This window comes from Amblyomma mixtum, chromosome 8, assembly GCF_055824585.1.
Source record: "Amblyomma mixtum isolate Tamu chromosome 8, ASM5582458v1, whole genome shotgun sequence".
Classification (NCBI taxonomy): domain Eukaryota; kingdom Metazoa; phylum Arthropoda; class Arachnida; order Ixodida; family Ixodidae; genus Amblyomma; species Amblyomma mixtum.
Genome location: NC_143019.1, coordinates 112,653,586 through 112,861,858, shown reverse-complemented (window position 1 = coordinate 112,861,858; position 208,273 = coordinate 112,653,586). Strand labels below are relative to the sequence as shown.

At 46.8% G+C, this 208,273-nt stretch overlaps 7 protein-coding genes, 1 non-coding gene and 3 pseudogenes across 15 annotated transcripts; 7 read left to right on the top strand and 4 right to left on the bottom strand.

Annotated features, from left to right (window-relative positions):
- Positions 1-25,849: 25,849 nt before the first annotated feature.
- LOC149333972 (uncharacterized) lies at positions 25,850-28,398 on the bottom strand. Its single transcript, XM_089558847.1, has 5 exons — positions 27,939-28,398; positions 27,120-27,176; positions 26,857-27,007; positions 26,575-26,740; positions 25,850-26,204 (listed from the first exon to the last, which is right to left on the bottom strand). The coding sequence occupies exons 2-4, from the start codon at positions 27,163-27,165 to the stop codon at positions 26,593-26,595; spliced, it is 345 nt and encodes a 114-aa protein (XP_089414973.1). The 5' UTR covers positions 27,166-27,176; positions 27,939-28,398; the 3' UTR covers positions 25,850-26,204; positions 26,575-26,592.
- A 5,733-nt stretch (positions 28,399-34,131) lies between these two features.
- TRNAT-CGU (transfer RNA threonine (anticodon CGU)) lies at positions 34,132-34,203 on the top strand. Its single transcript has one exon. It is a non-coding gene; the product is annotated as a tRNA-Thr (tRNA).
- An 11,594-nt stretch (positions 34,204-45,797) lies between these two features.
- On the bottom strand, positions 45,798-205,594 carry LOC149333962 (uncharacterized). 7 transcript variants are annotated; one of them, XR_016285346.1, is made up of 7 exons: positions 205,356-205,594; positions 201,876-201,986; positions 193,934-194,050; positions 70,613-70,787; positions 54,598-54,715; positions 47,315-47,451; positions 45,798-46,294 (listed from the first exon to the last, which is right to left on the bottom strand). XR_016285346.1 is itself a non-coding variant. In XM_089558845.1 (6 exons), exons 4-6 carry the CDS (start codon positions 70,669-70,671, stop codon positions 47,398-47,400), a joined length of 231 nt encoding a protein of 76 aa, XP_089414971.1. In that variant the 5' UTR covers positions 70,672-70,787; positions 193,934-194,050; positions 201,876-201,986; positions 205,356-205,594; the 3' UTR covers positions 45,798-47,397. The 7 variants fall into 7 exon arrangements, 3 of the variants coding, with proteins under 3 accessions (XP_089414971.1, XP_089414972.1, XP_089414970.1); XR_016285347.1 differs by having other exon boundaries at positions 45,798-46,278; XM_089558845.1 differs by having other exon boundaries at positions 45,798-47,451.
- On the bottom strand, positions 47,475-53,879 carry LOC149333970 (uncharacterized). The gene has a single exon (XM_089558843.1). The coding sequence runs from the start codon at positions 53,504-53,506 to the stop codon at positions 52,307-52,309; it is 1,200 nt and encodes a 399-aa protein (XP_089414969.1). The 5' UTR covers positions 53,507-53,879; the 3' UTR covers positions 47,475-52,306.
- On the bottom strand, positions 58,565-62,991 carry LOC149333969 (uncharacterized; the record flags this gene model as incomplete). The annotated part of the gene is made up of 1 exon (XM_089555825.1): positions 58,565-62,991. A coding segment is annotated over one exon (891 nt), but the record flags the coding sequence as incomplete, so codon positions are not given.
- LOC149333968 (uncharacterized) lies at positions 77,018-80,071 on the top strand (annotated as a pseudogene). Its single transcript, XR_016285344.1, has 2 exons — positions 77,018-77,323; positions 77,696-80,071. The product of XR_016285344.1 is annotated as an uncharacterized LOC149333968 (transcript).
- On the top strand, positions 139,914-140,942 carry LOC149333967 (uncharacterized). Its single transcript, XM_089557829.1, has 3 exons — positions 139,914-140,016; positions 140,093-140,351; positions 140,720-140,942. Exons 1-3 carry the CDS (start codon positions 139,914-139,916, stop codon positions 140,940-140,942), a joined length of 585 nt encoding a protein of 194 aa, XP_089413955.1.
- On the top strand, positions 164,090-165,939 carry LOC149333966 (uncharacterized; annotated as a pseudogene).
- Positions 165,939-167,804, top strand: LOC149333965 (uncharacterized; annotated as a pseudogene).
- On the top strand, positions 180,767-182,150 carry LOC149333964 (uncharacterized). The gene has a single exon (XM_089558842.1). The coding sequence runs from the start codon at positions 180,851-180,853 to the stop codon at positions 181,673-181,675; it is 825 nt and encodes a 274-aa protein (XP_089414968.1). The 5' UTR covers positions 180,767-180,850; the 3' UTR covers positions 181,676-182,150.
- LOC149333963 (uncharacterized) lies at positions 183,342-185,330 on the top strand. Its single transcript, XM_089558841.1, has one exon. It carries the CDS (start codon positions 183,532-183,534, stop codon positions 185,209-185,211), a length of 1,680 nt encoding a protein of 559 aa, XP_089414967.1. The 5' UTR covers positions 183,342-183,531; the 3' UTR covers positions 185,212-185,330.
- Positions 205,595-208,273: the final 2,679 nt, after the last annotated feature.

Sequence of the window (208,273 nt, the reverse complement as noted above, 5' to 3'; positions counted from 1 at the left end):
TCTAAGACCAAAGAGTGCCAACCAAGGCTTTTCTCAGGCTAATATATGTACACATGGTAAAATCAACACCGGGTGTGTAGGGTTTAAGAGTAGTGAGTACGTGGATGATAATAGGGTGTCAAAAGGGTGTATAAGTAAAGTGGAATGGCCTAAAGTGCTCTACAGCGCCTAAAAAATGTGATAAGAGTTCTTATATGTAAAGGACGAAGCAAGGTAGCCTCGAAAATTCCTTGCTTAGCAAGAAAGGCGAGGCATCTTGCGGCTACGGCTAAGCTCAGCCTTCTCCTCAGTAATGAGGGGGGAGGGGGGGGGGGAGGCTGAGGTTACTTGAAATAAGAGATCTCGTGTAAAAATCCTACATGAGAGAAAAACTTAAAAAACCTATTCAATAAAGACATGCGGTCATAACCTAAAAATAAAGAAGGGTGCATTGGTATTTTAAATGTGGGTAGTTCTGCGAAGTGCTATCCTCTTTCTGTCTCCGATCTCGGGCACATGATTAAAGTGCGGACAACTGAGATGTGGGCTCCCCATCTCGTTCATTGTCGTGACGGTGTATCATTTAAAATATGTGAGTATGTGATGTATGCCCTATCCTCAGTCTGCAGAGAGCAACTTCTTTGAATCTATATTGTATTTATGTGGCATACCATGCACTCCTGGGTTTTATTGCGTGCAGTTTGTTCTCTGCCGCAATTTTGCTGCCACTCTGCGGAGTACGCCGCGGTGGCTCAGTGGGTAAGGCGCTCGTCTAACTAGCCGGAGTACCCGGGTTCGAACCCGACCATGGCGGCCGCGTTTCGATGGAGGCGAGACGGGAAAGGGGCCCGTGTGCTGTGCGATCTCATTGCACGTTAAGATTCTCAGGTGGTCGAAACTATTCCGGAGACCTCCACTACGGCACCTCTTTCTTCTTTCACTACCTCCTTTATCCTTTCCCGTAACGCGCGGTTCGGCTGTTCACCGTGATATGTACGACAGTTACTGCACCATTTCCTTTCCCCAAAACCAATTTTCAGTTTCAGTTCCTAATATGTGGCCTGAGATCCTGGTACGGAAGTTGGTTTATGTCGATCCGATTAAGTTCGGTACCTGGCTCACCTTCCTCCTTTCCATTTATACAACAGTGACCTGGTACCCAGCATATTGTAATTTTAAGGTTCAATGTGCGTGCATACATAAGATATTTCAGGAGGGAATTCATTACAGGGTTCATTACAGCCGACTCGTACACTACTGAGCCCTTCTATACGTGATAGTACTATGCTATTTAGAAGACTCAGCAGGCAGTCTCTATCTCTACCCCAAGACTGGTCTTACAAGATATTTAGAAGATTCTGTGCCTTTATGAATTTAAGTTTTAACTGCTTAATGTGTGCGATGAATGTAAGCTGTTCGTCGACTATGACGCCAAGAAATTTGTGGTCTTTTTGGAGAGCAATACCCTGCCCGCGAAGTCTGATGTTAAGTTTGGGTCTAATACCATGTTGTTTTCTGAAGAGTACGAGGTCTGTTAGAAAAGTATCCGACTTTATTTTTTTTCCGAACACCTGATGGATATGAAACAAGCGCGCTTGTATCAGCCGACATTGAACCTTCATGCGCATGCAGGAATTTTTTCCCGCCAGCCGACAGCGTCAGTTGCTGGGACGCAGCGTTTGAGTGAGGCAGTGCGCAGTGTTCTCGTCGGTTTTTTGTTGCAAGGAAAATGGCGGAGCGACAGGAGCAGCGCTAATGCATCAAATTTTGCCATAAACTGGGTGACAGCCAAGTGGAAACCAAAACACTAGGAATATTCAGACGGCTTTCGGTGACGATGTTATGAGCAGCACACAGATTAGGCAGTGGTACAATTGGTTTAAAGACGGCCGCACATCGGTGGAGAGAGAGCCATGCTCCGGTCGGCCATCAACATGCCGAAATGACCAGGTCACTGCCGAAGTGAACGCTGTAGTGAGGCGGGACCGTCGTGTGACTATCCGAGAAATTTCGGAAGAGGTGGACATCAGCAATTTTTCTGCACATTCCTTTATCACCGAAGATTTGGCCATGTAGAGAGTTGCGGCGAAGTTCGTGCCGAAGCTGCTCACGGTGGAGCAAAAACACCTTCGGGTTGAAGTCTCGCAAGACATGCTGGATTCCACAAACAGTGACCCCGACTTCATCAACACCATAATCACTGGTGACGAGTCTTGGGTGTACGGGTACGACCCGGAAACCAAATCCCAGCCGTCACAGTGGAAGCATTCCACGTCACCAAGACCAAAGAAGGCCCGCCAAGTGCGCAGCAATGTCAAAGTGATGCTGACAGCTTTCTTTGACTTCCTCTGTGTGGCACACCATGAGTACGCACCCCACAGGGTCAAACAATGACCAAAGATAGTTAGTTAGTTATATGGGGTTTTATGGCGCATAAGCAACTAGGGCTATCATGCGCCAAACACAAGGTTAGATGATGTTATGTCAAGTGTACAGAGGTTACATTATAATAGATTTAAAACATTGGCTTTCTTTAGAAACTTACAAACAAGTGAAAACTCGACTAATGTTTGCTCGCCTAAAGCAATGCGGGATGAAATGGAATGTGTTCATTGTAAAATACCGTAAAAAATGTTTTTCTAAGTTCTTCGAGATGCGAACAAGAAATTAAAATGTGTTTTACTGTGAGCTCCTCACCACACATTTCACACACAGGTTTGTCTTTTTTTGTTAATAAGAAGTTATGGGTGATGTGTGTGTGACCTATGCGTAAACGACATAAAATTACTTCGATAAAACGTTCTTTATGGCGGCATGATTTCCATTCTTTTAAAATGGGCTTTATGGTATGCAGCTTGTTGTGTCCTTCATTTTCCCAAGAAGCTTGCCACTTGGCTCTTAGTCTGCTATGCAATAACTTCATGTAATCCCTAGGAGGCAAATTCACATGTTTTATTTCCATGGTTCTGGTTTGTGCAGCACACGTGGGCTCTCTCATTGTCCCTAATGCCAATGTGACTGGGAACCCAGCAGAATTTTATAACATGTTTTCGTGTTGTGACCTTTACTATATTGTGCATGATGCTTCCAATCAGTGGCTCTGTGGCATTTTTGGAGTTTAATGCTGTAAGGACGCTCAGTGAATAATGCTGTTTTTGATGTTTTCATTTGTTATTTTCTGTACCGCAACAGTGCCGCCGCGGTGGCTCAGTGGCTATGGTGCTCGGCTGCTGGCCCGAAAGACGCGGGTTCGATCCCGGCCGCGGCGGCTGGAATTTCTTTGGAGGAGAAATTCTAGAGGCCCGTGTACTGTGCGATGTCAGTGCACGTTAAAGAACCCCAGGTGGTCGAAGTTTCCGGAGCCCTCCACTACGGCGTCCCTCATAGCCTCAGTCGCTTTGGGACGTTAAACCCCATAAACCAAACCTGTACCGCAACACTAATAGCATAACACTCCGCGGTGAAAACTGTAGCACATGGGGGCAGTCGTACTGCATTTTCATTTTTTCCTTGTATTACTGCGCTTCCTACATGAGCATGAGTTTTTGACCCGTCAGTATAAAATGCAGTGTAATTTCTGTATTTTTCTTGTAGTGCTAGATATTCTTGTATTATATTGTCGTGTGGCGTACAGGTTTTACAGAAGCGTGTTAGTGTGACGTCACACACTGTGGGGAGAGTGTACCATGGTGGTAGCGCTTCGTGTCTTGGGGCAATATTTTTAATTTCGTTTATTATGTTCAGAGCTTGGCATTTTTCTTCGAAGCGCAGGAGCAACGGCTTAATCGCGTGAGGCTTATTATTGAAGAGTATTCGGGATGGGCATTTCGTCACAATTGGGTAACAGAGATGTTTGGGCAGAGAAAGGATTTTGAGGATGTATGTACAAGTTAGTGCAGTTCTTCGATCTTCTAAGGAAGGTTCATTCGTTTCCACGTACAGACTTGCTATTGGTGAAGTTCTGTAAGCACCGGAAGACAACCTTAAACCAAGATTATGGATAGGATCCAGTCGTTTTATGTAGGATGGTCTTGCTGAGCCATATACGATGGACCCATAGTCTAACTTAGAGCGAACCAGAGAACGATATATATGTAACAGGCATGCCCTATCAGACCCCCAGTGTTTTCTTGACAGTAATTTCAGTATATTGAGGGCCTGGGAACCTTTTTTCTTTAAGCTATTTATGTGTGGCAAGAAAGTGAGCTTTTTATCGAAAGTTACTCCTAGAAATTTATGCTCTTGTTTGACAGGTAATGGGGTCTGGTTTAGATATAGTGTGGGGTCGGCCTGTAGGCCTCGTCTCAAAGAGAACAGAACCGCTACTGTTTTCTGAGGGGAAATCTAAATCCATTTCTATCTGCCCAGGTAGCCAGTTTATTTATTGTTATTTGTATCTGTCGCTCACAGGCAGGTATGCTGGAAGACGTGCATGCTATTTGGAGGTCGTCTACGTAAACTGAGTACATTATGGATTTTGGGATTACTTTTCCTATGGAGTTCATTTTGATGATGAATAAGGTCGTGCTGAGGATGCACCCCTGGGGTACGCCAGTTTCTTGAATACAAGTGTTGGAGAAGGTTGCACCTAGGCGGACTCTGAATGTACGGTTGCTTATGAAGTCGCTCAAACAGCCCAGCATCCTGCCGAGGATACCTAGGTCCGCTAGGTCACGGAGGATACCGAACCTCCACGTGGTATCGTAAGCCTTCTCCAGGTCGAAGAAGACCCCGATACAGTGTTGGTTGTGGATGAACGCTTCCCGAATTGTGTTCTCAAAGCGAACGAGGTGACCGGTTGTGGAACATGTCTTTTTAAAACCGCACTGATGTATATCTAAAAGTTGCTGGTACTGAAGTATGAAGGTTAGTCTGATGTTTAGTATGCTTTCGAATGATTTTGCTATACAGCTAGTGAGTGCTATTGGCCTGTAACTGGTGGGACTAGTTGGTGGTTTGCCATGTTTTAGGAAGGGTACTATGATTGCTTCTTTCCATGCTTGAGGGATTTCTCCACTCATCCGTATTTTATTGAAAAATTTTAGGAGAGCCTCTATGGCAGTCTCAGAGAGGTGAGCAAGCATGGCATAATGTATATTGTCTGGGCCTGGTGCTGTCATTTTACCGGATGTTAGTACTGTGTTTAGTTCTTGCATTGTAATAAGCTGATTGTAGTCTTCGTGTATGCATGTTCCAAAGGGAAGTTTTGTTTTTCTACTATTGTTTTGTGCTTTTGGAATGTTAGTGTGTAGTTGGATGAGCTTGAAACTGTGGAAAAATGCTCACCCAATATGTTGGCCTGCTCTTCTAATGTTGTTTGAGTACCGGGTGTTGTTAACATTGGAAATGTGAATGGAGTAAAATTTCCTGTGAATTTCCGCACCTGCTCCCACATTTTCTTTGATGATATTGAGCTGTTTATGGAGGATATGTACTGTTGCCATGATGCCCTTTCTGCGTTGCGTCTGATGTATCGTGCTTTGGCTCTAGCCCTTTTGAAGATGAGCAGGTTTCCTGCAGTGGGATATCTGCGAAGGTTGCCCCAAGCCTTGTTTTGCTGCTTTTTAGCCAATGAGCATTCATTTGACCACCAAACTTTATGTGTTTTTCGTGCAATTTCAGACGTTTGTAGGATGGCTTCTATTGCTGCAGATATTAAGCATGTGACAAATTTTTCATTTATTTCTTCTATAGTAAGGGTTTCGGCATATTATTTTTCTAATGTGGCCTTCGTTCTGAAAAGTGCCCAATCGGCGAGGTGAATTTTCCATCGCCGAGGCTTCGTAGGGAAAATGACTGTAGCTGATGTTAGCTTTAAAACCGTAGGTAAGTGATCACTTCCCCCGGGGTCATATAAAACATCCCAAATAAAATCATTAAAAACAGATGGTGATGCAAATGCTAAATCGAGGCAGGTTATTTTTCCAGAGCTGGGGCAGCAGTACGTAGCTTTTCCCATATTCATTAAACATATGTTATTCGAAAGAATAAAATCTTCGATGAGCTGACCCCTGGAATCAGTATGCTCACTTCCCCAGAATGAGGAGTGTGCGTTAAAATCCCCTATTATTACATATGGCTCTGGCAACTGTTCCAGAAGTTCTTCAATGTCATGCATGGCTATTGTGTTGTGTGGTGGTATGTACACAGAGCATATTGTTATTGTTTTATGGCTAATGATGTTTACTGCGACCGCTTCTAAGTTTGTCTTTAGTGCTATCTCTCTTGTAGGGACATCGCTTTGCGTAATGATAGCGACGCCTCCCGAGAGTCGGCTAGCTTGCACTCGGTCTTTCCGGAAAATATTATATATTTTTAAGATGTTTGTGTGCTGTGGCCCAAGGTTCGTTTCTTGCAGGCACACAGCTGTAGGTGCCATTGTTTTGAGCACATCGGTTATGTCTGTGTAGTTTCTCTGTAGACCTCTACAGTTCTATTGTATTAGATACGCCAATGTGATAAGTTGGGGATTGGGGAAAGTTACTTATTCTCAGGAGCAGTGATTCGTGGTTTCCCTTTCTTCGCTAGGGAGTCTCGCCGCCGCTGAAGCGGTGGCGAACCAGGAGTTGTATCCATCGCCACTTTCGTGGCGCCGGATTTCCGCGGAGACGCCGCGGATATGTGTGTTTTAGATGTCGGCGGACTTTCGCCGACATCCACATCCTCCACGGTGGACGTGGGGGATGCTTCTTGGTTGCGATGGCCCGTGGCCTTCGCATTCGTCTTTTTTGTTGGTACCGCTGAACCAGGCCCTGCTCCAGCGGCAGTCTTTTGGGCCAGCAGGTGCCTTCTTAGAGGGGTGGGGCGACAGGTCCAGTTCAGCTGAGCTGTTCTGGGTGTCTGTCGCCGAGGATGCCGCTGCTGAAAGTGGGCCCTGAGGGCCTCCAGCGAGGATCGCGTGGTCTTCTCGCGAAAGTTTCAGCCCTGTGAACTGTACCACCGACTTCTGTGGTGGGGACTTGGGTGTCGACACCAGGTCCACCGGATAGACCTGTGTGCCGACAGAAACTGAAGGCGGCGGCCGTCCCCGCGTCACCGCTTCAGAGTATGTCCCTTTCTGTTGGAAAGAGACGCGTTTTTTTGCCTCAAGGTACGACAGGTTTTCTGTGGCCTCCAAAGTTATAATTTGTTTTTCTGTTTTCCAGACTGGGCACGACCTGGAGTACGCGCCATGTGCGCCATTGCAGTTGACGCATTTTGGTGTGCGTTCGCATCTTTCTTCTGTATGTGCGTCTTCTGCGCATGTGACACCAGTGGGTTTACCGCGGCAAGCCAACATGCTGTGTCCAAAGCGCTGGCACTTAAAACATCGTCTCGGATTTGGTATGTATGGGCGGACTTTGCAATGGAGGTATGCAGCGTGGATGGAGGCAGGCAGAGTTGTGCCATTGAAAGTTAGGACAATGTGTTTTGTCTTGATTTCTGCATTGTTTCTCCGGATGGTTATTCTTCGGGCTGCTATTACTCCTTGTTGAGCTAGTTCTTCTTTCATTTCCGCATCGGTACTCTGTAGGAGTTCTTATTCAGATATGACTCCCTTCGAATGGTTCAGGGTGCGGTGCGGGGTTACCTGTACGCTCATTTCTCCAAGAATCTGTAATGACATCAGTTTGATACTTTGTTCTTTTGTGTTTACTTCTGCAAGGAGATCTCCGGTTCGCTATTTTTTTGCTTTGTAGTCTTTGCCTACACAGCTTTTAGGGTGTTGGCGATGACAAATGCAGAGAGGTTGGCTACCGGTTCATCAGTGTTTGAGTGAACCATAAAAAACTTCGCAAACATTTCTGGCTTCTGTGGATTCAATTTCTTGACATCGGTGCGACCCCTTTTTGGGGGCCGATCAGATTTTTTTGCAGATTTTTCCATACGGCATGTATAAACTAAGGGTTCCTGATACTTTGTCGCCTCTGCTTCACCCTTATACACAGAGGAAGGTCCCGGGACTCCCCGCCTGGTAGACAGACGAGGAGCCCATCGGCCGAGGATTGACCACTTCCTCGACCGCCACCGTTCAAGGTTTCTTCCCTCCACCTTTCAACCTATCGCCACGGTACGGATGACAGCTTCGGTATGGGGGATAAGGGTCCGTGGTGGCGCCAAGCATCAACACCTCGTTACACAAGGTGCCCTTGCGGGCAATGACCAAAGAGTACTACAGGGATGTCCTCCGTCGCCTACGTGGTGCTGTGCGGCGCAGGAGGCCGGAGTTGAGGTCAACAGTAAATTGGCGCATCCATCACGACAATGCTGCTGCACATTCTTCGCACTTGATTCAGACTTTTTTGTCGAAAAACCAGACTCCTGTAGTTCAACAGACTCCTTACTCTCCTGATATGGCCTCCTGCGACTTCTGGCTGCTTCCCAAAATCAAGAGGCCATTGAAAGGAGCGCGATTTCAGACAAGAGAGGACATTATGGCTGCAACGACAGCTGAGCTAAACTCCATTCCGAAAGGGGCCTTTTCTGAATACTTCCAACAATGGCAGCACCTCTGGGACAAGTGTGCGGAGTCCCAAGGAGACTACTTTGAAGGTGATTAGGATTTCAACGCTCCAGTTAAGCCAGTTTTTTTTCTTCGGCCAAAGGTCGGATACTTTTCTAACAGGCCTCGTACACTGACTGTTCTTCAACTGCTCAGATTAAATCCTTTTTCGTCGGCCCCCTTTGATACCTTGTTCGCTCCAGCTGCCGCTCACATATGGACAAATTACATGACTTGTAGCTTATTTGTACATCGTCAACATAAACAGAGTAGGATATCGATCTAGGTAGGATGCTCTTTAATAAATTCATTTTCACAATGAGAAGGGCGCAGCTAAGAACGCCGCCTTGAGGGACAGCATTCTATTGTGAAAACTGCTTAGATAAGCAATTCCTTACACGGACCTTGAATGTTCGTGCGAACACATAACATTGAATGGTGGTCAGCATAATCCCCCGATCCCAAAGACGGATCACGGATGATACAATAGCGCCATGTGCTATCATATGTTTTCTCTAGATTAAAGAAAACAGATAAAGAGTGCTGTTTATGCACAAACGCGTCCTTTACGTAAGATTCGAAGGCAACGAGCTGGTCAGTGGTTGACCGAGTAGCCCTAAATCTGGCTTTACGCTGGTCAAGGATACTATTGAGTGTATTGTGTAGGGTTTTATGCCACATAGGCAACTGAGGCCATCATGCGCCAAGCATAAGATATTGGAAAAGCTTTGTGTTGAATATTATAGAATTGTAAAATATCATCACTAGTGTACAGGCCCTCAAACGTTAATACTACCTAGTGAACACAAAGAAATATTTTAGAAATGGCTACTAGTAAAAGCTTTAAAGAGGGCTGGGTAACCTCAGTAGGTATCCTCGGCTGGACAAGGATATCGAGACTCCCAACCAATCAAAATAAAAACCTCAGCTTTCTTCTCAGGCATGAGAAATCTCTTTTCCTCAAGAAAGCCAAAAACACATGATATATCAACAATTCGATCATCTCCTAAAATCAATGTAGGATGAAGTAAAATTGAGTAAAGTACTTTTTCCTCAGTTTTCCCAGTTTCGCACAAGACAATAAAATGTGGTTAAGTGTAACTTCAACTCCGCATTTTTCGCAAATAGGTTGATCTTGTTTTGTCAGTAGGAAATTGTTTGTGAGTTGCGTGTGTAATATGCGAAGACGGCAGACAATCACTTCCTTGAAACGTTCTTGGTGGGCGCTGGATTTCCATTCTCCTAAAACTGGTTTTACAAAGTGTAGTTTGTTGTTTGCTTCACTATGCCAGGCGGACTGCAATTTTTTCCTTATTTCACAATGTACCGAGTTTATGCAATCATTATAGGGAATACCTACTTTATTTCCTTGCCACGAGCCTGCGCAGCTCAGAGGTCTCCTCTATTGTTGTCTTTAATTCTGACATGACTCGGCACCCAACAAAATTGCATGCTTTTTCCTTGAGCTATGGCTTTTATGTTGTGCATGATATCACCGAGCATCGGGGTAATTGCATTTCTAGAGTGGAGAGCTGTAAGTAAACTAAGGGAGTCTGTGTAAATAATACTGTTTCTGTGGTTATCGTGTAATATATTTTTTTACGGCTAAGCATACAGCGTAACATTCGGCTGTGAAAACTGATGCACACTGTGCAAGTCAGATTATTTCATTCTCATGCCCTCGTACTACTGCACTTCCTACGTAGACATCTGTTTTTGAACCGTCAGTATAAAAGTCCGTAAAACCATTGTATTTTTCCTCGAGTGCAAGAAATTCTTGCACTATATGCTGTTGTGGAGTTTGCTTTTTGTGAAACTGTGTAAGAGTGAAATCGCATGTCGCAAAAGTTGTACCTTGGAGGTAGTGGCTCTCGTCTGAGCGCAATGTTAGGCAATGTGTTCAGTACGCCGAGATTCTAGCACATTTCTTCAAAACGCAGGAGGAGTGGCCTCGTAGTTTGCGGTTTGTTATTAAAGAGTGTTCTGAATGGACACTTTACCACTATTTCGTAACAGATATGTTTCGATAGGGAACGGATTTTTTAAATGTATGAACACGTGAGCATCGTTCTTCAGTCTGTAAGTGCTGGTTCGTTAGTTTCAACATAGAGACTGTTTATAGGCGACGTCCTATAAGCACCAGTTGAAAGACGTAAACCTACATTGTGCACTGGGTCGAGTAGTTTCAACTACAATGGCCTTGCTGAATTATATACTGTACTACCATAGTCCAATGAGGATCGTACCACAGATCGATAAATTTTTAGAAGGCCTGCCCTGTCAGAACCCCAGTGTTTATGTGAAAGGACTTTGAGCATGTTCAGTGATCGGGAAGTTTTCTTTTTGAACGCGTTAATATGAGGCATGAAAGTGAGTTTTTTTCTCAGATGTTGCACCTAAAAATTTGTGTTCATTTTTTACGGACAACCCGGTTTTGTTCACATGCAGGGTCGGATCTGCCTGTAATCCTCGTTTGAGATAGAAAATAATGGCTATTGCGTTCTCTGCAGAAAACCGTAAACCATTCTTGTCTGCCCATGTTGCCATTTAGTTTATTGTTAACTGTGTTTGTCTTTCGCATGTTGATATGTTGGAGGATGTGCAAGCTATCTGGAGGGCGTCTACATAAAGTGAATGCATAACGGAGCTTGGTATTATTTTGTTACGAGAATTCATTTTTACAATAAAGAGAGTAGTGCTTAAAATACACTCTTGAGGCGCTCCATTTTCCCAAATAAAATCCCTCGAAAGGGTTGAGCCTAGGCTGACATTAAATGAACGGTTAGACAAAAAGTCTTTAATGGAGTTCAGCATTCTGCCACGGATGCCCAGCTCTGCAATGTCCTGAAAAATCCCGAACCTCTAGGTTGTTTCATAAGCTTTTTCTGAATCGAAAAAGACTGCAAGACAGTGTTGTTTTCGTATAAAAGCTTATCTGACAGTATTCTCGAGACGGATTAGGTGATCTGTAGTGGAGCATCCCTTTTTAAAACTACACAGATGGTTGTCAAGAAGTTCCCAGGATTAAAAAACAAAAGTTATTCATATTCAGGACACTTTCAAAGCATTTGGCCAGGCAACTGGTAAGGGCTATGGGTCTATAACTGATAGGAGAGGTTGCGTTTTACTAGGTTTAAGAAACGGTACAATAATAGCTTTTTTGCAGGCTTCACATATTTTCCCTGATATCAAAACTGTGTTAAATAATCTTAAAAGTGCCTCTAAGGCAGGCTCGGAAAGATGGGCAAGCATTTCATAGTGTATTTAGCCGGGTCCTAGAGCAGTTTATTTTTTTTTCCGGCAGAAAATACTTTATTTATTTCTTGGAGAGTAATTATTGTTCTCTTTCACCTCCCCTTATTGGAAGTTTCGGTTATGCGCTTATATTTTTGTGTTTTATAAATGACTGCGTATAGTGTGATGAACTGGAAATTGCAGCGAAATGTTGCCCCAATATGTCTTCCAGTTCTCCTATGCCTGTTTGTGTGCCAGGTGTTGTCAAAAGAGGAATTGTGAACGGTGAGAAGTTGGCATTTAATTTTCGAACCTGCTCCCACATTTTTTTTAGATGTGATTTCACTATTTATAGATGAAACAACTCCGCCACGATGATTTCTCGGCACTGCGACGGACGTACCGAGCTTTATCTCCTGCCTTTTTATAATTTAAGAGATTCTCATGCGTCGGATGCCTGCGAAATTTACTCCAAAGCTCTATTTTGTTGGGTTTTCTTGCTTCCTTGCAGTCTTTTGTCCAGCACACTTCGTGGTTTTGTGACACCACTCCAGAAGACTGAGGACTAGCTAACTGCGCGGCAGTTACGATACGATTCGCGAACTTTTCGTTTATCTGATCAATGCTCAGACTTTCTGAAACTATATTTCCTAAAGTGGCTTTTGCTCTAAAAAGTTGCCAGTCTGCTAAATGCAGCTTCCAGCGTCGCGGTTTTGTGGGGATTATTACCGGTGTGGATGTTAAAGTGACTAGTACTGGGAGGTGATCGCTGCCATATGAGTTGTCAATGACATCCCATTTAATATCGTCAAAAAGAGAAGGTGAACTAAACGACAAATCTAAACAGGTCATTTTTCACGAGGTAGGGGAGCAGTATGTGGCTTATTCTCTATGTAAAAGACATACATTATTTGTGAGGATAAAATCTTCGATTATTTGACCCCTAGAGTCATAGCGCTCGCTTCCCCAAAAAGGGGAGTGAGCGTTAAAATCTCCAAGTACTAGATACGATTCTGGAAGTTCATTGATGAGTTCTTGTAGATCGTGGACTGTTATTGTAAAATGTGGAGGAATATATACAGAACAGATAGAAATTGTTTTATAGCTGACGACGCTGACCGCAACGGCTTCAAATTTGGTTCTGAGTTTGATTTATCGAGCAGGGACGCCGCTTTGTACGACAATCGCGACGCCTCCAGAGAGTCTTTTTGCCTGCTCGCGATCGCGTCTAAAAGTTTTATAAAGTTTCAGGATATTCATATGTTGTGCACCTGATTGGTTTCCTGAAGACATAAGGCTACGGGTAACATTGACCCCAAGATATATGTTATGCCATTGTAATTCCTTAACAGTCCTGTACAGTTCCACTGAACTAGAAAAGCCATGTTTATGTTTTCGGGTAGGAACTCTACAGGGTTTATTTTTGTTGTGGGGCCGTTATGACAGCCCTGTCCTTTTTTCGCTCAAGAGAGCTGTTTCGCCGCTGTAAAGCAGGCGGGCTGGGAGTTACATCCATCACCTCGTCATAGGTGCTTTTGTTCTTCATTAACTCTTATCCCCACAGAACACCGCCTGTAAACTGGCAGTGAATAGTTTTGGCGAGGTCATGTCTCCCTGCCTGACACCCTTCTTTATTGGAAGAATTTCGCCTCCATCGAAATTCGACCACCGCGGCCAGGTTCGAATCCGCGTCTTTCGAATCAGGTGCCGCGCCCCGCAACCACTGAACCACCGCGACGCCCATCAAACACGTCGGGCGTCGTGTAAATACTCCCGCTGTTTGCCATGACAATCGAAGTGCTCTGGTTAATATTTCTTTTTGGGTCAAAAGAGTACATCTTTCTCTGAATATATGGTCACAGTATATTTCCCTTTGATGCTCCGCTATATATTATGTGAAAACAAATCACAACAAAATGAGTCGCTTTCTCATGGCTTTCACCCCAACAAGCACTACAGGCATAGACCCGTAAGCCTGCTGAAGAAACATTCCTGGATGAGCCATTGTACAAGTCGACAATGTAAGCGTTCAGAAAAAAAAAAGATATCCTTAAAAAGTTTACAGAAACGCTCACTGAAAGTGAGAAGTGTTTTACCTTATGCGTTTCACAACCTTTCACGCGTTTAAATTATAGTTATTGCACGCAATAATGCGGCATGGCGATACATGTGGCAACACTGTAAATAGCATATTTTGAGCAGTACGTTTATTTTTATTACATTGGGTTCAAACATCGATGTACCACGCTATGATTTATGATGACAAACCGCAGAAAAAGAACAGCGCGGAGGGTTTTCGTAATGCAACATGACATCATAACATTGCGGTACAGATCATGGCCTGTTTGAGAGGGTCATGTAGACGAGCCTTCCGGTCACATCTTTGGCAACATCATCGGTCCGACCTCCTAGAAGCACGCTTCCGCTTATCCAAAGTGTGTGCAGCGATTGTCGAAAGAAAAAATTGCGAGACACGATAGAGGCGACAGCGACTGAGACAAAGAATGTTGTTGCGTTATTTTGATGGCTGTTTCTCTTTTGCGAATAAGTCGGTGCTGGGTAGGTATTCAGCTGATCTTAACTTCCTCTAGCCAGCCACCCAGTTCGACTTCGAATATGAGCATGACAACTTAGCATCCCTCAACCTTAAGGTGGGATGATGAGCGCGCCTCTCTCCGCATATCCGAACTTAAAAGACCTCAACATTCATTACATTCAGTGTTTATGTTCCCTTCCTGTTCCGTAAGAGAAGAACAAAAGAAAAGAAAAAAACTAATTACACACCTCACCCGGAGCCCCTGCTGTAATAACAGACCTCACGCGGAGCGCCCGCGACACGTTTTATTGTCGAGTCGCGCGTGGGCAGGGTCATTGCCTTTACGTCTACGCCCTTTTCCCTTCCTGACACACGGAAAGCAATCCGCCTGACTCATGTGCCCTTGTCCAGACCCAAGAGATTAGCGAGCAGCACTTCCGGGTGGATGGAAATTGCAGCACTGAAGTAGTCCAGAAGTGCTTTCGCCCTGGTGTCCAAACATAGGGGTCGACTTGTGTTCAAAATATTTAGTCTCGTGTTGAAGCAAGCAGATCCAAATTTTGCACGTCGCTTCTAAGGCTTCCCGCACAGTAAAATTTGTTAGAAGAACTTAAAGCTTACGTACGCTATCAAAGAAAGTTCTATTTTTTTATTTTGTTAAGGCAAAAAATGTGACAAGCGTATTCAAGCCATAGTAATGGAACTTAGTTCACTCGCTGACCACGGTTACAGATTTTCTCCGAACAAAAAGAAGCTTAACAGTCTTCGTACTTCTAAAGTACACATCTCTGCTTACCGGTTGTCGTGTTTTTGTGGTTCGTGCCAAGACAGATTTGTTACGAAGAATGTTTTCTAAAATCACATCTCTTGCTCAGTGCATGGAAAACGCATGCAGCACAATAAGAGAAAAAAAATCTTTTTGGAATGTCTAGTGGTTCCGAAGGAAATATTCCTTCAAAGCACTAAATTTGGCTTTTGCAAAATTTTAGTTTCTAGATTTGCCCCAAAGCCACAATCCTAAAGTAATATTGCTTAGTGGTCTCAACCGTGTTTTCCGTCTAAGTGCATTACGAAGCATATTTTCCCAGATCCTTCATCATCCTCTCCTTACTCTTCTCGGAAGATCCCTCAAACTTTGTTCATTTTACCTGACTTCTCTAGATTTTCTTCAGCGCCACATGAAAAGCACATACGGTGAGCATTACTTATATCCGTTATACTCAAATTTACTTCGTACATAGGCAGAAACACGAGCCATAGCTGTCCTCAAGGTGTACGTGTCGCTTAAAATCAAGAAGTAGCTGGAAGCTTTGGTAAACCGCAATAACATGCGCACGAGAAGGAAAAAAATTATTGTGGTTGTCAAACACGGAGTGTGTCAGGAGACCGCAATTAAACTATTCAGAAACAGACTTTTTCTGCTATTGTTCTACCATATTCATCAAAAAGAAACCTTATCTTCATCAATTATTCTTGGTTCGGAGCAAAAGCAGCCATGTAAACGATTTTTGCCTAATGTGATGCCGAACTCAAACAGCGCATTGGCGGCATTTGCATTGCTCAGACTACTAGGCTACTACTCCGCTTGGATAACACGTTCCTCTGGAAGTAACCTCGTTTATGAGTAGGATAAAAAAATATGGTAGGGTTTCAATGTAGTTAAAGGGAGCAGACGTGCCAAAGCATGTGTTTCGCCTGGTTGGCTCATTGATTTGCTTTGCTAGGTCGTCGGCACGACTGGCGACGGTATTAGTTCGATAGTAGTCAAGGGTGGTTTATTGGGACGTGGGAAGCGCCGGCGACGAAGACTCTTTTGCACAAATAATCGATGAAGCAGCGGCGCGAGAGGCAGGGTCTCAAGGATCAGTTCTCCAGTACGAGGGTCAGCCGGCCGCCTCAAGAGCTTCGTCGTAGCTGGTGTCGGCGCATGATCATCTTCTTCATTCTAATAGCAATAGCTGATGAAGAGAACGATGTGCAATGCACAGCGCCGTAATATATTTCCCCTCTAGTATTTGTTGATGAAGGTGACGGTGTCCAATGCACAGCGCGAGAGTGTGTTGCAGATTAACAAGAGGCGTGATCGGCTGTGGCTATGATATCGTTCTTCTGATTGGACTTGTAGCCTTTGGAAAACGCGCATGCAAGACCGCAACGTAGAACCTGTCGTTTCGCCCAGAATTCATTTTAGCCGAATGTTGCTGCAGGTAACGGACATTTACAAAGCACTGGGCTTTTTACCGGATTGGTTTCCTCTCCTCATGCGCTGTATATCCTTGCCGGCATTTTAGTTCTGTTATGTTTTCTATTATGTTTTTGGCACGTAGCGCCTACCTAGGTGCTCTGTAAATAGTTTTTCTGTGTATACGCACGCACGTATATATATATATATATATATATATATATATATATATATATATATATATATATATATATATATATATATGCAGATTCATTACTAAAATGTTTTCTCAAATCACATCTCTTCTTCAGTGCATGAAAAACGCATGTAGCAAAATAAGGGGGAAAAAAGCTTTAGCAATTGCTAGTGGTTGCGGAGGAAATGTTCTTTCAAACCACTAAATTTGACTTTTGCAAAATTTCAGTTTCTACGTAATCTAGAAACTATCCTAAAGTCGGAAGATGCCTAAAATTTTGTCCATTTTACCTGACTCTTATAGATATTCTTCAGCGCCACATTAAAACCACACCCGGTGAGCATTACTTATTTCCGCGGTACTCAAATTTACTTCGTACATAGGCAGAAACACGAGCCATAGCTGTCGTAAAGGTGTAGTACGTGGCGCTTAAAATCAAGAAGCAGCTGGGAGCAGCTGTATATATATATATATATATATATATATATATATATATATATATATATATATATATATATATATATATGTATATATATATATGTATATATTCTGAACATAAGCATGTAGAATAAATACCATGAAAGAAAAAGAAACAGCGGCGGCGATAGCATGGTGCTCTCGTGCAGTGGCCAGCGAAGCTGATCTGTTCGCGCCGCCAGGGGTTCGAATCCGAGTAGCGGCAGTATTTATTTTATTTATTTAACTTGTGGTTTGGTCATGGTCACCCTCAATATCAAGATTTACACAAACTCGGTGAGCCGGTTTGACCTCGTGAAGCAGTGTTTTCACACTAAAATGTTATTTCTTGCGCATTCTGTGCCTAGCGTCCTCCTTAACGTTCGAGAACACACTGCCGCGTCTGAAGGACTAGCATCGAAAGTTAAATAATCAAGGCTTCGTTTCTAAAGTAGCATCCTCCGAGTCTCTTCCTTTTTGCATCGGCGGTACAAGGAATTTCCTGGAAAGAATTCTCGAACAAAACTGACCAAAGAACTCAAAGCAGTGCTCTCGCAGAAAACTAGAACAAAAATAAAGGTAGAGGTTGACCACACCATGGTGAAAATGAGACTGAGGTCATTGAACTTTACCTGCATCCAGCAGGCAGCTCATAAAGCTACATTAGTTTCTACGCTTATGTAGCGCGCAAGAACCACCTGCGCAAATCAAAAGCACAGAATAAAACGAAAAAAAAAAACATATTGTATGACTGCTGATTTCACGCCGCCTCATCACCAGTTTTATTTGTCCACTCGCGCATGAGCAGGGTCGTTACCTTACGAACGTGTCCCTTCCCTTCACTGACACACGCAAAACAATCCGCCAGACACATGCTGCTCCTCGCCAGGACAAATGCTGGAAAGGCTGGCACTAGCACTCCCTGATTCACGGAAAGCGCAGCAGCGAAGTATTCTATAAGTCATTTTAAATGTGGATGATAATTCAGCACCCCTTGAAGTAAAGTGATCCAAATATTTCAGGCAGCTAGTATGCCTTACGGCGCACGAAAATACATACCACGACCTTAGGCTTGCTCAAGCTATCAAAAAATTGTTTTTCTTATTGTGTTAAAGGACGCTTTTGCGAACCGTTTTAAAGCTACAGCAATGGGATTTTTCCTACTTGTTCTCCAAGGCAAAGGGATTCCTCTTAACCAAAATAATAGTAAAACCTTTTGACTCTTTAAACGAAGTTTTTGTACCGGTTGTTGAATTTTCGTGGTTGCCTCCAAGATCGATTTGTTAACGCTTTCTTCCCTTTTGGCGTCAAATTACACAATAAAACCAACGATATGCGCTCACGCCTCAGTAACGGAAGGAGAAAAACTGGTCGGGTTTTAACGTAGCTAAACCGAGTAGACGTGGGAAAGCATGTGTTCAGCCTAGTTGGTTCACGGTTTTCTTTTGTTGGGTTGTCAGCACGTCTTGTGAGGATATCAGACTCAGGTTGAGCTCTGATCCAGGTAGAGCTGATCTGATCTGCTCGCGCCGCAGATGAAAGTTGATGAAGACGACTGTGTGCAATGCACAGCGCGAGAGTGTGCTGCATTTTGACACAAGGCGTGATCGGCTGCGACGATGGCGGGTGCTCTCGTGCAGTGGCCAGCGAAGCTGACCTGTTCGCGACGTCGCAACCTCGAAAGACAGTCGCGGCAATATTTATTTTATGCATGCGGAATCATTATATGGGTCTTGACGCGGAAAATCCGCCGTTGTTGTTGTCTACGCCAGACGGTCCGAAAACCGACGTGACCTCAAAGGAAAGGATGATGAAAAATAGTTGTTTTTTTAAACAGTTTATCACGCAGCGGGTTTCGAACCCAGGCCGACGCGGACAGATCAATTCCACTGCCAACTTCATTTGAGCGCTGCGCCATCACCGCAGCAAAATGACCCTCGAGCTAAATTTCCAGTCTGTCGCGCTGGGTTTGAGTATCGTCGTCTTCATCAACTTCCGCTCGGGCTGCGCAAACAGATAAGCTTCGCTGGCCACGGCATTAGAGTCGTACGTCACCGCAGCAGCCGAACACCCCGTGTGCATGCTTTCGAATTCACATCACGCAAGTAGCCTTCAGTGCACTCCACAATTTTTTTCTGGATGGGCTGTTGCTATGGTACGTTTTGACAAGGTCACCTTCAAGGTCAAGCTACACGCAAACTCGGTTAGCCGGTTCGACTTCGTGTGGCCATGCTTTCGCATTGAACAATACTAATTTTTCTCAGGATTCAGGTAGTTCTCGCATTTCCACTGAGCTGTGCGTCCGAAGGAAGAAGCAGCGGCACGGTAGGCATGGTTGAAAAAGCCGGGGTATAGAAAACTTGTAGATTTATTTTTCACTCACGATTCCTTGTTCTCCCCTCATATATGTAAATTTTTCGTGAAATGCCTTTCGAGGATCGTACTGCCGCGAATATTTCTGATGTTTGTTTTTACAGTATGTTCATTCTTCAAAGCTGCGGTCACGCCGCTTTATCGCTTTGTTTGTGATGCAAGACGCGACCAGATTTATCTCGATTGATCGCATCCAGGCGGAGCCTATTCTATGCTGTTCCAGAATGTTGCAGTAACGTTGCACGCGTTGTCTCGAAGGTTCGCTATCAGCTTTAAAAATAGCACGGCCGATAGCGGCGGGCATTCGGTTCGACGAGCACCGAGTACGCTTGTTGCTACGCCGCCGCCGACTCATTCACTTTTTTTCGGCCGCAAGTCAGCCCGAATAAAGAGTTTCGTTTAGAAGCCATTCTCGCTGTTTTCATGCTCGCTGGACTACAGTCACCACTACGTGACAATACCGTCTTCATAAACGTTGTTCAGTGGGTACAGGCTTCGATGGAGCACGTTTTCGATACGTTTTCGGTACGTTTAGAAAGGTACGTTTACTCCGTACCTGGCTCCTACTCTCTTGTGGGAGCCAGGTGCGGTACAGTACGGTATGATTTCGTTCTCTGTCCTCATTCTGTAGAGCTCTGAAAAATTTTGAAGGAATACCAACACGCCCAATCAACCGTTCTTCTTCAGACGCGTTGTGCCTCGTGCCTGCTGAACACTTCGATGTGCTGTGCTCCGCGCGAACCTTTACTAAAGCGCTCTATAATGCTCCATGGAAAAGAGTGTTACAGATATGGGGACTGCTTTCATCTTGTACACAGCCACCTTCCAGGAACAGTACGCAAGTTTTGGACGAGTGTGTTGTTGAAGTGACGTAAGTGTACGTGACGTGACATGAGCCGGGACACTCAGTTGTCACCGACAAGAATGAGGAGAAATCATACCAAAGCAAGCTGAAAAGGAGAGCGCAAGATCTTTCTTGTGTTATGTGCAAAATCAATCTGTCCCTTACGAAATAGAACAGCCTGTTTTAGAGTTCTACAGACGGCAGAAGAAGATACTCTGGCGTTCACTTCTTTGTTGTGAATTGCCGTAAGCAAAGCGGTTTCTTTCCCACTTTACACCCACTAAGCACTGATGTCCTACGCCGTACCTCTAAAACCATCAATACTTGCACCACGAGCTTCAAAATTCTGCTGTGTGATTATGGGGCCTCAGACGTTGTAAATACACAGAGCAAAAAAAATTTGCGACCAAAATAAAAAAAATCCCTGGCCGAAAGGGTTAATAAAAAAAAGTTGTTTTGTAAAGGCAGTCTTTTTCAGTCTATTGGATGCAAAAGTTTAGGACCAGTTTATGAGAAAAAAACCTCAATGAAATGTTTAGTGGCTGCGGAGAAAATGTTCCTTAGAGACTCAAAATTCATGTTTTCAGAATTTTAGTTTGAACTTTGGTCCCACAGTCGTAATCTTAAAATGAGGCTACTGCACTGTCTCCAGCCTATTTTCCATCACACTGCGTTATGAACTCTTCGTTCTTGTCCATGACAGAGGCATGATAGTTTGTCCATGTCACCTAACAGCGCCACAACACAAACGACACACCTGGTGTACCGTACTGATTTCCGCACTACTCGCATGTATTTTGCATATTGGTGCAAACATGAGAGAAACATCAGTGGCCCGTCTTTTGTGGTCGTCGCTATCTTGAGTTCTACCGCGAAAGAGCCGTTGATGAAAGCGTCCCAAGCAACCACAGATATCCGTCGGACGTACGAGCTAGATCCGAACGTCCTTTGCCGAGATCGGACGTCCATCGGACGTACGAACACAATCCGATTTCGGATATCCGTATTCGTACATCCGCCGGACGTACGGACAGTGTCCACTTTTGTATATCCGCATGAGAGACGAGGTGGACGTCCGAAGGATGTAAGGTCGAGTATTTTCCCAGGCCATGAGTATGGACGTTTTTTATTTCACAGAAAATTCGAGTCTTTCGTGTATGTATACTGATTTATTTTTATTTGCATCAGTTGGAGGGTTTGACGCGAAGACGTTTGTAAATTGGTACGATTCCACTCCTACATGCAGTGCAAGAGCCGCCAACGAGCTAAATTTATCTAAGAGGAGAAGCAGGTGTTGCAGAATTTTGCAAGAACTCAATGACTAGTTTTATATTTATAAAACTTCTCCAAATTAGAGGAGTTGCGCGACATGTCCACTGTTTTGCTAGCTAAACTTGCCATTGAAACCATTCGTAAGCATCAAAACTCCCGTGCATTCTGCTATCACCATCATCATAGATGCCAGTTCGCGGTCAGACCAATCCAATCCATCAGTACGGCTCCGTAGCCATGTCCCTAGCGCTGTTGTTGATATGTCGCGTAGTGTTGTCGCGCAGATCTTTATAGCTCTGTTATTATAAAATGTGGCTTTGTTCGGTCTGTGGACGAAAGTTGTATGTAACTTAAGCAATTTGAAAGATACGGGAAGCGCCTGAAGCTCTTCTGGAACACCGGAATCCCGTACTGCGTCGACCTTGGTGTAAAGAAGGCTTAGTACACATGTGATTGCCTACGAAGGTATGTATCCAGTACACTTCTTGGAACTTTGCTTCTAGGACAATGCAGCATGCTCATATAACATTCGTTCACAGGACAATGGGAGCAGTAAGCGCGAGGAGATGGCTTCCCCAAGTGTGTGCTGTTCTCACACTTTCGGGAGCCTACATCACACAGCTGCGGGAGCCCTCAACTCGCGCGACTAATTCCCACTCCTCTTAAAAGTTGCGGGACGGAGTGTTTTCGCATCTTGTTAATTTTTAAGACATCGCTATGTTCACTGTGCCTATATAAAGAGTGACAACGCGCGAAAGGCAGACCATAGGAAGCACGTGAGGTCGCAGTGGTTCGCAACGGAAGCTTTGCGGCTTTCTGTGCACAGTCGCGTACAGTGCTGCGCAGGTTAGTGCCCTAAGGCCCGTGAAAATAAATAAAGAACAGATACATTGTCAAATATGGTGTGGAAAAGTGAGAGCTGTTATTGCCTTATACTTATTGAGGTGTTTGTTAAAGTGCATTGTCTGTTATACTTGCAGCAGTAAACACTTCTATTAATTGGTTCCAATGTTTTTACTTGGGCTACTGCATTGTGCCATTTGTTTCACATGACTGATGTTTGCCGCGTTCTTTTTTATTTCAGAAATACTGTGGGTGGGAAGATTACGGATGTGTGTCCCAAGCTTGCCACATTTGAAGAGTCACATTTAAGTAATTTTCCGAATGTAACCCATTGCTCTGCTCATGTATCATCAACCACAATAAAATATGCGTGCTATGCATCAAATTGTTTTTGGTTTTATTGCATTGCGCGGAGTGAAAAAAGCACGCATGCACCATATATGCGAATATTCGAGAAAGATCCGCCAATGGACGTACTCAACTGGACGTCCGTCGGCGGGCGAACCGTATACCTTTGGACACCTTTCGGACGGCCGACGGACGTCTACCGGCTGTTTGCGGATGTTCAGCGGACGTACAAAACATCCGAAATAGACCTCTGTCGGCCGTCCGAAGGATATCGGTGGTTGCTTGGGGTAGTATCGTCCCGTTTCCACTAAGGCAGTAAGCTTGTTGTCGTCAGTGACGACTTCCCAGTCATCAGTTCTTGTTTTAGCGCTGCACTGTGGTATCGGAGTCCCGTAGCGTATTCGTCAAAAGACTTGTGCCTGGGCTCTCTCTGTTCCTGTCATCCTGGTAGATCAGGGCGCGAATTCATAATTCGGTCACGCTATGATCAAGTGTGACCTCGTACGCAATGTCGTCGACATAGGCTATGGGTCTCTATCGAATCTTCATGTTGATGAGTATTGGTCGTTTTCGCCGGGAAGCATACTAATCTACGACCACTAAACAATCAATAATTGAATTTCATCTTGATGCTGTTTGTATCCTGAACCGAACGATGGCTGTGACGTGGAAGAAGTGTTAAGGTCGCGTGAAGAGTGAAGAAGACTGCAATGCAGCCGCAAATACTTAGTTTTAATCGATTACAACTTTAAAGACAGGCTCCTTTAAAATCTGGAATGACAACAAACTACGTATCAGGGGTTTTATGTACATTATTTTTTAAAGCACGTGACCTAAACACTTCTTAAGCGTCGTAACTAACGTTACGTTGATCAACCCGAAACAGCACGAAATATATTGTTTTAAATAATTTATTGGTCGCAGGCGAAAGGCACGATGCGATCAAAGTAATATGATATTTTATGCACCATTACACAAAAAAAGAGCAAAAAACAAGGCGCTATAATGCTTTAAGCCGCCCCGTAGCTATATCCACAGTTGGAGAATGCGAACACGACCGACGTTTTTAGAGAAAAAGCCTCAACCCAGAACCTGTTAGGTTATAGCTAGGAAATTAGCGTGCCTCTTGCAGGACATTTTTCAGCAGCAAAGTGCCCGCCGTGCAGTTTGGCTGATTATTGAGCAGTAGCTATAGAAAAATACAATGGATCACCAGGAAACGCGACATTTAGTTTTTCTGGTGAGCAAAAATTTGATTTTTTTTTTCAAAATCAACATTAAACAATTCTAGGGAGGCAAGTGATGCAGTTTTAAAATTACACACGTAGCATTTGGCAATAAACACTTAGGAGATTGCGATGTGTTTGTGTTGTGTTGTGTTTAATGGCGCATAAGCGGCTAAGGCTATCATGCGCCAAGAACAAGGTTTAGTAAAATTGGCTCGAGCAAAGTTTGAAGACAAAGTGTATAAAAACGGTGGTGTAAAGGGCCTAAAAGTTATTTTTATTACCTGGCTGATTAAATACAAACACTTTAGAACATAGCCCTGACTTTGGCCCAGACAGGCAGCACAAGAATCTATTGCAGCGTAAACCTACCTTCTAGGCACCATAATAAACGTCTTCCATGCGATAAAAAAACTTTTCCAGTATTTTCTTCAAACGATGCTATAAGCCATGCACTTTGGCATAGAACCAATCTCTTTATTTCTGCTTTATTAGTACCCACATGACGGTAGGAACAGGAAGTCTTCAGTTACAGCAGGGAAGTGAGCTACCTGGTGATCAGAGTTAAGCATGCAGTATGGAGTCAGCACCACATTTCGGAAAATGTCGGCGTGCTCAAAAAGTCCCGCAGTCACAACTGGCAGTTTTCAGTAGGGTTTTGTTTGTTCTGCATAAGTTCGTCACCTGTTTTACAGTTACTCCAGTCATAGCCTAATTATCTGTGTCTGCAGACAACAGGACCGGAAGTAACCAATGACAAGACACATGAAGTTTATTCCTATCTCGAAAGCACTTTAGCTGGGGCATATACCGGGGGTTTGTTTTAGAAGGTCCAAAATTTTTAAGAAAGGTAAATTCCTTTAGATTTATTTTAACCCTCGGGCTATACTGAGGGCTACGGCGGACGCCAGGTAAGAGGCAAAGTCCTTTCATTAGTTCGCTGATTAACTGAATACGTTGATTAACTTTTATAATTTTCATTTTAGGGGATATGTTGTATTAGCAGAATTGGAGATCGTCTTCCAAACAGTCCAGCCAAGAAAAAAAACTTTCATGAAAAATTTTTTGCACGCGTTACGAAGCGAGAAAAAGTCACCCTCATAGGCAGCTTCACACTGTAACACAGCGTCTGTGACGTAGTTCGCTCGGCCCTGCGCTTTGTGTCACACGGTTGACGTCGCCTGAAGCACAGATGAGCGGCTGGCGGTATCGCTGCCCGTTTCGCTTCGCTCAGCGGCCTCACGGAATGCGGCGTGGGAACGCAAAACGCACTGTCATGCCGCTTCCGATCCGACCTCAGAGGGACAGCGGGCCGTTCCGTTTGCGGAAGCGGCAAAAATAAAAGCTCGAGTCACTTGCGCGTGTGGCGTGTGACAGCATCGGCCTCGAAATGCCGTCGCGGAGTGAGGGAAGGTTATCCACGGAAGAAAAAACTTCGCCTCTCGCAATTTAAGTGGCGTTATAAACCTACAGGCTTCCCAGCGCAGATGACCAAAATACCTTGTCCCCACCCACGAAACACGAAAAGCGCTAATAGACGTCTAAAAAAAGTCTCGGAAGAAAAAGCTTGACATCTAAAAGAAGTTTCATCTAAGCAGTTTTTTAGACTTCGACGTCTACTAGCCCTCTATTAGCTCTGCTAACGCTACGCTTGTATACGGCTAGAAAACTTCTGAGGTAGAACTTTTTTAGAATTTTTTTAGACGTTCCTTTTTTTTTACGAAATGGGTGCCTGTAATATCTTACGCATTTCAAGACTGATTTTTAGTGCTGCCTTTAAACCCTCTAAAGCTTTAAAAATGTTATAGTTCATTTTTCTGGTATACACTCAAAAATGAACTCAAAGCTGATTTGCAAAGACCCGAAAAATGAGCACACTTTTCAGTCACTGCATTTCTCTTTATTGAATCCAGTGCATACACCCACACAAAAAAAAGAAAGGGACCAGGAAATTAATGTTAGAAGCCATGGAGGAAGTAGCTTCACTGGTTTGGCTGACATTACAACGGTAAGCACTTGGATGGCGGGAAAGTGTCGAGCAGCAACCAATTGTTAAATCAAAAATTCATTCGGCCCCAGGCCTTGTTCACAACGGATGCGTTGACGATCAAGTTGCTGTGATGTGGACGGCAATGAAGAGATCGCTAGGTGTTCCAAACATCGCTTTTCTTGCAAGGAGGATGCCAACTAGACGGTATACAAGGGGAAGTCAAATCCAGCTCTGTTCAGCAGCCTGCAGAAGTGAAAAATATTAGAGTAACCAAAAGCACAGTCAGTCAGGTGCATGTAGAATGGCCAATGAGGAGTCGGAAGCAAATAAGACCAGGAAATGGCAAGGAGTGACAGCACAGGCAATAAAATAAGCTAACCAAAAACATATATGCATATGATGTCATTGCAAGCGGCATTTCAGCAGAGTGCTACGGCTCACCATAAACTCAAGAAGTCAACCACTGTGGAGGCCTTTAAGAGAAGCAAAATTCAAACAGCGTGCATGGACACTGAAAGCCAAGCAGTCAATAGCAAGTGCACTGCCTTACTGTGATGCACACTGTACTCACAGAACCTCCTAAGCTGCATCTCGCAAACAGGCTTTCTCTTACCTGAAAGAAGTGGCTGAATCAAAAGTGGTTGATGGTTGACATCTTGCACCGTCGCACGAAACCATAGAAGAGATGCTGCTGTCCTGGTAATACCTGCATCACTTCAGTATACACAAGAGATGCGTTAAATATTGGACCTAACCATGACAGCCACACAGGGGCACATCTGAAAGATAAGACAAATAAAAGTGCGTGTGTATAAGGCTCTTAACACTGCATTGCCAAACAAGCCCTTTCTAATCTGTACGATGAAGCTCAAACAGCGGGCAAGAGATTACTTACACCACTGCACAAGAAGCATTTGTCCAGATTCCCACCTTAGAACTGAAACAATCTCCAGGCCAAGTCTTCTGAACAACCAAGTACAAGGTGCTGCGATTCATTTGCGTGAAACTAGACCAGGTCCTTGCTCCTCCGGCCAACAGTTGGGGTCCTAAAGGACAAACACATAATGGGGCTTGTGGAATGAACATTAGCAAACAGTCTAGACCTATACAAGAAATCATGAAGTGAAAGAAAAGGTGTCAGCTGCAAAGCGTGCTTACCAAAACTTGAGAAGTTCAGCAGGCAAGGAGGTCCTCTGAAAACCATTGTTGAACAGCCTGTACCCAAAACGAAATGCACACAGTGAAGCAGGGACAACGCCAGCTGTGCACGGCGCAATGGTTTTCCAAAAAAATAAAAGCTGCCACGCCTGCAAAGCGCCGTAGTACTTCACTGCACTGTCAAACAGCCGGCACACATACAGAGCAGCACCACTGAGTAAACTACCTTTGTGCCGGGGCTCTCAATCGTAATGAAATAAAAGTTTGACGCAGTTAAGATAACCAAAAACTGAAGGCACAGCGCACGAAGGACAGGACAGGTCCTTCGTGCCTTATGCCTTCAGTTTTAACAATGTACCGACTAGCCCAAACAAATACCTTAGTGAAGATAACCAAACCCTTTTTAACGGGAGTTTCACTGACGGCAATCACAGCAAGGAGAATTGGAGCACACAGGTGGCCAGATGAGAGTCCTTGGCAAGAATAAAACCCTGCCAGAATGCAATAGAGCATAGACTTTGTCTAGGAAAAAATTCACGTCTTATCAACGTACGCTTAAACAAAGCTGGTTGGTTTGAAGCTTTGTCACGTTCATATTGTCACCGCCTTGGTAAAGAAAGTAACTCGCATAGCCTAGCTGTATCCACTTAACAAAAGCTCAAATAGCACTTTGGTATGTAAAGCACTGGCTGATACTGTTTTGTGATTTGTAAACCAAAGGAGTGACACACTAGCCGACCGTTCAATCAGGCGCGTTAGAGGCTTAGCTAAAGCAAGGCCGACACTTTCACCACAGAAAAGACATGGAAGGTTACTTACTTTTGCGGAAAACGAGGCTCACATCTCAGGGCAAAACTGGTAGTAAACGATACCGCAGAAAAAGGGGAAACTGCAGCGGCGTCAAGTGCCAACCAGCGCGGAAAAAAGTGCGCAGCGAAACGTACGCAGCATCCACTTTGCGCGCGTAGCTATCGCTAGCCTCTGCAACGCCAAATGAAGTACTAAATTTCTAAACGTAAAAATAAACAAATCATCAAAGAACCAAAAAAAAAACTGAATCTAATACTTTCATGTAAAACTAAGCACTTGCAGCTTGCACTAAGATTTATTTCTGCTTGAAACGGTTAAAACCACTGTGGCAAACAAGCCTGCATCGCCACCGTGCGGAGCGACACCAAGCAGCAAGCTGCGGCGTGACTGAAGAAAGATTATTGCCTCCAAGATCTGCCGACACGATAGCGCGCGGGTGACAAGCGCGCGAGCGAGCTCGGCGATGGCGGCGGGAAGGCATATGGGAAGGCGGCGTAGGCAGCGTAGGCTGCGCCTGTCCATCCGCGTGCTGCCGCCAGCTAGCCGAGGGGTAACAGAGGCGTTCGCAACATGAAGCAAATTTTTTCGCTCGCGTAACTACCGTCGGCTTTCAGGGTCATTATATGTTACCTAAATCCAGCCTTACGAGTGGCGGCTTAGCTGCACTCGATGTGGAACGTGATTCGGGCTCCGTAGGAGAAAACGCGCTTTCAGTGTTCGAATACAAAGAGCGGTTTGTGGACCGGCGCGCCTGCTCTTCGAAACGTCAAGCAGGAGAGCCATCTAATTTATGTGCCGTGATTTACAGCATATTTAATCCACGGCGGCAACTCCCTGCTGATTGCTAGGCGCGTCTCATTGACATGGTCTCAAGTTCCACGTGTTAGGAACAAGTCTAGAAAACATCTGACTTCAGATGTTTCACAGAAGTTTCACAGCAAACATCTGACTGCAGATGTTTAAGAGACGTCGCAGAGGAAACTTCTTCTTGTCGACATCTATGAGACGTTTGAACGCAGCGCAAGACGTTTGTAGTCATTTTTAGCTGTTCCGAGACGTTTGTAAGACGTTTTGTGTTTCGTGGGCAGGAAGTATAATTCTGAGAAATCACATTCAATGGGACACAAAACACTCAAGGTTGATCATGCGGATAATTATGCTTGTAATGTTCCTAAATAACTCGGTAAATGTCAAACTTACTGAGATATCTGTTGTGTCGCCCGCCAGGAGGGTGAGGCATCGACCATTGTTGAATTGGTTTACAATGGCAGTCTGAAAATTACCGAAGACACTTTGGAAATTCTAAAGTGTGCCTGGCGAAAGCCTTGTGGTCAAGCCACCGCCGCTTTCCCGAACCGCTTGGCGCGTGGCGGGCTTCTCGGCTGCTCAACTCTCCAGGACCAACGAGCCCTGGTGACAAGAGCCCGGGCCGCCGCGGAGGCCACAGGGGTCCCGGACTAGGGATCCCTCCTAGTGATTGTGAGGGCCGGGCCCTTCAGGCACGGTCCAACCAATACCTCTCTTGTACATAATATAAATAAATGTATTACACCGCCACCACCACCACCATCCCGCATGTGCGGTTTTTATTGTCTTTGGTGACTGCGGTCTCTATTTTCAGTGCAGTATTTTAGAGCGAGCTCTTTGGCGCCCGTTTCGCGGCGTCGCCATCGCCGTTGTCCGTTCGGCGTTCATTGTGTTCATTGGCGTTAGCGTTGACGTTTACACTGCGATCATTTTAAGGAAAGGAAGCGCTCATAACCGGCTCCTTGGGTCAGTGGACGCCTGAATCGCACTTTTTTGTTGCTGCTACAAGAGCCGTTGCCTAGCAACCGTCGCGATGGACACCCGAACCGCACTGTACAGGGAGGGAGGCAGTAGGAGTGAAAGAAGAGAAAGATGGGCCGTAGTGAATAAAATGAAAATTCTATTTGAGGAAAGGAAATTACGCAGTAACTGTATCGCATATCTCGGTGGACACCTGTCATCCGTTTGCAGAGGAAGGGAGGCAGAGGGAGTGAAAGAAGGAACAGAAAGAGGGCTGTAGTGAAGGAAATTAATTTGAGGGAAGGAAATTACGGAGGAGGTTGCGCCGCTGCGCGGAGGAGAGGCCACACTTGGCACGATTCCAGCGCAAGGAAGGACACCGCGAGCGGTGACGAACGCCACGAGCACGGACGGACACCGCGAGCACAGACGGACACCGCGATCATGAGCCATTAAAGGTTTTTGCCTTAAAAGTAGACATTGTTGTCGCATATGTAACAATGGCCAAGAACAAGCGTCTGGCGGCGAAGTTCTATGCTTCCAAGCAGCCGGGGCGCCGCCTTCCAGCGGAGACATCATTTAAGGGGATTTTGAACAAATTTGCTTGTACATGTTCTGTGTCATCAGCAAGGAGGTCTAAAACGTATGTTCTGAATGAAGAGTTTGAAATCGATGAGCTTGCGTTAGTAAGAGCGAAACCAGAAGCCTGCATTCGACAGATAGTCTAGCGCGCAGGTTCAAGCATGACGCCAGTATGTACAGTCCTTGTCAAGCACTGTATGCATCTTTTTCATGTGAGTCTTCACCAGCAGCTGAGTACGACAGACTTTGAACGAAGGCAGGATTACTGCAACTGGGCCCTGATTCAGTTAGACAAAGATCCTAGCTTTTTACACAAGGTGATCTGGACGGATGAAGCACAGTTCTGTCGCAATTCGTCTTTAAACCTGCACAATGGCCGTTAGTGGGCTGATGTGATCCCTCACTGGCTTTGAGCCCACAGACTCCAACAGAGGTGGGCAGTGAACGTGTGATGCGGCATTTTCAATGGACAAATCATCGGCCCATGTTATGAAGAGTCACTGACTGGGAAAAAGTACTGCGAGAAATTGTCGAAGGAGAACTGGAAGATTTCACTGAAGACCTGCCTCTCAAACTTCTCAAGGAAGCTTGGTATCAGCACGATGAGCTCCGGCGCATTCTTCGAGACGTGCTGTGAGGCTTCTCGCTGCAAGGTTTGCACTGCAATGGATAAGATGTAACGGCCCCATTTCATGGCCCCCATGGTCTCCAGACTTGACCCCCTCAGACTTCTTTCTCTGGGGTACATAAAAAACCAAGTTTTCATAGATGAGCCTGCCAGTGTAGAAGAGCTTAAGACGAGGATCATCACATCATGCGCTGCAATTGAGCCTGCAATGCTGATGCGGGTACTAGATTCTGTACGCGAGCGATACATGATTTGTGTTGCTGCCGAGGGACAGCATTTCGGGCATTTCTTGTAAAGGTTCTGTGTGTTTCTAGCACCACTTCCCAGTTTACACGCGAGTCCACAAACTGTAATTTTGCCACTAATGCAATACTTCAACACTGTTTCCGTTAAATCTGGACACGTTGCTTAACTGCTGGAAGGTAACCAATCACTTTCTTGTTTTGTCTGTTCAACTTCAGAGTTCTCTGTTTTCAATGGCAGAAGATTGCTGCCAATCAACCATGATATGGACGTTCGCTTGCGTTAAGTAGGTTTTACAAATAGGCAAGTTCACTGTGGAGACCTATTAGCAAGACTTATTTAAGTAGTGAAATTTATCAGGCACTGCACGTTGCATGTGCTGTCAGCAGGTTAATTGTGAGGCACCAAAGCGTCACTTTGAGCACCATCTAGAACGTTATAAGATTTGGTGACAGCTCAATTATCGAGAGACCTCGTATTCTGCCTCGATCGGAAGAAGTGCCTTGAAGAGAAAACGAAATTAAATCCCCCGGAGATGTGGCCAACCACAATTTGCAATAGTTCTTCGCAAAGGGGCTTCACGCGGAAGGTGTTCCCAATCAGGGCGTCAGGGCAGATAATACATCTAAGGCGCTTGGGCAGAGTTAGCGAAAGGGAGGGAGGAAGGGAAAACTATTTCTGCTAATGCTTATTCCTGCGGTTTGGGGGCATCTTCAGAGACGTCTTGGTTCGATCCCCAGGAGCCTTCTGTGTCGAAGTCGTCCGCCTCTAAGGGCAACCGACCATTTATTACAGGCGGACGACTTCGACAGAGAGTTAGCGAAAAAAAGCTTTGCCGCAGCTGTTCACTTCGCGCACTCAGCAGTTTTCAAGTGTCTCCAGCCTTTATTTTTGCCGGTTCCACCAGCGACAACGTTCCCGCAGTCACCCTGAGGTTCGATCGCAAGCGCAATGACAGCGCGTTTTTGTTCCAACGCGGCATTCCGTGAGGCCGCGGATCGAAGCGAAACAAGCAGCGATAGCGCAGGCCGCCCGTCCGGGCTTCAGGTGACGTCAGCCGTGTGACGCAAAGCGCAAGGCGGACCGAACTACGCCAGAGGCGATCACCGCCGCTGAGTTACGGTGTGAAGATGCCTACCAGGATTATTTTTTCACACCTCGTAACGTGCGTGAAAAATTTTTAATGAAAATTGTTTTTTCTCGGTTGGACTGCTTGGAGGACGATCTCCAATTCTGCGAATACAACATACCCCCTAAAACAAAAATTTGAAAAGTTTATTAACGTATTTAGTTAATCAGCGAACTAATTAAAGCAGTTTTCCTCTTGCCTGGCGCCCGCCGTAGTCTCCAGTATAGCCCCAGTGCTAAAACACATCTAAGGCAATTTACCTTTTTTTTTAATTTTGGACCTTCTAAAAAAACACCCGGTATTCCTAAGCCACAGTAAGTAGCATCAGTCAGATAAAAGTTATTTCAAGAATAGTGCCCAATTTTAAATTATTGCAGATGCAAACTACACCCTAAATTTTTCTCCGACTGCCGTATTTAAAGCGCAGCAAAATTCATTTAACGTTATAGTCCACACTTATTGTAATTTATTGACACAATAAACGCCGTGGATTAACTGCGGCCTATTCGTTAAGGTGCGTCGATTAGACGAGAGTGGCTCCAGATATCAACGCAAAGGCAAGTAAATCGCGAGACCTCGGAATGTCGTGAAGCAACGTAGTTTGAGAGAAATCCCAATTTGATCTAGCTGTGTCCTTTAGTTTTCGAAATGCATGGGTAGAGAACGAGTGCTTGGTGTTGCAGCACCGTGCTCTCCAGTGACGAACGCCTTAAAGCGACATATTATCGCGTCTCAGCTCTTCGTGGAAGTCGACTTTCCTATCAGAAGAGACAAAGAAAGAGGAGGGTGAAAGGAAAGTTAAACTAGAGTGAAACCCGACGCGCAGTCTGCGCCTAGGAAAGCAAATATGACTGCTGCGCCTAAGCGGCGCATGTGCACATGTCGTTCGAGCGAGCGATCTTTCACGTCGACAGGGTCAGAAGGATTGCCAGGGGTACTTTCTCCAGAAAGTCAGGAAGGAGAGTGGCGACTACATCTACGAAAGCTGACACGTATAGGGGCCGATTTCAATATCTGCTTTACACACGATGTGCAGGAACCCAGATCCGGCCACCACTCCTGAGCATTCTGGCCGCTCCGTTATGAATGCAGAAAGAAGCCTTTTCAATAAAAATGATGAAGCATAAAAAATTCAGACGGCTGGTAGAATGGGCGCGACACTTTTGTATATGTATGTACCAAAATTTACTGCCTCCCCATAGCAGGCTGAACTTGGAGCACTCCTTGCCACAAGATGGTTAGTTAGTTATATGGGGTTTTATGGCGCATAAGCAACTATGGTTATCATGCGCCAAACACAAGGTTAGATGATGAGAGAAGCCAACAGCCACAGAAAACAAGGGACACGAGGGATTTTTAATTCATTTATTTATTTTGTGCTGTTGTTCGCTTAAGAATATTACTGAATATGTTACCGCTTAAAGCTAATTGATTAGCAAAGCAGAAGAAAAAACAACCACATTCCGCCGGTAGGATCCGAACCCACGACCTCCGAATTACGCGTCCGGTGCTCTACCGCTGAGCTACGGCGACGGCTGTCAATTCTTCTGCTATCGGGGGTATTTATGTTTACAAATAACCTAACCTTTAGAGTGTTCACCAGCGCCACCCACGCTCTTAAGCTGCGGACGTAGCACGTCCTGAGAACGTCATCGAACGGCGAGAGTGGAAGCTGTGTGAGAACCCTCTTATGCTTCCTATGGCGTCAAGGCTGCCAGAACCGAGGCCCTCGCTAAGCAATTAAGCAAACAAGAGAAGGGGGATGAGGGGCTCGTTATAAATATGAGAGAAGCCAACAGCCACAGAAACCAAGGGACACGAGGGATTTTTAATTAATTTATTTATTTTGAGCCGCCGCTGTAGCTCAGCGGTAGAGCACCGGACGCGTAATTCGGAGGTCGTGGGTTCGGATCCCACCGGCGGCATGTGGTTGTTTTTCCTTCTGCTTTTCTAATCAATTAGCTTTAAGCGGTAACATATTCAGTAATATTCTTAATCGAACAACAGCACAAAATAAATAAATTAATTAAAAATCCCTCGTGTCCCTTGGTTTCTGTGGCTGTTGGCTTCTCTCATATTTATAACGAGCCCCTCATCCCCCCTCTCTTGTTTGCTTAATTGCTTAGCGAGGGCCTCGGTTCTGGCAGCCTTGACGCCATAGGAAGCATAAGAGGGTTCTCACACAGCTTCCACTCTCGCCTTTCGATGACGTTCTACGTCATATCAGCGGTAACTCAGGACGTGCTACGTCCGCCGCTTAAGAGCGTGGATGGCGCTGGTGAACACTCTAAAGGTTAGGTTATTTGTAAACATAAATACCCCCGATAGCAGAAGAATTGACAGCCGTCGCCGTAGCTCAGCGGTAGAGCACCGGACGCGTAATTCGAAGGTCGTGGGTTCGGAACCCACCGGCGGCATGTGGTTGTTTTTTGTTATGCTTTTCTAATCAGTTAGCTGTAAGCGGTAACATATTCAGTAATATTCTTAATCGAACAACAGCACAAAATAAATAAATTAATTAAAAATCCCTCGTGTCTCTTGGTTTCTGTGGCTGTTGGCTTCTCTCATATTTATAAGGAGCCCCTCATCCCCCTCTCTTGTTTGCTTAAGGTTAGATAATGTTTTGTTAAGTGTATAGAGGTTACATTATAATAGATTTAAAACATTGGCTTTCTTTAAAAACTTACAAACAAGTGAAAACTCGACAAGTGTTTGCTCGCCTAAAAGCAATGCGGGATGAAATGGAATGTGTTCATTGTAAAATACAGTAAAAATTTTTTTCTAAGTTCTTCGAGATGCGAACAAGAAATTAAAATGTGATTTACTGTGAGCTCCTCACCACACATTTCACACAGAGGTTTGTCTTTTTTTGTTAATAGGAAGTTATGGGTGATGTGTGTGTGACCTATGCGTAAACGACATAAAATTACTTCGTTAAAACGCTCTTTATGGCGGCATGATTTCCATTCTTTTAAAATGGGCTTTATGGTATGCAGCTTGTTATTTCCCTCATTTTCCCAAGAAGCTTGCCATTTGGCTCTTAGTTTGCTATGCACTAACTTCATGTAATCCCTAGGAGGCAAATTCACATGTTTTATTTCCATGGTTCTGGCTTGTGCAGCACACATGTCGGCTCTCTCATTATCCCTAATGCCAACGTGACTGGGAACCCAGCATAATTTTATAACATGTTTTTGTGTTGTGATCTTTACTATGTTGTGTATGATGCTTCCAATCATTGGCTCCGTGGCATTTTTGGAGTTTAATGCTGTAAGGACGCTCAGTGAATCTGTATAAATGATGCTGTTTTTGATGTTTTCATTAGTTATTTTCTGTACCGCAACACATACGGCATAACACTCAGCGGTGAAAACTGTAGCACATGAGGCAGTCTTACTGCATTTTTATTTTTTCTTGTATTACTGCGCTTCCGACATGAGCATGAATTTTTGACCCATCAGTATAAAATGCAGTATAATTTCTGTATTTTTCTTGTAGTGCTAGATATATATGGTCGTGTGCTGTACAGGTTTTCCTGAAGCGTGTTAGTGTGACGTCACACACTGTGGGGAGAGTGTACCACGGTGGTAACGCTTCGTGTCTTGGGGCAATATTTTTAATTTCATTTAGTATGTTCAGAGCTTGGGATTTTTCTTCGAAGCGCAAGAGCAACGGCTTAACTGCGTGAGGCTTGTTGTTGAAGAGTATTCGGAATGGGCATTTCGTGACAATTGGGTAACAGAGATGTTTGGGCTCAGAAAGGATTTTGAGCATGTATATACAAGTTAGTGCAGTTCTTCGTTCTTCTAAGGAAGGTTCATTCGTTTCCACATACAGATTTGCTATTGGTGAAGTTCTGTAAGCACCGGAAGACAACCTTAAACCAAGATTGTGAATAGGATCCAGTCGTTTTATGTAGGACGGTCTTGCTGAGCCATATACTATGCACCCATAGTCTAACTTAGAGCGAACCAGAGAACGATATACATGTAATAGGCATGTCCTATCAGACCCCCAGCGTTTTCTTGACAGTAGTTTTAGCTCACTGAGGGCCAGGGAAGCTTTTTTCTTTAAATGTGGCAAGAAAGTGAGCTTTTTATCGAAAGTTATCCCTGGAAATTTATGCTCTTGTTTGAGAGGTAATGGGGTTTGGTTTAGATATAGTGTGGGGTCCGCCTGTAGGCCTCGTCTCAAAGAGAACAGAACCGCTACTGTTTTCTGAGGGGAAAATCTAAACCCGTTTCTATCTGCCCAGGTAGCCAGTTTATTTATTGTTATTTGTAACTGTCGTTCACAGGTAGGTATGCTGGAAGACGTGCATGCTATCTGGAGGTCGTCTAATAAACTGAGTACATTACGGATTTTGGGATTACTTTTCCTATGGAGTTCATTTTGATGATGAATAAGGTCGTGCTGAGGATGCACCCCTGGGGTACGCCAGTTTCTAGAATAAAAGTGTTGGAGAAGGTTGCACCTAGGCGGACTTTGAATGTACGGTTACTTAGGAAGTCGCTCAAACAGCCCAGCATCCTGCCGCGGATACCTAGGTCCGCTAGGTCACGGAGGATACCGAACCTCCACGTGGTATCGTAAGCCTTTTCCAGGTCGAAGAAGACCCCGATACAGTGTTGGTTGTGGATGAACGCTTCCCGAACTGTGTTCTCAAAGCGAACGAGGTGATCGGTTGTGGAACATGTCTTTTTAAAACCGCACTGGTGTATATCTAAAAGTTGCTGGGACTGAAGTGTGAAGGTTAGTCTGATGTTTAGTATGCTTTCGAATGATTTTGCTATACAGCTAGTGAGCGCTATTGGCCTGTAACTGGTGGGACTAGTTGGTGGTTTGCCAGGTTTTAGGAAGGGTACTATGATTGCTTCTTTCCATGCTTGGGGGATTTCTCCACTCATCCATATTTTATTGAAAAATTTTAGGAGAGCCTCTATGGCAGTCTCAGAGAGATGAGCAAGCATGGCATAATCAGTGATGTGATTGGCTGAAGCCATTTTGGAGCAGCTTTTTGGAGCAGCCAAAAGGGAATTTTGGAGCAGGGAAACAAGCTTTTGGAGCAGCTCAAAGCTCATTGCCAAGTGAAAAAATTGACTTTGCGAGAAGTAAAATAGTAAAATAAGGAGTAAACCTTTTGGAACAAGAAGGTGCTGTTCAATAGGATGTTAGGGGCATTTCAATGCGAGCAAAATGCAAAAACACCCGTGTACTCAGATTTAGGTGCATATTAAAGAACCCCAGGTGGTCAAATTCTGGAGTCCCAAACTACGGCGTGCCTCATAATCAGATCGTGGTTTTGGCAATAATTTAATTAAATTAGAGGCAATAGTCAAACATCATATGTTGGCCCAAATAACTAATTTTAAAACTTCAGTGTCATGTAATCTTTTATGCGACCAAGTATAGATCAGCCCTGTGTTATATGCGACCAAGTATAGATCAGCCCTGTGTTATAGCCGCCAAGCCCCTATAGGACAGCAGTTATAAATGGACAACAAGGAATTCACTGGAACTTTTATTTAAAAATGACTAGAATGCAGATCACAAGCTTACAGAAAAACAATGGAAAAAACACTATCAACGTTTCGAACTGAATAATAATTATGTACACGACAGCACAACTTTTCGGCTTCTTGGCCTATCAAAAAGAAGTGCACCTATTCTGTGCCTTTTTTCTGTGAGCAACATCATTCAGTCTTTAACTGCAAAATACTGCCTAGTTGGCTGTCTTAGGCGACATTTTGTCAACAGCAGCTGAAAGCCTTGTTTTCCCTTCAGCAACCAAGGCCTGCCCACTTTCAGTATCACCAAAATTCTTCGTCTTTATGCCATTGTTGATGAGCAGCTCTGCATTCACCAGCATTTTCTTTGCTGTTTCTACTTCCAGCTTGAGGGTTTTGTCAGCATCACTTGGTGTCATCTTGGGCACATTGGCACGCTGCCGTTTGGTAGCCTGCTCTTCTTCAGCTGCCAAACGTTCTCTGTACCTTTTGCTTGCCCCTCGCACTGCTTTCGGAATGTGAAAATACGCGTTTGGAGCAGCTTTGGCGCAGAATAACAAAAATGTAGCAGGATGTAGCAGGTTTTGCCTTTTGGCGCACATCGGCGCAATTGGCGCAGCTATCACATCACTGCATAATGCATATTGCCTGGGCCTGGTGCTTTCATTTTACCGGATGTTAGTACTGTGTTTAGTTCCTGCATTGTAATAAGCTGATTGTAGTCTTCGTGTATGCATGTTCCAAAGGGAATTTTTTGTTTTTCTACTATTGTTTTGTGCTTTTGAAATGTTTGTGTGTAGTTGGATGAGCTTGAAACTGTGTAAAAATGCTCACCCAATATGTTGGCCTGCTCTTCTAATGTTGTTTGAGTACCGGGTGTTGTTAGCATTGGAAATGTGAATGGAGTAAAATTTCCTGTGAATTTCCGCACCTGCTCCCACATTTTCTTTGATGATATTGAGCTGTTTATGGAGGATATGTACTGTTGCCATGATGCCCTTTCTGCGTTGCGTCCAATGTATCGTGCTTTGGCTCTAGCCCTTTTGAAGATGAGCAAGTTTCCTGCAGTGGGATATCTGCGAAGGTTGCCCCAAGCCTTGTTTTGCTGCTTTTTAGCCAATGAGCATTCATTTGACCACCAAAAGTTATGTGTTTTTCGCGCAATTTCAGATGTTTGTGGGATGGCTTCTATTGCTGCAGATATTAAGCATGTGACAAATTTTTCATTTATTTCTTTTATCGTAAGGGTTTCGGCATATTCTTTTTCTAGTGTAGCCTTCGTTCTGAAAAGTGCCCAATCGGCGAGGTGAATTTTCCATCGCCGTGGCTTCGTAGAGAGGATGACTGTAGCTGATGTTAGCTCTAAAACCGTAGGTAAGTGATCACTTCCCCGAGGGTCGTCTAAAACATCCCAAATAAAATCATTAAAAACCGATGGAGATGCAAATGCTAAATCGAGGCAGGTCATTTTCCAGAGCTGGGGCAGCAGTACGTGACTTTCCCCGTATTCATTAAACATATGTTATTCGAAAGAATAAAATCCTCGATGAGCTGACCCCTGGGATCAGTATGCTCACTTCCCCAGAATGAGGAGTGTGCGTTAAAATCCCCAATTATTCCATATGGCTAAGGCAACTGTTCCAGAAGTTCTTCTAGGTCATGCATTGTAATTGTGTTGTGTGGTGGTATGTACACAGAGCATATTGTTATCGTTTTATGGCAAATGATGTTTACTGCGACCGCTTCTAAGTTTGTCTGTAATGATCTCTCTTGCAGGGACATCGCTTTGCGTAATGATAGCGACGCCTCCCGAGAGTGCACTCGGTCTTTCCGGAAAATATTATATTTTTTAAAGATGTTTGTGTGCTGTGGCCCAAGGTTTGTTTCGTGCAGGCACACAGCTGTAGGTGCCATTGTTTTCAGCATTTCGGTTATGTCTGTGTAGTTTCTGTGTAGACCTCTGCAGTTCCATTGTATTATATACGCCATTGTGATAAGCTGGGGATTGGGGAAAGTTATTTATTCTCAGGAGCAGTGATTCGTGGTTTCCCTTTCTTCTCTAGGGAGTCTCGCCGCCGCTGCAGCGGTGGCGAACCAGGAGTTGAATCCAGCGCCACTCTCGTGGCGCCGGATTTCCGCGGAGACGCCGCGGATGCGTGTGTTTTACATGTCGGCGGACTTTCGCTGACATCCATATCCTCCACGGTGGACGTGGAGGATGCTTCTTGGTTGCGATGGCCCGTGGCCTTTGCATTCGTTTTTTTGTTGGCACCGCTGAACCAGGCCCTGCTCCAGCGGCAGAGTCTCATGGGCCAGCAATTTGCCTTCTTAGAGGGGTGGGGCGACAAGTCCAGTTCAGCAGAGCTGCTCTGGGTGTCTGTCGCCGAGGATGCCGCTGCTAAAGTGGGGCCTGAGGGCCTCCGGCGAGGATCGCGTGGTCTTCTCGCGAAATTTTCAGCCCTGTGGACTGTACCACCGACTTCTGTGGTGGGGACTTGGGTGTCGACACCAGGTCCACCGGATAGACATGTGTACCGACAAAAACTGAAGGCGGCGGCGGTCCCCGCGTCACCGCTTCAGAGTATGTCCCTTTCTGTTGGAAAGAGATGCGTTTTTTTGCCTCAAGGTAGGACAGGTTTTCTGTGGTCTTCAAAGTTATAATTTGTTTTTCTGTTTTCCAGACTGGGCACGACCTGGAGTACGCGCCATGTGCGCCATTGCAGTTGATGCATTTTGGTGTGCGTTCGCATCTTACTTCTGTATGTGCGTCTTCTGCGCATGTGACACAAGTGGGTTTACCCCGGCAAGCCAACATGCTGTGTCCAAAGCGCTGGCACTTGGAACATCGTCTCGGGTTCGGTATGTATGGGCGGACTTTACAATGGAGGTATGCGGCGTGGATGGAGTCAGGCCGAGTTGTGCCATTGAAAGTTAGTACAATGTGTTTTGTCTTGATTTCAGCATTGTTTCTCCGGATGGTTATTCGTCGGGCTGCTATTACTCCTTGTTGAGCTAGTTCTTCCATTTCCTCATCGGTACTCTGTAGGAGTTCATACAGTAGAACAACGCTGTTACGTTCCTCACTGCTGCGTTTTCCCGGCTGTTACGTCGTTTTCGTCCGGTCCCGGCATAGCTCCCATAGGATCCAATGTGTTGGGTACCCCGCTGTTACGTTGTAGCTGTGAAAACATTCCCGCATGATACGTCGCAACCTGGCACGCCGAACCCGGCCGGGCAACGCGCGCCAACCGCCATTTTGACGAGTCTTGGCAAGGCTTGGCTACGGAATTGGCTACAAGACCATGGCCTCCGAGACCAACCCCTTGCACGCGCGTGGGTGATCTCGGAGGCCATAAAAAGCCGCACTCGAGTTGGAGAAATCGCCACTAGATGGCCACTGCCTCGTCAACCGAAGCGAGTAAAACCCGCGGGCCCACGGCAATCCAGTCTTTCTTGTTTGTGCAGTTCAACCTATCCGAGTCGTCCGTGTCCTTCCGTCAACAGCTACGCTGCCTACGCCTCGTCAGGCCTCGCTAATCCAGTCTTCCTTGTTTGTGCGGTGCAACCTATCCGAGTCGTCCGTGTCCTCCCGTCAACACCTACGCTGCCTACGCCTCGTCGGGCCTCGCTAACACCGCGAGCGATTTGTCATCCTTTGATGGCGTCGCGCAAGCGCAAGGCGCTTTCCCTCGAGGAAAAGCTGGATGTTCTCAACGCAGTCGACAGGCAGCCAGCGCGGAAAAGAGTCGACATCGCCAAGGATCTTGGTCTGCCACCCTCGACGCTTAACAGCATCGTCTCGAAGCGTGCCGAGATGCAAGGGAATGCCGCGCTCTTCGGCCCGAAAGCTAAGCAGGCTCGTGGCGCCAAGTATGGAAACCTCGACGAGTCACTTCTTACTTGGTTTAAACAAGCTCGTGCTGCCGGTGTTAACTTCGACGGCAGCATTTTGCGCGAGAAGGCGATTGAAATAGCCGACCGACTGGGCATCAGTGACTTCGCGGCGTCAAATGCCTGGATCGACCGTTTCCGGAAGAGGCACGGCATCGCTTATAAGACTGTATCCGGGGAAGCAGCAAGTGTAAACTTGGAAACAGTCGCCGATTAGAAGGCGACACTATCTACCATAATTGAGGGTTATGAGCCTAGAGACATTTACAATGCCGACGAAACGGGTCTTTTCTTTCGGGTGCAGCCATCCAAGTCATTAAGCCTGAAGGGCGAAGCGTGACACGGAGGCAAATGCAGCAAAGAACGATTGACGGTGCTCCTTTGCTGCAACATGGATGGCTCGGACAAGCTAAAGCCATGGGTAATCGGAAAATACCGAAACCCACGGTGCTTAAAGAACATTGGCCTGCTGCCATGTCACTATAGAAGCAACAGTCGTGCATGGATGACGGGTTCTTTGTTCGAAGAATTTCTTCGTTACTTCGACAACAAGATGGGCTCCCAGTGCAGGAGTGTTGTCCTTTTTCTGGACAATTGTGCTGCCCACCCGAGAGACCCGTCGTTTCTTCGTAATGTTAAGCTTGTTTTTTTTTTCCTGCAAACACTACAAGCCACTTGCAGCCGTTGGATGCCGGCGTTATAAAGAACTTGAAGCACTCGTACGGGAACTCCATCGTGAAGCGCTGTCTGGCGCGTATTGATCGCGGACAGCAGCCTACGATCATTTCTATATTGGACGCTATGCACTACGTCGCTTCAGCGTGGACTGCAGTGAGCGCGTCAACTGCACAGCACTGCTTCGCGCGGTGCGGCTTTCGCATGGACGGCGAAGAAGAAACTGCCACGGAAGCTGAAGAGACAGAAGCAGCCTCTTATGATCAAGAGCTGAGTGAAGCTTTGAATGCGCTGGGTGCCACAGGAGTCACGTATGACGACTACGTCGCCGTGGATGCTGCTGTCGTGACGTCCGAGTGTCAGAGTATCGCTGAGATCGTTGCTAACTCGGTCGCGAGTGAAGCCTCGGACTGTGATGACGACGAGGAGCACGAGCCGCAGGATTCCGGGGAGTTGGCGGACCCGAGCTTTGGAGAAGCTGTCGCGGCTCTGGACCTCCTCCGTAGGTACGTCGCACCTCAAAGCGACGCTGAGAGCAATGCGGCTTTCCAGGCCATCGAGAAACGCGTGGTGTTTTCAAGCGAGCGGAAAAAACGGCAATCGACCATTCTCGATTTTTTTAAGACCTAAGCTCACTTGATGTGGAAATAAATTGTTTCAAGGCAAAGCTGCACTGTTTTCATCAATTTTCGGACCTTCCCGGCTGTTACGTTTTTTTTTCGCGATCCGGTGAAAAACGTATGAACGGGGTTCCACTGTATTCAGATATGACGCCCTTTGAGTGGTTCAGGGTGCGGTGCGGGGTTACCTGCACACTCATTTCTCCAAGATTCTGTAATGACATCAGTTTGATGCTTTGTTCTTTTGTGTTTACTTCTACAAGGAGATCTCCGGTTCGCTGCTTTTTTGCTTTGTAGTCTTTGCCTACACAGCTTTTTAGGGTGTTGGCGATGACAAATGCAGACAGGTTGGCTACCCGTTCATCAGTGTTTGAGTGAACAATAAAAAAATTTGCAAACATTTCTGGCTTCTGTGGATTCAATTTCTTGACATCGGTGCGACCCCTTTTCGGGGGCCGATCAGATTTTTTTGCAGATTTATCCGTACGACATGTATAAACGAAGGGTTCCTGATACTTTGTCGCCTCTGATTCACCCTTATACACAGAGGAAGGTCCCGGGACTCCCCGCCTGGTAGACAGACGAGAAGCCCATCGGCCGAGGATTGACCACTTCCTCGACCGCCACCGTTCAAGGTTTCTTCCCTCCACGGGTGTTCAGCGCCAATCAGAAGACCAATTCTGGGTACCGCTGGCATTCCTGGCAACAAAATCTTGTCCGCTATGGGCTGTCCTGTCTCTTCTATTGCTCTGACAAAGTCGTTCTCGACAGGCACCTGGACTATGTCGTTGCAGATGAAAGGAACCTCAGTTGCCTCTATAATGTATTCCTTGACATGGTACAGGCTGCGAAGACACACTTCGACAAGACGCTGTTTTTCTGTTGCTGATGTGGCTGTCCCGAATGTACTCAGCTGGAGAGAGGTCTTCCTACTTTCTTTGAGGCCTACAAATTTGGAGATGTCCTCACGGATAAAAGTGCCATTACTGCCCCCATCCACGACGCCTCGAATGTAACCGCGCCGACTTTCCCCAATAGCCCAAATCTGGAAGGTTTGCAGAAGAATTTCATTGTTGAGGGAATTACGGCTGCTTGCATGCAAGCTGCTAATATCCAATCTTGGGGTCTCTTCTAGTTTTTTCGGTTTCCAGTTTGGGTCGCATACTGATAGCACATGTCTACCGCTACACTTTCCGCATTTCAGTCGGCGGCGGCAATCTTTCGAACGATGTCCTCTCAACCCATTGGACCACGAAAAGCCATCGAACATCCAACGGATGACTTGGCAACGGATGTTGGAACGTCCGCTGGACAACTGTAGAGGCCCGCAAGTGTCCGACGGATGTACTACATCGGTTGCCCGATGGACGTCCGGCGCAAAGAAAATGGCAATCTAGTAAGAGTCCCATGGATGCCAAAATCGGATATTCGGACGTCCGTCAAACGTCCAGAAACTGACGTGCCTTTTTTAAACGGCCACAGGACGTCCAGTGGAAAATTCTCGCTTGTGCAAGGGACGTTCAGAGGACGTCAGAACACGGCCGGCGCATGCGGGACGTCCAAACACTACCCCACGGACCAAAACTTTCCAACTGGCGGACGTGCACAGGACATTTCTTTTTGATCAAAAGAGGCGTATTGATGCAGTCTGTAGTGTTTCACCAATGCTTACTATTGGCCCTTGGTCAAGAAAGCTAATTACTGAGTGTGCAAACTTAATGACTTGCACCCCACTGGCTGTCAGTTGGTGCATTGTTGAATGCCACTGGCTCTTTCCAGCAGACAGCAGATAAGGAAACATGCCTTGCACACACAGCATGTTTCTGCATCTGCTAGAAGAGTTCCAGTGGCATTCAACAATGCAAAAACTGACAGCCGGTGGGGTGCAAGTCATTAAGTTTACACACTCAGAAATAGAGCTCTCTTGACCAAGGGGCCAATAGTAAGTATTGCTGAAAACACTACAGACTGCATCAATACGCCTCTTTTGATCAAAAATAAATGCCCTGTAGGTGTCACTGACACACAATGAACCACAGAGCTCTGGAAAATTGTCTGGATCTGAACATAAAAAACTGGCTTCCATGTACAGCAGGAGTTAAACATCTGCTGCTAGAGTGCGGATATGGTTTGGCAGTAAGCTCACGAGACGGCATCAGGATAGCAAAGCTGCTCCCACAAGATAAAGGTGGCCTCAGAGGCTTTGAGCCAAAGGCCTGGTTTCTACAGTAGATGTTTCAAAGCCAATACGCTTTGAGTACTTAGTTACTAGTAGCTTTATTTCTAAGAACGGCCTTTTGTAGCCTGCATACTTCATGGTTCGTTTTTTACAGCCACATAATGTATCTAAGAAAATACATCATTTTTTCTTACTGTTCTGTTTGTTGGGAGCCGTACTGCATTTGAAAAACGTTATGTGGTGCACCGTTCCAAGCAATGCTTTACGCTGGGCTCGTGCCCAGTATTTCAATCAGTTACTATTCGCCTTCTTCATATTTCGTCAGTATATGTATGGAAAGGCACTCATATCTTATTTTTGAAACTGTGCATATAAGAGCCATGTGTTATACCTATCCTATTGCTTTTGTTACACTGTCATAGTTCACTATAATGGCAAATTTCATTTCAGGAGTTAAATAAATAACTAAATAAAACACCCTAATGGCAGTGTCACTGATTAGGATGAGCCAAGCAGCACAACTGCCAGACATACACAGCCCTGAAGGACTACCATCCTCTGCATAAAAAAGCAAGAAAGTGCTCTGTAAACACAAGCACCAACAGCATTTATTTCACAGGACATAATTCTACTGCAAGCACTGGCCAACATGGTTCAAGCTATGCTCACGAAGGCAGAGCAAAACAAAGAGGACACCACCGTGCAGACCTTTGGCTTGTCCTTTGTCCCCGAGTTCAGTTTACACCTGAGTGAACTACCACATTGCCCAACAATACTCCCCAATCAGTTCCTCTAACTAGTGAACAATAACAAAACATGGACACCTCCAATGTGACTCACAGTCAACAATAAAAGTTTCTGATATCCAAGTTTTCACGACGCTGTAGCCTGTGACGACAACAAAGAGAATGCACTGCAGTAGGTTGCTTCATGAAGGATGCCATCTAAATATAGCATACATGAGAAAAAAGGTGCACACGGCTATTTCTTTTTGATGTACTTGAGGTACCGATGTCTGTCAAAGTTGTCTTCCAGCTCTTCCTGGATGACAACCACCTCCGGAGGCTTCGTCTTGACTAGAACAACCTGCTGCTGCTCTGGTGTCAGCTCCTCAAACTTCAGCAGCATCTAATAGGAAGAGAAGCTGACAAGATGGCAAATTCCATGAAGATCATGCATCTTTAGATTACAAGAGGTTGTCGTGTCTGCCAGAATGCGCATAAGCAAAAGTGCTTCAAGATATTATTCTCTCTAAGGTTGGATACAACTTTGAGTTCACAATGCAGCTCTGCCCATATTGGCGACTACCAACACTATTCCTCTGAGAAAAGGAATTAATCCATTATTCATTTTTTTGTTACCTAAGCAAAAAATAACCTTCATAAATTATAAGTGCGTTAATTCTGACGCCTCTGACTTTCATTAAAATTTCAATAAACGAGACAAGATGAGCCCGCAGCCTCTAGGCACTTCAAACGGGCTTAAACCTCCACGGCATTACTTTAAAGACATAGTGATTACAATAATAAGCTTGGTGACTACAATAATAAGCTTCCAAGATTGTCCGATTCCCACTTCACAGCCCGCCATTACGCACAGAAGCAGACCGTAACCATAATGTTTTTCTTCACGACTCATTGTAATGAATGAGTCACTTCATACACTTTTTGTCAGGAATCGAAGTGTCCATATAACCATTAACAAGGCACAACTGTACATACGAGCTTGTAAGGATGGTATGCTATGAGACTATGCACGGGAGGGTGATTATAATTTTTGAAGACTAACACAACTTTTTCCTGGAAGAGAAAAAAAAGAATTAAGTATAAAGAATTTGCCAAGGCACCAACCATGCCCATGCGTACTCACAGATCCAGGTATTCTTGAAGAATGCTCAAGCTATATATATATACACACACTTTGACTGACTTGAACTGTAAACACACTTTTTTTTAACAACTTCATAAGGTTCAAAGATTTTAACATAAACTGCCACTGTAGAACTGTAGTGGAGCAATGCACAAGGATAGCTTCCTTCTTTTTTGATCACAAAAGTAGATGTTGACATCTTAAAGTATAAGCAGGCTACAGTAGCAAGTGGGGCTGGGTTTGATCAGTCAACCAAATTATGGCTGCTAGTGATTATGGTTTGCACAAAACACACCTTCAGATGGGTCGGCAGAAGATGCTGATTTCTTCCGTCTTTGACTTGTGAAAAGCCTTTCAGCGCATGTCTCAGTCATGATTTTATTGACTCCTCGACGCTGGCCATAGTTCCTTATGGAAGCTCCCCTGCAACAGCTAAAAATAAAAACCACAAGTTGTTAAAATTTTGTCTTTATACTGCGTGATAGTATTTCGCCACACACTAAAGCACTGCTAGTGACAAAGTACGACATTAGCAAAAAAAAAGTTTTTTAAGAAAGCATACACATACTACAATAATGTTTAGAATATACAGTTGGCGGCTCATAAGACAGTAATGCTATAAGAATATGTTATCAAAGTAACTCAAACCACTAAGCCGACTTATAACACCACAAGATGGTTCCAACTGTAAGAAATGTTAGGGACAAACTAACAGGTAGCGTGTTTGGTATGACATGAAGGAGCACCTACTTTGTGAAGATGATCAATGCGACCTGAAACATATGTAGGGGTAGTTAGTAGACGGTTCTTAAGGACAGGGTTGTAGTAATAGATCTTATGAAATAGGCATAAGCGAGAAATTTTTCTGCGGAGTGAAAGCGGTGGCAATGATAAAGTAGTTTTCACAGCGGTAACACTGGAGTTACGGTGATAATTGGAAAGTATGAAACGTGACGCGCGGTTTTGAACAGATTCGATATCAGATGCTAATGATGCAAGGCCAGGGTCCCGGACAGATGCTGAATATTCCAATTTAGGCCGACCAAGTGTTATAAAGAAGCAATTTTATTGAACTCGAAGAAAGGTAGTAGTTACGACGCAGGTACCCCAACATATGGTTAGCATTGCTAGTAATAAATTCCACATGCAGATTCCAAGAAAGATTGGAAGTTATGTGCACACCAAGGTATTTATAGGAGGACACAGTTTCAAGAGGAGTATTATTAAGGTTGTAAGTGGCTACTTCAGTGTTACGTCGAGAAACACGCATATGTTTGCACTTATTAGTGTTTAGTTCCATGTGCCATAATTTACACCATTCTGAAACTTGGTTAATGTCAGATTTAAGAAAATAAATGTCAGAATCAAGTTTAATTTCAGGGTAAATAAAAGAATCGTCAGCAAAAAGACGTAAGGAAGAAACAACGTTAGTTAGTTAGTTAGTTAGTTATATGGGGTTTTATGGCGCATAAGCAACTATGGCTATCATGCGCCAAACACAAGGTTAGATGATGTTATGTCAAGTCTATAGAAGTTACATTATATTAAATTTAAAACATTGGCTTTCTTAAAAAAATTACAAACAAGTGAAAACTCGACGAGTGTTTGGTCGCCTAAAAGTAATGCGGGATGAAATGGTATGTGTTCATTGTAAAATACCGTAAAAATTTTCTTTCGAAGTTCTTCGAGATGCGAACAAGAGATTAAAATGTGATTCACTGTGAGCTCCTCACCACACATTTCACACTCAGGTTTGTCTTTTTTTGTTAATAAGAAGTTATGGGTGATGTGTGTGTGGCCTATGCGTAAACGACATAAAATTACTTCGATAAAACGTTCTTTATGACGGCATGATTTCCATTCTTTCAAAATAGGCTTTACAGTATGCAGCTTGTTGTTTCTTTCATTTTCCCAAGAAGCTTGCCATTTGGCTCTTAGTTTGCTATGCACTAACTTGATGTAATCCCTCGGAGGCAAACCCACATGTCTCACCTCCATGGTTCTGGCTTGTGCAGCACACGTGTCGGCTCTCTCATTATCCCTAATGCCAACGTGACTGGGAACCCAGCAGAATTTTATAACATGTTTTCGTGTTGTGACCTTTACTATATTGTGTATGATGCTTCCAATCAGTGGCTCTGTGGCATTTTTGGAGTTTAATGCTGTAAGGACGCTCAGTGAATCTGTATAAATGATGCTCTTTTTGATGTTTTCATTTGTTATTTTCTGTACCGCAACACTAATAGCATAACACTCCGCGGTGAAAACTGTAGCACACGAGGGCAGTCGTACTGCATTTTTATTTTTTCCTTGTATTACTGCGCTTCCTACATGAGCAGGAGTTTTTGACCCGTCAGTATAAAATGCTGTGTAATTTCTGTATTTTTCTTGTAGTGCTAGATATTCTTGTATTATATGGTCGTGTGGCGTACAGGTTTTACTGAAGCGTGTTAGTGTGAAGTCACACACTGTGGGGAGAGTGTACCACGGTGGTAGCGCTTCGTGTCTTGGGGCAATATTTTTGATTTCATTTAGTATGTTCAGGGTTTGACATTTTTCTTCGAAGCGCAAGAGCAACGGCTTAATTGCATGGGGCTTGTTGTTAAAGAGCATTCGGGATGGGCATTTCGTGACGATTGGGTAACAGAGATGTTTGGGCTGTGAAAGGATTTTGAGGATGTATGTACAAGTTAGTGCAGTTCTTCGATCTTCTAAGGAAGGTTCATTCGTTTCCACATACAGACTTGCTATTGGTGAAGTTCTGTAAGCACCTGAAGACAACCTTAAACCAAGATTGTGGATAGGATCCAGTCGTTTTATGTAGGATGGTCTTGCTGAGCCATATACGATGGACCCATAGTCTAACTTAGAGCGAACCAGAGAACGGTATATATGTAACAGGCATGCCCTATCAGACCCCCAGCGTTTTCTTGACAGTAGTTTCAGTACATTGAGGGCCTGGGAAGCTTTTTTCTTTAGGCTGTTTATATGTGGCAAGAAACTGAGCTTTTTATCGAAAGTTACCCCTAGAAATTTATGCTCTTGTTTGACAGGTAATGGGGTCTGGTTTAGATATAGTGTGGGGTCGGCCTGTAGGCCTCGTCTCAAAGAGAATAGAACCGCTACTGTTTTCCGAGGAGAAAATCTAAATCCGTTTCTATCTGCCCAGGTGGCCAGTTTATTTAGTGTTATTTGTATCTGTCGCTCACAGGTAGGTATGCTGGAAGACGTGCATGCTATTTGGAGGTCATCTACGTAAACTGAGTACATTATGGATTTTGGGATTACTTTTCCTATGGAGTTCATTTTGATGATGAATAAGGTCGTGCTGAGGATGCACCCCTGGGGTACGCCAGTTTCTTGTATAAAAGTGTTGGAGAAGGTTGCGCCTAGGCGGACTCGGAACGTGCGGTTGGTTAGGAAGTCGTTCAAACAGCTCAGCATCCTGCCGCGGATACCTAGGTCCGCTAGGTCACGGAGGATACCGAACCTCCACGTGGTATCGTAAGCCTTCTCCAGGTCGAAGAAGACCCCGATACAGTGTTGCTTGTGGATGAACGCTTCCCGAACTGTGTTCTCAAAGCGAACGAGGTGATCGGTTGTGGAACATGTCTTTTTAAACCCGCATTGGTGTATATCTAAAAGTTGCCGGGACTGAAGTGTGAAGGTTAGTCTGATGTTTAGAATGCTTTCGAATGATTTTGCTATACAGCTAGTGAGTGCTATTGGCCTGTAACTGGTGGGACTAGTTGGTGGTTTGCCAGGTTTTAGAAAAGGTACTATGATTGCTTCTCTCCATGCTTGGGGGATTTCTCCACTCATCCATATTTTATTGAAAAATTTTAGGAGAGCCTCTATGGCAGTCTCAGAGAGGTGAGCAAGCATGGCATAATGTATATTGTCTGGGCCTGGTGCTGTCTTTTTACCGGATGTTAGTACTGTGTTTAGTTCCTGCATTGTAATAAGCTGATTGTAGTCTTCATGTATGCATGTTCTGAAGGGAAGTTTTTGTTTTTCTTCTATTGTTTTGTGCTTTTGAAAGCAGTGTGTGTAGTTGGCTGAGCTTGATACTGTAGCAAAATGCTCACCCAATATATTGGCCTGCTCTTCTAATGTTGTTTGAGTACCGGGTGTTGTTAGCATTGGAAATGTGAAAGGAGTAAAATTTCCAGTGAATTTCCGCACCTGCTCCCACATTTTTTTTTATGTTATTGAGCTGTTTATCGAGGATATGTACTGTTGCCATGATGCCCTTTCTGCGTTTCGTCTGATGTATCGTGCTTTTGCTCTTGCTTTTTTAAAGTTTATGAGATTGTCATGTGTTGGATATCTCCGAAAAATGCCCCAGGCTTTGTTTTGTTTCTTTTTTGCATCTTTACATTCTTTTGTGTGCCAGTATTTGTGATTTTGTTTTACTATTCCAGAGGATTGAGGAAACGCTAAATGTGCGGCAGCTAAGATACAATTCGTGAATTTTTCATTTATCTCATTGATGTCAACATTTTCTAAAACTATTTTCTCTAATGTAGCTTGTGCTGTAAAAAGTTGCCAGTCAGCTAAATGTAGCTTCCAACACCGTGGTTTTGTGGGAATAACTGTTAGCGAGGATGAAAGACTTATTACGACAGGGAGATGATCACTTCCATATGGATTGTCTAAAACACTCCAGTTAAAATCGTTAAAAACAGACGGTGAACTAAAAGACAAATCTAAAACACTCATTTTCCCCGAGGTTGGGGAGCAGTATGTAGGCTTATTAGAGTTGAGTAAACAGACGTCATTGCATAAAATAAAATCCTCTATGAGATGGCCTCTAGCGTCAGTTTTTTCACTTCCCCAAAAATGTGAATGTGCATTAAAATCTCCAACTACCAGGTATGGCTCTGGTAGCTGCTCTAAAAGATCCTTCAAGTCATGTAGTGTTAAATTAAAGTGCGGATCGATATATAGTGAGCACACTGTGATGGTTTTATGGGCAACCAGTGTGGCTGCGACAGCTTCAAGTCTTGTTTTTAGTTTAAGCTCTCGAGCCGGGACGCCGCTTTTCACTATGATGGCTACGCCTCCCGATAGTCGGCTCGCCTGTTCCCGATCGCGGCGGAAAACAGTGTAATTCTTAAGTTATTTTTTTGGGGACCTAAATTTGTTTCTTGTAGACATAAGGCGACAGGAGTGTGTGCTCCTAGTATGTCTTTTATGTCACTGTAATTGTGTAAAAGTCCTCTACAATTCCATTGTATTATGAAAGCCATCTTATTTTTGTGTTTGTATAGGGTGAAAAACTAGATCAAGTTTTTGATGGCCCCGTGACTCGGGGCCTGTCTTTTTTTGATCGATCCAGAGAGCTCCGCCGACCGTCCGACGTGGACGGCCCGGGGCTGCCCGGGGTCGTGTCCATCGCCTCTGCGGAGGCGCTGGACGACCGTGCAGAAGGCACGTTCGCATTCGAGTTTGACCTCGACCTGTGGGAAGAGGTCTTGAGGCCCGCCGACCCGGGGGTCTGCGTTGCCTCCTTTGGGGTTTGCGGAGTAGCGCCAGCTACTCCACACGGGGGCGCGGGTGGCCCCGCCACAGGCTCACTGCGTGTGGCCTGGACAGGTGCCGTAGCCTGGTGTGGTGTGCCGCGCCCACGCACCACATCGGCGAAGTTTGTTTTTGCAGTGAAGGAGAATTTGTTTGTCTGAGCGTATTGCCTTCGTGCTTCTTTGAAAGAAATGTTTTGTGTAGTCTTGAGAGTAATAATTTCTTTTTCTTTTTTCCATGAAGGACAAGCTCTGGAGTAGGCAGCATGGTCTCCTTCACAGTTTGCACACCGTGGGTTAGCAACACATTCTTCGGATTGGTGTTCCTTCGAAGAGCATTTTGCGCAAGTTTTGCGGCCGCGACAACTCTGTGAGCCGTGGCCAAATCTCTGGCAGTTGAAACATCTGCGTGGGTTGGGAATATACGGTCTTACATTTATTTTCAGATATCCGACTTCTATGCTTTCAGGCAGTATGCTGGTGTTGAAAGTGAGGATGAGGTGTTTCGTGTCAATTTCTTTGTTGTCCTTCCTGATCTTTATTCGCTGAACATTTATGACATCTTGATCAGTAAGGCCCTCAAGCATTTCTTTTTCAGAGAGCTGGACAAAGTCGATTTCAGATATGACGCCTCGGACAGTGTTTAGAGATCGATGTGAAGTAACGGAGATCGGAATCTCCCCTATGGACACGAGGTTTGAGAGTTTAGAGTACTGGACGGTGTCATGCAATTCGAGTAGTAAGTCACCACTGGCCATTTTTGATACCTTGTACCCAAGGCCCAAGGTATCTGTCAAGCACTTTGCTACCAGGAACGGGGATATCAGTCTTGCTTGTTTTTCTTCTGCATTGCTATGTACAACATGGAATTTCGGGAAAGTTATCTTTCTTTTTTGGAAAAAGTCGCTTGCATCGGTCCGCCCTCTTTTCAGAGAGCGATCAAGTTTTGAAAGGGGGGGAGCCATAAAAAATTGAGGTTTTTCGGTCGTGGTGCCAGCCACCCACCATGGAGCCCAACAAGGGGACGCGACCGGAACTTGAAGGCAAGTCCTGCCCACGCCAGCTGTACACCTTAACTATAACCTAATATGACGCAACTCAGGGTAGTTGGTCACACACGGTTAACCCTCGCCGCCAGGAAAAAGAGGAAAAAAACGAAGAAGAGAGGAGGATACAGGAAAGTTGTAAGAAAGGGAATAGGAAAGTGAAAGATAGAGGGGAGGACAGGAAAAGGCGACTGCCGATTTCCTCCGGTTGGGTCAGGCCGGAGGTGCCGTCTGCAGGAAGCTGGGGCCAAAGTGGTGTGTTGCCTCCGCCGAGGGGCCTTAAGGGTCCAAACGCTCGGCATCGGCTCAACCACCAGGATCCCCTTTTCCCCGGACACGGCGATGCCACGCACGGCTAAGCGCGGATGCTCGGGTCCGTGGTGACGCATTGTTCACCATCATCCCCCTGCGGGGATGTCCCTGCGGATGCTCGGGTTAACCCCGTGGTGTCGCCACTCACCAACGTCTGCAAGCTGCAGACGCCTCCCTGCGGGGAGGAAGAAACAACGTTGTTAGGCAAGTCATTTATATGAATTAGAAAAAGAAGGGGCCCTAGTACAGAGCCCTCGGGAACGCCTGAGCCCACTGGAGAGGAACGAGAGTTCGATTTATTTGCTGTCACGTATTGGGAACGATTAGTGAGGAAAGCCTGAAGCCACGAAATGATGTTAGGGTCGAGTTTGAGATTATTTAATTTGAAAAGTAGTAATGGGTGAGAAACTTTGTCAAAGGCTTTGGAGAAATCGAGAAATATAGTCAGCCATGGAACCCCGATCAAGAATGAAATGAAGATCCTGTGAAAAGCATAGAAGCTGAGTCTCACATGAGAATGATTTACGAAACCCGTGTTCACAATGACTGAAAAAAGAATTTGACTCAAGAAAACTGGCGAGGTGCGAGAAGATGACATGTTCCATGATCTTGCAAGGGATGCTAACAAGTGAAATGGGCCGATAGTTATTAAGAGAATGTTTGTCCCCAGCCTTGTGCAGGGGAGCCACCTTGCCCACCTTCCAGTCGCTAGGGACACAGCCAGTGAAAGCTGACGAAAGGTGTAGGCGTGTCACCGCAATCCTGCGCATCCGAAGAAGTACAGCACAGGACACCAAGCTGTAGACATGAAGTGACCTGGGCAAAGAAACGGAAGAAATTGAAGAGCCGTTTCGCACTCTGTACTTCGAAACTGAGAGCGAAAAACCGCGAAACACGTGAAGAGCGCGTCTGTACGTGTGATGGCGATGGCGATCGGAGGCCAAAAGGCAAGAGCTAGAACCTCAGCCTTGCCTCAGCTGACGGCTACTCACGGGAAACTGTGGAAAAGAATGTTGACGCTTCCGCACGGTCCCTTGCTAAGGTACCTTGTAAATAACCGGCAGGAAGCGAAAGTGACTCAATATATTATAAAAACACCGTTAAAAATGCAAAGAAAAAAACTCGAGCTTGGTGGCAACTTTCATCATCTCGTTTCAAAGGAGACGCTCCTATCATCCATCCATCCATCCGTCCGTCCGTCGTAAGCCGACCGCGTGATAATGGTCAATCTGCGTTTTGTGTTTTAATTATTTTTGAACGTTTTTTCTCTGTGCCCATCGTCGAAGTGCCTAGCACAAACTGCTGCGTCGTTAACCATGAAATTCTTTTCTAGCATTGACCGACGGGAATTATGTTTGTTATTTTCGTATCACTACCATATGTTTCCATCGCCAGCCACGCCACGCCCGTAGTTAAGAGATTATTCGTTGGCATGTGCGGCTCCTCCGTGCATGCTGTGCGCATGCATAAACATCGATTGCCGAATTTTCCTTCCTTTATACTGACGGAACTGAAAAGCAGCCGACGAGGCGTCCGAAGATCTCCAGCACGATCACTTCAACATGGCACTGTCTTTGACAGACCCGCCGCTTTTGTTGTGCAGCAAAATAGAGCATAACAATTACTCATATATCAGGGAATGTCTGAAGAAGCAGTAACTATGCTTGACCCACCTTGTGCCGTGATATATGCTTAAAGTCAGCTGGATTTAGGTATGGAGTGAAGGTGAGGCACAGTCCCTGATGACGCTCGTAATTTTCACACTACTTTGCAAGGCAAACGCATTAGTGATGGCGATAGGTCTGTCACTGATTTAAAAAGTATACATGTTGCATTAGGTTTGGTTTGGTTTATGGGGTTTAACGTCCAAAAGCGACTAAGGCTATGAGAGAAGCGGTAGAGGAGGGCTCCAGAAATTTCGACCACCTGGGGTTCTTTAACGTGCACTGACATCGCACAGTACATGGGCCTCTAGAATTTCTCCTCCAAAGAAATTCAACCACCGCGGCCGGGATTGAACCCGCGTCTTTCGGGTAAGCAGCCGAGCACCGTAACCACTGAGCCACCGCGGCGGCTACATGTTGCATTATTAAATCCCGACTTCAAGCATTTGGGCGAGTTGGTAAGTATTCATGACTTTGTTCACAGCGCAGCAAGAATGGGAAAGACGAAAGAGTGACTCTGGCTAGAAGGCAAAAGGGGTGCTTGCCAAGTGCGTCATTTGTCACCGTCAGTACCCTGCGAGGGGGGCGGGGGGGTTATCAGGTCCTCTTTTCTTGCGGTGCCATATACAGCCGGCCAAATCTTTAGCTGGCGTGCGCGACGGCTGCTTTTTCTGCGTTTCTGCACTTTGTGACGAAGCAAACTTCAGGAAAGCTCAATATTAAGCAGGGTTTTCGTGAGCCTCTGCTTAAATTTGATATCTTAGCAACTTTGCGCCGTCACAAGCTGCAAGAGCACGGAAAAAGCGGCCGTCGTGCACGCCAGCTAAAGATTTGGCCGGCTGTACATTGGCCAAACTGGCAGGTGTGTCTGTTGGAGCATGAGAATACGAGAAAAAATGATCCCCTTTCCCACACAGGCGCCCACTGCAGGAACTGCCAGTGTAAGCATGCGAAAGATCACGCAGAAAGGAGAGAAAAAGGTGACCTCCTTGCCCAGTCTACGTTTATATGCAAGGAGTGCAAAAGCGTACCCGATTATAAGAACACGCGCATCCTCTTCCGACACAGCGATAAAGTCACACGCCAGATAATGGAGACCTTTCATATTCACCAGAAAGGCACTTTGTGTGTATCAGCAGCCCTTCCATTGCTTTATCTAAGAGGGAATTGAGGTATCTGAACTCCCACCTGCCTTCCAGATAACTTCTGTGTTCTTGATAAGTGTTTTAATGTTTGTATATATTCGCCTTTCGTTCTCCAATAAAAACTATTTGATAGTTAGCGCTTGTTTGTGTCACTCTTTCGTCTTTCCCGTTCTTGTTGCGCTGTGAACAAAATCATGAATTATCCAGATATATTTACAAAGATTAAGTAGCCTAATATTTTGATAGTTGCCCTGATGTTGTGATAGTTACCCTTCTCTTAGTATCCACTTCTATTGATCTCAATTTGTGCTCGAAACACTGAGCAGATATAGGGATATCGGTCATCCCCTAGTGCATGTTGTTATTTTATTATTCATTTCTAATAGTGACTAAACTCACCCACTGCCACCCTTGATCAACCTCATTACACTATCACCGCTCACCTCCCTCTAGAGGCGTCATCCGCCAAACCATACCACACAAGCGCAATAAACGCTTGTAAAGGCCGAACTCATTATATTAAAAGAATAAAAATAATTATTGAAGGTAAATCCAACCACTTTCGGCCGCCGCGGTGGCTCAGTGGTTATGGCGCTTGGCTGCTGGCCCGAAAGACGCGGGTTCGATAGCGGCCGCAGCGGTTGAATTTCGATGGAGGCGAAAGTCTAGAGGCCCGTCTACTGTGCGATGTCATTACACGTAAAAGAACCCCAGGTGGTCAAAATTTCCGGAGACCTTCACTACGGCGTCCCTGATAGCGTTAGTTGCTTTAGGACGTTAAACCCCCGTAAACCAAACCAACCGTTTTCGCAAATCTGTCGCCTCATATGCCTGGTCCTTCCGTAATCCACCGTTTTCACAAGATGTGGCAGTCTCTGCGAAGTGGCGAAAAATTCTTCTGGTAGAGTTCGAGAACAAACACACTTTATTTCCACGAGGAGCGGCGGAGTGGCAAGTGTATGTATGATAGCTGGCGCCATCTGTCGTATGCGCATGTCGCTGACAAGAACTGTGTATGCGCAGCTAGAATCCGTGTGTGTGTGTGTGTGTGTGGGGGGGGGGTGACAGTCGAGCGTGCTTTAAAGGATGGCATCCATAGGCAGCCTGCTAGGTGGTGGTTAAATTAATGATTGGTAGCGCGCGGTTGCTCAGGAAGAGCAACCTGGATTGCCAAATTGTACGGTTGGCAGCGCCTGCCATCCCAGGGCAGTGGCACACCTCTTAAAACCTGCATCACTGTGACAGGAGTGCTATGAGGACTCCCAGGGATCTATAACTGTTAAGCAGAGAAAGGATAATTCTGCATATAATTCTGCACCCATTCGCTATCGCGTCATACCCTTAAGAGGGAGCGCGGGTCGTGGTAGGGCGGCGAGTGTCTTCACGAAGTTAGCGCGCACATCAGGAGGAGTGCGGCGGCGTAACGGCAGCGAATACGTAGAGCCATGCAGAGTTAGAATCGCCAGCTGCGAACGTTCGAATTGTAAAAAGAAAAGAGGAATAGCGTGGTATGTCCGTCGCAATGCTGAAAAACCGAAAGAATCGCATGTCAATTCTTATAAGTTGAGTCACATGTAAAAAAAAAACTTTGGAGCAGGCTGTGAACTTCATGGGAGCTACTCCCCGCAGGGGCGTCTGATTCATGCAGACGGTGAGTTGCGACACCACGGGTACCTGAGCATTCGCAGGGACATCCCCGCAAGGGGATGATGGTGAGCAGTGCGTCACCACGGACCCGAGCACCCGCGCTTAGCCGTGCGTGGCATCGCCGTGTCTGGGGAAAAGGGGACCCTGGTGGTTGAGCCAACGCCGAGCGTTTGGGCTGCGAAACACTGCTTGGGGGAATCCGGCTATACTTGAGGTGGATTGTTTATGTCACACAGATGCTGACTTAAAAAGAATTACAGGAATCGATGCACAGGAACGGGAGTTATTCAATGAAGAAATTTCAAAATACGAGCAAAGAAAACGCTGCCCTCAACTCGATTTTGGCGGGGCTTCCCACTCCTATTTCGCTCTCCCAATGACGGCACCTGGCGCAACCAATCAAAACAGCCTGCCAGAGCACGTCGCGGAAGTTTGCACTCCATGGTTGCCTGCTCTCTGTAACTCGTTCTTGCTGAGACTGGCAGCGTCGTTTCCATGCGAGAGCCCCTGGTGGTGTTTTTATTTTACTCGCTTTGCAGGGCTTTTATCTAAGACAAACAAGTTGTTTTTGTTGATCTAAAATAAAACGCAGACAGGTGACAAAAATGGGTCTATTTATTCACACAATTTGCAGTATATTCACTGTTTGTCCAATCATCAAGCTCGTGCCAGGTGAGATCATATCCGCTGCTAAAACCCGCCACTGTGTGGGGACACCATCAGAGCCATGAATTTGTCTTTGGGAGGACATTAAAATATTAAAAAACGGAATATACGCTGTATTACCGACGCTAATAGCACCATTGTAACTCACTGTATGCGATCAACAGGCAGAACAGTCAACTAAGATTGTGTTTCTGGGCCCCTTTAATGGGGTAGAGACACATTTTTGCGTTGTACCTCTGTAAATAATGCGTAGCGATTCAGTGAGCATGGAACACCATCTTAGAAGCATGAACTCGCATTATATAATTAATAATCGTATAGGTGGTGTCCAACTTATGGCGGACATTGCGTCACGGCGAAGTTTCGTCACGTGAATTCTAACTTCGAGGTCTTTTCTGTCGCGGTTTTTGCATTGATTTTGCCTGTGAACGTGAGCTTTCGAGAATATTTTTTTTATTTTAGACGTCCACAGCACCGAGAAAATGGTGTGTTGCGCTGCCCTAAACTGCAGCAACTCTGGCAAAGCAGGCTATAAGATGTTCAGAGTGCCATGGGACAGAGAGCGACAAAACCAGTGGGCCGTTGCTATCCGCCGGCAGACGGCAAACTGTGGATGCCCACCGACAACTCTCGGCTTTGCTCCGAGCATTTCGTCAGTGGTACGTGTTTGAGACCCTTGCGTAAAAAATGCAGTCTGCTTGAGTGGGTTTTGCTCTTCTTTTTCCTTCAGGAGCACCAAGTGCTGACCCAGGCGACATTGATTATGTGCCGCAGCTGTTTTCATATATGACAACAGCAGCGCTCGGTCATTTCGCATCCTGAAAAGGTTCGTACGAATGCCTTCTTGTTCCTTCAGTGTTTAGAGATGTTGTACGCGTTGAAATAATTTTCTTTTTACCTCAGTCATCAGCGGTACGCTCACATAGCTGAGGTCTGATATCAGCGTGTGCCACCACTGCTGGCAGCTGTAGGAACGGCAACAGCAAGCGCTGCGGAGTCAGCTGCAGGCGGTGGCTCTGTGACACTGCCAGACGAGGCAGAAGCATCAGGCACCACGTTCACGGACTTCGAGGCTGCCTGTGATGCTGGAGGAAGGCTGGCCGATGCAGGCAAGCAGCCATGCACTTATTTGCAGCAACAAGTTAGTGTAATGGGTGCTAGTTGAAATTTTAAGTGAATCTCATTTTCTTGTCGAGATCTTAATTGAAGATGGTTGTTTCCTTTTTGTCATGTTGAAATCATCCGAGTTAGAGCACCCACATATGAACTATTCTTTTGACAGCTTTGAAAGCTTCTATGTCTCTCACACCTGTTGGATATTTTCTAGTTAGTGCTTTGATTTACATAATGACATTCTCTTCTATTTTAGGAACTCAGACAGAGGCTACTGTCTGCATCAGCTGCAGCCAACTGGGCGCTGAATGCGAGAAGCTGAGACGAAGTGTGTGACCTGAGCAAAGCAAAGAGGCGGCTAAGGCAGCAAAAGGCCAGGGATGCAGATTTGGCTGCAATGACTGAAGCCAAAGTTGCATTTTACACTGGTATGTGTGGCTCCTTCCTCTAATATAACTCCTCTTTCTGCATTCCATTGTGACAACTTGGATTGGTGTAAAATGAGCCCATATTCATTCAGCCATACGATATAGTGGTGCTCTTAGGCCAGAATATTATGTGGAAACACAACTCTGATTGCGGCTTCCAACTGTTACCAGGATGTAGTACAGTTCACTGAAAGTCGTTTTCTTCTATCTTTTCAGGTCTGTCCAAAGCAATTTTTTTTACTCTTGTCGCTTGTCGCAGGAGACCTGCCTTCTAACTATACTGCATTGCCACAAGGAACACAGTTGTTTTTGTTCCTGATGCATCTGAGGCGTTTTTCTGTAAAGGACCTGGCCTACCTTTTTTTGTGTCCCGTACCACAGTGACTGCCGTTTTGAAGGTTTGGATGGAGCTCATGAAGGCTTTGTGCAAGAAATTAATAAAATTCCCTGACCCGGCTGTTGCCCAGTCATGGTTGACTGCGAAGGACAGGCACTTTTTCCCGAAGCTGCGGTGCATCAACTGCACAGAAGTTGCAGTGTCAAGGTATGTCTGCATTATAAGCAGTGGTATATTTCTTCAGCACTGTATAGAAACGGATTTTCACGCCCAATACTGAAACACTTTTTTTTTTGCTTACAGACCATTCAACCTCAAGACAAAGCAGGAAGTGTGGAGTAATTACAAGCAGGACTGCACACTAAAGTTCCTTGTATGTGTGAGCCCACATGGTGCAGTTATGTTTGTGTCCCCTGTGTATGGAGGGAGAGTGACAGACAAGCAGATCACATTAGAAAGTGGTAAGTTTATTTATTGCTTCTTTTCACTCTTCATGTTTTAATTTTAGCGTTATGAAAAGCCCCACTTTGAACAGTCGCAGTCGTTCACCTTTATTCATACAGCACATAAACTTCAGATGAGGCGGATGAGATGGGCGGAACTTCAGATGAGGCAGATGAGGCGGAACAAAATCAATCCTCCAAAGTAGAGCCTTTGCATTCAAGATTGCTTACGAGCTGAGTATCGTAGTACAAATAAATTACAATTTACAATTATTTACAATTAATGCATTACAATTCTATTACAAATAAATACTTTCATCTAAAGCTGAAGTGTGATGAAGTGCATGCTTTTGAATTAGTGTAGTACTTAAATGAAGTTAGTTTCACATTTTCACTTTAAAGGTCTACTGGACATTTTGGAGATGGTGACCAGGTGCTGGCTGACGGGTTTCCTCCTTCACGAAGAGTTTTTTGTTAGAGGAGTGCACCTCATCACACCCGCCTTCACGAAAGGAAAACAGCAGCTCCTGGAAATGGAGGTCGTAAAGTCCAGGCGTGTGTCCTCGTCAAGGATCATCGTTGAGAGCGCCATTGGCCACCTCAAGAAATGGAAGATGCTGCAGGGAACTGTGGCCTACAATCTCGTCCCAAAGTTCGAGGATTACCTCACTATTATTTGTGGGCTGACAAACATGGCCCCGTCCCTGGCAGCAAAATGTAAGCGTTCATTTGCTTAGATTTGTACAATCATCTGGCTGCTAGAAACTGCATAGCCTGGGTAGAATAATTTTGCCAAAAAAGCTTTCGAGAGCCTTGATGTGCGTATCCATGAAGCTTGCTTCTTTTTCCACCTTAATCAAAATGCCTCCCTTATCTATGTGCAGATAAAGGTAGCACAGACTACACTTAAAAAGATTCAAATGCAACTGTGCCTGAATCTGGTAATAGTATTTGTGAGTCACTTTCACAGTGCCTGCAGCATCCAAACAGAAGTCTACTTTAGCTTGCCCTTCTGTGATAAGGTCATCTGGGTCCACATCTCTAAGACTGTACAAACATTTAACTTCAAGAAGTGATGGTGCGTGCCACTTACAGTGAAAGACCCCATCCGGGCTACATCCAAGATATGGGTACTCCGGTGGTATCATGAGTCCACACTCTTCTAGAGTAGCATCTATATGCTGCATTTTATACGCATTGAGGGCTCGTTCCTTTGCCAGCAGCTCAAATTCAATGCCGTACTGGATAGCTGGGCTGAAAATCTCTGCTGGATGCAGTAATCTATTGATAAGTGAAGTACACTTCACCTGTTTAGAGCGGCATACCTCTTTAAAAATTGAAGCAGTAATTCTTCCTTTGCGATGGAGGCACCACAAAGCGCTCTTTCTCTGTTCTTTCGTAGCCGCTTCAATCTGTAAAGCTGTGGGCATGGTGATTTTAAGATTTCTGATAGCTGCTTGGTAATTTTTGTCTACCTCTGGGTTCAAAGGTTTGAACTCGCAGAGTGGTCTGTTAACTGTAATCTCAAACTCTGCATCTTGCTCTTCTACTTCACTCTGGTTGGCCTCGTTGCACCCATTTTCTTTCTCATCAACAAGAGTGAAGTACCTTGCTGTTGGAGCAACCTGCGAAGTGAAATGTTTGTAGAATGATTAACACAAATCCCGAACGTGGGTGAGCCACAAAAACTGAATGGTTCGGCGATGAGAGATGAGTGGCTCAGCAGTCTGTAGGGGTAGAAAGCTGGTTAGTAGTGGTAATGCAACAATACAGATTGTTTTAAAGTGGCTATATAAAACCTGACGCTTATATAAACATTGAAGGAATAGTTTAGCTTGTCAAGATTTTCAGGGAACACATGATATGGAACAGAAGGATAGTAAACTGAAATCCGTAGGAAATGCTGAAACAAGCTTAGACCAAGCTCTTGCATTAGGCAGAAAAAGTGCATCAAGATGTCTATGCCCTGTACTCTATAATAGGAATTCCCATTTCAACGTCTTGAACATTAGGCTGTCTTACCATATTCTCTCCAAAAATGCTGCAGAAGTACACAGACAGCTTATGTGAAACACTACTTTCACGAGGGTTTCCCACAAGCAGATAAACTCGAGTAACTTGCCTTCCGCAGTTCTGCAATAAAATTGCCTACGTCAACAGCAGAGTCTGCTTTTGCTTGCTCTTCTTCATGCTTTGGGTTGGTACCTGGCTTTTCGTGCCTCTTGTGGTGCCTGTACCGAAGATGAGCAGCAAGCTTCGGCTCCACCTGTGTCATTTAACAGGCTTAGCATTAAGATAATAATGCCAAGTGCAGTGCTTTCGTCTAGACACAAGCGATGCAAATGCTGCACATTTCTGAATATACATGCATGTATATTTACCTTTTTCAGCCGAGGCACCAACCACTGGCATCGGACATCCGTAGGTGCACGGGTGGGCTGCTTGTTCTCCTTTGACCACGCCTCCACGGGTGGGCTGCTTGTTCTCCTTTGACCACGCCTCCAATACAAAGCACACAGCAGCACAGTGGCTGCAGGCCCGCCCCTGTCTTGAGTGGAAGCAAGATTCGCACCACACATTCTAGTTTAGTTTATGGTTTAACATCCCAAAGAGACTGAGGGTATGAGGGACGCCGTAGTAGACATCTCCGGAAATTTCGGCTAGCTGCGATGCTTTAATGTGCACCAACATCGACGGTACACGTGCACCTTGCGTTTTGCCTCCATCAAAAAGCAGCTGGGGTTGAACCCGCAACCTTGGGTTCAGTAGTTGAGCGCCGTAACCACTGAGCCACCTTGGCAAGGTGCACCACACACTTTAAATGAATAGCTACGAGCACCATGAAGTACCATTGTTGCAGATGGCGAACCTGAAATAAACATGCACTGTTCAGAAATCAAGTATGGCAGTTAACCTTCACATCTGTGGCAGTTGCACACCAGAGGCATGTTACAGTGCATGATTATGCTTGGTAAGTTTCATGCATGTAGCAGTACACAAAAGCTCGCAGGCGTCTTCCCCGACGACATCTGATCCCTACAGCCCCGTCGACTAACGCATTCCACCATTCCCCCCGAACTAACACAACCATTAACACTGGCGACGAGAAATAGGATTTAGAACGCACGCAGTTCGAAGTGTCACCGATGGCTACTAGAGGACTACACGGTGGCATCGAGCCTTTTAACGGCAAGAATTGGTCATCGTAGATTCAGCGCCTCACATTCTATTTCATGGCAAATGATGTCTCCGATGAAGCAAAGAAGCGCGTGCTCCTCCTGACGCTATGCGGAGCCGACAACTTCGAGACTGCCTGCGCGCTGGTCGCACCGAACACTCCTGGAGAAGTCAGCTATGAAGATCTGGTCACACTTCTCCAGAAGCACTTCGATGCCAGACCATCTGAGCTCTACAGCCGGTACGTTTTCCAGCGACGTGACGAACTGCCGGATGAATCGATCAGCAGCTACGTCGCAGCCCTCAGAGGTTTGACAGCTGATTGCAACTTTGGGGTGCTAACGACAACGTCTGCAACATCGACGCCTCCGACAGAAAGCCATACAGTCGTCGTAACGAACCCCACCATGCTGCCCCAGGACGTCATGCTTCGCGACAGGTTCGTGTGCGGTATACGCGATGAGCACCTCCAACAGAGACTGTTCGCGGAGAAAGACTTGACGTTTCAACGTGCTTTGGACCTGGCACTGTCTACAGAAAGTGCATCAAGGCAGCAGCGAGGACTCACGGGAGCGACGAGCTCCGCAGAAGTGCACAAGACTTCTCAACCCACAAAGGAATGCAAAAACGCACCGCAGCAACGGCGTTGCTATCGATGTGACGGCTTGCACGACGCTGCTACCTGCAAGTTCAGGACGGCGCAATGCCGCTTTTGTTCCAGAACGGGTCACATAGAGAACGCTTGCATCACTCGGAAGAAGAAAAGCAAGGGAGACAAGTCCAACACCAGGCAAGGAACGCACAGTGTGAACGCTCAGTCCACGAGCAACGACAATATGCACAGCGATCCATGCTACGAGCTTCACGTAGTAAGTGGGCGAAAACTCTGCCCCAAATACCTTGTTGACGTTGCAGTCGAGGGAAGGCACCTAACGTTCGAAGTCGATACGGGTGCATCATGTTCTCTGATCAGCGAGGCTGTTTACCACCAAACATGGCCAACGAAAGCCCCGAAGCTTTTGAGAGAACCCCTTGACTTACGCACTTGGTCGGGAGAGGAACTTCGCACCCTCGGATCGGCTCAAGTTCGTGTGCGATTTAAATCAAAGGAATGTGTGCTACCCCTGCTGGTGATGAAAGGAACTGGCTGCAACTTACTAGGACATGACTGGTTTTCGGCGCTGCACATCTGCGTGCAGGGAATTAACCAGGTAGCTGAGCCAAGTGAAAAGCTCTGGGAGGTTCTCGCACGCCATCCTGATGTATTCAAGCAAGACATCGACAACACAGCGGATTGCGACAGTGAAATACATCGGGAAGAAAGATTGCGAAGACTGAAAAATGACAACCGCTGCTTCCGATGTACCTTCCCAATGGACCACAAAAATCCGTCGGACATCCGTTTCAGATCCGAACGTCCGCTACTGTCCGCAACGGAATTTGAATGTCCATCGGTTGTGCACCGAACGTCCATAACCGGAAATTAGCAAAGTCCACTGGTAGTATATCATCGGAGGTCCTGCAGATTTTCGCTTTTGGACGTCCATCACTCGCGAACCGGCGAAAGTCCTGCGAATTCACTCTTTTGGACGTATAAGTCGGTCCGGCGCAGTATGATCCTCTGGTCATCCGCTGTACATATCTGTACCTGTGACATTTTTCAAGTGCATATGTACGAGTTTTCGTTGTCAAACGAACAGTTACATGCGTCAAATATAAACCTAGCTCTGCAACCATACAGTTCCTACACATTCAAATAATTCAAAACGTGCTGTTATAAATGGGCCGGCGGCTGGCGGACACCTGCCAACGGATCGGCGGCGGAGCCCGCTAGAACAAAACGAGACGGGTGGCTGGAGCAAAAAGAACGAGGTTTATTTCGTGGCTTTGGTTTTTATAGCCAAAGAAAACGAGAAAGAAAGGAAAGCTGTGCTTGGCCGTGCCGCTGTGTGATAAGATGAGCAGGGCGGAAGAGGGCACACGTGGCGCTGACAAAGCAGTTAGCTCTTTGCAACAGCCACTGCCAAAGGCGGTCCAGTGGCGGCGCGCGGCGGGAAGAGTGCGGAGTGGAAGCGGTAAGACCAATTAGTTTATTCTTTAGCACAGCCTTCTCGCATAATTTTGGGACTTCCTTTGCTGTGCAGATTTTGGATGCATAGCTGCAGTCAAACTAGCTAGGCGCCGGTGGGAAAGGGCAAGAAACGTGAGTTGGTTTCGTTAGAGAGCCAGTTGCAGAAAATTGCATTTTGGTGGCCGGTAGCAGCAGCAAATATTGTAGTACCTCTCTCCTCATTGTAAGAATGAAACTTATTTACAATTTCTTTCTGCTGTACACATGAGCATGGAATGGATTTTTGCAAACCAGTTCAGCGCTTGCCTCTTGCAGTGATAGCTACATGAGGAACTTGGTAGAGAACAACTGGTGTTGCGTTAACCTCTGTTCAACTTCTGGCCAAATAGAAAGTTATGCAGGTAGACCTGAGTGATAAGGGCCATGGAGGCTCTCAGAAAAACATTTCATATGTAGTCATGTGATTCATTTGAGTTGTCATTGATACTTTGTCCTGAATAATCCTGAATAGTTTTCATTCCTCTTTGTAAGGTTTGTGAATGTCATGCATTTTTATTGCTTTCGACCACAGCCACATCACAAAGAGTTTGAGGTTGCAGTTCCAGGCAAAAGAAATGGGCGGGGGGGGGGGGGAGGCAACAGATTTAAGCGAGGCCGCTGAAGAAGCTCTGCAAAATACAGTGAAGCTCAGAAGTGGTACTGGTGAGGTTCTCCGGAAGTCGCCACCTGTATCTGTCCAACATCAAGAAGGTGAGCGCAAAGACTGCTGCACAAATATTTTCTGCGCCGGTTGGAGCCCTGGAATACATGAAAAGCAAGGCCAGACACATATGCGATGTGGAGCTCGCGTCAGTATGCCCAATGGTCGAATTCATGCTGATGATGCGCCAAACGTTTGTCCTCATGGATGTTAGCAACACAACGCAACACATTCACAAGAACGACCCAAACAGCCGACAGTGCACCGATGCCAGTGATCCGAGACTAGAATGGCTCGAGCACGAGTTCATTCCTTACCTTTCGAGGCTTAAGGAAGAAAGCAGTCAGGTGAACTACCTCAGCAAATGAGACAGACCATGTGCTCTTGCTCACCACCACATCGAATATGGAGTGGATTCGTTTTATTGGAGAAGGGTTTTAAATTTGTGCTCAGTGGAAGTTTTCCAGCGACCCAATTGAGGCATTATTAGGATTTTTGTGAAGGTCAGCCAGTTGCAACAACACTGTAGATGTTGCCACTGTGATATCAGACATGAAAAAGATGCTAAAAAATGGCATTGTGCGTTCCTTGATGTTGAGCAATGTAAACTGCTCCACATCATTCTGCAGCGTCACTGCCATTTCTGCTAAAGTGAGCCCCAGCAGTTGCTCAAGAAAGTTTTTCCCATTGTCGCCGAGGAAAAACTATTGCAACTGTGCATATCTCCGAGTAATCTTCTTCCGGATTCAGAGCTAGCCAGCATCATGATAACTGGCACATACATCGTTTGAGTTTTTACAAAAAACTGGAACAGAGAAAGCTGCATTCACCTCTCCTGTCAGAAATCTCCCAATAGTGGTTATGGTGCTAACCACCATCTTGGTGAATTAATGGCTGGTTATGGTTACTTGGTGGTCAAATGTTGATAGTGTGGCATGGTGCCACAGCAAGCTGGGTAGATCGTGGCCATATGGTGGAAGAGTGGCATGGTGGACAGAAATAGTGGAAGAGGGGTATTGTGGGCAGATTATCATCGCCATAATTTAGTTTTCCTTTAACGTAAAAGGGGGAGCAGAAGTTGTCAGGCCCCGTACGAAAAGAGGAATAAATACAATACACATACATACATAAATACAATACTAGATACAAAGAGAAATAAATAATAGCACAAAAAGATTAACAGAAGGGTTAGTTAAGAAATCTGAATTATTTTTCCCTGTGTAGAGCGATATTTGCAGTCACTGCAGCTTTATTGGAATTCTCAGCTGCCGTGTGCCTCTTGCGCTTTCCTTGCCAGCCAGCCTCAATGACGAAACACCACAGATTCTGGCGAAATGCGGCAAGCCTCACCTCTTCTGGCACATCTGCTTTAGGGTGGTCAGCAATGTACAGTCTTTGTCAAAAGTAACCAGGCTGCAAGGTTTGCTTCTAGCTTGTATAGTAGAGCCCTTGTGGCTTTCCTAAAGATCGACAGGTGTTAGAAGGTAAGATGACCCCCAGTCCTTACCTTTAACGACCATTTCAGCTTCAGGGAAGCTGTAAGGGCTCCACTGTACGAGCTAGAAGCATACCATGCAGCCTGGTTACTTTTGACAAAGACTGTACCTCTGCAAACAGTTCGAAGAAAGACAGCACATATATATCCTCAAATTTGCTTTGTCACTTAATGCTATGCATGAATAGAACTTGTGCATCCACACATCAAAAGTCACACAAATAGTAGCAGATAATAGCACAGGCATTGGTAAGGTATTCTGCACTGGGAACAACATGCAGGATAAAAACAATGCAGAATGTTGAAGAGAAAAGGCAGATAACCACGGTTATACCGAAGGGTCTAGCAATAGCATTTTGTATTCTTCGCCAACTACAAACCACAATGTGGAAATGAACTGGGACTTTTTGGACGAGATGAAGATTCATGTTTACAGGCATAAAATTTGGCACTTTGACTGTTCTTGTAAGGCTCCATTCTATAATCTGTGACACACCTGCTAAAGCTATCTTGATGTGAGAACTCCCACAGGCTACAACAGTTTCCCACTGTGTACTTTAAAAATAGCACATTGTGAAGGTAGAAGTGTTTTCCAGGTCCTCCTAAACAACCAAGAACAAAAGATAGCTTTCATGTGAGAACACTGGAGAAACTGTTCTTGTGGAAGTGCCTGTAGAGGTTGTAAAAACTGCGTCATTTGATTATATGCACTTTCTTTGTCTAGGTGTAACATGCAAGCTGCTGTTATAGTGGTCCAAAAGAAGTTGGAGTAGACAGCGAAGTCTGTCATGAGATTTCAGAGGGGAATAAAAAAATGGCTGAGTTTGTGCCTAGTGACTTTAAAAGGAAGCGAAGGGAGCCTGTCACAGAAAGGTGGATTGCAAGATAACTTCGCTTCTTTTTGCTGTCTTGCAATCAGCAACTACTTCAGAGATTAGAAAAATTATCTTCCTTTGCATGTAGCCATGTCAAGCACTGCTGCAACAGCAAATGAAGTACGCAGAAGACCTGCTTAGCTTTTTTATTAAGGAATATTCAGTCAACAGCATGACTCGTATAATGGGCATGGGCTGTACCACCTAGCCGCTGATACGTTATACTTAGTGCCCCTGGATGCAGACAGCATTTCCATTAGAAATTCGAAAATTATGCCTTCTTTAAAGTGCATGCTCTGGAAACCAGAATGTTCTCTTGAACACCTGTGCGACAGGTCGACAGAGCAGAGCACAATTTTCATTGGCAACGTGAAGGCACAGTTACCCTCTTTTCACCTCAGAACATCAGTCAGGACCGCTTATTGATCCCTGTCAAGAGCCGCCGTTTTTTAAAAAAGCATTGCGAGGCAATCCCGTGCTTACGTCTGACAAGAACTGCTGCATACTTGTAGATGGATCTGTTATTGCAATCAGAAGCTGCTCATTTTCCATCTGGTGGCCCATGCATTATCTGAAAGTTTTGCCAGTGCAGAGACCTTTACACTTCGGCTTGCTCATATTCAATGCTCAGCATATGCGTCGCTTCGCAGCCTTTTAGCATGTCATTCTGGACTCTGCACAGTATTGGCAACAAATGCCTAAGAGTGCTTCTTAAAGGGGCCCTACAACGTTAATTAATTAGCAGCTCATTTTTGCTTTCTACTAGGTTCTTTGTACCGTCCTTATATCAGTTCAAAAAGAATCACAGAAATCGGTGCACAGAAACGAGAGTTATTGAATTTACAAAATTCAAAATACAAGCAAACGAAAAAACCCCCCTTTGGGAGGGGTTCCCTTGCCCATTTCACTCGCCCAGTGGACGAATTGGGCGCTTTTCCAATGGGAACACTACCTGCCACTGCCGTAGTGGAACCTCCAGCACAATGGTGGCCTGTCCAGGACAACCGGCATCCGCGCTTTTTGACGGCGTCGTTTCCATAGCAAGAACAGACACGTTGGTTTCCCGCAGATGGCCTAGTTCACTACACCATCGCACTGTTGTACGCCTGTCGCCCGCACGTTGAGACCTGAAACGGAAATGAGCATTTCCGGCTTGTCCCACATCGAATGGGAGCTTCTGCGATGCAAGGTGCTAAGCATCGTACCATACGCTGATACACTGACCGAAGAGCCAACACTGCCGACATCGTCTAGTATGGCACACTGCGAGGCTGGCGGAGTGGATGTTGAAGCAGGCCCAGCACCACTGCATCTAGACCCTTTGTTCGGCAATGGCACGGATTGGTAAGTATCAAATAGTAGTAGTAGCTTATAAATTTCCTTCTTAGGGCAGGTCGACATCCATACGATTTCTCCGTGACTGCAGGTGTCGATGCGGGCGGTGCCACGGCGGCGGAGCGACTGACCTGCCGGGACATACCGCAGTGCACAGCACACAACGCGACGTGCGTATGCGAAGACAAATATTTTTTTACACTTTGTTTAGATACAGAAGTGTTGCGTGTGGCGTACTGCGAGTTGATCGAGAGGGGCGAAGAGCCAGAAATCGACATTCACAAGTGTAGAGGTCGCCGCTATTCACTTGTAAAGCTGCTAGTTGCTGGCTCCCTCTCGGTGGTGTTTCCTGTATATTCGAAGGGTTGGTTGGCTGGCGCGCCGGCGTATCCCTGCGCTCCCTGTGCTGCTCGCGGAAGCCCCGCCCTCCCGGAAAATTTCTCCTCGCGGCTGCTCGACAGTCGCCCCCCTGCCTCCAGAGAAGCAGGTCGCGCCGGCGGCCAGGCTCAGGCCCGCTGCCCGCAGCGTGCTCGCGCCGCCATGGACGCCATGCGCGGCACCCCCCGTCGCAGCTCCAGTGTGGGTTGCGACCCCGAGACCTTCCTGCGGCACCTGGAGAACAGCGCCCACTTCCTCCTTGCTTCGCATCGCCAGAAGCAGCGGCTATTGGAAGCGGCCTCCTCCCTCAATGTGCCCAAGGTGCCCAGGCCCCGCAGCCCTTCCCCACCAACCAAGGAGGCTGCCTTTTCACCAGCGGTCACCCGCCAGCGCTCGAGGTCAGCCGACTTCCTGAGGGATGCCAGGCCTGCTGCCCAGCCACCCCGCAAGAAAGGCAAGGGAGGAAAGGGTGCCACCCCCCTCCATTAAAGGGGACAGTGGCACCCAGCCACACACCATCCCCGGAGCCCGCACAGCAAGCTATGAAGGCTCAGGAGGAGCCCACCACTGCCCTGGCCCCCCCTCTTCGTCGGGGCCCTTGGTGGAAGCCTCCTGCAACAGCCTCCTCCTCCCAGGCCTCCAACCCGCCAGCAGTCATGAAGGAGGTTCCTGCCAACCTGGGGCAAGACACCACCTGCCCGCCAGTGGGGGATTCCCCACCAACACCTTCCCTGGCCACCACCCTCACGGGGCAACAAGACCCCCACCCTGCCACTCACCAGGGAGACCAAGAGGGGCCGTGGAGTCTACAGCAGACAAAGAAAAAACGCCGTGGACCACGCCGCCTGCAGCTACAGCCCGAGCATCATGCTAACATCACAGGCACGGTGCTCTTCCGGCCCCGGGCATCCAAGAGTGCCTTTGCGGGCCAATGCCGCTTCGCCATAGCACAGGAGGCATCTGCGCACTCTGGGGTCGTCTCAGTGCGTGTAAACGAGCGACGCAACATTGTCGCCGTGGACGCGGGCTCCCCAGAGTGCCTGGCCGAGCTCCTCCAAAAGACCTCCCTGGCAGGCATCGAGGTCCGGGCCCGCAGGGCGGCGGACAAAAATACGTCCTTCGGCTTCATCCATGGGATGCCTGCGGACATACCGGACGGGGAGCTGCCGGCTGCCCTGGAGGCCCCTACACACCCATCCTGGCAGTCCACCGGGGACAGGGCACGACCCTCCACATCCGGTTTGACGCACCGGTCCCGCCTCCCCACGTGGCCCTCTACAAGTTGCGGCTACCTGTCCGCCCCGCACGACCACGGCCCATCCAGTGTGGCCGATGCGGCCGCCTGACCACGTGACGGCCAGCTGCCGGGAGACGCCACGATGCAGGCGGTGTGGCAAACCACACTCCACGGATCGGTGCAGCGCTACGGAGCCCCGCTGCACCAACTGTGGTGGCCAACACCCTGCCAACTACCCCTCATGTCCCCGCTGGCAGGAGGAAAGGCAGGTCGCCGTGGCCGTGGTGGCCTCTCGAGAGCCTGTCTCACGGAGGGCTATTCGAGCACAGATCCAGGCCGATCCAGGACAACGGACCTATGCCCAGGCCCTCACCTCCAGGCCACCAGGGGCGGCCCCTGGTGGCCAGAGCCCGCTGCCTGCCCATTCCCTCCTCCCCAGAGCAGTCCATCCGCACTGAGCAGCCAACTGGAGGAGCTCACTAAGACCCTGGCAGCCACTCTCCAGGCACTCACGAGGCTGCTCCCGGCAGTCCCCCTGCAACCACCCAGCTTGGCTCAGGGGCCGCAGGAAAAGCAGAACCACCATGGGTAGTTCCCCAAGGATGACCCCCAGGCCACGGGTCCTCCAATGGAACTGCCGAGCGCTCCGCCCCCGCCTCGCTGAGCTCAATGACCGTCTCCTGCTGGAGGAGTATGATGTCCTAGCACTCCAGGAGGTCTACCTGCCAAGGGACCAGGCTTCATGGGCTATGGCAGCAAAACATCCTGCCTCCTGCCTACCTGCACGGCTGACCCATGCCTGGTGGAGGACCACCCCCCGGGACCATCCCGGGCAGCCATCTTCGTCCGCCGGACCCCGGCCCAGGCAGAGATTCTGGTGAGTGATGCAGTAGTGGCCCCCATGGAGCTCGTCTGTGTGAGGGTGAGGCTGGGTCGAGTTGACACAGCTGTGGCAAGTGTATATGTGCGTCCCAAAACCCCTTGGGATGCCGAATCCTTGCCGCAGCTGGTCGGTCTCATTGGCGGCGACTGCCTGCTCTGCGGGGACTTCAACGCGGCACACCCGCGGTGGGGATCCCGCAGGGCGGACCGCCGCCAGGCCCAAGCGCCAGACACCTGCGGTTGGCCTCCGTCAGGAGGCGGCGGAAATCATGGAGGAGGACCTGGCTGGCTGCACGCAGTTGTTCACGGACGGCTCCATCCTGAAGGGGGCCTGCCCATCTGCAGCGGCTGCCTGCATCTCCCCTGCCCTGGGCGAGACTCCCCTTCGTGGCCAGCTCCACCACAGCCGAGCTGGCAGCCCTGCACCTGGCGGCGGACATCCTGGATGCACGGCCTGCTGTACAGTCGGTGGCCATCTTGTGGCCAGCGATAACTCGCCAGTCACAGGCCCGTGCTAGTTTCCTTTCCTCTTCCTTCATGCACTTACTACTACTGTCCAAGAGCAAGCTATAGTCCTGAGCTCTGCTCAAAGACCCAGATGCTACATGGTTGAGACAGAGCGAGGCGGTATCCTGCAACGTAATCGGCGTCACCTCGTACCCTTTGTCCTGGGAAAGGAAGAGCAGCAGAGGATTCCTCCGCAGTGTCCAGTTGCTGTCCAGGAACCACCGCCTACCTGTGCAACAGTCTCGAATCACTCAAGGACCATCTCCAGCGGACAGTGACCAAGTTGTACGAACACATAGTGGTAGGCGTCTTGTTCCTCCGAATCATCTAAATTTGTGAATTGTTTTCTGGCTTCTCTCCTTACTTGGTCTTTAAGGGGGAAGATATAGAGGTGGCCGCTATTCATTTGTAAAGCTAACAATTGGTCGCCCTCTCTAGGTGGTGTTTCCTGTATATATACGCCTACGGAGTAAAGAGGAGCATCTAGTTTTGTTTGAGTGTCAGCTGCGTGCCTGTCGTGTCTTCAACGGCTTCCGAGCGTCTCCTCGGGTCGCGGGCCGTTACTCGGCCACACAACAACAAGTAGGTTATCTTTTCTGTTGTCATGTTTATTGCGGCTGCTTCAGTTTCACGCTGTTAACTTGAGAGCATGCGGTCAGTGGGCGCACAGGTTTTCTTAACTGACCGCCCCATGGGAGTAGCGCTTTTTTTTTCATAGCTTGAGCGCACATCGAGGGTGTGCATCTAAAGCTAATGTTGTAGAAAGCTTGTTGACAAGCTCTGGCATGATGAAAACAAACATAAGAGGTGTACAAACTGGCAATGATATGAGTAACTAAATTGGCAGGCAATTTCATCGGTGATAAAAATATGGCGGTAGCGCAGCAGTTATGAGTACTGATTAATCAGAAGCACTACTGGCTGCACAAAAAAAGCTCCTGGGCCAATGGCGCATGTGAGTGCATTATAGCGTATGTGTTGCCGAAACGGCTGCTCATTTGTTTGCTCGAGCAGTAACGAATGCCACCTCAAAATTTTTTACAATCCCAGTGTATAGGTCTCTGCATAGGCACGCGTTTAATTCACGGGTGCCTCGCGCCGAAAAGTTCAGCAATAGCTGACACTGAGTCAGAACGCCTTTACTTAAATAGACCTGTCGACTCTAATTCTAGGTAGGTAGGCAGTTTCTGACATGCGTTTCTTTCGCTGAATATTTTCTCTGCCCTCCATAGGTAGCTGCAGTGATAAAGCATAGCCTTTCTCTTTTCCTGGCCTCAAACAAACTGTACTTGAGGCCCTCGCAACTGAAAAGGCAATTCGAAGAAAACATTGCACATGGTTGGAGAAAGTAGTTAATTTTTTATTCATACATTTTAAGACACATAAAGCAAAAGTGTACTTTCAAAGCAAGGTTATTTCATGTTCTTAAGAACAGCGTTTTCAATGCCTTGAAAAGCCACATATGCCAAATGTATTCTTGAGCTGTAGCCTAGTAAACAGGGAAATTGCATGACATATATTTAGACTTAGAAATGAAAATACAGCACAATAATAGTTGCCACTGTCCTTATGCATGATCTGACCTCCATGTTGCAGAGTGAAAGAAAGCACTCATATTATTTTATTCATTACAGGAAATGTCGATACACAGCATACCGGCAATTCACGAGATGGATGTGGGGCTGGCTTGGCCGAGGAAATCGAAAAGTGGCACCATCATGCGCTGTGTGGATGATGAGAAAGATGTTTCCATCGCCACAATACCACATATTCAAATATCCTGAATTGTGAGCGGGGTGCAGAAAAAAAATAGTCCTCTTAATTCATGTACAGTGTAGAACTAGCTTGATGTAGACATAAAATCCTTTCCAACAGCATTAACGCTAAAAAAAGTACTGTCGTAAATGACAACAGCAGCAGTCAAAACCATAACGTGCAAAGAAAGGGTTATTTGTATTGCTGGGCATAATTACATACTACGACCGAAAGCGAAGTGCTCTATGAACACAAGACATCGAATATGGTCAGTGCACTGAACTGTTCACACCGAGTACAGATAGCGACACATATGGTTGCCACTGATCAGTACAGTATAGTATCAGTATAACATATTACATGCCATTTTTAGAGTCCGAGGAGGACCTCAAGAATAAGTTGACGGGTCAGGGTACGACGGATCCTAAGCACTACTGACAGCGAAGAAAGTGGCAGCGATATTCCATTGCAGGTAAGCATGTCTACAAGTTGAAGGCTTTTTGCAGTGTTACAGTTTTCACTGCGGAGGAAGATTGCCATAATACTGATGAGATGAGATGTTTGCTCTCGCTTTCAGGCACCCAAAAAAGGTGTGAAGGTCCTCGCAATAATTTGTTAGAAATGCTTGCCACAAAAAAGAAAATGCTTTGCTCAGAAAATGACAAAGGCGACATTGAGATTCACTCAAAAAGGCAGCTGGCAACAGAGCAGCAAAAGGTGGCCCGCCTTGAGAAGAAAGTTGGTGAGCAGTACGAAGAGATTAAAGAGCTGCAACAAAAGCTAGCTAGTGGAGACATTGGATGCTGTGAGAGGTAAACGTGATCTTTTGTCTGAAGATTATAGTACAACGAGTATTGATTGTGTTCTAAGCTATTTTTGGTTAATTCGGTGCACAACTGGCAATTTTCTTAAGTTTTTCATATCTTTTTGGTGCAGCAAATGTACAGATACTATTAACTCAGGTGCCAACAGCAGCGACACCATCTGAGCTGCCCATTTCGAGTATGTCGACTCCGGAACCAGTGCTACAAGCACCGAAGTTGCCTTACACAGAATATAACTTATTCAAGTTGAAATGACATATGTAAATTTACTGACAGTGACTACATGACCCTTAAATAGATCTTTGGAGTGACACTGTAACGGATCGCATTTAGGACGATTAAGCCATGAAGCATGCGCTGTCACAGTCAATCACAGTCAATCTAAAGTGCTACATTTAGCACTTTAGATTGACTGTGATTTGTTTTTTATTTCAGGGCACGCACTTTGTAGTGCTGATGGCCATCATGGACAGTCAGTGCAAATACGTCCTCATAGATGTGGGTACCGAAGGCCGGCTGAGCGACGGGGGAACATTCAGAAAGTGTGACTTCGGCCGTGACCTAAGTGAGGGAAACCTTGGCATTCCAAGGCTTGGAACACTACCTGGGATGGCCACACCTGCACCCTACGCATCTGTGGGTGATGAGGCATTCCAGCTCAGAACACACTTTATGCGCACCCTTACCCATCGAGGCAGCTGGATGACCAGAAGAGAGTGTTCAATTACAGATTGAGCAGAGCACGGTATGATCTCACATTATTTAATTAGGCTTGATAAGCTAGCAGTGAAAGAGGTGGTAAAATAGAGGCGTTTCAAAATAGATGTATTGAAAATACCCATACACTTTCTTGATTTATCAATGGGTGGGATTATCGAAAGCATTTTCAGTAAACTTCTTACTGACTGGAGGGAAGTGTTGGTTACGGATGCATAGCAATTTCAGAGCCAACTAGTTTCGACAGGTGCATTGCACTTAATATTTTCAGCCTCTTGTTACAGCATTGGTGTCCCCCTGATTGTGTTTGTTAAAAAAAAATAAATGCACTGAATGTGGCATATTTATTTGCCTCTTGTTATTACTTTGAATGCTGAGCATTCTTATTATTTATTTCCAGGCCATGTGCTAAAAATGCCTTTGGTATCACCGCAGCAAGGTGGCGCATCCTACTGCGCACAATTCCCCTCCGCCCTGAGAATATTGACTTCGTTGTCAAGGCTGCCTGTGTCCTCCACAACTTTCTCCTCCACCTCCTGTGTCCTCCACAGCTTTTAGCGGTGCGGGCGGGGCACTATTATTTTTCATTCCTTTTAATTGCCCACTCTAACTTTTGTCCGAAAGCCCTCCACCAGCAGTGAGGGCATCCAGAAACTAAAAAACGCCATTGAAATAAATCCGAACGCCCACGAGCTGACCACCCACACACCCACACTGCGCAAACCAACATTCAAAGTTCTAGGACTCCCTTCCGAACTTGACAGTGAGGCAATCCCCACAGGAATACTCAGACACAACCCCACACTGAACATCCAACCTGAGGAACTGGCCATCACAGCCGACTACACAAATTTCAAAGGCACCAGAGTAATCATCCTGACAACCTCCATCTCCGCCTACAGACAACTCAAAACTAAACCCTCCATAACAATTGGCTGGCACAACTACCCATTATACCTACACATCAACACCCCCAATTGCCACCAGTGCGCTTCATACGGCCATGTGGCCAAACACTGTCGCAGCCAGAACCGCCGGTGCACCGGATGCACTGGGACCCACCACCACAAAGAATGCCGCAACGACACCCCAACATGTAACCCCTGCAAACTAGCAAACCTAGGAGACACAAATTATCACATGGGGAGCCCAACGTGCACAATACTCCACGAACGGAGAGCACGAGAGGAGGCTAATTGGAATTAAGCAACAAACACAGCCTCACGGAAACCTGCCACCGCAAATAAACTCCTAGGTCCCGCACTACCTCCCAACATGACAACACCACATAACACAACCCACAAAAACAAAGCACCAACGAACCCACTAAAACTCATACAAGCAAACCTAGCCCACTCGACAAGAGCAAACGAACTCCTTAATGTCTTTCAGAAACAACACTTCCATGACATATCAATCATTCAAGAACCATATCACGACAACAACAAAACCACTGCATTCTCACTCAAAGACCAAAATATTAGCAGCAGACCACGCGCCAAAAACAGCCATCATTATACACAACAGAAACATACAAATATTCCCCATCAAAATCACACCCACTCTAATAGTGGCACGAATAACCTGGCAGGACAAACAAATACTATTGGTAAACTGCTACGCCCCACCTAAAGAGAACATAAACACAGCTCTCACACCATTAGAACAACTCATTAGGAACTCCAACGAAAAAATATTAATTTCAGGAGACTTTAACGCCAAGAACCCCCTATGGGGTGGCACAATAGCAGACGAACGAGGCAATTTACTTATCGAATTTCTAAATGCAACCGACCTCCCCCTTTCTAGATTATTACTTATAGCAACAGTCCCCACCAGACAATAATGCCCACCCCCATCTAAAAACAATAACAAAATTCTTAAATAAACCAGAACTGATCTAGGTTAATAGGCGCTAAAACAACGCGCAACCGCCCTCCCCACCTCGATCCCTCCCACGGAACGAAAAACCACAGGAGAGGAGGTCCCAGAACTTCCCTGGTTCCTCTTAACAATTAGAGGCAAACCCTCCGCCACCCACCAAGCCCCCAGAACCGAAGAAATCACCATTCTGACCACCAGAGCAGGTAACCCGCAACGGGCCCTGCGAGTGGCGTTGGGCAGATAGCCAAGGCGATTTGCACACCCAGCGCTGCGCCCTCGCAATTGCAGCAGGCCCTACATAGGCCACGCAAGCGGCACGAGGCACACACCTCACTACGCTGCTGCAAGGAATGCTGCTGAGGGATGGACGGGACTAGATCCCACACCTACCTCCCCAAAGGGGCAATGGCCACGCATTCCAAGTATGGCTATCCCAGTAAAAATCAGCAGATTCTGCGAGCTCGCACAACCTACAACCGATAAGCCGAGGGTGGTCTTAGTCGGAATACAAAGCGACCCCCGGGCGTACGGCCTGCAAACCACGCCCGGGCTGCAAGAACGTCGAACAAAACCATCTGCAACAGACGGCCGCAATGCCAAGCCTCCACACCACAACCAGGGATGGCGCAGTTCCGCAGGTGGGAGGCCTTGGGAGGAGGAGCAGCGAGCAACAGATAACCAAAACAAAGAATTAACTTTCAAAATCAGTAAGGTGGCAAAGGGGCCACTACCTCAACTCTCTATCTCCTCCCCATATCACTCTCTTTCTTGGGGAGACCAAATCCCTATCCACATTATAAACTAACACTCCCAACCCAACAGGATTCCACCTACAAATCAGAACGCCCAACCATCCTAGTGAGAGGAAAACAACCTCAAACACCCTACCAAAAGGGACCCGGGGGTGAGGTGGGGAGAGGAGGACGGAGGAATGGGAGAAACGAGACAAGGACGGCACCGCGACCAACACTCCCACTACCCAAACCACAGGGGGGGGGGGGGGGAATCTTACCATCTTTTAGACATTCCAGGAGAAAGAAAACACAACTCGAGGAAGAGGCTCCGCCACAGACCCCACCACCATTCCCACCAAGAGCATACCCCATGATCCCAGCTCTACCAAAGGAATACCAACCCATCGGCCAGGACTCCCCCTCGCTCAACTGTCCCCTATCAAGATAAAGAAAAACCAGGAATCCCACAGAAGACATCCCAAATCACCCATCAAGACAACCACAACTATTAGACCGACTAATTACCTACTCCATTGTTAAGTTAGGCTTCAAAATGTCAATAGCCATAGAACTGCAGAACAAAGAAACCAGAAAAGGAAATTAATCAATAAATCCGCGATTGCTGGTCCGTTCCCGTGGCGGCGGTTGGGCTGGATAGTAAACCTCTTCTTTTTTCCTCTCCCTTTTTCTTTTCTTTTTTCTTTCTTTTTTTTTATTTCTGATATACAAAATTCCCGTTTGGGTCATTCCCTGTTCATTTATCTTACATTGGATCAAGCCCAGGCCGGGGCATATTATTTTTAAGTCCTTTTCACAAGCCCCAACATATTTTTTGTCCGAAAGCCCGCCCATTGTGCTTTTAGCGGTGCGGGCGGGGCACTATTATTTTTCATTCCTTTTAATTGCCCACTCTAACTTTTGTCCGAAAGCCCGCCCGTTGTGTCGTATGACGGTGCGGGCAGGGCACTTTTTTCTTATTTCTTTTTTAAGCCCCAACTAATATCTGTCCGAAAACCCTTTATTATTTTTATGTGTTTGCACAGTATTGACCGGCCATACACAAAGGCCTAGTGGCATCTTCCCGGGCTCCCGATGTTTAAGTACCTGAAGAGGTATCAATGATCTACCACGGCCAGGAGTATGATGCTGTGCCTGTATGACAAAGTAAAACACTATGCAGCCGTAATTTTTGCAATGCTTATACCGTAGTTACACGGGCAGCCTAACCGCGGTTAAGTTTGCCTCAGTTAATACCAACCACAGTTGCGTGCACTTATACGGAGACCTTAACGGCAGTTACGCCGGTAACCATGGTTAATGCAAACTGAGGTTTGCCACCTCAGTCAGGGAAGCTGACAAAAATGGCTGCCACTATGTCGACGGAGCCTGCGGCGACATAGAGCGAAAAATCCTCCCGGAAGCATATCAACTGGTCTACTGCCACAACAGAAGCATTAATATGCATCTGCGAGAACAATCTAACCGTTCTGAGGTCCAATACGTGCAATGCGCGTATATACAGCGCAATGGCAGAGTCTCACAACGCGCCTGCCGGCAGGCGGCGCGCCCTACTCACCAAAGCAGGTCCGGCAAAAGATAGAAAATCTTAATTAGCATTACCGGTAAGTATGAAAACATTTTCCCTTTTCATGTACTGATGTAGTTTACAAGCTATTCTGATGTTTGTGAATGCTATTATATGGTGTGATGTACACGGATACATACAAACATGCGCAATGCTGCATGACGACCACTGCTGCAGTGGTGCCTCGTCCGGCGTGGATCATTAGAATGCACAACTAATTAGCTGACTGTCCTGTGTTGCATGCGGAGCGTTATGCCCTGAACTCGACTCGATTGGACTGGCGACTGCGTACAGGAATTGGAAAGTGTCTCCAAAAGTGTCTCATTTGCCCCACTCCTATCGGTCGGTCGTGACCAGCGGCCATATTGGTTTTTTGCGTCACCGGCCGACGTCATAAGTGTGCCAGAAGTGTTGACGTTGCTTACCTAATTATGCGAGCCGATTGAGAAGATTTTTCGGGACTGGCACGAGCGATCTCAAACCGTTTCAGACACAAAATGGCGGCTGTTTACCATGCAATGAGCGGCGGGCGGCCTCGCGAGCAACGGCGTAGGAGGGTGTACGAAGATGCTTTTGACTTGCCGGACGAGCTGTTACGTCGCCAATTTCGACTCAAGAAGGAGACGGCACTGTGGCTGTGAGACCAATTGGAGGACGAACTGGGAGGGGTGGTGGTGAGCGTGCTGTCTGTGCAGCGGCAAGTGTTATGCGCGCTGCGCTTCTTCGCGACCGGAGGGTTCCAGGGCGCCGTGGGCAGCGAGGCGAGCATTGGCATCGCGCAGCCAACTGTTAGCAAGTGTGTGAGGCGGGTGGCAGCGGCTATTGTAAAAGTGGGGTCGCGGGAGGGCTGGGTGCATTTCCCGGCCAGCCCGGAAGAGAAGGCGGCAAGGGCTACTACGCCTTAAACACCACGATAGTGAGTACGCTTCGTTCTCCTTTTTTTACTGCATGTGTTCGGCTGCAAGCTCGGGCCTCGACGGCGGACGTTCGCAACTAAGCTTGTGCTGCTGTTTTCTCTCAGGTCTGCAACTCCACAATGTGCATTACAGCCGTCGACCCTTGTTGCCCTGGGTTGGACCATGATGCGTTTTGATGGCGCCACTTGTGGCTGTGCCGTGAGGTGGTGGAGCAGGGCCTGCTGGCAGACGGGGAGTTTCTTCTCGGTAAGCAGTAAGAAAGCCCTCTGACCTCGGTTACATACATGGAGCTAACGTACACGTGCAGAAGCTGCAAAAATCAGGCATGGCAGTTACGTACGCTTACGAAAGCCTTTTACAATACGATACACACACTGACGTGTATTGTCGTCGTCGTGTTAATTGTTGCCAGTGCAACATAACACATTTCGATTTTGTTTAGATGCATACTTCCTGCCCAAGAAGCAGACAGGTGACGGTATGACACTTCTGTCATCATTTTTATCAGTAAGAAGTTAGGCTGTTCTGACGAAGGTGCTCCCTTAAACATCTAAATTATGCATTACCTGCACTCCCATGACTGTGACGTTTAGCAAAGCTTGACTGTGGGCTCCTTGCTATGAATGTTCTATTGATTAAGGGTGTTGATATCGACGACAAAGGCCACCCTTAACTGAGCATCATTTCTGGTTTAGAGGGGACAGTAGCTACCCTTTGGAACCCTGGCTGTTAAAACCTGTGCCAGGCCATCCCAGTCCGACCTATCCAGACGGGCACACGGCTCCATGATGTCCATCGTCGAGCGCGCCATTGGCGTGTTGAAGAGCTGTTTCAACACCCCGATATGAGCCAGAGCGAGCAGCCTTCAGCATCGGAGCCTGTGCTGCGCTGCACAACTTTGGTTTAGTTGACCCCTTGCTGGATGAGGACGAGAATGCCACTGCCCCCGACGACAACGGCCAACCTCTGGCTGCAGGCCACATACCAGGTCCATCAAGTCGCATCACCTAGCCGCGAGCAACGGCATTGTCGACCTTTTCCGGAGAACCCGTCTCCAGAGGCTGACATACCTGCGCACGGTTCGTCATCAGTTTACTTATTTATTTGCGCTGGCAGCTCTAGCAGTGAGCTGAACACCACCTCGCAGGGTAGCTGGCCAAGGTGTTTGTGCAACACACCAGCCATTGTTACTGTTGGTCAGTGTACAGGGTACCACGGTGAAAAAAGTATTTCAGGTGAAACAACGCGCCGCGTCTGCAACACAGTGAGATGAGAGGAAAACTGGTCCCCGCTTCTCTCACCTGCCACCGGGCGGCAGTACCGCCAAGGAGACCCAGCGCTTGACTTGGTTAGCTTAACTTGTGAACAAAACGTGGTTGTTTTCGCTTGCTTTTAGTGTGTGACTTTTCTCATCACGCTTTTACTTCTCTGGTGGTGGTTTGACTTGGAAGGATAGTCTACTCATGTGTGTTGTCACGTCGTTGACCTGAAAGCCCCCAAAATAGGAAAAAAATGCTTTCTGCCCCGGTGCAACTCTGGGTATCGGACATGTGTTGAAAAGGTATTGCTGTTTGCGGCTCCGAAGGAAGAACATCGCTTGAAGGTGTGGCGTCACACAATTCCACGCAAGGACCATGCTCCAGAAGCAATGGACTACGTCTGTGAGAAACACTTTGAGCCTAAGTACATCACTAAAACTTGGGATGCGGTTTATAAAGGGCAAGTACTGGCTAGCGCACCACGAAGAGCTGCCTTGGCAAAAGATGCAGTACCAACAATATCCCCCGGCTGTGCCAGCTACATGTCGAAGATGGGAAGAAAAAGAAAGGAACCAGCCAGTCGCCAACCACCAGCAGCTGCTAAAAAGCACTGCGTGACGCCAAACTCCGCTGGTTCTCAAAATGACACCAAAGTTTGTGACACAGCGTCCAAGCTGGAGTGCCTACAATCACAACAACAATTCAGTGAGGATGTTACTGACCGAGAGGTGCTTTCTTCGGGCGTGTTCTCTGCAATATTCGACAGGACAGATAGCCTAGCGCTCCCCAGTAGTGCGTGGGCATGCCATAAAAATTGACCTTGATGGCGTGAAAACAGCTGTGTACACAGAGATGCATCTCCTGAAGCCAACAACTCTGCCTCAGAACAGTGCTGCAGGTGACGAGGGCTGCAAATACTTTACAACTCCTCCAAGGTGAGCTGCGTAGAAGATATTGAGTCTTTCATAGCTCGTGTCAGCGAAACACGCTTGTGTCTTGGCGGGCACAACGTTAAAGACTTCTTTGATATCCGGCCCGAAAGTGCGTTTGTTGATACCACTGGTCAATGGCGACACAAAACGTGCGATTTAATTCTCAAGCACAGTGGACACATTTGCTTATATTGTGAATGCGTTCAAACGACGCTTCGCATTCACTGAAAACGAATGGAAGACAAGAGAGAGAAAAGATGACCTAAGTATTTTCGAATGGCTTCCCCAAATGCGAGTAACATAATGGCTTCCAGAAGAGCCTAATACGCGCTGAAAAGGCTGCGGACAACCAGGATTCAGCTGAAGCAGTCACAAGAGAAACTTTCGTCAGTTACTGAACAAGCCCTAAGTGAGAAACTTAGTGGCTTGAATATTCCTGAAGGACAAGCAACTGTCATAAAAGAATGCAGCGTGGCTGCGAAACGCAAAAACAAGAGCAAAAGGTACACAGAGCATTGGCTGCTACTCTGCATACTTCTTCATATTCACAGCCCGTCAGCATACTGATTCTTGAGGGATAAACACATTTTGCCGCTCCCCTGTGAACTGCGGCTTCGATGCACGCATTTTAGCTGCCTTCAAGTAAAAGCTGGAAACAAAAGCCAATTTCCAGCGACATGGTATTCTCATATTCGATGAGATCCACGTAAGGAAAGAGATGCGGGTAAACTCAATCAACTTATAGTGAAATATTTAATGCCATGAGCCTTTCTTCCGTGCTTAATTAAAGGGGCTGCGAAACACTGCCTGGGGGAATACCGGCTATACTTCAAGTGGGTTCTTTATGTCACACAGATGCTGAGTTAAAAAGAATTACAGGAATCGATGCACAGGAACGGGAGTTATTCAATTAAGAAATTTCAAAATACAAGCAAACAAAATGCTGCCCTCAACTCGATTTTGGCGGCGCTTCCCACTCGTATTTCGCTCTCCCAATGACGGCACCTGGCACAACCAATCAAAACAGCCAGCCAGAGCACGTCGCGGAAGTTTGCACTCCATGGTTGCCTGCTCTCTGTAACTCGTTCCTGCTGAGACTGGCAGCGTCGTTTCCATGCCAGAGCCCCTGGTGGTGTATTTTTATTTTACTTGCTTTGCAGGGCTTTTATCTAAGACGAACAAGTTGTTTTTGTTGATCTAATATAAAACACCGACGGGTGACAAAATGTGTCTTTATTTATTCACACAATTTGCAGTATATTTACTATTTGTTCAATCATCAAGCTCGCGCCAGGTGATATCATATCCGCTGCTAAAACCCGCCACTGTGTGGGGACACCATCAGAGCCATCAATTTGTTTTTGGCAAAATGTGTTTATCCCTCAAGAATCAGTATGCTGACGGGCTGTGAATATGAAGAAGTATGCAGAGTAGCAGCCAATGCTCTGTGTACCTTTTGCTACACCCGCTTTCATCAATAGTATGGAGAAAGCACTGCACTTTTACTGTTAAATCAGTGCATGCCCGCAAACGTCTTTGTTTTGTTCACGTGTTGTAATGCATCATGAATTACAATGCTGCAAGAAGAGAATGGTTTGCTGTTTTGGCAAGAACTGTTTGACGCCTATCACAGCTGTTTTAAAACCACTACACAACACGAAAGCATGCAACTAAAAAAATTGAAAAGAGGTGCCTTGCTCATTTCTTTTTATGGCAGGGAACAGAATGCCACTTTTCTAATATGCACAGCAGGTATTAAAAAATATGAACTTGTTTAAAATCCAACAAAGCACAGAAAACTAATGGAAAACTACAAGGCAAAAAAAGTTTATGCAGAGCTCTGTGAAGTGTTTCCAACAAGGTGCACATTACTTGGTGTTGTGTTTGAATGTCATCACACCTAACACAATAGCGACACATTACGCAGTTTGCCACGAAATGCGACAACCGAGATCTTCAAGTCTGGCTCTACTGATGCGTTAAGGTGAATAACTTGGAGAGTATCAGAAATGCACCACAGTAATAGGACTCTACAGCGCTATTATGCACCCAATGTACAAAGTACTTGGCGTAAAGAACTGGGGCCATCAATGTTCATATTTTGCATACCGTACGACAAGCGTGTTATCTTAAGTGCAAAACTGGAAAGATGTTCCAGGACAGGCATTTGCACGAATGTTTCACACTTCTCATGATAAACGGCTTGTTTTTACTAATCAGCTGGAAGTAGTCTTCCGTTTTCTACTTTTCTCATCCTTGTCATTTCCCTCTGCTATATTTCTTGGTGACGTTGCAAAGAAGTGCGTAATAGAGGCTTTGCCATGCCAGCTAGCTTTCATATCATGCAGCTGTGTGGCCAGTTTTCTTATTTTCTTTTGCTTGGCACTGACAGGTGCCAGAGGCTCCTGAAGGAGAAGACGCTGGAATAGTTCTGGCAACAATTCAGATTGAAGAGGCTGTTGGCCAGGATACAGTCGACGACACTGTGGCCAGTCTACAATTTGTAGAGAGCAGCAATGTGAACACCGCTAGGCGACCCCAAAAAACCTGCAACCTCACTTTTGCATGAACTGATGGCTATGCATAAGCAGGCTGACGATCGTGTAGCCAAGGCTGCCAAAGAAAGCAGTGAGCTCAGAACGCAGCTCTTCAACAGGAAACACCAGATCCTCACATTCAACACCAGCACATTGCCTAACACTATCTAAGTGCAACACCTGAAAGTAAATGTGTGACCACAATCACCTAACCCACACAGATGTTTCGATTGCCAGAGGTTTGGACATAGCTCAGAGTTGCCACAGGCACAAAAATTACGCGAAATGCACCTCGAAGGGTGAACCTTTGGAGAAATGTGATGCTGCTCCACACGGCGCAAACTGTGCAGGAGAGCCCGCAACATATTCCAGGGCATGTCCGTCCAGGAAGAAAAAGAAATAATCACTCTGAAAACCAGAGAAAACATTTCGTTCAAAAAAGCAAGAAGGCAATTTGCACTGACAAACATGCTCTCCTTTACCGCAAGAACAAACTTCCATTATGCGATGCCTGGGTGGGGCACACCAAATGGCCTCTGGCACCTGTCTGGGTCACACACAGTGAGCCTGCAGCAGGGCCATCCACACCCCTGGTTGGAGGTGCACCGCACCAACCCCAAAACAGGCTATGCAAACCCCGGGATTGGTGGGACTCAAGGCCTCATCCCAGAGGTCGAGGTCTAATTCAAGCGTCCACGCGCCTTCTGCAAAGCGAGACTGGGCTTCAGGTTTCCGAGTAATACTTGTTGGGGGGCTAGTTGGTGCATGTTTCCAGAAAATAGATGCCCCTGTCCCGTCTAGCTTTCTGTGTGTTGTCTGTTTCGGCGCTACAACCATTTTCTGGAAGCTTCAAGTCTCTGACTTGAAGCGCTTGTCTCGTTTACGTCTCCACTTTGTTTTTTTTGCGCTCTAACTTCCTCATCATGAACTACCAACAGACCCAAATTACTACTCTGCTGTATGAAATATAGGCCTGGCAGCCGGTGTAAAAAGCTGCAGCTGACAAGTGAAAATCATTTTAAATCCCCGGTAGGAAAAGCAAGGACGTCGGCAACGCCATATTGGACTGCAAGAAGTTTGTCGCTTTCGTGTGCCTGAGATTGTTTACATGTGGTTTGTTGCTTCTTACCTTGTTTTGGGAGAAAAAAAGGTCCGTGTCTATGCTTATACGAGCACTTTTTGTGCCCCAAGACTTTGAAGAAGACCTGCGCTTGTGAATATATGAATAACGGGCCGCTTTGTTCACCGTGAGCAATTGCTCGATGGCATCTGCATATTCAGCTGTTGACACTTCCTTGTCGTGCGCGATGGGGACCCAGCCAACCCGGCTTATTAATATCAGAGATATGACTGACTGCTTATACAATTTAGTTGCGATAAATATTCACTCCATACCATTTTCGCCGCCGCGGTGGCTCAGCGGTTATGGTGCTCGGCTGCTGACCCGAAAGACGCGGGTTCGATCCCGGCCGCGGTGGCTGGAATTTCTTTGGAGGAGAAATTCTAGAGGCCCGTGTACTGTGCGATGTCAGTGTACGTTAAAGAACCCCAGGTGGTCGAAATTTCCGGAGCCCTTCACTACGGCGTCTCTCATAGCCACAGTCGCTTTGGGACGTTAAACCCCATAAACCAAACCAAACCATACCATTTTCGGCATCTTATTTGACTGATAGAGCTGCTGACCCCAAAGACGCGGGTTTGATCCCAGCTGCAGCGGTTACATTTCAATGGCGTCTCCAGTACGGCGTTTCATACCTTGTGTCGCTTTTAGACCTTAAACCCTAAAGCATCATTTTGGGCAGACACGATACTGCGCATCGTTTTTTACTTCTATGGGAGCCGAGAAAGAGAATTTGTGATCTTAAACTTGCTATGCACATGCTGCTGAGTACTTCAGATGATTATTGCATGCGCGTTATCTTTCAGAAAAATGTAAGCAAGTGCACCGATTGGGCGCGCTCCCTGCAGCGTATAATATTCGGCATGCATGTCACTGTCAATAAGAAAATAACACTCTTACCATTCTGAAGCCTAGCAGAGAGCATCAGCTAGCGGTAATCAACTTCGGTCGTCGCTTTCAGCCGTAATTAGAAGGGTGCACCGAATCACTATGTTGGAGTTTAATAAAACTATGGCATGGATAACGTGGGCTGTATCGCAGACCGTCTAGCGAACAAAGCCTCGCTTTTGAGCAATTTGGATAGGTTTATGGGGTTTAACGTCCCAAAGCGACTCAGGCTGTGAGAGACACTGTAGCTGAGGGCTATGGAAATTTCAACAACCTGGGGTTTTTTAACGTGCACCGACATCGCACAGCACATGGGCGCCTTGCTTTCCGCCTCCACTGAAAAGCGGCTTCCGCGGCGGAGATTCAATCCCGCATCCTTGAGCACAGTATTCGATTCATTTTAAAACCAGTCAAAAGATGGAACACAAAGATGAGCAGAGCATCGTCTTGCGCTCTTCTCTATGTTGTGTCCTTTGACTGGTTTTAAAATGATTGAATCAGCACCAACTTGCCCAGTCACCTACCTTGTTGAAACACAGTAGTCGACCATCCTAACCACTGTGGCCTCACAAATTCAGAATAGGAAAGAACTCCGCTTTCGGTTTTTATCTGCAACGGAAGCAACCCTTAAATTGACAGTCAAGAAGGCAGGGGGGGGGGGGGGGTCGGTATAATGATCAGCCTCAGTGGTCGTGTGAATGGTTTCTTGATTGCAAGAACAGCGACGCAAGTTATCAATTCTTCCGATTATTAATTTCACCTTTCTAAACTTTTTGTAGTCACTGTATACAAAAAAGTGTACTTTGTAATTATGAATATCCCAAAGTCCTTTTCTGCTTTTCTATTACAGACAACAAAAAGTACGAGCATCCTAATGGGATTACAGTCTGGTCCGATGGCCGCCCATCAGTAGCCCAGACATTTTTTATTATCTTGTAAGCTCCAAAGCCTGTGACCTACAGGCAATGAAAAAGTATAGGTCCTTGGAGTCTTACAACTACGTTCAGAGTGGTTGGGTGGGAAAAATATATGCACACAGAATTTCTGATGATATGTGCTACTTAAAAGGAGATGTGTGCCCTTCGCAGTCGATAAATGCCGCTTCAAGAAATGCATGGGCATGCGTGGCTGGCCAAGGCAGAGCCTGCAGCCACGTAGGGGCTGTAACTTGGAAAGTTGAGATTGCTGCATCCAAAGGGCTCACTGGCACATCGTGCACGGACACAGCAGCCCAGTGGAATTGTGAGACGAAATGAAATGTGGAGCCTGCTATGCGAGAGGAAATCAACTTCAAAGCACAGAAAGTGACTGTTGGTGGCTCCCCCAAAAAACGTCGTCAGCCAAGGTTCACACCTATGACTAAAAGAAGAGACCAGGAAGATGCATGAAGAACCACCATATGCCGAGCTCTTCAACCTCTCAGGTACCTCAGAAAATGTGTAACATTATATTTCTGTCAAAAAACAACAGCAGCGAACTTTTTAAATTTATAACAGCTGTTTGCATGCGTTAATATTGTTGCGGGAAAGAATATATTTACAGATATTTACAAATAGACAAGAACAGCTGCGAGCGGCACCGAGAACACAGTCCGAACTTTGTTGTCGTCTTCTACTCTTCTCACTCGTGCCATCACTCTTTGTCGTCGTCGTCTACCCGCATCAATATAATATCATAGGAGGGCAGTAGTACTTGGAGGTTAGTAGAAGCATAATACACAGTATTAAGCCTTGTGTATTACTGTATCTTTTCACTGTAGTGTAGCACTTTTCAGACTAAAATTATGTGCGGCTAGCAAGTAATATTGGAAGTGACTTGTTCTTGAAACACTGTTAATAATATCCACATTGCTGCCAATGTTGCAAGTGTCGTTTTTATGCAGGCACCCTTCTGTAGAGCCTTCATGCACCGGAGCGGCGCCTGAAGTCTACACAAAATCCTGTGGGGCGGCCACCACATGGTGACCACATGAATGATACCTGCACGCTATGCAGGCAGTTTCATGAGAAGTATGTCGTTCTATCACCTCAAGGCGCCAGTGCCCTGGAGTTCGAGACTGCAAGACAGGACACTCCACTTTGGCACATCTCCCGGAGCGGAAACTATGTCCGACTGCATCAAATGTGTGTAAAGAGCCAAAGAAGGATGTCGCAGGTGGTGAGAGGGCAGCCAAAAGAATGCTCAAGCCCACATTCATGGGAAATGCTGCAACAAAGCGTGGCAAACAGATGGAGCCAGTTGCTTTCAGTCAATTTGTCAGCAAAACTAATTTCAATGTCAAGAAAACAGGCACAGTTGTGAACCCTGGTTTTTCATGGCTTTCTGCATCACCCGGTGGGGTTATAGAGAGTGAAAATACAATTCTAGAAATTAAGTGCCCCCAGGTACTTGACTGCATGCCTTTGATTAATGCAGGAAAGTATGATCTGCGGAGAGATAGCCCATTTCTGGCAGAAAGTGGCGCAAATGGCTGCTACAGTCAAGTGCAGCTTCAAATGCTATGAACCAAAACCGACACATGCTTCTTTTATGTATGAAGTGTACAGAAGGACTTAATTGTTCAGGCCCCATTTGATGAAGAGTTCATTAAGAGAAATTTTCCAAGGTTAAAGAAGTCTTACTTTCCTACGGTTGATAGCCCGCTCCACGTGGATGTGCACAGACGCAATGCGGCGTGACTTTGACACCTAGGAACGGCAAAAGATGGTGTGCGGTGGCGCACGATACTATGTCGTATGTGAGTCGCACCGAGTAAAATATCGAAACAAAACATGCGACTTATACAGCGAAAAATGCGATATGTACAGAGGAATTCAGGTGGGCCCTCATCCTGCTCACTACGGGTCCATCATATCTGTCACCACACGATCGCAATCTCAGCGCGCACATCGGTCTGGGGGGGTTGGAATCAGGGGCTGGAAGTCCACAGAGTGTATCTAACTCGGAAGAGCAGCGCACTCCGAAGGAGGTGCAGAGAAAAGCAGCCGCCGGCAGCGATGACACTGCCATGCGAGTCAGGGAACAAGATCTTGAGATACAGAGGCTGGGACTGGCTATCGAGTTGAAGCGACTCGAAATGGAAGCTGGAACCATAGAGGGTGCAGGATGAAATTGGGGTAGTACGGCAGTACACGGATGAGCTGAGGGCAGTCCTCGCACTGATGCCCGATGCATGGCTTAAGTCATCGGACAGTATGCTCGAGCTGTTCGGTCCCTGACAGCATTTCTGGCCAGGTCATACTGCCTTTTCTAAACGAGAAGAGCCGCAAGCTGGTTGCCAACAGGCCGAACAGGCTGAGTGCTCCTGTATAAAGAAATCCGAGAGCTGGTGCTCACCGAGCTGAAACTCACCCCCGAGGAGTACAAGCGCAGATTCTGTGGACGCTGTAAGGGCAAAGAAAGCTGGGGTCAATTCGTGACCAAATTGGAAATTTTGTTGGATTACTACCGGCGTAGTCGAAGCATCACTACGCTAGAGGATTTGAGCCAGTTGTCTGTCGCGGACCACGCCAAATAGATGATGTCAGACAAGATGCGCGCATATGTTCTGCAACACGAAACAGGAGAGTGGTTTAAGCCCACAAAGAGTGCCCAACTTGCGGAAAAGTTCGAGGAGAGTAGAGCCGTGCACCGCCCCAGTACGTTGGATGCGCCGAAGGAAATAATATATGGCAAGCCACGAGAGGCAGGCAGTCAAGGATGGGGCGGCGAGCAAAGAAATGAACGCCGATCTGCAGCGAAATTCTTTGGCTGCGGGGACTTTGGTGACGTGCAGCGGAACTGTCTGCAGACCAGATCAAAAGAAGTGGCAGGTCAGGAGTCAGGCAAGAAGCCCCAGCTGCCGTCCAGATTGACAGCGAGGGCAGTGTGTGAGCTGGAGGAGGGGACAGCGATCGGGGCAAGTGAGCCAGCGCATGAATCCAGACTGACTTGGGTGGGGCAGATCACTGGTGTGCGCCCGTTCAAGGCTTGCCTTGACTCAGGTGCAGACATAATGGTACTGAGGAAGGAGGTTGCCTCTGATAACCTCAAAGCGCAGGGCTTGGGGAAGGTGCGATTGCGCAGTGCGTTCGGCCACATGGTCCTGGCTGATCTCATATATGTTCCCCTCAGTTTGGTCACAAGAGACGGCAGCTCCAACCCGCAAACGTCCATACTTTGTGCTGTCACTGACGAGCTGGCTGAGGGAGTAGATGCCTTACTGACTCCCGATGCTTTTGAAGGGCTGAGCAGAGTACGGGAGGACGCGGTTGAGTTGGCTGCTAGACTAACAAGGGCAGAGAGTGAAACCGCGCTTCACGAGGACAACGAGAATGCCACGTCCGTACTAGAGTTTAAGGCTGGATAGCGACATTGAAGCCTCAAAGAAAGAGGAAGGAGTGATAGACATGGCAGACTGAGTGCTAGCAGGGCAGGGTTCTGCCTTGTGTGTGTGTGTGTGTGTGTGCGTGATTGTCTGTAATTCATTATTCCCTATTTTGTGTTTGCATTTCAGTGGAATTCGCTGTATTTGTATGCGTCAAGTTAAACAGTATCAACTAGGGACCGTAATTCAATGCCCTGCCGTATTTCATCGCACTGTATGGATGCCTCAAAACTGTTGTGCGTGCATTTTGTGGGCATGAGTTTGCACAAAAGTTAGCGGGACTGTCTTTCAGATGCGAGTTGCTTTTTGTTAGATGTGGTAGTTGTGTGTATTATCGGTGTGCTTTCCCGTATATTGTGTTTCGTATGTCCCTCCACACTTTTACTTGGTTGTAACGCACTTGGTGTTGTGCGTACATCGAAGGGTGGAGCACGACCAGGCCAGTGTGCGTGGTTCGGATTGAGTGTTCACCTTCCCTTTGGTTCTGCTGGCGTTTTTGTGTGTTTGCGTGTCGGTGCTGTAACCAAGCGGAAATGCGCAACTTCTTCATGGAATTCGCGTGGTGCTCGCGAAAACAACAACCCTGTGAGCACTGGCATGCTATTGGCTCCTCCTGTTTACGTGGTGCTCGCGAAAACAACAACCCTGTGAGCACTGGCATGCTATTGGCTCCTCCTGTTTAAACAAAATTCTCCTGATTGGCTCTGATAAGCGCATATCCTGTATGTTACAAAAAGGGTCCCTAGAATGCTGGGCAAGGGGATTTAAGGGCGAGTTTTTGGTGCGAAAAGAGAGATCAGAGGACAGGTTACTGGAGAGCGCACACGCAATGAAGTAAATAGTATCCCGAAGAAGCTGTCCAGTTCCGCAACGTGTCGCCGGACCACCGAACCACCAGAAGACATCGAGATCAACACCATGGATCACCATCATGGATCGAGTCTATGATCCAACGTCATCAAAATTAACTGTTCCCTTTCATCGCGTCCCCCACATATGAATCCAGTGATAGTCCCAAAGTGTCTTTTTTAGCAGTGATTAATAAAAGAGCCGTATTTTCAAGGCGTTCTTGGCATTTTCAAAGTGATAGCATCAATATAACTTCTGTGTGCATCCATCTGTCGGATGTCTAATTTCTGTGCGGTAGTCATTCTTAGCAGAATTTATTGTTTTGAATAGCCATTATATGTTGTCAACTAGCGAGCCTGCTTGCTATATAGAACTGGAGCAAAATTTCATTTCGCCATGCTTACAAAGTGCACATTGTGCTGAAGACCACCGATTCAATTTGTGACCAACAGTGGCTTATGTTTATCTGCTTCTTTGCGAAGGACAATTTTTTTTCAGCTGCATTGCGAGATTTCTTGCATTTAATCACAGTGACTTGAATCGGTTTTCTGATTTGTATTTTTGTTTCTTTGCAGAGGCACATGGTGCATACGTGCAGGGCCACCCGAGTGAGAAGCGCAGTAAGGACGAGCGGATCAAGTTGCTGAACAAGCATCTGGCTTCCATGCTATGCGATATGCAATAATAAAGGAGGATATCCACGAAAGCATTCAAGTTGCTGGATCAAGTTGGATCAAGTTGCTGAACAAGCATCTGGCTTCCATGCTATGCGATATGCAATAATAAAGGAGGATATCCACGAAAGCATTCAAGTTGCTGGATCAAGTTGGATCAAGTTGCTGAACAAACATCTGGCTTCCATGCTACGCGATATGCAATAATAAAGGAGGATATCCACGAAAGCATTCAAGTTGCTGGATCAAGTTGGATCAAGTTGCTGAACAAGCATCTGGCTTCCATGCTATGCGATATGCAATAATAAAGGAGGATATCCACGAAAGCATTCAAGTTGCTGGATCAAGTTGGATCAAGTTGCTGAACAAACATCTGGCTTCCATGCTACGCGATATGCAATAATAAAGGAGGATATCCACGAAAGCATTCAAGTTGCTGGATCAAGTTGGATCAAGTTGCTGAACAAGCATCTGGCTTCCATGCTATGCGATATGCAATAATAAAGGAGGATATCCACGAAAGCATTGCAGTCCTCAAGCAAAGCTTTACAGCACCATCCTTTTTACGCATGCGTGGTGCAGCAACATTATGATGCATATTTTGAAGACATTCGGATGCAAATACCACAAGGTTAATGTGGGATTCACAAGTCAGACCACTGTCCATGGAGCAGGCACTGTGACATTTCACTTTTTCATGGGGTTCGTGCATGACCAACGTTGTTGGCAAGCATAGCAGAGTGAAAGATTATGTCCATCTTTTACCCTGCTATGCTCACCAATATCATTCCTTACAGAACAATGTCTTCCTGTGAAGGAACGAATTATGTAGAAAGGAGGACTTGCGTCTTTTTTTTAAGTACACACTGGACATGGACCTAGTCCCCACATATCGTTCCCTACAGAACAATGCCTTCCTGCGAAGGAACGAATTATGCAGAAAGGAGGACTTGAGTCTTTTTTTTTTAAGTACATACTGGACATGGACCTAGTCCCCACATATCGTTCCCTACAGAACAATGCCTTCCTGCGAAGGAACGAATTATGCAGAAAGGAGGACTTGAGTCTTTTTTTTTAAGTACATACTGGACATGGACCTAGTCCCCACATATCGTTCCCTACAGAACAATGCCTTCCTGCGAAGGAACGAATTATGCAGAAAGGAGGACTTGAGTCTTTTTTTTAAGTACATACTGGACATGGACCTAGTCCCCACATATCGTTCCCTACAGAACAATGCCTTCCTGCGAAGGAACGAATTATGCAGAAAGGAGGACTTGAGTCTTTTTTTTTAAGTACATACTGGACATGGACCTAGTCCCCACATATCGTTCCCTACAGAACAATGCCTTCCTGCGAAGGAACGAATTATGCAGAAAGGAGGACTTGAGTCTTTTTTTTAAGTACACACTGGACATGGACCTAGTCCCCACATATTGTTCCCTACAGAACAATGCCTTCCTGCGAAGGAACGAATTATGCAGAAAGGAGGACTTGAGTCTTTTTTTTTAAGTACATACTGGACATGGACCTAGTCCCCACATATCGTTCCCTACAGAACAATGCCTTCCTGCGAAGGAACGAATTATGCAGAAAGGAGGACTTGAGTCTTTTTTTTTAAGTACATACTGGACATGGACCTAGTCCCCACATATCGTTCCCTACAGAACAATGCCTTCCTGCGAAGGAACGAATTATGCAGAAAGGAGGACTTGAGTCTTTTTTTTTAAGTACATACTGGACATGGACCTAGTCCCCACATATCGTTCCCTACAGAACAATGCCTTCCTGCGAAGGAACGAATTATGCAGAAAGGAGGACTTGAGTCTTTTTTTAAGTACATACTGGACATGGACCTAGTCCCCACATATCGTTCCCTACAGAACAATGCCTTCCTGCGAAGGAACGAATTATGCAGAAAGGAGGACTTGAGTCTTTTTTTTTAAGTACATACTGGACATGGACCTAGTCCCCACATATCGTTCCCTACAGAACAATGCCTTCCTGCGAAGGAACGAATTATGCAGAAAGGAGGACTTGAGTCTTTTTTTTTAAGTACATACTGGACATGGACCTAGTCCCCACATATCGTTCCCTACAGAACAATGCCTTCCTGCGAAGGAACGAATTAAGCAGAAAGGAGGACTTGAGTCTTTTTTTTTTAAGTACATACTGGACATGGACCTAGTCCCCACATATCGTTCCCTACAGAACAATGCCTTCCTGCGAAGGAACGAATTATGCAGAAAGGAGGACTTGAGTCTTTTTTTTTTAAGTACATACTGGACATGGACCTAGTCCCCACATATCGTTCCCTACAGAACAATGCCTTCCTGCGAAGGAACGAATTATGCAGAAAGGAGGACTTGAGTCTTTTTTTTTAAGTACATACTGGACATGGACCTAGTCCCCACATATCGTTCCCTACAGAACAATGCCTTCCTGCGAAGGAACGAATTATGCAGAAAGGAGGACTTGAGTCTTTTTTTTCAAGTACATACTGGACATGGACCTAGTCCCCACATATCGTTCCCTACAGAACAATGCCTTCCTGCGAAGGAACGAATTATGCAGAAAGGAGGACTTGAGTCTTTTTTTTTAAGTACATACTGGACATGGACCTAGTCCCCACATATCGTTCCCTACAGAACAATGCCTTCCTGCGAAGGAACGAATTATGCAGAAAGGAGGACTTGAGTCTTTTTTTTTTAAGTACATACTGGACATGGACCTAGTCCCCACATATCGTTCCCTACAGAACAATGCCTTCCTGCGAAGGAACGAATTATGCAGAAAGGAGGACTTGAGTCTTTTTTTTTAAGTACATACTGGACATGGACCTAGTCCCCACATATCGTTCCCTACAGAACAATGCCTTCCTGCGAAGGAACGAATTATGCAGAAAGGAGGACTTGAGTCTTTTTTTTTTAAGTACATACTGGACATGGACCTAGTCCCCACATATCGTTCCCTACAGAACAATGCCTTCCTGCGAAGGAACGAATTATGCAGAAAGGAGGACTTGAGTCTTTTTTTTTAAGTACATACTGGACATGGACCTAGTCCCCACATATCGTTCCCTACAGAACAATGCCTTCCTGCGAAGGAACGAATTATGCAGAAAGGAGGACTTGAGTCTTTTTTTTAAGTACATACTGGACATGGACCTAGTCCCCACATATCGTTCCCTACAGAACAATGCCTTCCTGCGAAGGAACGAATTATGCAGAAAGGAGGACTTGAGTCTTTTTTTTTAAGTACATACTGGACATGGACCTAGTCCCCACATATCGTTCCCTACAGAACAATGCCTTCCTGCGAAGGAACGAATTATGCAGAAAGGAGGACTTGAGTCTTTTTTTTAAGTACACACTGGACATGGACCTAGTCCCCACATATTGTTCCCTACAGAACAATGCCTTCCTGCGAAGGAACGAATTATGCAGAAAGGAGGACTTGAGTCTTTTTTTTTAAGTACATACTGGACATGGACCTAGTCCCCACATATCGTTCCCTACAGAACAATGCCTTCCTGCGAAGGAACGAATTATGCAGAAAGGAGGACTTGAGTCTTTTTTTTTAAGTACATACTGGACATGGACCTAGTCCCCACATATCGTTCCCTACAGAACAATGCCTTCCTGCGAAGGAACGAATTATGCAGAAAGGAGGACTTGAGTCTTTTTTTTTAAGTACATACTGGACATGGACCTAGTCCCCACATATCGTTCCCTACAGAACAATGCCTTCCTGCGAAGGAACGAATTATGCAGAAAGGAGGACTTGAGTCTTTTTTTAAGTACATACTGGACATGGACCTAGTCCCCACATATCGTTCCCTACAGAACAATGCCTTCCTGCGAAGGAACGAATTATGCAGAAAGGAGGACTTGAGTCTTTTTTTTTAAGTACATACTGGACATGGACCTAGTCCCCACATATCGTTCCCTACAGAACAATGCCTTCCTGCGAAGGAACGAATTATGCAGAAAGGAGGACTTGAGTCTTTTTTTTTAAGTACATACTGGACATGGACCTAGTCCCCACATATCGTTCCCTACAGAACAATGCCTTCCTGCGAAGGAACGAATTAAGCAGAAAGGAGGACTTGAGTCTTTTTTTTTTAAGTACATACTGGACATGGACCTAGTCCCCACATATCGTTCCCTACAGAACAATGCCTTCCTGCGAAGGAACGAATTATGCAGAAAGGAGGACTTGAGTCTTTTTTTTTTAAGTACATACTGGACATGGACCTAGTCCCCACATATCGTTCCCTACAGAACAATGCCTTCCTGCGAAGGAACGAATTATGCAGAAAGGAGGACTTGAGTCTTTTTTTTTAAGTACATACTGGACATGGACCTAGTCCCCACATATCGTTCCCTACAGAACAATGCCTTCCTGCGAAGGAACGAATTATGCAGAAAGGAGGACTTGAGTCTTTTTTTTCAAGTACATACTGGACATGGACCTAGTCCCCACATATCGTTCCCTACAGAACAATGCCTTCCTGCGAAGGAACGAATTATGCAGAAAGGAGGACTTGAGTCTTTTTTTTTAAGTACATACTGGACATGGACCTAGTCCCCACATATCGTTCCCTACAGAACAATGCCTTCCTGCGAAGGAACGAATTATGCAGAAAGGAGGACTTGAGTCTTTTTTTTTTAAGTACATACTGGACATGGACCTAGTCCCCACATATCGTTCCCTACAGAACAATGCCTTCCTGCGAAGGAACGAATTATGCAGAAAGGAGGACTTGAGTCTTTTTTTTTAAGTACATACTGGACATGGACCTAGTCCCCACATATCGTTCCCTACAGAACAATGCCTTCCTGCGAAGGAACGAATTATGCAGAAAGGAGGACTTGAGTCTTTTTTTTTAAGTACATACTGGACATGGACCTAGTCCCCACATATCGTTCCCTACAGAACAATGCCTTCCTGCGAAGGAACGAATTATGCAGAAAGGAGGACTTGAGTCTTTTTTTTAAGTACATACTGGACATGGACCTAGTCCCCACATATCGTTCCCTACAGAACAATGCCTTCCTGCGAAGGAACGAATTATGCAGAAAGGAGGACTTGAGTCTTTTTTTTTTAAGTACATACTGGACATGGACCTAGTCCCCACATATCGTTCCCTACAGAACAATGCCTTCCTGCGAAGGAACGAATTATGCAGAAAGGAGGACTTGAGTCTTTTTTTTTTAAGTACATACTGGACATGGACCTAGTCCCCACATATCGTTCCCTACAGAACAATGCCTTCCTGCGAAGGAACGAATTATGCAGAAAGGAGGACTTGAGTCTTTTTTTTTAAGTACATACTGGACATGGACCTAGTCCCCACATATCGTTCCCTACAGAACAATGCCTTCCTGCGAAGGAACGAATTATGCAGAAAGGAGGACTTGAGTCTTTTTTTTTAAGTACATACTGGACATGGACCTAGTCCCCACATATCGTTCCCTACAGAACAATGCCTTCCTGCGAAGGAACGAATTATGCAGAAAGGAGGACTTGAGTCTTTTTATTTAAGTACATACTGGACATGGACCTAGTCCCCACATATCGTTCCCTACAGAACAATGCCTTCCTGCGAAGGAACGAATTATGCAGAAAGGAAGACTTGAGTCTTTTTTTTTAAGTACATACTGGACATGGACCTAGTCCCCACATATCGTTCCCTACAGAACAATGCCTTCCTGCGAAGGAACGAATTATGCAGAAAGGAGGACTTGAGTCTTTTTTTTAAGTACATACTGGAGATGGACCTAGTGCCCACATATCGTTCCCTACAGAACAATGTCTTCTTGCGAAGGAACGAATTATGTAGAAAGGAGGACTTGAGTCTGGACATGGACGTAGTCCCCACATATCGTTCGCTACAGAACAATGTCTTCCTGCGAAGGAACGAATTATGTAGAAAGGAGGACTTGCGTCTTTTTTTTAAGTACACACTGGACATGGACCTAGTCCCCACATATCGTTCCCTACAGAACAATGCCTTCCTGCGAAGGAACGAATTATGCAGAAAGGAGGACTTGAGTCTTTTTTTTAAGTACATACTGGACATGGACCTAGTCCCCACATATCGTTCCCTACAGAACAATGCCTTCCTGCGAAGGAACGAATTATGTAGAAAGGAGGACTTGAGTCTGGACATGGACGTAGTCCCCACATATCGTTCGCTACAGAACAATGTCTTCCTGCGAAGGAACGAATTATGTAGAAAGGAGGACTTGAGTCTTTTTTTTTAAGTACATACTGGACATGGACCTAGTCCCCACATATCGTTCCCTACGGAACAATGCCTTCCTGCGAAGGAACGAATTATGCAGAAAGGAGGACTTGAGTCTTTTTTTTAAGTACATACTGGAGATGGACCTAGTGCCCACATATCGTTCCCTACAGAACAATGTCTTCTTGCGAAGGAACGAATTATGTAGAAAGGAGGACTTGAGTCTGGACATGGACGTAGTCCCCACATATCGTTCGCTACAGAACAATGTCTTCCTGCGAAGGAACGAATTATGTAGAAAGGAGGACTTGCGTCTTTTTTTTAAGTACACACTGGACATGGACCTAGTCCCCACATATCGTTCCCTACAGAACAATGCCTTCCTGCGAAGGAACGAATTATGCAGAAAGGAGGACTTGAGTCTTTTTTTTTTAAGTACATACTGGAGATGGACCTAGTCCCCACATATCGTTCCCTACAGAACAATGCCTTCCTGCGAAGGAACGAATTATGCAGAAAGAAGGACTTGAGTCTTTTTTTTTAAGTACATACTGGACATGGACCTAGTCCCCACATATCGTTCCCTACAGAACAATGCCTTCCTGCGAAGGAACGAATTATGCAGAAAGGAGGACTTGAGTCTTTTTTTTAAGTACATACTGGAGATGGACCTAGTGCCCACATATCGTTCCCTACAGAACAATGTCTTCTTGCGAAGGAACGAATTATGTAGAAAGGAGGACTTGAGTCTGGACATGGACGTAGTCCCCACATATCGTTCGCTACAGAACAATGTCTTCCTGCGAAGGAACGAATTATGTAGAAAGGAGGACTTGCGTCTTTTTTTTAAGTACATACTGGACATGGACCTAGTCCCCACATATCGTTCCCTACAGAACAATGTCTTCCTGCGAAGGAACAAATTATGTAGAAAGGAGGACTCACGTCTTTTTTTTAAAGTACATACTGGACATGGATCTAGTCCCCACATGGTGACAGCAGGAGTGACTATTTGTGTTGATAGGTCAGTGTCTGATTATATGATTTAGTTATTGTAAGTGTCATTACGGTGGAGCAATTGCCAGCAGAAACCAAAAGACTAATCCCACCTGCAGCTTACATCTCAACTCATTATGTACATGCTTATAATCCACTTGTTGCCGATTGTGATGCCTGGTCGATGGGTAAATTGTGGTACCGTGATCCAAGCACTGATTCTTGCAGTACATCATGAAAATACAAGTCTGAAACAACTAATAACATATCTCTTTCCTTCCCCCCACCCTCTCTATCCATCACCACCTGGCTCGACTAGCTTGGCGCTGAAGGGGAGGAAAAACGGCGACTTCTGGTTGCCCAGGCGGTCAACATGCTCAGCCTGTCAATTATGGTCGAATAAAGGTCTTGTACTACTACTACTACTATCTCTTTCTATTATCGTTTAGTTTTATGACTTGGAATTATGCCATCATGCATACCTCGAGTATGCATCGCACACCTTCTAGCTGTATGACCTCATTGGCTACACGAACTCTTAGCGTGTACGTCCTCGTAGGGGGAATGATCTTGTTGGGTGTACAATCGTGTAGGGTGTACGCAGCGATAATGGCATACAGAATTCTCATACATATTTCATACCTTTTTTTTTCAATAGAGTAAGCCCTTATGAATACTTTTGTTAGTTTTTTGATGAAGATATGGTAGAAACACTGTGCTATCAATCAAATCTGTAGTCTACCCAGCAGAAAGGCATCTGTGTGAATATCAGCGAAGAGGAAATGAGGAAGTATCTTTCCATATTGGTGATTTCAGGGAGAGTCAGAGTATCTCATTTCTGGATGTTTTGGCAGTGCGACATAAGATTTGTGCCTATGGCGGACCTTATGTTGAGGAATCGCTTCGAGGCCATACATCAATGCCTACACATGAATGCAGGCAGTACCACGGGACTCCGAGGGACACGACCGCCATTTCAAGGTGCGCCCACTTGTAGACCGACTGAAGAAGAACATGAAGGCTGTGGCTCCAGAGGAGCGGCAAAGCACTGAAGAACAAATTATTCCATTCAAGGGGAGGTCACCCCTAAAGCAGTACAAGAAATCGAAGCCTCACAAGTGGAGTTATAAAGTTTTTTCACGAGGGCAGATTCTTCTGGCATTATGCACGACTTCATCACTATAGCCGGAACCCACTGTGCTATTCTGGAGAGAGTTGAGAATCGTGCAGCGTGGTTTGTTACCAACAGCTATAGTTTTGATGTTCGTAGTAGCAGCATTAAGCAGGACTTGGAGTGGAACTCCCTTAAAACTAGAATTTCTCTACCGCATTTATTTTAATAAAACTGCCATAAACCCTAAAACATATTTGCTGCCACCCCATTTTACATCGAAACGATGCGATCATGAATGGAAAATACGCGAGGTGTGATGTCGTACTGATGCTTTCAAGCACTCTTTCTTTCCACATACCATGGAATAAGGTGCCTCATGCAGTTGTTGAATGTCGGTCTGAGCACGCTTTTCGTGCACTGTTGTCGGCCTGAGCCATGCGTGAATGCTCACTTATACTTTATTGCCTTCTCTCTGTTTTGCATTGGTACCCCCCGTAAACCTGATAGATATGTACACACAGCTGATGCCACTACTTTCTTTCTATTTTCTCCTTCATTGCCATGTATCATTGACTGGGTAGCCCATGTTGTTTGTTTGGCATGTATGTAGTATGTATCCCCCCCTGCAATTATGCTGTCACGACGTTGAGGGAAATCCAAATAAATAAATTTATGTAGGTAAAGGCACTGCGCACAACCATGGGTTCGGCATCTCAGCGATATAGTCATTGATCTGGTGAAAGATATTCTGGAGCACAAAGGCCATAAGTTATTTTCTGATAACTGGTTTACCAGCCTGCGCCATGTGGAGGAGCTGAGGTGCAAAGGATTCCTGTGTGTCGGCATCGTCAGGGTCGGCAGGACAGAGAAGTGCCTGCTGGCTATTGATGCAGCTCTCAAGGAGCAAGGAAGAGGCTCCGTGGATTTTCGCTTCGATGAGGAGTCCAATATGGGAATCATCAAATGGTTTGATAACAGCTCCATCCACCTTGTGTCCACTTACGCTGCATCCAACCAACCGACATATGTAAGCGTTGGAACAGCAAGGAACAGCACATCGTCGATGTTCCATGCCCTTTTGTCGTAAGAGAGTATAATGCCTTCATGGGAGGTGTAGATCTCGCTGATATGCTCACTGTGCTGTATCACACGGACCGCAAGTCCAAAAGATGGTACAAGCGGATATTTTTTGGATGATTGATGTTTCAGTTGCCAATAGGTGGCTGCTGTACAAATGTCACTGTGCTCAGTTGTCTGTCCAAAGAAAGTTGTCACTCCTGACATCTTGAGCTCAAACTGCCCAGACCCTCGCACTTGTGAAGTCGAAGCCATTGAAAAGAAGATCAGGTGCCGCCACTGAGCTTGGAATTGTGCCTGCAAAACAGATGATCCATTGTCCAGTAACACCAAGGCCCACAGTGGACGTGAGGTATGATGGCACGAATCGCTGGCCTCAGTATGGTGAAAAGAAGAACCGGTGTAAGTACTGCAAATCGGCTACTTTTCTATACTGCACAAAGTGTAACATGCACCTATGTCTCCTTCCAAGCCGCAACTCCTTCAAGGCATTCCACAGGCTTCTACAATCCATCAGGTACTTCGCAGTCCTACATGGTGTTTACCCCTTCCGCCCGAAAGTTGAATCATGCACGAACTGTCGCACAGTTGGACACAGGCGTGACGTGTGCCCAATGCCAGTCCAAGATCATTGTCAGTGGTGCGGTGTTCACCATCCATCAGAGCAAGTCTGCACCCCAGTCTGCATCATACGTGGAAACAACCACAGAACGGGAGACGCAAGATGTGAAGTAGGACCACAGGTGCCCAATGTTGCTCTGGAGCAACACCTTATTATGCAGCCATGAATAAACGAGACTGCCACTGCGATTGCAGTCCTGTGGTTCAACAGGGGCCACTCCAGCTTCGAAAAGGTGCTGGAAAAACTGGGAGTCCTCTCTGCAAAGCAGCTGGTCAGACTCAGCTTGGAAATAAACCAAAGAAGAACCAAGATGTCTGCCAAGCTGACTGCTGAGTCTCAGCACCGCAGCCAGGTGAAGCAAGCCCGCACTGAGAACTCCATCTACAAGAACCGTGGGGGTGAAACATATGCTGGAGGAGAATTCTAGTCTTGTGGGCTAGTGGCCGACATTTGGAGCTCCATTAGTACCATCAACTATTGCAAGGAGTAAAATATTGCTTGTGACAAACTGTAACGACGATGTGGTGTCAGGTTGTAGTCCTCTTACAAGGTGTCAGATTTTCAGTCTGACCTTGGTGGCCATAAGGGGAACACAGTGGAACACTGTTGCCTAGGTTTAGCCTTCTAGGTTCCACTTACGGGACACCAAGACACCTACACGAACTTTGTCACTGCAGTGTTGCATTAATATACTTTGTAATCAGTTCATGTGGCACTGAAATGGTAGTAGCAGTCAAGATACTAATTATGAGTGTTGAGTGTCATCATAAACATCTTCCTATCTCAGATTATGCAATGTTTCCTTTTGCTTTATTTATGAGTTTACTGCCTGCTTATGGATGTTCACCAGTATGGGTTCCAATTTTCTGCGAAAGCGCTGCTGTAATGGTCACACTGGTATGGACGCTCAGCCATGTGGATGCTGATGTCGGATTGCACATGCTCACCAGGTTAACATTTTGTGCAAATGGCATGGGGTACAGCTGGCACTGGTATGGCTTGTCACTCGTGCAGGTACAGATGTGTACCACTACATTGTCCTTTAATGCAAAAGTGCTGCCACAGTAGTCGCAACGGCATGGATGTTCACCAGTATGGGTTCGAATTTTCTGCGAAAGTGCTGCTGCAATGGTCGCACTAGTATGGACGCTCACCCATTTGGATGCTGATGTCGGATTGCACATGCTCACCAGGTTAACATTTTGTGCAAATGGCATGGGGCACAGCTGGCACTGGTATGGCTTGTCACTCGTGCAGGTACAGATGTGTACCACTACATTGTCCTTTAATGCAAAAGTGCTGCCACAGTAGTCGCAACGGCATGGATGTTCACCAGTATGGGTTCGAATTTTCTGCGAAAGTGCTGCTGCAATGGTCGCACTAGTATGGACGCTCACCCATTTGGATGCTGATGTCGGATTGCACATGCTCACCAGGTTAACATTTTGTGCAAATGGCATGGGGCACAGCTGGCACTGGTATGGCTTGTCACTCGTGCAGGTACAGATGTGTACCACTACATTGTCCTTTAATGCAAAAGTGCTGCCACAGTAGTCGCAACGGCATGGACGTTCACCAATATGGGTTCGAATTTTCAGTGAAAGTCCTGCTGCAATGGTCGCACTAGTATGGACGCTCACCCATTTGGATGCTGATGTCGGATTGCACATGCTCACCAGGTTAACATTTTGTGCAAATGGCATGGGGCACAGCTGGCACTGGTATGGCTTGTCACTCGTGCAGGTACAGATGTGTACCACTACATTGTCCTTTAATGCAAAAGTGCTGCCATAGTAGTCGCAACGGCATGGACGTTCACCAGTATGGGTTCGAATCTTCTGCGAAAGTGCTGCTGCAATGGTCGCACTAGTATGGACGCTCACTCATTTGGATGCTGATGTCGGATTGCACATGCTCACCAGGTTAACATTTTGTGCAAATGGCATGGGGCACAGCTGGCACTGGTATGGCTTGTCACTCGTGCAGGTACAGATGTGTACCACTACATTGTCCTTTAATGCAAAAGTGCTGCCACAGTAGTCGCAACGGTATGGATGTTCACCAGTACGGGTTTGAATTTTCAGTGAAAGTCCTGCTGCAATGGTCACACTGGTATGGATGCTTGCCCACGTGCATGCTGATGTCGGCTGTACAATGCGGAACTGCTCACCCATGTCACTGCCGCCGCAGAAGAATCAATAAGAAGAATAATGATATTGCTGTTGCTCTAGACGGAAGCTGGCAAAAGCGTGAGCACACCTCCAATAATGGCACAGTGTCTGCCGCCAGTGTTGACTACGGAAAGGTTCTCGACATGGAAGTGATGACAAAGCATTGTTCTGTGTGCATGTCGAAAGGCACCTCTTCTGATGTGGACCATGAACATGCCAGCGGAACGATGAAGGTGCTAGTGGTGGCGTAGTGACCACAGGAGCATTGTGTATATTTCGACGAAGTCAGGAGCTACATGGTGTTTGGTACATAAGGTACCTAGCTGACGGTGATAACAAAGGCTTCCTCACAGTGCAAGCAGCAAAGCCATATGGGGATTGCATCGCCAAAGAGAAAGGGCACCCGGTTGTGGAAGCTGAAAAAAGAAATGAAGGGGAAGACACTGTCCAATGGCAAATCAATCTCTGGTTGGGGGCACTTGTCTGATGCATTAATAGATAATATTCAGACCTATCATGGCTTGGCCATCAGAAGACATGTTGGATGACATGCGAAAGGCCGTGCGGGCCACACATTTCCACGTGGCGTCCACTGATGTACATCCATTTCATAGTCTCTGTCCAAAGGGACAGGACACATGGCTCCAGTTCAACAAGAGTGAGACGAATGGTGAGCCCTACTTCCACAAGGAACACCTCCCACCAGCAGTCCTTGAGGCTGTGAAGCCAATCTTCCAGCAGCTTTCTAAACCTGAGCTTCTGAAAAAAATGTCTCCACAGAAAGACTCAGAATGCGAATGAGCCTCGGGAAATGTGACCCAGAAAATTTCAAGGTTCTAACGTGCTGCACGAAAGGATGGATTGAGGGAAGCATGCAGACCTGCTGCATGTAATCCTGGGCCAAGTGTGCATGAATATGAGCTAAACCCGATTGGTGCAGGGCAAGATGCAAACGATACTGCCCTATCTGCAACTGCAACTGTTTCCATGGTGGAGAATTGCCACATGGAAATGGAAACAGATCTCAACATGCAGGATACATCTCATCTTACTGAAGAGAATGGTGTACTTAAACAGTGTTTGGCCTCTCTGGAGCAAGAGTGTTGCTAAGAAAAAGGTTGCTGAACTTGAAAACAAACATGCAAACCATGATACAATACTAAAGAAATGGTCATGCAGCCAGCAAAAACAGTGAAGTTTTATATGGGGTTTGTATTTGCAGACTGCTTTGCTGCAGTTAGTGCTCTCAGCATGGAAACCAACATGTGCCACATGGCTCGATGCAGAAACTCAACTTATCATAGTCCTCATGAGATTTTGTTTGGGCCTCCTTAGTCAAGACTTGTCGTGCCAATTTGGCATCTAAAATGGCAGTGAACCACCACTGAGCCACTGCAGCAGCACTCGTGGTGTGGTTGCAGCCTTTTTCATTGGGAAAAACGCTTACCAGAACGTCAGTCAGCTTCCAGTGGCCGTATCAGACAAAGAATTCTGCTCCTCAAATAACCGGCTTTCCTCTGCTCCTGACTAGTAACTTTCTGTATTTACCATATTTTTTTTCATGTGTTTCACCTTGGCTCCCCGCTGTCGTGATGTGCACATTTTCCAGCGGTTGCCTGTATTTATTCCTTCACCTTTTCATTAAACCTTCAGTTGCGAGTCAGCGCTAGTGGTGTCTTCTGTCTGATGTCCGGTCTAGTCTGCATTTTTTTCGTCATGCCTTTAAGTGGTAACCGCATGAAGCGATATTCAATCGCGATGACGACGCCATCGCCCATTGCTGCAGCTGGAGCGAACCGCACGAAGTGACGAGACTTGGCGTTGCAGTGCCACATTTTCAGTGTTGCTCGACTACGTCCGCTTCAGAGTTCAGTTATTGCTCCTAATGCTCCTAAGTCTTACAATGCTTCTAAGTCTTAAGTCTTATAAAAAATGAAACAATAAAACACTAACAAAAATATATTTAGGTATTTTCATTTTTAGTGCAATAAACAAAGTCATGTGACGCAGAAAGGCGAGCGCTTTTTCTGTATGCTGCGTGCCTCCCAAGCGCCGTCGTCGTGCCATGGAACGCCAACGGAAAATTTCGATGTTCAAAACTTTGCTGGTTTTGAAGCAATAACAAACTGGAGCTCGCAGGCACTGGATGCGTCCTGTGTGGCAAAAACGCGTGGAGGAGAGTGAATACTTCACAGTGGTAAGCCAGGATATGCTGCAGCGTGAGCGCACTAGTTTCATTTCCGCTTGAAACGTTGTTTGAGATGCAGCTCATGAAGGATGGCGATGGAAGCCTATTCCATAAATACTATCACTTGGGCAGCTGCAGCGACACAGAAAAGGCGTCTTCTGGACTGCACTCCTGTACTTGCAGGTTTGTCTCTGAACATTTGAACCTACTGTACGTCTGGTACTCTGTGTTGCTGCAGCACTGCCCCTGCAGCGTTCAAAGATGGGTAGTGAGCAAGGCGATGTGTGCTTTGAGTGTGGTGTATCCGTTGAACCTGATGATGATTGCATGGTATGTAATGAATGCTTTTGCTCATACCACTTGGGTTCTTGTTCAGGTATCGCTGAACGAACTTTCAAATCAAAAGGAGAGTCCGCTCGTAAACAATGGCGTTGCCCAGCTTGTCGAGGGGTGAAGATCGCTGTCATAGCAGAACTTCAAGCAAAAGTACAGCCGCTCTCAGACACAGTTATTTCTATGGAAGAAAGTGTTCAGGTGATGTCTGAAAAGTTTGACAAAGCACTTGCCGAGCTTGGCGAACATGACAGTAGCCTTGTAGACATGAAAAAGCGAATTGAAAAGCTTGAGGCGAACCAAAGCAGCGGGCAGATTGAGGACATCAAGAGGGACATCAACGAGCTAGAAAGACCTAACAGGAAGCTGAATCTAGAAATCCACGGGACACAAAAAACAGAACATGAAGATCTTCTTGTCAAAGTGAACGCGTGTGCTGTATCTCTCGGGCTTCCACAGCTTTTGCCTAGTGACGTCACTGCAGTTCACCGGTTGCCATCCAAACCTGATAAGACACCTGGGATCATTGTTCGCTTTGCTCGGCAAGCTGTCCGTGATGACTGGTTCAAAAACAGAAAGAAACTGAAGGACGGACACGAAAATGAAAACGTCTACATCCAAGACAACCTGACCAAACAAACACGAGCACTTCTCTGGGAGGCAAAGCAATGGGCACTCAGCAATAACTATCGCTTTGTTTGGCCAAGTGGAGGCAAAGTTCTCGTCAGACAGAAAGAAGGCGACACAGCCATTGTTGTGAAGTCTAAAAATCATTTGCTGACGCTTGCTTAGGTGTTTCTGCGAATGTCGCAACCTTTTTCATGGCTGTTACACCTGACAAGCTAAAATCCCACCTTGGTAAACGGCATCTGAAAGGTTTAAAACTTTTTCATTTAAATATTCAATCTGCCAGAAACAAGCATGAGTACTTGGATTTATTTTTTAACAGTATTGGGTTTTCTTTTGATGTCATTATGCTCTCAGAAACCTGGTATACAAGTGACGATAAAGTTTTTTCAATTCCCGGATATGATGTTTTCTACCTGAATCGCCCATCACGTCGCGGTGACGGTGTTGCTTTGTTGGTGAGAGAAAATCTCGGCTGAGACCTCTTGCCTGCTTTTACATCTTCGAATAGTGAATGTGAAATGTTGACTGTGACAACATGCAGCCATATCATTTCTGCCATCTACAGACCCCCTAGTGGCGACCACAGTACATTCTTTTCTTCTGTAGAGGCTCTTTCAACACTGCATGAATAATAAGCTTAAACTTATTTGTGGCGGGGATTTTAACATCGACATGATTTCCGATACTCGTGAGTCGAGAGAAATAACATGGTTGTGTGAATGCTATGACGTTACAAATGTTATTTCTTCAGCAACTAGAATCACCACTACCTCTTCAACACTTTTAGATTTGTTTCTTGTTAGCACATCAGTCACAAATATTATGTCCGGAGTCATAGCTTGTGATCTTAGCGACCACCTACCTGTGTACGTAGTCATTCCATACCATCAAAAAGAAACTAGGCCCCCGATTCTTTCCAGGAACCTTTCACCCTGAAACTCAGAAAATTTTCGTCAACAAATCTCAGCTCTATCATGGGAGAACGTGCTAACATCGACTGATGCAAACAAATCCTTTGAAGACTTTTTTAGCATTCTTAGAACCATTTACGAGTCAACCTTTCCGCTTTGACTATTTTCTCAATCCAAGAAGATCCGCAAACCATGGATTACCCGAGATTTACTCAGCAAAATAAAAACAAAGTATACAATGTACAAAGAATTCTTAAAGCAACGAGATCCTGAACTGCTGAAATCTTTCAGGCAATATCGCAATAAACTAAATAAGGAACTTAAGCATGCTAGAGACAGCCATTTTAATAACCTTTATCTAAGGTCGTCCAATAACGCGGCCATGACATGGAAAAACCTCAGCTCGATATTTAAAAACATACAGGCGTCAAAGGGAATTCGCGAAATCGTTGTGAATGGTAAAGCAATTTCTGGTACCGATCTAGCTAATGTTTTCAGTGATGGAAGCAGCATTTTACTTTTTGGAGCAGATTTCGGAGCAGTAAAAATGCCAGTTTGGAGCAGCCATTGGTGTTTTCGGAGCAGTAAAAATGCCAGTTTGGAGCAGTCATTGGTGTTTTCGGAGCAGAAAAAATACCAGTTTGGAGCAACCATTGTTGTTTTTGGAGCAGATGGCGAATAAATTACGCCAGTGTACCTCCCGTGTTGAAAGCATCACTGAAGCGACTGACAATTACAGCTATTTATTATGAAACACACTGTACATTTCACACAACAGTCAACACGAATGACAAGAATTTGGATGGTTTAGTACACACCCGCCTTGTTAAGTTCATCAACAACTGCTCTTTTAAAATATGGCCCAAGGCCATCCGACACTATATACGAGACTTTTTTTCTGCCACACTGAAATTCTTTTGCAACCTTTGAATCTGGAAACATCAGAGGGAAGAGCGAGGTTGCGGTGTCCCCCCATAAATATGGTATCCCAGAAACAGCCACACCAAGAACAAAGCAAGTCTCTGCCAATGTGACACGATCTGCTTCAGATACATCCGGTCTTGCGAGAAGGCATGATGTCAACAGAGCTTGAGCAGCAGCAGGCTTCTTCAAAACTCCCAGCTCATTCCTGTGTTGCTTGCAAGCTTCAACGTGTTTCTTATTAGAAGCATGCCGTTTCACAGCATTTACGCCATGTTGTGAGCAGTTTATAACTTTGTTGCAGATAATGCAAGTGGCCTCCTCCTCTTTTGGTCCTGCTCTGCACCACACAGCAATACAGTCACCATTGGCATCCTCTTCATTTAGCACCTGGGCCTTAAACTTGCTTTTCCGCCCTGAAATAATGAAAAAAAAATTTTTTTTCAGACTACTGACAATTGACAACTGCTGGCTCGGATTGTAAAATACAAATAGATATACACATATAAGCTTACTTCATGTCAATCCAATACGCGCCAAAGACCTTTAAACTGATGTCTGAATCTGAAGTCACACTGTTTCGGCCGCCTGCTACTAGCGAACTACGCGCTCCGTCAGCGCCTATTTGGCCTCGTTTGAAAGCCCGCGCTTTTATTTTTACTTTCTTTTAAGCAACCGCGAGCAACACGCAACATGAGAAATTGTACAAAAATTATACGCAACGTGTGATTCCATTGCGATTTAAACCAAGTGACCAATGCGGTTGTTTTCGATCGGCTAAAATAAAGGCCCGCGCCTGCTACCTGAAGCGTGCTAACCCTAATGTCGTCGAGTAGTTATCCGTGCCCACTGGTGCGAAAAAGTTTAGGTCTCTGCGTTATTTCGGTCAGAAACGGAAAAAGAGTCAGGATGCAAAGCGTGCTCGTTATGCTGTTCATGCTGCCAACACCGCGTTGCCACATACGCGATGGACAACAGCGAAGTACCGAGCCTTCGACGTCGCGCAACAACGTCGTGACTGAGGACGTTTCCGCGTGCACAGTGCCGACTCCAGACGCATAACGATAAACACCGCTACCGTGACTGAAAGTGAACTGGCGAGACGCGCGCCCGGGAAAAGGTGACGCAATTTCAGTCATATCGCCATCTGACTTGCACCAGGAACTCAAGAACGTTTAAACGCGGTGTTGATCTTACAAAAGGGTACATAAATCACCCTGAAAAATATTCGAAACTTACCTCTGATCGTTGAAAGCGCCATGTACCCGGCAGCGAACCTGAAGGCAGCCCACAAAGAACACGACTACAGTGTTCTAACACTGGAAACACGACTAACAGCTTGCCAACGTGCGCCGTGTAAACATGGAGGCGGGCGCGGCTTGACCCGGCTACGGCGAAGGCTACAACAGGCTTCCCTGGATTTTCAATAATGATGATATTAGACATGTTTTCGGTTTCTGTGTGGCTTGACGCTTGACGTTTTTTTGCCTTCGTTTTCGCAGCGCCGTTTCGGCGCAGATGCGGCGCAATTACTAATAAAAATGCCTGTTTGGCGCAACATGTAGCAGCATTTTTCTTTTGGCGCAGTTTGGCGCAATTGGCGCAGCACTTCCATCACTGTGTTTTTAATAACTATCTAGTAAACCTAAAGTTTCCTGAGACATTAGGAGACTGCACTCAATACTTGACTGGTAGTTGTCCTGAGACTATTTATATGCATCCAGTTGCGGAAACTGAAGTCTTTTCTATAATAATGAAATTAAGAAATACTACCTCCACTGACTTATTTGATATTCAAGTCCGCCCGATCAAATTCATTGCGGACATTATTGCTGTCCCCCTTACCCATATTTTTAACCTCTCCCTAGCAAGTGGAATATTTCCAACGAGCCTTCAATGCGCGAAGGTTTGCGTTCTCCACAAGAAAGGTGACAGAAACAATTTAGCAAATTATAGGCCAATTTCTATATTACCGGTTGTCTCTAAAATTTTTGAAAACGCCATTCATTCCCGCTTAGTTTCATTTACAGATAAACACAACATAATAACTAAATGTCAATATGGATTCAGAAAAAACTGTTCCACCCAGACTGCTCTACTTCATCAAAAAGAGTTCATTCTTGAAAAACTCGAACAAAAGCAATATGTACTGGGTATTTTTGTAGATTTTACAAAGGCGTTTGATTCTCTGAACCGTAGTATTTTACTTCAAAAGTTAGAATTTTATGGTATACGTGGCGTTGCCTTGAAACTAATTGAATCGTACCTAGCTAGTCGCACGCAGTCTGTATCAATTAATGATTCCTCTTCACTAAAAGCTACTATGTTTGGAGTTCCCCAGGGTAGTATTTTGGGTCCATATCTTTTCAATATCTATATAAATAATATTGTCAACATTGATAACGACACGAAATTCATAATTTATGCAGATGACACCAGCCTCTTCTTTGAGGGTAATGATTACGAAATGCTTGTTAATCACGCGAACAGTACTTTAAGCAAACATGATGACTGGTGTTCCTGCAATGGTTTGATACCTAATACACAAAAAACTAAAGCAATCGTTTTCCGGGCTAAAGGCAGAGACATTGCATCTAATTATTTCCTGCATATAAATGGTTGCCCTATTGAAATTGTCAAGGAATTTAAAACGTTGGGCGTTATTTTTTCAGAATGTATGCTGTGGGACTCTCACACGAATCATATTACAACAAACCTAGCTCGCACTATAGGAATATTGTATAGAAATCGACACTTATTTCCAGTTAGCACAAGACTGCTAAATTATCATTCATTGTTTTTATCGCGCATAAACTACTGTTTTTTAGTTTGGGGTAACACAACATCAACAAATATTAGGAAACTGGCAGGAATGCAGAATAAAGTAATCAAGATTATTACAAATTCACCCCCAGACTGCTCAGCAGATATCTTACTCAAGAGAATGAATCTAATTAGCATGGAGAACATTTATAACTATCGCCTTTGCAAAAAGTTAAGAGATGAAAAGAAACAAAACAATAACCTGCTAATTACTCTGGCAAACTTGCGAAGTAGTAAGCATTGTTATAAAACTAGACATCCTGAGTACTGGGAAGTGCAACGTAGCCGCACTAATTATGGAGACCAAATGCTGCGACACACATTGCCGATTATCTTAAATTACTTTTTCGAAAAGGGCATTGACGTGACACGCATTTCGAGCACAAAGTTCAGAAATTTATTCCTTTAGTTCGCATCCAAAAGTAATCCACCGAATGTTCATGAAAGCAATTGCTCCAATAACTAATGTAATATATGTTCAAAACCTTTTATGAAAAAAACTTTTTCTAATTAATTTTTTTTTCCTTAAAATCATCCATTCTACGTTTATTTCTTTATCGCCAATGTTCTGTGTGATCAATATTTCATGTCATGTTGAACAGGACTGTCTATGCAACATTGTATGTAACAACGTTTCATGAAAGTTGTAGTACATAATGAATTGTATGTATATGCATTCTGTGCGCTCTGCTGTTCCCATTGTAAGCACGGGGGGCGGGAGCTTGTCAAGCTGCTGTTCAGCAGCTTTTTTCTCTCACCTCCCCATGGTTTGTAAAACAAAAACATGAAACAGACGTGCATTTGTATTTGTATGCTATTTGTATTTGAATGCCTCCAGAGACATTTGACATGCTACACAGCATGGTTGATGATGAAAAGCTAACCAAATAGTGGCTGTGCAGGGACCCGGTATCATCAGGGGAACGGCTTGCCTTGACACTGCGGTGAGTAATTTCGGCATTGTGGCTATATATATACCCGTATCACGTTATGTGTAGACTACATTCATTGCAATTCGGTGATGGCATCCGGGTTGAGCAAGCTTTCTAGCATGTATGTTTCCGTGGAGCGATGTACTGTATGTCCTAAATTATGTCATCTGAACACATGAAGGTATGTCTCGTCAGGCATGACCATACTGGACGTCGCCATGGTGTTCGGGGTCAGAACTGAGACAGCAAAGGAGGCTATACACCTTGCTTGCCAGGTACTGTGGAACGTGTTTTCACCTCTGTACACGAAGGTAGGAAATATATGATGCAAATATTATGTAGCATGGCACAAAAAAACATTAGGCTGTATGCTCCTGTTTTACTGCACACGTAATACATAGATAACTCACTGAAAATATAACCTAATTGACTTTCTTGAATGTCATTACTATGCCAGGAATATTTTTTCTTGTTTGCTTATGCCTTGCAGGTTCCTGTTATGTTATATAAGGTTATCATTACTCGAACATCACTTGGCAGGCACATATATGACATGTTTTTCATGCTGAGCACAGCATGTTCGCAAATGCACGCCCTTGAACCGGCCGACAAACGCAAAGGATTTGTGTCATATCTTGAGCTACGCTGCGAGAACAGTGAGTGCCCCAAAAGTGTTCTTTGAGCGACGTACACATCATGGCGCGTTTCTTGGGATGGGAAGGCTAGCTCGAGCACGGCAGGCGACGGACCAAGGGCAAGCAGAGCCTACGACAGAGGGCGCTCGCGGGACAGCTTCACTGTCAATGTGAAAGCTGTTGCAGCAGCGCGCTCGGCAGGGATGGGCTACGAGCAGTTCATTCGATTCTCTGCAGTTCCTGGCTTGCAAAAGCCAATGCACCACAAGTCATTTGCTGCAATCACCAAGAAAGTTCGTGATCTGGCAATGAGTGCAGTGTCCGAAAATCTTGTGCAATCCAGGCAGATCACACAGAGTGAAGCAGGTGGCGACAAAACTGCTCTTATGTACGGTGGTGCATGGCACAAATGAGGCCATAAGAGCCATATTGGCATCGGTGTAGTTGTGCCCCTTAACATTGGACTTCGTTTGGACTTCTAAGTTTTATTTAACTTCTGCCTAGTGTGCAGCAGACACAAGGCCCTGCCAGATGAAGACGTTTGGCAAGCTTTTCATGGCCCTGTATGAGAACAAAATGTTGACTGTTCATCCCATGCGATGGAAGCTGAAGCGCTTGAAAATCAAGATGCGCTTGAAAAATTTTTCGACATCGTCCACCAAGCAGGAGGCCAAAATAAACACCCATGTCTTCCTACTTTCTTGAAGTTATACAGCATGCTTTCTTTCTACAGCTTGTTGAAACCCCCAAAGTATGGCAACTGCCAGGTGCAGGAGAATGAGGAATCGCATTTGATGGGCTTGTATGACATGGCTGAAGCGTTCAATGATGGGCCTTACGAGCCACGTATCAATGAGCTCAAGGCCAAACTTGATGGTCTTGTTGAGGGCGAGAATGAGTGTGAGGAACTGATGCACAACCCCTCTGAGTCAGCCAATGTTAAAGATTGCATAATCTATTATGTGAGCGGGTTTCTCTGCAAGAAACTACTGAAATTCATTCAGTGTCCGGCGTGCAAAACGGGGCTCCTAGATCCTGAAAAAGTGGCCAGGCCTGAAGCAGCCCTAGTTTTGCAGAAAACACGAGGAGGGCTGCTACATGCAAATGTTGCAATATTTTCCCTATTAAAAGCAATAGAAGAGAAGTTTGATAAACATGCTTCTGATAAGAACGTCTACGACATTACAGTCGACTATATTCTTGACAATCACAAGATGTCATTCCCGTGCAGTGCGCACAAAGTAGTCATAATGGCACAAGTTGTGCATTATTACGTAGCATTGAGAATGCGTGAATATTGCAAGCAGCTGAAGAAGAACGAGGAAAACAAGACTCGAAACCTGCGCAAGCTCTCGAAACTAGTTTAACCATAATTATCTTTTTACAGAATTTTGAAACAGTTTTTCTTTGTTACATTGTCGCTGAGTGAAATGATGCCTGCGAGTCCTGTTTCCTACCCGCACTGTGCAATGAATAGGTGCGTTTTGTTTGGGTGTGTGTTGTCCATGAATAAACAATAGGCTTTGTATGCCTATAAAATTCATTCCTCCTTTCTAGCACAAGCGCACCAAACTGCTACCTCTAGAGAATTCGTGTGACTCGGGGAAAAAGCGGATACGTGCGCTCCTTGCCAGTTACTTTATGGCTGTCGTATTACATCCAACACACTACTACTTTCACAATGAACAACAATCATCATGACTTGTTTGACATGACAAGTCATGTCAAACTGTCATACAGTTTTTTCCCATATCCCACATCCCATGTGAATGCTGATGTCGCATTGCACATCCTCGCCAGGTTAACATTTTGTGCAAATGGCATGGGGCACAGCTGGCACTGGTATGGCTTATCACCCATGCAGGTAGAGATGTGTACAAGAAAGTTGCCCTTTAATGTAAAAGTGCTGCCACAGTAGTCGCAACGGTATAGACGTTCACCAGTATGTGTTCGAATTTTCTGCGAAAGTGCTGCTGCAATGGTCACACTGGTATGGACGCTCACCCATGTGAATGCTGATGTCGCATTGCACATGCTCGCCAGGTTAACATTTTGTGCAAATGGCATGGGGCACAGCTGGCACTGGTATGGCTTGTCACCCGTGCAGGTACAGATGTGTACCAGAAAGTTGCCCTTTAATGTAAAAGTGCTGCCACAGTAGTCGCAACGGTATAGACGTTCACCAAGATGTGTTCGAATTTTCTGCGAAAGTGCTGCTGCAATGGTCACACTGGTATGGACGCTCACCCATGTGAATGCTGATGTCGCATTGCACATGCTCGCCAGGTTAACATTTTGTGCAAATGGCATGGGGCACAGCTGGCACTGGTATGGCTTGTCACCTGTGCAGGTACAGATGTGTACCAGAAAGTTGCCCTTTAATGTAAAAGTGCTGCCACAGTAGTCGCAACGGTATAGACGTTCACCAGGATGTCTTCGAGTTTTCTGCGAAAGTGCAGCTGCAATGGTCACACTGGTATGGACGCTCACCCATGTGAATGCTGATGTCACATTGCACATGCTCGCCAGGTTAACATTTTGTGCAAATGGCATGGGGCACAGCTGGCACTGGTATGGCTTGTCACCCGTGCATGTACAGATGTGTACCAGAAAGTTGCTCTTTAATGTAAAAGTGCTGCCACAGTAGTCGCAACGGTATAGACGTTCAACAGGATGTCTTCGAGTTTTCTGCGAAAGTGCAGCTGCAATGGTCACACTGGTATGGACGCTCACCCATGTGAATGCTGATGTCGCATTGCACATGCTCGCCAGGTTAACATTTTGTGCAAATGGCATGGGGCACAGCTGGCACTGGTATGGCTTGTCACCCGTGCAGGTACAGATGTGTACCAGAAAGTTACCCTTTAATGTAAAAGTGCTGCCACAGTAGTCGCAACGGTAGACATACTGCCCTGTCGCTATGCAGACTCCGAGGATATATTTGGTAATGTCCTGGAAGCTTCACGGTGGAAGATTAATGACCTAACCATCCACCAGCAGGCAAGTAATGCAGATCACGTAAAAGCGACGAGAGCACTACACAACATCTTGAGCACAGTGAGCTCACCAGCATTGGAATACTGCCGTCGGCTATGCAGACTCCGAGGATATATTTGGTAATGTCCTGGAAGCTTCACGGTGGAAGATTAATGACCTAACCATCCACCAGCAGCCAAGTAATGCAGATCACGTTGTAAAAGCGGCGTGTGCACTACACAACTTCTTGAGCACAGTGAGCGCACCAGCATTGGAATACTGCCCTGTCGGCTATGCAGACTCCGAGGATATATTTGGTAATGTCCTGGAAGCTTCACGGTGGAAGATTAATGACCTAACCATCCACCAGCAGCCAAGTAATGCAGATCACGTTGTAAAAGCGGCGTGTGCACTACACAACTTCTTGAGCACAGTGAGCGCAGCAGCATCGGAATACTGCCCTGTCAGCTATGCAGACTCCGAAGATATATTTGGTAATGTTTTGGAGGGAGCATAGAGAAATGAGGCATCAGGCCAAACCTCTATGCTTGAGTTCCAAGGCACAAGGCTACGCAAAAACTCACAAGGTGCAGCCAATGTACGCAGGAATTTCATTAATTTTTTTTGTAACGATGGCCAGGTACCGTGGCAATGGGGCCTGCCTGGAGTGCAGAGGCCAATGTGACACCAGCTGCCCTGAGCGCTGAAGGGAAGGCTTATCAATAATGTCACTACAGCTATGCTCGCTGAACATCCAGCTGATTTCCCTAGTGGTGGCACTGAACGGCCTTAGCCCTGAACAATATGTGCAAAGGACGAACAATTTCCAATTGAGAGCACCTCAAAATGTAGCAGCTAAGAAAAGGAAGCCAACTGTACTCTCCAAACAAAACTTCAAAACTTTCTGCATTTTCGTGCACCTTTAGCTAGGTTTTTGAAGTAGTTCATGAGTACTGCATGCAATCTTACAATTTTAGTTCAATATGTTCACAAATAGCATGTTTCCAAGTACTTCTGCTCAGCGTTTATTGTTCTGTTTTGTTTTCCCAATGCCATACACAGTTCAATCTATTCGCTTATTGCAACAAATACTGCGACTGTATTTGACGTTTTGTGTGTCATGTGTACACCTTGGGAAGTTTTATGCATTCTTCCACTACAATGCCATGACTGCTTTACTACTTGTACCAATTATGTACAGTCCAACTCCGCTACAACGAAGTTCCTGCCACGTCGAAGTAACTCCGATTCCCCACCGGCAAACAATATAAAGCACTGCATTACTTCGCCCACTACAAACAATTTTCGGAGCGCAATTCTGCATCAACAGCTTACCTAAGCAAATAGACGATTTTTGTTGCTTTGCACATTTAACTATGCCCACGAAGTTCCACTACTTAGTGCAAGTTCCCCAAAACCGGCCACCGAAGTTAATCAGAGTTGCCATTGACATTCCCAGTGCAGGCAGAATCAATGTGCCAATATGTGCACAGAACGATGCGGTCTGGCACACAGCAACTGCGTGCGACAGTTTTGCCAATGGCTTGGATTCCCCACTTGTGACCTGCAGCCGTTGGTGCGAGGCGTCTTTTCAGCTGGCCCACTTTTCCTCTTACTTTACTGACAGGGTCATGGAAATTAGCTGTATGTTTGCTTCAACATGAAGTTATTGTGTCAGCTGTAGGAAGTAACCACATAAAACCAGGTAACCAGTGGTTAGTTGCAAAGTGCTTTTACAACGGCTCCACTACGGTGCATGTTAGGCCTGGCGACACAGAGCAAGTGGCGTGCAACCAATCCATTGCCGCCTAACATGCCGGCAGTCGGCACATCATTGCAGGTTACACGCTGCTTGCTCAGTGTGCAAAACATCGATTTAGATGTGCATGTGACAAACACGAGCGCCTCGTTGACACTGAAATTCCTCCATGTAGTGTGCTTGCAGTACAAACTTTTCCATACAAAAAAAAATTTGGTAGCTAGTATAGAAGGTGCACTTATTACGCGAATATGTCCATTGTTTCGGATTAGCAGGGTGCACGAATATTGCACCAGCGCCGATTTCGAAACGGCGAAAGAACAAAGCAGAAATATTTTTGGAAATAAATGCTCATCACCTCCTCTGTCAATGTTCTAGTCCAATTTCACATCAAAGAAGTTTCCACTTAAGCAACATTTTTCGTACACCCAGTGAGTTTAGTTGTAGAGGTATCCGACTATTACACATCAGATGGTTTGCATTTCCGAGTGCTCTGTGTTGCTTCATTTCCCTTGAAGTTGCAGAAGTAGTCATGTGATGAGGAATGAGCACGCACCTCAAGCAAAGGAGAACGCCGCCTGCGAGAATGCGAGTGGACACATGCCATATCGGCTCCATCAAGTGTCGCTAATTTTTGCGACGTATCAATTCGGCCTCTCTTGAAATTTGAGCGAGTGGATCCCTAGCACTTGGGAAATTTGAAATTGAAATTTGGAGCCCTAACCAAATTTCACCAGGTGGGCCCAATTTTCGAACTGCGAGCAGAGATTTCCACTTTGCCACGAGGAGCGGGCACTAGGCCTAACAGCTGCATCGCTTCTGCGGCAGTGACTCACCCTCGCCACCTCTCAAGATAGCTTCTCAAGCCCCTCTAAGGGGCTATGACCCTTCAGAAATGGGCTCGACTGTACGGCTACTCAACCTGAAGCTCCCGCGGAACTTGCACGTTTCGAGCCCGAGGAGCTTTTTCAGCTCGTCAACCGGCGCGGCCGAGAGCATGGCAGCTGCCACATCAGCGGCCTCCCAAACAAAGCAGCAAGCCCTCACATATGGGCCTGCCTCATCACTTCGAAACCAAGCCCAGTCACATCAGTGGAAGTCCCGACCTATGTCACAGATACACCCTCACGACTATGTGTTCGTCATCAAGCCCAGACCGCCGAGCTAAGGAATACCTTCTGACATGGTGAGTTAGGCATAGCACTGAACTCGCACCTCGGCATTTCTACTGCCGAGAACATTCTGAACATCGTCCCTGCCTGAGAGCAGAATCTGCTCGTTGTGGGTGCACAGAATCCGCACCTTGCCGATTGCCTGCTCAGCGAATTCAACTTGACCACAAGCAAAGGCACCCTGCCCGTACATGGGCATTTGAAGCAAACCAGGGACGTGTGCCGCGGCATCATCGGAGTCATAGCCAACGAGGAAACCAGCGCAATGCTCACCGCACAAATTGCCTGGCAGAGGTGAGCAGATTGCTAGCAATCGCCGCCTCGGAAGACCATCTATGCAGTAATCACCTTTGTGGGAAATGTGGTCCCGCGGTATGTCCACTACTACGGGGAACTCACCCCCATCCAAAAATACAAGCGAAACGTGCTGGCCTGTGTAAAGTGTGGTACTGTGGGACACCGCGCAGACATTTGCCCCACGCCAAACTCGCCTAAGTGTGGCAAACTGTGACGCAGACTGCCCTGCGCCACACGAGTGCAACCCAACCTGTGAAATCTGTGGACTAGCCCACCTCACGGGCACAAAAGATTGCACGGCGAAATTCCACCGACTTCATCTTGCAAGAGCCAAGCCCTCCCAACATGGAGTATCCGAGAAGCCAGTGCCTGAAAACAGGCAAGAGCTCTGCCATGGCCCAGCTACCCCTCAAGTCACAGAGCAACAAGCCCTCCCGCCCTACTGACTAGACCCCAGCCCACTGTGACCACTGCCCTGCGGTCCTAGGCCTCCCCTCCCCCCAACTTTGAGGTGCACGAGCTGTGCAAGGCAGCTCTCGCTGCAGAGAGCCCTATTAGCCGCCATCACTGCCAACCATAACAGACCCTGAGCAAGGCCCTGCGTCATGCAATCGAATGTGAATTCCCTGTGCCTTGCTGATCTAAAAGATCTCATACTACATGGTACCATTGACTTAGACGTGCTCGCCCTGCAGGAGACACAGATCCCTGCTAAAGTGCCCCGTCTTCCGGCGTACACTGGACACTCGGGTTGTACAAAAAAAATAAGGATCTCCCTGCTCTTTTCCGATTAATAGGGACCAAAAAATACGACCCTTTCCTACCCCACTCACACACACACGCACACACTTCTACGCCACTGCATGTGGTCACCAGAGGGACGGACACCAAAGAATCCACCTCATGCGGCCTGAAGGGCCCCCCTGGGGGTCCACCAATGCCATGGCAAAACCACAATTCTGAAAGGCGCCTCTCAGGTGTTTTCTGTCTCTGTCCGTGTTTTTTTTTTGCACGGTTTAATCATGAACGAAAGCCTCTCAGGTGCGCCCTTCTGTCTTCTTCCTACCCTTTCTCCCTCTGTTTGTTCACCTTTTTTAAGTTTTCATGCGTTATGGTAATCTCTTGCCCTTCATCACCTTGCTTTCCCTCAATCGCCCCTTCACATTCATTTTCTCACCTGTTCTACTTTGCGTTCGACCTTTTTCTTTTCTCATTAAAATAGCTTGTGCAGGGATCTGCTTGTGCTGCGTGGGCTTGTGCTGCTCATCGCTTCTGCGCTATCCTTCATCCACTGGAATGCAACAATGCTGGCTGTTGCTGTGCACTCAACTGCAAGCCAAACTATGACAGCGGCCCAAGTGTCTGAGTGCACAGGTTTCCTATTGACCAGACGATGCGGACAGCATGGATCAGGGCAGTTCCCCAGAAAGACTTCTTGCCAACGAAGTACACAGTGGTAGGCATTCTTTTTTGTATTGTTATGCGGTGTTTTCAGACGAAAAGCTTTTGTCGTGTGGTTTATTCCCTGACAGTCACTAATGCATGATTTCGGTTACGCACGGCACCATCGTAACACACGTGCTGATGACCTTTATTTCTTCCGCTCAGACACATGGTCAACAGGGGCTTTATTTGTTGGCGGGTTTGTTAATGCCATCTTTTGTCTACTTAAATGCTCATTTGATTTTTTAAATTGTATTTCAGCTCTGTGAAAAGCATTTCCTGCCAACGGATTACGTGAAAACAACTGCCTACACAGATATCTAAACTGGAGAAGTTGTCGAAATTTCCTTGAAAACCATTCGTCTGAAACAAAGTGCAGTCCCAAGTTTGTTTCCAAAGTGCCCCACATATTTATCGCGACCACAAGCGTCTATTCAAGAAGCACCAGAAGAGAAAAGGATGTGCTTGGAAGCTGCTTCTTTACAAGAGGCAATACTGCTTTCGAGGTAGACTCAAGATGAAGAGGAGGCCAAAAACAGGATAAGTGGTTTCTCCGATTTGCTCGATGCCTTGCCAAGCCTTCAAAATTCCAGCTTCTGGACTATTATCAATAAGAATGGGAAGGTTTTCTTCTTCGATTGGACACTTCATTCCGCTCCTGCAGTCCATTCATTGTGTCATCAGACCTTCGCGTAGAAGTGGTTTTGGTGAAACCCGTCTGAGCAAGTGTGGTGAGGTGCTTCTGCGTGAAAAGCTTTGTGACCTAAGGGATTTGAAAACAGTGCTGCAGATGATTGAAGAGATGCAAAGAAATGTCTCCATTGAGCATTCCGAGAAGATTCGTCATCTTCTGCAATTGGTAGCAACTTTACTGAATGAAGTGAGTGATGAACATTTTGCATGCAAGTTGCAAGAATGGCATTTGGAGGTGCTGAAATTCTGCAAAAGCCATGTAGATCCTGTTTTAAACAATGCTGACCGAAATACTTCGGAGTTTTTGGTTTTTGCAAGCCTTTTGTTCATGCCTTTTGTTCAGTCCGATGAAACTTAAAGGGTCCCTGAAAAGGTGGCCATGTAGGGAAAGAGAAGTCGAAATACTGACAGACATTGAACGATCCATCATCCAACTGCAAAAATTTTTGATGAACCTTGTGTGGAACCAGAGATAATGGCTGTTAAAAATGACCACCAGCCTTTTCCCTCTCAACTCGTACACTGGAGCGAACCATAAAAAAATAAAGATTGCAGGCTGGGAACACACATGCTCCACCCACAAATACGTCATTGACGAGATCGGTTTGTTTCCTTCCAGTTGATGCGCTCTTTCGCTCGCTTTCCCACTGTCTACTGTGTTCACCTGTGTATCGCAACCGTCGCTGTGGCTTCCCTTGAACTATGGACCCCGAGCTGAAGCAATGACTTTTGCGGATGAGTGCCGAAATGGGATTTCAGCCTTAAGCAGGAGACACATGTGCGAAAACTTGGCCGACGCGCCACACCGATCATCGCATGCGAACTGACGTGCGAGACACACTCTGCTTTGAGCCACACTACTCATGCCTTGCACAAACTCGCCATGCACTGTTTGGAAGAGCTTCGTTTTAGTTAAGTTCTCTTGGGGAAATTTCAAACTGACAGCCTTGAGGATCGTTTTGGCAAGTACCGGCAACTGCCAGAGGCCAACTACCATGTGTCCATCAGGCTAATATATGAGTCTGAGAACAAGTTGCATTTCCAAAAGTTCTAGATTTGCCCGAGTTGGACATGGTGTCAGCGTCAAGTGCGTCAAAGGGAGATGTACACTCACTGCAGCATCAATTTCGTGCTGCCGCGACTGACTCTGACATTGAGGCAAAAGTTTCGGGGCTGCCAGCGGTAACGTATGTCGCTGGCTACTGCGCCCCTGCAGCTTTCAAGAAACTAACATGCGCATCTTGCAGGGAAAACCTTGTCCTGCAAGAGGTAGATCTAGATAAGGCGAAATCTGCATTAATCGCAAATATGTCTAGAGGAGGACTCAAGTTCCCATGAGCCGTTGTTGTAAACACTGTGCTTTTCACAGAAATTGCACTGGACACCGCTGTGAAAAGCACCGCTGCACCACTGCGCCAGGAGTGGTATGAAGACTCCCAGGGGTAGAGTGACCAGTTTTGCCAATCTGAGAATTAACATATTATGCTATCGCCTCATATTCATTCAACTGGGTACACACGTTTTCTTCTGTAAGAATTCACTTCAAAGCAATGTTAAAGAGTCACCCTTTCGTGACATGGGGGGGGAGGGGGCTGACTTATTTTGTGGTGCCAGCGCCATGGTGCATTCACCACCTTTAAACCTGCCTGCTGGCGACGCGTAATCGTGCATTTGTACGTGTATCTGCAGTGCCGGTTCATCATGATGAGGTCTACAGCTAAAAACTAAAAGTTGTCTTCTCAAAGACAAACTCGCAGTTGTAAATGTGGCCTCTGTGGACGATGTGGGGTTTTTATTGGGGGGACAAATACATGTTCCCCGCTTAACACTTTCCTGTCTGCGCCTATTCCCATCGACAGCCCGCTGTCGATGGTTTCAAATTCGAATTTTCGCGCTTTGGAAGCGCTTCTGGACAACTATCGCCATCCAGTGAGTAAAAAAGAACTTCTCTTTCACTTTTGCTTTGCGTTTTGTTTTTTCCATCGCGGGAGGGAGTTTAAAGTGCCTTGACTGCGCGCTTGACGAGCGCATGTAGTTTCGGATATGGCGTCGACGTCGCGCGTAGCTGCTCCTCAGAAACGGCGAGTTGCGACGGATTCCAATGATTCAGCATCAGAATTTTGTGATGGTGGTAGCAGCAAATCCTCGGGAGATGATTTTGACTCATCCGACTTCAGCACGGACGATGAAAGTGCGTCAAGTAGCCCCGGAACGTCGAGAGGTATCCACCGGTAAGTTTTGTTTTCTACTCCGAACCGTTTTATCACAGACGCGATCAGATCTAATGACATCTGGTGTGTTCTAAAGGTCGCAGTTCTTATCTGCAGGGTGTCAACATCGTTTGGGCAGGACCACTTGTCGGCGGCGGCACAAAGAGTGGAGTTTTGCGCGAGAAGACGACCGGGAGTTGACCTCGGCGTTGTGCTCCGCAGTGCCACCCGGCGCTTCGTAAGAGCCATCAACTTCTTCGCGCTGTTCTTCACGGCAGAAATAATCACCGAGATATGCAGCATGACTAATAAATATGTGTGGATGCATATTTTGGAGAAGCAGTCTTACAGTGAGAGAGACTGATCATGGAAAGCAGTGACTCCTGATGAGATGAAGAAGTTTATCGGACTTCTCATTTACATGCGTATGGTACAAGTGCCGCGCTTACACTGCTACTGGAACACGCGAAAATTATTTTCTGGTCTTCTTCCACCTTCGGTAATGCCAAGAACTTGATTCAAAGCGTTGCTTGCATTCCTCAGTGTTTCCGGCCCCGAGAAGACAACTGCCGCATCCCATGGCAAGCTGCATCGCGTAGCTTCGCTGCTGAAGCACATCAATGCCTCATCCCCTCAATTTTTTCAACCTGATCGGAGCATCTCCGTTGACGAGAGGATGGTAAAGTCCAAGGGCCGATCCGGAATTAGACAGTACATGCGGGACAAATTTATCAAATGGGGATATAAATGGTGGGTTTTGGCGGACTCCAAATCTGGTTACACTGTTCAGTTCAGTGTATACACGGGAAAGCGTGAAGCACCAAGCGCACGTGGGCTGGCATTCGATGTTGTGCCGCGGCTGGCAGAGGACTACCTGGATGAAGGCTACATAATTTATTTAGATAACTTTTACACGTCGACATCTTTGTTTGTACACTTGTTGGAGCGCAAGACGCTTGCTTGTGGCACAACGAAGTGAAAGGGGCAGTTTCGTCCAACCTTGCTGTGCACTGCCGGCAATGTAAAGATTGTTGCCCCCCATTTGGACAGGACAAATATCTTGTTCAGTCATCCAGATCAGACCTGCAGGGAGCTAGTTGAGGTGTTCCTGATAAGGCAGGAGTCAGAAACATGTGTCGCATCACCTTCTATCAATTTTGTGCAAAAAGAGATTTGTGTTCTCGGGGAATGTGTGGTGACAGGGTGATAGCAGATGCTTGTCGTGTGTTAAGATTGCCGGATGGCTTTGTGAGGATGAGGCGATTAGCCTCCCGCTGCATACGCGTAACGTTTTTAAGGGCTATCTCGGTTTTATGTTGTGTTTTTTTTTTGTCGTTGTGATGGTGCTTATATATGTCACCCTTCTAGAAATAAAAATTCAGTTCTTAGATAGCGCTCGTGTCGTCTTTTGATTCTTCCACTATGTCCTGTGTTTCGCGCTGCTTTAAGATGAATCTCTCCTTCCCATTTACCAGCGCCTGTCGGACAGGAAGGTCCGTCAGAGGAGCCAGAGAGGAAAGACGCAGAACAGTAACGAAAGTCTGCATGCAATGATATGGGCACTGGCACCCAAGGAACGCCATGCTTCTTTGTACAGTATTGAGGCAGTTGTGGCTGAAGCTGTACTAAAATTCAATGCAAGGAATGAGAGAGCCTCAGCAAGCATTCTGAGAGCACTCAAAGTAGCTTCTAGCACATGCAATATGCAGCACATGGTGGAAAAAGAATGGCGCCGAAGAAATGCACCTGTGCACAAGCGTGTATGCGCAGAAAATGTGCCGCAAGTATGCAAAAAGTGGCACTTGGGTGCTAACAGCCAGACAGATTATATGCCTGGAGCATACTAGTCAATTTTCAATGCGAATAATGCCACACTGCTGACACTCTGCCGGCGCCACCTGGTAACCCAACCTTGTCTCCCAGCGCGTGGCCAAGTGTCTTCTGTCTTGAATGAGTTTGGCGGTTCGGTAAGCCTCGTCCTAGAAAACGGCTGTGCTTCACGCTTCCTGCTGCGTTTGTCGGTGACATTTGGTGGAGGTGCTGGGTACCATCCCATGTACCCTGACCCCGACGACAGCCGTGACGCTTCTCCCCAACGCGCGGACGCCACACCCATCTACAAAGCGAGCCGTCGCCTGCGAGGCCTGCAACCCGAGTTTGAGCCACTGACAAGGCCTGTGAGAGCTATGACGTCCACCACTGGCAGCCAGACAGGTCGGTGCTCCGCCGTTCGTCCTTCTCGCACCTCGACCGCCACCATCCTTCCACGGCGACCGGTTCGAGGATGTAGAGGATTGGTTGGCCAGTTTTGACCGTGTGGCCGCATTCAACCAGTGGGACAACGAGCGCAAGCTGATGAATGTGTATTTTGCACTGCTCGACTCTGCGAAAACTTGGTTTGAGAACCACGAGGCGTCCTTCTCCAACTGGGCAGCTTTTCGCCGTGAGTTGCTCGCCACCTTCAGCTCGAGCCAACGGAAGGAAAATGCTGAGATTGCCCTTCGCTCTAGGTCTCAGCAGTCCAACGAGAGCGTGGCCATGTTTATAGAGGACATGACACGCCTCTTCAATACCCTGTCATGCCTGAAGCTACAAAGGTGCGGCACCTTATGCGTGGGGTGAAGGAGCAGCTGTTCGTTGGCCTCATGCGCGACCCTCCTCTAACCGTCGCCGCCTTCACCAAGGAAGCTACGAGTATGGAACGTTCGTTGCAGGAACGGAGTGCCCAATACGGCCGTCAGGCGAATGTAGCGGCCACTCACTACTTCGCATCCTTGCCAGGCCCCGGGGGCGAGGTGCTGCGAGAGGTTGTACGGAGCATCGAAGAACTGCGACACCTCCGCTTGGATGCTCCGTCGCCAAGCATACCTTCAACAGGGGACGTCATCCGTGACGAAATCCAGCGAGCCGTGCAGCCACCACCAGCACCACTACCGGAGCCGCAAGCCCTGTCTTACAGCGACGCTCTGCGCCGACCTGCCCCCGTGCCGCAAGCGTTTCACCCCGTTCCCGGACCACGACAACCCCACAGTTACCTGCGCCCCGTCGAGCAGCAGAAGGACCTGCGCCCTCCTATCAACAAAGCGCACGTGTGGCGCACGCCCAACGATCGCCCGCTCTGCTACCACTGCGGGGAGCCTGGCCATATTCTGTGGCATTGCCCGTACAGGCGTCTGGGTTTGAGAGGATTCCCACCGGACGTGCCTCGACCGCGCTATGGTGAAAGACCGCAGGACATAGATAAGTACCTCGCTGCTCACGTGCTGCCCCCGACGAACTCTCAGCAGCGCCAATCGCGATCGCGATCCCCGAGGCGCTTTACTTCGCCCAATCGGCCCTCCACCTCTGGTCAGTTCAGACGCACGTCCCCTCGCCGGGAAAACTGAAGACGGCGTCCTCCGGGGGTAGGGCCGCCGCCACTGCACAGAGTCAACAGCCTCCACCCGACGATTTGACGTGACGACCCGGGCGGCGACCACCCGATCCAACGACCTCACCGACGTGCTGCGAACGATTGGTTTCAGGTGAAATTTTTGCAACCGCCGACAGTTATCAAGTGACCGCACTCGTCGATACGGGCGCTGATTTTTCTGTGACGAGCAGTTAGCTCGCCACGAGTCTCCGTAAGGTTCTGACGCCTTGGTGTGGACCCGTGATCCGCACCGCCGGTTGCCATGTAGTGACGCCAATCGGCGTCTGCACCTGCCGCATCCAGATCCGAGGTCTTACTTTCACTGGCTCCTTTGCCATATTACGTGACTGTTCAAAAGATCTCATTCTGGGCATGGATTTCTTTCGAGAGCATGGTGCGGTCATCGACTTCGGGAGCTCATAGTATCTTTTTCCGTCCAGCGAGCTGTTGACACCAACAGCGAGCCCAGCCAAGTAGTGTTGCGCCTATGTGACAACCACATAACGATCCCTCCGCGAGCCAGCAAATTCAACACAGTCGAGTGTGATGGCAGCACCGGCACCCTTGGCATCGCTGAAGCGAACATGTCGCTGCTACTCGCTCTGCAAGTTTGTGTAGCCCGAGGACTCGTAGAACTCGACAACGGTTGTACCGACATCTTAGTCACCAACTTTACCCATGAACCGCAGCATCTAACGAAGACAGAGGTCGCTACTTACTTTGACGAGCTCAGAGAGTATACCAGTCAGTGCTCTTTGTCCACGACGTCAGACCTCGACGACGCGACGGCTACAGCCATCCCGACCGATGTAAACCCGCACCTCTTGGGCCAATCAGAAACGGTCCGTAGAAAATCTCATCTATTCCTTCCGCGACTGTTCTGGATCAACTTCCAAGGTGCAACAGACACTGCTTACCAAGCACCGAATTATCGTTGCTGACGACCAACGACCACTATGTCAGCACCCTTATTGGGTATATTCAAAAAAACGTGACGCCATCCGCCGCCAAGTTACCCAAATGCTCCAGGACGACGTCATACAACCATCCACGAGCCTCTGGGCATCACCTGTTGTCCTCGTCACGAAGAAAGATGGCACCCTCAGGTTATGCGTGGATTACAGGCGCCTCAATAACGTCATGAAAAAAAGATGTGTACCCTCTGCCACGCATTGATGATTCCCTAGACTGCCTGCGCCATGCTACCTACTTTTCGTCCCTTGACCTTCGCAGTGGGTATAGGCAAATAGAGGTCGACGAACGCGACCGAGAGAAGACCGCCTTTATTACCCGACGGTTTATACGAGTTTAAGGTGCTCCCTTTTGGCTTGTGCTCGGCTCCTGCCACATTCCAACGAATGATGGACACCGTGCTGTCTGGCCTGAAGTGGCAGTCGTGCCTCGTATATCTCAACGATGTCGTGATTTTCTCCGACACGTTCGATGAGCCCCTGAAACGTTTGTGTGCTGTTTTCAAAGCCATACGTTCCGCTGGCCTCTCTCTCAAACCGGAAAAATGTCACTTTGCGTTTCATCAGCTGAAGTTTCTTGGTCACATTGTCAGCGCTCGAGGCGTTAGTCCAGACCCCGAAAAGACGGCCGCCGTAGCTGCCTTCCCCAAGCACACAGACAAACGGAGCCTACGCCGTTTCTTGGGCCTCTGCGCATACTATCGCCGGTTTGAATTTCTCGAAGCTAGCTGAGCCTCTGACCCGCCTGGCGAAAAACGCTGAACCGTTCTTCTGGGGCCAGGACCAAGAAAGAGCCTTCACGGAACTCAAGTCGCGCCTCCAACGTACGCCTGTACTTGGCCACTTCGACGAGGAGGCCGACACGGAACTACACACAGATGCCAGTAACGTTGGTCTCGGTGCGGTTCTTGTTCAGTGGCAAGATGACCTAGAACGCATGAGTGCTTATGCCAGTCGCACTTTATCCCATTCCGAAGTCACATATTTTTCAGTGTTTTTCAATAAATTTCATCTGTTTGTTTTTCCTTGTTTTCCCAAAACAATTTTTTTACTGTTTGCAAATTTACAAGAAGGATATCTTGGCATCCCCAGCAGATACAGCAATAAGTTTCACTGCAGCATGCTGCTAAATTATTAAAGCATACAATGTTGAGAACAGATTTCTCAATTTGTGCTTGCCAATTTTATTGTGCGCACTAATTAAAACTGCTCGGCGACCAGTCTTCCCTACACTGAACTTCAGCAGGCTGTAAAATAACTAATATTCGCTTAATATCCCCACAATGCCCAACGTATCATAAATGATACGACAAATTCAAATCTCCCACTCTTGGAGGAAATCGAAACTGCAACTCCGGCAACCGCTGTGGGTGTCTCTTGACATGTTGAAAATTGTTTTCTCTTCCGGTTGCTTCCAATTCTTACCACCAGGAGGTCGCAAGTTGTTTTGAAAAATGGCGTCCACCAGCAACACTCGCGTCGCTATACCATGTCGCACGTTCTACTTCAAAAAGGTAAGCTGTGTGTTATATATTGCGTTTGCGGGTTGATAATTGTTCCCAGTACGTTTGCGAATGACCAGAAGTAATTTTCATCGATACAAAGAAGTTTAATGCCGCGTGACAACGTTCGGAATTCGCGCGTATCATATTTGATACAGTGGGCTTTAGTGAAGCTCCCTTTCTTCTGGTGTGTTTCTCCCCGTAGTGATCCTTGTATCTTGGGTGAGCATACCTTGTAGTGCTGCCCGTTCTACGCGAAAGAATTCTCGCTGTCTGTTCTAAAAGGCGTGAAGCAGAAACTTAGTCATGCTGTTTTCGTAGTTTTGTTCGGATTGCATTTATGTTTACAAATGCGCGGCCTGCCGTTTAGCGCGTATTGTGCTCAGTGATCTTACTGTTTTTGTTTTAGGTGGCGCTGCGAAAGATATCCTGGAGCGTTTAGTTGTTGGAGACGATGTTAGTGACTTCAGTGACCTTTCGGACAGCGACGAAGAGGAATGGACTGCAGCAAATAGCGACGCCCATTCTGTGACAAGCGATGACAAAGAGGCAGAGGACTTCGGCGGTGGTTCAGCTGTCGCATCATCATCCCATCCTGGAAGAAACTGGGAGAAGGCCTTGCTCGAGATTGCCCATCCAGAATTTTCGGGCACATTTAGTGATCCGGACGATCTTGAATCTCCAGTGAAGCTGTTTAGAAGGCTTCTCACAGACGATATGCTAGCATTGCTAGTTGAACAAACGAACTTGTATAGTACGCAGAAATACGGAAAATCGGCGAACACAAGTATCCATGACGTGGAACAGTACATTGGCATGTACTTGCAAATGGGTCTCATCCAAATGCCGAATGTAAGATGCTACTGGGAACAAGGCACAAGGCACTCACCAGTTGCTGACACAATGTCAAGAAATCGCTTTTTGAAATTGATGGCATGCCTGCACGTTGTTGACAATCTCGCAGTTACCAAAGAAGAAAAAAAAAGACAAGGTTTGGAAGCTGCGGCCTTGGACTGTCGCCCTGCAGCGGAACCTTGAAAGCATTGAACAAGAGGAATACAATGCAGTTGATGAAATGATGGTGCCTTTTACGGGTAGAAGTAGCCTAAAACAATATATGCCCAATAAACCAGTACCATGGGGATTCAAGCTTTGGGGTCGTGCTGGAGCAACTGATATTCCGTACCAGTTTGACGTATACCAAGGCAAGACCAATGCTAACTACACATTTGGACTAGGTGGCGACACCGTCCTGGATATGTGCAGCAAACTACCTTCTGACGAGGGTTTCAAGGTGGCTGCAGATAATTTTTTCAGCTCTTTGGACCTTGTTCAAGAACTTACTGGCCGTGGTATCCAGTATGTCGGCACTTTGGGCCAAAATCGGCTAAAAGACTGTTCGCTCAAGTCTGAGAAAGCCCTAAAGCCACATGGGCAAGGTTCCTACGATCATTGTGTCGACAACGGGACAGGCCTTGCGGATGTACACTGGTTCGACCATCATTTATAGATCCTTTTAAGTTCCGCATCTCCTCGTCGCGCCAACAGGGAGCATGCGGCCTGCCGCCGCGCCCGCCACCGCGGCGCTGCTGTCGAAGTTTGCGCCAAGGAAGTGCGTCGTCTGCTACAGACGCGTACCGTTCCGCTGTCCTCCCGCACGGCGCTTAAAGGGGTGGAGACACCAAATTTTGAAGCTATAAAAAGCCTGCTATGGGATTCCTATGTATGCAAGGGCACTGAGAGTCAGGTGTTGGACGCAACAAACGTTTAAAAGATATTTTAATTCGGTTCCAAAGATTACCTAAATGCGCACTCTCACGATCTAGACCCATCGCTAGCGCCATCAACGCTGACGCCACAAGGGGGTAAACAAACTAAAGTTTTAGTGACGTCATACCAAAATACAGTGACGTATGATGAGCGGGGCACAGCCACGTGAGCGCAGTCAACACACCAGCGAGCCACATTTGCTGCTAACCGCCACTCGCTCGGTTTGCGGCGCGCCGTTGCGAACAGCGTCGCAGCGTCCGATTGCAGCTCGTCGCCTGCGTCCGGCCTGCTAGATGTCAATGGCGAGCCGCTCGCGACAAACGCAACTACGGGAAGCGGCAGCCAATGCGAGCCCGGAGAGCGGCAGCGTCATGATGAAATAGGGCGCACTCCTTGGAGCCGGGCGGCCTGCGCCAGTCTTCGTGCCGACCACCGGCATCCAAAAACGCGACAGTATTGTTTGTTCACGTTCATAGCAAACCCTGGGATATATGAATATCAAAAATGCATCGTTTCTGACGATCGTTGGCAAATACCGAGTTCCTGATAGAAGTGATGACTGCGATGCAAGCAAATTTCATCCCATAGCCGGTTTTGTGCTGCTGCTACCTGGTGTGGTTCGCCTGCCGTCTGCTAGCTCTGTTGCTGAAGACGTCGTGGAAATCGAACATATCTTTTATTGTGGGATGAGTTCACAGTAAAGGGGTGCCGAGCGGAGCACGTTAGCGCTGGCCAGTCCCGAAGCGCCCTCAGCTGCGGAGTCGATGTGAAATCAGCTTAGGCCAAGTGACGACTAGGGCAGTCTGGGACCAGCACGCAGGTCGTCGCCCGGCGTTGCCGCAGGCAGTGTCGTTGCCGAAAGATCCACTTTTAGCACAGTCATGCTGTCGTATCTCTAATCTAGGAAGCATCCTTACTGGTAGCATGGCTGTTTTGTGCGGACGTGAAGTACGCCGTGCCTGCCGGCCGGTCGGCCAGCCTGGATACCGTCTGCAGACGTCATAAAAGCGAGCTAAGGAGTGTTCTTGACATAAAAAATAAACCATGGTACAAGAAATGTGAAAAGAGTGTCATTTTTGAGGATCGCTGACCAATACTGAGCTGCTGGCAGAGGTAACAACGGTGATATGAGCAATCTTCTTGCCAGAACCGCCTCGCAGCTGCCGACATTGGGGTCCGGCTCGCCTGGCACCCGCTAGCTCCGCTGCCGAAGGCGTCGAGGAGATTGACCATACTATTATTTTATTGTGAGATGATGCTGTTGACACTAAAGATTTGTGAAAAGTATTCCTTTTATTATAGCGCAGGCGACTTCCGAAGCGCCGGCCGCTTGCGAAACAGGCTATAGGCCTAGCGCGACCACGGCAGCCAGGCAGCAGCAGAGTTCGTTGCCCGGAGCGCCCGCGAGCGGTGCCGTTGCCGAAAGCTCCCAATGTAAGCAGGTATGCTTTGTCGCTGCTCGAGTATATAGCTGGCAGTTCTGATAAGGCGATTTTGTCTTTTCTTGTGATATTTGTACACCATCCCAAGCAGCGCTCAGGTACTGCTGCACGGCGGCGAAGTGTGACACCGGTTGTGGGCGCAGCGATGCTTACTGGCATATTGCAAAGTGCTTCGCATCCTCACGCGAACCCGCGAAGGCGATATTAGCGTGCGATAAAAAAAAGTCGATGTCCTCACTCATTGGATTCAGATCCGTCAGAATCCGAGCTGCTGGTACTAGCCATGCCATTGTTTTTTTCATGCGCTGGTCAGCACGTGTGTGAGAAAGCAGACGATGCAGCAGTATGTGCGTCACAACTTTTGTGGGCCCACGTGACCAAGCGAAGTAGTTGATCTTCCCCCTCTGTGACGTCACTGTCCAACTCGGCGTTCCGAAACCGAAACCGAAAATCGTTCACCTAAAAATGCGATAATAAATTATTCACTGTGAATATATGAATCTGAGTGTGTATCATGCTTCCTGGAGCCATAAGAAACGTTTGAAACTAAGAACGCGCGAACCAGAAATTTGGTGTCTCCACCCCTTTAACCGAAGACATTGCTCACGCTTCGTGGCGTCATTATCTGCGCTTCGTAAGTTTAAGGAGTTGAACTACGTGTGCGTAGAAGCAACCAGTGCTTTAGAAAAAGATGGGCATCAGTGATTACGTTTCGTCTTGGGCAGAATAGTCACTTTCGTGCGTCTGTAGAATGCGGCGTTTCCATCACATTGCGCTTGAACGGTGACCTTACCCCTCTGTATCAATCCCGTTGGTCGCGAGTAATTTCTACTCTTGCTTTCCAAATGCGAAATTGAGCAAGATATAACAATAATTGAAGTTGCAAAGCCTGAACGTCGGCCTCGATTTTATTAAAGATTAGAAGAACCCTCCAGACTAGACTCGAGAGGTTCCATAGAGCGACTTCTTGGTTTTCAAGGCACATATAGAGAGCTGCCGATAGATATCATGCTGACATTTTTCTGCTGCCTCTGGTAAATACTTATAGAATAAAAAAAAAACACACACGTCTTTAGTACTTATAGAATAAAAAAAAATCACACACACGTCTTTAGTGGAGTTTCATTAGCATATTATAGTTTATTAAAACTCCTCACACACTCTACCAAGACTTGTTGAAAACGCTTTCTTCAGTTTTTCACTGAGTTGGCCAATTTCTTACTTCTTTTGCTCCCGAGCTGCAGCGGCACGATTGAGACCCTTCCTCACAACAGGTGCTGCAAGGCACACCTTTTTCTTGAGTTTCAGTCCAGTTCTTTTGAGGTCCGTCATTTTCGCACACTTTATATAGACTCCTTTTTCTGCCTCAGTAAGAACTCTGCACAGCTTGTGGTATACAGTTCCTCCTCTGCTGGAGGTGCAACCATGACAGGCTTGCATAGTTTGTACAACCTGAACAATTGCCTTTACGTCTTTTAACGAAGCGATTTCCAAATCCATGGGCAGCATCGGCACCAGTTTTCCGCGGGCAGATACAACATAACTCATGTCGTCGCGAACTACGACACTCTTGAGTACTGAATATACATCTGCCTCCAATCCTGGCTTGTAAAAAAACAATCTGTGATCGGTGCCCATTTTCATCTTCAAGAGCTGCCGATCTCCACTGATGAGGTAACCTCAAAGAAGCGCTCTTCTCCACCAGCTCATTAACATGCAAGCAGCTAACTTGCACGGGCTCTGGTTGCTCTTGCTCGATATCGATATCTTCTGCAGCGTCGCTCTGCGTTGCCACTGCGTTTCTTTAGACGGTTGCTCTTTTTCTCGGAGATTTTTGCCGTTTCCGATTTGAGGAGAAGTACAGTGGGAGATTAGGAAATGTGGTAGGAATTGCATCACTCCTTAGAAACCATACACCGCGCTCGATTTCAATCACTTCTCCATTGATTACATGCTTATATGACTTCCCAATATCCCCTCCTTGGAAGTGGGCGTCGCACACTTTGCATGTTTTCCACAACACCTTGTCTGCACGGGGTATCGCTCTCGACCATTTTGCAAGGAGACTTGGATCGGTCGGCGGAGAAAAGAAGTGCCTCTTCTCCGTGTTGCGCCGGTACCCGCTGGTACATCCTGGCACGAAACACGTTGGAATTTGGTCGCCAGTCCTAGCACATTCTAAAGAAGATTAATGACGCACACCACCTACCCTCTGACAGCGAAAAAATCAAAAACCTGGCGTTCGAGAACATTCGCAGCCCACGCTACTTGCAGGTTGGGTCCACGCCATGAGCGTCCGCACCAGACCGCACACCAAAGGCTGCTGAAGCGTGCGTAGTGCACAAACACTCAACTCATAACGACAGGATCACTTGATAACAAGAAAACGCGGCGCAAATGCGCACGACTACCGCAGCGTCAGCAACGTTCCTGCATCGCAGAGTGGCTAGCTAGCGTCGAGCGTGGCGCAAACTTCGACTGCAGCGCCATCTCAGTGGCTCGGCGCAAATCGCGGCCGCTTCGGGAGGAGCAGTTTCGAAACTAAAAAAGCTTTACAAACGGTGGGTTCGACAGAAAAGCCGTAACATTAGTTTCAAACTTTGCGTCCGTGGAGCCTGTTGAGAAGGTAAAGAGATATGACCACAAGGCCAAAGTCCACATAGATGTACCACGCCCAGCTATTGTTGCGGTGTACAACAGTTTCATGGGCGGTATAGACCAACACAATTATCAGGTGGCTCTATACAAATTCAACATAAGATCCAGGCGGTGGTACATGTATATTTTGTACCACAGCTTGTTTATCTGTGTGGTGAACGCTTGGAACATCTATAGGCGCCAATGTGTCCAGCTAAAAACCAAAGCGATGAAGTTACGAGTATTCATTGCAGAGCTATCAGATTCTTTGATGTTCTGTGGAAAGACAAGACAAGGACGACCGTCTAGTCTCCCTTCACCAGTCCCAAAGAAAAGAAAAGTGGCGACAAAGCGACCTCAAAGTGAAGTACGGAAAGATGGTGTTGGCCACTTTCCTCTGGTCACCAACAAGACACTGCGATGCAGGAACTGTTCGCCAAGTATGAACACGTTCAGTTCTGTTATTTGTTCCAAATGTGAGGTGACACTTTGCCTGAACAAAGACAGAAATTGTTTTTATGACTACCACAAGCAGTGAACATCTGGCTTGCAAAACCTTCCTGAACTAACAAAGCCCATTGTATAAAATATGATACGGACTGCAGTTGCGTAATGCTTACATATTTTTGTATGTCATGACCTTGCCCGTTACCTACCAGGCCAACAGGAAGGCGTGGATGACGCAGGCGATCTTCCGAGAATGGATTTGTCGCAAGGACGCACGCTTCTTGCGAGAGAAGAGGAAGTTTTATTCCTTGTGGACAACTACCCTGGTCATGAAACTGTGCCGGGGCTGAAGTCCTACACTAGTGCAGGCAGTGCTACACTCACGCACTCGATTTGTTAATGTAGCCAGCGCCACCTGCACTTCGGCACTCGATTTGGCCAAGCACTACATGAGTTCTTCTACACTTCTGCACTACCATTTCAGCGAATTCACTTCGTGTAAGCGTTTGTGTAAGCACATAACAGTTTCCGCAGCCATCATGCTGGTGTTGATTGACGGCGTCGAAACACCAGCATATGCCGTGCTTGACAAATGCGGCTCGCACATGCAGAGCGATGATGGGTTTCTGTACGAGACTGAAGGTGAGTAATGTTGCTGGTTAAGCGCGTAGGCTATGTTGTCGTTTGTGATGTGCTCCAAGTTATTTTATTTGTCTAGGCGGCCTTCACATCAGTGTACTGCACGTGGCAGAACACAGCACACCTCCACCCACGACATCGGCTGTCGTTGAGGGTGCCAGTCGGGCCACGCCGTCGCCTCTTCGGCATCCCACACCGTCACCTGTGCCTCCATGTCGTGGTTCGCCGCCACCGTCCGGCGACGGAGAACGCGAATCATGGAGCGACAGAAAGTCTCGCTTCCTGATCGCAAAGTACAAAGAAGCCAAAGGTGGCATTGGCAAAAAGGGTGGCTTTAGGTAAGTCACAGCATAATTATTATGCGTGCTTATACACGAGATAGCGCAGATGCCTGATTTCTGCAACGCACCATTGGCACACTTTGTGTTGTTAACCCCTTTGGTAATGTTGCTGAATTTTAGATGCCCGTTTTCTCAGCCTTAAGTTATGGCTCGGCGTACTGGAAACGGATATGTTTACTATCTACTTCTAGAAGCCCATCATTCATTGTTTCTCGGTTTCATCTCTTCTTCAGTGTTATTAAAAGCAACACAAAAGCACACAGGTTCGTGGTGTAAGCTTGGAACGTGCTGTAACTTATGTTATCGTTATGCATGAACTTATATAACGGTGAGGTACCAACGCTTGGCAAAATCTTTTCTCTCAGGACAAAAAAGGCCATGTGGGAGAAACTTGCGGAGCAAATAAACTCTGAATTTGGCTGCCGCATCACACCACTGCAGGTGGAAAATAAATGGAAAACGATGGAAAGAGCCTATAAAAAATTGAAAGCGAGGAATGGTTCATCCGGCCATTCGCGAGCAACCTGCTTGTACGAACGGTATGGACAGCAGACATTTCAGTTGTTTGTTCAAGTAGCTGTCCTCTGAAGATAACCTTTGACCTAGCAATTTCTTGACAGCGAACTCTCCGAGGTGCTTGAGAAAGAGCATCATATTGCCCCTGTGTGGCAATGCTTGCACCAGGAAGAGTAGATGCGTAAGTCTACAACAGCAAGTGTAACTGAAACAAAAAATATGGCGCGTTGCGCAAACCGAGTATTAAGAGTAGTGAAGCGAGAGTTTCGGATGGCTGGGCCTTCTGGCGTGCATACTTAGCATTGGTGAACAAGGAAGATATTTCCGCGTGGTCCCAGACAACAGCTGTCACAAATTGTGTCAAACTGTTCGTTTGCGAACCGAGCCGCTGAATCCGCTCCTGCTGAGCAGCGCGTCGTCGCAAGCTCTTGCTGCACAGGTTTTTTGAAAGCTATAGAGTAGTCAGTAGAAAAATGTCAGCAGGTGTTACATTCGAGTGACAAGAGGACGTCGAGTCATCTACTGCTGATGTAGAGGTGCTGCGCTGCAACCTGCCCGACACGGCGGTAGTAGAGCAGTGGATGCGGAATCACAGTGCTGACACCAACACAGCATGCGTAGTGGACAACGTCCGAACAAAGTGCACGGGGTAAGGCTTGTTCTGTACCGATGTGCACGTGCCCCAGCAGTAAAACGGAGCACGCAGCCCTTTGGAGAAACTGCGCTGCTCCATCCGGACTGCTCATATGGCCAATGTGCCACAAGTTTTTTTTCCACTCCCATCCCTTTCCGGGCAGTCGTACGTTTCTCTTTTGTGTGCAAGCTTAATTTTACGCAGATGAAATGATTTAGGTACCTGGCTTGCAAATAACGAACAGGTCCCAAAATTCCATTTGGTGTTGTATGCCCGGAGTGGAATTTCATGTGCTTTGTAAAAGTAACCGCACTTTGCTTCCTCGCTCCGTAATCCGTGTTAATTACCTCAACCATCTTGTAGCATATGTTTCCACATGGTTCCGGCTGGTACCAATGGGTTCCAGTTGGAGCCAAATCCGAACCAAATTATTTCCAGTTCCAGCCACCTGGAACCAACTGGGAAATGTTCCACAAACAAGATGGACTGTTGCAGATTTTGACCAGACAGCCGAGGCAACCTAATAAATAACACGACCTCTGGATCTGTTAAAACTAGACAGAAACCTTTGCACATGGCATGCATCTAAGAAACGATATACACGGACTGTACCATAGGGAAAAATAAAGCTGCTTCTGGAGTTTTATTTTCTTAACTGACTTCTCCCACGGATACATAAAATTTTAGGACAGATGTATATCATAAGAGGAGTTAAATTCTTGGAGCAAATACTGATGTAACATTCTCGCACAATTATAATTAAAGGTAAAAGGGAAGCATTGCCTCCAAACAAGATTTCACTTGACTCGTACCATATCTTGCAAGTTACAGGCAACAGGGTGTAATCATGAATGCAGGAGTTAGCTGAAACCCTTTGATATGTTAGGACATATCAGGAACAAGGAGAAATACTTGTTACTAGAGCTGAGACAATTCAGTGCAAGTACCCGAAAATTTCATTTTAAAAACCATTCGCCGCCAAAAATGCCACAAGCTCCCAGAACTCGACAAACGAACCCAAACCCACCACTGAAACACGCCAAAATCCTTCCTTACTGTCAGAGGCACCGGCAAGATCACCACACTATTCTGTTTTTTTTTTGTTTTTTTTCAAAGGGCCTATGAGTCGCCCACAAACCAACAAACATTTTGTTGCATTCCCTCACTCTAACTTTAAAGACCGCCCACAAAGAGAGAGAGCTCAAGGCATTGTTTAAAAAACTCCTTGCCCTCACTGCAGAGAAAAAACAAAAATGCCCGAAAATATGTGCAAGACAGTGCAGCACGGCCGCCGAACATTCAGAAGATGCCAACCTTAAAATCAACTTTGCTGACGCTGTCAGCCTGGAAACTGACAGCAACTACCCAAACTAAAATTCAATGCAAAACTGCCCGATGTAAAACACTACACTGAAACACGAAAAGTACTGTTAGGGACTAAAATTTCCAAGACGCGTGCGTCGCAACCGAAGAAGATAATTTGTCAAGGGAGGAGTGGCCTTGCCTCAGAGTTGTATTACAAAAAAAATGTGGGGAAGGGGGGGGGGGGGCATCACATTATTGTCGTCTGCTTTTGAAAACAGCTGGTAGCGGTTGTACTTGTATTGTATAGCTTATCAAAGCTCAGTTTTTAGCATGAGTACCCTTTTTGTCAAGAGAGTGCCGTAACTTGTTTATACAGGCTTTCCATTTGTACTCAATGCCCCTCCAGCAATGCGTCGCAACCGAAGAAGATAATTTGTCAAGGGAGGAGTGGCCTTGCCTCAGAGTTGTATTACAAAAAAAATGTGTGAGGGGGGGGGGCATCACATTATTGTCGTCTGCTTTTGAAAACAGCTGGTAGCGGTTGTACTTGTATTGTATAGCTTATCAAAGCTCAGTTTTTAGCATGAGTACAATTTTTGTCAAAAGAGTGCCCTAACTCGTTAATACAGGCTTTCCATTTGTACTCAATGCCCCTCCAGCAATGCGTCGCAACCGAAGAAGATAATTTGTCAAGGGAGGAGTGGCCTTACCTCAGAGTTGTATTACAAAAAAAATGTGTGAGGGGGGGGGGGGGGGGGGGCATCACATTATTGTCGTCTGCTTTTGAAAACAGCTGGTAGCGGTTGTACTTGTATTGTATAGCTTATCAAAGCTCAGTTTTTAGCATGAGTACCCTTTTTGTCAAGAGAGTGCCCTAACTCGTTCATACAGGCTTTCCATTTGTACTCAATGCCCCTCCAGCAATGCGTCGCAACCGAAGATAATTTGTCAAGGCAGGAGTGGCCTTGCCTCAGAGTTGTATTAAAAAAAATGTGTGAGGGGGGGGGGGGCATCACATTATTGTCGTCTGCTTTTGAAAACAGCTGGTAGCGGTTGTACTTACTTGTATTGTATAGCTTATCAAAGCTCAGTTTTTAGCATGAGTACCCTTTTTGTCAAGAGGGTGCCATAACTTGTTTATACATGCTTTCCATTTGTACTCAATGCCCCTCCAGCAATGCGTCGCAACCGAAGATAATTTGTCAAGGCAGGAGTGGCCTTGCCTCAGAGTTGTATTACAAAAAAAAATGTGTGAGGGGGGGGGGCATCACATTATTGTCGTCTGCTTTTGAAAACAGCTGGTAGCGGTTGTACTTGTATTGTATAGCTTATCAAAGCTCAGTTTTTAGCATGAGTACCCTTTTTGTCAAGAGAGTGCTGTAACTTGTTTATACATGCTTTCCATTTGTACTCAATGCCCCTCCAGCAATGCGTCGCAACCGAAGATAATTTGTCAAGGCAGGAGTGGCCTTGCCTCAGAGTTGTATTACAAAAAAAATGTGTGAGGGGGGGGGGGGGGGGGGCATCACATTATTGTCGTCTGCTTTTGAAAACAGCTGGTAGCGGTTGTACTTGTATTGTATAGCTTATCAAAGCTCAGTTTTTAGCATGAGTACCCTTTTTGTCAAAAGAGTGCCCTAACTCGTTAATACAGGCTTTCCATTTGTACTCAATGCCCCTCCAGCAATGCGTCGCAACCGAAGATAATTTGTCAAGGCAGGAGTGGCCTTGCCTCAGAGTTGTATTACAAAAAAAATGTGTGAGGGGGGGGGGGCATCACATTATTGTCGTCTGCTTTTGAAAACAGCTGGTAGCGGTTGTACTTGTATTGTATAGCTTATCAAAGCTCAGTTTTTAGCATGAGTACCCTTTTTGTCAAAAGAGTGCCCTAACTCGTTAATACAGGCTTTCCATTTGTACTCAATGCCCCTCCAGCAATGCGTCGCAACCGAAGAAGATAATTTGTCAAGGGAGGAGTGGCCTTGCCTCAGAGTTGTATTACAAAAAAAATGTGTGAGGGGGGGGGGGGCATCACATTATTGTCGTCTGCTTTTGAAAACAGCTGGTAGCGGTTGTACTTGTATTGTATAGCTTATCAAAGCTCAGTTTTTAGCATGAGTACCCTTTTTGTCAAGAGAGTGCCCTAACTCGTTCATACAGGCTTTCCATTTGTACTCAATGCCCCTCCAGCAATGCGTCGCAACCGAAGATAATTTGTCAAGGCAGGAGTGGCCTTGCCTCAGAGTTGTATTACAAAAAAAATGTGTGAGGGGGGGGGGGGGCATCACATTATTGTCGTCTGCTTTTGAAAACAGCTGGTAGCGGTTGTACTTGTATTGTATAGCTTATCAAAGCTCAGTTTTTAGCATGAGTACCCTTTTTGTCAAAAGAGTGCCCTAACTCGTTAATACAGGCTTTCCATTTGTACTCAATGCCCCTCCAGCAATGCGTCGCAACCGAAGAAGATAATTTGTCAAGGGAGGAGTGGCCTTGCCTCAGAGTTGTATTACAAAAAAAATGTGTGAGGGGGGGGGGGGCATCACATTATTGTCGTCTGCTTTTGAAAACAGCTGGTAGCGGTTGTACTTGTATTGTATAGCTTATCAAAGCTCAGTTTTTAGCATGAGTACCCTTTTTGTCAAGAGAGTGCCCTAACTCGTTAATACAGGCTTTCCATTTGTACTCAATGCCCCTCCAGCAATGCGTCGCAACCGAAGAAGATAATTTGTCAAGGGAGGAGTGGCCTTGCCTCAGAGTTGTATTACAAAAAAAATGTGTGAGGGGGGGGGGGCATCACATTATTGTCGTCTGCTTTTGAAAACAGCTGGTAGCGGTTGTACTTGTATTGTATAGCTTATCAAAGCTCAGTTTTTAGCATGAGTACCCTTTTTGTCAAGAGAGTGCCCTAACTCGTTCATACAGGCTTTCCATTTGTACTCAATGCCCCTCCAGCAATGCGTCGCAACCGAAGAAGATAATTTGTCAAGGCAGGAGTGGCCTTGCCTCAGAGTTGTATTACAAAAAAAATGTGTGAGGGGGGGGGGGGGGGGGGGGGGCATCACATTATTGTCGTCTGCTTTTGAAAACAGCTGGTAGCGGTTGTACTTGTATTGTATAGCTTATCAAAGCTCAGTTTTTAGCATGAGTACCCTTTTTGTCAAGAGAGTGCCCTAACTCGTTCATACAGGCTTTCCATTTGTACTCAATGCCCCTCCAGCAATGCGTCGCAACCGAAGAAGATAATTTGTCAAGGGAGGAGTGGCCTTGCCTCAGAGTTGTATTACAAAAAAAATGTGTGAGGGGGGGGGGGGGGGGCATCACATTATTGTCGTCTGCTTTTGAAAACAGCTGGTAGCGGTTGTACTTGTATTGTATAGCTTATCAAAGCTCAGTTTTTAGCATGAGTACCCTTTTTGTCAAAAGAGTGCCCTAACTCGTTAATACAGGCTTTCCATTTGTACTCAATGCCCCTCCAGCAATGCGTCGCAACCGAAGAAGATAATTTGTCAAGGGAGGAGTGGCCTTGCCTCAGAGTTGTATTACAAAAAAAATGTGTGAGGGGGGGGGGGCATCACATTATTGTCGTCTGCTTTTGAAAACAGCTGGTAGCGGTTGTACTTGTATTGTATAGCTTATCAAAGCTCAGTTTTTAGCATGAGTACCCTTTTTGTCAAGAGAGTGCCCTAACTCGTTCATACAGGCTTTCCATTTGTACTCAATGCCCCTCCAGCAATGCGTCGCAACCGAAGATAATTTGTCAAGGCAGGAGTGGCCTTGCCTCAGAGTTGTATTACAAAAAAAATGTGTGAGGGGGGGGGGGGGGGGCATCACATTATTGTCGTCTGCTTTTGAAAACAGCTGGTAGCGGTTGTACTTGTATTGTATAGCTTATCAAAGCTCAGTTTTTAGCATGAGTACCCTTTTTGTCAAGAGAGTGCCGTAACTTGTTTATACATGCTTTCCATTTGTACTCAATGCCCCTCCAGCAATGCGTCGCAACCGAAGATAATTTGTCAAGGCAGGAGTGGCCTTGCCTCAGAGTTGTATTACAAAAAAAATGTGTGAGGGGGGGGGGGGGGCATCACATTATTGTCGTCTGCTTTTGAAAACAGCTGGTAGCGGTTGTACTTGTATTGTATAGCTTATCAAAGCTCAGTTTTTAGCATGAGTACCCTTTTTGTCAAGAGAGTGCCGTAACTTGTTTGTACATGCTTTCCATTTGTACTCAATGCCCCTCCAGCAATGCGTCGCAACCGAAGATAATTTGTCAAGGCAGGAGTGGCCTTGCCTCAGAGTTGTATTACAAAAAATATGTGTGAGGGGGGGGGGCATCACATTATTGTCGTCTGCTTTTGAAAACAGCTGGTAGCGGTTGTACTTGTATTGTATAGCTTATCAAAGCTCAGTTTTTAGCATGAGTACCCTTTTTGTCAAGAGAGTGCCCTAACTCGTTCATACAGGCTTTCCATTTGTACTCAATGCCCCTCCAGCAATGCGTCGCAACCGAAGATAATTTGTCAAGGCAGGAGTGGCCTTGCCTCAGAGTTGTATTACAAAAAAAATGTGTGAGGGGGGGGGGGGCATCACATTATTGTCGTCTGCTTTTGAAAACAGCTGGTAGCGGTTGTACTTGTATTGTATAGCTTATCAAAGCTCAGTTTTTAGCATGAGTACCCTTTTTGTCAAAAGAGTGCCCTAACTCGTTCATACAGGCTTTCCATTTGTACTCAATGCCCCTCCAGCAATGCGTCGCAACCGAAGAAGATAATTTGTCGACGGAGGAGTGGCCTTGCCTCAGAGTTGTATTACAAAAAAAATGTGTGAGGGGGGGGGGGGGGCATCACATTATTGTCGTCTGCTTTTGAAAACAGCTGGTAGCGGTTGTACTTGTATTGTATAGCTTATCAAAGCTCAGTTTTTAGCATGAGTACCCTTTTTGTCAAGAGAGTGCCCTAACTCGTTCATACAGGCTTTCCATTTGTACTCAATGCCCCTCCAGCAATGCGTCGCAACCGAAGAAGATGATTTGTCAAGGGAGGAGTGGCCTTGCCTCAGAGTTGTATTACAAAAAAAATGTGGGGGAGGGGGGGGGGGGGGGCATCACATTATTGTCGTCTGCTTTTGAAAACAGCTGGTAGCGGTTGTACTTGTATTGTATAGCTTAGCAAAGCTCAGTTTTTAGCATGAGTACCTTTTTTGTAAAGAGAGTGCACTAACTCCTTTATACAGGCTTTCCATTTGTACTCAGTGCCCCTCCAGCAATGCAGTTTTGCATCTGCAGGACGGTGTTCCGCAAAGTTTGGCGGTGCCGCCACTCCCACTGAAACGAGGCGACATCGCTACACAGCCTACGGTGCCCAGCTAAACTGGACATCTAAATCAAGAAGGTGAATCAGTACACGAAAAGAAACGATCCGTTCCTCCGGAGGGAGATAACCTCTTCCTGCCATCACCAAGCTGTCATACAGCCACCGCACAGAATCGGCAGATTGCGCCAAGATTGCTGCACCGAAGTCCAGAAACAAAGGCGGAGTTCCTGGCCTATTTTGAAGCTGGCATGCCACCATGCGATGCCATCCGCCGCCATGATTGTCTGCTTGCGGATAAGCCAAGCGTGCCAATGCTTCTTGCAAGTGGGATGACAAACCCAAGCAAGAACTCTGTCTACCATTGGCATGATGACCGGAGGGCTGAAAAGTGCGGGCCACATACAAACCCAGTTTTAAAGCTAGAGGAAAAAGACAGCAAGTTATGCAGCCCAAGGTAAGGACCCTGTTCACTGATTACTTACAAGTACGTGTTCTTAACACTGCTGCGTCAGCTTTTCGCCACTGTTCTTGAGAAAATCAGTGTAACAAGTGGCTGCAGCCTAAACTTGTACTGCACTAGTTGCAAGGTAATTTTAGTAGGGGTGGATTAATAGGGCGCTCTTGGATTGGACAGTTGGGGGGGGAGAGGTCCATTTGAATCACGCATTTTAGGTTGAAAAGATGGCGTTCACCGTGCTGTTCCAATGCAAACTTTCTCACTTCGGAAGGGGGCGACACCCCCTTAAATCTCCACCTGCATTTTGCCCTTACAATCACTAACCCCGTGAAGCACAGAGACAAAAACCAAGTTAACAGTGCTAGAAGACAGGACATAGAAAACAGATCTTCTAACACTCGAACATGTCCCTCGAGAAATTGTGTTACCAGAAGTCTTGAGAAGCAGCGAAATGTGCATGTCTACAAAGAGGAACACACACACGGTCGCCTCGTCATTCATAGCTTTTTAGGCGTTTCTTAGACAGAAAAAGTGAGAGCTGTCATTGCAGAAATTCTGCATTCCATTTCACAGTATGTTACCTGAACATTGCAATTATCATAATGCATGCTTTTATTATGCAGGCATTGATGTCTATACAGCTAGGACTGATGACTACTGGGCAGTGGTCATTGTGACACCGATTATGCGCCACATGAAGACCATGGATTCGGCACAAGACAATTTTTGTCGACTCCACAGCATCTTGCGATACTACAAAAACTACGATCACAGTGCTGCTCGCACCAACACAGGCAGGTGCAGTGCCAATTGCAGTACTCCTTCACAGTGCCCAGAATACTGAAGGCTACAGCCTGGCTTTCTCCCTCCTGAAGCAGCACTATCCATCATGCTTCCGAAACCTGAAGACTGCAAATATCATAATGCATGCTTTTATTATGCAGGCACTGATGTCCATACAGCAAGGACAGATGATTACTGGGCAGTGGTCGTTGTGACACCGATTATGCGCCACATGAAGACCATGGATTCGGCACAAGACAATTTTTGTCGACTCCACACCATCTTGCGATACTACGAAAACTACGATCACAGTGCTGCTCGCACCAACACAGGCAGGTGCAGTGCCAATTGCAGTACTCCTTCACAGTGCCCAGAATACTGAAGGCTACAGCCTGGCTTTCTCCCTCCTGAAGCAGCACTATCCATCATGCTTCCGAAACCTGAAGACTGCAAATATCATAATGCATGCTTTTATTATGCAGGCACTGATGTCCATACAGCAAGGACAGATGATTACTGGGCAGTGGTCGTTGTGACACCGATTATGCGCCACATGAAGACCATGGATTCGGCACAAGACAATTTTTGTCGACTCCACACCATCTTGCGATACTACGAAAACTACGATCACAGTGCTGCTCGCACCAACACAGGCAGGTGCAGTGCCAATTGCAGTACTCCTTCACAGTGCCCAGAATACTGAAGGCTACAGCCTGGCTTTCTCCCTCCTGAAACAGCACTATCCATCACGATTCCGAAACAGAAAGGTACGACTATGTACAGAACTAAATAGAATGGTTGTGTTTCTTCGAGTGACATGCTTCTTAAAGGAATGAGCTAGCTTTGCGTTGGTAAACTACTTTCGAGAACAACACATTTGCATGGTTCTTCTCTGGTCATACTAGTCGGACAACAAGCCCAGATTCTAAATAGACTGACAGCTGAATTTCGAAATCCAATTTTCATTCTGCGCAACGAAAACTCAGTGTCCAAAGTGCCTGATTCCACAATGGTTTTGCCACGAACAGCATAGAAGATTTTTACCGAGAATTTTTTTCCAATGGACCAGGGTTGCCAGTTCCGCTTAATATAAGCGAATTTGGGCTTCTTTTTTCACCGAGTCGCTTGTAAATTTTTACAGCCGCTTGTCGCGTTTTTTGGGGCTTACTTGCACTGTTCCTGCAAATATTGTTATTTTAATGCCCATCACACGCGTTTGTCGTTAAATATACGCGATAGTAGCAGTAGTCACAAAGTACGAAACAGTCCCTCTCCATTCATCAATAATTTGACGCCTTTCCAGCACTCGTGGTTGTCTATGTCGTAGTGTGTTGCCGGTGTTTGTGCAAATTGGCTTCGAAGTGCCCGAAATATGGCAAACGAGTTTTGAGGTGTTTGGTGCTGGGACTTTCAACCGACATTAGAAATGTTGCAGCTATTCAACTCTAAAAACATGTATGGTTCCGATGTGGATGCGGAGGATTTTCCTGATGGGTCGAACACTACCGACGATGACTGTGTGCAGTTGAGCCGTGAAATTAAACATACGTTGGAAGGAGTCAACAAGAAACTTCATTCATGTATACTGGCAAGCGCGCAATGAACAGGGTGCAGGCTACCGTGGGGACAATGTTAAAAAGTACATGAGTGTTTTCGATCATTCTCGTGGATATCGTCGCTGTTCAAAATAAAGTAATTTGATCACCTTCCCTTCGTATTTCTGCGATTTTTGGATACTATAATTAAACGATTTTCAAGAATGAGAAAGTTTGTTATCGTCCGCTTCTTTTGGGCTTCTTAGCAAAAGTCGCGCCGCTTTTTTTGGGCTTGTTTTGGGGTGGTTATTTGCTTATTTGCTCGGCGGCATCTGGCAACTCTGCAATGGACGTACCCATTTTAATGTATCCTGACGCTGCAAACCATCGTCAGCAAACTCAATAGCAATTGCACACTGTCAAAAGTGATGCACTGAAACTAATGTTGCTGCAACCACCAGACAGTATTAGACATCTTAGTACAGAGTAGTCTGAGTTAGACACCGAGAGCTAGTACAACACAGTGGCATATGCCTCGTTAACAGTCTGTAGCCCTTATTGCAGCGTCATCTAGTAACAAAATCTCTAAGTCTTTCACTACTAATGTGAAGGAAGAATTGCTTTTTATCAAAAGGTGTATTTAAGAGAGTGTAAATTACAATAAAATACAACAAATGCTGCAGAAAGAAACAAGCACTCTGCACTTTATAATATATGAGTAATATTGTACTGAACTCTACTCACATGGCGGGTATGTACACTGAAAATAGCAAGGTTTCACTGCTGGATGTTGCTCCAGCTTGTTTCATGGAATTTTCAATGCTGAATTAAAATTGTAAATCCTTGGGGCTCCAGGTAGAGGGCGGATGCTGAGTGTCAATGCTGACAATAAAGTGTACGCAATGAAATTCATCTATCACATTGCAATCAAGATCTATGAAGTGCTGGACATTAGGTTCCCGACTGAGAAGAAACACAATGCCATGCTGGACGCGGCCATCTGCAACATGATATACAACCTGCACCAAGCAGAGTGCCAGCGGACGAACAATGGGCCAGGGACGGCCAAGGTCAAGTTTGACAGAAATGCGGGGGCAACCATTAAAGTCCACAGCACAGAAAAGACGTTTCCCGTTGCAACTCTAAAGCAGTATTACGCGAACGCCATGGCAGCCTGCGGGTACAACGCGGCCAACTATCCGACATGGGGGGGAAACGTACAGACCATCCTGACTATCCTGACCTGCTTCGGAGAGAGGCTCAAGGAAATCAGAATCATGCCGGTGGGAGTTGTCATAAGCAGGAAGACGACAGGCAACACCACCGAAACCCAAGTCATGGACTTCAAGAGGATCGGCATGAGACCACAACAGCGTCAGCTGTGCTCGGGAGCTGGCTTCAAGCCCTTTGTGAAGAGTGGTCTGGCTCAGTCTTTTGGGCCCCTTACTCAAGTTGCGATGCTTTCATGGCCAACGATGACCGGTACGCCGACAAGTGGGTCGCAGCGGTGAACCGCACACTTGCATACGTCCCTGACATTGAAGTGATCACCCGACTGTTGAAGTCACACAAGGTGGGCGCCAACCAAGGAATCGTCACCCACTTGGCCAACATACTCATGATCGCCGGCAGCCGAGAGCAGAGAAGGATGACCCCCCCCCCCCCACTGTCCGCATTCATGCACTACTTGACTGTCCCCAAGGAAGACGGGACATATGCTTTCGACGAAGAACAAGCCAAGACATTCGACTTCTCAGGGAAAGGGGCCTTCGTCTTCTACAGGGACAAAGCCAAGAGCAACCTGCGGTTCTGCTTGAACATAAACAATGCAGTCTGCCAATATCAGGCAAGGTATCTTCATTTCCACCATAACCTCACGACACGTTTTCTGCAGATGGCAGCTCCTGTAATAGTAACTGCGACTGTTCTTGGTGATTTATTACACAAGATGTTACTCACATTTTTACAGAGGTTCTGAGTGTCCAAGTGCACCAGCACACTCCCCGAGAAAATTCATCATCTTTGAGGAAAACTTGATGCAGTTGTTTGAAGTGTGCAGACAGTGCCAAGCACCTTCCAAAGTGTCGACAAGAGTTACTGGCTCTGCACTTCATGTGACAACATGAAGCAGCACAGATTTACTTGGATGAGCCAGCCCATGCTCAACAAAAAGGCAGCGAAAAACGCACTGCTGTCTGCCGCCATATGTTTTTCTGGAGACAGCCCAGAAAAGGTGCTGCGGCTACTGCAGCGAGCGGGCACCTGTGTGCCGTCCAGCCACCTAACTATGTGTATCAGGCATTCATCTTGCAGCCAGGTATCACAGACGTATGTAACAAGTGCTACTGCAGCCGAAAGTTGTTCTGTACTGCCTGATACTTGTGTGCATAATTGTACGGTGCGGGCACATTTTTCCTGACCTTATTTTTTCCTTCAGCATTCAGTACAGAACATGTTGCAATAATGTACCACAATCAAATCAAACCCAATCAGAATTAATTTCACTTCATTTGGTAAACAAGTTTTTTCCTGTTCTGGTAAATTGGTTTTCTAGGAAAGGAAATGGCGCAGTATCTGTCTCAAATTTCTCGGCGGACACCTGAACCGCGCTGTAAGGGAAGGGAGGAAGGTAGGAGTGAAAGGAGAAAGAGGTGCCGTGGTGGAGGGCTCCGGAATAATTTCGACCACCTGGGGATCTTTAACGTGCACTGACATCAAAAGATCCCCAGGTGGTTGAAATTATTCCGGAGACCTCCACTACGCCATCTCTTTCTCTCTTCTATCACTCCTACCTTCCTCCCTTCCCTTACGGCGCGGTTCAGGTGTCCGCCGAGATATGTGAGACAGATACTACCCGTTTTCTTTCCTCAAAAACGAATTTACCAATTTACCAGAACAGGAAAAAAAACTTGTTTACCAAATGAAGCGAAATTAATTCCTGTTCTGGAAGCAATACATTGTGACAAAGGTCAAAAGATATGGAGTGACAACAATGCATTCCATACTTCGACATGGTATCCCAGAGGCTGCATGTCAGGCATTTATTTCTGCACTCCTTTCAAGCTCATGCTACACAATTTCATTCGCCAGATGTGGAAAGCTGAACAGCATAATGTGCTGGAGGCGCTAGAAGGACCACTTCACTTGGCTGGTGACGGGCGACGTGACTCGCCAGGTTTCTCGGCCAAATACTTGACCTACAGCTTCATGAACAGAGCTTCCAGCAAAGCCATTCATTTTGTCCAAGTGCAGCGGGGAGAGGTGGGTGTCACCTTTCTGTCTGGCCTCTTTGAATGTGGCAGCGAGCTGCCACTTTTGTACTGGCTGTATAATTCTGGGATGCATCACATCACGTTTTCAGAGCAGGGAAGTATTAACGAGTAATGCGATGGAGAAATACGGGCTTGTCAAAGGCTTGGAAGAGCTGAGGTCCCAAGATGTGGCTGTTGCATCATTGACAGCTGAGTGCCACCCAGGTGTCAAGAAGCACATGCAAGTGCATGAACCCAGTGTCGACCACAAGTTTGATACGTGGCATGTTGCAAAGAGTAAGTGATCAGTGTAATGCATTGACAGCATGTTGTGCCTATGATATTTGCATTTTGAGAATGAGAATGAACCTTCCTGTGAAAAATCGTTAATATGTAAACATGTAAAAATGTACTGATTTTTCTCGCATCACGAGCAGGAACCACAAGCATGCCAGCTGTCTCTTTGTTTATCTGGTATGGCATTTAGGTGTGGCCGCAATTTTACTTGTTACAGCAGCTACTACCCCTATTATGCAGGCACTTTTAAATGCTTTTGATTGGAGAACCTGCAAGATTCTCAACAGCTATTGAACCTCAAGAAGTTGCGACGCTGCTACAATGCAAACTCACAGTCTAGAGATTGCATCATCACACACCACTGTTTTGTGCCACCACCATTGCTGCCAATGCTGCAGGCATATTGGCAATCAACCTACAAGTTTGACCGGAAAAGGTTAAAAACGAAGTGTTTATTTGCTATAGTTACATAATAACTCCCTAATAATCCAATTAACCAAGCCATACTTGTTTGAAAAAAAATAAATTGCGCCCTAACCACCATGACCTTCGTCCCTGGGTCCAACCAGTAGTCAACCACCTATATTGGTGTGTCGCTGTCAGTGGCCATATGGAAAAGTAAACTTGCAAAATCATTCTCTCGTCATAAAGCAATCTTAAGGGCCTGGAAGTTTTCATTTGTGAACCACAGTCAGCGACATTTCTGCACTTGTTAGTTCAAGATTTTAGCAGTACAAAGCCTCGTGAAATTTTCAGAGGCATTCTGGTTTGCCATGCTAATTAGAGGTGCGAACTGAAAAAAAAAATGATCCTGAACTTGAAAAGAGAGTGTGCAGACAGATTCAGATTGTTTCCTCTCATTAAGTTTGACTTTTCTCCCAGCCTATATCTGATGTTCATAATAAGAAATTAGCACAACTGAGGTTTTTTGATACTGGGTAGCATGTATTGCGAGGGATGCCACCCTTCACACCTATGCCACTCCTGACCTCCTTCCAAGACATTTTGTTAAAGCTAGCTGTCTACTTGAATATACTTTCCATGACAACTGCCATCTGACTCAGTGCGTTGGTCTCATACATGTTGCAAGCACAGAATTGCATCACTGTTTGTTTGTGAACGAGTTTTTTCTGGGCATGCTGAACCATGTTGACAATGTGCATTCTGGGTATGGTGACCTTTACCCAAGCTGCCTGCATGACAGCATACCAAACGGAAAATGGCTCTCACCAGGTACAGTCATTTTTTGTGCCTGTAGTTGCATTCACTTAAAACTGAAAATTTTCAGGCGCACCGGCTTATGCTTGACTGGTTGCCCTTGCATCCGAAAGGGTTCTTCTCAGAGACATCGAGAAACTTTCGGCATCTGGACAGACATACAACCTGGAGTCTTTCCACAGCGTGTTAAGTTTACCCCGAAGTCCGTGGCATTTTTGACTGACATCATGCGTGCAAGGTACATCCTTCACATGTTCACACATGGCTGCTTTTCTTACTTATATTGCAGAACAAGTGTAACTATGCTTTCGTACCTGTCCCCTACATATTTTGTTTCATGATTACGACTCAGCTAGCCATCCTTCATCACAACGAAAACAATGGCCGTGCTCAAGCAGTCACCAAGGATGGGGAGCAAAGGTGGAAAAGGGAGCAACTGAGGGCCAGAAAAGGGGAAGGAAGTTGCGTGCCCAGTCAAGACTGCAACAACTTATGGTGTGCACATCCAGTTTAGATAAACATTACACAACACTGTTTTCTTTTGCAGGATATGTTCCAGCCCTGATGGAAGAGGTTGTTGACCGTTGCATCTCCTGCCCTTCTTTCAGCCAGGCACGAAGTGAGAGTAGCAGGAGCAGCAGCCACAACCCTCTAATGAGCGAACTTCGCATGCCACGGCGCACAAAGCAGGAGCTCACTGCCGCACGCCGGTCACGGTTTGCAACGAGTGCCACAATTTCTGGACTGGATCCTGCTCCCTTAATGAGCAGGGTTGGCTCAAATAGCTTTTGAGAAGGAGCCTTTGTGTGTTGTGGCCCCACTGTTGTAAATCCATAAGGAAATCCATAAGGATAACGACATCATCCTTCCTCAATGGTCAGGCTCCACGAAGCCCCTGTGACGAGTTCCATAATGTACCAACTACATTTCATCTCCCCATCTGTACGACAGTTTCAACGTCTGCAAATTTTGCACTAAAAGAGCCTAAGGAGAACCATTGGAGTTCCGCAGGCAGCCACAAACAATCAAGTTCATCATGAGTCACTATCGCAACTTCTTAGCCTTGTGGTGTCACAAAAGTTATTAATGCAACTTGGTCGCCTTGGAGAGACAGTAGCCAGGTGAGCTCTTCTATAGCCTCTCGGAAAGAGGTCGAGTACTGGGCTTGCCTGGCAATTAACGCCCTTAGAGCCCTAGGTCCTAACTTTCAGAGACAAAGCCAGCGGCTAAACCCATCGTGGCTATTTGAGAGTCTCAATTGTACACTAACCGTGTATTCAGCCCAATGTGCCCTAGTCGGTGAGGGCAGGGGGACTTTATTCTTATTTCATTTTCCCTTGCCCAGCCTAAAGTACATGTAAGTTGACCATTCCTTGCGTTCTCGCTAAAGCGGAGTACTCCTTTGGTGGAAACAAATTCGTTCGTGCCCGAGCACTTTGAAGCAGAATAGTGTCACGGAACCAAGGATTGAGACACCGTTCACTGGCAGCGTTTGCCAGAAAAGCCCTCAAGGTGGTGTTCACCTCATTGTCTTCTGATGCTACCTGCGGCCACCTGGTGGCTAGTGAGCGTACTGTGATTCTTGCAAGTGCTCACCTTTTCGTGCCTGTAGTCAGTAGCGCGTGGGTAACTAGCACAACTGAAGAGGGCGTAAACAGGATGCGACGCAGCTGCCAAGGTGGCATTCTCTGGGCGCCGCCATTTTCATTTCGTACTGGGGCATCGCCATAGGCCAACGTGACCATGGTGACCATTTTTTTTTTAATTTTGGCATTTCTGTTCATATGTGCAATTACTAAATGTATTTACCGCTTAGTTATTATACTAGTAATGGGCGCTTGCTTCAAAACAAATTACACAAACCAAATGTCACGTGACAGAATAGTGAAGCCTGCGTTGACGCTATGGTTGTATTGACTAGGATGGGCAAATACGCCGCCCGGACGCTCGGCATCGGAAATTTCACCGCGATGTCACCGCTGTCACTAAAGTTTGCCTCAAGGAACAGATACGGCAAAAAAAGGAAGAAATCGTTGACCTCAAACGTCAAGAAACGTTCCCCGGCGTTGCACGACATTGACGACGAGCGAACCTCAGCGTCAATCAAATGCCGGAGTTGGCGAGCTTGCGGTGCGAGTAGGCCTAGTGAGCCCACCGTGTGGAAGTGCTCCTGATGTTGGCCGTGTTCGTCGGGATACAGCAATGCTGATGCCTTGTGATGTCGAGGAATCGAAGAAGAAAGCAGACTCAATACTGCAAGAGCTGTCATTAACTGCAGCAAGAAAACGTAAGGCTGACTTGACCGCCGGCAACGCCACGGTCAGCCGGCTCAATCGACCAGCTCCGCCAGGATTTGCCTGGACTCGCTCCACAGCCTTCTTGCTAAAACTAAATGCTAGACGTGCGGCGGCGACGTCAGAATCGGCCGTGGTGATCGAGAATACAGTGTTGCTGTGAAACTCGGCCTCTCATGTTGTAACTGCGGTGACATGGGATCGCAGTGGAGTTCACTGTGTGTGAATGGTACGTAAAACGTAAACCCCTTTGCAGTGAACATTCTGGTTGCGCGCGCGGTGGTGAGCGCCGGAAATAAACTGCGCTCAATGACATTTTCGCAGCAATGAACATTTCATATCGTGGAATGCACACAGCAATGTGGCAGAGTTACATCAAAACAAAGCTGACACCTGCTGCACTTCGTGCCGCCAATAAAGTCACTGACCAGGCTCTACAGCAGCAGCTCTACAATGAGCTGCACCTGGGCAACCCCGGAAACAGGTTCGTTCGAACTGCCTGCACTACGTGAACTGGTTCTCGGGGTGCTGCACTTCACCATTTGTTTCAGCGGTGCAAGATGGCGCCGTCTGCACGACGCCATTCGTTTCAACAAAGTGCAGACGCTGTGCAAGTCAAGTTAAAGGGACCCTGAAATGGTTTCTTCAATCATATTTTATTGCAACAACTCTGTAGAGGTGGTCTCTGCGAGTATTCTAGTCTGATTCAGAAAGCTGCGCGTGGAACCAATAATTTACAAACAATTTTTCAAACTTGCCACTCACAGCCAATTAGGGCGACACCTCACCGCGCCTTTTTACCCGCCCCTACCACTTGACGTAAACTGGGCAGCCTTGGCCACGGACTGGGCGACCCTTCTCATTGGCTCTGCCAATTGACGTCACGCGCAATTTTTGCAACATTTCATTTGAAACTGAGCACTGATGCTCCTTGAAATATTATTTTACTGATTGCTTATTATTTTTTAAAAACATACGTATACAGAGGTAAGAATCCAGCGCATTTCTTGAAATTAATGTGGTACTTCCGGTAAAGAAGGAAATCCGTCTGCTCACAAAAGCATGTGTTTTCGTCAAATCTCGGCGCCCGCCTTTGCGAGTTTCCTAGCTGCGCCGATGAGTCGCTGCTATAGTGTACTAGAATTATATATATCGCTGCTGCCGTCGCCCTGTGGGTCTCGGTATGGCGTGTACTGAAAGGCTCGAAGCCCATCTCAGCGGTGGCTGCACGCAGCCGCGCTTCGAGCTCCGGATCCATGCTGTTCGAGCAGCAATCAGGAGACAGATGTGCGAAAACTTGGACAGCGCGGCACCGATCGTCATCAGAAAGACTGCCAGCTATACTCGAGCAGCGACAAAGCATGCCTGCTTATGTTGGGAGCTTTCGGCAACGGCACCGCTCGCGGGCTCTCCGAGCGACGAGCTCTGCTGCTACCTGGCTGTCGTGGTCGTCGCTAGGCCTATAGCTCGTTTCGCGTTGAAGAGGGAGCGGCCGGCGCTTCGGAAGTCGCCTGAGCTATAATAAAAGGCTTACTCTACACATCGCTTTACAGTCAACAGCATCATCTCACAATAAAGTAATAGTATGGTCACTTTCCGCGACGCCTTCAGCCGCGAAGCGAGCGGGCGCCAGGCAAGCCGGACCCCAACGTCAGGCCAGCGGCAGCTGCAAGGCGGTTGTGGCCAGAAATTTGCTCGTATCACAGTTGTTACCTTTACCAGCAGCTCAGTATTGGTCAGCGATCCTCAAAAATGATACATTTTTCACATTTCTTGGCCTAGGGTTTATTATTTACGTCAAGAACACTCTAGCTCATTTTTTATGACGCCGGCAGACCTGATCCAGGCCGGTCGGCCGGCCGGCATGCTCGGCGTACTTGACATTCGCACAAGGAAATACAAAACAGCCATTCTACCAGAGATGATGCTTTCTAGTTTCGAGCAACGACAACATGTCTGTTAAAAAGTGGATCTTTCGGCAACGACACCGACTGCGGCAACGCCGGGCGACGAACTGCGCGCTGGTCCCAGGCTGCCCTAGTCGTCGCTAGGCCTAATGGTTTCGCATCGCTGACGGCACTTCGGAAGTCGCTTGCGCTATATCAAAAGGCCTACTCTTCACATCGCTTTACTGCGAACTCGTCCCATAATAGAATATATATTCGATTTCCACGACGCCTTCAGCAACGGAGCTAGCAGGCGGCAGGCGAAGCGCCGCAGCAGCGCCAAAGCGGCTATGGGATGAAATTTGCTAGTATCGCATTCATGACTTGTACGATCAGCTCGGTATTGGCCAACGACCGTCAGAAGTGATGCATTTTTGACATGCATCTCTCCCAGGGCTTGCTATAAACGTGAACAAACAATACTAGCGCGTTTTTCACTCGCCGGCGGCCGGCGTCAAGGCTGGCAGGCCGGCCCGGTGTGGCTCGGCCCCGAGCGCCCTGAGGAGCGCGCTGTACGTCATCACGACGCTGCCGCTCTCCGTGCTCGCTTTGGCTCCCGCATCCCGTCGTTGCGTCTGCCGCGCGCGGCTCGTCGTTGACATCTAGCAAGTTGCACGCAGGCGACGAGCTGCGATCGGACGTTGCGACGCCGTTCGCAACAGCAGTGAATCGCACTCACTTTCGCACATGTGTCTGCGACCACCGGAAGTAAACAAGCAGAGCGCCATTGCCTGACGTATGCATGGGCGGAGCATCGGCCCGTCTTTTCTTTTTTTTTTTCGGAGCAAGCCCCGCGTGTATGAGTTGAGGGTGGTATGTGGGGGAGAGGAGGAACATCATTTTTAATCGGCGATATCATAGTCCTTCAATGCTTTTATGGTCATGAAACTTCTCCGTAACGCTATGGGACAGCTTCATATGTTGACCGCGCCTTCCACGAGGCGGCGCAAAGAGTCGTGTGGGGGCAACGACGCGAGGAAGCGAGCGTCTACGGCCGCGAGTCTACGGGCGGAATGGGACGCCGGCGGTGCGGCTGCAACTATTTTCCCTTTTCACTTTGCCTTCGTTTGCAAAATAAGTACAGTGCACGTGACGTGCAAGCCTGCGATGTCGAATACTTGCTGCGTGACGGGTTGCCGCTGCGGCTACGGAGGTACGCAGGAAAAGGTTTCGCTGTTCTGTCTGCCGAGCGACGCCGAGCAGCGTGAAATATGGAAGCGGGCGACACCCCGACAGGAAAGCGGGGGCTTTAGCTTAGACTCCAAGTATATCCGTGTCTGCGAGAGCCATTTTGCCCCGCGGATTTAATTCGGCCTCACGAGTTCGTGATCAACGCAGAAGCAGTGTCGCCGCAACGCGAGAAGATGACACTCAGGCCCGGCGCTGTCCCACGGATGTCCGAAGGCCAACCAGCGTACTTGAGCACGAATCTGTGACGATGTTGCATATCAGACAGCTCTACTCTGCAATGTGCTTGCGGCTTTTGGTGCGAAAGCACTATTTCACGGGGTCAAAACCAACCAAGAATCTTGTGGCCTCCCTGAATTTAAGGGTGCAAAAATAAAATAAATATCGCCGCGACTGGAAATTTCGAACCCCCGGCGGCGCGAACGGATCAGGTTTGCTGGCCACTACACGAGAGCACTATGCTATCGCAGCAGCCGATCACGCCTCGTGTTGCTGTTGTTGTTGTTGCCTCAAAAGCGATGGCGCATACCCACGGTGGGTGATTGGCCAGGATTTCGTGCAGACCCAAACAGGAAAAAACTTAACTGCAACACACTCTCGCGCGCTGCGCGCATTGTACACCGTCGTCTTCATCAATGCCCACCTTCGGAACGAACACATCAGACCAGCTTAACCTCGATCAGAGCTTAACTTCAGTCTAATATCGTCGCCAGACGTGCCAACGACCCAGCAAAGCAAAACCATGAGCCAAACAATCTAAACCCATGCGTTCGCACGTCTGCTCGGTTTAACCGCGTGAAACCGCTAGCGCTTTTTATTTTTTGTACATGTTTCTCTGTGTCTCTGTCAATGCTCATTTTTGGTTTATTGCGCGGCCGCTCACAGCTTGTCTCTTATTTTGGTAGCGCGAAGCCACTACATGAGCAATGAACCACAAAAATTCACGATTTCCTTGCACTCGTCAGCGCCTGCGTAGTCGCAACGTGACAAGGTGTAAATAAATGGCTTATGTAGCAAGAGTCTTCAGCAGCTGGCTTTGCCACCTCCGAAAGTGTCTTCAAAAAAACAATTGAGATAACACCATAAACTACCGGTGCATTCGTCATGTGACCGCTTTTGTAGCGCGCACTCAAGTTCTTAAAATGCCGCCATAACGTCTTGTTTTCAGCATTATTGAGATTGCAGTATTTCTCACAAGGTAAACGCCAGCCTTAAGCAGCCTTGTGCACTTAGATGAAACCGAGGACTCGGCCGAGAATGGCGCAACCTAGACACAAATAGATATGTTACTGATCGCTACGCTAGATCTTCCAGAATGACGTTGTAGGCAAGTTGCGGTAAAAATGAATGCGAAGGCTGGACCAATGTACAAAAATCGCTTTTTTGTAAAAAGCAACGAGAGAAAGTAAGCGCGTTAGTAGTTTCCCAGAAAACAGCCGCTAACAAGGTTTACAGCGGCCGTCGTCGATCGCACAGGGTTTTTAGTGTCTCGATGTTGCAGCCAAGCTTTCAGGTGATAACCAGTAAAGTAGTGTCCATCCTAAGCCCAAATACCGATGTCCAGAAAGCACAAATATCCAGCGAATATGAGCCTCTTGGCCGGAAAACAGCCGCTGCGAGCAGGGCTCGCGCGGCGACTCCTGCCCCCTCGCCGACAGCCGCGCCACTAGCGGCGCGCGCTGTCCCTATATGAAACTTTGGCCGGAGTTTCGTGACCAGAAAAAACATTGAAGGACTATGGCGATATCTTCGGTGTTGATGGAGTTCGCTTAACAATTTTTGCGGTGCGGCGACAAGTGATGGAATACCGATCTCTCGTGGGCTTTTGCTAACCTTTGCAAAAAGCTTTTCAGGGTCCCTTTAAGGAAAGTTCAGGAAAACTGTACACCTCCTCAGTGGTCAGTGCCGAATTGGTGCAGCTGCCATGGAAGCAGACGATGGTTTGAGCTATGCGATAAACAAATTATTCCACTCTTCGATGAGAACGGTGCCCCACACAGGCCCGATTGTTATGAAACGTGACTGGCCACCCAAGAAGGCAGCGACGGAAGTGGCTACCGCGGCCCTTGCTGGCACGCACCTTGAATCTCTCCACCTGCGCGCTCTCAACGAACCCGTCACCGGCGTCTTTCCTTTGGACTAATAAAGTTACAACAAATCTTCAAGACGGTTATGTTAACTAAAAAGTACTCACGTGCATGCAGCATTATGCATGTTGTTGCAACAACCGCTCAACATGCAAGCCGGCGCGCGCACACCTCAGTCATGTTCAGTAAAAGAACACACGTGTGTTTCGCTTATCTGGTTTGGTTATTGGTTATTGGGGTTTAATGTCCCAAACCAACTCAGGCTATGAGGGATGCCGTAGTGAAGGGCTCCGGAAATTTCGACCACCTGGGGTTCTTTAATGTGCACTGACATCGCACAGCACATGGGCTTCTAGAATTTCGCCTCCATCGAAATTCGGCCGCCGCGGCCGTTTATCGAACCCGCGTCTTCTGGGCCAGCAGCCGAGCGCCGTAACCACTGAGCCACCGCGGCGGGGCGTTTCGCTTATCTGCCGTGAGGTTTAATCGAGGCTGATGCATGCAAACACCTCGCTGCAATGGGCTGTTTGAAAATTCTTCTCATGGTTCTTGATGTTGGCAGCCGTTGATATATGGGCGCCACGCTGCTGGCTGCGATTTGGTGGCGACGCCAGGCAACCAGGCCTGCACTCGACCATTCGTTTTGGAAGCAACCAAGGCCAAGCTGCACTTCAACTGCAGGAACTAGCGCTGCACACTTGCCGCACTGCCGCGGAGCTTTACAGAACTGGTGCAGGCGAATCGAACAGACCTTACATAGCCGTGTCTTACAATGGGTCGTGTCGCCATAATATGAGCTGAAATCTGCGCCGAAACTTTTCCACAATGCCTAGTGTCCAATTCATGAGCGGTACCGTAGCCACCTTGGTCGCATTTGAAACAGCTGCCTTTTGCCTTCAATTTCCCACCAGAGCTGCTTCCTTTCGCCCGTTGGTTGGCGAGAAAATAGCAAAAAGAAAAGGTGGCATTCAAAATCCTATTGGCTGTCGCGGCACACGTGACAGCAGGTTGTCATCCGATTGGTGGAGCTGGCTGGCAGCGTCTACTCGGCGCGCCTGGGCTGCGGGGAGACGCGACTTTGTGCCGGATCATACAGCACAAGAAACACACAACGATGGCTGGTTCTGCGCGCAAGGTGCATTCACGGCATAAATTTGGTGGCAAGAAAAGGAAGAAGTCGCTCGTCGATAACCTCAAAAGGCACCATGCTCTAACTATGCACGCCAACAGTGATGAAACTCCTGTGCCAAACGATCGAGTCAGCGAGGCTCGTAGGTAGGCCTAACTCGCTCCGCAGCACGGGAAGCCGCTAGCGGCAGCGCCTGCATCCGCCGTGATACAGTTATGCTCGAGCCCTCAGATGAGCTTGAAAAGAATGTGAAAACTAAACAAAAACTCCGGGAACTCGCCTCAACTCCAGCAACGAAGCGGAAGTCTGCTTGTTTCCGCGGCAACAGCTTGGCGGAGTGTCTGCGCGACGAGGCAAGCTTCACGATCATTTGCCTAGAATCGCTCAACAGTGCGATGAAACACGTGAAGTGTAAAACGTGCGGCGGCGACGACGTTAGCTTCGCAAAAGGTGAGTGAGGATACGGCCTCGCCGCTGAACTTTTTCTTCGGTACACAAACTGTGGGGACACATCGTCTGCATGGAGTTCACCGCGGGTATGCGGCAGTCAGAAAGCTAACCCTTTCGTCGTGAATGTGCACGATGCTCGTGCAATGCAGAGCACTGCGAACCAGCAGACAGCTCTGAATGACATTTTCTCGTCACTCAACATATCCCACTGCGGTGCTCACAAAACGTGGCAAGACTATGTGAAGAAAAAACCGACGCCTGCAGCAGCCCGTGCGGCCCAAGAAGTGACAGAAGAGTGTGCGCAGTCAGTTCGAGAACTTTATAATCAACTCGACCTTGGGAACGCTGGCAATATCGCAGTGTCATACGACGGTACTTGGATGACACGCGGCCACACATCCCACATAGGTGTGGGCACCATCATCAAACTTTTTACAGGACTCATGCTTGATTACGTTGTATTGTGCAACTTCTGTGCCGGCTGCAAGCGAGGTCCGAAAGATGATGACCCATCTTACCAGTCCTGGAGGGCTGGGCACCTATGCCAAAAAAACTCCGAAAAAAAATGCTGGAGATGGAGATGGGGGTTGAGGCAGCCGTTATACTTTTTGAAAGGTCTTTGAAGAAGTATGGCCTTCGCTATACGACAATGCTTTCAGAGGGTGATAGTCGGGCTTTTCTAGCAGTGCAAGAGGCTGATGTGTACGGATACATCAAAGTACAGAAGGAAGACTGCATCAACCATGTGCAAAAACGTATGGGAACAGCCTTACGGACTTTGTTGTCCAAGCACAAAGGTACCGAGAACCTTGGAGGCAAGGGAAAATTGGCGGGCAGCCTGATCACAAAACTAAGCTCCTATTATTAAGCCTGGCCTTTGAAATCCCATAATGGAGATGTATAAGCAACCCAGAGGGCTGTGACGGCCACCTACCATCCCATTACCTCTACTGATGAGGTACCAAACCGCAGCCCCTGCCCACTGGGACTGGACTCCTGGTGCCGGCAAAATGAGGCAGCAGCCCGAGAGGAACCCTCTCCAAAGCACCGGTACAATATTCCACCGCATGTTTCCAAAGCATTGCTCCCTGTTTATGGGCGGCTGTCGGAAAGGAAACTCTTGGAGTGGTGCCATAGAGGTAAAACCCAAAACAGTAATGAGAGCCTGCATTCCTTCCAAGCCTAGCAGTGGAACGGGACACCAGACTTGGACTTGCTGTGAAAATGGGGCTCAAATGTTCTTGTGGTGTTATCAGCTCTCAGTGGTCCTTGCAAAGAAAGGAAGGTGTGAGGGCTTTCGATGTAAACCTCAGATCTATGCAAGCATTCAGGGGCATTGGCAAAGGGCCCACTTGTCTGAATGACTTCTGGGCAGTGATGAATGTTTCACACCGAGGACTGCACCAGAAGAGACGTACCAAGAGCATCTGAAGAAAGGGCTCAAGCCAGCTGCTGAAGTGGTTGCACAAACAGTTTTTGCAGGTGCTGTGGAGGCTGTCAAGGATGTACACAAAGAAATGGAAGTCAACTTCACCAAGAACATTACAGTTGTGTATGACGGCACATGGCTGACACGTGGACACAGCTCGCACATTGGTGTAGGCTGTGTAATAGAAGTTTACATGGGTCTTGTGCTTGCCTGTACAGTTCTTGTCGAACTTCTGCCTTGGGTGTGAAATAGGGCCAACTGAAAGCGACCCTGCATACCATGAATGGAAGGCTCACCAGTGCCAAAAAAACACTGATGTCAGCGCAGGACGCATGGAAGTTGAAGCCGCACTGCAGTTTTTTGGGTGCTCCCTTGACAGAAACGACCTCAGATACACAAACGCAATCTGTGATGGAGACAGCCGCACCTACTTGGCCTTGTGCAATGAACAAACATATGGGTTCATACCTCTCACAAAGGAGGACTGCGTGAACCATGTGCAAAAAAGGATGGGCACAGCACTTCGCTCACTTGTGAGCAAAGCCAAGAAGGGAGAGGCACTTGGTGGGAAAGGTGGCATGACACAGGATTTGACAAAAATTAGGCGTGGTTTAGCTCCGGCTAAGCCTGGTCAGTTGCATCAGCTGCGACGCTTTTCGAGTTGGCAGCGCGTACTTGTGCTGTCTCTCGAGCGCGTTGTCTCTTTCTAGCTTGGTCCTGTCGCCGTTGCTTCTCTTTAGCGCTCTCAATAACAAGATTCCACCGAGGCGAAGCGCGCATATACCCCCCCCCCCCCCCCCTCCGAAGCGCCACGTCCTCACCTTTTACCTCGACAGAGAGCGCACATGTGGCGGGAGCGAGCGACTATGCACGTGTAAGTGGCACGGCGCCGACGACGGCGGCGCCACCTGGTGGAGCTTGGCTGAAACGGTTGCTAGGCAACGCCTGTTCAAGGCCATTCGTGCCTACCGGCCACTGGCTACGCGACGAGGCGAAAACCTGGCGTAGTGTTGCTAACGCAACAAAAAGACTGACTAGTTACTATGGCCTAGCTCTGCGAAGTAGCACAAATGTGGAAGAAATGCAGAGGGCAGTGATGGCAACATTATATCCCATCGTATCCACAGATGCTGAGCCCCATCCCCACCTGGTGCCCGCAACTGGTGCAGCACCGTGCAGCTGAGGCAGAATACAAGCCACAACCTCCACACAAGTACCATCCTCCAAGCAGAGTTGTGCAAGCGTTGATACCAGTCTACCAACGCTTGTCCGACCCTCACTTACTGGCTCGGTGTAGTGGCAACAAGACTCAAAACGCTGCCAAAAGCCTTCATTCAGTGATTTGGACATTAATATCAAAGCAGCAGCATGCCTCCCTCGTCACTGTAGAAGCAGCAGTATACGAGGCAGTTGCTAGGTGCAATGCAGGCAACTTGCGAGCTTATACCGAGCTTTGCATTACACTGGGTGTAAAACCTGGTGCCCTTGCCCTTCGCAGGACTGCAGAAAAGGACCATCAGCGAGCCTAGAAATCGTCTCGCATGCATGAAATCAAAAGGCAGAGCCCCAAAACGTCAACTGTAACCAAAGACAGCGAAAACTACAGTCCTGGTGCATTTTGAGAGTTGTGAACTGCTCTGAAAACTTTAAGAGATGTTTTCTCAAAAGTGCGTTTTGGGTATCCTGCTTTGTCTGTGGAGAGGGTAGTGTGGGAATACCAGGACCAATTCTCATCCTGTTTGTTTTTATGTATTGCCTGAAGTGTGCTTGAGGGTATGAAAGCCTTCAATATCTCGTAGAGGGCTTAGTTCTTTTTTTTTCTAGAGCTAATTTGTGAATGACAAGTTCTGGCACAGTTAGTGAACGTGAACATGATGTTCTGTGAACGTGAACATGATGTTCTGTGAACGTGAACATGATGTTCTGTGTAAAAAAATATAAAGGGCTTGAAAAAACTTTGGAACTGTTGTACCCCGTAGGGCTCCTTTGAGCAAAGATTAAGACTGAAGGCAGCTCCCTGGCATGTTTCGTTACAGTGCCAGGTTTTCCACAAGCGGAACACATGTAACATTTTGTAGCTTGAAAAATATTCAACCTATCACAATGAAACTCCATATGTCTTCATTTAAGACACTTTTGAGTGTGGCTACCAAATTTCATTGCTCTAGGTCAAAGAACAAAAAGTTAGCTCTGATCCCCATCTCTGTCACCACATGTCTAGTCTTTAATGTCTAACACGTAGCCATGACGATAAGCAAAACAACTAGACGTATCCAGAGATACACTGTACCTCTCACTACGTACAGCCTGGCACAGCTGAGCTAAGCCATTGCCAATGTTTAAAATTTCTTCAAAATTGTTTTTAAATGGCTTTTTTTGTGACCACTACCCCATTTGTGACCACTACCCCATTATGCAATAAAATAAAAAATAATTGTTCAATCAAAAAACTGCTCGCAACATTGTGTTCCTTATTCTTTCTTATGTCTGCCAAAGCAAGTTGTTTCTGCCGATGTGCGTTACAACAATGTCTGTCATTTTCCCTGTCAGCAGGCGTCTACAGTTAAACCTCGATATAACGAACTTCAATATAACGAAATCCTTAATATAACGAAGTTACGAGACATGGTTAACTTAATCCCCATTGAAAACCATGTATACTTTGCCTCGACATAACGAAGTGATATTGTTGCCATTTCATTACAACGAAGTCTCGTGACCTAAAAAAATGTTCCCGGAAGGAAAATGTCGCCATGACGATGACGGCCGAGGGGAAAGCGGTGCCAGTGTGAGCGATTGGGTAGCAAGCGGGAGAGAACGAGCCAACCCTCCCCCTTCCACCCGTCCCCCTTTTTTTTTCCTTGCGCTCTGTCACCGGCGACGGCGCATACCTCTGCGCATGCCTCCCGTTCTCCTCAGGCTTCTTTGCTGTGCATGCATCAGCTTGCACGCCCGTCTCTCATTGGACCTGCCAACCCATGTGATTGCTTGCATGGCTGCCATCGCCGCCGTACTCCTTGTCCACATTGTCGCGTTGATCACACGCTGCTAGCACACGTGCTGGATACATCGCAGACGTTGCTTTGGTTTCCCGTGTCTATGCCCGCGTGCGTCGCTACCACGAGTGGTAAGCGGAACGCCCAACAAAAAGCGGCGATTCTGTAAGCAGTTATGAAAAGTGAAAAGAAGAAAGACGTTGCGGCTCGATTCAGCATATCTAGTACTCCTAGATATGCTGAATCGAGTACGCTTTCAACATCAGTGAAATGTGGAACGAGCACCCAATGTAGGCGATGGAAGCCTGCTACATATCAAGATGTCGACAAAGGCTGCGTTCGGCTGGTTCGTGGACACCAGAGCGCAGAATGTACCGGTGAGCGGCACAATTTAGCAACAAAAAGCAAAGGATTTCGGCTGACTACTCGAAAAAGGATTCTTTCGAGGGAAGCAGTGGTTGGCTCCACCGTTCCATTCGGTTCCATTCGGCAGCAGTGCACGTCTTGCCACGTTCACTAATCTTCCTGCACTTTGCAGCCAAAGTATCCGGCATTTCATCGACGCAAGTACCCTAAAGCAGCTGTTCGTCGCCGGAAGCCAAGCCACGCATCTGATTCAGCACCTTACGGGATTGCGGACCTATTGGAGCTCTGTGCCTGCGCTGACGGTTGACCCGCCACCTGGGATCATCGACAAATAGCTGGAGCAGAACTGACGGGGTTTCCATTCGGCAGCAGTGCGCGTCTTGCCACGTTCACTAATCTTCCTGCACTTTGCAGCCAAAGTATCCGGCATTTCATCGACGCAAGTACCCTAAAGCAGCTGTTCGTCGCCGGAAGCCAAGCCACGCATCTGATTCAGCACCTTACGGGATTGCGGACCTATCGGAGCTCTGCGCCTGCGCTGACAGTTGACCCGCCACCTGGGATCATCGACAAATAGCTGGAGCACAACTGACGGGGTTTCCATTCGGCAGCAGTGCGCGTCTTGCCACGTTCACTAATCTTCCTGCACTTTGCAGCCAAAGTATCCGGCATTTCATCGACGCAAGTACCCTAAAGCAGCTGTTCGTCGCCGGAAGCCAAGCCACGCATCTGATTCAGCACCTTACGGGATTGCGGACCTATCGAAGCTCTGCGCCTGCGCTGACAGTTGACCCGCCACCTGGGATCATCGACAAATAGCTGGAGCACAACTGACGGGGTTTCCATTCGGCAGCAGTGCGCGTCTTGCCACGTTCACTAATCTTCCTGCACTTTGCAGCCAAAGTATCCGGCATTTCATCGACGCAAGTACCCTAAAGCAGCTGTTCGTCGCCGGAAGCCAAGCCACGCATCTGATTCAGCACCTTACGGGATTGCGGACCTATTGGAGCTCTGTGCCTGCGCTGACGGTTGACCCGCCACCTGGGATCATCGACAAATAGCTGGAGCAGAACTGACGGGGTTTCCATTCGGCAGCAGTGCGCGTCTTGCCACGTTCACTAATCTTCCTGCACTTTGCAGCCAAAGTATCCGGCATTTCATCGACGCAAGTACCCTAAAGCAGCTGTTCGTCGCCGGAAGCCAAGCCACGCATCTGATTCAGCACCTTACGGGATTGCGGACCTATCGGAGCTCTGCGCCTGCGCTGACAGTTGACCCGCCACCTGGGATCATCGACAAATAGCTGGAGCACAACTGACGGGGTTTCCATTCGGCAGCAGTGCGCGTCTTGCCACGTTCACTAATCTTCCTGCACTTTGCAGCCAAAGTATCCGGCATTTCATCGACGCAAGTACCCTAAAGCAGCTGTTCGTCGCCGGAAGCCAAGCCACGCATCTGATTCAGCACCTTACGGGATTGCGGACCTATTGGAGCTCTGCGCCTGCGCTGACGGTTGACCCGCCACCTGGGATCATCGACAAATAGCTGGAGCAGAACTGACGGGGTTTCCATTCGGCAGCAGTGCGCGTCTTGCCACGTTCACTAATCTTCCTGCACTTTGCAGCCAAAGTATCCGGCATTTCATCGACGCAAGTACCCTAAAGCAGCTGTTCGTCGCCGGAAGCCAAGCCACGCATCTGATTCAGCACCTTACGGGATTGCGGACCTATCGGAGCTCTGCGCCTGCGCTGACAGTTGACCCGCCACCTGGGATCATCGACAAATAGCTGGAGCACAACTGACGGGGTTTCCATTCGGCAGCAGTGCGCGTCTTGCCACGTTCACTAATCTTCCTGCACTTTGCAGGTAAGCAACAAACATTTGGTACGCTCTCTGTTCTCGCGTTGTTGTATTTTTGCACTGCTGCCGAAGGGTTTATAGTCTATTGCTGAAGTTTTTGTATGTGTGCATGCTGGTTTGTGCGTGTGGTGTGGAATAATGACTGGTCGCAACACACGAGGTACTAAGGCTAAAGAAGACGATGGTAAAGAAATTTGTGAGGATAGCGACTTGAGATCTGAGCTAGAAGACTTCCGAAAAGAAGTTCTAGCTCAATTTCAATCCTTGCAATCGAGCATCAAATTTTGCAGTGACTCCTGTGACGATATGAATGTAACAAACAAAGAAGTGAAAGTGCTAATCAAAGAAATCAAGACATTGAAAGAAACAAACAAAGCACTGAAAGATGAAAACCGCAAGCTAGTTGAGCGTGTAGAGCAGCTTGAGCAGTACTCCCGCTCGAACAATCTGGAAATTAAGGGTGCGCCATCTGATCTTGAACCCAGCGATGTTGTCATTAAGCTAGCCGAGGCGGTGGGTGAACCGATTTCGTTAAACGACATTGACACGTGTCACAGAGTACCCAGGTACAACTCAAGTGAAACAAACATTATTGTGCGTTTCATGCGTCGCGGCAAAAGAAACAGTGTACTAGCAAAGGCAAAGAAAAACCGGGTCACAACTGCAACGTTCGGATGCGAAACACCCAACGCAGTATTCATAAATGAGCACCTCACCCGTTGTAACAAGCAGCTACTCGGGGCTACAATCAGAAAGAAAAAGCAAGTTGGATGGAAGTACGCATGGTGCAAAGACGGAAGAATTTTTGCGCGCAAGGAAGATGGCTCGTCTGTGATCCATATCGCATCAATGAGTGACCTAGATAACATGACTAGCGATGATGGGACCACGTAGTCATATCTGAACCAATGAGCCAAAGTACGCAGAAACATGAAATTTCATGCCAGTCAAGCCCGACTGCCTCAAAAGCCTGAAACCTGAAGGCACATTGTCTTTTCTTCACCTAAATTCCCGTTCGCTGGAAAATAAGCACGATGACTTTGAACTGCTACTCAATTCCGTGGATATCAAGTTTGATGCTGTTATGGTATCTGAAACTTGGTACACTGAAGCCTCCTGTACCTTTGATCATTCTGATTATAAAAGCTTTGCGCTTTGTCGTCCGCAGAAAAGGGGTGGTGGTTTGCTGCTCCTTTTAAAACACTGTTTTAACGCGCATATTGTTGAAGAATTTTCTGCGTCAAATGAGAACTATGAGGCACTGACTGTTCGAGATGGCTGTAGATTTTTCACCGTGATTTATCGCCCACCGCATGCAAACATCACCGTTTTTCTGCGATTTCTTGAGCAGCTTTTTGACTTCATATCTTTAAACAAGTATTTCTTATTTCTTAGTGGGGACGTTAACATTGACCTGACTGTCTCTTCCAGCTATCGAACTGGTCTGTTATCAGTTTTCGATGCATATGGTTTCGTCAACCTCATCAATGAGCCTACACGTATAACATCATCTTCGCAAACTCTAATTGATATCTTTGTTACCAATATCGACAAGCCTTCAACTTCTGGCACCCTTGTGTGGGACATTAGTGATCACTTGCCTATTTTCGCATTTATTCAAGATAGAACAGCACCACAGATAGAAAACTCATCTACATGGTTTTTTCAAATGATCACTAATGCTTTAAACAGTTTTCGTGCTGATATTCAGGCCCACACTTGTTCTTAAAAACACTGATGTTGATTCCATGTATGACGCTTTCCTGCCAGATATTACGGACATATACAAAAAGCACTTTCCTTACACGACACGCTCGAGTGCCAAAAACTCTCGAAAGCCATGGATTACAAGCTACCTACTAGCTCAAATTAAATTTAAAAACGCACTATACTGGAAATTCATAAAATCAAAAGATGCGTCAGATTTTAAAGCATTTAAGTCGTTCAGAAATCGTCTAAATGCTAAGCTTAAGTACTAAAGCTTAAGTACTTTAGCTTAAGGCTAAAGATCAGTACTTAATGGCGCAGTTCAGTGATGCAATTAAAAACCCTGATTTATTATGGAAGCGGTTAAACAGTCTTCTTCGAAGTAAAAGCCCAGCTGTACTCACCAGTTTGAGTGTGGGTAATAACATTGTGGCTGACAAACAGCTATCTGATATGCTTAGTGACCATTTTATTAGTGTTGGCACCTCAAACAGTAAACCAGCAATAAGCTCTGTCCCACTTCCTGGACCAAGTGCAGTTAGTAACAGTATGGTGTTTTTCCCCACAACTGAGACTGAAATCATTGCTGCATTCCAGACAATGAAAAATTCTAAATCACTTGATGTGAACGACATGCAGATTGCCCCAGTGAAATATATCCTAGACCTGATCGCACCTGTCCTGAATAAGATATACAACTTAGCTCTGGAGTACAGCAGTTTTCCCAAGAACATGCAGATTGCAGAAGTGGTAGCTCTACATAAAGGGGGTGATAAAAATGCCATAAATAACTATCGTCCCATCTCCGTACTACCCATATTTTCAAAAGGCTTGGAGAAAATAATGCACACACGCCTTTACAACTTTTTAAACAAATTCTCACTTATCTCGCCGCACCAGTATGGCTTCCTGAAAGGCAAATCCACAGAATTGGCACTATTAACAGAAAAAGAATTCATTATTGACGCTTTTGAACACAAAGAACTTGTACTAGGACTGTATATTGATTTCACGAAAGCATTTGACTGCGTACATCATGTAACCTTATTATCTAAGCTGCAGCATTACGGAATACGCGGTAGTGCAAATCGTCTCCTTTCCTCATACCTTCAAAACAGGTGCCAGTATGTCAGCAATAACAATCATAATTCCGACATAAGAACCATCACTTCCGGCGTACCGCAAGGGAGTATTCTAGGACCTCTAATATTTGTTGTTTATATTAACGACATTTTTTCTCTTCTAAACACAGCTACATGGGTTGGGTACGCGGATGATACTGCTATGTTTTTCAGAGGGGCAAATACTGATGATCTAGTCTGCTCGGCAAATCACGCTTTATCATTAGTTAGAGACTGGTCGCAAACAAATTACCTGCGGTTGAATACCAAAAAAAACTCAAGCTATTCTTTTCCGTACTAAGAACACAAAGGTAAACATCAAGGGCAAAATTCTTTTAGACTGCGAAGAGGTAAGCATTATTAATGAAATTAAGACTCTTGGCGTAACATTATCGGAAACTCTAACTTGGAACAAGCATGTTGATGGGCTTTGCAACAAACTTAATAAGGTTTGCGGGATACTAAACAGACACCGCAACTTCTTGCCAACAACAGTTAAACGCTTAATTTATAACGCACTATTTTTGTCGACACTTAACTACTGCCATTTAGTCTGGTCAACTACAACGAAAGAAAACATACAGAAACTTAAAATCTGCCAGAAACGTGCCTTGCGTGCTATTGCTAATGTCCCTTGTCATGCACACACTTCCGATTACTTCTTGCGCTATAAGCTGCTTCCCACGGAATGCATTTATCCTTACCGTCTATCTTGTACATATCGCTCATCCGTATCGGCGTGCAATCACAGCATCCTGAATTTGTTAAACCTTCGCCCCCCCACTTACATTTACAATACACGTCATAGTGACGCATGGGTGGTGCCTCACTGTCGTACAGAGTACGGTCGCCAGTCCATTTCGTATCATGCTGCTATTCTTCTAAATAGCCTTGCGCTCATCAATACCTTCCCGGAAAAATTGTCATTACGAGCGCTACATGCACATTTCCTTGCAGCCAACATCACATGATTCTCTTGTATGATTGCGTTTTGTGTTTTTCTTGGTGCCTTTTATTTTTTATTGGTGCTTTCTTGCTGTAAAATGTCTTAATTTTCTGCTACCACTAAAGGTAACGTCTTTTCCAGAATTTTAAAAAATTGAAAATTATTGAACTGAACGTGTTTTTAATCAGAGTGTGTTTGAAATTTTTATGTTTAAAACCTGATGTGTTCTAGAATGTGTGTTTCGAATGTATTTAAAACTGCATGTGCTTTCATTTGGAGTGATTTTGTTCTGTAGGGTGCAAAAAAAAAAAAAAATTTTAGGTCTGAGAGGAAGTGTGAAATTTAATTCTGTATGTGCACGATCAATACTGCCGAACTGTACATAGAGGGGGCCGGGCTTTGTCAAGCCGCAGTCATGCGGCTTTTACCCGTCACCCCCTTTTCTCCTTGAGAGAGAAATAAAGACGATTTGATTTGATTTGTTTTAAGGCCCGGTACGGGATCGTCGGACGGGTGCTGTGAGGGGAGTCAACGTCGGCTGACGTGCGTGAAGCCGCTAGTTGGCTGGAGAAGGAAATGCCAGGAATATTGACGCAATACCGGCCATCGGAAGTTTATAATGTGGACGAAACTTCATTTTTCGTCATCAAATGCTACAAAATCGGACGCAGGCACTGAAAGGTGATCGCTGCCTTAGTGGCAAACAGAGTAAACTGCGTATCGCTGCTCTCCTGTGCGCCAACATGGATGCCAGCAATAAGCGGGTGCCGCTTGTGAATGGAAAGAGCAAGAAGCCACAGTGCTTCAGAAACGCCTGGAAGCTGGAAGTGGAGTGCACTTCGAACAAGAAAGCGTAGAGGTCGCGACATCTTCCGTGACTGGCTCCAGGCATTCGACCAGGAGATGAAGAATGGCGGCCGCAGCGTGTGCCTCTCAGTGGACAACTGTTCCGCCCATCACGTCGACCACTTGGAGCTGACAAATGTCAAGCTACGATTTTTTCCGCCGAACTGCACTTCGTTGGTACAGCCGCTCAACCAAGGAAACATCAACGGCGTGAAGTGTGCATATCGTTGCGGGTTGATCGACAACCTGCTGCTCAATCTCCACTTCAGGCGGACGCAGGTTTCAGAATGGTCAAAAATGGTCAGAAAATTGATTTTTAGAAAAACGCATTTTCGGAATGTTTGTACCTTCAAGCACCTGCCCTCAAAATATTATTCAATCGGGAAATACGCTAAAATCTGATTTCAAAACTCCACGGGAGTCGAGAAATCTGCTAAAACGGGCAAAAAATTTTCGAACTTCGGCAGCATTGCAGTCTTCTATGATGGAAGTAACGAGAAGCCATTCCTTGCACATCTGTGAGGGAACAGTCACTGAACTGTTTACTGGGTATGTGCTCGATTTCAAGGTGCAAACCTATCAGCAAGCTCAGCATTCTATTTGCTGCAAAATTGAATTTATTTCAAAAGATAATTGAGACAATTTCTAAGCATCCTTAATAAAGTGATAATACGCTGAATTCCGCAAGGTTGTCGGTATGTAAATCTTGATGCAACCATAAAAATTTTGTGGTTTCTTCACACTAGGAACCGTAGAAAGGGCAGGCAATAGTTGACCTTCAAAAGGTTCATACTTCCTGCTGCTGCTGGGCTTTGGATGACTGGTGTGTTCACCACCACATGCGTCCGAGTCACCTTCGAGAATCTTCGGAATGTTGTCATGGTGACTGAAATTTGCACTCTCACTTTCAACAGTGGTTGCCTCTTTCAATTCAACTCTCTGTATGAGACAGCCTGCACCTTAACAGTGGTCCAGGTCGCAGTTCTCAGCTGCTTGTTCTCACATGCCACAATAACTTGCTAGTCATGTGACCTGTGGGCCCCGTCAGTTATTGCTGCTTAAACACACAGACAGCTCAGTAGAGCGCTACATCACACGCAGCGCATCTCAAGAAACAAAAAGAGAAAGTTTCAGGGGGAAACTCGTGGTTTGTTTACCGATCTTTTAAGGGGAGACGCGGGTCGAAAAGTCGCGGTTTTCTAAAAAAAAATCACTTTTTCGTTTTAAGCTGCATTGTCATCTTTGGTGTATAAGCTTTTATTTCTGTAAATATCAAGCCGAAATTCACACGAGAAGTTACCAAAAAATGCGCCTAAGTGAGCGGCGGTGACTCTATAATCCACCGAAAGTTTAGAAAGTCCGCGCCGTTTGCATCGTTCTCACGCAATCCAGCCTCACCGCCCGCCATTTGCAATCATCGGGGCGTGCAGCGTCAGCCCTTTCCTCCAAGGTTCAATGGCCGTCAGTCTCGTATGTTCACGGAGAATAAAAGAAAAACGAGAAAGAAGACGAGACTGTCGCGTGTTTTGAATTGCGCGCCATGCAGCGCGGCGCCGCCATTGGACGGCGGTGCTCCTTTTGTGCAGTAAGAGGGCTCACCAGCTACAAGGCAACTCAGATTTGAACTTTTTCTGTCGATAGATGGCAGCACCTGAGTACCCCAAAAAGGAGGGAAGTTCTATTCCCCCTCCAGGTGTGTAAACTACACCGCGACACGAAAAAAAGTATTCGTTCTTCCGCGTACACAAAGTAGAGCCCAGAACTATCTGTAGGTATGCGGCCAAGGTTCCAGAGACCGAAGCACAAAAAAGTTGACCCCCCTCTCAAGCCATTGAGCACAGAAGGATGTGGGGGTCATACAATGGACCATTTCCCAGTAACCCACCAATTTAGCGTTTCTGGTTTGGGTCGCCTAAGCTTCCTTCAGTCTTTTCTGCGAAAATTCTTTTACAATGGTAAGGTGGGGTGACTGGTTTCGCCTGAGCAGACAGGTGTGGTCGGATGCGCAACAGTAATGCGCAGTAGGTTACAGCGTCCCGCTCGGCTCGCCCAGAACGCCGGCGCGCGTCCCGCTCGGCTTGCCCAGAACGCCGGCGCGCGTCCCGCTCGGCTTGCCCAGAACGCCGGCACGCGTCCCGCTCGGCTCGCCCAGAACGCCGGCGCACGTCCCACTCGGCTCGCCCAGAACGCCGGCGCGCGTCCCACTCGGCTGGCCCAGAACGCCGGCAAGCGTCGTCCCTCCGGTACAGCGCTCTTGCTCGTGCCTATAAAAGCTGTGCCTTCAATAAACAGTGGTTCATTCTTGCACTGACCATGCTGCTGTAAGCGTCGTCCCTCCGGCTGGTTACAAGCACAAGGCTCATGGCTGGTCTTCTTCCCTTTCCCGCGTAGCCTTCTAGCTGCAGAAGGATGTCCTCGATTGTAGTGACAGCGTGCAGCTTACTTTGCCTAGTCTCGTACGAGCGTTCCCAGGGCCGGACACCCATCTTCCGCTTCTCAGCACCAACAAGGCTTGAGTTTGGCTTGTTCTGACGGTAGCCATCATCTTGTGGCACTTTTGTGCGCCGTACTTTGTTCCCTGATTTGTCTCAAGGTGCTTGAATACCAGCAGGCAACAAGTCAGCAGAAAATGCCAGCAAAGAATTTCAGGTACGGGAAGCGTAAACGTGCAGGTGCACTGATTGCGAACACCAGAAAGAGGCAAGCTCGTGATAACGAACCTCCTACGTGCAAAACACACTATCCCCTCTATGGTGGCGACCTTGCCCACCCTGCTGAAGATTCTGCGTCCCCAGAAGTCAACGAGCACAACCCAAGGCCGGCAGACGTTGAAGCCCCCATCAAAGAATCCGAGGTGTCAGGAAGTGCCCTGTCATCTTCAGTGATGAGCACAACAGAGTCGTGCGACGAAGATATTGCTAATGGAGGTCCCGCGATCACCACCATAAAGAGCGGCAGTGCAAATGCTGGAATTCAAGGGCGGCGCATTGTTAGCCTTCAGTACCTGTTGACCAGCTTGCAAAAGACCGCCCTCCATGTTCCCTTCAACTGCACTTTGGCGGATATGGACTGTGTGTCTGAAAGAAAGCAAGGTCTACGAAGCACGTTGACTCTTGTATGCAGGATGTGCCGAAGGAAGGATGTCATCCACACAGACCCGCCATCTGATGCGCAAGCTTCCAGCGGCTGCGGCGATATAAACACATCAGCGGTGTGTGGAATAATGTCAATTGGCTGTGGCTTCTCAAACCTTAACGAACTGCTTGCGTCTATGAACATCCCAAGAATGTCATCGGACACTTACACGAAAATAGAGGACGACGTTGGCAACATTATCAATCAAGCCGCCTGGGAGGAAATGAAAACAGCGGGCGCAGAGAGGAGGCAAGGCTGGCAAGAGAATGCGGCGACATTGACAGTGACGGTACACCCACGATAGCAGTCATCGCAGATGGTGCGTGGTCAAAGAGATCCTACAGGAACAAATATGACGCTCCGTCAGGCGTGGTGAGTGCACGAATTTATTTAGTTGCCATAGCGGTAAAAAGCGCTGCATTTTGTACTTGAAATATTTCACACTTGTTCTTTCGGCTATTGGGGAGGTATGGAAAAGATCCGCGCTTTCATAACCTAGCTGCATGTACACGGGGCTATGTACCGTTGTGATCGAAAGGCATCAAACTGCCTAGAGGTAGTTTTAAAGTAGCACTTGAATAGCAGGCATGATAAGCTGAAATACCTATATGTTCGAGCGATTAGCAGTGCAGCCAGTAGGGCAGCTTCTTGACTAATATTGGTCTTACTCTTTCAGGCTGCTATCGTTGGTCACAGAACTGGAAAGGTCCTGTACCTTGGCGTGAAAAACAAGATATGCGCAATGTGTGGCCGGACTCCACAAGGTGCCACCCCGAAACAGCATCAGTGCCACAAGAACTGGCAGGGAAGCTCAACAAGCATGGAGCAAGCTATTGTGGTGGAAGGCTTCAAGAAAAGCGTTGAGCTACATGGCATCAAATATACAAAACTTATTGCTGATGGCGATTCCAGCACTTACAGATCTATCGTAGCAGCAGCACCGTATGGCAACCAGCGGGTTGAAAAAATTGAGTGCAGGAACCACCTACTTCGAAACTATGCAGCAAAAATAAGAGAGATCGCTCAGAAGAAGCGGCTAGAAAAAATTCCTCCTAAATTAAAGAACTCTATTCTCCAAACAGCTGTTCGCCTACGGCATGGAGTTGCAACAGCAATAAAAGTTAGAAGCTCTGAAGAGGCATCGTTTTCTGAAAAAATAGACCGTCTTGCTCATGACATAAAGAACGGCCCAAATCATGTGTTCGGAGACCACGCTAACTGCGCTGATTACTTCTGTTCCGGAAGCAAAGCGGGAGAAGAAAATATATTTCCTGAAATAGTTCAAAAAGGCATCTTTGAAGAAATTTGTGTTGCTATGAGCAGAGTGGTTGCAAACACGGCGAGCCTAATAATGGACGTCGATAACAATGCTGCCGAACATTACAACTCCATTGTGGCGAAATTTGTAGGAGGAAAGAGGATAAACTATTGTTTGAAAAGATCCTACGAGACAAGGTGTTTTGCAGCCTCCTTATCGCTCAACTGCCGAGGAACATACCACGAAAAAATCGCGCGCAGGATTTCGGGAGGGCAGCTTGGAGGATGCACAGAATCATTTGTGAAGGCGATAGTTTCTAGGAGGAATTCAAAGCGAAAGCTAACCGAAAAAGAAGATACCAACCACTTCACGCTGCAAGCGCAGAGAAAAGGAGCGACATACTGGTGCCGATGCTGATTACGGCTTACCAGACATGGAGCCCGGTGCTTTTCAATCTACTTCCGACACCTTCCTGAAATCGCTTTCGCTATCAGCAACCAACATCGAAGACCTGCAGCGAGCAACGTCGAAGCAGAGTGGATGCACTCTGTGGAAACAAGAAAGGCGAAAGAGATTGACAGCATCATTGTTTGGTGCTATTTGTAAAATGAAACCAACGACGGGATGTGGGCGGACAGTTGGCGACATCCTGTACAAGGAAATAACTTCCGAAGCGATTCGGTATGGAAAAGACCACGAGTGCTTAGCACTCAAGCAAATCGAAAATGAGTGCAACGTCGTGGTGAAGGAGTGCGGCCTGTTTGTTGACCAGGAGAACCCCTTTCTTGGCGCTTCCCCGGACGGACTCATTGGGGAGGACGTTCTTGTTGAAGTCAAGTGTCCTTACTCAGCGAGGGACCTTACTCCACTAGAAGGAGTTCGCGCCAAAAAAATAGTCTGCTGTGAGGAAAACAAGAGCGGGAGATTGCAGCTGAAGACAAAAAGTAATTACTGGTACCAAGTGCAAGGACAGCTGAATATTGCTCGCCGTAAAAAGTGCTTGTTTGTGCTGTGGACCAAAAAAGGCATCAGCACTGAAGCGATTTCCAGGAATCAATCGTTTTGGGAGGACGAGATGTTGCCGCGGCTCAAAAAATTTTATATGTACTGCTTGCTGCCTGAGCTCGTGGACCCAAGGAGGAGCCGTGGCCTTCCAATTCGTGAGCCTGATTACATTCTCGAAGCACAAAAGGCTCGCTCGCTCAAGCGACCTTTGAAGGAAACGTCGGAAAATGACGATAGCCAAGAAACCGCCTAGAACACCCATTCTGGCTACAGCGTGTGTTTCGCTTTTCCTTCTTTCACTGTGTCCCGCGCGACACACACGAACTGCGTTCACTGTGCAGCTGACGCAAGCCATCCTGCGCTACAGTATAGGTGCCGTCGGACGATGACGCGTTTCATCCACAGATGAACGGCCACATGCAGCGCTTGAACAAAACCATTGCAGACGAGCTCGGCATGCATGCCGACGCAGAACACAAGGCCTGGGATGTCTTCCTTCCGTACGTCATGTTCGTCTACTACAGCGCACTTATTGAGACCAGTACTATGTGACACATTTTAGGCTCATTTACGGCAAAAAGTAACCACAACGCTGGACGCCATGCTGCCAAACGTCACCAATGAGGACATACTTGACGTCACCGCCTGCTTGCAGCGTGCAGAAGCTCTACGAGTTGCCCGGCTACGCATTACAGACCAAGAGCGAACGTACGCCCAACGCTGCAATCTCCGCCGTCTCCACGCACAATGCCCCAAGTGCCCCCTGAAATTTTTGGTAATAAGAAAGTAAAAAGAAGGACCAGACGTCGCGTGTTTGCATAAACTCGATTTCAGCGAGTGAAGACCGGTTCAACTGCAGCGACACCAAGCTTCGAGCCTCGCATTGCAAGCGAGCAGTGGTAACATATCCAAGATTGAGGCACGCCACCGCTGCTTCGGAGATGCGACGGCGCAAGCAAAAACAATTTCGCGCTTATCCTTTCCCCTCCGTTTTTTCGGCTCGACAGCGTTTACAAGCACATCGGGGCAGGGAGGAGTTGAGTCAACCTACCCCTTTGCGCGGAGTTGACTGGTCCCGACTCCTGACCCGACACGGCGCGTTTACATGAACCCAGTAACCGGTTTTTGGCCGGATAACTCGACACACCTGCGTTTTGGTGCAAACAGTGCCTTACTGTGTGTGTGTGTGGGGGGGGGGGGGGGGGGGGGGTAGCTTGTAGGTGTGGCCTTGCATCTCACTTCTTTTTAGCACCACCAGCTCGAGAAAAAAAGAAAAGCAGGAATCTTTTAGAAATACAGCCCAAGCAAGAAAAAAAGAAAGAAAGAAATGAAGTTCGTCCGGGTTCTAAGAAAAACGCATGCGCACGAACACAGACAAGCAAGAAGTTGGTGGTAGAGTGCAGTAGCGACAAAATATTCTGTCGCCAGATGGAGCCACGCCGCGCTAGTAAATTTTGGCGCGAAATTCAAATCCCCTCAGAAAATACATACACAACTTTCAGAGCCTGTAAAAGGCTAACACTAACTTCGATATGGATAAAAATCGTGTCTTAACAATCAAGAAAGAAAAAGGGAGGAAATGTTGCGGACGAAATTTTGATTTTTGGCTTGGTTTTTTCACGAGATGACATGAAAGACCTACATATCTAAAAGCACCATTTTTCTGGAACTTTGCGTCTAATTGGTAAAAAAGTGAAACTTAAACAATAAAATCTGCCCGCAACATTTCCTTTATTCATTCAAGAAGAAAACGCTGCCACAAACCTCATGAAAATCGAGCCATATTTAGACACGGTATAGCTTCTGAAAGTTCCCATGTATTTCCTATGGACACTGCCACTGGTGAACCCTCTTAAAGCCGAACCACCGCTGCTGCGTGTTCTCGAAAGCCGCACAGTTTCCCGTGTTCTTTCCGCGTTTTCGTGATGACTAGCCCGAAAAAGTGCAGTTCCGACGCCCGGAAGTATCGAACTCGGCACAAGTACCGAGGGAAACGGCGTAAGACTGTTAAAAAAAACGACAGCCGGGAATGACGCACGCGACGCTCCGGCGTCGGTTAGGCCTACCGCCGACAACGGTCACCGCGACAGTGGTGAAATCGACGCTGCTATGGATTTCGTCAGTGCATCTCAGAAAAAGATGGAATTCTTCAAAAGTGACTCAAGGTCGGTCGGTGCCCCTGCTGCTAGCACGGTGTTGTGCGAGATCGGCGCATTGACGGCACTGGTGGCAGGATCGGCATGCCCTACTTGTCGCGAACGGAAACTCGCCGTCCGAGAAGCAGCTGAGAAGCGCAAAGGGCTTTCGTCGTACTTAGAGCTACGCTGCGAAAATCCCGACTGCCCAGAGTCTGTGCTTTCATTCACGCACACGTCGAAGCGGATCATTTCGGCCGGTGAGTGCGGTGACCCCGGGGCGAACACTCGCTACGACAGCGGGAGCTCGCGCGACGGCTTCGCCGTAAACGTGAAGGCTGTTTTGGCAGCGCGTGCTATAGGTGCTGGATATGACCAGCTTTCGCGATTTTGCGCAATCATCGGCCTTCGAAAACCACTGCATCACAAGACATTCCATGCTATTTCCAAGAAGCTCCATGGTGCTGCAATGGAAGCTGTTCGCCAAAACTTGGAACAGGCACGAAAGGTGACAAAGGACGCCGTTGGCGGCGGCGATGTGCCGGTCATGTTTGACGGCACGTGGCAAAAAAGGGGCCATAAAAGCCACAACGGAGTGGGCACAGCTGTGTCCCTGGACACAGGCCTTTGCTTGGACTTTGAAGTCCTTTCTAATTACTGTCTTGCTTGCAGTATCCACAAGCCCATGGGTGATGATGATGAGGTATGGCAAGCCTTTCATCGCCCTGTATGCGAAAAGAACACTGATTGTTCATCTCATGCTATGGAACCTGAGGCAGCAGTGCGCATATGGCAGAGGACTTTGTCATATGAGACCCCACTGCGGTTCACAACTTTCTTGAGCGACGGTGATAGCAAGGCCTATACTGCTGTCTGTGGGGCTGAGGTGTACGGTGACACTGTCATCGAAAAAGAAGAGTGCACTAACCACGTTGCAAAACGCCTAGGCACTGCTCTGCGAAAAATGACAACGCCACTGCCACGAGGTCAAAAGCTATCTGTCACAGCCATCCAGAAACTGCAGACATATTATCAAATAGCCATAACAAATAACAAATGCAGCGTGCGCAGCATGTACACTGCTATATGGGCCTCCTATTTTCATAGTTGCTCCAGTGATGGGGCCAGCAGCCACAAATTTTGCCCTGCTGAACCAGATTCCTGGTGCAAACATAGGCGTGCTGAAGCACTGGGGGAGCCTACACCACGCCATACCCCTTTGTTGACAAAAGCTCAGGGCTTGGCAATTATGCCTATATACAAGCGCCTTACTGATGAGAAGCTCCTGGCTCGGTGCCTTCATGGCAAGACGCAAAACGCAGCGGAGTCGCTCAATAGTAAAATATGGCTGCTGTGTCCAAAAACAAAATTTGCTTCTCGGACATCTGTGGAGACAGCCACGGCTATTGCCGTGCTGTGGTACAACAAAGGCCATGCCGGCTTTGAAGAAGTCCTTCAAGAGATTGGGGTACTTCCCCCAGAAGAGTTGGTTGCACGCAGCGACCATTCTGATTACATGCGCATAAAGAAGATGAACTTGAAGCGAACCGCAGAAGCAAGGGCGCACCGTCGGAGCGCAGTGAAAAGGGCTCGCACCGAGGAGACCAACCGTAGGAGCCGGGAAGGGCCAAGCTACAGCGCAGGAGCCTTCTAGGAACTGTGTGTGCTTTCTGTAAAGCTGCTCTTGGGTGTGACCAAGATTCATCGGAAAACAATCGCATTTTGAAGAATAGAATGTTTTGAAACTTTCAAACCTGTTTTTCTCATTTTGAAATTTTTTTTATATTTTCGTGTCTTCCGGGAAGCCTTTTGTACTCTTAGAATTGGTGTATACTAACGAAATTTGGCATACATATTCTTGAAGGTATGTAGAATGCCGATATCTACTTGAAATTTCATTATCGGTCGTCAGTAATTACAATATAACGAAGCTATGTTTCAGGGCCGTGTACTGTGCGATGTCAGTGCACGTTAAAGAACCCCAGGTGGTCGAAATTTCCGGAGCCCTCCACTACGGCGTCTCTCATAGCCTTAGTTGCTTTGGGACGTTAAACCCCATAAACCAAACCAAACCTATGTTTCAGGGAACTGAAGAAAGCAATGGTTGAAGTGTCAATTTTTTTTGTCTAACTTCCAATAACTGAACACGTTTTTTGACTAGATATCGGCACTCTGTGATCTACAAAGAGCTAAATAAGCTATAGCACAATACCTTTTGTGAAAGTTTAGGGCATAAAAAAGTGCCCATAAAATCGTTATAATTTGTCATTAAAGTATAATATAACTTCAGAACTGTAGCAGCTACATAAAAACTAATTGCATATTTGAAATCTGCATAAAAAACTGTCTAGTTGGCTGAATTTTGAAGTCTCTGGTACAAATAATAAAAAAAAAGTTGTTTTGAGGAGCCTCTCCCCTTAAGGGGGGACATGGGTCTTAGAGCATTTTTTTTTTATTTCCAGACCAAATGCAATGAAACTGCACAGACTTATTCAGTTTTTTCTGCTGATTTCAAATATGCAATTTGTTTATTTCTTGGCCAATTAGTTCCTTAGATATTATATATATCATGCCATTGTCTGCTGAAACAATAGAAAAGAAATGGGCCACCAGAAATTTAATTTTAATGTGTGGGTAGATACTACAATGTGTGAGGAATGCAACGCTGGAAGCAGTTTTCAGTTTTTGTCCGTGTGGACAAATGGGCTTAGTAGTTAGTTTTCAAGTGAGTTGACCAGACATACAGTGCCAGAAAACATGACACACATGAAACTAACTATTAAGCCCATTTGTCCACACGGACAAGAAACTTAAAACTGCTTCCAGCGTTGCATTCCTCACACATTGTAGTATCTACCCACACATTAAAATTAAATTTCTGGTGGCCCATTTCTTTTTTATTGTTTCAGCAGACAATGGCATGATATATATATATAATATCTCAGGAACTAATTGGCCAAGAAATAAACAAATTGCATATTTGAAATCAGCAGAAAAAACTGAATAAGTCTGTGCAGTTTCATTGCATTTGGTGTGTAAATAAAAAAAATGATCTAAGACCCATGTCCCCCCTTAAACACATAGACAGCTCAGTAGAGCGCTACATCACACGCAACGCATCTCAAGAAACAAAAAGAGAAACTCGTGGTTTGTTTACCGATCTTTAAGCCAGCTGTGTTCACTGGCAGCTGCCACAGCAACTTTTGTTTAGGATGCCATCTGGGTCCTAAAGAAGGTGATGCTCACTATGAAGAATGGCAAGCTGGCCACCTGTGCCAAAAAAACAGCTTGAGCAAGCCCAGCCAAATGCAAGTGGAGGCAGCTAAAGTACTGTTTGGCCGACCACTGAGCCAGCATGGACTACGGTGCACAACCATGTTGTGCGACAGGGATAGTCGTGCATTCAACACCCTGCATGAAAAAAAAATTTATAGCTTTGTGGAAATCGCGAAAGAAGATTGCATTAATCATATCCATAAACGCATGGGTGCTGCCCTGAGAAGTCTGCTGCACGAAAACAAGGGAAGGGCGGTGGCAAGAGGAGCCTTGGTGGAAAGGGCAAGCTCAGAGGTGAGAGCTTGTCTCAAAACTGTCCACCTACTATGGACGGGCATTGAAAGCAAACCAGGGCAACATTGATGCAATTAAAAATGCTGTCCTCGCAACCTATCTTCACATAACCACCACGGACGCAAGGCCAAATCATTCGCTGTGCCCAAAAGGTGTGAAGAAAGCTGGTGTACTTACACCAAGGCCGTGGCAAAGAAGGAAGATCCACCTAAGCACCGATACAGCCTGCCAGACTATGTTGCAGAGGCACTGCTGGCTATACATATACGCCTCTCTGACGAGAAATTGCTTGAACGCTGCCAGAGAGGCAAAACGCAGAATTAAAACGAGTGCCTGCACTCGGTGATATGGTCACTCGTACTAAAACACAGCCACACTTCTCTTTATACTCTTGAGAGTGCGGTTGCAGAAGCTGTCACAAGGTTTAACGCTGGCAAAGCGTGTGCATGTGAGGCCATCCTCAGAGAACTGCATGTGAACAGAGGCAGTGTGATGCTCCAAAGATGCGCCAAGAAGGACGAGCGCCGGCTGGTAGCTTGCATTTTAAAGCTTGTGAATTACCATAAAAACTCGCGCATAATACGAGGTTTTTGTCCCATAATTAGCATCCTAAATTTCCGCTTCGTACTATTTGCGGATCCAAACAAGAATTCTCGAAGTTTTGGTTTCGTTATTGCAGCGTGGCTACACCGCAATAACGTGTGCCTGTTGACAACGCACGTGCTCACATGTACCGTATAAACTGGAATATAAGTCGAGATTTTTTTTTTCAAATAGCAAGCTAAAGTCACCCCTCATCTTATATAGCGGCCTTTAGCAGAATGTGAGTCGCAGTCTGGCAACATGCGGCGTAGCTACTCGCGAACGAATAGCCGAAGCCGTATCGGCATCCAAACGTCTTTGCTTGCATTGTCTTCCTTCTTCGCTGGCCGTTAGTTTTCGCGTGCGGTGTTTTGTTCACCCTCGTGTGAAATTCCGTTTCAACAATGAATAGCGGCACGCGGAGGCTGTATACGGCGGCATTCAAGAAAAAAGTCATCGAGTTCGCTGAAGCGAACGACAACATGGCCGCTCAGAGCCTGTTCGGCGTCTCGGAAAAGAGCGTGCGCTATTGGCGAGGGCAAAAGGATAAGTTGCTCGCCAGCAACCCCAGCAAAATGTCCTTTCGTGGGCGTCGTGCAGTGCACCCACAACTGCAGGACACACTTGCGGACTTTGTGCGGCATCATCGCACGCGCTCACTACCCGTGACGGTGCATCTGATTCAGTGCAAAGCCCTGGAGCTTGTGCGCGAAGCCGGACGATGCCGAGAAGAATTCAGCACACCGAAGGCATGGGTGCGCCATTTCATGAAGCGCAAGGGATTTTCCTTCCGTTGGCGCACATCGATATGCCAAAAGCTGCCGGAGGAGTACGCTGATAAGCTTGTCAGCTTCCAGCGGTTCGTGATTCGCCTTCGAGAGGAGCACAACTACATGCTGGGGCAAATTGGAAACGCTGACGAGACCCCTGTGTGGTTTGACATGCCTTCCTCTGCCACCGTCAGCAAACGCGGCGCCAAAGAGGTGAAGCTTCTGTCGACAGGCAGTGAGCACTCGCGCTTCACTGTCATGCTCGCATGTACAGCTGATGGCAGAAAGCTGCCACCTTTTGTAAATTTGAAAAGAAAAACGATGCCGAAGGAAGCGTTCCCTTAAGGTGTCATCGTGCGAGTTAATGAGAAGGGCTACATGGACGAGGCTATGATGATTGAGTGGATCCGCGTGGTATGGAATCGCTGGCCCGGTGCACTGCTGCGCCCTCGGAACATGCTGGTGTTGGATGCGTTTCGTGGCCACCTTACGGAAGCCGTGAAGCGTGCCCTAAGCGAGGCTAGGACGGACCTCGTCATTATTCCTGGTGGAATGACGTCCACCCTTCAGCCACTCGATGTTGTACTGAACAAGCCCTTTAAGGACAGAGTGCGGCATGGTACAATGAGTGGATGTCCGGGGACAACCCGAAGACGCCGATGGGCCGCCTGCAAAGGCCTCCGCTTGCGACCGTCCGCAGCTGGGTGTTGTCGGCCTGGCGTTCTTTGCCAGACGCCATGGTCGAGAACGCGTTCAAAAAGTGCTGCATAAGCAACATGCTTGATGGCACTGAGGACGACGCACTTTGGGAGGCGGTGAGCGACAAAGGATCGTCTTCTGACGACGCTGACGACAGCTCGGAGTGAGGTCGCCGCTCCTGTGGTCCACGGACGCAGCCGACGCCGGAAATAAATGCATTTCGGCAATATTTGCTTCTTTTCATTTTTTTTTAATTATTTTCACGTCAAGGTAAGGGGGTCGACCTGTATTCCCACTCGACCTATATGCGATTTATACGGTAAGCCACGCTTCGTGAAGTGGATAGTTTTTTGGGGAGCACGATGTCAGGGCCTCGAAAACAGTACTCGGCTGCTTTCAAGCGAAAAGTGATTTTAGCTGCGGAGAACATCGGCAACAGTGCGGCCGGGAGGCAGTTTGCATTTGTGGATGGCGACGACAGAAAGAAGCCCTTTTCGCGTGCAGCGGAACACGACGAAGCTTTCGCGGCCCGAAGAATGGCGCATTCTCAGAAATTTAACTTGTCTTGACAGAGTTCGTACGGCAACAGCGAGCCGCGCATCTAGCAGTGAGCGTGGATCTTATGCAGGCAAAAGCTAGAGAGCTTGCAAAAGAAAAAGGAATACCGCACTCTCCCTTCAAAGCGAGCAAGCGATGGATCCATCGCTACATGTGCCGTGCTGGCTTTTCCCTACGCCGACGGACCTTGATTTCACAGAAGCTGCCTGAAGCGTTCAAAGAGCTGCTCGTGAGTTTTCAGTGCCACATTATTTCTTTGCGCAAGGTGAAGAACTTTCTGTGGGGCCAAATAGGCAATGCCTATCAAACGCCCGTTTACCTGGACATGCCATCGCCCCTCACCGTGCACGAGAAGGGGTCTAAACAAGTTAGCGTCCGGTCAACTGGCAACGAGAAGACGTGAGTTACAGTCATGTTATCGTGCACGGCAGACGGCCGCAAGCTTCCCCCTCACGTGATTTTCAAGAGGGAAAACAATGCCAAAAGGTGAGGAGCTGCCAAAAGATGTCATCGTGAGATGTTACGAGAAAGGGTGGATGAATGAGGATCTAGTCTTGGACTGGGTAAAGTCAGTGTGGTGCGGGCGACCTGGTGCCCTGTTATCTCTGCCGTCCATCGTAGTGCTGGATGTGTTTCGCTGCCATTTGGCCGACTTGGTTAAAAGGTTGCTACATGACTGCAACACGGAACTCGTGATTCCGGGCGAGATGACTTCACAACTACAGCTCTTTGATGTTTGCGTAAACAAACCGTTCAAGGACGCAGTCAAGCGGCGGTACACAGAGTGGATGCACTCAGGTGAGCCTGCAGTGACGCCAACCGGGCGGCTGAAGTGGGTTTCGCCAGCCACGTTGTGTAAATGGATCGTGGACGCTTGGGCGGCCATCCCAGAAGATCTTGTGCGTTGGTCTTTTAAGAAGTGCGGCATCTCGAACGCCCTCGATGGCACGGAAGATGAGTACATTTGGGATGATTTGTCAGACAAAGAAATGTCCAAAGAAAGCGCTGCTGAAGAAGAAAGTGTTTGAAGTGAAGTGTGGGATGTGATTTGAATCAATGTCTTCTATGAGTTTGCGTCACTCCTATTCACTTGTATTGTTTCCAAAATGTTCAATTTGTGAACGGGGTACTCTGTCACAAGCTCTGCACTTAAATTGTCACACTCGCCATGTTCAAGCAGGCAGCGAATGCGTTCATGAGAAACTGTGCTCCATGAGAAACTAGACATATTCAATTGCTCTCCGCGATCTTGTGTTTCACCACATTTTTGTTTCATTTTTATAACATGCAACACCATGCCGCGTTTGCCCTACAGGCAACCGGCGACAAAAACTACGAGTGTGAACTGCGAGCATGGCACTCACCGATGCTGATCGTTCACTCCGTCGAAGAATGGTCGCCTGCTCCCGGCTGGTTGTTGCAGGCGCTAATAGCATAGCACACACGTGGATGGACACGAAGCGAACCCTCACCCAAAATTTCTAGGCTTGGCAGGAATGAAACAGGCGAATGACACTTCCAGAGATCGCACACTACTTCGGCTGCAGCGCACGGGCTGCAAATTATCAGCCTATGATGGCGTCGGCGGTAGGCGGCGCTCGAGTAAAACAAACGTGGCGGCGCCCAGGTATCAAAACTTAAATCATGTATACAGTTGAATCCTGGTACAACGAACGCCGCTTCAACGAAATTTTCGCTACAACGAAGTAATTTGCATTCCCCGTGAAACCCCCATAGGACTTAATGTATTAAAATTTCCTCAAAAACGAAGTACTTTGCGAGCACGTGTTCGCTTCTACAAATTTTTTTTGCGAATTTTCGCGGGTGAGTGGCCCCTCCGTCTTGCCTTTCTTCAGAAGTTGAGTGCTGAAGAGCGACTTTCCCGTTCCCGCCGTTAATTTTTTTGCATCGCAGACTGTTGGGGGGGGTGCGCGCACTCAATCGCACATCCTCCTCGCGCACACCGCTCGTTTGCTTTTTTTTTTTTTCCTTCAGATGCCCACGTGATTTCTGAAGTGACGTCACGCCCCGCTCATTGGCTCCTTGCTGGGCTGCTTCGATTGATGCGGCTCGCGATCATGGTGCTCGCGGTTTCCTGTCAAGCAGGAAAGCACGTCATGATCACTTGCTAGCAGTGTTGGCTGGTAAGCGTTAGCGGCCTCCAAGCGAAGAGGGGCTCCTCGAAAGCGCGTGTAAAATGCGCCAGCGCACGCCATCTGCTAGCGTCTTCGGCCACGTTCTCCGTGGCCGCGTCGTCTGCTAGGCACCGAGCGCATTTCAGGCAGTCTGTGTGGACCGGTGGGCGGAGCTTCGTGTCCTGTTGGAGAAAAAAAAAAAAAGGAAAACGCGAGGCCGGCTGGAAGTCACCGGAAGTCAGTGCAGGAAGAAGCCCACTCCGCATCACCATTTCTTCCTTTGTGTGTGCACCATTTAGTGTGGTCTCGTCGCGTCTCTGCTCTGCTGAATTCCTAGGATGTCGCCGCCAGCGAAGAAGCGGAAGTTTCTTTCGCTAGAAGAAAAAGCGCATATTATCGCCGAAGCAGAAAGCGGGAAGAAGAAGTCGATCATTGCCGCATCGCGCAGAGTTCGTTATCAACGATAATGAAGAGCAAAGAAAACATCGGCAACGCACTTGCGTCGGGCACTTCAGCTCAACACAAGAAGGTGACACAGCCAACTTACGAAGAGCTCGATAAGGCGGTCTACACCTGGTTTGTCGAAACGCAAGCCAAGAACATCCCGCTTAGCGGCAGCATTGTTCAGCAGAAGGCCCTCAATTATGCCTGTTTGCTAGGCCTGGATGACTTTAAGGCCAGCACAGCTTGGCTGAATCGCTTCAAAGCGAGGCACAACGTCGTCGGGAAAGTTTTGTGCGGGGAAGCAAGTTCCGTGGACACTGGCGGCGCCTCAGAATGGGTGGTGGACAACGTGGCTGATATCATCAGCGGCTACGTGCCGCCCGATAATTATAACGCGGACGAGACGGGCCTCTTTTATGAGATGCTGCCAGCGAGGACACTAGATTTTAAAGGGCAGCGTTGCCAGGGTGGCAAGCACAGCAAGAAAAGAGTGACTGTGCTGCTGTGCACAAATATGGATGGGTCGGACAGGCGTCCCTCGTTAGTTATTGGGAAAAGTGCTAAACCGCGCTGCTTCAAGGGAAACAGAAGCCTTCCCGTCAAGTACGTCGCTAACGGGCGGTCGTGGATGACCCGTGCCATATTTGCGGACTGGCTTACGGCACTTGACCGCGACATGAGCAGGCAGAACTGAAAGGTTTCTTTGCTCTTGGACAATTGTTCTGCCCACCGCATCGACGACGTCAAGCTGTCAAGCGTTGAGGTGAGATTCTTCCCGCCTAACTGCACTTCGATCATTCAGCCGCTGGATCAAGGCATTATCAGAAGCGTGAAGTGTGCTTATCGGGAGAGGCTGATTCAGCGTATTCTTTTGAATACCGAGACGGGCAGGGAGACGAAGGTGGACCTCTTCATGGCTCTTCAGATTATAGCTGCTGCGTGGAACGTGACGCGGTCCACCTTGATCAACAACTGCTTCCAGCACGCCGGGTTTGTTGACCAGGAGGCGACCAGCACAGCTGCAGCCGCGGAGGATGACGCTCCATCATCGTCGACTCCGGGGATCGTACAGCCTGGAAATCCCTCCAGGATGCAGGAAACATCCCTGGCGATATCGAGCTGGACGATTTCCTCAGCGCTGATGCGGATGTGCTTGTTTACGAGGAGCTTAGTGATGAGGACATCATTAAAAGTGTTCGCGAGCTAGAAGAGCCGCCGTCCGAAGCTGAAGACGACTCCGCCCAGGATTCATCCGCCTTGGCAACCTCGTCGCAGGTGTTGGATGCCTTCAATGTTATTAGGAAGTTTCTGGGCTCTCACGACGACGACGTTGCGATGGCTCTCATAACAGAGTGTGAGAGTCGCGTGACACTGCTGCTGGCAGCAAAACACAAGCAGACAAAGCTTACGGACTTCTGGAAATAAATTTTTTTTTTTTCGCTTGACTCGTCTGTAATTTCTCGACAACGAAATTCCGCGACAGCGAAATTTCGTTGTGGCGGGATTCAACTGTACACTGAAAGCTGTCTCCACGGTGGCTAACACATTCTTCGCCCACACTACGTCTCACTCACTAGCAACCATGCAACCTTTGTAAAAGGCAAGAAATCCCACTTACACAGTGTTCCGCTTTGTAGACTGCTGCCCAGAGCCGAGATTACATGTCCATTCTAGTCAGCATCAGTGACAGCAGAGGAGGCGTCAACCCATGGTGAACCCTCACTGCCCAGCGTGCCTGGTGATGAGGAGATAATGCAAGGATCAACAACACATAACGTAGGATGTGGCTGGCTATATTTTTAGACACATGTGACCAGGTTGTTTAAAGAGAAAGACTTGCAGGCATAAATGCCAGGGAACAAAATCTAGGCAAATATATATCATGCAATCTTGTGTAAGGGCCGGACAAGCGTACAGGCACAGTACCCCGTGTTTTGGACTTGACAACCGAGGAAAAAAAGAATACAGTTATAGGGTTTTTTTTTTTTAATTCGTGTATGGTCTACACCTTCAAAATTCCCACCAAAATTTTGAAAAAAAAGTGCAGCCCTTACATGAGTTTATATGGTACATGGCTAACACCCAGACTGAACAACAGGAGTGTTGAGTTAGGTTTAATGGGGAAAGGCTGGAACAGCACGGAAAAGAGATGAACAACAACAAAAAAAAATTTGCTGGGGTTTAGCTTTGGTTAAACCTGGTAGATTGCGTAAGCATCCATAGCGCCCCATTCGGGATCATCACCGGTTGTAGATGATTCGGTTTCGATAGAGGCGTGGTGCGCCCGTCCAGCAGCGTCTTGAGCGCGCCGCTTAGCAAGGCGCTGTTCGCGTTCATCTCTCTCCGACGCCCGTTGTCGTTTCCTGGCTTCCTCAAGCCAACGTAGCCTCCCTTTCTGTTTATCAGACGGCATAACGACGGAGCCGGCAAGCGAGCAAACGCATTTTATACCCCCCCCCCCTCGTTCTCCAGCCTCCTCTCCACACTCCGCAGCTGTAGTGCGCCGCGCCTTGCGCCGCCCAAGGTAGAACGTGCCTCGCGGCCGCCCCGACGCGAAGGGCTGAAACCTGTCGTAATATTGCTTACGCAATAAAACAACACAACTACAAACGCACATGACACATTAGTGGCCATGGAAATCAAGCATTAACTCTATCGCTACCCCTCCACAGGCCATCAGTCATATATAACAGACATTTTTAACCTGCCGCCGAAATTTCACGCCTGCCTTCCTGAATAAGCTGCACCATAGTGCACTTCTATAACACTATCTTTTTGGTTTCAGTTTTGTTTTTTCATTTTCAAATGCGAGGAGGCGACGTGAAAAATTAAATTTTGTCTGGACTTAGTCCACCCGTCAGTGATCACTGCATCAAAGACTACAATGAGCACTTGTCGATTCTTATGCTATCCTTTTTTTTTTAGAGCAACAGTGGTGAGTCAGAAAACAGTGTGGAATGGTCGGATTTCAGTTCCAAATGTGAGACTTCGCTCTGGAGGCGTTTTGTTTTGCCGTTCACATTGCACTTCACGTAGTGCTCTTGATTTGTAAATGATGAGAGTGGCTTCATTTGGTGCTTTAGGGTCTTTGCAAAATACTGACAAGATATTTTAACAAATGCGCGAGCAGATTTTTGATTATAATGATGTCAAGGCAGCTCACACCCCCTTTTTACCCTTACAATCCATTCACTACCAATCAAAAAAAAAAAATGAAGAAAAGAAGAAGGAACTGCAGCCCCACCTCATGTCCTCATACGACTGCTCTCTCTGGTGGCACAGCAGTCATACTGCTTAATGGGAGACGCGGGTCTTAGAACAGTCAAAAATGGTCAAAAAATCGATTTTGAGCAAAACTCATTTTCGGAAAGTTTAACCTTTCGAGCACCTATTCTCAAATTATTAACGCTAAATTCGGCCGGGAAATGCGATAAAATCTGCTTTCAATATACCAAGGCAGCCACGAAATGCCCTCAAAAGGGCGAAATTTGTTCGAACTTCCCGCGCGCGCCACGGAAGCAGCAGCCAGCCGATCGCCGCCATCTTGGGCTTGATTTGAAGCTGTTTTCTTTGTGCGCGATTCACGACTTCTCAAAATGGCGTCGCTCAAGCCAAACGGCTGCCCTGGCCGGTTTTCCGAAGGCCGTTTCCGGGTCGCTGATTGGCTCGCGCACGGCGCGCTTTTCAAGCGCGCCGTTCCGCGCCTGCCATTGGCTGGCGTGACCGGCGCGTCATTTTTTTTTTCTTTCTCTTTTGCGTTCGCTGCCGTGGCTGCCGCTTCGTGCGCGTCTGCTTTTGCGCTTGTTTTTTCTCTTCGCGCCGCATTTCTGCTTTGTGCCTGGAGTTTTTCCATGCGACCGAGATGACGGGAGACAGCCAACTTAAACCGTGCACGCAACGAGCTTTTGGAAGCCGTAAGAAGCGAGCGGGGAACAAAAAGCCGAAGGCGTCGGCCACATGTGCGCCGTCGGGACCTGCGTTGGAGCCGGTGCCGGACTCGCTCGATCTGCCGGGAACGTCAGCCACGCTGCTCGCTGATGACACCGCGGGACCAAGTTCCACCACGAACTGCATCCCGGATCACGGTACAGTTCGTGTTGATGCCGCGTACTACTCAGCGGCGGAGCAGGCGCAGCTTGCTGAGCGATCGGCGGACGCGAAGTCCGCGCTGTCGGAAAAGTCAGCGACCCAGCGCAAGTTCGAACTTCTTGGTGTCAGCGCGGAGTGCCAGACCGGTGATGCTGGTACTGAGTTTGTGATTGTGGATATGAAAGTTTTGAACAACTTTTTCGCGCAATCGAAGTGCGGAACCTGCGGCACTGCAAGTCTGACTTTGAGCAAGGCATCAGACAAGGAGTACGGCTTAGCTGTAAAGCTCCAGCTCGTCTGCGGCAGTTGCAACTTCGAGAAGAAGCAGTTTTCTTCCCCACGAGTAAGTGGAACTGCCAACATTACTCCCTTCGAAGTAAACATGAGGGCCATGAAGGGCATACAGACGATAGGCAAAGGCGTGACTGCCCTTGCCGACTTTTGCGCCTCTATGAACCTGTCGCACCGAGGTCTGCACCACAAGACCTTTCAGGGACACCTAAAAACTTTCGTGAAAGCCTGCGAGAGCACAGCGACTGCAAGCGAAGCTGCCAGTGTGGCAGTCATCAAGGATCTATATAGAGATTTCTTGAACCCAGTTGGGAATATTGACGTTATTTTTGATGGCTCTTGGATGACCCGAGGTCGTAGCTCCCACATAAGTGTGGGCTGCATTGTTGAGCTCTACACTGGTCTGGTGATCGACCACGTTGTTTATTCAAACTTTTGTCTCGGATGTGCCGTGGGACCACAGCCACAAGATGATGGGTACTGTGACTGGCTCGCCACCCACGAGTGCCAGCGAAACATTGACTGCAACTCTGGCCGCATGGAAGTGGAGGCTGCGCTGACCATGTTTCAGAGGTCTCTGGCTAAGCATGGTCTGCGCTACACGACTGTCCTCTCTGATGGAGACAGCCGGACTTTTCATGCTTTATCAGAAGCAGAAGTGTATGGCTTCATAAAGGTTGAAAAGAAAGATTGTATCAACCACGTCCATAAGCGAATGGGGACTGCTCTGCGGAACCTGGTTGACAAAAAGAAGGCTCAAGGTGAGTCTCTTGGTGGAAGAGGCCGGCTGACACAGGACAAGATCAAGAAGATCACAAACTACTACGGCTATGCCCTGAGGAGCAACAGCAATGATGTTCCAGGCATGAAGAAGGCAGTGGACGCTATACTCCTACACATGATGTCTACAGATGATGTCCCAAACCATTCCAAGTGCCCTGAGGGTGCTGACTCTTGGTGCAAGTTTAATAGAGCCTTGGCCAATGGTGAGCTTCCACCTCCACACAAGAGTGCCCTCCCGGCTTGTGTTGGGGCTGCTCTGGAGCCAGTGTTTGCAAGGCTCAGCGATGAGAACTTGTTGGCACGCTGCAGTGAGGGAAGGACGCAGAATGCGAGTGAAAGCCTACACTCTCTCATTTGGACACAAGCTTCCAAGAATGGGAATGCTTCATTGAAAAGTGTGAAGCGGGCCGCTGCTGAGGCTGTTGCCATCTATAACCAAGGAAGGAGGGCAACCAATCAGTCCATCACTGCAAGTCTGGGCTACACTGCTGGTGGCTGCCTTGTTCGGCGAAGCCTAGAGAAAGACGCCCTGCATTTGCGCAAGGCCAATGGGTCTCATCAAAAGAGCACTGATGTGAAAGAGACTCTGACAAGGCGGCACAAAACAGGAGCAACTAAAGATTATAGTCCTGGACTGCTATAGAGACGTTCTGCAGAGGCACAGGACAGCGTGCTGCCTAACATCCAGGTGGTTCTTCTCGAAGACAGAGCAGACGTGCTGAACGTCACACCCAACGGTCCTTCTCAGGACCACCCAACTGCTTGCCATGGTGGGGGCTCGGATCTCCTTGGCTCCGGACTGCTGGGTCTCTCAAAAAACAGTTTTCAGGGTTCAAAATATTGTCTTTAGAGCTCAACAACGCAGCTCTACACTCCATTGTCTCTAAAAAAAATCTACCGATAACTTCATGAGAAATTTTTTTTACAACTTCATCATGCTTACACCTTTGACATTTTTTTTATTAATGTTTCCTTGGATGGAATAAGACCCTTTTTGTTTTGCTTTGTAGAGAAATAGATAGGGAACATCTAAATAAAATCCGTTGTTGAAGATTCCTCACAAAATTTTCTGTAGTCAGTGTCAAAACTTTAAATGCGATTTTCTCAGCTTCACGTTTTTTGCCAATGTCACTAGCCTTACGGAACTTTTCATTATGTTTTTGTGGTCCAATTTTAATAAATTTTACACCGTTGAATTCAGAAAGAATTGAACTGTGGAGCTATGCTATTTCTATGTTTCTAAATCGAACATATCAAATTTTGCAGACAATAATACCAGCTAATTATATTCCAGAATTGTGATGCATCGACATAATTGAATATTTTTATATGATGATGTACCTTAATAACAATATAAATAGCATAGCTCCACATGGCAGATCTTTGGCTACAGCTACATTTCAATCAGAACCAAAAAATATTGAGGGAAAGTATCTTAATGACCCGTAAGAAATTACCTAATTAGGCTTCAGTTATTTTCCCATAAGTTGAGAACTAATTGAGATAGGCAGAAACTAATTACATTTTTGAAAACAGGAGGAAGAAATACATATGCACACCTAATTTCATTACAATATCTCTAATAATAAAAATTTTCATTTTAAGACCAGTGTCTCCCCTTAAGTTGAAAGGCCACGGAAAGTGCAGTGTATTATGCAGCCAGCTGGAAATCACAAGAACAGTAGCTAAGAACATGGGCAATGTGTTGTATATTTCAATTTCTTTTTTTGCAATAAACTTTTGGCTCAGTGCAGTGGCTTATTTTTGTTTTGCCTTTATGCTTTTTGGTGTTACCACATTTACTAAATATTATTTTTTTTTTAATTTTTGCACACGTAACACTTGGTTTTTTTTTTATAAGAAGTGTATCCAATAAGCTGTAGTTCAATACCTGACAATGTGAAGTGTATCGGACACTTCCTGAAGAAATGTTTTAATTGAAAACACTGAGCATCCATCATTTCTTCGTGACAGCGAAAGAGTTAAACACGTTTAAGTTTGTCGTGTGGCAAGAAAACAATTTTCAAAACGTTACACTTCGTTCGAAACCTTCGTTTCGTTTCAAGAACTTAAAAGGCATGAATTTATAGGAATGGCACGGAGCCTGATTTACCTGCCTTTGCAACTACAGCCTATCCTGACCACAGCGTTGGGCTTCATCTTGTGTATTTGATTTGAAGAAGCACATGTCAGGTACAAGCATCCACTAGTACACGCATCCTCTCACTCGCCTCTTTCGGCTAAACAGCGCTATGCACTTGTGGGTCAGGCCCTTACGGCAGGAACCAAGTCTCCCCAACCATGGTGGTAATTCGAAACCCCGTGCCCACATTCCATCTGCTCCTCTGCCTAGATAACTTGTTCTGGGGAAAAAAGACGATTTCACCAACAGCCCCAATAAAAACAGACAGACCTGCCCTTTCCCACTGATGTATTTCTTCGCATGAAAAGACCCAGTTTCTGGTATGAAGATGCCTCACAGGACAGAGTAAATTTAATGGCTGGCTACCTCTTAATCAAAAAGCTTGTACACAAAGTTTTCATTTGCCTGGATGAGTACGTTAAGTGCTATATGCTGCCAGTAGCAGTTGTCACCGTGCTCTTAAAAGGCGATGCGGGCCTTGAAATCGCAAAAAATGACAATAACGTAAATTTTCAAAAATTAATGTTTCAAGTCCTCATTGTCCGAAGTATGACTGTGCAAAATACCAAACAAAATCATGTAAGGGCCACATTTTTTTAATTTGGGCGCGAATTTCAAAGGAGAGGCTCATACCCGAATTAAAAAAAAAAAACGAAATACCACATTTTTTTCTCAGTTACCTAATCCAAAACAGGGGTGTGGCCCAAAAAAGGGCGCCCCCTTAAACAAGATTATACGTCGTTAATGCTCAATTCCTCCTCTAAGCATTAAAAAAATATTTTTTTTAGATAGACGTACTCCTCTACTACTTCCAACGTTTAAATGCTTATTCCAAACCATCCTTCCCTTCCCAAATTGTTGATCATAAGTCTTTCTCTTATTAATCTTTACACCACCCATTCACACTGCCTGTTTGAGTCCCCAAGCGAGCTACTCAGCAGAACACGACATAAAATCTGAGACCAATAAGGCGTCCTCCACGAGTTCGTACAGCTTAATCTTCCAAATTCAACCAACTGAATAACTCCTCTGAGAGTGTGGTAAGTAATCACCCCATGTGACACGCTTTCTGAACTGCATTAGCACTCGAGTCCCCCGCAAAGGGTTGTGCTTGCTCTACAGTACAAGCTGATATTTGTGTTTCAATTCATTTTAGAAATGAATTAACATTTTTGGGTTAAAGGACATCACAAAGGACATCACAAGAGAGTTCTCACGCAGCTTCCACCCTCTCCGTTCGATGACGTTCTACGTCACATCAGCGGTAACTCACGACGTTCCACGTCCGCTGCTTATGAACGTGGGTGGCGCTGACGAACATTCTCAAGGTTAGGTTACTTGTAAACATAAATACCCCCGAAAGCAGAAGGTTTGACAGCCGTCGCCGTAGCTCAGAGGTAGAGCACCGGACGCGTAATTCGGAGGTCGTGGGTTCGGATCCCACCGGCGGCATTTGGTTGTTTTTTCTTCTGCTTTTCTGATCAATCAGCTTTAAGCGATGACATATTCAGTAATATTCTAATTTGATCAACACCACGAAACAAATAAATTAAAAATCCCCTATGCCCCTTGGTTTCTGTGGCTGTTGGCTTCTGATATATCACAAAGGGGAGTGGGATATACTGTAAGGACAGACACACACCCAAAAAACATTACTAATAACTGCAAAATGCAGCCCTGTCTGGCACTTTTGCACAGAGAAAGAGAAATTAATTTAATGAGAGGAAAGGCGGAGATGTCAGCAGGCGGCAAGGTGACCGACCCTTGCAGCTACTGGGAGTCACTGGGAAGGAGATTCCAGCTGAGACAGTTTCAGAGTATGGAAGAATCCCGAAAACATTTTGTGTGAACACATGGGATGCAGAGTTTGTAATGGTGGCCAACACATGCTGAAATGCACGGTTAGCTTTGTTAGCTGCTCTTCTGTGCAACAACGGTTATGACAAATTTTATGGAGTAGACACAATGAAGCAACTAAGCTGCGACGACAAAGGAGGAGTACGGATAAGCTTGATTTCATGTTACACAACTGGTACGATTATAGAAAGTGTGAAACAACAGGCATAGGTTAGACTGTTTCCCATATGGAAAGGAGTGATTGGATGCTGGGGCTGAAGTTAGGTGCAGCATATTCTATTTCAAGCAAAGCAGAGTTTTGTAAAGCAATAATTTCTTCAATGAATTACATTTTAACGAAGCTTTATAACCCAGGCTTCCCTCATTCCCTGTTAAAGGAATCAGTTGGTGACCTTACCTGCAATGCAATATCAAGGACTCCACAGTTGAGGTGGCAGGTGTGAAGACGTTAGTCCCTGGCTGACAGCATCCGATGCAGCACTCTGACATGCTGTGGTTTCTGCATTGACTACAGATGTCACAGGGGAAAAAAAAAGTCATAGTTAAGCATAGGTTGGCACAGTAAAGTGAAGCAGGTTCAAGCATAGATGCCAGGTTGTCCATGGCGGTCGTCTATGTACCTGGGCATGCTGGTGCATTCTAAGCGCCGCGTGTAGTCATGACCAGACCGAAACCACGAATATCACACAGCTGCCTTTGACTGGACCACAGCTGGCAATGTTTCAAGCAAGTTCATGTCAAGGTAGTATAGACAGCCCGTTTGGTGCAATGAAATTCCCTCCTGTGCCTCTTGCTAGGCAGTGAACATACCAAGTGACATCGTAGCCATCTCACTGAATCGCAAAGCACATGTATAACAAATCAGCTCAGCATTCCACGGCCACTAAAGCTTCTACAAACTCATTCTTCAGTAGGCACTGTGTTATGCAACCAGTCAAAAACTCTTTGACTACGACTTTGACAGAATTTATTTAAAACCTAGCCTCACTATATTATGCTGCGATATGCTGCTCTTCAGGAACTGTCCATTGTTTTGTTTCAAAAGCATGTTTTTAACTACTACCATACACCTTTGGTGCTATCTGGCACAAGGAAGCATCTGTACAGGTGTTCCTTTAAGACATTAGAAAAATGGCTCACAGGCTTCTTTTTTTTTTACTTACGTGAACTACAAGCAGCTACCTATGCTCACTATCATAAGAGCAGGCAAAGCGTATAAACTTTGGACTGGGACTGTGCATGTTCTTAAAGCCAACTAGTGGTGGCATGTGGGGTTTAACACCCTGAAGTGATATACGGCTACGAGGGACGCCGTAGCAGAGGGTTCTAAAATAATTTAGACCATCTAGGGTTCTTGAACATGCACGGACATCGCACAACACACGGCGTCTTTTGCAGTCTTTGAAAAAATTGGAAAGAACAATGGAGGTGATGGGGGGGCTCTTTGTTACGTATAAGATTGGTTGGTTTATGGGGTTTAACGTCCCAAAGCGACAAGGCTATGAGAGACGCCGTAGCGGAGGGCTCCGGAAATTTCGACCACCTGGGGTTCTTTAACGTGCACTGACATCGCACAGTACACGGGCCTCTAGAATTTCTCCTCCAAAGAAATTCCAGCCGCCGCGGCCGGGATCGAACCGGCGTCTTTCGGGCCAGCAGCCGAGCACCATAGCCACTGAGCCACCGCGGCGGCTGTTACGTATAAGAAACAAGCGAACCGTTTTTGAAGTCCAACAGAAGCATGGTGCAATACCATTTCCATATCCTTTCCTTAATTTTAACATGATACCACTAAAGGTCCCGTTCTCCAGAAAACCGGTCATGGCACTTGTGGGCGCTGTCGCTGTAGTGAGAAAAATTACTGGCGTGGCTCTGGCAGGTGACCCACCTAAGTCACGTAACTACGACATCATTACAACCTGCCCACTGTGGCAGGTGGCAGTTCAATTAATGTCTGGTCGTTCGGGAAGAGCAACCTGGGTCGCATAAGGCCCACCACAGCGGGCACCTGCCATTGCAGGGTAGTGGCCCATTAGTTAACTGCTGCACCATTATGCCAGGAGGGGTATGAGGACTCCCAGAGACCTAGGAGAGAAGAACCATCTGCACATATGGGAATTAACCCATTACGCTATCGTGTCATACCCCTAAGGGCCGTAATATTCCAAACGATCTGTCAGACAAGGCAAAGCTATATCGGACCGAAACTCAAAGGCCCAAACACTGAAGAAAACAAGGAACAGCATCGTGTGACACCCACGCTGTCACTCATAGCGACCAGCATAGTGCAGTGCCCTCAGTTCAGGAGCACCCTTCTCTTTCAAGATCAGGCACAATGGTGATGTCCCCGGCTGGAAACCACAGTTAGCATTCTTAAATTTAGCAGCACAACACCACAACAAGGGAGCTCTCGCTTTCGCAGTCGCAGATATTTTTAGAGAAAACTGATCAGAGCACAGCTTTTTTTGTGGTTACACAAAACGAGTGCAATACCTTAAAGAACTGGAAAAGTGTGGACGGTTGCAAAGTTGTTAGGCATGCGAGGAAAAGCAGCAAGTTTTCACTGTGCTTCCTGCATGTCTTTCCAATGATAACCTGACTTGGACATCAGTCAATGGTAAACACCACATTTTTGCTGCAACTGGCAAAGTTCTGACAAACGCACAAAGTTCTGGACAAGCCCAAGCACCTAAGTGAGGTTGGGGCCGCAGCTCAAAGCTGAATGGAAATTTATGCCTAGGCTTTGGACAGCACCGCGTCCAAGTAAAGGAGTGCCTTTCACCATAACATGAAACAACACCACTGCAGTGTTTCTTCTGAAACTTCACCAAGAAAGCCCGCGAGTAGCTCTGCATAATGAGTACACAACATCGAGGTGTTTTCAGTGGCACTCTTCACTTATTAGAAATACTTCAGTGCCTGCATTCCGCAATTAGCACCAAAAAGCAGGCTAGACACTGTAGAAAACCATGGCTGTTTTATGCTGTCCCTATAATCCCCAGCAATGCCATTCTCCTGCAGCCGATTCATATGCGAGGCAAATGGGTCGACGTGCAAGAATGGCAGGCTTTGGAATCGTAATGTGTCATGAAAGTATTAGGCGAAGGATAGCTTTACGTTTCTGGGCGATTCGACGAACGACGAGCAAGCGGCGACACCGAAGGTTGCCTGGAATGCCTTTATTCCATCTCGGCAGCCGAGCAGGAAAGAGCGGCGCAGCGCTCTGCCGTGGCATTTATATAGCCCGCGATATCAGCGTTTTTCACACACGTCACGATGAACAAGCAATCAGCAATACGTTCCGCTCGACAGAGGCTGTTATCACCAGAAGAACGTAACACTATGCAGTGCAAAATCTGCGACTGCGCACCTCTTTTGATGGAAAGGGTGGTGCTGGGCAAGAGCAAAACGAAATCGCACGACATAATAAAAGGCGGCACTTTAGTAGAGTTAAAAGAAACACGCAACCTAATACAAAGCAAGCTGTCGCAATGAGAAATTCTGCGCGCATGTCAGTTTTTGTTGTTGTTGTTCACAGGAACCGTTGTTTTGCCTTGCAGAGCCCTAATTTGCATGGGTTTTTTTCGCCTGTGTCACATGTGCAACGTATAAAAGGCGTGCAGTTCCCTAAACAGAATCTACCGTAATAAGACAGGGCTGTGTCATGACCTCTCCTGTGCAAAAGCACTGATATCTACAAATCGGCTATGTAAGAGCGCAACCTAGCCATCCGTTTCAAAGCTCACGCCACTCCTCCTGCTCCACTTATCTTTGCAAACAACATGCTAGGGAGCAAAGAAGTGCTCTTAGTATTTTCGAAACACTTTCAGTGCTGCCGACAGTGGTACCAAGCACGCCGCACATGTCAACACTTAACCTGAGGACGCACAAGCACGTGTCGGCGCACATCAGGAACACTTCAGGGTCCACGCTCAGCGAAGAAGCCGGCGACAAGCGCAGAGCGGCAGTACTCACGCAAGTCGCTCCACTCGACTTGATGACACAAACCGTAGCAAAAACTATGATATGCACATGAATGTACACAAAACAAAGAGCACGAACAACGCGCCAGCGCCGCGAATGCACCGTGTAAAATAAAATTTACCTATGCCAAAGCGCAAAGCATGGCTACAAGCTACCGCTGCCGCGACTGCAGCGCTTTTCTCAACACAAAAGTGAAAAATAATAAAAAATAATAATCTTTAATAAAAAACGCAACAACTAATTATATGGTTACTGTTGCTTAGTTACGATTTTTTTTCTACATAATTAGGTGAATTCAGCGTAACTTATTATCAAGTTTTGTTTCGGTTCCTTTCTCGATGAGTTTCTGTTTCGGTGTTTCAGTTGCTAATTCGGAGAAGTCTTCACTCAATTCTTTGTCAATCTTTGGTATCTTTGGCCTCAGTGTTTATAAGCGTTATGTGACTAAAGCATATACGCATGCTCGCAAGATGGGTAAAGCGCCAGGACTGTTGACGATGACCCTACCAAGGACGCGTGCGCTTCTGCATGACGATTTTCGAAAACCCTGCGGCACAGCGTTTACGATTGTGCACGCGACTTTAAACTTTTTTTGTTTTTTCGAAGCGTCTCGAGTGTTTTCTCGAAGTCAGGGATTTCGGATGCATTTGAAAGTGATTCGGAATCCCCGCTGGGCGAAAGCGTTCGGCCATTATTCCTTTTCTGCCGTTCGCCTGTGTGCTGTCACGTCCTGTAACTGTTTTCTTCTCACACGAGCTGGAATGTTTTAGTGAAGGATGCTGTAGCTAATTTTTTGTTGCGGAAAGAGCTTGGAACGATAATCAAACTAGGTAACTTAGAATAACTTTGTATTTTTTGTTTTGTTACGAACAGGGCTGAAATTCTGTGGACGTGGAAGCTGCACAGTGTGCGTGAATTTCTAAAGTTCATGTTTTTTGTCAAATGGATGTTTGAATATTGACTGCGCTATCTTATGTTGCATGGCAAGTCCTCGAAATGAATTTTGAAAAATGCACACGCAATTTTTTAGATATTTCTCGTTAGTAGAAAATGCATGTCTAGAAGGGTTAATGACATGATAATGGGCTTCAAACAGACATCCCAGATGTTTGAGCACTTTCGGAAATTCGTACAATGTATATTTTCAGAAGACAACCGTCAGCCGTGGTGGACTTTACTTATTTTTAATATCTACCTAGATGTCATACTAATTAATTGATATTAACTAATGAGTTTTTTAGTGGCGAGTTCAAATTAAGTCACAGACAAGACGATGGGCCATATGAACTGATGGGACGAAGAAAAGTTATTTTCTGCATCTAGCGGCAGGCAACCCTCTCTCTCTCTCTCTCTCTCTCTTTTTACCTTTCTGAAAGGAGCAATAAAAGGATGAAAGAGTAAAAGGGTGTTTTCCGCACAAAACCGAAACTCAACGCAGAAATTGTTAGTGAAACGTTAGCAATGCCTACGGCGCCCAATTCGAACGCTCAACGTTATTGCACTGGGCATACTCATTTCCTTTGGCTTCGTTGCCTAGATAAAAAAATAAAAATAAATGATAGCCATAGCCAATTACGCGCCCATAGTTTCTTAGAGCAAAAAAGCAAAATAAACTAAGCGCATGCCGCAGAACAACAATAACGCAGGCAGTTGGAATAGACCTCCATAGGCGAGCACTTCACCAGCGAACGTTGCGCTTGCACTGTCGCGTGAGGTCAGTTTCGGCTACGTGTGGGGGGGGGGGGGGGGGGGGGGAAGGCGAATTTACTCGTACAGCCGGACATCAGGGAATGACTTTTTGAGTTCAGAAATTAGAAATTGATATGACATCGCCTTGTCCACGGTTGCAAACTCGCCATTTGCACTACTACCAGGTAATTAAGAGGCTATTAGTGAATTTTAGTTTATTAGCTGGCTTACGGGGGTGATTTTAAAAGTAGCGCCCGCCGTTGCTGACGGGTTGTCTCTGAAAAGACCTATTTTTAGGAATTTTTGAAAGAGCCCTTTGAACCATGCGGTATACATATCTTGCTTTGGTCAAATTTTTAGGGGAATCCCCCAAGGTGGAATAGATTTGTAATAAGGGAGTAATTACTCATTGGCATCCACCCGAGCGCAGCCATACGGCTACAAAGGAAAGCTATACAGCTTTCTCAGAAACTTCGTAGTTAAAAAAAAAACTACGAACTACGAACTTTAACTACGAAGTTTCTGAGAAAGCTGTATAGCTTTCCTTTGTAGCCGTATGGCTGCGCTCGGGTGGATGCCAATGAGTAATTGCTCCCTTATTATATATCTTGTTTTACTAGAGACTCTATTCGAGAGCGCGTACACCGCCACAGCTATCTCTCACGCGCGGCTACAGTGAGCCGTCGACTCAACGCACGCGGTGATGGGTCACGACACGGCAGGTGTCCCGCAGATCCCGAAGGAATTTGGTGCATAACCCGGGTTCCACGTACTATCGCGCTCAATATGAGTTGCAACGCGCGGTCATCGACCGGGGCTCGTTCCGTGGTGTGCCTCCTCCAAACAGTCGCTCGGAATTCTGGGAGAAACTGCTGTTCCAGGAAACAACAGCACCCCCGCTCTGGAAAAAGTTTCTCCCAGAATTCCGAGCGACTGTTTGGAGGAGCACACCACGGAACGAACCCCGGTCGATGACCGCGCGTTGCAACTCATAGTGAGCGCGATAGTACATCGTGATATTGTTGGCTGAAATAGACCCTGGTCGAAAGTACTTAATTTACTTCGAGAGATAATCACGATAGAGGAAAGTGAAGCAAAGTGATAATAAAAAGGCGCATAAAT

Excerpts from the sequence above, each read along its gene's own strand:
- LOC149333972 (XM_089558847.1), bottom strand. The coding sequence starts at position 27,165 with ATGGTTTTCAGAGGACCTCCTTGCCTGCTGAACTTCTCAAGTTTTG. Across the intron at positions 27,008-27,119 it reads GCTGAACTTCTCAAGTTTTG|GACCCCAACTGTTGGCCGGA; the intron begins GTAAGCACGCTT and ends TTTGTCCTTTAG. Across the intron at positions 26,741-26,856 it reads AATGCTTCTTGTGCAGTGGT|ATGTGCCCCTGTGTGGCTGT; the intron begins GTAAGTAATCTC and ends CTTATCTTTCAG.
- LOC149333970 (XM_089558843.1), bottom strand. The coding sequence starts at position 53,506 with ATGGCTCCCCCCCTTTCAAAACTTGATCGCTCTCTGAAAAGAGGGCGG.
- LOC149333962 (XM_089558844.1), bottom strand. The coding sequence starts at position 70,671 with ATGCCGGTTGTCCTGGACAGGCCACCATTGTGCTGGAGGTTCCACTAC. Across the intron at positions 63,891-70,612 it reads TTCCACTACGGCAGTGGCAG|ACAGGGGCGGGCCTGCAGCC; the intron begins GTAGTGTTCCCA and ends CTTCCACTCAAG. Across the intron at positions 63,609-63,723 it reads TGGTGCCTCGGCTGAAAAAG|GTGGAGCCGAAGCTTGCTGC; the intron begins GTAAATATACAT and ends TAAATGACACAG.
- LOC149333967 (XM_089557829.1), top strand. The coding sequence starts at position 139,914 with ATGCTGGTGTTGATTGACGGCGTCGAAACACCAGCATATGCCGTGCTT. Across the intron at positions 140,017-140,092 it reads GTTTCTGTACGAGACTGAAG|GCGGCCTTCACATCAGTGTA; the intron begins GTGAGTAATGTT and ends TTATTTGTCTAG. Across the intron at positions 140,352-140,719 it reads GGCAAAAAGGGTGGCTTTAG|GACAAAAAAGGCCATGTGGG; the intron begins GTAAGTCACAGC and ends CTTTTCTCTCAG.
- LOC149333964 (XM_089558842.1), top strand. The coding sequence starts at position 180,851 with ATGGAGCCCGGTGCTTTTCAATCTACTTCCGACACCTTCCTGAAATCG.
- LOC149333963 (XM_089558841.1), top strand. The coding sequence starts at position 183,532 with ATGGATTTCGTCAGTGCATCTCAGAAAAAGATGGAATTCTTCAAAAGT.